Genomic DNA, 219,111 nt, shown 5'->3' with positions numbered 1-219,111 from the left:
AGTGTACCCACCAGGGTTCAAGCCTGAATCCTCTGCTCCTGCCACTGAGAGACATTGCTTGGGAGTGGATGGAGACCCTCCTTTTTAGTGCAGTTGTTTGGTCCATACCAGAATTTGACAGCATTGAAACCAAACTGATTGAAAACTGATGAAATGTGTCAGTTGAACAGCAGGTTAGGAATAAAGGACAAACAGAAAGAGACTCTAAAGTGCAATGATTGTTGTGTCACATAAGCAGGGTATACAGTAAAGAAATCAAAATGTACTCTTCTAATATTACAATCATCCAACCCAACCAAAAGCAACAGCTCCATTCATTTTAACGAGACCACAATAGAGGTTATTGGAATGAAAAAAAAAGGGGTGCATAGGAAAAGGGCACAGGTAAAGTAACCTCCTGTGACTCAGTGTGATATCATCTGGCAGCACGCTGCTTTAGTTGATCACATACGAGCAAGCTAACATTGATGGACTCCAGTATTCACCTCAGCAGAGGAAGGAGACTGCCCATGTGACCACTTTACAGAGTTGTAAAATCCAGTCTCACTGTACTAAAATCTTTAAGCTTCTAATAAATGTCTGGATTTACTTTACTTCCTGAATAGCATTTCTTCTTCTCCACTGCTCGAAGCGAAGCCCACGGCGACACATTTTTTTAATTCAGTACTCAACCAACATCATGTGACTTTATGGTGTGAATGAATGATGACGCCTCTTGGATTATTTGTGAAACACCTGATGATTCTTCAACACTTGGGCCTTTACAGAGAAAACAAGCTAAATATAGATAAATGCTATACAAGCTGAATAGAAAGCTGAAGGGTTCCAAGACTACATTTCAGCCAATGCGTTCCACCTTTTTTGTTCTCCTCACAAACGGTTTACCTGGATACAACCAAAGCCTGCTCAAACGTGATTGGTCAACATGACTCAGACTACAAACGGACCACAAATAGAAACCAGATCCTTCCAGTAACAAAATCTCGTTCCTTGCCAACATCATCGCACATACACATTTATATAGATTACCATTGCTGTGACTAACAGCAAATATACTGATTATTGGGAAATGTATGTATTGGGAAATATGCTTATTATCTGTCTTACCCAGCTTTCTGATAAATTTCATGTTTGTGCTTTAGATAGATTGTGTAAAGGGTACATTGCAGTTTAAGGAGCAGTTAGTATACACATTGAGTTCATCCTATTTGAAAGTCCTTTATTGGATGAACAGGCATATAAATTCTCCTTTTTCACATCTGCTACAACTGGAAACACAGCCGGAACAAACCATCGTAAAGCGCTTATACCGTTCTATCCAATTTATTAGGAGGCATCAGCTGGTCTATGGGCTGGAAACCTGTTTCATAACTGGATAGTTCAGTTGAGCGGATGGGATTATCACAGGATGACATAGAGCCAATGAAAGACGGAGGCATTATTAATCAGCCAACATGTCATTTGAGGATTCTTCTGATGAATAGCAAGGAGATATATCATCCATCATAGATTTTGCCGAAGGTTCAATAGTTTCTGCAAAAGCAGAATATGAAAAATAAACCTCTCCATTTAATCTTCTTAATTACATTCACAACCCATCAGAAATAAGTTATCCTGCTCTCACACACGACAAAATGTAGTGAAAGCATGTAAAGCACCAGTGATAGAGCTACAGCCACGTGTTTGTTGCACAGATGAGGTAACAGTGGGATCCAAACATCTCTGTCACTCACTATACACACACACACACACACACACACACACAGCACAATGTAGGTACCATTCCTCATTGCCATCATCTCATCACCATGGTAGCACTTCTGAAACTCTAATGGAGATGGGTTACATAAATACTAACACAGTGTGAACATACAGTACAGAGCGTATTTTTTTTCATTTTGTTTCAGATGTTAAATCTTCCTTCATTTGGACTACACATGAAATTGTGTGCACAAGTAAAATAAGCACTGCCTTCAGATCACGTGCTTCCACCCTGCTCTGTTTGGGTACATGTCTGATGAGAGAAGACCAAGGACAGGCTGGAAGGACTCACTGGAAGTGAAGGAGGCAGAGAAGATTGCTGGGAGAAAAGGGCATGTGGATTAGTTAGCTTAACCCATTTCTATTCACTGTACATCTCAATAGTTGGATTAGATGGCTCAAAATGGATGGATGGGTGAATGGATGCATGCATGGATGGATGGATGGAATCAGCTGTAGTACTTTTTAATGCATATCAGAACAGTTTCAACCAATAGAACAGAAGCTTCCATATATTAGAAATGAAAACCCTCTCTGTCATCCTCCATGAGACCTTGGGTCTCCTTAGAGTTAAGATCTTCAAAGGTCGGATGAAAAGCTCTGTCCAATTACTGAGATGTTGTAGATTCCTCAATTTCAGTCTCTCATTCTATTACTTGCTGTCATTTTTGGGCCACAAATGAACACATAAACATGTGAAAAATCACAGAGCGAGACCAGTGAATAACATTTTGTTGTGCTCTTTGAAGTGACTGTTTACTTTGCCTGACTACAGTCAGAGCTATTGTGCACGCTGATTCTGCATCACAGTCACTTAAAAGGTCACAGGCCACACAGATGGGGTGGACAGAAGATTTAAAAGTTAGTGGGTAATGGGGTAATATGCTGTCATCTGTCTGGCTCTCTGCTGTGGGATGGCTAGTTTTAGAGCAGACTAATCCTGTACACACACACACACACACACACGCATGCATGCATAGTCAAATAGACACACACCGCCATGCAGATGTAACAATCAGTTTTTACTTGTCGTAACAAAGCAAAGGAATTTAATTTACTGACACACTCATATACTCCACAGTCTCTCTCTCACTCATACACACATGTATTCAGGCATTAACACATGCACGCACATACTCAGGTCACATAGAGCATCAGTGATTAGACCCAAATGGAGCTCAACCCTGACTGATAGCATCTGTTTCTAATGCCATCTGCCACAGACATCAGCCACTGGATGATGATGGGCTGACTGTGTCTACAATAAATAGACCGGGAGCGCTGACTTGCATAACATTGTTTCTGCAGTGCAGGAAAACAGTGCATATTTGATTTGTTTTCATTAAAGTAAGATACAAAACTGTGTGATCTTGACAGTCTGTAAGCTGCCTCCTAAAGGCTCAGGAACAACACTTGGATGGCTTTACAAGCATCAGTGGTCTTTTTCACAGAAATCGTTTTGACATGTCACAGTAGGAAAGTCGGGAGTGAATAATAAAATGAATGACGGCTTAATTCTATTTACTGCTTCGGTTTCTGGGTCCTGGTATTTCAGGAGAGACTTATCTCACTAGGTGCTTAAGAGTGATCAAGACTTATTGACAAATGCAAGGTAAAGATACATAATCCTTAGAGGCTATAAAGAGATAAAAATGAAATAAACATACCACGATGGGGTCTGGACACTGGTGGTGGAGATGAGATATAAAGAAAAAACTGAAAACTTCATGAAGAGGAGCAGGCTTCTGATGAATGCAGTGGAAGGGCCCATGGCCAGTGAATAGAGGAGGTGATTGGCTGAATGTGGAGGTAACTGGAGGTGCTTGAGGTAGAGGAGGGTCGCATCAATTAGCCTGAAAGGAGTGCTGACAGGGCAGAGGGAGGGGGAAAGTTTTAAACCTTGACAGCTATGAAAATGACTGGCTTATGAAGGTTAGAGTGCATATTTGATTGGTTTAAGTGCAAGAGTGAAAAACACCAGATTTACTGGTTTAAATCCAGATTTACTGATAGAAATCATTCTGCATTTATTTGTGCCTTGTGTTTTACCAGTTACAAGTCATGTAGCATTTCATGCCCCGCAGATCTGGCATGAAACAGCACAGTAAAACTGTGTCAAAACAATCCACGGGAATCCATTGATATTCAAAAATATATTTCTTACGTTACGTTATTACGAGTTGATGCACAAATGATGAAAGTTGCAAAGTAGAAGCACAGCCCGTGCCCAGTCACTACGGCATTTTGGAGTTTTCACCAGTTCTGATGTGTGTGCCAGCATCCTAAGCCCCAAAAAAATGCAAGTCAGCAGGAGAAGAATACTAATGGCTATGAAAACAATAGGTCCCTCACACTTTCAGTGCTCAGGCCCAAGTAATGCACAAACAACATGAATTTGCATCCATAGACTAATGAGGAAATTATATTATGCTGCATGACAGAGACAGCATAATAATCAAGTGAAATGATTCATAATGACAATGTTCCATTACTACGGCGATTCTGTGGGTCAAAGTACAACAACAATCCACAAAAATAACATCCCAAATAGCAACAATCAAGCCAAAAATAGGTAGGTTCAAGTATGTATAACATTAAAAAGTTAAGCAGTGTATACCAAAAATTACGACTCCAGTAGTGCACAACATAATGCTTACTCATTCAATTACTTTGTGTCAATAAGGGCTCATTTGCATGAATTTGGAAACATACCTTAAATATAGTGTTAAGTTGAGGCTTCTTTCTTTTCCTTCAAACATGTCTGACTGTACAAGGGCTTCCTTTACCAGACAGAAATTCCCTTCTAGATCCACCAAGTCCACAGCTTCTTCATTCATTTGTCATCTGAAAACATCCTGCGATAGGGGCTGTAAATCAATTAGAGCTCCATTTAACACAGATGCAGATTATGTTAAACCTGCATGGAATCTTGTTTTAAAGATTTAAGGAATCCTCCAAGTTCCAGAGAAGTTCGTTTGATGTTACCATTGTTTCTATTATTATAGATGGCTGTTTCTAGCAGGGTATATTACTTTCCTTAGCAATTCTAATATAATAACCTAATACAATGGCTAAAATAATAACCTTTGGACATTGTAGAAATAAACTCACCTTTGTCTTCTTCTGGGGATCCATGATAGAAAATAGTGGTGCAAGTTGTGATGAACAGACTGGGTGACAGAATTCCCTGTTGAGTTGGGAGCTGCTTGGTTGCATAGTTCTCTGTGATCCAGATGGACGATATAAGCCAGTTATCGCTCTTTCCACATTTGGATAAGTAATATGATACTTAACTATTGTTTTCTGCAGCTGTGCAACGGCATTAACCACAGAAGGAGCTCTAAGCAGATTCTGAAGCAAACAGAGAGCTTCAGCCTGCCTCTACCTGTGTCTAAACTTTTTAGTGGTTGTTGGTGTGCCTACTTGTGGTAGATACTTTTGATTAAAATTATGGTGCCTTCTGGATATGCACACACACACACACACACACAGTCATACATACAGTCATATAAATAGAGACAATGTACGAACAAAGGCCCCCAGAGCTTTGGCCTGAATGTTTCTGACAGCAGACAAAATATATATATAAGAATTACTAAATGTAAATAATTTTATTACTGTCTCTCCCAACCGTTGCTGCTGCCTGTGTGTGGATAGAGAGACTGAGGGAGTGGGTGGGGCTGATAACATCCTCTTGTACACAAGCTTAGTCAGTCCATCTGCTCTGCAGCCCTCTTTTGGCATGGACGCAAGGCTGCAATGCTGCAAGGCTGCAATGCTGCTTCTGTTTGGCTGTCAGGCTCACACAGCTGCGGCAACAACACAAAAGTCCATATAACCCCAGAGAATCACCGGTTTATTTCTTTAATCTAGCCAAGCAAACCCTAACTACATATCTGTGATATCAGCAGCATCCTGACATTTTTGCCAGAGACCATGGCTAAGCTAATGTAACTGGTACATGTCAACAAACTAATTTGTGAAGTTCAACTACGTTGCATGGATACATTTGATAAATAAAGTATATAGAAGATAAGATAAGATAAGATCAACTTTATTGATCCCAAAGGAAGTTGCTTAGAATATTTGCAGAGTAGGTAACACAATTTTTAGAAAAACAAAATGGTCAAAACACCTGATGTTCCTGAAATGGTTGTACAAATAAACAAGTGTTTTTATTAAATCTGCTGTCATCCAGCTGCTAGTTTTCATTTGTACAATAACGTTCAAAGATCACAGCAGTCAAATAAAAATTTGAAAACAGAATAAAAAAGTTAATTGATAGTCTGCCATGCAGATGCCTATTTTGTCCAGAGCAATTGATTTAACATTAATATCGAAAATTTGATTTCAAATGAAAACATTTTGCTGTGGTCATACAATGCACTAAAGTTACATGAGCTGTAGGCAGTGGTGTTCCAGGCAGAACAGCAGGGACCAACAAAAAAAAAATAAATTTCTACCTCAGCCCCAGATGGTCTGGGCTTTTCTCCAGAAACACCACTGCATGGCTCTAAAGCTGTTTATTATCAATTTTTTGCTCTCCAAATGTCTTGAAATGAACATATTTAGATCAGGGAAATCAACTTCCACTAACCTTCCTTGTAAGCTCAGTTTTTGGCCCTCAGTTTTCCAAAAACGCTGGTGCGGTCGTGCATGCCTGTTGCAAATTAGATGAGCCACAGTTGTCATACTGTGTACACTGTGTCTGCTCAGGAATACACCGAAGGGACAGCTGCCTCAGAAGTAATCAACATCGGTGACCTCAGGGGAACTGGTTTGAACAATGAATCGCATACTGCAAATAACACCTAGAGTGTAAGTAACCATCGTAATAGGAAATGAAACCAGTGAAATCATGAATCTAATAGTTGCTCTGTCATGAACATTTGTAAGGCTTTAGTAAGGTTTATCTCTCATTTGTCATATGGCTTTCTCCTCTAAGAGCACTTCTACATGCAATTGAATTTATACACTTCTCATACTTGCTAACTTTTGATACAGACACATTTGATAACAGGATATTAACGTAATCATATCAGAGACATGGCTCATCCTGATTAACTCATTAGTAAAGGCTGAACCTTCACCTTAAACTGAATCATCAAAGGTGTGCAGGAAAGAGGGATCGTGACATTGATGACATGATGTGTACAGCAAAGCAAACCTAGAAATGTTCTCCATGACATCCATCCTCAGGCAGGGTGAAGTCCATAAAACTATCACATGATGATGGAGCTTGAACAAGATATAACAACACTAAAGACAAGATTAAATCACGGTTTGTTTTGTTTCTTTGTGCAAAGTAATTAAATACCCTGATTTATTTAATCTGCTACGTGAAGAGTTGAGTAAAGCAAAATTTGCGTAAAAATGTAACTTAATTTCTTCAGTTTACCTTTAAGTTTGCCTGACTTGGAATTTAAGATTTTGTTAACTCCTACGTTTTTAAGCAACTAATTTTGATGAGTTAAGTGAATGATCAGTTTGAGATTGACAAACTGATCATTCTAAGTTATGGTTAAGACTGGACTCATTAGTTCTGAAATGTTTTTTTATATTGTAATTCAAGTTGACCTGACTTGAAAATTGCAAATATGTCTATTTACTATTAATTATTTTAGGGGGGTGGATAAAAGGTGACAAATCTGGATAAACTTTTTCAATTGTATGTTACCAACTGAAGTAATTTTTTAAAGTTAACAATTTTCAGTGGCTGTCAGACGTGGTAGCAACAGAAAGCTTAACTGAAACTAGCCGCTGATGACAAATAAATAAAATGACATCACACAGAGTGATAGATACTGTAAACCTAGTTATTCTGGTTCACTTGTCCCTGAAGTTAAGTGGAATGGTAGTGAAGCATTAGTGTTTTCTTAATGCAAAGCAAATCTAATACAGAGAAAGCCAGGGAGGTCCTGAAATCAGAAACAAAAGCAAAGCCCGGCAATTTGGTTCAATCAGCTTTAATGGGTCTTTTCTGCTTTACTTCCCATACATTACCTTGGCAGGCAGGTTGGATTTTTTTCTGCTCTATGATGTTTTGATATCATTATGTTGCAGGCATTACCCAATGGTAATTGCATTGGCAATCAGAAGAGTGGTATTATCTGATTCCACCAGGTATGGTGTAATGTCTTCAAAGTTAGTCTACTTATATCATTTCTATTTTTAAAAACTATTTTTATTTTTTTAGTCTAAATTTGAGCTTGCGTTGAATGTGCTCAGTGTAAATGGTTTCCAAATATGCGTCGCATTATGTTCATGTATAAATGGCAAACAAGGCAAGATTCCTCATGCATCTCTGTTGCTGTACGTCTCACATGAAACACGTGTATGAAGGAGGATTCATGAAATACAGTTCGAAACACGCCACTGAAAACGAATTTCCTCTGTGCACATAGGCTACATTAGCTTTCAGTAGTGTAGAGAACATACAACAGACACGTAAGTGCATGTTTGTGCCCATGCAGCCAATTACTCACACAGAGTTTTGCAGATAAACAGTCATATAAACAATTACGAGAGACATAATTGCAAAAGCCTGGCCAATGTTAATTGGCTGAAAGATAATTTTGTGTCCATTGCGTTTGTCAGTGGAGCCTGGTGGCTTCAAGTGATATAATGGCTGTTTCTGGTTAAACAAAAGGTCTGTCTCTGTAGAAATCCTCTCCGTAATCTTGTCAGACACTTTGAATAACAAGCTTGTCAGTGGCAAAAACAAGCACTTTTTGTGGACGCACTTTGATCTGGTGCAATGGCCCCAAAGGATTACATTACAGCCGTAGTAGCCCGTTCGCTGCTTGTTTTCAGTCTCCACTGGAAGCTATGTGCTGTCCAGTGTGCATTATATGTGTATACCCAAGTTTTAAAACCAAGATACACGTACATCTAATTAAAAACATTTATCTGCTCAGCAGCATTGTGAATAAATACACACAATTTTCAAGATCATTAAAAACAGTCTGGAATCAGTGCTTAAACAAAAATCCATTTAATAACTAAATCCAGTAATATGCTGATATTCCCTCTGCACAAAGCAAATATTTAGATTCACACTGGATACTTTATAAACCTCTAATTGCTTAACCTGCAGGCTGCTCTGCTGGTTGGACTGATGCGATTGTAAAAGAGGATTTTGGAGGCTTTCAGGCTGAAAGACCAGAATGGCAGAGTAGGGATTAATTAATGTTTGATGTTTGCATTGGCAGAGCAGTGCAGAAGGCCTCCCAGCACAGGGTCAGAATGCCAGAAAGTTTCGTGGCTGTCTTTTATTCAGCTACCTGGGCTTTAAATCTGCTCGTTATACTCCATGGGTGGTGAGATTTTTGTCAAAAAGCAATGGACACTGAACACAACAGAGGTCTAAACTCAGACCGGATGTCCTCATATTACATCAATCCAATCTCCAGTCCAATCTGCAGTGGAAACCACATATGTGATCATGATGTTCAACTATTTACTGTTAATAATACTGTTAATAATTTGCTTACAGTAATCAAGTAGTTCACTTGTCATTTTTCGGCCTTTTCATACATGATAACATGTGGAGGAAAAATGAATATCTGGTAATTCCATTTTGTTTAGTTTATCTACATGACAAATAAACAAACATAATGAATCCCTTACTATATTTACTTGTTCGGTCGTAGTTATCATGTGCTCATAGCGATCACTTTGACCCAGAGAGACATGGACACTATAAGCGTTTATACTGTGTTATCATACCTGCAAACTTGTTGCTTGGACACAACTCAAACAGACCAGCATATGACCCCTCAAGCAGTACTTGATCCTCAGAACCAATTGAATATGAAACGAGGACGATTGTATTAAAACAGATGTTTGCTCAGTGGTGTATATAAACTGTATGTTATGAAATATTTCTAAGCGGCTTGGTGAGTAAAAATAGCGATCAGCGTGTTTGCTTTGACCCCTACTGTGCTCAAAGTTCAATACTCTCCATCCCAGACCTTCTAAATATCAATCCCGGTGACACAGTAACTCTCTCCTCACTATTTTCAAAAGCAAAAGGGCTTTTCGCATTGCATCAAACATTCAGCTCAAATCTCCAGAGCTAGATTTTAGATTTTAGTTTGATACATAAATGACCTGCATTGCAAGCTGCCTGCTGCTAAAATGGTCCCATTGTTTATTTAACAAACAACTAAAAACTCTCAATCTGTGTTACTCATTCTTTTGTTTAGCATGAATATGATGTACAGTGTTCATTCTCTGCTTTTCTGTATCTGACTCAGTTGTTCTCTTTGGGCTTGTTTGTGAACATCCACTCTATGTGTATATGGGAACACACACTTATGCATATACACTGTCTGTGTGATTGTAATGTAAGGCAAAGCGTACTCCTGGGCATGTTTTTATTTCTTCTGATTGTTGAATTGAGCTCCTGGTTAAACCCTGCCAGATCAGTGCATCAGCAGGGGATTCCAGTCAGTTAAGCTGCTGTGGGTGGCCGCCTACCCGTCAAGGCTGAACGTTGTCCAAAGTGGACACTTTATCACTTATGTAGTGCTCATCAAAGCCTGCAGCATTGCCATCAGTGTTTTCCATCTCATCAGAGAGGCTGGTGAGAGTTCCCAAGGCCACACTATTGTTATGCGATGGGCAGTAGACAGAAGGCACAAGCTTACTGTATGTTATATTAAGTCTCCATGGCAGGTGTCTAGATCACCTGGAACAACCCCAATAATCATGTCCCACAAGACTTGAGCAGTGAAGACATCTATCTACTATTTATTCAAATCCAAATGTTCACAAAAATATTGATTTAAAAGATTTTTTTAAAAACTTTTTTCCTGTTGTGATTGAGGTCAATTGTCAACAAAACATCACATATTTAAAAAGCACCTCAAGAAAAAGAAAAGCTAAATAGCATTGCATGCTTCTCATTTACTTTCTCTTTTGTTCTTTCTCTCTTTTCTTTTATGCAGAGCAGCGGAAAACAACCTACAGAGGAATCATACACAAGATGTCTGCACCCTTGATGTCAATATTCAGTAATGAAGAAGAGGAATTTATGGACAGGCCTCCTTCAAAGATATGTAAAAAGGTGCTGTAAGGAATGTCATATGCATCTCACATTCATCAAGAAAAAAGAGGAGAAGATGGGATACATTCAGAAACATTACAAATGGAGGTTTGGCTTTCAGGGTGAACATCAGAAAATAGCAGAAACATATAACCACTGTGTAGAAATCGAGATTGACAATGTCCCTGAAGATGCTGGCTTTCACTCTACTTCCTTCAGGCATTTCGCGGACAAAAGGCGCTTGGACGCAGCCAAGAAATGGGTCACAAAAAATACAGAAAACTAAAAACGTTCCAACCCTGGTAGAAGGTTGTGTGTTAATCTTGGACCCCAGCGTTCATAAGAGAAAGTAAAGTGTAGTGGATCAGAAAACGAAAGGCATGTGGAAAAAAGTGAAGAACTCAACTGAGTCGCAAATGTAAAATGTTGACTCGTTGAAGGGTACAACAGGGTGGCAGAAAGATGAAAAACAGACACTTTCCTCGCCTTAACGGGTGGCATCATCCTTGCTGCTTTTTTTCGCAAATGCTCTGTTTTATTCCAGCTCTGATTCTACCTCTAGTGAGAGACACTGAGGGGAAGCCAGCAATTAGCGCTAGATTTGATTACCTGAGTTGTCAACCTGCAGTGTGACTGCAAAAACAGCCTCCGGTCATCCACCCCTCTAAACACAAGAGGAAATGGGCAGAGGAGTTGAAGAGCCGCAAGGTTAATTGAAGGTATATGAGATCTATCATGCCTGAGGCAGAAAGCACATATTAATGTTTAATAAAAAATACCATGACACAGTCCTCATGCCAGTGACATTCATGGCTAGGTTTTGTTGTAAGACCGAGTTAATTTATCAGGTATGGTTCAAAAAGCTTTATAAAGCCACTTGTATATGCACTGAAACACAACCTTTTCGACTTATATCCTGTTTCTTGTGTGGACTTTATGTTGGAGTTTAAGGTGTCTGTGCATTTTTCACTCAGGGCTAAATTAACAACTGATTTCCCTCTGGTAGAGACGGTCTCACTCTTTGATTAACACGTTAGAATTCAGCTCTGTCGTTGTCATTTACCATCATCACACGGACAGAGAAGATCTTGACGACAGGTAGCAATACTGTACTTGCTCAGTCCTCAATCTGCACCCCCCCCCCCCCCCCTCAGATCTCATCAGTCATCATTAAGGAGTGAGGTGCAGGTGACATAAGTAATTACTTAAAAGTATTTTGATGAGATGAATTCCCTACTGTCAATTAGGATTTCAGAGATGGTTGTGTGTGTGTGTGTGTGTGTGTGTGTGTGTGTGTGTGTGTGTGTGAGGCTCTCTGGACACTGATTATTTCTGTGTCAATTTAACTGGCTGGTATTTGCTATAATCGAATAATCTAGGCAAAGAGTCAAAGTTTCATTTATCATCTTTCATTTATCAACCTTAAATTTTGACTTATTTGATAAGGAGCATGACCCCCTCTTTAGCCGTCTAACACAGAAAGGAAATGAAATAGCAATTTCATCTGCTTTCTGCCTAATGTTGTTTGAGCTGCTGGACAACAAAGCAAACTTGACCTGCCTTCCACAGGACTTAACTTCTTCCACAACAAATCACTTCTTCGTTTGTTTTTCATATAAGAATAAGAATAAGAATAAAACCGACTTTATTTATCCTGGAGGAAATTGTTGTGCCAGAGTGCGATACAGAGGTCGTCACAATACAAAATATTAAAATACAAAATTGAACAGAAACTTAGACACAATAAAATACAATTAAATTAAATAGTCTGTCCCTTTTTAAAACAAAACTACAGATTGAAAAGTACAAATTTGTGAGAAGTGTCACAGTGTGTGAGGTGAAGTGTGCAAAGTAAGTGAAACTATACAGAATAGACTTTAACAATTAAATATGATATGTGCAAAGTGCAAACTGCAAAATGGGAGACAAAGTGAATATGTAAATGTTTCTGCAGTTTTACCTTAGTACAAACTCTATTGCCTGGCACAGTTATGCTTAATTAAGTAGCTGAATATGAGCAACCAGATACTGAACCTGTGAACTATCGAGTGAAGTTAACCCACCATCTTTACGCTGGTTACCTGTCATTCATTTATCGAACAATAAGCCAAATGTGTTATGGTGTTCAGTATGTAGCAGGTGGACATCACTTTATCTGTTGGCAAACTTTCTTTAGCAAAAAGAAATACATGCATTAGGAGGCTCGTTTCTCAGGTCACTGTGTTGGTTGGTGTGTTTTAAAAATACAAAGTCACCTAATTAAAATAACATTCACCAATTAAAATAACACCTAATTAGAATAACATTCACAAAGTACCTGGCTGTTTTCAGTGTAGAAACAAGCACATGCAAATGGACAAAAACTTCTAAACCACTTGCACTTGCTTTGCATTTAGGAATTAAAATTCTACAAATATATAATGTATGAGCACATTTACAAACCCATTCACCAATTCACCAACACAACTATGAAACATCACATTCACATGTGGTGAATGAACAATATATTTCTCACCCAAAATATCTCATAATGGCATTAAGTGCAGCCTGATTATTTTGATTGTGGATTCAAATCAGTGCAAAATTAGGATGCACATTTTTTTAAATGTAATTGCAAATAAAGCATAATGCAGCATTATTTATGTTGTTACAGTTACTTGAATGTGTGAAAATCATAGTAACACCATACTGAGGGTTGCGCTCTCCGCTGTCATTATCCTCAGACCTAGTGACCTCAAAGTGTCCCGGAACTATTGATTGTCCCAACAATTAGAATTTCCATCACATAGCGTCTGTGATGATGGCAGCCATGACTCTAATGCACTTTACGCCTCTCCCTGTGGAGATACCCTGTTAGCATGATGAAACAACCCAAAGGTCACCTGCCTGTCTCGCTGGCTGGTCTCCTATCCCCAAACCTCCTTACAAGCCACTGCCCCGGTAAGACAGCTGCCACTGCTAAGATAAGGCAATGTTAGCATGCCACGTGATTCAGAGTGAAACGATTTCCTTTTGAGCAACATCACACTTTTATCTGGAAATCTGGCATTCAAGCATTTTAATTCTCTCAAATTAAGGGAATACTATCTTATGAGTATCAAATGCTCACCCTCTGTAGGCATGAAAGATGAAAACAGTTGTGCTTTGCTCCTTTGCAGACGGCTGCAACTGGAGTCAGCAACTGTAATCAGACATTTTAATAGACTCCAGTGACATCTGAATATTTCAACCCATATCAAAATGTTCACAGAACCTTCTCAAACTGCTGATTCACATAAGTTCTTTACGTGTATTTCACATGTTCAGTATGTCCAAACAGTCACAGTTTCTCCTCAATTCAGCAGCCCTAGAGCTCCGCTGGTATAATTAGGGATTTGTTGGAAGAGCGGTGTGTTTTGGAACCCAACTCGGCATATAGATCAACAGCTTGCTAGCGAAATTTGAAACACCCACCTGGTCTTTTCAACAAAGATATAACAAGAATACATTTGTTAGCACTGAACAACTCCAACTCCCATGAGACCTGATGATGGAGCTCAATCAATATGTCCAGTTTTCCGGAGCATCAAATACTTTTATATTTTAGCACTTTTAGATTTGAAGTGGATTAGGAGGTATAATTGCCACCATTTAATAGCTCAGGCTTTATTTGATGTGCACATCAGTTTACTTTAGTTACAGTAAGGCTCAAACGTTCCAAACCCATGTGGTTCTCTTGTTAATACTGTAGGCTTTGTTGAAGTGACACAATGAGTATCATGGGACCCAGCTGGTCTGGCTTCTACAATATGTTTGTGTCAGCTGTAATTTACAATATTGAAGACTCCCTGCTGAGTGGGTGATTTCTGGTAAGTGACTCAATCACCCCTCCACCCATCCTAGTTAGATCTATTGATCCAGCTGCAGTAAGCAAATTTATTTTGCTACTTTGCCTTGCCCTCAACATGAAAAGAAGAGAGAATATTGTAAGGAAGTGGAAAACAATTTATTGCCACAATTTACTTTAAGGTGCTGCAGGTTAATGGATGTGACCTTTTTAATCTTTTAAGTATGACCAGTGGACCTGCGACAGTCAATGGCCGCTAACTGGACTTAAGCCATCAAGAGTGACCAGCTGCTGGCTTAAATACTAATTGGAGTCAGTAGCGTGTCTGAATACAAACAGCAAACAACTCTTAACTCTTTATTAAATTTGACATTTTATAGCCATTATCCCTTGAATGACCTCAGAAAATGTTTAATAATAGCACAAAAACTCATTTTTAAATTAAAGTTTTGGATCAGCTTTCCAGTATTTTAGTGATTCAGCCTCTTAGGTTTTTACATTTTTCTTGTTTAAAACATGTAGAGACCAGAGAAGTGATTACTCTTTCTTTAAGAGCTTGATCATTAATTAATTTCAAGATGACTTTCTTTTTTCAGTGGCATTGCATTACAGCCACTTAGCATTTGCTCCAGTACTCATTTTAAAAGAGAAGTTGTCAAATTCGTCAATCATCAGAATTTCGCAACTAAACTACAGTCATTTGAGTATATCTATATTCTGGGCAGGAAATGCAGGGGCACCACAATGGATTTTAAAGTAGTAGGCTTGGAAAATAGAACAGCTCAGTCTTCACTGAGGTAGGCTTTTAGCCATGTGGAAATAATACCTACACGGAGCTCCATCAGGTCTGTAGAATTGCTGTACTCTGCATTAAAACTCACTCTTATATCCATTTCCATGGCACTCTGGGGTGCTCTGTCCATTTTACATCCTGTCTGTTAATGTGGCAATTAGGTAAGAGGACTTGGAAGACTCACTGTCTGATCAATCACCCCTTATTCTATTTTTTTTCTGTCTACAGCTCGGTCTCTTCATCTTCTTTTCTGTTCATCCCCACCTGAAATTATCTGAGTATGACAGACATATTCCTTTGTTATGCTCATAATAAGGCTGCAACATGGCCACATTGAGAGGAAAAAGTCAGTATTTCAGAGACTTACTTATTATACTTTTTTTTAAAAAATACACTGCCGTAGTAAACAAGTGAGAACAGTCTGTCTTTTATGTGTCAGAAAAGTGAGGATGACTATCTGATGTCACAGGTTTCACCAATAAGCACCTTACCTTATTCTCAGAGAAATTTAGTCAATAACCAGATGTGTCTTGAGTCCAAAAGAACCCTGGTTTACTCAGTTTACTCAGAGACAGGGCCACAGTTATGGCATCAGAAAGTGATTAAAGCTCATGCAAATGATATAAAAGTTCTGTAGTCTGCTGTGCATTACGTTATTGCTCATTGTCCACACAAATGTTAACTTCACCGCCTCCTTAGGCTTTTCAAAGGGAAAGCATTTTTGAGGAGGGAGACCATCCCAAACAGAGTAATGGGGCCTATAAGTGAGGGGAAAACACAAGAAATGTGACAAAGAGCTACAAGTCAGAGGCAATATGAATAATTTTCCTCACAAGAAAAAAAAAGATGGTGCCTTTGGTGCCTAAACCTAACCAAACTGCTGCAATTTCATAATGTTAACTGAGTGTTTATTATTGTTACCATGACAACGGAGGTGCGGTATTTCTGCAGCAATATTAGATGAAGGTCAGGGGCTGGTGCAACAGCCGGAACAGTTGGTCTGCCGCAGTAGAGCGCCTCATGTGTTGGTGTCATACGGCAAACGGTAGTGACAAAATGGCAGTATTTGATGCGCTTGGATGAGAGGCCTATGACAACCTGTCAACGTTGTAATGACTTCATTTGTGCCACCTGTGATGCTACCACTCCATTGAGGCATGAGCCTCATAAAGGGGGCTTTAGCCTACAAAATTAACAACCTTATTATGATACTCTATGGTAATTTAGTTTTACAATCCCTTGACCAGTCTAACACTGCCTTGAATATGATTAATACTCATACACTTGATAACAAATATAGATACCATATCACAGATACCATGCCACCTGGATCAGTTGTGGCTGAAAAAAAGCAAAAATTGCTCAGCATCATAATAGCACCTTCAATCGGATTACCTTTTACATATGCCTGACATTCCACTTAAGGTATTTGCTTTTGCAGATTAATCTTGGAACTGCAACATAATACACAGTAATTTGTCCAAGCTGCCAAATCTTTCTGTCTGGTAAAAAGCTAGCATCCCTCTACAGTGACACAAACAAAAGATGCAATTTCCCTCTTTTTATCACAGTGTCAGTTGCTAAGTTACTGAAATCGACTAATGAAATGTTCCATTCAACAAGTCTGCTGAAAAAAGACTTCCCAACATGCTTTGTGTTTCTCTTTCTCTTATTTGTTCTCTGGTAGGGTTTGTTACCTTACCTCTGGAAACTGCAGCCTGCTGTGTGAAAGTGATGTGAGTCATTATGCTGCATGGTATGTTTGTCTTCGCCAGCCTGTTAGCGTGCTACTTTATGTTCATCAGCATGACAACCTGCCTACGTTTATCTGTCATTTTTGCAAGACCTTCCTGTTTGTCAGCTTGTATCTCATACTGAGATGGAAGATTTTCACCAACTAGTCCTTTAAACTGGCCAATATCAGCACTATTACTGTAGCTGTTTAAATGAAAACTGGTTTCTTGGTCAGAGAAAACACATACAAGTGAATGCACAAACACTGTTAAGTGCGTTTTAAGGAGTTGTTTTTAATGGAATAAAAATAAGGTAATATTTTGTGTTGTTGTCACTCTTTTCATACAAAATAACATTATATTATATGTTAACATAATTTATAATTTCCATGCATTCATTTTCATAGGAAGCTTGTAGTATATATAGTATGAATTTGATGAACAACATGTCAACTGAGGAAAAGTCAGGTGGATGATGAGATCAAATGCAAAATGAGTGATTCATTTTATTAGTTCAGCCAAAAAAGGAGTTACTTAGGAGCACCCAGGGATGCAAAGTCACAACAATTTGTCAAAACATTTTCAAAGGGTTTTGAGTGATTCCAAAGCTAAAATGTCACTTCACAGCAAGAACAAGTGGGACTGTAGCCTTTTTGTCTACTGCATACTTGTTGTATTATTGTCTTTTTTGCCTGACATTTTTCCAAGAATAGAAACTCTTAACCTCATTCTGAAGTGTTCATTCAGCTTTCTGAATCAGTACAAAACAATGCGAGGGGCTGCGGTGGCGGGGGTGAGATCAACTTTTTTGTTGGAATATCTGTCCTTTGTGCCGACACTTCACTGCCAAACTGGCCTCATTCAAATGAGTATGGATTTGTGCTGATTTGTGCTGATTTGTGCTGTTGCCTTTTCACTATCTATTGCTCTTTTCGTCCACTTTTGTACAGTTATGGTTATATTACAGTTATGGCCACAGACTCTCTCTACGTTTGTATGAATGATGAATTTGACCGATAGCATTGTTATTATTTGAAATTTCCACTTTGATCTTTTGGGATAAAACAGTCCATCAACTCTGTTGGGACTTTTTTATTTTACTCTAAGCAAAAGTCTAAACTCTGTATATCTCAAACTTGTTCCACTGATCGGTGTAATGAAACTGTGAGCAGCCCTGCAAAGATATGTGCCATTCTTTACAGGTAGGAATGATGAAATCCCTTTAACTCCATATTGATTTGTGGGCTGAATGCTCGTCCATTGATTAATTAGCAAAACAGTGCTAAACAGAGTAACTGTATTGATAAGAAGTACTTCTTCCATCAATAGCCATCGATTACATAGGACCTTGCCATCTAAATTACATCCAGTTTGCCTCATCATGCATACACTGTTATCTGTAACAATTAAAGTGCTGTCAAGAGATGCCAGCTGGAAGGGAATTGTGTACTGAAGGTCAAGCTAATGGTGCTAAATCAGCCCATCTCTGCTTAGCTCTCATGCATAAAGACTTTCATTCCTGTGTGTGATGGAACGCTGTTGCCGCAATTTTTGTATGTGTTACTGTCCATTAAGTCCAAGTAGTTATTTCAAAGTACATGATATAGATTTATTTCCAATTTATGCGCTGTTAGTGTTTTGAGAGGCAATACAAGAGCTATGTAAAGAGTAGCTATAGGCCAACAATAAGTTACCTTTTGATTCCATTAAGACCACTCTAAGCACAGCTACCAACAAAGCATGAGAATGAGTCAGTACCAACGCCTGTGCACTTTACCTTCTCGAGTTTCAGCATAGCCTTGCACTTTGCAACTGTGCTAACAGGAGCTGAAACGGAATCAGATTAGGCCTGGCTGCATGAATTTGTTGCTCTTCTGTGAAGTAGTTTCAAATTCATGAAAAGCATTCAAAGCACAGAGAATAACTCACTTAACAGTTGCAGCAGAACATCAAATAATAAGTGAGATTTGGTATCTTTTTACATAAAGACTTTATTAAAATTGAATAACATTGCACAAAAAAAGCTAAAGCAAAGTACTACCAGCTGGATAGTCACCCAGATGTACATACGCATTTAGAACTGTGTGTTTCTGAGAGAAAAGAGACAGAGACAAGGAGAAAGACAGGAAAACAAAACATGCATCCATCAGACATGAGGATCACCACTTTTAATTAACTACAGCCAGCATAAAATCTCAAAGATCACATAAAACAAATGGCACAAAATCTGCCTCTGCTTTGTGATCCTGACTCCTTCTCTGACAAACATACATAGACACACTCACACACACAGTTTCCATACTAAGAATAACCAAATGCTATCCAGATGATCCTTGTGCTGAGAGATAGCACATTTTTCCTGTCTGCCGAGTTAGAAACAATGAATAGTGGCTGTAATGACTATCATAATAGCAATTAATCTGCACTGTCATAAGGGAGGTAAACCTGTTAAATCTCCTCCATCTAGAGCATAAACCAGAACTGAAAACTGCACATTCCAAACTGCAAGTAAACACCTAAGGCCTTACAACGTCATAGTAGCACAAACATACATGTCAAGATAACAGCATGGACAGCAGCCAAGAAAACCACATTAACTATTTTTCACAGATTGTTTTTTCAAAGTTGTCACTGTTTCAGAGAGGACAATAGTCACAGTAAGCCCTGTTCTGTTACCATTTCCCCATAGACAGTTGATGATGTCAAGCCAACCCTGCACACTGTGCTGTATGTCAGGATCATTTCATCATTTTCTTTTCCATGTATGGGGAAACAACCCTTTGCCTCAAACAACAGTGACTCATGTATACGCACAGTAAATGCGTGACGGACACACACACACACACACACACATGCACGCACAGACATACAGATACTGTACACTCAAAACACACTGACTTAAGGCAGTGGTGGCCTGGCAACTGTGACCGTTCGAGTAGATCTAAATGTGCCCTTGTATGCATCTCTAACCCTTCATCCCTGTTCTTCCCTTGTGAGCCTAAGGCCTGAACAAGCTGCTTAGAAACATGGCACACAACTATTTATCACTGAAATACAAGATCAGCTCTTTCCTCTACAAAACATCACAAAGCAAATATTTAGACAGTATTTAGTTTAATATTGTTTACACCTGCTTTCAGTACAATTCAGAATACTACGTGTACATTAAAAATAAGGTAGCTGAGCAGGTGTGGGCACAGATATGGAGCAGATACATTTTATATTTGCATGTTGATAAAGAGGGCTTTTGTCTCCACATATTGCCGCTGACATACACAACAAGATGGCTGCACTAATCCCAAATCCGCCCTCGAGACAGTAAACATCAATACTAATGATAATACCCGCATGCTTACTATAACTCTCAGACGACACAGCCTTTAATCCTCATCATTATATTATTTCTACACTCACTCCACATGGATCACATTGATACGAAGACCAAAATGACTAATACATCTTCATTACACTACAACCCTGAAGACTATATTAAAACATAACTCACTCCGCAACTTGCTGTGCATGTGCACAAGAGTTGTCGGTTCTGCTCATCTTGAAGACTGAACAACAAAGATGCTTTTGACAGCTTTTAAAAAAATGCCACAGTGTGGTTTTTTTTCCTGGTTCTTTTAAGGGACAATGAAGGCTTTGTTGTGCCAGAAAAGAAATTCTCATTTCATAAGTAAATGTGCACAAGTGATTAAAAGAGCAAGGCTGGATTACCAACCATGCAAAGCTGGCAACTATCCCCAGGCTCCAGACCTCCACAAATTCATTGTGTCGCGTTGGCAATTTTGATTAATTGCACATTTGTTTTTGAATTTACACCACAAAAGCACAATATCAACAAAGGCAAATCCTGTGTCACCAACCGATGCTGTGGTCAGCCTGTTTCAAAATCTAGTTTTAGCAGTTCTTATTTTAGTTTATATTGTGCTCACATGGTTCATATTTCTAATAAAGTTGTTTTAAATTGAATGCCATACTCCACTATCAAAATGATAATTGGGCTAGTGGTTGTCCTGGAATTTGAAGACACATTACACAGCGGGGGTAGTCCTCTCAATAAGTCCTCCCAGCAAAAAAAAACCAGTCGCTTCTGTGAGTGCTGTTTACATTCAAGTGACAGGATCCTCTAACGGTTGTAATCATTCTGACGGGAGCAAATGAGGAATTCAGGGGACGTTATAATAGACCAACAAAATCTGCATACGGAGGTTGGGGGTGGATGGGCGGGCCACGAAAACGTTAAACTTGGGGGACTGCTGTAAGTTTCCTGTTTCAAACAGTGATAGTTCATGTTTTTCAAGCATAACAATGATTATTCCCTTAACCATGCATTTATTATCGTAACCATGACAACAAAGACCCCTTAACCTTAACAAAAGCATTTATCTATATCTAACCAAACCTTACATGATTGATTGGGTTTTTCACAGTGATTTGTTCGCGATTTTGTCATGTGTGACAGTATTGGAATACTGTCTTCCAATACGGATGTCAGATCAGAAAATGGATCCGTTTGTCACTCTTGATGGTATGGACAATGCATTTTAATGTTTATTTTGTTCTGACAGGTTCATCTAAATATAAAACAAAGTCGGGACAAAGTAGGATTTGAACTATTGAAATATTTTGCTACAATAAAAAAAATAATGAATCTCCTAGTTTAGAAGTAACCCAATTATCAAGTACCTTCTGCTAAATTGCAAGCTGAAAATAGAACTGCAATACCAACAGTTATATTACATGGGGAATGCGCAGCCAGTGAGTTTGATTTGCCACTGCTGAGCGGATTTCTCATGAGTGCACCCGCCCAGTGTGCAGCCCAGTAAAGTAAATACCAGCTTTGCTCACAACAAACAATTATGACTCTGGCCAAACTGGCAACCTCTGTAAGCCCTAGAGACTCTCTCTACAACACCTGTGGACGGTGTCCTTATCATTCACTAGCTCCACTCCCCCTGAACACAGCTGCACCGTTCACCATTATTCACCATTGACACTTGTGTCAAACAATATAGGAGCATTAATTGTTGCAAATGGTAACTCTTTTATGTGGATGAACAGGCTGCATTCAGGTGAGTGCTCTGCCATCCATCCAGTGGTGAGAATTTCAGCAGAGCAGTCCAATAAAGCCCCTGAGAGCTCATCAGCTATCATTAAGATATTGGCACACAAAATGCTAAAGGTAAGAGATGCCATTGTGAAACATGGTAATACTGTAAGAAGCTAGAGCAGGGGGACAGGACATCAGGGTGGTGGAGGGAGAAATCAATCAACGCAACCACCTTAGTGTAGCCTTTATGGAGAGGAGAGGGTGGTTTAACCGGCAGCTGGGGCATAATAATTATAAGAATAAGTGAGGGCTTGTCACTTTATAAAGGCCACCTCATTGTCTTGACTGATCGTGATTGATTACCTGTGTGAATGTGAGAAGAGCTCCTGATTGTAATCTGTGGTAGAGACACTTTTACCCCTCTTACAATTACTTACAATTTGTTGAAATAAAAGACATTTAAATGTCTTGTTTAACTATACCTATATAGGTATGTACTATACCTTCTGCAAGACCGACATGCTCACTGTGTATGGACAATATTCATAATGTGGATTAACCGACTATGAAAAAAAACACATTTTCTCAGTTAAACCTGGTCTTATCCAGGCATGTCATGGTTTAAGTTTAAGTTATTTTTTTTTGTCCAGCCTTTGAGATATCTCATATGTCTCGTATTTCTGCCTCTGCGATATCTGCTACCATTGCAATATCATGGAGGAAAATACAACTTGTAATGCTAAAAGCATTCATATTTATTTATTTATCATTTCTGGAAGCAATGTCAGGATAATCAACAGGTTCTGAGTTTTTCAACTGCTTTGAGCGACACAAAAAAAGGTCAAAAAAAACAATTCCATTCCTGTCTATTGTATTGTGATATCAATACAACTACAAGAAATGAATATCTAAAAACCTTTGCATATACAGCTGATACTGTGAGTAAGTCTTCACACAGGTAAGGGAAAATTATTATCTTTGTTTTGTCGTTGTGTGCGTTTTCCTTGGGTGAACTGGCCCTTTCAAATAGCCCTCTTTTGACAGTGTATGAGAGTATTCTTGCTCTTTCCTCTCCTCTATTAAGTCACTAGTGGGGGCTGGCCAGTGCAACCCTAAACCTTTAAAGCTGGAGTATTTCTTGAGGGCAGTGGTACAAGTTTGAAATAGAGTACTGGCACATGATCACCTTATGAAGTCATTATGGCAAACATGCTTGCAAACATTGGCCTATTTACCCGTCACACAGAATGGAGCAACATTAGCAATGATTCGGATTGTGGTTAGCCAGTGAATTCAAGTCACTTTCCTTTTAGCTTCCCTTTTTTAACTTTTTGTCTCCACCAACTCCTGAGGGAAATATTTGGGTCCCAAACAGCTAGATTCTCCACTGTGTTCACTACTTTGTTACTAACTTTGTCTGTCTGCTGAACAGGTACCATACAGGCAGAAGTCATAGAGATGAGGGGAACTGCAGAGATGGTTGACAATTGTCAGTGGGTTCATCACAATGATAAAACTCTCATCCTACATATAGTCGCTTGATCCATTCTCGATATAAAAATATTGACCACAGCAGCTTTAAACTGAGGATCTCCTAAGCAGCACCATCTGTATATATTGTTTTTAACTGAGATTTAAATAAACATTTAAACATATTTTGCCTGATTTTATTGTATGTGTAATTATAAGGAAGGCATTTTCTTTTCAATAAGTGATTCATTCCTCAATTACTTATTGAAGAATAAATGTTACATGTTACAATTGTCATCCCTATTATTTTATACTGAGCTTTATTTTCCATTGCCAGTATTAATTTTGTGAAGACAGAAAATATATCTTATTATTGGCATCTGCCTGTAATTGCTTGTGAGCAAGTGCATAATAACCAGTTTAAGCTGGAGTACTCTGTATATGTGTGTGTGTGTGTGTGTGTGTGTGTGTGTGTGGCAACTGGATGAAGTGGGTTGGATCGGGAAGTCATAACTTCAAATGTCCTCTGTGACATCGCAGGGAAATCAGCCTCTCATTGCTCTCCATAAAAACACTTTCCAAGGGCCTCTCATAAACAACAACACAGACGGCTGCACGACAGTGTTTCTCCTTCTGGTAAATGCTACTAGCTGACACAAAAGTGCCTCCTGTCTGCTGCGTACTGCAGGACAACTTCATTCACATTAAGACATGTCCACATTTCCAAGGTTTAACAACAGGATAGTGAGGACAGACGGGCATGTCAGTTTGAGAACACATAGCTCCCTTTGGTTTATTGTATGTGCACACGTCAGATCAGTACATATAAAGGCTTAATGGCCACGTGTTAATCAGCACAGGACCATCTTCTCAGTGCCAGTGTGTGGGAATCTCATCATCTGTACAGTGAGAAAAGGGAAAGTGTCATGGTATGGTTGTCACTTTATCCTCCTCTCTGCACTGGACATGACCTGAACACTGATGAAGTTTGCCTTAGTGTAGAGAAATAAAAGCAGAGGCAGCAGATGCTAATTGATGAACAAATAAATGTAAGAATTTTCATGCTGTACTCTAGGTATGTCGATAAGATTGTCATTTGTTGTATTTTCTGCAATACATATTAACGTTTCACCTGATGAAATTCTCTGTTACTTCTCTGTTAAACACAAAGGGAACGGTGCACACAATAAACCACAAAAGCTGCGGGCCACTCTTCCAAAAAATCTTTCAAAAAAAAACTGCTCATAAAGACAAGCCATGCATCTATTAGTTGTGAGACTGACAGCACTGTGCTTCGGTGCACTCAGTGAAATATGCTTATCCATTCAAGCTGGCAGGGTTGAGGTTGTAACACAATTAGTGCGAGGTGAGCAGGGGACCCAGAGTCTGGCAGGCTAGACAGGACCCGACAAACAGAGACCTCTGAAACTTGGCTGCCATTTTGCAACCTGCAGGTGAGCTCAACAGGGAACTACTCATCAGTGAAAAATGACTGAATTTATGTGTATATACTATTTGTATATACTTGATCCTCTTGTTAGCTCATTTAAAACACACAGTAAGGCTGCGGTGCGGTACAAGTCACTCCTCTATACTGTCATACAGTACGTATATAGTAATAAATATAACACATTAGTAACATTTACTGTTTGTATAAGCTACTGTACAACAAATTTAACACATATGTGTGACTTCTTGTTTTAGCCTAAACTCAATGCTTGATGTCATTGTGAGTAATATGTTTTACTGCATAAATTACAATCATACTTATATGCTGCACTAAAAATAGTATAATAAATATACTATAATAAGTATAATAATAAGTCGTTTTTCAGTCACTGAAATTCAGATTAACACTTAACAATTACCTAATTGATACTATTTTTCAGCCATATTGGGAGAACTAAACTTAAACTATTTGGCATTTATTATCTGTTAAATGCCTGTTCTTGAAGACTGCACTTGCTCTCTTTACTTGGACACGGTTCAAGTGGGCTTGAGTGTAGTACAGTGTCTAAGTAAGCTTTTACTGTTAAGGCCACTAGAGTGAACTTGACTGCTTATCAGCAGCTTGTTCACAAATTTAACTCAATAAAAAGGTGCTAATGGACTTCAGAGCTGTGGTACCGATACTTTAACATGAACTTTTATCACATTACATTAGTATTCCAAAATATAGTCACTTATTACCGTATGTCATTTCAGGCATTGTGTGCATTAATATCATCAAAATAAACCTACACATTTGCACTAAAAAAGGTATTTTTGTTACCATAACATATTCTAATATAGTTACATGTTTCTTTAGCAGCTTTATATGAGATTCAGAACAGAACATTAATATAGCAGCAGACAAGTATTTGCTATGTAAACATATAGTAGAGTAATGCTGACCTGTGTGTAATCTAAGCTTTTCTGTTCTTTGTTTTAGGAGCCGGGACAGCAGAGTATTAAAAGCATTCAGCTAAAGGCAACCTTTCAGAATTTCCTCCATCGAACAAACCACGTTCCTCGGCTATAAGGGTCTCCACTGCCTCCACCCGAGCAGCCCCATCTGTCGCCCTGCGCCTCTAGCTACTCCACCCCAGGCTCCTCTGCCTCTACTGCTTCGTGCCTTTCCTCCCCCAAGTAGGGTGTCGCTGGCCTCGGTGGTGGGATCATAATAGTAAAACTCAATGTTCTTAGCAAGGAAATCATTGCCAAGATGTACATCCTCTAGCTTGCCTAGTGAACTTATCTCATCACTTGACTTTATTCCTAAAGGGTAACTTTATTCCGTTATTTATCTCATTAGTAGTTGTTTGTCTCGCATACATTTGCTCTGAGACGCTGGTGCTCTAGTACAACTACTAGTAGTTCAGAATCTCGTATGCAAAACTCATTATGTTTCTCAGTCAAAATTTTATTAAGTTTATCATATTTTTTGTATCTACATTGTATTTGTCGTTTATATTTATACCAATATACAGTCCAAGAGCTTTTCTAGTATGGTATTAGGAACATAATAATGTGGAGACTGTTCGATAATGTCAGAAATTATCAGCTAATTTTGTACAGCCCTCAAATAAGACGCTCTAATATGAAAAGGGAACATAATGACCCAAAGTGTCAAGTCACCCCTCTCACATTTGCTACTGTGTACTTTGTCACATGCAAGGGCACAAACTAACATTGCAGCATATGAAGAAAATCAGCTCTAAAAACTCAAAAGCACAAAGGTGGCTACCATTACAGCTTACAACCACAACACACCACCGCCCATCTAAACTGTTTAAACTGCTGAAGTGTTTTCTGTGAGCCATGTGGAACTGACACCCACTCATTTATAAATTCTCTTTCCGGAGGAAATTCCTTTCTGAGGAGGCTTTGTGAAGAAGATGTCTGGAGTCTTTAAACTCCACTTCCAAACTCCTCAGGTTTCAGTTTGCCTGCGATTATGCCTGCGATGAACAAGGCAAATCAACAGTAAACAAGTATAATATAGTATTTAGAGTCAGGCACTTAATCCACAAGGCAATTGCATTACCATCATTAACACAAATGAACATTAATGACTGACAGCAAAATATAAAACACAATGTAATAATTAGACAGAAATGATCTTCTTTTCTTTATAGCTACATAATGACTGTTAAGTTATAAAACTGCTTCCCTCACACACCATACAGCCAACTATCACTCACATACTCACACACATCCTAATGTAAACATCTAAGGGACAATTTGCCTTGGACCACTTTGACAAGATAACTGTATACTATGCTTTTTCACCCTAGCTATGGGGGTATTTACACTGTGAGAGTGGATTTCATCAAATAATACCTACATGATCTTATGTTACAGGGTCATGGGTAAAGCCTCTATACTGCTACTCTATATGGTCTGCGTTTCAGCTCCACATCACCGTCCCTATGAGCACAGAGACAAAGGATGTGGGGTGCTGTGTTGCCGTAGTAACTGTTTCTTCTGGATTGTGCCGGAGTGCCTCAGCAGGTTCCCATAGTGCTGACTGTGGTGTAACTGAACTTGGATATGGACGCTCCCGTTGCCATAACATCCTCCTCGTTGTCCCGTAGCCCACGACGACGACGACGATGGCAAGGTGCAGCACAGCACGAAAACGTGGCAAGCAGAGCTTTGCGGAAACGTGTGTTCATGAAACAGTAAATAATTGGGTTGACGCAGGCAGAGGTGTAGCACAACAAATGGATAAAAGCAATGGGTGCCCCTGAGAGGGCTTGTTTGGCAGAGGTGTCATCGAAAGCCCGCCAGGTGTTGGCACAGTACAGTGGCATCCAGCAGAGAAAGAAAAGGACAACAATGACCACCAGCATGCGGATAACTCGCTTCTTGGCCTCCAGCTTGGCCTCAGATGTGTTGCTGCGTGGTCTGTCTGCCTTGACTGCCCTGCTGGATGCCGCCATGGTGGACATCTCCATCGAGTGCGGCCGCTGGACGACATTAACGTAGCAACCGTCTCCATCATCACTGCCAGTAGACACAGTGGAGGTCAGTCCATTCTTCACATCTGTTTGAGAGAGCAGAGCAAAACAATTCCTAAAAAACACTTAAGTTAACAAATCAGCCAAAGCATCACAGCACTGTGATAACACATGAACCCATGCGTAAGGTATTGTTTTAAGTGAAAGAATACCAGCTCTCCTGAATGGAAAGAAGATTGGAAAGCAAATCGTGCTGAGCCACAGCAGCCATCCATTAGGGTATATTGCAATTCAGTGATAAGCTTTTCTTCTCCAGAGTACGCTGAATACGATAATAGGAGCTCTAACACAAGCAAATACAAACAGATACTGATACTGTAGAGAGAGAATACACAATTTGCTAAACAACTCCAGAATTTTCAAATCAAGCACATTTTCCAAGAGGTTATTTTAGAAGTTCATAAGTTCATTATCCTTTTTTTTAGTTTTTTTTTTTGTTTGCCCCATGCTCCTTGTCTGTCAAGCTCTTCTTTTTTGGACAACCCCTTTTTCTCGGAGGCCAAACAGATGGTGATGTCCAGGCCTGCAGCTGTCAGCCAATTCCATCCTCTAATGGAGCACCAGCATGCACACTCCATGCTGCTACAGTCCCAGACGCACTCTTATATGCCCACCAAAGGTTATGTTTCACTTAACCTGCACACATTACAGTAATTGAAGCGTCAATGAAATCATTGTCAATAAAAAATAATTTCTTCATCATGAAAAACATGTAAATACTAACATTAGAGCTGCTACAGTGTTGTGGAGAACTGCAGTATGACTGATTGCAGCCTTCACTCGTCCGATCAACTTCACACTCGACTCAGGATGCTAATAATCAACTGTTTAACCGTAAAATTTTGACTGATTGCTACTATCAGTCAAACTGGTGACCGGATACTGCGGCGACAGAGAAGCGCAGCGGGTCTTGAGGCAGATAGTGAGCTAGAGATAACTTAACACATGGAGGAGAGCCGGGGCTGCCACAGTACAACAACGGGTATTGCACAAAATAAACTACTTCTTATGAATAATAACTTTTTTTTTTTGTATGTACAAGTGTGAAGCTGATTGGATGAACTGTTCTCAAGATATGCAAAGGACAGGCAGAACAAGGTTTTTGGTTTAGATGGTAATCAAGACAACATTCAATTGTATTGTTTTATAAATATCTATACATATTTATTACTTGTTTTATCGGCTCAATTTTCAGTTTTGGTTATCACTTTATTTATTAATCGGTAGATTTTTATTAATAACATTGTTTACCTACATTTTTGTGGCTAAGCAGATTGCTGAACAACATTAATATCCTCTGGGAACGTGTTAGTTTGTGTGTTAGATATACCACTGGCAGTACCTCCATATGTTGTCTGCGCTGATTTGTCTGATTTGTGTCTGTTTGGCTATTTTTCACTGCGCATAGGTGACCAAATTCCTCTCTGGAGATTAATAAGGTTTTTTGATTATCTATGATTATGTAATTTATGTGTACAGTCTTGTTTTTCTAAATTCTTTACTCTACTTTTGTGTATCATTCATTGACGGCTGTCAGCCAAATTACTATTTGACAATAATTAAACCTTAAATCTTATTTTTTCTACGGCCTCACCGGTAGAGTCTTTTTTGTGGCCCATCTCAAACTGGATGCCTCTATAAAGTTCCCTGGAGATCAGTCCGTAGGCAACAATCATCATCAACCCTGGGATTGCAAACAGCACAAGCAGCAGCAGAATGTACCTGAAAGAGACACACGAGAGAGGTAAAGATCCCACTGTCCATGCAAAAGGATAATGCCTGTATAACATAAGAGGACATGGCCTCTTAGTCTGAAATTATTAGCATTCTTGCTAATGGCCAGTAGGAGGCGACTCTGCTGATTGCAAAAATATGTCCCATTGTATGGAAGTCTATGAGAAAATGACCCTACTTCTCACTTGATTTATTACCTCAGTAAACACATTCCTAATGAGTTTATGGTTTCAATCGCTAGTTTCAAGTCTCAATAGAGCGTGCTGTTCATTTTAAATTATGGTCCATTTACAGTAAAATATTATTTTAAAAAAAGGCAATAAAGCAGGTAATGCTTCAGGGAGGGACTACCTGGTGACAAACAAATCAGAGACAGGTCTTCATGGAATGAACATGGGGTCTACATTCCTTCTTACATACAGTTTATAATGCAGGTAATTGTGTAGCCCCAGTTTCTATCTCTTTCTGTTAATGCATCACCTGTACCTGTGCTTTCAAGTCATAAAGCTAAGCATTCATTTTCTAGAAAAATAAATACATGAAATTCCTGAATGTCATTCAGCAAAATGTACAGTTATTCTGAGGATTTATCCAGAACCCTCAAAGACTCTTCAAACTATCAAGCTGGAAAAAATACCCCATCCATTGTAGGATATTTTTTAAAAAAAAGGATTTTTAACCTGTTTCCAAAGTTGCAGTGTGTTTCAAAGATTCAAAGAATCAAAATCTTACTGTAATACTAGAGAAACAAACTGGCTCACATACAAAAACATAATTATAACTGTGCAGAATAAAATTACTCCAACGTTTGTACTATATATATATATATATATATATATATATATATATAGCACTGAAACATCCGCCTGGTCTCTTCATCTGCGTTAATGTTTCCATGAAAACACCCGATCGACAGGATGTGAAAAGCAGGCTTCGGGATAAAACATCGAAGGAAATGAGATGTTTCAGTGAAGTGTGCCTTGTTGAAATTACACACACACAGGCACACACACACCTCAGATGCAGTACATGTAAAGTTTATTTGATACAAAACAGCACATTGTCCAGATGGTGAGCACCGCAACAGTAAAACAGATGGATGATCTGACTGCAAGTTTTATGCTTAGTTGTATTTTATGTGCGTGTCATGTGCTCAGTTAGTCTAGGAATTTAACAGATACTGCTCAGGCAAAGAAAAGAAAAACAGCTTGTGTAGGTCTCTACTTAAATTTACAACACCACCAAAGTGTTGTAAATTTTTAAATTAATCGGTTACTGCTAGAAAAAAAACCTTTTACTGTTATAACAAGATAAGTTGGTGTGTTGTTGTAACAGGAAACACACACGTCCTATTAAAGCTTAAAGACTTTTTGGTGTATGGACACCACAATGTCCTTCTATTGATTTTGAGCTGTTTAATCCGTCAATGAGATGCACTGAGCGGTTAATGGTTTGATAGAACAGTGATGGGAAGCACTTTATAGCACATAGTGTGATAACTGGTCAGCATTTTATTGGTAGGGTTAACCAAAAATATTCCTCCACTTTTTCCAATTCATAACCAAATGTATGAAGCTAATTAGCTAAAACAAATACATGAAATGAGACCATTTCAACATTAAATTTAGAAAAAATGAAAAAGCATCTTTAGTGCTCAGTTACAACTTCAGTCTCCCTGATCACAGACCACCCTGTACAGAGCAAAAATAACCTTCAATGTATATAATACTCACTGGCAATCTATCTTAATCTGGGAGCAGGACTTTCTATCACACAGCCATCGATGTCCTTTCAGTGGATCAGTTACAAATGATGTTAACTCTATGAAGTCAGACTGGTCTTTTTTCTCCAGTATAGCCCCATGCATCTTAATAATGACCATATGCATGCTCAAGATATGCTATTCTTCAGTTTCTCTCATACAGGTTATGTGTTTTCTCCATGCATCTTTCCCCCTCACATCTTTTATATTTCTATGTTTGATAACAACATGCCAACCTACCATTGTAGAACTGACCGCTATATAGCATTATTGGGTCTGACATGATCTGTGGCTGATGGTGGCTAATGTTAGCTAGTGTTGGCAAACTTAAGATAGATGCTGTGGTGTTTACATTTTAAGATATCACAGATAAACATGATAATGACTTAAAAGCATCTGACTCAAGATGATTTGGGAAAATTCAAAGTAACATTATCCAGTAATTCAGTCTTGCATCTTTTCTCATTTTGTTAAAATGAGAAAGAGAAACTGTAACATTTACTCATTGTAATAAGAAACTTTCTTATGCAGATAAACATTCGGAATGTAGTCATAAAACTGTGTTAAAGAATTGGGGTTACTTGAAGGACACACAATATAAAACCCAAACACTCACCAGGTCTGCTCTGCTGTCGCGATGGGCCACTTGTGGCGACACTGGTGAGCAGTGGTGTTGTCAGGACGCTGGAAAGACTCCAGGTGACTGATGATGGGGTAGGGGATCATGATGATGAAGGCCAGCACCCATGTAGCAGCAATCACCCGATAGGCATGGGAGCGGGTCTGCCACACCCGTGACTTCAGGGGGTTACAGATGGCGCTGTAGCGCTCAATCGCTATGGCAACCAGGCTAAATGTGGAGATGCTCACTGATATGCCTGTAGGAAAACAAAACAGAATATTTAAAAAGTAAGTAAACATGCAACTGTCTGGTCTCAGATGTCTCCTCTTTTGATGACTGAAAAATTATTGCCACTGTGTGCGCCGAGAATAGAGTTTGGACACAATAAAAAGCAACAAAAACATGTTTGTTGATACTCATAATATCTGCAATCACAGCTGAGAACAAAATGTGTTGCGCTGTGAAGATGCGCTTGCAAATGAATACAGTGCAAGGTGGGGATGCGGGGAGGTGGGGATGATTATCTCGAGTCTTGGTAGAAGAAATCCTGTCGGCCTAGACCACTGATGTGATCTGCCATCTCCCTCCTGACAGGCCAAGGCAGGAAATTACTCCTCGCCTCTCTAATAATATCCTCAGCGAGAACACATACAGTGTCTGCGTGTGTGTGTGTATGTGAGTGTGTGACCCAACATTGTCTGTGCCTACAAGGGCAGCTTTAGAGCAGATCCTCCTGAAGCAAAGAACAATCAGCCAACAGTTGCTCGCCCGGGTTTGTCCCCTGTTCCTCAGTGCATCATGATGGCTATCCTTCATTCACAGGCCATGTGTTTTATTTCATCCTTTTTTACTCAATTGACAGGTAGCTTATCTTTCAGGGTTCGCACAATGTCCTGTTAATTTTATTTGTCTCAACTTTCATATAAATCAGAATTGTTATTCTATCTGTTGGTAACTTTACTGAGTTACTACTCCATTTTTATGCTCACTCTCATATGCTCTACAGTTTCATGCTTGCATGTTTGTTTCAGTGTCTTTTATTCCTCCACATAAATGAGAATTTAATGTCTGAGTGAGCAGGATGCCGTGAAAATATTTGAATATCCCTATAATTTCCAGTGATCTCAGATTACTTTTAATTAATTATTTTATTCTTCTACAACTAAAAGTCTGTGAAAAGTAAATGTGTTGAGGATTTTTTGTTCGGGGCTCAAATGTTGGCTCAAAACGCTCTGGAGCCTCCTAAACATGACTCCTTCACTAGAACGCCTCCATGTTGAAAGCTCTGGCTCGAAGAAGGCAGTAAACAGAGACTGGCAGCGCTAAACTAGTGCCACTATTTTGGTGTTTTCACTGCAATCAACCCAAACTCGAAAACCACTGTTAAGATGCCTTATGTTGTCCGCTTCGCTGTTGCGGACAGGGTGTCTCTACCAGACAGACGTGCCAGTGAGTTAGAGCTGTTGGCACTGCATTAGATATTACGAGCACTCCAGAATAACACTTTTTTTTCAGAACACATGTTTTTTATTGCTTAACTCTGACTTTATGGCTTTTTTCTGCCATAACTCCCTCTCAAGAACAGTTTTGAGGTTCTTATATTTTACTTTCCATTTTATACTCATACACCACTATTCTGGGGAGAAATATTGTAATTTTACTTTTACTATTTTTCTGACAGCCATAGTTTCTAGATACATTGTTAAGATGTTTACCTGTCAATGCATCAATAGTAAATAACCTTTACGTAAAGGAATAGTTCAACATTTTTGGTAATTTGCTTGCTTTTTTGCCAAGATTTAGCTGAGAAGATTTAGTTCATCAATCTCATGTCTGTAAATATGATGCAACGACCAGCAGCAGGTTCAGTTAGCCTAACATAAAGAGTCGGGAAAACTTCTTGGATTTGTTGAGTGAAAACACATCCAAATGACAAACACCAACAAACTTCCTATAAGATGGGGGAGATAAGGAAAGTGTTCAGTGGTAATCTGTAACTTCTGTAAGGTGGTGGACAGGAGTTCAGAGAGCTTGTTAACTTGCTGATTACTGCTTGTTTCTTTGTTGCAGTTCAGGATCACAAGTAAGATGAAGTTTTATTTCAGCAGTATAGACTGCTAAGTCCCAACGGCCACAGTTCACACCACTTTTCTACTGGAAGCCAGTCACTCGCCTCTCTAAGCAATATGGGACTTGTCCGCTAAAATGTAATTACCTTTCTGTTTCAGTCACACACACACACACACACACACACACAAGGTTTGTCAAGTTGGAAGACTGGCTATTATGGGATAGCAGGTGGCAAAAATGGGCCACAATGTGAGATAAAGGAAGCAGCCAAAAGAGTTTTTATTTAAAAAATTGATGAAAGTAACAAAAAAGAATAATGTACTGCCAGTTTAAACAAGCTTGGAAATACCATAATGTTTCAAAAAACTGTGAAAGATATATTGTGTGCCGGGAAGTTTTGTCATTACCAGCCACAGAAAGATGTCTGAGGAGTAAAATGGGTTCTGCTTAGAACAAAATTCATGAAAATTATTGCAGAAAATTATGAAATAATTAACTACACTGCTTGCCTGTTTTTGTTATTAATCAATCTGTTGATTGTTTTTCAGATTTAGACCACAGAGCAAACAGAAACCAAAGTCATCAGTTTACAAGTCAACTGCCTGGCATCTTGCATGGATGTGTATACTAATAATATGACATATGGATATGAATATTCATCAAAATGTTACATTTGAGATGCAGTGGTGGATTCTGATAATTATCAAATGCTGAGACACAGTTAGGAGTAATGGAAGTCCTGAAAATATCTTGATTTTCTCCATAATTCTCTGTCTGTTGTCTGTACATTGCACACTGAGGAAGGCAAAACCCCCAAAATGTGGGTGTGTTATTCTGGACAATAGATTAATTAACTTTGACTACTACGTAAATCTCAAAGGTATCCCTTCACTATATTGTTGATACATAAAAGCCTGATGACTAAATCTGAAAGATTTGCCAAGGACCTGCCATGACAAGTGCAATACAACTGATGTAGAGACTATTTTTACATCAAATCAAAAAGTGATCTATCTTGGCATTAACCCTGAACTAATTTATTCCAAACATGTCTTTCGATATCCTGGCTGAAATTCCCGACGGAAAGCATACCTCTAACCTCCATCAAAAGGCGACTGACCTCCTGTCTGCAAGTGTTCACCCCAAAGCAAGTATGTCTGAGCTTCTTAAAATTCAGATGGAGAATATAGTGTATGGCCTTTATCAAAAAAGGCTTTTAATATCAGTCTTAACCATGTATACTCCTCAATCGTGTTATATTAAAGATTATAATAAAACTGACAAGCAATGTAAATGGCACCAACCTCAGAAGTTGGTTAGTTTAAAACTATAAAAAAACAATAATGTTGATGTTGAGATTGTGTATCTGTATATTTTCTGGATAACTGATTATTAGGTATCTGACAAATCAATGTGAACTTTGCAGGTGGAAAGTTATTCCCTCACCACTCCCACTTCTCTCACCCATGAGGTAGGACACTATCTTGCACATGGCGGCTCCAAAGATGAAGTCCTTGAGGATGCTGGGGATAAGGGTGAAGGGCATGCAGAAGACAGCCATCATCAGGTCACTGACGGCGAGCGACAGCAGGAAGGTGTTGGTCACGGTGCGCATTCGCTTATTGACCGTCAGCACTATAATGATCAGCAGGTTGCCAAATACACTCAGGAAGAAGATGAGTGAGTAGAGCAGGATACGTAGTGTGTGGTCACCATCTGGTACAGAAAAACACAGAGGTAGAGGATATGTTACAGTGTGAGCATGTTTGCCCTATTGAACCAATTCATCAGCTCTGATTTACATGACGATCGATACGATCACGCTGTCTTTATCAGATTAGGAGCGGCAATGTCATGATGCTGTTACTGCACTGTAGCGTGCTTTGGAGTAACCCAATGCTTTCCCTGAAATGAATGCAATAGACTTGACTTTGACTACCATCAACTCCTCTGTTATGGCAGTAAAATGTTGGTTACACCAGCTGCTGCCTGTGAAAGACTGCCACAGCAAAAGCATCAGTAATAATTCCAATTATATGATATATACAGAAAATATAACTCTTTGAAAGAGACCAAACTACTTTCACTTCAATACTTGAAGTATATTTTGCTGTAATTGCTTTTGTACTAGTTACTTACGTGAAATATTAAATGTAAACCATAAATCTTTTACTTTTTATTGAGTGTGAGTGTTATTGCTTGTTATTAATTAGTTACATGTTTTCAGTCCTTCAGGGCTCCTCTGCTTTGTATCAAATTTGGGCACCAACATTCATTTTTTGCCACCCTCAAAGTCGAGCCCTTCAAAATACTCCAAAGTACAAAATACTGTAATCCTTCTGGTCCAAAGCTTGTCTGTGCACTCAGCCATTAGCGGCTTCACTGGATCATATTCTGTAAAGTCCATGTTATCTGCTTTCTCTGTTATCTTCACCTGACTCCCTGCTTAATCACCGCACTTTTTAACAGGTTACCCGCTGCGCCTGTATCTTGGGGATTAGGGGCACCCATGTGTGCACACCCGCAGAACACAAATCACACACGTAAGCCCAAACTTCATCAACACGAGCCATAAACCCCTGAGAATACACCACTTACAGTTCCTCGAAAGCACTGTTAAATAATGTATACTAAAATCTGCAAACACATCTATAGAGGACTTGTTCCCTGCAAAACACCAACCACACGAACAGCTTTCTCTGTCTTTTTTCTTCTCTTTTCTTTCCACTACGTATTCTCATCTTTCGAGCCTCTATCCTTGATCTTTATCTTTATCTTGAGTCTTCTGATTTTAGATTTCCATTTCCCCTCCTTCCACCCTCCATTAAAAGTAGAAAGCTTAAAAAAGGCAACATAGCAGCACAGCCAGCCACACACCTACATGACTCATATCTAATGACATAGTTCATTATGCCCAGTTGCCTGAAGAAACAGCTTTTCAGTTTGTGCAGCTGTAATAGTTGCATTTTGACCACAGACCATATGAATGTTTTATTTGGTAAGGATCAGAAGGTAATTACACCATCATTGATTCATGTTTGTTTTCTATCTGACTAGTACCCTTGAGGTTATTCCTTCGTGGGCACGGTGATAATGCCTCACTGACTCTAAACAACACAAACGGTATTGAGAAAAACAACATTTTGTGTTACATCTGTTTAAAGTAATCCTGAAACTGACTCATGTTGATTTACAGTAATCCAACTGGGATGTAAATGAAGGAATTCCACCCATCTGCTTGTTTAGCAAAACCAGCGTTAAGTTTAAGTAGAGGTGTAAAAATGTGCTGCACAAAAGCTGGCAAAAAAAGGAACATCAAAGAAGGGATTTGGATTCTCTAAATCCATATGGACAGATATGTGGTTCATATATGAAAGTAGGGTGATAGAACTACTCATTCAATTATCTTGCCTCCGTCCAACCATTCGGAAATGTTTTTGTATAACTTGCAGGCATGCTCAGCAAAAGTCAGTCTGCCTTCTTCTGTCTTGCTCTCATCTCTCAACACACACACACACAGACACATACAGTCTTCCTATCTCATGGCATGAGGCGTCACCATCTGTCGCACACACTCCTATGCAAGATAAAAAGCAATAAACTATACTATGGCGGGTTCAGTTCTACTGGCAGGATTTCTTCACCAGAACAGGTTTGAAAATGGCAAAAAGTAAAGGCTTTAATTTTGTGCAAGTGTGTGCATGTGGGTGCAGATACATCTGCATAATTAACATGTGCAGACAGATGATTGGTAAGTAAGAGGAACCAACACTTATTACAGTCTCTCCCTCTCTCTCCCTCTCCCTCTCCCTCGCCTAATGAAATATGTTACACTGGCTTTTGCCTAATCGAAGCCAATTAGCTTTCCTGTGTGCTCTCTGGCTGTGCAGGAAATGCTGATAACACCCTCAGCACATTCACCAGTTCCTTCAGGCCAGAATTTCCAAAAGCTGCTGCTTCTCATGTGTGTAGAGTGGAGGCATTTGTATTAATCACTACCTGCATTTATTGGCCATTATGCCACACAGGTGAATATTTCTGGTACATAAAATAATTCTCAAAAGCTGTACAGTTGGCATGATACACACAGACAGGTGTGCAGTTTCTCTACGGGCTTTTAAAGTGTTACAAAAAATGATGGCGTTTATCGTCTAGCCATAAGTTCTTTTAAATGAAGAGACAAACAAATCTGGGTTGTGAGCATTTATTGCAACATTATACACATTAGGAGCAAAGCAAAGCTAATATCTGTAAGTGTTGAGAAGTTTGGTTTCTCAAATACTGCACTTATGGACAGTTTCGATGTACAGTACTTCTTTATTCTACCCCCTTACAATTCAGACGCAAATGCTGTACTTTTAACTCCACTGCATTTATTAACTTTAGTTACTAGTTTCTCTGCAGATTCACATAAGTAATACAACTTATAATCAACACAGAAATTGTGACATATTATGTAGAAAAACTACACTTTTCTGAGTGTCTATTTGCACCCTGGTGCAAATAGCCATACGGATGCTGTTCTGCTATTTACACCCAGTCTGGTCAAGCAGCATAAAGACAAAGATAAATTGATAGATTGAGGTAAGTGTGGTGGGAGCCTACAAAACAGTAAGTGACCTCACAGACATCTTGGCCCAAAGAAAGTTTCACCTCTGTTTTTTTTTTTTACCATAAACTCTTCTGCTGGAACTTTCTCCAAACATTTAAAAACTTAATAGAAAAAGTGTCAGGAATGATTGTTTCCAGCCAAAGCTCTGAGAAAAGGTAACCGCAATTAACAGCAGGATGCCAGATACTTAGTGACCCCTGGGTCATTTAGCTAGACGCACATGACAGAACTTTAGTTGAAAAAGACTCCACAATACAAATGGAGAGCCAACTACTCAGACGAGGAGGATTTCACATTTATGGAACAAAGACTTGTCTCTGACGGGAGACTAAAATACATGTCAAATCAAAACAAAGGTTTAGTGTCTTATTTTTCCTCTCAATGAAACACACAATCTCTCTCACACACACACACACACACATAAATCCTTCCTGCCTGCTGCTATACAATCAGAACTGTTAATTCAACTGGACTCATGTACAATATCTTATCCTCATTCAAGTCTGTGCAATACTGTTTTTCTGACTGGTGCAATAATTCATCACTTCATCCATTCTACTACAGTGCAATCTCTTTGTTATAATTGTATATACTGCATAGCTTTTTAAATTCTGTTTATATTATATTCTACTTACATAGGCACCTGTTGTTTAACTCATCATTGCACTGTTCTTGTTCTTTGCTGCTGCAAATTAGCAGTGTGGGACGAATAAAGGTTTATCTTATCTTATATATCTCATGTACTAGTGAATGGTGGACTTTCCTTTTATTCTCAATGGAAAATATATATTTTAAGATTAAAGTGTATTTTGATAACATTTCTGGTGAAAAATGTGCATTTTATTTTGATAATCTTCATTTAGTGAATATATATGATGTTTAGCATGTTATTACAGAGATTTTTCAGGTCTTTTTATTGTTGCTATGGTGGTTGCAGTGGACGCTCAACCCAACCCAACCACCCAATTTTGTTTCCTAACTATAACCTCTACATTACTCAACATTTAATCACTGGATTTCATCCTTGTTTTCGTCATTAGTCTCTGTCCTTGCTATTATTTATCTGACAGCACCATTGGTTAATATCTTCACTTAGCTGCCAAGTTGTCAGAAGATGAATTGACTTTGTAATCTTATCAGGAAATATGTGTGAAAGCACCTCTAACATAATCATTAAGAAAAGAATTGGATGGGTTGGAGGGAAGGGAGAGGTACGCTCTGCTGTGATCGTTTGTTACATCATCACTTGCTTCAGTGACACAACCGAGGGAAACTAAAGATGGCACACAAGCTGCAACTAGAAAACACTTATGTGATATTCTGAAGTGGATGTCTGGATTGTGAACCACTCAGACAGCATTTGTGGTAGACAACAAGGCTGAGTTTGCAAACGAACTGATAAAGATAATCAGACATATTCAACCTCCAGTGTTACTGGAAGTGACCACAGACCAGGGCTGTGGTCACTTCACCTCTTGACACTTTATACAGATGTTTGCAAAACTGATTCTAAAACTATTTCTTTTTAAGTTTTCAGATGCTATACTGTTGTCTTTGTTAGAAATATATACACATTTACCACATCACCGCACAACCTGATTACAATACAGTCTATCTATTTGGCAATGATTGTGCCTCTTTCTAGCATAATTTTAAATTTTATATTTCTTATTACTTAAATTTAAGTAAATTCCTATATTTTGCACTATGTTATGTAAGTATTCGTCAGAGTTTTGCGGATAGATTAGTGTAGTGATGTAATTTAACTATTAGTAATCCTAAGAAGATACAAGAAATAACTTTTGGTCTTCCAGCAGTTACTGTCCATAACACACAGACTGAACAAGTTTCCTCCATTAAATATTTAGGCATCTGTGTGCATTGTGCTTTTTCTTGGAGTGCACATTTACATTATATCTGTTGCAAGGAAAAACAGTGTATTTACTTAGGAGACAGGTCATTTAGAGGAATAAAGCAGATCCTGTTATTGTTTTCCAATCAGTATAAATACAGTGTTACCCAGTATGGAGTCAGTGTATGGTACAGATGTCTCTCTCTACACTGAGAGCCAGACTGGCTAGACAGCTGTGTGTCTGCTCAAAGACTGTGGGCCAGACGCTTGAAGTTTTCAGACTGTGTGTACTAACAGAATGTTATCTCTGGTTGGTAATATTACATCAGACCACTCTCACATTTCATTTGAAGAATATCAGCTTTTGCCATCAAACAGAAGATGCAGAGAGAAAACTGAGCCAACTTGTTCCTTTATTCAGTTAAACAATTAAATCAGAGTTTAGGTTGTTAACAGGCCTCTGTAGACTAAGGACTGAATGTAAAAGGGAGAAATTGAATTAATTGCACTGCAGCCACTTATTCATAATGTTTGGTGTAATATATGTTTGTATTGATTTATTGTTTGGTTGAATATTGAGGTTTGTTATGTATGTCTTAAAACATATTAGGATCTGATAAAAAAGTGAAATCAAATCAAATACACTGTGATGCAAAACACTAATCTGCATACAAGATTTCATTCTTTTTTTTGGCAATGGAGCAAATCATTGGCTGATCTGTAGGATGGTGGATCTTTTGTTGAACTAGAAATTAATAAAAAAAAATACAAAGTTGTTAAACTCTGTGTTTATGATATCAGAAGCTGGCCCACTGCTTTTTTATTTCTGCCCTACCACCTCTGAACCACACCGCAATGACCAAAGAGACTTCATGCAAGCTTGAATAGCACCGTTCAGTAAAAAACTCCATAGCTGTAATATATTAAACACTGAGGCTACTACACTTCAACAACTTTACAAATTAAGTCATTACAGAAACCAACATTTGGCAACGTTTAGTTTGCTCTCAACTCCACCAACTATTAGCAGAACTACTTTCACCTAAAACGGCCAAATCACAGAAGGGAAGCCTGTAGCACTGGAGGTGTGGGGGAGCTGGTTTCATGACTGTGTGCACAAAGCCCATCAGCCATGTCTGACTATTAGCACTGGCACTCAGTCTGCTCCCTGTTTACAGAGTAGAGGCGCTGTAAGCAGGTTGTGGGAAATTATTATTTTTTTTTTTCAGCTTTCAGAGGTTTTTTTTACTTGCAATTTTCAGAAACAATCTCAATAAATTACAGAATATTGCTTCAATTTATCTACTATTCACATCTTATTATAAATGCATTACCTATGCATATCTCAGTAATGTGTTTGGTTACATCACACACATGCAGGATGTTGGCTATATTGGACGCCCTCATGTTCATGCACGTATCACATTTTACACAGTTTAAGCCAACTGCACCCCAGAACAGTTGATGGAGGCACTGAATGAAACCACTTTCTGTTAACTGCAACACACGAGCCACAGAGCTTCTGGTCACAGTGGTCGGACTACAAAACAACATGTTTGTTGCTTGGCACGCAGAGCTGGCATGTATTAAACAGCTCAGCTCTCAACAGGCAGTGAGATGAGAGGGTGTGAGCGATTGAGATAGTGAAATATGCACAAAGTGGTGGAAGAGAAGAGGGAAATGAAAAGCAGAGGCTTTACTTTTGTTTTTCCTTTTGCTTTGTCCTCGTGGATTGAAAATGGGAGTTTTTGTCCCTGACAGTAACTTTGACCCTTCCTATGTTGCCATCATCATCGTGTCCAAAGTAATGACCTCCTGCTGTTCTATGATGAATTGCACCGCAATGAGCCAGTATCCTTGATAACCTGTAAACACATTTATTGATTCTATAAATACACAGCCACTCACCTGTGGTTTTTTGCAGTAAACAGGACAAGGCTTGTCAGTAAACACTGACAAGCCTCCTTTAAGCCATCGCAACTTATATCAGATCTACAGCAGGGGTGTCAAGTCATGTGCCACGAAGCATTTAGAGTTTCAGCTAGTCTTTGATCCACATCAAAAATACCACCTGGGCTGCATCCAATGTGAAAACATTTTAAATGGTGTTTGTGGTTGAGCGCCATGTCTCTACACAGCATTGGGCAACATTTTTCCTCACTTTTTGTGTGTTTTCTCCAATTTGGTGGCTGTGTAAGGAGTGGACAGCAATAACAGTGTTGAAAATCTCACAACGCAGTCATGTATTTTAACACTGAAGACTGACAGATATTAATAACCCGTGGGGCGCATTTTGCACCATTAAAAGGCTACTCCAGTGTTGCACTTCAATAAAAATTGGAGACATGCGCTTGACAAATCTAAAAAAAAATGTGTTTGACATTGACAGGGAAGGCGTCTGCTAAATGCCTCTCAAACTCTACATCACTAGTATTTAACCCTGAACTATGAAATAATGAAAGAAATTAAAGAAATTAAATTTGTTGAAACTTTAGTGTTTATTTAACCTTCTGACAAATTAAAAATATAAATTTGCATATATATATCTGATCCCTGGTGGAATATCCGTGCGCTGCATGTGTCTGATTGTACACATCAGGTTTTTCAGGCAAAAGAATATCACACTGATGATGTAGAGGTCTCAAAAACTCATGTATCAATGATATGATACACTTGGCGTTACAGGGTTAATGTAGGCTTGTCTTCAATAAAACTGATTTATTTTTCAACAGCTATTTGGAACATTTGTGGAAGGTGTAGCCAAACAGTGTCGTCCTGCCGATAGGGTCGTCAGATCAGTGAACAATTCTATGTGTTCTTGTAAAAGACATTTACAAACTATGTATTTTCTTGTTCATATTGGCGGACACAACCCACAGCTGCTTTCACTGATTAGGAAAAAATGTCATCCAGCGAGGAGGCATTAACTAGCGAAATCCCAGAATAAAAACCTGCAGTTTTGCGCCCATGGCACATGCTTTGACATCTCCAGTCTGCAGAAAAATGCGTGAGGCCGAGTGGGAATCTGACTGTGACACAACTCAATCTGCTCCATAAACACAGAGTGTCAGAGTGATTGATAGAGAGAGGAGTTGGGAGGACTGAGCGAACGTGGTGAAGAAGTAATCAAATTCTGAAATGACGGAGTGAGTAATGATGGTGACAGCGGCGCTGTAAAGGGTCAGACGTCTTCATTTTGTCTCTTTAGAGGATGGGTGTGTGGTTCTGTTAACAGATACAGTGGCAATCCTAAATAGAGAGAAATAAGACGGTGAAAAGCCAAACTGAAAGGAAGTGATAATCTGTGAGTGACATAGTGTGTGGGCAGAATAATTTACTAGTGCAGCATAAAAATAGATTAAGCTCCTAAGTTAACTTTGCTGCTGCAGTTCTCATCAGACACGAAACACAGACGTCTTGATCTTGTCAGATGTGCCCTCAGTGGGTTAGTAGTTTGCAATGTATTGATTGATGTAGCTCAGTGTAACAGATCACACACATGGCCTGGTGCTCGAAGCTCCTTATTGGTGACAGGTGAAGGGTGTAAGGTAATCGTGGGAGTGACTGAAAGGGGTTAGGGACATCATCCAGAAGATAATACAATGTGTTTCAACAGTTCAGAAGCTAATATCTCTCACTTTTGATGTTGAGGTATCAACACTCAGCTGCATACAGACATGTAGCCCACACACACGCAACTCATCAACAGTGACAAACAACCGTGGAGAGATGGAGATGGATGAAAATAGCAAGTGTTGATTGATAAAATAGCAGGAGGAGATAGAACTGAGAGGGCTGTGTGTTGCAGCAGCGATGACGCACTTTAATGTTCGTTCTTGTTCACAAGCTCAAGTCAAGTCCAGTTGGTTTTATTGATATTGCCTGAAATAACATATTTGCCTCTGAGGGTTTTACAGTCTGTACAATATACGTCACGCAGACACGTCTTTATACCCTTAATTTGGATAAAACGCTTGGAAATGCTTGGAAAATGGAAACAGATATTAAATGTAAAGGCAGGAAGCAGCAGTTACCATGGCACAGTCCAGATATGGAGCCATCTGACCTTTCTTTCTATTTTTTTTATGAATAAATCCCCTGTGTGGCCAGGATTTGATTCCTGGCTGTGACACACTCTGTCTCTGCTCCCTATTTCATTACATCCACATCAATTTTCTCTTACTATAAAGCAAAATACAACATCATTACACAGCTTTACTGTAATAAAAAAACAGAGTCCATCACATCATGATATCACGGAGCCCCTGCCAAGCTGATTCTAAGCCTGTGGCCCTAATACAGTATAGAGCTATAGCCTATTTATAGCCTGTGGTTTTGTATGGTGATTAAATTGATAAGTGAACTACTGCTTTTCACAGTTGCATTTTTAAGTAAGTTACAGAATTTTTTCCTTTATCTGTAATTATTCGATGGGTATTGAAACCATAAAGTCACTTTACCCTCCTTACAATTCAGAGAACACCTGCTCTCCAACTTCACATATGTCAATAAACCTTTATCAACAACCTAATGCTAAACTGAGGGGGTTCTTAAACGAAAGCTGCAGTTTATTCTCTTGCAGACAGCTGAGTTTTGTCTCATTGTTACCACCAGCTGGAGGTTAGTAGTTGTCATCATTTCCATGGCAAACCACACAAAGAGTCAAAATAAAGACAGAAACTCATTTAAAACGGAATGAATTCACTTTGCACCTTTTAATGAACCTCCATGTGCTAAATCTTAAGTTGTGTGTGTCCGCTCACCTCTCTGGCTCACGCGCTGAGGTATGAGGAGTGAGGAAACGTTGCCGCAGGTGATGTTTGATGCCTCCAAGCTCCCGTTACCGGCTCCGCTCTGTGGCTTAAAAGTCTGCGCTCCGGCTCCCTCGGAGGACGCAAATGTCTCATTCCGCGCGCAAAGGTCCATAGTTTTGATTTAATGTTGTCTCTTAGGTTACAAAAAGCCCAATTCAGATCTTCGGCCGAGTTTCGTCTGAGCTTCCAATGCGCTAAAATAACTGGACTCTGCATCCATAGTCATTCACACTTCAGACCGAGGCAAGTTGTCGCTTTTCAACTTCTAAAACAACAACAACAAAACTGTTTCTGCTTCTTTTTCCTTTGTTTTTCCGCCTCCACTGTAGATGTGTCTCACTTGGCATCACACGCTTTAATCAAGGATCAGTGCGCACCAGGCGAGAGGAGGAGCGCGGCGCTGCTGGGCTTTGCCAAGTGAAGCGCGTGGAGAGAGCGAGCGAGCGAGCGCGGAGTGAAGTGGGAGACTAATGTCATACAGGGTGTGTGTGTGTGTGTGTGTGTGTGAGAGAGAGAGAGGGAGAGAGAGAGAGAGAGGGATGAACAGCAAAAAAAAAGAAGAAAAAAAGCACTGGTCTGTTTCTGGACGTTTGCCATCAGCGTTGCGCACATTCATGCTCAAAGTATTGATTGAAAGAATATCTTAACTAACACATATCCTATCATGGATTTGAAATAGCTTATACCATCATAGATATGCACGCGGTTTTATTGTTTTTTTCGTAGAAACAGATGGCATTGAGGGGGTTAAAAGTAATCAAGGAGTTTAATGGGCTGGAGGCAGTAAGTAGTAATACTGCGTTAATGAATAGTGTGATAATGCCCCGTTTTTCTGCTTGTTTGGTCTAGTTTTGTTTATTTTGAGCGGCAGGTCTGCCACATTTCTATCACCTTGTCATATCTAAGTAGTGACAGGCCTTAAGATTTATCTCTTCAATTTTAGAGTGACAAAAATAGTCTAGGATCTGTTGTTAAAACTGCAGGGCAATTTATATGAATGAGATTGGGGAGGATTCAGGGACCAGATTTGAGTGCAGAGAGAAAATCACATGCATTGTGTCCAGGCATTATGATCATTTCATAATCAGGGTTGTGGGGCATGGTGGGACAGAGATGTCTCACAGTCTGGTTTGGAAACAGAAATTGTGCCATTTTATCTTAATTTAAATAATTTGATGCCTGATTTTGAGTTTAAATTTATACCCACAGGTTGTGTGGAGTTTGCATGTTCTCCTGTGTGGGTTTCCTCCCACAATCCAGTTTAGGCTACTTGCTGACTGAATGTGAATGTGAATAGTTGTCTATCTCAATGCTTCAGCCTGGAACCCGTCCAGGATATAGATCCACCCTACCTGTCTCTTGCCCAATGGCTGCTGGGATTGACTCCTGCATGACCTTTGCCCCCTGCGACCCTAACCTTAACCCTGGAAGAAAGGTGCTGGATTTAAGTCAGGAAGGCTTTCTGGCAGTAAATGCTGAAGGCAAACATCTCCTGTGTGCCCCCATGACTTTCAAGTACAAGCTAATGTATGACTAATGGATGGATGGATGATCTCATGCCCCTTAAGTGTGACTAAAAGCACAAGCAGTGGTTTTACATGCGCACCGCTGCCCCCATGTGGTGTATGAGTGCACTTCCTGTCTTTGCCAGCTGATTGAAGGATCAGCAGCTTGCTCTTACAGAGCTCTGGTCTGCAACTTATATAAATACATGTTACATTCTTGTCTCAGTCAATTGCAACTGCATAAATGCATAGGGGGAAATAGTGTTCTTTTACATGACAGACTTGAGAAGGTTATCCTCCTTATTATATGCTGCTAATCATAATCGAAATCATCATCACTACCCAATTAAACTGTCCTCTGGAGGAAACTGTATGATGTTAGATTATTCTTCCACATCCTTGTTTTGTGTTTTTATCATGCCTCCCACCCTCTAGCTGTAGTTGTAAAACCATCTAAAATCATCTGCTGCTTACTCAGTTGCTTTCTCTATAACATTTTATGGATGGTCTGGAGTGAGCGAGTGCATCTATTTCCTAACAACAGGCTCGTTTTTTTAAAACCATTACCACGATCGTTCGCAAGAAATGGAAGAAATCACTGTGCTCTTATGTCTTCTAAAGACATCTCTGTGGTGATAGATGCCCCTGCATTTCATGTTTTGGGAATGAGCAAAAAACATATAAAAACCCTTCTATAAACACTGAGAGGATGGAGGAAAACACCAATAAGTTTTGAGATGTGCACAATTTTCTAATTAATGATTCATTTGATTATTTCAATTTTGGTTACAGTACTTTTAAGGGTCGAGACTGATATTTATCCAGAATGTGATTATTCGGACTATTTGTCTATTATGCTTAAATAATTCCATTTAAAGTCTTTAAAATTCTTAATACTGTTCAATGACAGACGGTTTCTATTGGTCTGTGTTAAATTAATGGCATTTATCAAAGGCTGGTGAGTGCAAATTATTGTTTTGATTATAAAAATCCTTTTGTAAAGCCATCACCACTAATCATTTCAAGGTTTAAAATATTAAGATGGTATGTTTTAGTCCAGCTGCACCACTGTGCCAGAGACATGATATGTGTCTTGGGCCTGGACAGGTTACATGCTTGTTTTTCCCACAAGGCAATGGAGAGACTGTCTCCTCTGTGCTACCTGCACATTTGGGAGGTTGAAATGTCGCTGCTTTCTGAGGCGTGTTATTGCTGTGGAGAGCTGGGACTGTCTGTTTGGCCTCTGAATGCTCAAATGACTCCTCGAGAAAAAAAAGGGGGGGAAGGCTATTATTTCAAGCAGCCCACCTCTAATCTTTCTCCTGGTCTAATTAGCAGGCTCAGGCAGGTCATGTGCGGAGCCACTTATCCCAGATAAACAAGCCATGTGAGGAAGCCAATCAAGTTGATGAGAGAGACTAGTGCTCCCAGTTGAGTGCAGTAATCACAAACTGGCATGATGTGTTGATTACGGATGCTCCACTGCTGATGAAAACAGGTTGGCGATAATAACCTCTAAGGTGGCAGCTCATGACTGTATCTGCAGGTGCCATAGTATGTGCATTCTTTGCTGCCGTTACTAAACAACTGTAGCAGTGGAGGATTCATCAGTCCAGATAGTCAGCGTCACGGAAATACATTAAACTCTTTTTTTTCCTGCCAAACACAAGGTGATGACCGAGGGTAATGGATAGCGAATGCATCAGTGCTAAGCCGAGCTGAAGAGAATTTCTGTTTCCTTCCATTGTGGCTCCTGGACCCCTGCGATCGATTGTTCAAATATGGTTCCAGGCTGGTAGTGAGTGTATGGCCACGGGGTTGGAGGTGTGTGTGTGTGTTATAATGGGGGAACTCAGAGGTTCAACCCATCAGTAGACATAAGTGCCTGATCTGGACGTGCATACACCTGTATTTGAGTGTCTGTGTGTACAGTCAGGGAGATTGATGCCCTCAAACATGCACAGATTCTAACATTTCCTGTTGTTCTCAATTTGTGACAGACAGTCCTGCTGCTTCATGTTTCAAGTAATATGTGAAAATATACATATTTTAGTGGAAAGTAATGCATTTTCTCAGTTTGCTCTTCACTTAAAGCAGCTAATCACTATTTTGATAATAAAAATGTCTAAAATGACAAAATGAAAGGGGACACTTGTGGCATCCCCAGCTGAAGGATTGTGATACTCTCAATTTAATGGTTCACAAAAGCTTTATTTGTAATACTGTAGCGTCAAAATCATGCTGTGAACACTCTTTAAGAGCTAAAAGAACAAAAATATTATCATCCTTTAACAACCTGATGGAATATAGCGCTGTAACATTACAATCTTCCAATAATCATCAACCGCAACTATAAGAACTTAAATTATAAAGCTTAGATTGAAAATTAATTCATGTTACCATTCATCAAGCAAAGAAGAAGCCAAGAGGATTAGGGAAGGATGGTCCATCTATTTTTTGCTGTCTCGCAGCTGTCTGTGCTCTTGGGTCATGGGAAGCCCTGAGCTAGTGATGTCTGAAGGTGCCACCTGTCTGTACCTCTCTGGAAAAGCTTCAAACTTCAGGCTGGCTGTGTTGATGCAGCAATGCTAGCCTTTTGTGCCACCTACTTCTCATTGCAATGACTGGTGATGGAAGTCGAGAAGTGATAGCAGCTGCTTCAGCTGGTCTTTGAAGCGTTTCCTGGATGCTTCTTCGATTGAGCTTTCCCTCATGAAATTTGCCAAAGTCACTTTGTGACGTGCCCCACCCATCACAGCTGGTGTCTCAGTATCATGGCTTTGATGCTCGGTAGTGTGCTTTTTCTAGTGTTGAAAGCTTTGGCCTGGTCTGTGAAAGCGGTGAAGCCACCAGTGTTCTGCTCTCTGCACTTCTCCTGTCATTGCCTCAGCATGAAAATCATGTCTTTTCCATGGAGGCTGCACTGACTTTCTGGTGTGTTCTCCTCGGTAAGCGTCAGGGGTGAGCCTCATCAGGAGGACATGATAGAGTCTTGTGAGTAATGGAGAGTAGTGTGATCCCCTGTAAGTGGAACAGTCTGATTTTACCTTCTTGTTCTTGTACAGGTGGATGACGATTGCATCTCTGAGGTCCTATGGCATGGTCCCGCTCTCCCAGCAAGAAGAAAACCAGCTCTCTAGTCTGTCTAGTTGGAAGACTTCTGCTGGACTCCCATCACTGCCAGTTAATGTCTCAGGTCTTAGAAGGGTAAGAGTTTGTCTGGGAAGATATGCAAACACAGACTCATCTACTCATTAGTCCACTTTAACAGCCTCTAGTTGTATATAAACTAGCGCTTTTACAAACTATTCTAACTCAAACCATCTGACTTAGCAATTTATCAATTTATAGTACTTTAGAATCATATTCTACACTTAGGTATCATAAACTTTTGTTTGGCACAGACCTTATTTTATGCAATAATCCAATGGAAAAATTCCACTGCTTTTTTACGGAGTTGGCCTACAAAAATACTTAATCTTTGCAGCACCCTATTAAGCATGGCAAATTTTTGATGCATTGAGCTATTACAGCAATTTTGCAGAAAAACAATTAAAAAGGGTATTATAATCTAACTTATTATTACACGTTATAAAACAAAACGCAGACAAACCCTTTGCCCTTATCAGCCAGGTGCTAAAACAAACAAAAAGAATGACATTTTCCTTGATTTGGAAGAAACACTTTGATACTTTGTTAATAATCATTGTCATAAAAAATACATCTTCAAAATCTGAATGTCTCAGGAAGTATGAAAAACAGCTTGATTACTAAAGAACTTTGAAAAAGCTTAGGTTATAGATTTTTCTATCTTTCAAACAATTCGTGCCTGTATTTTATACTGAAATACATTTCCACTTGTATGTGTGTACCTTAAATATACACAGTTTACGGATTTATACCTGTAATTTAATAATTTAATGTCAGTCACATTCACTGTACACAGACTTAATGTGCACACACAAAAACACAATCAGTCAGAAATCCCCCACACACTCTGACACAAAAATTGTACGTTTGTCATTAATAAAATAAACTGTACAAAACATACAAAGGAAATAAATTGCGCTTCTCCAGCAGCTTCTCACCCAGGATGCATTGCTGGAGAATGTCTAATCTTCATGATCTTCATGACAGTCGACAGTAGATGGCAGCAACATATTTGATTAAAAACCTGCTTCTCCCTCCAACAGATTGCTGTCTTGTGGGGTTTAAACAGTCCTGCTTGGTTATGTCTCCTCAGCTCACAGAGGTTACATCTGTTTTGACTCTTATGGCCAGACTAATTTTGTTGAAAGAAGAATTGCGAATCATCACTGAGAATTACTCGCAGTCAGAGTCTCCCTGAACGCTTTGAGAAAGGACAGATGATAACAGAATCCTGCTTACTGCATTCGGAAAACAATTATTGGACAGAGCCATTCTACAGTACAGAGATTAATCAACTTCTGCATATTTATGCAGTACACATATTTGTTTTCGTTGGCTTTGGTTGAGTTTCTGTCACCTTTGTCCCGTCCCAAGAACAGTAGTGTCATAATAGCCCTTTTAAAACCAAAGGACTTTCCTATAGTTACCGACCACACCAACCATAAACCTGGAGAGCTGACCTACACCCGAGCTTAGCCTGAACATGGTGAACCCTGTGGATGTGGATGATATATTTTGTAAGAGATGTAGACAGTAAGGTAAAACTTTAGCCTGTGATGACAAATCTTGGAGATGCTTCTGAAGTTTAACAAACTCGCTGGACTTTTATAATGTAAATCAAGGATTTTATGTCTGTCATGCCAACATTTGACCAACTGTACTGCTGACAAGTGTGACGTTTGTCTCTACATGACGTCTCAATAGGCTCTTAAGTTCCATGTTTTAGGAGAAACTGTTTCTTGCAGAGTAAAAAAATTACTATTGAATTTTTATTGGGGTTTTACTGCTAGTGTTGCTGTGGCTTTTGAGCTGCACTTGAATTGTGTTTGTTTATAACATTGAATCATCATCTAACGGTAACAAAACAAGACGCTATATAATCTTCTTGAAAGCAGGATTTATTACAGGCCTGCTGAATTAGACTGCATCATTTTTAGCAAGGTTTATCTGATAAATTCTTGCACAGGTGTAGAGGTGTTAAAACATATGGAACGAACTAAAAGATTTCTCTAAGGTAGATAAATGTTGTGAGCACATGAACCAGTAAGTTTTATTTCATGTTTTATTGCAAGTATTGCAATACATGAAAGATATGCAGTAGATTTATGCAAATAAGCGTACACAAAATTTTTTCCCTCGATGTTGCGCTGATCGTGATGCATGCAATGTAACAGTTCTAGACGTTGGTGATTTCCACCTGCGTCATTTACTTTTGACCACCAAACTGCTTCATTGTTTCATCTTTCTTTCTGCGGAGAGATAACACAAGGCCTTTGCCTCCTGAAACATTCCTGACACAAGACACTGTTAAATAACTCAGCCTTTAGTCACCTTTGGCATGTCAAAGTCCATGCAGAGAGAGGGAGAGGGTGTGGGGGGGCTGCCAAGAGGAGGAGGAGGACAGGTTGAACAGCAAAGTAGTGACAGGTGAGCTCCTCTTTTGGACTGGGACACTGAGCAGAGACAAGCTGGTGAGTTTTATTTATTTTAGTTTAACATAGAGGGTAAAAATTTATATAGAGGCCACATATAGCAGTTGTTCCTCACCTCAGGGTCGGAGCCCCTTCAAAGGGCTGTAGGAACTAGAGAAAATTGTTTTTTTTTTCCTCAAATGTTTTCAGTTTTCAGGTAAATTGACAGATAATCTTACCGCTTCAGGCCTCTAAAAATTAAGCACAAGGGACCATAAAAGGAATCCCTAAAATGCAGCATGGTTTAAATTCTTCTACTATATAAACATCGTGGATGAGTTCATTTGCTGAAGAAAGCAATATAGTTAACTTTTATTATCTCACGTGTCTTGTCTTTCAGACATCAGATAAGATTCAACTTAAATGTAATTGCACAGAGTGCAACAAAAACCAACTGCAGTTAAGCGTCTAAGCAGAAGTACAAGAAAAGTAGAAGAGAGCAGAGAAATGGGCATTTGTGATGGCAACATCTAGATTTAAGAAATGTGTTTAAAATCATGTATAGGACATCAACAGTTTTGTCATCAATTAGTTAAGGAGGAAAGTAGATATAGGTAACATATATATATATATATGTACACAATAAAAGGTTATACCTTCTTTCCTCCTTATACTTAGAGAGAGAGAGAGAGAGAGAGAGAGTTATTTATAGTGTTACATTCCAGAACAGTAGGAAAATGTTATTCTTATTTCATTTAACTAGCTCAAGGAGAAGGTTATGGGGAAATTCAGGGATTTAAGTTTCCAAGGTTCGATAAAATGGCGTGAACTGCACTCTTGTAAAAGAAGGAGAGTCATAAAGTCATTATGCATGTTTAACATTAAGGTGCAAAGCTGTGGGAAAACAGTATCAATAAAAGGAACTGCATGCTGACTCCAAACCAGAAATTGTTCTGACTTTGGTGATTTTGTTGTTTAAATACATTAGTGGTTTGGAGTCAGCGTGCAGCCATTACTGTTTTTTTTTCTTGTGCTATTGTAGATCGCAGAGTAAACTTCATGGGCATACTGGGTTTTTATGCTTATTTTAGGCAGTTTACCCAGTGGATAGTCATAATCATATTCTTAACTCCTGTTAATGGAAATTAGAGATTACCACAGAAACATACAAAGCAAAAACATACGAAGGGTTGTATGATACCAATAGAACATTCGGTATCCCACATTAGCTATGTCAGTCAGCAGGCATATAGACATACATGCACACACACACTTCCTTTACGAGCTTCCCTTGTGGAAATAACAGTCTAAAAAGAGAAGTACATTTCTGACTGTACATCCAAAGTCTGGGCTGTCTTTTAAAAGAGAGTCATCAACACAGTCAGCTGTGACTGCTATTAACCATTAACTGCCACAAGAGCCCTGACATGGAAGATTAACTTTTAATCTTAAGCTATCAGCACTTCTATGACTGGTTTAAGTCCAGGGTTATCTGCTATTAAAAGACTATGTTTAAGGGTGAAAGTATTTAGAGGAAAAGGGGGAGGAAGAGAAGACAGATTTCTAATAAATCCAATAACTACAGCTACTCCCTCCTTTACTGAAGGGTTACATTAACAAAGTGAACACAGTCCTCTGCAACATGTCTATTGTCTATTGTCTTGAGGATTTTCTGGGTCATTACAGTGATTTTGCATTGGATATGAACTAATTTGGTAATATTTGGAGATAAATGTAGTGACTATAGACAGCAAAAAGTGTTCACTTCAATAAAAAAATAAAGCAATAGAGCAATAAAATGCTCAAGGACATTACAAAATTTAAAGCAGCAGGTAGTCAGATAGAAATGAGAGTGGACTTAGACTCAAAATAGTACTACTGCAAAGCCACTTCCTACAGAGGAGGCTGTCATGCACATGCAGGCCAACCATAGAAACTGAAGAGGCCAGGTAAACAATGGCGCCCACAACGGTAATACTGCAAATGGACAGCCATGCAGCTCCAGGTAGCAGGTAGGAGCCACTCTGAGCTCCGGGGAGATGGCGAGCCAGCCCACTGAGGAAGCCCTGGGCAGCAGGCAGGATTGCGGGGCTGTGCAGCGTGTGCATGAGCAGTGATCGACACTGCATTAGAGACTGGTCCTACTCTGATTGGTTGTTTTCTTTCAGGCACGGTGGATTCTTACAAATGACATTAAGAGCACTAGGGGTAACCGATGGAAGCTGATTTTTTTCACAGATTGCCTTTCTCCTGTACTACTGTCAGGATGTAGTGGCAGTTTCTGCAAATATGGCGAAAAGATAATTTTATAAAAGTGACCAACTGCTGCTTTAACTTGTGATTGTGTGTGTATGTTCTTCACCCTCTCTTCCGTGTCAGGACATGGCCGGGTACAAGCCGAAGGTGATATCTCTAACCAAGAGACCAGGTCATACATTTGGCTTCTACTTGAGGGTGGAGCATGGTGAGGAAGGTCATCTGATCCGCTGCCTGGAAATGGGAGGTCCAGCTGAACTGGCTGGCATGAAAGATGGAGACCGAATCCTGCGGGTCGGCGGAACATTTGTTGATGAACTGTCCCATTCAGAGGTAATGTGGAATCACTGCAGTGCATAAATCAAATCAATAATCACTCCCAGACTGGTATGGAGCCTCGAAAATGACTCAATGTTGCTAAATTAAATTACTAAATTACTAAAAGGTTATCAGACAAGTCAAAAATTTAACACATAAATATAGATACATCAATAAATAAGTTGAATAATCAATTCAAGTTTGGAGATTGGTGGAAAAGTAAAAGTTAAGAAGCCGAGAGCTAATATTCTGAGAAGGTTACATGAATTAAGCTGTAGGTGTACAAGAAAGAATCTGATTATTTTCTGACATTATATAAACATACATACATTTGTGAGGAAAAAAAAATACACCTGCACATATGGATTGTGTAAATTAGCAAACTGGAAATAAATCCACCTGTCACACAATCATTGCTCTCCATATTCTCATTATGAGTCCCAGATCAAGTCAAGCTCAGAGTGGGGACCCCCTGAAGTGAAGCGAAGTGGTTCCTTGATAAAAAAAAAAAAACAACCTTATTTTCAAAAAACCCTTTATTTTCATTTTCCAAATACAGTATTCCCACCTTTTTTCTGGTAAATTTACTGCTTTAATCTCAGAGACTATATTTGTTTTTTCACATAAAGTTATGACTTTTCCTCGAAATGTAACCTCCCTCCACAGGCTCTGACCAACTTCTTGGAGGTTAGAGAAAAAGTATGAAGCTTTATGTTCTTTTAATAGTCATTTTAAATTATTCAACAGTAATATAGTGTATTGGTGTATTGGTGATGTATTGTATTAGATTTTTGTCTTGTCTGATAACCTTTTAGTGCATTTTGTCAGTTTCATGGCTCCATCGACTGAACACTTTCTGATGTGACAAGCATCTTTCTTAAAACTCTTCTGCTGTGTATGTGTTACCTTGGGACAGGTGGTGGACATGGTGAGAAACAGTGGATCATCAGTCGCGTTCCACATCCTGGACGAAGCTTCCTACAAGAGAGCCAAAGCACAGGGAGTTAACTTGTCCAATCCTCAGAGCACCACAGTTGCCACTGGTGCAGCCAAACAGGCTCTAAAACCCAAACTCTGTTACCTTAAGTCCAGCTCAGGCTACGGGTTTTCTCTTCGCTCAGTCAAAGGTGAGCTGAGGAATGCTGGGATTTGTAGCCTTAGATGTTCTGAATGTGAAACATCAAATTATTTTGCTATCACTTTTTAAAAAGGCACATTTTATAAAGGGTTTATATGATTTATTTAAGGTAAAAACATTTCCAAATATTTGTATATACAAGTAACAAGTTATTAATAAAAACACCTTTTTCGCTTAGCCAGGTTTTTAAATCTCTTATTTATATCTTCCTCCAGACAGACATTTTCTTTATCTTACTGCAATTAGGGCTTTAGCTCATCAGGAAGATTTCTAAAAGTAATTTCCTACGGGATCAATAAAGTTGATCTTATCTTATCTGAATCTTGCTTCAGTTTTGGGTGTGGTTACTGGTGCAACAGAGCACACTTCAGACCACACTTCTGTTTACGGCCAACCTCACTGCACCCGAGGAGAAACAGACTTGAAACTTTCAACCAGAGAGGACAGTGAAACACTGCTTTACAGCCGAGTGTTAAGTTACTCTTTAACACAAACTTGCTAGCACTTACAACTGCAGACCGACAGAAGGTGATAAAGCCCATCAAGCCTGCAGATGTAAATACTGATACTTATATCTTCACTGATCTAGCATTGTACTCAATGTCAACTCAACAATGTCAGACTCACTTACTAAATGTTGGAGGAAAAAAAACATTGAAAGGGATTTGCAAAGCACGACAGGCCACATGTGTTTATATTATTGGCCTATGACTTCTCAATAAAGTATTGGTAGATTCTTTATAAAGGGTGCCTTATTAGAATTGTTCTATTACTACTTTAGAAATCTGGCTCAGTAATCGCAGCTGAAATATCACTATGAATAGTTTCACTTTTTTCTATCCTCTATAACATCCTCTCTAGGTGAGCAGGATTTGTTCATGACAGAGGTGACCCCAGGAAGAGTGGCTGACAGGGCCGGGGTCAAAGTCAACGACCGTCTGCTCGAGGTCAATGGGGAGAACGTAGAAGACTCCACACACGACCAAGTAGTGGACAAGATCAAGCTGGCTGGCAGCAGCCTCATGCTCCTGCTGATTGATGAGGAAACAGACAAGTGCTACAAGAACAAGCGTATGAAGATAGGAGCTTGGTTAGCCACAACCAAGTATCTCCCACACCAGCCGCGAATGCTCGACATTACCAAAGGATCTGATGGCTACGGCTTCCTGCTCAAAGAGGAGTCCAAACAATCAGGCAAGGCCGTAATCAACATATTTCATAAATGTATTACAAATAACTGGTCATTAAACCACTCATTAACCCCAGAGAGGAGGCTGTGTTTTACAGTGAGCTCATTACCTCCACGCAGGCCACTTCATCAGGGATATAGACAAAGGCAGCCCAGCACAAAGAGCAGGTCTGGAGGAAATGGACAGACTGGTGGCTGTGGACGGCAAGGAGGTAGACAGCTGCAGCCATGAGGAGGTGGTGGACAGGATCAGGCAGAGTGGCAATAAATGCTGCTTCCTAGTGGTGGACAAAGAGACGGACCAAATGTATAAACAGGTGAGTCTGTGTGCCACTGTTAGACTTTAACATTGATCATGCAGACAATCTGTATGATGACATTGTTGTGTCCCCCACAGGGACAGGTGTCTCCTCTGGTTTTCTGGGAGGAGATGAAGAATTCCAGCTCACCGCCCAGTTACACAGAGGCAATCAATTTACCTGCTCCTGTCCGACCATCCACATCTGTTCAGGAGATGGAGGTCAAGCCGAAACTGTGCAGGATGGAGAAGACCTCAGCTGGGTTTGGCTTTCACCTAAATGGCGTCCAGGGGGTGTGTGGACAGTACATCATGGAGGTAAGAATTTTAGGGAATGTCTGCCGTTTGATGATTAACATTTCAGAACATGGTGGTAAGACACGCTTTGTTTCTTTCAGGTGGTGAAGGGTGGAGTGGCTGACGGGGCAGGTCTGGAGGATGAAGACGTTGTGGTGGAGGTGAACGGGGTAAATGTGGAGCAGAGCAGCCATGAGGAGGTGGTGGAGATGATCCGCAGAAGTGGCAACTCTCTGGAGATGCTGGTGGCTAAAAAGAGCGTCTATGACCAACTCAAAGCTAAAGGAGTGACCATCACACGCTGGCTCCTGGGGAAAACGTCTTATGCTCAGGTTCACACTGCAGACACACCGGAGGTCAGCAGGGAGGAGACACATGAGGAGGCCTGGCCTGAACCAGCAAGAGAGAGGGTGAGTGCTGCTTTTTAAATGTTTACAGGCAACATTTTGCTAGGAGTGCGCCCATAGCAATTTCAAAGTTGTTTTGTCAGTAGGTCCAGACTGAAATATCTCAAAAACATTTGGATGGATTGCTATGCACAGATGCTCATGATTGCCCAAACAATAAATCCCAATGATGCCGATGACCCCCTGACTTTTGACTTTTCCTCTAGCACCAGCATTAGGTTGACATTAGTGGTTTTGAGTGAAATGCGCAAACACTTTGGAATATGACCAAGTATCTCCAAAACTAAAAACATTCCCATCAGCCTCAGCTATATTTTGTGTTTAATGCCAGATAGAAATTGTTAGCATGCTAATGCAATGAACTAGGACGGTGAGCAGAGTTAATATTGTATCTGTTAAACATCAGCATGGTAGCATTGTTGTTGTTGACATGTTAGCATGCAGTCATTAGCATTTAGATGTTGTGCCAAAGTCCAGTATCACAGAGCTGCTAGCATGGCTGTATAGTTAGTCTCGTTTATAGGTGACCATGTACTTGCTGCATCTTTACTAAGGGCTAGAATCATTGCATGCATCATGTCATTACCCGTTTACCTTTTGAACTAAATGCCAATATAGAAAAAAATGTTTAATATTTATCATATTTGTGATTTTACTTTCCATCTTTTCTAGACCTCATCATCTTCCTCTCAGGACAGTATCAATGAGAAACTCTAAGAAGCCACTGAAGCAACCCGTTTCCTAACTTGGGCTTTGTCAATCCTATGATCCTATGACCCTATTGATCTGTCGTACTTTGTGCAAAGACTGCTACCTTTATTTAATGTTTTGAAAATTAAACTCTGCTATCGCAATTTCCAAAATAAAAGTAAACGAATGACATTTTCCATGAACACAAATAAATGAACACACACTATCCGAATGAATGTTGCTTCATGGTTATTTGTATTTGTGGCCAGTTGACGGATATATTTTGATGAAAATAACAGCTGCTTCAGAGGAACATGAGAGGAACATCTTGATCTTTCCTTCATATAGTCCATTTAAAACTCAGTGGGAGTGAAGCAGGAAGTGCTGTGAACAGTACAGCTCCAGTGTGTTCAGACAAAATAAAGTAATTTTGGCCAAAATAATCTAAATTTAAAAGCACAGAGAACTAAGTGTTTACATTTGCAGGTAAAATTAAATTCTTAATAGCAATGTTTGATCAGTAGATGCTTTAATTCAAGAGGGTCGTCTTCCAAATGAGTTTCCCCATGTGCTTCAATAGTTCCCCATCCCTTGCATTCAATAATCAGCCATTCCTGATTCAGGAATAGGCAGTCCAGATTATTATGTACTATATAAAAAAAGTGTGATTTCTGGATAGCCCTAAATTCCAGATTCAAAGTCACCCAAAGGGGTGAAGAGTCACATCCAGGTGGCAAGAGATGCAGAGAATCAGAGGGCCATGTGTTTCTCTGGTGCCTGCTTGTGGGCGAGATACAGGAAGAGGATGCTGGACAGGGCGCTGACCAGGAAGATGACGTCAAACCAACGGTGGTAGAAGTTGAACTGCAGCTCTCCCAGAACTTCTGTCACAATGGAGCGATACTCCAGCGGCATGCTCATACGCATCAGCAGTACAGATGATACAAAGTACATCCCCTTAGACAAAGAGAGAAAGTTTTGGTTCATCTGTTGCTTGTAGGCTGTGCTCTGTGTTATAAGACCACTATGAAGCAACACACTCACCATGATCTGAGCGAGGACAAGCACGATGACATTGGAGGATTTGCTGCTTGATATTGCATAAAAGAACTAAAAATGAAGAAAGATTAAATCTTCAGTTAAATAGAAGTGTCATTCAAAAAGAATACTAAACATATTCATTAACCTATGAACTGTGGCCATTTCAACATGTATCATGTGATAGTTTTACCTTAGTGAGGGTGATGAGTAAGCCACGAATGGATGTAACAATTATTATTCCCACCAAGATGAAAGAGATGTGTTGGGACCAAAACTTTACCTGAGATGGGGAGAGGGAGAACAAAAGAATATAAAAAGCAAAGCTATAAAAAGGAAAATTAGGGCAGCAGCAGAGGATGACAACTTTCAATCTGCATTCATTATTTGTTCCTTTAAATCTCAGTTAATACAGCTGTGTTTTATTAATTTCCTGTGTTGTGGCAGTGATCATTTCAAGTTCTGTTGCTCTCAATCCAAACCCCACGCTTCATTTTCCAATGCCTATGAGTGTATTCCTGCTTTAATACATGTTTTAGAATAGCCAAAAAACCCTAAAAAATAACAGATTGCTGTGGCTCGTCTGCCGCCGCACCGCCATTGCCAGGCCACACCACAAAACGGCACATGCACAGATATAGCAAGTTACGTAAAGTTGGAAATATACTTGGATTAATAACCCCTAAGCGAAACGTTGTTAAACCACATACAACATCTCTGATGTAACGACTGCACCTCCTTCAAACTCCACTTCATTCTTGTTTTAATCTTTATCTTTTTGTGCTATTACAGTATTGTATTGTGCAAATTCTGCAAATAATTTTTAATTTTAATTTTTTTTTTTTTTTTTAAATCGACTGACAGCCCTAATTGAGCCCTAATTTAAACATAATGCCATGGTCTGTGGTTGTGAGCAATGAGAACAATTATGTGGGGAAAGACTAAAAGAGATAATGAGCAGGTTCACTGCGGAGAAAGCAGGCGGAGTGATGATAATGGGCCGGCAATTATCCTTACAGGAGGTCATGCAGTATGACATGTGACTGTTTCTGCAGATGTGTGTGTGTGTGTGTGTGTGTGTGTGTGTGTGTGTGTGTCTTACATCAAACTGGATGCCCAAGTAGTTCACTGTAATTTCAATACCCCTTGTCACCGGATCCGTCTTTCCAACCCGATCAAACACAATATTTATAGTGGCCTGTGACAGACAGAAGAGAGATTTTTTCCTTTTTTAAATGAATCAAAGTAGTTTTTAACTAAATCTTCAACAATAAAAAAACACAACACAGTTTTAGTATGAAGAAAATACACAATGCCAGAGCACAACTGTGAATGTTCTAACCATGAAGATTTTCCAAACACAATAGATGGAAAAGAAGTATCCGAGGAAGTTGAAGTATTTCCCCTGGAATGTCTTGGAGTACTCAATCCGCTCCTAAAGATAAGGAAAGGTGGTTTTAAAGAATTAGCACATTGTTTGTTATACACAGGGATTTCTTTTATTAGGTCCTGTGATGAAATACAGGATGTGGTGATATTTAGTGTCAATGAACCTGGTTCAAATTACAGTGGGGGAAGTCTGTACATTTAAATGGAAATGCATCATGTTACAGATGTTTAAGTTTAGGCATATGTATGGAAAATGCTGTGTTTAGGCTGGTTAAAGACCGCTTAGTTTAGGTAGGTCTGGTTTGGTCTAACCAGCATTACTGATATTACCATTCAACGAAATGACTCTGTAATATGAAACGGTGACCCTAAAGTACCAGAATGACATTTTATGGGCAGAAAATTTGGGGTTTATATTCATCAGGTGCACAGAAGCTCTACTTCAATGAGATATTGTTGCTTTGTGCGTTATGAGTGAGCTAACACTTAAACCATAATAACTTTTTAATTGAGTGTACCTAAAGGCAGCTGTAAGGTCAGGGTGAAACTGATAGACGTCACTCACCTCTGTCAGGACAAAAGGAATGAAGTTTACATATTTCAGTACTTTCCCCCAATGACAGATGCTTTTAACCAGCTCTATAATCTTTCACAGGCTCAGGCCTCCCTCAGTGGCACTGACCACGCTGCCCGCTGTAATAATCAACGAAGGGGTGGTTGCTAACTGTGTCTGTCTGCTATTTGGTAAAAGGTGGTGTACAGTGGATTTTTAGAGCTTTTTTTCTTACTAAAAACAGCCTGGAATACTATGAGAGTGATGAAATTGAACCAATACAGTAATGTTATGGACAACAACATAATAAGGTGAAACTCACTAAAGCACTGTAAAGATGAGGGAGCTACAGATTCAGGTGATAGCTCTCTGTAGGTAGTGTAGTGACCCTTTTCACAGTGTTATTTTCACAATATCATTTGATACATTGTTATTCAAAAAGATAGACTGTAACTGCTTTAAGATAAATGCAAGCAACAATCTGAATGATTTTATGGTGGATTTGGAGGGTAAATAGGTATTTAGAAGAGGCCACACTGAACTACTCAGAAAGTCATTGTTGTAAACCTCATTAATTTCTTTTAAAATGCCAAACTGTCCATATTGTAAGCTAGGAGTGTCTATTTGTTCCAACTTGCAGGAATTTCATCCAAGGTTTTTAATCTTGGCCTGCATGAATTCATTCAAGATTACAGCCTGCATGTTCTTCCGTGCTTTTGTTTTTTAGTCACTATGCGCTGCACCATAGTTAAGTGGAACATAGTCTGCTTGTGCGCGTGTGTGTGTGTGTGTGTGTGTGTGTGTGTTTATGCATGCACATGTGTTACCTTAGTGGCTTGCAGATCCACAGTCTCAAGAAAGAGTTGTCGGCTCAGCTCCTCTAGAGCATCGACCTCCTGCTGGATCAGAGATAGGTCTGGAGCGAAGACGTCAAGGCTGACATCTACTACAAATACTGTGGACAATTAGTACATAGTTGCCCGGTGACAGCTGAAAATTAAGTCCTTTTGCTGTATAAAGGATACTTTCGCTGCCTGTTTGTGTGGAGGTGACACTCTTGATCATGCCCCAGAATCCTGTCTGTTTGTTCTGATCTTCCCCACGCTGGTACATCTGCCTCCGTGTCATAGCAATTCTACACAGAACAAATTGTACTGGCACAATAACTTGTTTCAATCATTTTATTTAAAACATTGTCTTTCTTTCGTTTTTTTTTTTTTTTACTCACCGTTTCTTCTTGCTCACAATCATGTCCATAGTCTGGAGTAGCCGCCTCTCCAGGGCAAGGATGTCACTGTCGGTTACATTCCTGTGAAAACAACAAAGCAGGAAGCATCAAAGCAATGCAAGCAGGGATGTGAGTCAGGGCAGTGATGCTTAAGTAGATTCAGATCAATAGGCTGTGTGATATGACTCGTACAGCTCATGTCAGCACAGTGGTGCTCACCTGAGGAAATAGGACATGTATGTGTAAGGACAATTGACGGCACCAAACCCGGACAACAGAGCCATGAGTGTGACTCCGATCACACCTACACGACTGATTAGCTGCTCAATAGACAGGATGCCTAAAGAAAAGACAACAACAGACAGAAAAGAGCGACGTCATGCAGACATAAAATTACTCACATTATTATAAAAAAGGCATCCACAATCATATAGTAGGCATATGCGTGCCCAGAGAGGAGACAGATGCACACTCACCATGTTTTGGACTGAGGATGGGGAATGGGTCTCCCAGCTTCCAGAAGAAATACATGAAGGTAAACCACACCATACAAGCAAACAGAAGCTTCTGTCTCTGCACTACACAGACAAAAAGAAACCAGCATTATGTGATATAATGTGAGAAATCAAACAGCATTCAATTTTTAATTATAGTATTTTAATTGTAATACTCAGCTATACTTACACAGGCGGATGTTGCTGACAACAAAGTAGCCAATGTAGAAAGGCACAACGAAGATTAAAACCAGCAGTATCACATATAGATTCAGCTTCCAGTGGAAATACCTAGAACTGTGGCAAAGATACAAGGGTTACAATTATTTATCTGCAATAAGAAACAATAAAACACAATTACGCATAATATGTACTTACCTACTACTTAAGGCACCCAGAATCTCAAAGATGATGAGCTCAAACATGGTACATGAAAAAGCAAACGTGACAGAGAAAACCACCTGGACAACATACTGTCGCACCTGTCAACAAACACAAAAACAGTCAACGCTGTTGGCACTGAGGACTTGCACTGATTGATGCAGGCATACAGCTCTATTGGTGGTGAACAGGTAAAAATGTACTCATGTGTTTTCCTCATTGGAGTCACTGTTATGCCTGAGCCCCGTATCACTACACATCCACACATTCATCCTAGTGGTGACTTGAAAATAAATGTCTTGTGATGAAATGGTACCTCATAATCTTTAAACAGCTGCCGCATAAAGAATAACCAGCCAAATCCAAAGAACAGCACCTGTGTTGAATTAAATGGGAATAATTTGGAGGAAGGAGGAAAGGGGGAGGAGGTTACATTGGAAATTCTCATCACAAAACATACACATTTCCTGTCTGAGTTTCAACACATCAACAGGTTTTAGTGAATCAAGTCTATGAATTAAGACATTTTGACTTGTTGCAGAAGGAAAAGCACAGGTTTAAATGATAAAATTAATGATGGCTGAATTCCATTTAGCTGCATCAGTTTCAGGGCCCTGGTATTGTGCATGCTGCTTCGCTGTAACACTGCCATGGCTTACTGGGTCAACTTAATACTGCAGAAACATCATTATCATAAGTGTTATTATTACCACCTGTGCTTTTCCTAATGTCACATGTCAAAATGATTTGGGTGAAAAAGCCTGTTTGTCACACACAATTGTCTTTACCAACAACAAGCAGTTAATCTCACATGCAAAACACTGAATACATCTCAGCATTAACTCATTCTAGCATTACAAAATTATATCTGTCTCCCAACAAGAATATGCTCTCACTCGTGACGCAATAACCTAAAAAGCGCTGACAATACCACCACAGTATGTAATCAACACCGTCTTTCAAATGTTTTTGCATCATTCACCATTACAGAACTTTACTGTGTGGAGCGTGCTGCCTGATGGATTACATTATGTAATATGCTTCAATATGCTTAACAGTATTTTTGCTACCTTTGTGCTGACTATTTCCAAAATGCACAAAGATGAAACATAGGTTATTCCAGTTTCTATACAATACATACATGTATAGGATACCCACCAGGCTATACAGATACATAACAATGCCTGTCATGTCATGTCAATGCACTTTTTTCTTCTTTTTATGGATCTTTATCTATGATCTATGTTTCTCTCTGATGTATGTTTCTTCTTTGTGAGAATAATCTGTGTGAATCAACGGATCATTTTCTTTTGTGTCAATAAAGTTACTCAGTTTAATCCACATAGATTGCTGTTGTGCTGGCTGTCAATCAATCTGTCTTTATATCGTTAACCTTTATTTATATCGCGCCAATTCACAACAGTGTTATCTCAAGACGCTTCCCATAAAGGGCAGGTTTAGACCAAACTCTTTAATTAAGAGGGAGACCCAACGATTCAGGAATTCAAAATGATGGATTCAAGAATCTCCACATGAGCAAGGCTGCGTGGACACTTGTGAAAAAGGGACCTCAGCATTGAAAAATGTCCATACTGTAAAAACGGTTTACTGTTTTCAAGACTTCCTCGTGTTAAGACTTGTTACATGTTGCACAAGGAAGCTGTAATGTAAGTCTCAAAGCAGCGTAGCTAACTTTTACTATAACATTAGCCTGCAACATGCGCCGGGTAGTCTCTAAAGACACGTTACAGCTGGTCGACTTTACCAACCCATCACCAACTTACCTGTGAGGTGAACATGATGACTGAATCCACTAGAAACGACATGTTATTACCAGTAAAACAGCCTTTGGCCCGCTCCAATACTGACTGTACAGAAGTAGCAGGGTCGGGGACAGTTTTAATTCATGCTGATATGAAAAACAACCAGGCTTGAAACGTTTGTTATGTCGTTGAACAGCTCATTTTAGGAGCATTTGTTGTTCAGCTGTCAAGCTAGTCCGTGTGGTTACGTCATCAGGGCGAGCCCGGCAAACACACTTCCGTCGCAAAAATGTGACGTTTCACAAAAAAATCCAACTAAAAAACAAGTAAATCACAAGATTCATAGATTTCGTAGTAATGAAAAACATTTACTAATATATTTTGGATTGATAGTAAAACATGAACTTACTTTTAAAAACAGTGGCGACTTTTGCTGTGCCTTTGTAGTTACCGTGTTTGCCTGTAGAGGTCGACAAAAATGTAGATAATAATCATTTTTAATACCTGAGCACACTACTGCAAATACTTGCTTACTACTATTTTGAATGTTTGTAATTTGCAACTGACATGTTTTTTCTACAGCACAAGTGGAATCAGAGATATATGCTGAAATCTCCACCTGCCCCACAAGGCAGCACACACACACACACACACACACACACACACACACACACACACACACACACACACTAGAGGGCGCTTTGAGCGCAAAACCGTGCTGCACCCAGAAATCCTCCACATCCAGAAAACTGAAGTTTGGAGCCGCCGTCGGCTGGTGTTCATTGTGTTGGTGGTGCGCTGAATAGAAAACAGTCGGATGAGTAAAAATAGTTTGTGGAGTGATGTTTCCAAAGACTGCTGGGTCATAAAGACGGGCGAGATGTTGCAGAGGTAGAGCGTCTTCAACTGTTGGCTTTTACCTTTTGCATTTGGACAAGCAGAGGTGAGTGTCTCAGTCTCATGGGTGGATAATTTATATGACACAGGGGCCAGAAAATATGTGAACTGATAATTCAGCTGTAATTAGTTATCTTGATTAACTACAGATGGTCTCCTTTAATCCCAAACTGTGGAACTTTTATACAATTGATGCGTTACTTTAGTGTATAGCTGGTTATAATGCGCTTGCTTTTATTTATTGAGTTCATTGCAAGTTTATTTGACTTTAATTCACACTACAATCGGTTTAGTCAGTGATGTGGCAGGAAAAAACTTCTCATATGTTTAAAGAGCCCTGATAACTTTGATACCTATTCTAATCTGAAGGTCTTTGTACACTGCATCCTAGAGCACTTGACTTGAGGAAAATATTTTGCATTGCATCCCACTGAACAGTTTTCTAGACTTTTAAATGCAGTTTACTCTGCTGAGCAGCCTGTAATGTCCACAGGAGCAGGAGAGAACAATTCTCATGTTAAACTCTTCCTGTAGCACTGTTGGATCACAATTTGTAGAAATTCTAGGAGGGTTTGAGTGAGACAACGTTTGAAATATGTCCACTTCTCAGTAGCTCTCTTCCTCTTTCCTGTTAAATGAGCAATGAAGATGATGAGGATCCAGGCCTCCTGTAGGAAAGGACTGCAGGTGTGTTTACTCCTACTGATGGTGGGAAGCCTGCACGGTGAGTATGCCATGCTGAAAAGATATGGATAAACTCAAATCAGGAACTACCGTCACAATTTTTTTCATACTGGTGGATGTTTCAGGCAGGGTGACAGCGCCAGACCATCTGGAAGCTCCAGTGGAGAGGCCCTTCACTCTGACATGCAGTGTTTCGAGGGATCGAGGCGAGTCTCTGAGGCAGGTGCGTTGGCTGGATGTCCAGAATCAGACCCTGCTGACTTACCAGCCCGACAACAGAGACAGTGTGAGTGGACAGCAGCACGTAGAGCTCGCCTCCTCCCCAAAAGACACCTCGGCTATCACCATCCGCAGGGTGGGCTTCCGTGACGAAGGCTGCTACACCTGCATCTTTGACATGCATCCCTCTGGTTCAAAGCAACGACAGACCTGCCTTACTGTTACCGGTGAGTAAGGCCACTCAGGATGCAGTTTCTGCACATAGAAGAATTCCAGTTTGTTACAGTATAGACGAGACCTAATGCATTTCCCAAAGAGTATATAAACTTTTAATAGGGATGACCCATCACTTTCTGTCGTCTTTCTTTGTTGACTCTGACAAAGGCAAAATAGTGTATGAATATCTACTCCACAGCCTAATAATTATATTTTTGATGTATTAAGCCAGAGTAAGAATGCATCTATTTAGATACTATGAATTTAGATGGTTTTATCCAGAAATACTTAAAAATGAGTATCAGTAGAATAAGCTTTGGTTCTTGGATCTCCAGTGACGAGTAGTAAGGAGCCAAAGTACTTTAATGACATGCTGTTCTGTGAGGGAAGTACATGGGCCTCTGACATACATTAAAGGAGATGTTTAGATGAAACATGAGATTGAGAACACAAGTCAGGAAGTGACTCTGCTATTTTAACACAGATGTGAAGGTCATGAACCACGTTGGAGAAACGTCCACATGAGGCCAGGTTGAGTAATGACCGTATTGAGACATAGAGACAGGTGTCACCCTTAGAGTCAAACTGAAGGAGCTCAAATATCCAGGATCTGTTCAGCGAAACTGCATAGAAATGTGTAGTTTCTTAGCTGAATCCATCGTTTTAGTGTTTATATTGGATTTTATTTTGTTTTTTCTCACCCCTGTTGTTCTTTCCACCAACTGGGAGATATTGATGGTGTTTCTGATATCAACAATTCAGAATTACAAGTCAGAGGCTGCTGTTCCCACTTTGCGGTTTAAATGGAATAAGGTGAATGTGGCATAACTGATCTTGGATGCTCGCCTTTTGCACCCGCCCATTAAAATGAAACAAAACCAATTCTTCAGTCGACTCCAGGGACAGCTACCCCTCCCTACAACCTGAATATCAATATGCGGGAGGATTTCCTGAGAAAATATATAAATACAGTTGTCCCTAACCTCCCCTAACCTCTGAACACACATTGATGAGCCTGTTGAGGCTCAGCCAGTCATGTTAATAAAGAGCTCTGGAACAGGGGGAGAGGGAGGGCTTATTTTTCTAACCAGAACCAGCTGCTGCAGATTCCAGAAACTGGTTTCTGTTTGGGTGCCTCATATTGTCCTGTTTTTCATCTTCTGTCTCCATGTTCTTTTCCTTATCTCCTGTCCTCATCCATCGTTCTCTCACTGTATGGCGGGCTCCTTTTACCCCCAGCCCAAGTCACTGCTGACAGCAACAAGACGGCAGTGAGCGGCAAGAAGGCCTCCCTCTCGTGCTCCTACGGTTTGCCTGAAAAAGTGGAGCAGGTCATGTGGAAACACACCTCTGCAAAAGGAGACTCCATGGAGGTGGCCTCCTTTGCAAAGCGGAGCGACCCCATGATAGAGCCACCGTACCAGGGGAGAGTCTGGCTGAGTGCCTCCCTGTCAGACAGTCAGCTCACCATCCAGCCTGTCACCATCCAGGACGAGGGCTGCTACACTTGCCTGTACTCCACATATCCTGATGGGCCGAAGAGCTCCACGGTTTGCCTCGCCACCTATGGTAAACAGCTTTTCACCAACCAGCCTTTATTACTGATTATTTTGCATTACATTATTAAAATTATGGCCCACACAGAATCAAAATGGTTGAGAAATACTTGAGGAAGAGCAGATTGATTATGCACAATGTAAAGTGCATAGTGTGTATCAGATGGTGCTTGTGATCTTATAAACAGTGTCATTTCTGTTTACTGTACATTTACAGTACATTCCTACATCATGCGATGTAGGAATAACTCTGGATTAGAGGATAAGTATTTTTTCAAGACTACTCACTACTAGATACAATACTCACATTCCCATATGTATGCTGGAGGAGTTAATGGACGGCGTAATCATTTCTCCTGATCATACTGGCTGTGAACTGATGCCTCTGTAGTGAAACTCCAATGCAAGACATGGGAGGCAAAATTCATACACCTCTGTCTGTACGAAAACGCTAAGGAATAAGATTCGTAGCACTCTAATATCTGTACCAAGCCTCCATGAAGTGCACCAGGCTGTGAAGCCAAACCGTGTAATTACAACTATGGCATCTGTCACCTCGTGCCATTGGGCTCAAAAAGAAATTTTTCCATACACTGACACTGTGAAAGAGATGTCTGTAAATCAGCAGATAAAATTTTTTTAGAGAGTCACAACCCTGCGAAATAATTTGATCCAGTCAGTCTGATAACATTTGGAAAGTCTAGAAGAGCCACATGATTAAACAATTTTCCTCCAACGCTGTATCCAATTCTCTTTACGTCCATCGTCTGTATAATAAAACTGGGCAACTGTTTACCTTTGAAGGAAACAGCTAATCGAGCTCTGCACAAAGGTAATAAAATCTGACAAAAATTCCCAAATTGTTAAAATAATCCATTAAATTCAGCTGAAAGTAAAATGTGTTTTGACAGCAAGGAAACACAAAGAGGGAATTTTGTACTCAAAAGACTGCAAGTTAGGAAGACACCACTTGGTTTGGCTAGCTCAGATTACTGAGTCCGCTTTGCTTAAAAAAACAGAATAACAAACGGAAACCCATTCTTATCCCCAGTTGTTATGCTTTGAGTGTCCTTTGATGAAATTTGACTTGCTGGTAGCGCTGGAGGAAAAGTCAAGGGATCAACAAAGTTATGTTTTAGTCTGGAGACCATGGATATCTTTACCGACTTACACACCAAATTTCATGGCAATCCATTAAATTGACGTAAACAATATTTCATTGACCAACAGACTGACCCCAATTTCCCCCCCAAGAGCTGCAAAAATGACTAAAGATATGATATTGAGGGCAGATACATTCATTTCTTGCTGATGCTGTTGTTGTTACCACAGTTATCAGTCTTTTGCTGCTTTGTTTCCACAATACTGTCACTTTTGTCTTAACGTTACTGGCAGAACTTTTCCTCTGTATGAAGTGTGAGTTGCTGAGATGAACAATTTTCGCAAGGCTGTAGTTATGTGTGACTATGTTGTACGGTAGATGTAGGAGCCAGGGAAGATGGGATCTTGTGGAAAAATGAAGTCAGATGTGTGAGAAACGCTAAGAGACTCAACCTGGACTTTGTGTCTACAGGAAAGACAGGCACCCCTGGGATTGACAGAGGAATGTTGATCTTTTCTTCCTGATTGTAGCTGCTAAATGTTTTCATGATACAGCAAAGCTAGCTAAGCTGTCGGCCGATGTATTAACACACAAACACAGAGCAGTGTGTCCATGTGAAGAATGAACCATTCGAAAGAATGATGGAGGCAGGGAGTGAGCTCCTGATGCATGACTGTGTCAGTGTTTGCAGCAGACAGTGATTCTCTCTGTGCTTTGTCTCTCTCTCTCTTTGCTCTTTTGCTTTCCCACTTTTCTCCTGCTTCCCTTTCTCTCACAGTTATCTCAACAAACAGATGTGCTTTTGTTTGAAATTGAACTGTACAGTACAGTAGGTGTTTCTGATAGTGACGCACGATTAGCATTAATGTTTTTCTTGCTGCTTACTGCTTCCATCGGTCCTCCACCCCCCACCCCACTCTGAATGATGTGATGCCCCCTCCTTTACTCACACTCTCACACTTATTGTCCACAGAACAGTGACAAGAAAACACACACACACACACACACAAATGCACATCATCTCACAAAATTATTACAAAAGTCATTGAAACCGTGAAACCATTTTAAAAGCATAAAAGTCATCTAACCATAAATGAGGCCGCCAGGAGCTTCAGTGAGTTTCAATTCATTGTTTAGCTGGCTGACAAAGTATTAAGAAAATAACTTTAAAAAGGTTTTTTTTGTTCTGGCTGTGGCTGGCTGTTTTCAGTAAAAAAAAAAAAAAAAAGCTCTTAAAACCCTCCCTGCTTAGCCCTAAACAGCAGACAGACACATAATTTATGTTAGTGACTAGCTGGTGAACACAGTGGAGGATTTAGCAGCTCAAGAATTAAATGTCTCCCTCAGGGGTTGGTGGAGACCAAAAACAGAGCTAAAAAGACATGATGAATGATAATGTTGCTTGGTAACTTTTCTTTTTCCTTTAACTTTTCCAAGTTCATTATATCAAGGTAGAAGGTGATGCTATGTCGATGTTGAATTCACACTCTGCGTGAACGGCCATGAATATCAGTAACTGCAGGTTGAACATAGACTGTAAATAAGAAGTGGACGAAGCTTCCTGGTCTGAAAAGTGAAGCCACTGTGGAAGTGCCTTAAACCTGCATTTGTTCAAATGGCCAGCAGGGGGCAACCCTGCTGGTTTCACAAAGAAGTCTGAATGAATAGAAATCTACGGTAAAATGACCTCACTTCACAGAGTTCATGGTGTCAGTCACTAGTTTCAAGTCTTCTTCAAACAGCCTTCTTGAAACATCTTCATTTAGTAAATTACGGTCTAATTTAGAAGAAAATAGACAATAAAGAAGAGTCTGCTTTAGGGTGGGACTATGTTGTGACTAACCAATCAGAGGTGGTCTTTGTGGAACGAATGTCATTTCTGGGTCCAAAAAACCAAGATGGTGACACCCATGACACCAAGATGGCGACGCCCGTAAAGCCAATTTGGAGGCTTCAAAATGGCAGTTCGCCAACCAAGGGGTGATGTCACAGTGGCTGCATCCACTTCTATATACAGTACACAGTCGATGAGGTTAAAGTACATCGAACAAGCTATGCAGTATGAAAAGACGCCATTATAAATAAAATAAGTGGATGTAAAAAGTAACAAAATGAAAATACTAAAGTAAAGTAGAAATATCTCAAGTACCGCATTCGAGCAAATATAAGTATTTGCAAAACGTAGTGCAAATCAATCCTTTGTTGGAAATTGTTTCGTAAATGTTTCATTCCTTTTCTACATGTATTTTAATGACTTTAGGTCTAGTTAACATTATATTACATCACATTAGTACAGATTGTTAGGAATTTGGTATAAAGACATGGGAAAAACTGTGGAATTTCATTGGAAATGAAGCCCAAATTTCACACTAGCTATGTGCTCATTTAGAAAACATTTATTTGGACTGTTGTACGAACTTTTTACTGTTTTGGTTCAGCCACCTCAAAATCTGATACAATCCAGACCAATGATGGGCGAAGTTCACCACCTAGACCTCTGAGAAGACATAAACTGTGAGGGCCAAATATCTGTGGCTAACCGTGTTCTTGCCAACAAAAATGTTCTCAGTTCCAGTGTATCACATTCCTCAGTCAGCCCCGAGAACAGAGAATTGAAAACAGCCAGAGATTTACTTATGGATCTTAAGTGAGCAGGAATTCACATACCGTAGCTGATCCAAAGGCTCCATGGTTTTTCCCAGGTATCATCTCAGCAACTTACTCAAAGATGATATGAAAATATACAAATACAAACTAAACTACAATCAAAATTTTAGGATTTAGGATTAAAATAATACGGTTCATATGCCTCTTCTCCAATAGCGTACTCTGCATGTTTCACTTAATTTTTGATCAGTGTGTGATAACATTTGTGGTGCTTTCTTGCTCGTGCTTTTCACACATAGCACAAGAACAAAGAAAAACGTGTTGTATTGTATTTCATGTCATATGATTAATTTATTTCTCTTAGTGCTGCCCAAACCTCAGGTGAGCTACAAGACTACCTCTCCAGGAGTTATCGAAGCCAACTGCACCTCAGTGTCGCGCCCCCCAGCGGAGATAGTGTGGAACGTGGAGAGGGATAACCGCACCATGGGCCCCCCTGTGACGACACAGCTCCCACAGGGCGACGGTACCACTCTGGTCATCAGTACACTGACTGTCCAATCAGGACTGCTGAAAGATGTGTCTGTCAAATGCTTGGTGCATCACAAAGGGCTTGAGTCACCCATTGCTGTATCCATGAACACTAAAAGTAAGTTGTCGTTAGTGAGCCTACTTACCAAAATGTTTAATCGTATTGTGTTTTTATGTGATTTATGTCATATTACTTGAGATGTTGTTGGAAAAAGAAGCATACTAACAATCCAGACTACCACTAAGAATACTAAAAGAAAACAGCAGAGATTGTTGGAAACTGCAGAAGTTCTCCTCCTCCTGTTTCCCAGGTGTACAGTTTCCCCTGTACAACAATTTCTAAAATATATTTTGTGTAACAAACCTGTATTAGTTTTAAGGCAGCTAATGATAGGCGGTAATTAAATGTGCTTATATGTGCCACGTGTGCAAGTGCTTTAATTTGCTGGAACCCTTTAGTTGACCTCGGTTTCATGTGTCAGGAGTGCACACATTAGGGCGATCTTAAATCTAATCAGGGATGGTCCACAAAAGGGAAGCAGTTTCCAGACTAGTACAGGCATTAGAGTGCAGTACATAGACAAATACAAACACATACATGTACATTTTGCTCCTCACTACATTTAAACTGGCCTCTGCCAAAATCTGCTGATCAGTTGTGTCTCCCTCCTAGTTGGCACGGCTCTCACCATCCTGATCTCAGTCACTACAGTGGCAGCCCTGTTGGTCATGTCTCTCTGCTTTTGCCTTTGGAAGTGTTTCTTACACAAAGAAGGTGAGTGTGTGTGACGTGCTTATTGTATGTTTTCTTGTTTGCCATTGTCAAGATTTATCTCAAGTTTAATTAAAAGGAAAATTAATTTGGCTACTATACTACACACCTAATATCTACACACCTTTTGGACCATTTAGATACAGATAAAAAAAAATCATCTACTTCTCAAGAATATGGAGATCCAGTTAAACAGCAGCTACAAAGTCTTTGTTTTTGGCCTCCACCCGTCCCTCCCTCACCTGCATTTTTAGATTTGTTGGAACAGAACAAAAGAGAGCTGTTGCCAACTGACTTTCAAACACATTTCACACTTTCTCGCATTTGGAGATTTCTTACACAGTTACACTACTATTACCTTCTCTGTCTGAGCATAAAAGAGTTATATTATCTGTAATAATAGGCCTACATGCTTCCATACTTCATGCTTTCATGCACATGCATTATGTTGAAACATTATTGGCTGAACCCTATTAAAATGAGATCCAGACCTCATCACTTCAGATGATGTACTGTACAAAATATCACAATACTTTTTTTTTTCATAACCCTGCTGGCCGAAATGTGAACTGTGCAGCTGTGGCTCCTCTTCAGAGATCCGAACTGAAATGCTTTGGCGCACCTCAGTGCTAGTCTGATTGTATTGTCCATAGCTGCACAAAGTCAAATATGAAATCATATTTTCTTTTGATAAAATATCCAAGTATGAAAAATAACTTTTCAAAAAATATATTAACCTGTTGAGCCCTAGCCTCTATTTTGCCCAAAGTTAATGCATTCTTTAATTTTGTGTCATTACTACTCTTGCTCTCTCCAGCTGATTAATCTTTCAGATGAGGCTGAAAAGGAGAGGCAGTGTTCTTCAGAGCCAACCTGCAGAATTGTTTCCCTGCATCATCATCACCATCCTCATCATCTTCTTGGGACAAAGAGAAGAAGTTCTGGCACACAGGCCATAGGATGTCAAATACAATCCTATTTATGAGCGCCGACTGTACAGCGACATTCATCTCTGCTATTTTGCCTCTGCATCTGACTCTTATATAATCTCCAGGCTGTCCTCACATGAAGTTGATGAGGAAATGTGGAGTGGTTAATTTTTTTTTCTCTCTGGTTCTGTAATTGATTGAGTTGGTGGCTACACATTCCTCCACACTCAGCACAGTCACTGTATGGCAGGTTAAAATACAGTGATTTTGCTGTCACAGCATATTCCATGTCATTACAGTACATTCCTCTAAGTCTGGTGATATTATATTTGTCTTATTCAACAAATCCCATTAAAAGACTAACCGCCCCCCTGCACTGTTGGCCAAAAAAATGATTAAAAACACATCAATGCGCCACATGATGCACTGGTGACATGGCTAGAACTGTAGTTTATTTTAAATGTATCCCATATACTCTCTCCTGCTCCCATAAATACTCACTAGTATACCAAATGTATATTAATCCCCAGCTGAAAATAGTCCCCAGCTATGTATCCCTTTTTGAGTAACGTGGTAAAAACTACAGTGCCCAGCTGTTTTAGGAAATTATTTAGCTTTTTTTCATTTTTATTTTAAAAGCCTATATTTGTGTGTTGTGTTTTTAAATATTCCTGTCCAAGTCTTGGTTTGCACCTCAGCCAAACCAGTATTGTAAAGGTGAGACGAATGCTTTGATATTTCTGGTATTTACATGGGATTTTTTAACAATAGGAAAAATATAGAATATCGCCAAACTTATCCTTTGAATAACACCCTCAATTGGCAAAGAGCTCACCATTATGATTTTACTCCTTGTACCTCAGTCAAAAGCCTCTGTTACTTCTGTGCATATTTTAAAGCTGGGTGGGGTAAGGGATGTTCTTCATTAGTTTAACTGTGTAATAAGAGGACTGCATAAATATGTCTCGTGTTATATCTATTGCAAACTTTTCTACATGTTTCAAAGTCTGTTTATGTGTGTTGCCACATGATGTGTGTGTGTGTGTGTGTGTGTGTGTGTCTGTGTGTGCATGCGCGCATGTGTGCATATTTGTCAGAGGTTAAATTCCACAGTCAGATAGCTTGAATCAATTCTCCAGGGAAGCAACACTGAAACCTTCTAGGTGGCCCTGAAAGGAATGCATGTCTTGCTGGCTGTCTACACAGCAGAGTCAGGCAAATTCCTGTGTGTGATGATGTGAGTGCACAGGTTGGACTGTGATGGGGTGGCTTAGTGGTGAAATGGTGAAAAAAACCCTAAACCCATGCCTGCTCATGAGTATGTTGATCAAAGCTTTAAATCTAATGTTATGAGGCCCGTGGGGTATCATGTCTGCATGTGTATTTGGACATTTAAAAGCTTTATACTGATTTTATCGTGTATGTCAAATCATATGATTTGGATTTGTCAGTTAGAATAACATGCTGGTTGTTAAGCTGCAGTGCTTCAATCCAGCACATCACATTCCTCACCTCAAAAGCAAACGATCCTGATTACAAGTTCAGAGCTTACACAAGAATAATTCTGAAATGTTGTGTTATAATAATAAAAGAAATGAAAATGTGACATAGTATTCAGCACTGTACAGAGCAACTGTAGCCCCGTTAAAGAAGAAATTATGAAACAACCATTTAAAGTTGTTATGACCAACCATGTAAAGTTGATGCAATAAATGCAACAAACAGAATAATACAAATATTAAAAATACGTTTCTGAATCTTTATTAATTAAAAATGTTTCAGTGCCACTCTTTCAGCTTTTTCAACTCATCTTCGTTCTTCTCAGAAAAAAAAATGAAATTCCTTTCTGCTGTGCCAAACCTGGCTTCCAGATGCTCATTTTTGGGTGCCTTTTTCATCCTAGGCCAAGCGGGCTATGATGGACCTCGCAGAGCAAGAAAACATGCACATGTTGTGCACACACGTTCACACACAGCCTGCAGCACATGCCAATTATGTTCTGATGTATTCAGAAACTCTGGGATAACATACAATATTTATTAGTTCTGCTGAATATATGTTTACGTATTTAACTCATATTATGACACATATGCAATACATCGTATTATAATATATTTCATTAGTGTCAGAGTTAATTAATATTAGACTGTTTGGTTAGATGATGTGTAGCTAAAGCAGGGCATAAAAATCAGCTACCTGTATCATTTATAAGAATAAAACATGTTAAATGTTTATTCTGACTCATTAAAGAAATGAATTTTCTGATTTCTGAAATTTTAATAATAATGGCTGTCCTCATCATAAATCCTAGTGATGCATACTTGTGTGTAATATTCCTGCAGACATCTGTATGTGTAGAGTACATTTTGGAGGAAAAAATTACGTGTATTTAGTTCTCCTACCTCGTGCTGTAGACTGAGGCCACACACTCAGGCTCAAATCAAATCACACCAGCCACAAACATGTCTGTACATTTCGTTCTGTGCTGTTTATATGTGTTGTGTGTGTGTGTGTGTGTGTGTTTGTCTGTGTGTTAGATATTAAATTCCATAGTTGTAAAGTTTGAAATCTATTCCCCAAAGACTCAAAGCTGAAACCTTTTTCATTCCCCTGTAAAGGTATCCATGTCTTACTGCTTGTTTACATTTTTACAGAGAGAATAAAAGTGTGAGGTGTTTAGATGAGGCAGCTTAGTGGCTTTAGTGTACATTAAAAGACCTGCTCAGAAATAAGAACACATTATGCTATTACTTGGGTGTGCAGGTTAAACCTCAAAAAGAACCATTGTAATCTTTTAAAAGGGTCCTCGCACAACACCCTAAACCCTTGCCTGCTCACTTCTGTGTTGCTCTAGATCAAAGTGCATAAACATGCATAAAACACAATATTAAAACCCCCAACGTAATATCACCTCACTGTACTTGATTATTTAAAATCAAATCTATTAAATATAAATTCCCACTCACTGTCATTAAAACTAGTTTTTACATTTTAATAACAAGCATGTCCCCATCATAAAACACAAGTGATTCACTTCTACCTCTATTTGATAAGCATCTGTTTTTTAAGGGGGATTTTGGAGTGGGACCACAAGCATTCAGCACTCCTCCACACCTTGTCAGATGATTTCTAAGTCGCAGTGCTGCAGAGTCCACACACTCTCTGGGTGACCTCAGGCCCGATCTAATCAAGCCTTCGCACAAGCCTCCACGCTCTCCATCTCTCTGCTGTCTGAACCAGGGCTTTGTCCACCAGAGAAAAAACACAATTACTGGTGTGTGTGTGTGTGTGTGTGTGAGAGAGAGAGAGAGAGAGAGAGAGAGAGCAAGAGAGAGAGAGACTGTAAGAGCAGAACTTGTGTGGGGGCTGTAACCATCGATGTTAAGATGAAAAATTTCCACTCAGAGACAGAAAAGAAATTCACCGACTCATTTGACATGATACTCAGGGCTCGGCGTGTAGACAGCATTTGAATTTTCACTTTCCACTCCTGAGTATGCATTCCAGAAAGAATACTGTAAGAAACACGAGAGCCAGGTCACATTATTCAGCAGCATTTCTTGACATTTTCAACATGTTTTTTCGTCAGTGAAAAGACCTTCTGTGAGTGTCTGTAAATGGATTAGAGCATCAGAGATTATAACTCAGGGAACTTTGTGATCCACTGGACATCTAAAGCAAACTGACTTATCAGCATTTTTGTCAATATTACTGTATGTTTTCAGCAGGATTTGCAGTGATGAGCGATTTGTGGTCTTCTGGGTGAAATGAGGTGCACAATCGCTCTATTTTATTTTGTGTTAACTTCACTTTCTTGTATCCTATTTAACCTTACAGAACCTGTGACCACTATAATAAGACCATTGCCTGAACTAAGATGCTACCATATGTAGACCTTCAGTCTTTAACTTCCTGCACATTTAAAACTAAACCACACTGGTGTGGTTGACAGGCTGGGTTCCTGCGTTTCCGTCAGTAACAGTGAAAAACACTCAGGTCTGTATGTGGGACGGAAAAATTGTGTGACATAAAATACCGGACATGTAAATGTCATCTCTCAGACTCTGAGGTGGCACTCTTTCACAAAAACTACAGGATGAACTAAGAGTCATTTGAACTTGAAAGGAGTGCAAAACTATATTTTCAAGAACATCATATTCATAAACCTTTCAGTTGGTCACAGATCAGCCAAGGATTATGTTGCTATGCTGACATGTTTTTAATAAGATATACAGTAGACACCTCCCAAACCTCAGTCTCCATCCTATCAAATCAGAGATAAGAATGCACAAAAATTATTCAGTGAGTCTGCACATGACAAATCTACTTACCCATTTGCTTTTTTTTATACAAACCACCAAAGCTTTGGCAAACAACGATAAATAAGTAAAAGAAAAAGGCCTCTAAGTCACGTAAATGAAATTACTCCCAAAAATAAAAAGCAGCATTGCCTGGACCAAATCTGAGGGAGAGAGAATTCAATTCAATTCCACTCTGCAGTGCAATTGTACGACCACAAGCCTCCTTTTTTCACTTCTTTTGCAGTGTGGTTGAACACTTGACCTCTCTGCATGTTCCATGACACCACCACATGCTTATGTACATTTTTCCATCTTGTTTTTATCTGCTTGAGTCTATAACAAATCAAAAATGTTCAGCAAACACGGACGGCAGCGCATTCTGCATTTCGGCGTGCTGCTCTTTGGCAGGTGTCTTGGGGTGGTTGATCATGGTATACACCACACAATCTGACTCTCGGCTTTGATCTGCTGTGTTTGGCGCCTCAGCCTGGGAAGGTCGTGCTGGTGGTCGTTCAGCAGGACTTGGAGAGTAGATGTCATTCAAAACAGAGAAGTGAGTTTGAAGGACAAGAGTGGAAGGAGAACTTCCTTTGGGGAGGTCGGGTATCATTTGAGTGGACATGTCCTATGACACAAAAACACCAGGGCAGGATTAAATATTACAGTAAGATACTCTTGCTTGGCATTATTATCAACATCTGGGCTAAAGGAATACTTCAACATTTTCTAATATTTGCTTATCTGCTTTCTTGCCAAGAGTAAAATGAAGACAGATAAATAGCACTCTCATGTCTATAAGCTAAACATGAGGGTAAAAGCCAGCAGTCAGTTTATCTTAGCACAAAGACTCTTAACAGGAGCTAGCATGGCTCTGTCCAAAACTAATGCTCTACCAGCGCTTTTTCAAACATTTCTATATACTTCAGGTCTTTAGCAGCCCAGCACATACAGTACATAATACAGATTAGCCATATATTGCATGGAAAATTTCCAGAATCTATTATTAACAATAACCAACACGCAAAAGAAATAACAGTATGAGGGTTCCTCATCAGTCTTAACATCTGTTAGGACCACTACTTCAGTTTTATCTTGACCAGAGCTCATGTTCTCTAAGCTAGCTTCATCGTTTTCATGCTCCCAAGCGGCTTTTAAATGATCTTATTCATAAATGACACAAAAACTAATTTCTTCAGTATCAAGGAAAATACAGCTCTGTATTAGACCTATTACACAGGTGCTGCACCATCATGTTACTGTGACAGTGAGCCAATATAAACAAACTTTAAGCAACCTTCTAAACTATCTTCTGGCATGAGAGGGAGATGCCACTGCATCACATTACCTGTTTCTTAGAGTGGTTGTTGGTCGGAAATGCTGTGAAGAACACATAAAACAAATGGTCCATTGTTAGGTGGTAAGATCTAGAAGAGGATGATCTAGATGTTGTGCCACAGTAATTCAGACTGCAAATACATATTAATGTTCTTACGTTTCCTGCAATAAAAACTCAGCAGGGTCACCACCGTCAGTGTGATGACCAGAAGAGCTATGCAAACACAGATGGAGAAGTAGGGCAGCCAGGAGATATCCTCTTCATTCTTCGAAGCAACGCTTCGGTCATTCAATTCATCTGCAAAAGAAGAAGAACCAGATCAGTAGTTCTGGTCTATATCTGTTAGAATATGTGTATATAATTTAACAAATAAAGGTTCTTACATGCTTTATAGTCTGGGTTTTTAACACCCTGGTTTAAGTCTGTAGATTGACAGAAAGAATATAGAATCAGCACTTGAAATTAGACGTCTTACATCTACATTTTGGCACTGAGGGAGAAAAAACTGCCCACCTGAAACTGAGATGTTGATGATGTGACTGATCTGTGCATATTTGTACCCTTTTAAATGACATCTGTACAGGCCATCGTCACGAATGGAAATCCGTTTGAAAGTCAAAAATGAGATCAGTTCATTCTTAACATGGCTGTCATTCTGTCTTATTTCTACATTCTCCGCATGATTAATCTGTTCACATTTGTCCCCGTCGAGCAGTTTACACCAGGTGACATTTGGTGATTCTCCACAGTGTTTGACAGGACACCTGACTGTCAGACGTTGCTTTGGGACAGCTCTCCATGTCGTGCCGCTCCAGACGTTCACTTCAACTTCACATGAAGTTAACAAGGCTAAAATAAAAATAAAAAAATAAAAAGATCAAATTTCACGCAAAACTCTGCTTTAGCCTTGTCGCCTTTGTGCTTACAAATACTGTAGGTACCCAATATGTACTGCATTGATACCTCACACATACTAAATAATTTAACTGTAATTCATGGGCTGTATTCTGTGTAAGAGTGTTACTCCTGTCCCTCATGCTCTCTTGAAAGTCATATCACAATACAGTGTGTACAGAGTGTAAGGCTTACCTTGACCTCGACCATAAATCCAGACAAATGTATAACAGCTAAACATCAGCAGATAGGTGGATGCCAGTCTATCCATTTGGCTTGACATGTTCATGAGCTGAGCTCTCACAGATAATCTAAAACTAGCTGCAGTATGGGCTTGTTTCACACATGACAAGCTCACTACTTCCTGACCTCCTACATATATGTGAAGACCATCCTGCAGTGGTGTGTATTTCCTTATGTCATGAGTATATTATGTATTGTGTATTATCTTTGCAACTAAATTCTGTAACACGCCCATACAAAAACACTAATTTACACAAATTATTATAGGTCAACATCAATACAAAAACTGAAGCACATAGTTAGAACTATAATTATTAATTATATTATTATTAAGTGGACTTAATTTTCAGCAGCGTAGCAGGAAGTTCTGACCCCCTGGCTTCAAGGTCAGACTGAAAGGGGATTAAATCCATTTTAACTACTATTTTCTTACTGCAATAGACAGGCTGTAGGCGATGCGTGCTTGTGAACAGCTTATGTTATTCAGCAGTGAGCACTAGAGGACACCTAAATGTGCTCATCATCTTTATGAAATAATAGGATACTTGCTTGCTTCCCTTATCCAAGCTGTGCAAACATCTGCACCTTCTGCAGCTGAAGAGACAGCCAAAGGTCTGCCAAAGTGCAATCACATGCGGTCACTGTGGCTTGGGTAAACAGTTCTCAAACCAGGACAATTTTAACTAAATACATGTGGCACTTACTTGTTTACATCACTGGTAGGGATGATTGGTGGATGTGGATGTACTGCATCATCATGTGTGTTCTCATTGAGCATGTGGTGCATTGATACTGTGCAAAGCAAAAGGGATTTTTAAAAAATTCTTGTTTGTTTCAAAGCAACCAGTAGATGGTGTGAAATGACACACACTTCTCTATGTAGACTGAGGACACATTCATCCTCAATGTGAATCGCCCAGCCTGGGCCAACAGCACCCTCCAGTGTATAACTTTGTGAATGAATACCTGGTTAGTGTGAATATGCTGCCTACGTTTTTAAAAATCTATCCACTCTGAAACATCTGATATTTGACAGCTTATATGATCAGAACCTTTATTGCATTAGGCATATTACAAAAATATATCAGAATGATCATAACGTCTACAAAAGTCAGTTTTTACTCTTGACAAAGACATAGTTTCTAAAGTAAGCTTGACCTTTGGCTGACAGTAAAAAAAAAAAAAGGATGAGTGACTTCCTCATATTCCTCATTAGGAAAATTTGCAAAATCATGCAAATGAGACAAAACAGCAACAAGAGCAAACATTACAGTTGAAGGCCAGCTCACCTCACTTAGATCTATTTACCCTCTGCGGTATCTAGTAATAGTAGTACATAGTCTTGATTTAACTTGCAGATGTTTTGAGATATTTGCAGCTGTCTGCATTGCAAAAAATATATTTGAACAAAACAAAGAAACAACGGCAACTCTACAGGCATCACCAGCAACAGTGTTCATTGGGAGCATTTCTTTACTAAGTTCGAATATGCTCCATTTGTGTGTGTGTGTGTGTGTGTGTGTGTGTGTGTGTGTGTGTGTGTGTGTGTGTTCGATTCAGGCTAACTGAGCCTTTAATTTGTTAATTATGCTAGTGTCTCTTACACCATCAGTGTGCGTATGTGGTGTGGTGTTGTTGAACTATCGCGCACAGGAAATCAAAATAACGTACAAAAGGCCCATTGTACGCTCTCTCTCTCTCTCTCTCTCTCTCTCTCTCTCTCTCTCTCTCTCTCTCTCTCTCTCTCTCTCTCTCTCTGTGGCATGTGTGCATACAGATACAACAGCAGAAGGATCAGTGAGATCAGTGTCTGCCACTGTCAGGTTTGGGGTTTTTCTCTGACACCTGTGGGCACATGATGGGAAACTGCACCTCTGGGTAAGTACTGATGATTAGATGCACACAGCCGGCACTCTCATAAGCCATAAAGCTACTTTTCAGCATTTGGTCACTGCAAACCTTTCCTGAAACTGTTGCATTTATAGACATTTTTTTAAAGCTAGAGTGATCATATGAGAAGAAAATGTGGACAAGACCATTCAAAATAGAAATAGTAATAATAATATGAGAGAGGTGACAGCACTTGTTTAAATGAGACAATGTTGCAAGCAGCTTCTGCATTTGCTTCAGCAAGGAAATAGTGGCTAGGAGTAGTTTCAGTTTTAGCCTGTGTCTTTGTCAATAACAGCTCAGATGTTAGAAATTAGCATCTTTGCTGTGCTATTCAGTATTTATTTGTTATAACACAATGCGACACATTGACCTAGAAGAAGTTTCACGTCCTGTGCTGTTAGTCACTGACACAGACAGTTGGACATAGACAGATGCGAGCTGTAGGCATATGTAATGTGTTTCCTGTTGCAACACACTGTCATCTGTTAAGCTGTCAAGGAAATACTACCGTAGGGTAAAACATACTCCTCTAAAAGACTGTTGCAGATATTATTTAATGATGTTTTATGGTACTTTATGATGCTGAAGACCTTATTCCCACAATGTGGAAGTTGAATTAAAAATGTTCAGTCTGTTTCATTTATCCCAAACTGTTTAATGATGTGTTGATGTGAATGATTGTGGTCTCATCATTTTAATTTGTTCTCTCAGGATAAAGAAGAAAAGGAAAGGTAAAACTTCATTCATGATATTTAGTATACTGTATGATATACAGAAATTTTACATGGTTTTGCTACATTTTATATATTTCTAGTTCCTCTTTCAGGGGATTCTGTACCAAGAGATAAAAGCAGCACGGACAATAAGGTAGGACTGCCCACCACAATGTTATGTCTATTTTTGTTGAGCATATATCGTCTTAGTTATCAGCAACAGCTTTTCATAGGCCATGGGTGTGTTTCTATGCTTTTATGATAGACCAGACAGCTGCCTCGCTAGATTTGCATACTGGGTGAACATTAGTGTGATGCCTGATAAACTGTCTATAATAAACTGTGTGTAACAAATGTTCAGGACCGAGGAATTACCATCTCAGTCTGTGTATTTTCTCATGACAGCCTAACGAGGATGTAACGTATGCCTCTATTGACCACAACACTGTCAAAGGATCAAGAAGAACCAGAAATTCTACTATAGATAATTGTGACTATGCAACAGTTAATGTCCCAGCAGCTCTTCATCCTGAGTCTGAGTGCTCATCTAAAGACGAATGTGAAGACGATTATGTTCTCATGAACTGAATAAAGAGCTCAAGTTCATTCAGGCTGTTGCAAGATGCAGGACTTGTAGATGTTATGACAAACAGGACAAAGCCTCTAATATTTTGTAATGATGTACAAGAACGTGTTGGACGTGCAAGTTTAAAACTGAGCTGTTAATTACGCCTTGATCTTCAATGAAGAAACTGAGACCAAATGATAAAAACACCCACGGTCAACAACAACTTCCTTCCTGAGGATGATAAATATAGGAAAATGAAACCTGAATCTGTAGCTCTTTAGTCTGATATGTATGGACTCCTGAAACATCATGACATCCTGAACAGTAGCAAGGACTCCAAAACGTGTACGCCATACTATTTGCACCATGACCTAATTTTTCTGATAGCAAATGTTTTTGTTTGCAGAAAATGGAGTTAAAAAGAAATGTTTTAGCATTAGCATAATATCATGCAGTAGCAGGCGAAGTCAAATAAAACTGAGCTTGCTTGTCCCAAACGCAAGCTCACATACTATGTGTTCTGAGAAGGTTTTTAATATGCAGTATGTTCACACCGAAAAAGTGACAAATTAAAGTATACTCAAAGCAGACAGGATTCAGACTAAATGCATCGATTTTTGAGTGTGCTATTAACGTACATTATTTTCCACAAAGGACATGGAGAATCAGCTCAAAGCTGAGCTAGAGTTGAAACAGCTTCAAATACATATTTTATTTAAATAAATATTCAAAAAAACATTTTGTTTTCTCTTTGCAAGTTTAATTGGCTAAATAGATTTCCAAAGTCACAGTTTAAATGTCATCTGACGTTGCATGTATTGTGTCGTTTCCTGTTACCAAGTGTGTCTATATACTAACTGCTGAAACAGTTTACTTTGATGATCAGTACAGAGTAAAAACTGCAGAAAATCAGTATCAATTTTGGACATAGTTTTGATGTTTGTGTTTTTGCATTCAAGCAGATGCTAAATGAAGTGGAGATTGTTAATTTGAATATAACATAGCATAGACTAGTGCAATATAATAATAGTATAATAAGATATATATGTACATACGGATAGAATATATACATATTTATTTATGCATGTATGCATCTATGTATATATAATGTATACATAGAATATGCATCAACCAGCATTAGTGGGATACAGAGGCCACCTCAGATGTATCAAGACCGGAAGAGGTTTGAGGCGAATTCGCGACAACAGGCAACAAGGGGTTAATATTAGTTTTACATTCTCATTCCCAGGTTGTCAAATATCACCGTTTTGTCACTGCCCTTTGGCGTTTGACACTGACATTCAAGGCGCACTTTGGTGTCTGCATGAGACGTGTCATCCAATGTCCAAACACAGGACTTTCACCCAGGAGACATGTGTTCATGTCCCATGTGAACTTAACTTATATTGTTTGAACCCAAAATATCATCTTTTCCTAAACCTTACAGAGTAGTTTTGGTGGCTAAACCCAATGAAACCGTGACCATTTTAAGTAAACACCTAGGAAGTGCACTGGACTTAGATGTAGATGTAGATTTTACTTAGTAGCCAAACCGTGTAATTATAACAACAGCATCCATCACGTTATCCCATTGGGCCCAAAAAGCATTATTCCCGCACACAATCATGGGAAAAGAAGCTGCTGTAAATGGTGGATGCATTTGTTAAAAAAAAAAAAAAGGTGTTAAATCCTCCATGAAATGATTCATTTCACCATCAGAATTTGAGCCATTTGGTCCAATAACGTTTGGAAAGTCGAGAAGAATCACATGATTAAATCATTTCATCCCCATTCAATTTAGTGATGCAACGGTGTGGAAGTTAGCCAGCGCAGCTAACTCTGCTGGAGAAAGAGCATGTGCAGTCTGGGTAATTTCTTTACAGTGGGAAGCAGCCTAATGGCATCATGCGCCACTAAGCAACTTTAAAAGGAATGAGCAGAGGCTTGCCCCCAACGCTGTATCCAGGTCTTTTTATACATCCATGGTCAGGGCCCAGTCTCCTACAGGCGCTAAAGGGTGCCTTGTGCGTCAGTGTCAGATGCAGAGGGGCGTGAAAAAGCAGCAGTTGTTGACGACCTGGCAATGAGAACTGGTTGTTGTTCTACAAGAACAGTGATGTCTCCAAAACAGCGAACACAGTAGCTTCTGCCTGATTACCTGATTGACTGAGAATCTTAAAGACACGATGTGTTCAATTTTCTTTTCATTTCTGGTTGCAGAGAATTTTCTTCAAAATTGATGTATTCATTTAGTTACTTTCAGCTTTCAATGAGTGTTTCAATGCGCTACAAAAGTGGAAGAAATTTTTTTCTGCACCATGGGAAGAAAGGAACAGCTCTGTAAATGGAAAATAACTCTGTAGTCCAATCGCCTATCTGCTGTCATTCTATTATTTTCTGCTGCACAGGAAAGTTTGGTAGTTTCTAGAAATGTTTGCAGAACAAAATGTTTTAATCATGTTAGAATTATCTGTGCAGTTTGTGCCATTGCTACATTATCCAATCCATGATGGACGAATGTATATTCATATAAATATCTCCACAATGTAAATCTTAATCTGCATTTCAGTTTTTGCTCATTTTGCTACATTTTGCTCCTGAGAACCACTGCACATCACCCAAATATACAACAAATAGATATTTAAGACCTGAGAGTTTCCTCTTTGTATGTTTTGTATGTATGTGCAGAGAATGTGTAATGTCTCGTCTATGCCTGTTTCTACCAACAGAATTATTTATATGTTTGACTGGATGCAAATGAAATGGTAGACCAATGTAATTTCCTGTAAACTGCCATTGTTTCATTGTGGTTTATTGATTTTTTTTAATTGATTAAAAGTTTACAGAGTACCACGTTTGTTAATTATTGTCATGTATTACTCAACTGCATTGCTGACCTGGAAAGGGTCCAAGTGTGTCATGTTCTGCACAAAAATACATTTGTGAGGCCAGAATAGAACAGTTTTTCGTTTGTGTTCACTAAATAATCACTAAGCAATAATAGATGCCATGATCTCCACCAGTAGATGAGAGTTAGGGTAGGGCTCCATTTCCTACCGGTCAAGATGTAGACACCGCTGGCATCGTCTGGCAAGAGGAGGATACACAAACCAGCTCAATGACTCAATAAGCTTGCAAGTAATCACTGTAATTTATATTTCAAATGGAAATTACCTTTTCTTCTGAGCTAAAAATCCGATCAAACACATAGTAATTACTGCAACGATAACGATACGCAGCCAGGGACCATCACCTGCTGTGAGACAGTGAAAATTAAAGATCTGTCAATCTGCTGGACATCAATACAACACATTACATGTATTTACAATGAGGCTATCATGTAAAACAACTAGTCAATGTATACCCGAAAAAACATAGCACAGCTTTAAAAATTGTTAAATATTTAAACTAATTCCTTCTGCACTAAACCCAGAGTTTAAATCTTTTCCCTTGTGCTATCCACTCTGCAAAATACTAACCTTTTTCAGGTTGTGGTACTAAGATATTTTCCTTGTTCCAGTACGGATGCCTGATAACACAGCTCAGGTTTTTTGCGTCCATTCCCTCGTGGAGCTCCAGACGACTTTCTACTGTAAAAAATCCATGTGAAACTCTTTCCACAGGGGATGAGTTTGCCATGTGACTCCACCTGATGTTGGCAGCAGGTTTTCCTCCTTCAGCTTTGCACACTGCCACAGTCTTGTTGTCCTTATGTTCTATCCAGCTTGATATACTGGGAGGAACTGAGCCAGGGAAGACAAAGTAGCAGAAATGAGACTCACCAAATACTTCAGCTCGCTGTATTAAAAGGTAGGTTCAACCAAATCACAAACAATTTATTTGCACTTAAACTTAATAGTATCTAACCATGCAGATAAAGTAGTTTTCTTTTGCTTTTAAAGTTGTAGTTTTTCACAATTATACTGTTTGTTACATTGAGTATAAAACCTGTTCCACATTAAAATTGTCAACAGTGAAGTTGGTGTATTATCAAGTGCAACAGAGTTCAGAGCAACAGAAAAGGAATTTCCATTTTCGTCAGTGTAATTTAGGTGAAGTGACCCCTTAAGTACCTTATTAATTACATAGTTTTTGGAACCATTTATCCTTGTGAGGAGAAAAGTCCTACCTATGATATCCACATTGGTCTCATAAGATTTGAGTCCTCCGATGTAAACTGATTCACACTTATAGACCCCCACGTCAGCATCTGAGAAGTTTGGGATGTGCAGGTACGACTGAGCGCTGGATGTGTTTCGGAGTGTCTTGCCATCAGAACAGGAGTCTCCACTTTGACCTTCATTGCTAAAAGATATCCTACACTGTTTGTATTTCAACTTTATATTCCACATAACAAACATGGTCTCATTCCATGTTTTATCGCTGCAATCCAGTTTAGCATCATGGCCCATCTTGAAGGATGAATTTCTGACAACTGAAATAAAAGGAAAGAATAGTGGCATTATATTTGCTCATTGTCGTGCAATAATATAATGAAGATAACAATATGGTCTCATTTCATGATGAGCCCTATTGCTGCATGGTGTCATGTCTCGTCGTGTGTGTTAGTTTGTCTATGTTCACTTGTGTCCAGTCTTGTCTCCCACTTCCTGTTTTATGTTGAAACCCTAAACTCTCCTCTTGTTTCAGGCCATTGACTTCCTGCCCTTGTGTGTTTCCCGCCTTGGTGACTGTCTGCCCTTGGTGACTGTCTGCCCCGCCCTGATCATTTCCACCTGTTCCCCATTACCTTGTGTATAAATAGTCTGCGTCTCCCTTAATCTTGTGCCAGATTGTCTTGTCCGAGCATCAAAGGTCACTTGTGTTTTCTAAACCAAGCCATAGTTTGCCATGCCATGTAATTAGTAAGTATCTTGTCCATGTAAGTATCGTGTTGTATTAAAGAGTTTGTCACCAGAATAAATGTGTCTTGCTTCGTGCATTTGGGTCCACCCTGTCTCTGATCCCCGTACTTAATACATGGCAGGTTAACAAACAGATATAACTTTAAACATGAGGTATGAAACAGGATAAAATCACAGATATATTATGAATCATATAGTTTTATATTTATCACTGACAATAAAGCTTCCTCATAAATAATAACATTAGGTAATATTTGTCCAATGACCAAATCTTCATAGCACATTATTTTGCATTAAACATAGTTTAAAATGAAAATGGTTCAATTGAATTTGAAATAAACTGAAATCATGTAAGCTATGATCTTTCAAAACACAATGCAAGGCTAATACACTCTACACCGATTTTCAAAGTGGGCAAGCATATGGTAGAGCGTCTAAATATTCCTTTATTACATTCATAAATAAGCCATATAAAGCAGTGACAGAAATGGCTTAATTCAAAACATTGTTTCAATTCTATCAATTAATTTAAAAGTAAACAACAACATCCTCAAATATGGAAATGTATGTTGTGGTCAGCTTCCTATACCTTCACCAGTCTTATTCAATACTTTGGACTTTATTCTGCAAATATCCACAGAGACAAAGGGGAAAATGAGTTTACCATAAACAGCAGGAGAATGTGAAGAAGTGTTGGAGTTCACAGAGGTGTTTAGATTAGTTCCTGAGAAAGATGGAGGTGGACGTTAGGAAAAATTAGTAAAACATGACATTTTAGTCAGAAAACTGTTGTTAGTGATTCATTCTGAGGCAGTCAAGGTTCAATCTGTTGTGCATTATTTAGTTTAGTTAGTTGGTAATTTAGTAGTGAAGAGAAATACAATTAAAACTGGTCTGAGTGAGTGAGTGAGTGAGCTGCAGGGCTAAAACGGTTGAGATAGAAACCATCTGTTCCCTCTATGTTTTTTATTTATACCTCATAAACACTAAATAATGACACTGTAATTTACAGGCTGTATTCTATCTTACAGTTTGATGTTTGATGTCCAGTTAATGACTCCAGTCTATTCAAAATGATGCTCATGCTGTCTTAAAAGTTATATCGCAAAAACAGAAGAGTGTTAACGCTCACCTTGACCGCTTCCATAGATGCAGACACATGTAAAACAGTTGAATATTAGCAGATAGTTGAAGGGAAGTCGATGCATTGGGCTTGGCATGTTCACAAGCTGAGGCTTCACAGATGAAATAAAACTAGCTGCAGCATGGGCTTATTTGACACATGACAAGTTCACCACTTCCTGACCTCCTACATACATTTGACAGACATCCTGCACAAGTGTGTATGTCATGAAATAACACAGTTAATTTGTGCGCACTGGTGAAAAAACACATTATGTACCAAATTTGAATTTTAATTCTGTAATGTGAAACTGTTGTTTCTGTAAGGTCACTCCATGTCACGAGACTGGGTATTAACATTGCAACGTGCACACATTCATCATCTCAGCCAATAACACTCCACCGTCATCCTAAAGTGGTTCAGGAGTTCAATAGCATTGGACTCATACTGATTTTCTGCCTCAGAGTCAGACTGAGGCCTTGGGTGCATATTATTCCCATGGAAAGTGATGAAAAGTGGACTAAATCTATATAGTATATATTCTAATATATCTACTTTCTATTTCAGGTGATTCTGCACTAGGTGATAAAAGCAGCACTGCCCACATCAATGTTGAGTCTGTTTTGTTGAGCATATATTTTCATGGGACATGGATGTGTTTCTATGCTTTTATGGCAGACCAGACAGAGGTGCATCCTCATTAGATTTGCATACTGAGTGAACATTAGCGTGGGGCCTCTGCTGTAAAAGAAACTGTGGGGCTGTTTATTTCATCCGCAGGAAGTCATAGCCACAAACCACATCAAAAAACACACTGTTTGCAGTAGCGCTATATGAAAAAGTAGAATAAACTGTGTGTAACATATGCTTATTTGTCTGACTGAATGCATATTAAATTGTAGAGTAATTGAAGTAGTAAAAGCCAAGAGAGTCCAGGTGTGTCATGTTATGTACAATAATCAGAGTGAGAGGAAGAGAAATTCTCATTCATGGTAGAATTCAAAGTTTAAACACTGGCTATGAATTAGAGGACTGCAGCTTTTGTCCCTAATCACTTACATAGGAAGTGGGTTTGGATGGCATCTCTTGATGGCCAGGATGAACAGGAGGAATTTTTGCAACAAGCCAAGCAAAAGTAGTTATAATGTCCATGTAGGCACCCGACTGTTGTTGATATAAGTGTGCATTGTTATTAGCATTGGTCAGACATCTTAACTAACATGTACTGTGGTACAGGTCTTGATCATGATACTGAATGATGGATGTCCCAGTCTCCACCGGTAGATGGCAGAACAGTCCCTCTTTCCAGTTTTGGTTTCCAAACTCTGATCAGTTTCCTCAGAATGGGGCTTACACTCATTACAACAGTTTTAAACCAAATTCCAGAGCTCATTTATTTAGATGGTCCAGTGATGATAATCATCACATAGGTGACAAAAGGTCTTTCTGCTGCATGTCTGCAAAGGGTGTAAAAGTCATCTCTACACTTCATCTTTTTAAATATTAACCTCATTATAAAACCATAAAATGCAAACAACAGACTGCTTTTCTCACGTTGCATCACACAATGGTCACTACTGACATATTACATAATATTGTCCACTTTAAGGTAATTTTGTCACTAAATTACACCTGTGTTCTCGGCTTCTTCTCAATTTTTACTGGGTTTACTTCAGCAAGAATCTATAAAGAGGTGAGCAATTATTTACAGTTTATTTATAAATATGTGCGATAGTAATCGTCTTCATCATCATCATCATACAATTGCACCCCATGTATTTTCATGACACAATCAAAAGTATGTTAGTTCTGCGGTCTTGGAGTGCTGGGTCCGGATGACGGCAGTATCCTGTCCAATGCAGCAGTTCACTGCATTTGTAGGTATTATTAATGTTCTCCATTACACCCACACACAAAATGGTGGGTTGCACATTAGGTACATCCCCTGTTCCATCAGTCTGGAGTCTGTAAGGACAGAATCAAACTGAGAGACTTTCCTCTCTTACCGAAAGTCTTACATCTCAATCTCCCCTCTCTTTACTATCTCACCGTTTCTCAGTTTCACAGCCTTCACAGCCGTTTCTCATAAGAAGCCATGTGCATGTAAGTGTGTGTGTCTGTGTGATGCATGTGCAGGATTTTATGTGAACAAATCTGCAGATGAGTTATAGATAGAGTTCACACGTTGAACATAGCTGGCATAGGGCTCCACTTCCTCCACATCTTCTATCTGAAAAAAACAGAGAGGTGTCATGAACCATACATAACAATGTGAAACACACAAAACTATAAACTGCAGAGTTACAGAAAGATTAACTACCGGTGTAGATTTGGACAGTGAGGTGTCGGACTGCTGGCATCGCCTGGCAAGAGGAGGATACACAAATCAACTCAGTGACTCGACAAAAAAGCTTGCAAAAAGTTGCCGTAATTCCTTTTTCATTAAATGAAAATTCTTACCCCAACATTATTAGTTTCTTTGGTGTAAAAATTAAAAATACAACCAAAAGCAAAATTGCTGAGATTGCTGCAACAATAAGGATGTACAGCCAAGGACCATTACCTGCTGTGAGAGTGAATATTATAGGTTTGTTAAAAATCAGCTGGACATTATAGCAACACATTATCTATTTGCATCAAGGTTCCAAGGTTGTAATTACCACTATAGTGCAAAACACCAGTTGTTTATCCCCCAAAAAACATTTTAAAAATCCACACTAAACCCAGAGTTTAAATCTTTTCCCTTGTGCTATCCACTCTGCAAAATACTAACCTTTTTCAGGTTGTGGTACTAAGATATTTTCCTTGTTCCAGTACGGATGCCTGATAACACAACTCAGGTTTTCTGTGTCCATTCCCTCGTGGAGCTCCAGACGAATTTCTACTGTAAAAAATCCATGTGAAACTCTTTCCACAGGGGATGAGTTTGCCATGTGACTCCACCTGATGTTGGCAGCAGGTTTTCCTCCTTCAGCTTTGCACACTGCCACAGTCTTGTTGTCCTTATGTTCTATCCAGCTTGATATACTGGGAGGAACTGAGCCAGGGAAGACAAAGTAGCAGAAATGAGACTCACCAAATACTTCAGTTTGTCTGAAGTGTGTAACCATCCAAGCATTTATTTTTCACATTTACTTTTTTTTTTTTTTTTTTTACAATTTTGCTGTGTGGAACCATTTATCCTTCTGAGTTGAAAAGTCCTACCTATGATATCCACATTGGTCTCATAAGATTCGAGTCCTCCGATGTAAACTGATTCACACTTATAGACCCCCACGTCAGCATCTGAGAAGTTTGGGATGTGCAGGTACGACTGAGCGCTGGATGTGTTTCGGAGTGTCTTGCCATCAGAACAGGAGTCTTCACTTTGACCTTCATTGCTAAAAGATATCCTACACTGTTTGTATTTCAACTTTATATTCCAGATAACAAACATGGTCTCATTCCATGTTTTATCGCTGCAATCCAGTTTAGCATCATGGCCCATCTTGAAGGATGAATTTCTGACAACTGAAATAAAAAGGAAGGAATAGTGACATTATATTTGCTCATTCATTCTTTTCATTCTGTAATAAAGCAATAAGATGCATGACCCAATATACACACATAAAACATGCAAAACCTTTAGAAAGAAACAGATTCAATTCTGCATGAAGACATAAAATAAAACTGAAACAAGATAAAATAAAACAAACAGATATAACTTGAAACATGAGGTATGAAACAGGATAAAATCACAGTTATATTATGAATCATATAGTTTTATATTTATCACTGACAGTAAGGCATCCTCATAAATAATAACAGTAGGTAGTATTTGTCCAATGACCAAATCTTCATAGCACATTATTTTTCATTAAACATAGTTTAAAATGAAAATGGTTCAATTGAATTTGAAATAAACTGAAATCATGTAAACTATGATCTTTCAAAACACAATGCAAGGCTAATACACTCTACACCGATTTTCAAAGTGGGCAAGCATATGGTAGAGTGTCTAAATATTTCATTATTACATTCATAAATAAGCCATATAAAGCAGTGACAGAAATGGCTTAATTCAAAACATTGTTTCAATTCTATCAATTAATTTTGAAGTAAACAACAACATCCTGAAATAAGGAATTGTGAGAAAATGAGGGATAGAAATGTATGTTGTGGTCAGCTTCCTATACCTTCACCAGTCTTATTCAATACTTTGGACTTTATTCTGCAAATATCCACAGAGACAAAGGGGAAAATGGGTTTACCATAAACAGCAGGAGAATGTGAAGAAGTGTTGTAGTTCACAGAGGTGTTTAGATTAGTTCCTGAGAAAGATGGAGGTGGACGTTAGGAAAAAGTTAGTAAAACATGACATTTTAGTCAGAAAACTGTTGTTAATGATTCATTCTGAGGCAGTCAAGGTTCAATCTGTTGTGCATTATTTAGTTTAGTTAGTTAGTAATTTAGTAGTGAAGAGAAATACAATTAAAACTGATCTGACATGACCAACGGTTAAACCACAGACAGTTGTGTGCTGTTGGAGAAAATAGTTTGTTGAGCTTTTGTGAAACAAAAAAAAAAACATAGCTGGAGTAAGAAAATCACTGTCAATGAAGCCTAAACATGTAAAAGAGGCACATGTTATTATCACAACCCTCTGACAACTTATTTAGCTACACTGTAGAAGGGGCTCACAACATTGTTATTGCTAAGAAATGAATTTGAAAATTCAGGTTTCATTGGGTTTCATTTATTACGAAGTGTCATGAGGGTCTGAGATTTGTTTACCTCGAAACAACAAGTCAGAAACCAAAACCACACATCTCAAACAGCGGTCTCCCACCCACCTTTCAGAGACCCCACAGTGGAGAAAAGCTGCGTCATCAAGTTACCCTGATCTGAAATCATAATTTCCACTGCAGAAACATGTGGCAGCCTGCTGCTTGTTCATTCAGAAAAAATGGGGCAACCTTCTCATGCATCTGTTATAGAACATTTTCCTCCCTTGTCAGCTTCTCTATGGCCCCACCTCCGTACTTGTTCTTTCCACTACCTGTCTTCAATATGAATCACGTAAATGTAAGTGAGTTTACAGTTCACTCCTCCAAATATCACCAACATGTCACAGATTATACAGTAATCAACTATATTGTTATCTCTGCATGATCTTGATCATCATCTTTGTGGAGATTTTGTGCACCTTTAAAAAACATGTTTGCATTTAAAAAGTACTGAAACCAGATGCGAATAAAGTGTTCAAACCTGGATCCTGGCTCCATGCTTTAGACAAGAAGGCGATAATCGCGGCATAAATCCAGATCACGTCCCTCATCATCACCAGATGTTCTCAGGCTCCTCTGTAAACTGGCTACCAAGTCTAGTTTTTAACCAGATCCTCACTCCTATGCGATGTCTACAGTGCATGGGCTATAATGCCATTCACACTAGTCTGGCTATTTTACTTTCTTTTTCTTTGCCCCAATAAGATCAAGTAAGATTGAGTAAAGCAGGTTCTCCACCCCATCAAGACAAGCTGAAAATCCTTTACACCCCGCATGTTAAAGAAATATAAACGACATGTGACCAACAAATCCCTCCCTCCTTTTTTCTCTTCCCCATCTCCAAACCGCTTTCCACTCAAACATCTGCCTTTTTCTCCCACACAGGATGACGTCTGATAAGTCAAGACACCAGTTTCCTTTCTTGCAGGTCACATGATCATCCTCTGCCAAAGCAGCACATATGAACACTCCAAGCTAGACAGCATTCCACACACATTAGACACACTGTCTTTAGGTTTTATCATTCAAAAGTCCTGCGCTGTTGAGCTGTACAGCCTTATATGTAGAGGTGTTTCTAATATTTAGTCTGTCCTTATTTATATAAACAGTGTGGACAAATTAACAGAAACACTTTTCACCATGGCACAATAGTAATATAGTGCCATACAATAGTGGCCAACAGCGACACAAAAAAATATACGGCCTCCAAACTTACCATACAGTTGAAAGAGCACCTCTATAAAACAATTATAATCTTCATGGAAGCAGGATTTGCTGCAGGGTTGTTGTACTAGACTGCCCTAATTCTAACAAGGTTGTCGATTACGAAACTGGCACTATGTGTAAGTATTATAGATTACATAAGAAATACTCAATGCTGAGTGAGTGCAACTTGACACATGTGCTTGCTTGTGGTCTCATATCTGCAGATGTAGGAAAGAACATCTTGCCATTTAAGGGCGAGACATTGCAGAGCTGCTTACATGCACCGTTCATGAAGTGTTAATGTGGGTGCAGACATTATTACTGACTCCATTGCCAGTCTGCAGATCAGAAATGAACTGACAGTGCCTTTATCACTGGTATGTGGTTATGATCTGTATGCTTTATGCGGACTTTGTGGTTCATAAGCACGTCTTGCATTGAGATACTGTGATATTGACTGTTCCAGATAAGATCAGATAGGGTGAATGAACACTTTTGCAGTGCACACTCACTCTGCCTGTGTATGCTAAGGAAAAACTGAAAACATATGTGCACATCCTGGCAGAATCTACAGCTTATGGTTTTAGGATTTCAAAAGCAGTACTGACACTGATGTGAGGAAGTAATATTTGCAGTAACATACGCTCAAACAAAGCACAAGGCCCTTCTCCTTTTTCTGAGATCTAATATTAGACCGTGTTTATTTAACATAATAGGCAGGAGAAGTTCAGCTGACTGTGAGCTGGCACACTTGGTACAAAGGAACTGGCTTTGACACAGAATTGCAAAACCTTCCAGCTGTGAAGTAATGTTGCTTTGGTCAGCTGTGTTCCTCAAATCCAAAATAAAAGTTTCAAGTTTATAGGGTAGGAACTGCAAGGAGGACAAAAATTCTCTCTGTGCTATAAACTGTTTCCCTTTGATAACACCAACTTCCTGTTTATGTCAAAATCAACCTTTTTGGCTACCCAAAAGATATGCTCTGAAGGGTAAAGAAAAAAAAAAGATGTATGAGGTGAAACAATGATTTTCCCTTCTGAAACTTATAATAAGAGACAGAAAACATACAGTGATCTTGTACGTAGTGGATCAATGATTTTAAGCCCTCTTTTAGTGAATTAGTCAAAATAAATTAAATGTTCTTTTATCATTTGAACAGACGCCTGATTAGTACTTCAATTTAGTATGACATCTTTCTAGATAAACAAGGGAACACATTATTCTCTACCCTGGTCTAACTGTGAAACCCACACATTCCAAAATTGTATTTAGTTGATAGATTTTGGGTTACTATACTCAAATATAATGAATCCCCAAAAATAGTGATCACTAGATGTAGAAATATAGCATGTCATATCCTGACCCTTTCTTTTATTACTCTAGAATATAACTATAGTACAATTACTTCATAATATGAAGTATATCATCTCTAAATGGTAAGAGGAGGAACCTTACATTTGTATTTGTATATATATTCATCTTACATTTTTTCACCTTACATTTGCACCTCTTGCACTATTAAGTGCCTTATATCTATACTACCTAAATTAGCTTATAGTGAGAGTTTTTTGTCCTTTTGTATTTGTACATTTGGTTCTTTTTCTTGGTCTTCAGAGAAGATTTCCTGGATGTAAGTGCAGTTGTGTGGGTGACACGTGAAAGCTGCACTCCCACCAGTTCCCGGCTTTTGCTTCAGAGCCTAATTCATACAGATAAAGCAAAGCATATTTTGTGCCTTAATCGATAGATCTATTTAGTTTGATACGGAGAACGGATTTAAATACTACGATACCCATGAGCCTCAGCGACCGTTACCATGGAGAAGAAGTCAGCCTGTGCGAAGAGGCCTTGTCACAGCAGTTGGAAACAGAAGAAAATATATTTTAATATATAGATTTTTAGAATAGATAGGTTTGCGTTTTTCCCCACACAGACTTATTTTTCAATAAAAGAACATATTTTCTAACGCAGTTCCCCCGTTGAGTGCAAACGTTCATGTCACTGCCAACATGGACGGAGAGGACGACCGAAACAACCCCTCCAGGTTGGAACAGTCAGTTTACCGTCTCCACGGTTACACGGCTACATAGCAGCAGAAGTCGTTGATCCCGATAAATTCATGGAGGAAAAAACACGGTTTTCTGTAGAAATAAGAAAATGAGCGCATCTATCACTCGCACAGTTCCAAAGAACACTGATGCAAGTAAATTTGTCAGAGGGGAGCGGGCTTATGACTACCTGTATGGTAAGTAAACTTCAATAAACGCCAACTGTTGCAAGCTAACTACCAGTTGACACCTTGCTAGCTCACTGGCAGTATGCTAACAAAGCTTGCTAACTGGACTGATGTGCCACAGATCCAGTTTACACCGTGTCATCGGAGGTCGACCATGCCAGGTCCAGCCTCAAGGCCTACACCTCTAAGGACCGAGTGGTAAGTTGAGTCATTGTTTGCCATGAAGCAAAGTAAGATAGTTCCCTTGTCAGAGCACAAGAGACGTACAAGGAAATTTACTTAAAATTATAAAGGACATATATGACACAAATACACTATAAACTTAAATACAATATACACAGCCGTCCATACATACAAATATACATATACACACACACACACACACACACACACACACATATATATATATACATATATATATATGGGTGTGGATTGATTACATTGAGATATTGCCATAAATATGTAAATAAAATGTCAATAAATACAGTTTCACACTGTGGATTGTGTGGAGTAAAGTGATTAAAGTGTGTAATGTGACCGATTGGTCAAAGTATTGGTTGTGTTGCTTCCAAAGTAATTTTACTATAAGTGAACAAGTACCGAGTCAAAGGCAACAGTCATATTATGTTGGGTTAAACTGTAATATTATTTATACACAGATGTGTTAAAAATGGCAAAGTTTTGTCTTAAATTGTATACATATGGTACATAGGTTAATGCATCTATAAACTTTACCCATAGTTTTATATCCAGAATAGTGCTGACTCATTTTTTCAAGCTGACAAATACCTGTATTAGATAATAGCAGTATTGTAAGTTAGTACTGCAATACTTTATTGTTTAACTTAAACTAAATTAATATATTTTCTTCTACACTTTGAACACTGAGCATAATTCGTAAGCAAACCATAATTTACTCAACTTCTGTTTACTTCTCCCATGCCAGACTCAAGTTGTTCCCTGAAGTGCCCTATGGCCAGTGGCCTATATTGTTTCTCATTTGTTTCTGCTTACATGTGAGAAAGCAAAGACGTGGACTAAAAGTGAAATGCATTTACTGACAGTATCTCTCTCTGCCTTTATCAGAGGAAAGTGCCTGAGTTTGGGTCTATGTTCAGTAACCTGCCCCACCACCCACGCTATTCTATTCAGCTGGACCCTGTGGACCCAGTACCGGCCTCTGTTGATCGACGCTGGCGAGGCCACACGGAACAGCGCAGAGAGGCACTGCAGCAGCTGGCCGGGTAACATGAACGGACGCTATTATTATGAGCAGCAGAAATTACTGAGATGTATTGATTCAAGATTAACTCTGTTACTCATTACAGTGTAAACTGCGTCCCCTGACATATTTACTAGTTTGTGGTTGTGATTTTTGATTACCCTCTTGACAGGGTTATTCCAAATGCTCAGTCATGGCTGAAAATGGAGGCGTGCCATGTGACCGGAGCTGATCACTGGAAATACTTTAAACGGTTTGATTAGCCAGCCTACACTATGAAGCTGAAAATGTGGTGTGAATTGTGCATTTAGTTCACTGTGCAGCAGTTACCTCTACCTCTGCCTGATACAAAACAATAACTGCCGTACTCCCCCAGTTTCTACATTAAATATTGACACAGTCTCTGGTGTGGTTTTCCATTCTGTTTTTTAGCCCTCTGATTCCCTTTGCACAGCAGATTCCCCCAGATGTGGTATTTGGTTTGCTGAAGTAAGTTCAACAGGTTCCTTGCGTTTCTTAAAATCCCAGCAATTTTTGCTGTATCTTTTTCTGGTGGATAGTGCATCCTCCCTTTTTGTCTCCTCAGAGAAGACTTTGCATCCACTAGTGGAACGAATGCTGAGCGACAGCACACCCACTACACCGTGGGAGTCCAGACAGACTACAGGGAAAGTGAAACACAAACAGACCCATATAGCCCTGAGTATGTGGTTGAACCTGGGACGACTCCGTCAGAGCTCCTGCAACTCGCAGCTTTGACTTGGGGTACATCATCTGCTGATCAGATCTTCACCACTTACAGATGATGTATAATTACCTTGTTAAAACCATACATCGCGTGTCTTCCTACTGGTGCTCTCAACTGAATAGTCTATATGTACTTCTTATATCTTTTGTCTTATCAATGCCTCTCCTCACCTCTATAAATCCAAACCCTCTCCAATGACAATTCCCCACAGGTCGTGGTCTGCCTGCAGGCCTAGCAGAAGTGGAGATGATAGAACGGGCACGTGCCAAACGAGCTTGGGAGGCCACCTTCCCTCCTTTGGATGACCTAAGTCAGCTGGACAAAAGGAGACGTATGATGGAAGAGATGGAGGCCAAAGAGTGGGCTTTCAGAGAAGGAGAAATCCAAAAGTGAGTGATGCTTCATCTGAGTTACTATTATTTAACTTTGTATCCCTAAACGGAAAAGACATAAATACAGAGGCAAATCACTACTTTCCTAAAATGAAGTGTTTGGTACAGATTTAAGCCACTTGTTAGCATACACTGTTGGTCTTGGCCATTTTAGTATCATATCTTAAGCTTTTTGCCATCACAAATGACCTGCAGCAAATCATAAAGTTTTTTGATACCACCACTCAAAGTTTAAAAATAAATAATACTCATACTGGCTATAAAGTAGTTCATCTCACTGTCTCAGCTGCACCGATCCTGCTTTGGATCATTCTCATCAGTTTAGTTTACTGGGAACTCATTGTCAGTGTTCTGGTGCTCATAGCTTGTTTTCACTGCCCCCAAGTGGACAAGAAATTGGAGGTTTAAGCAAAGTGAGTATATGCTGACACGTGGAGTTGAACAAAGTTGTAAAGGCGGTTACTCTACTTAAAATGCCACAAATACATAGTAATTAGTAGTAATATATGTCTAACCATGAACAGTATGGAGGACATATCCTGTTCTTTGCTCATTAAGTAATCTTGATGAACCTCTCCCTTGATGCTGCGACTGTCTTTGCCATGCAAAACCAGCCCTTCTGCAATGCTCTTTATTTCTGCAACCAGGTTGCAAGAGGCTCGTCTTGCTGTGCTGAAAGACCTTTTGAAGCAGAGAGATAAAGCCCAGAAAGAAGTCACAAGCAAGCGACTGAACCAGATATATTCTAAGCACCAAAAAGACAAGGAGACCAAGCTACATAAGATTCACAATGACTTCCTCAGGTGTAAGACAACCGCTGCCTCTGCTCTAACACAATCATCTGATCATAAATGTATCATTCAAGGATTTGTTTCACTCCTTCTCATCTATCTGTTCTTTTTAATTGTTGTGTTGTAGCACTGAGAAAACTGGAAGCAAAGAGGAGAAATGTCGAGGGGAAGCTCGAGCGACATGGCAAAGACCATACAGATTCTCAGAGATATGCCCCACGGACGCTCAGTGACACATTCAACAACAGGAACACCTGCCACAATGAGTTAAAAACCCACTACTTAGACACATATGAAGGTCTGAATCGAAATCTTTTGGACAAATTGAATGTACCAAGTAATTTCCATGATTGCACCTCAGAGACAACACTGTCCTTTTATTGCTTAGGTAACTTTTAGCTTTTTGTCAATCGTAGGCTTGCAAGAGTTAGAGGCAGGACTCTCAGCCTCAGTCCTCAAGCCACAGATGAAAAGACCCAAACCCAAAGTCAGCACCACCAAGACTGTGATCAAACCCCCTTTGAGCAGAGCGGAACAACTGGTGAATAAATACCAGGTACTGCAGACAGAATTATGTCCATTAAGCACATCGCCATAAATTCCAAATACACGTGGCTCAACAATTATGGCTCACCAGGTCCTGAGGGAAGAGGAGAGAGAAAGGTTGCTGCGGTTTCTTCTCAAGAGGCAAAAGCCTGCTCCACGTCCTGTCACTCCGAGAGTGGAGGAGCCGCCAGAGGTCAGCTGATATCCCTGACTGTAATTGCTACTGACTTTATTTATCCGACATGTATTTGAGCAGACATTTTAAATAAATATGTCTCTTATAGGGAGATGAGGAGATAGAGATCGCAGTCATCCACTTGCAGAAACTCCTGAGAGGAAGAAGTGTCCAGTTCAGGGTCTGAATATGTCTGCATGCAGACATTTTTGCATGTGTTTCAAGGTGTAAGGACATCTCTATTAATGTCTGTCTGTGTTGTGGTACAGATGTTTAAGGGCAAGGAAAACAATCTAGCGCTCATCAAAGAACTGCAGTCTGTCCACGCCCTGCAGAGGGAGGAGCAGGAGCTACAGAAAGCTGACAAAAAGCTTGTGATGACCCTGAAAAAGCAGAGAGACAAACAAACACACAAGGTGAAACACACACACACTTACAAAATTTTACAAACTCCGAACAATCTCATCACTCCGTCTCTCTCCACGCTCAGACCTCTCAAGAGGAGGCGCCTCAGGCCAGAGTGGTTGGAACAGAGCTTGAACACGTGTTCGACACTTTGTCCAAGGAGCTGATTCATCTTCAGGAGGAGCGCAGGATCCATGCCTTCACACTATTGGCTGAGAGAGACCGTCGCCTACGAGAGGCTGAGGAGAGCGGGAGGAGACAGGTGGAGGAGCGCAGACGCAAAGAAGAAGATGAGATCTTCAGACAGGTGTGTAGTTTTTTTAACTAAAGGATAGGTGTGCAAAGAAGATAGTTACAAGAATAATGTATATGTGTGCATATGTGGTGCACATGTTTTAATGCTTAGCATGTGTGTGTGTGTGTGTGTGTGTGTGTGTGTCCTTAACACTGTGTCACAGGTGGTGCAGGTGCACCAGGAAACTGTGGATTTGTACTTGGAGGACATAATCTTAGAGACGTTGGAGCAGACAGCTGACCAGCAGGCCAGAGAGGAGATCCACAGGAGGGCAAAGGAGGTCAATGACATCGCTTATGCCATGGAGGAAAGGTATTGATAACTCAGCATGTCTGCTGATGCTTTGTATTTACAAATCCAAGAATAACAAACCAAATCATTTGTATGTGTCTGTGAGTAGCCGGGACAATCTTCAGTCGGAGGAGATTGTGTCAGAGCTGGTGTACAGTTTCCTGATCCCAGAGGTCAAGAGGTTCAGTGTCAGACAAAAAGGTTTGATTTTCTTCTTTATTCACTCATTATTATCATAGCATTCAATACCTAAATTGTAGTGTTGCAGTTGCAGGTGTTTTGCTCACTGTTCTAACCCTGTGATCTCTCTCAGTGCACCAGAGACAGCACAGACACTTGGAGGCAGCTCGGAGAATCATTGAGGGGACCGCAGAGCGTTCTGGGGTCCTTCCTAGTGTTCAGGCTGCCTCACAGTCGACATCTCCCGGAGAAAAAGCCTCCAACCGAGTCCTCGAGGAGATGATCAACCAAGTGGAGCAGGAGGAGGGAAAGGAGACAGTCAGTCAAACTGAGTAAAGAGTGGACTGAAAATATAAATAGTGTGCTGGGATGCAGTCTGATGTCTAAATTGTTATTCATTCATGTTATTAAAGTATATGCTTCATAATCGTCATTGTGGGTTTATAGATTCATTATGGCCTAATTATCAGGTTAATGATAAGCTCCATTTCTGTCTGGGGAATTCAGAGGCCTCAACTTCAAGATGTCTATCATTTTAATGTGCAAACACATCACCGTTGTGATACATCCCCTTGTACTTCTTTGCTCTTCTTCTTCCTCTGAATCAGTTTCTGGATAAAAACATGTATGGCTGAATCACTCCTACATTCCTATAATAGTAATGAACTTCTGCCATTACTGTTAGTGGGCAGCAACAAAACTGGGAAAAAAAAGTGTCTGTGTTTGATGATGAGTCAATATTCTGTGTTGCAATACATTTTAACTTAAGAGGTGAATTTCTCTTTTAGTTTCTTTAGTTTGTGTTTTTTTTTTATTTGTTTTTGTTTCATATTATAAAGGGACAATATGATCAGAAATCCTTTGGGTTTCTCAACAAACTGATGATGGAAACGTTTTAATCATGGTTAAAATAAAAAAGGAACATTTCCACATCTTTACAGTGGAGGTGAATACTTATTTTGCATTTATTTTTTTGTCATTTTGTTTTTTGTGTCACTCACACATTTATCACATTTTCAAGCAGACATATTACATCAAATTATGTGCAATATTAAATACTCAGGTATGCCTTAGTTGAGTCTTCAGCAAACACTCCTTTTTGGCCACTCCCGGCACCGGTACCGCATGAATGGACGCGCAACAAAATAGAAACTGCTGCTGGTGTTTTGTAAACTATTGTTGGCCACAGTTAATATTCCTGCAACAACGGAAGCACACAGACACGAGACTACAGCACACAGTACAAACTATTATAGGAAGCCACCTGGAAAACTAGCAGAGGCACGAAATGAGGAGTTAGCGCGACAAAAAAAAAACACAACACACATAATAATCTTCACATGTGTCTCCTTAAACAGACACGGTGTCTTTGACGACCATCAAGAGGCACCCGGTCGTCTGACATGGGCGGGAGATGAACACCAGACCGGCCCAGCAGGAGGAAGAGCTTCGTCTTCACCGGCTGACTGAGGAACCTGAAATCCTCCAGGACCTGAGGCGAAACCGTGACGACCACAAACAGCTGTTTGGACACCTGGAGGCACCAAGTCAGTGAATGAAATCATCTCAATCTCCCTCTGATTGATGAAAGTCGACATTTAAACAGGTAGAGGAAGGAAGAGGAGGTGTTTTCAGCTTAGTTTGAGGTTGACAGAGTCTCTCACATGTTTTCAGATTATTAAGACATTTCTGTTTGCTGGGTCTCACAGTTCATGTCGCCTGTCAAATCAAAGGCGTGACGGTAGAGGTGCGTCGGCCAAAAATTGGTTTTTACGAGCTTCTACTTGAGAATCGACATGTTTTCTCTGAGTGACTATCACAATTTTAATTGCGTAAATGTACGACTGTCATTCACTGTGGACCCAGCGGCCTCTTCTCCCTCTGTTCCCCCGATGAGGGCAGCAGGAGGACGGTCAGCTCTCCTCCAGGACCTCCGTTGAACCGCTGGAGGTTCACTGGCACAAAAACAGTAGCTTTTTTTAAAATATCTTCATGCTGGCGAGACAATATTAGTGAAAATTACAATTAAAAATGTGGCTAAAAATCAGGACCACAAGGTATTACTGCACATATGACACATTTCTTTACACCTCATTATATCAATGATTATCAGATTAATAATTTATTTTCAATAGCTTCCATATGTGAGGCAAGGGACTCCAATCAGTATGGGAAGTGATTACTACTTTGGACCTCTTGACATTAGATGTGCCTCCTCTATTTTTTTTTTTAATGAATATCTGTATAACAATGTGAGACCTCTGGCAAAAAGCTGGATTATTTTTGGGTCCTCTATTTTTCATGGTTCTAGTGAAATAAATGTCACGCCTGAGCTGTTGTACTTGGCGTTATTTAGTTTATGAATGTTACCAGCTACTCTAAAATGCATAAATTGCTGTGAATGATGAGTCCTGATCAGCATATATTTGAAACTGAGTGTGGTTTTATGGAGATGGGCATTAACGTTATTCTTATTTCTAATTTCATAAAGGTCATGAAGTAAACTGGTCCCAGCTGGTTGCCTCTAGCTCTGCATTGGCCTGGCAAGGTTCGAGCTGATTTAGAGCTGTAGACGGTGTGTGGAGCCATTATCAACCCCTGACGTGCAGAATTGTATAGATTTAACAAGAACTTTAACATGAACACCAGCTCTGATGTGTTTAGTTACAGTACAGTCATGTCATTTAATAGACAGTTGAAAAAGCATGTTTAAGATAAGTTCACTACAGATCATAAGTCGTATTTACATTTTTGTGATAAGCGTTTTGCAGGGACTGATGAGCTTGATCTCACAGTGCTGTTTGTACTTGTGGTTGTCAACAATGAAACCTCACACACCCTGACACTTCGTACAAAAACAATGTGGCACTTGAAATGAATATATATGAAATTACTAATGCAGTTTCACACTGATTATCTTACAGAGTCACCCCGTAGGTGAGGATGAGTGAGAGGGCCACTGGAGCGCAGACCATCCGAGAAGCACTCACAAGGCAAAATGAGGAGGATGAGGACGAGGAAGGGAATTTGTCCGAGGACGATGAGCCGAAAGCCTGCGGCGTGTGTGGAGATCTGGCCAAAGGTTACCACTTCAACGCTTTAACGTGCGAAGGCTGCAAGGGCTTCTTCAGGTGAGGTTGTTTGACTCAGCCTTCCTCACTCCTCCTCTAGTCTGTACTTCTACCTCCAGCCTGTTATATTATTGACTTGAACGTCTATAACAACCTTCCCATTCTTCTTAAATATGCGCTTGTGGGCTTTAAACGAACAAACTCACTCGTGCCCATCAATAAGGCAGATTTCTAGTTTTCTCAGCTGATTAAGTACATTTTCTGAAACAAGTAGCACAACACATGTTTCACTCCAAACACTGATTCATGTCTGAAAAGTAAATAAATTCATCAACACAGTTTAGTGTAACTTTATTATGCAGCAGCTTGACATCCAGATTAACACTGAAAAACACTGATAAGCACAAAGCTAAAAACAATCAAAAGTTGTAAGCTTGAAAAACTGTATGTTAAAATTGATTTAAATAAAGAAATGTAAACATGCAGCCAAATTGAAATCTTTCTTAATCAATGCTTCAGTAAGGAAAGGCAAATTGTCTTTCTGTTGTTCATTTTAAAGAGACGTTTATTCTGTAATTTGACCTCTAATAGTAACAATAATGTCTATTGGTCCAATAATTGATTGACAGAATCAACAGCAATTGATTATTGCTCAAATCAAGAATACCAAACATTTGCTGCTTCCAGCTTTCCAAATATGTGGCTACGATGCTTTTTTTTTTTTGTCACGTATCACAGATAACTGAATATCTTGTGCCAGCCGTTTGAAACAATTTGTAGCCATCGATTTGTGCAACACTTTTAGAGCAGCATGTCTGAAAATAGAAAAGTGGTGTAAAAGTCTTAGCCAGCTCATCAGCAGGTCAGAGGAACATAACCGTACATACTCTGTACATCTAAGTCATAAACCCAGATTGTTGCATATTGATGTCAGAAGATAAGAAAAATTTTGCCAATGCTTTGAGAATAATAGTTTTCATTTGAGACAATTGTGGCAATCTGACAAACAGCAAAACACAGAAATGAGAAATGTATTTGTGTGTGATTTTGAGCTATAAATGAACCTGCCAAAATATTTAATATTCAATTATAAGTGTTGCCACCGGATTTCCCATTGACTCATTGATTGAATGTAGATTGTGCGGTTTTACACATCTGAAACAAAAGATGGTGCCAGTGTGATGAATATCTTTCATTCCATACATCTCAGTCACCTGAATCTTTTCTTGCACACAGTAATACTACAATATGATGTGTGCTTCCATTCATGTGATTTCAAACTTCCAACTGACTTTTGAAAGCTAAGTGAGTTTCTAATTAAATGCAGACGGGCCATAAAGAGGTCAACGCAGTTCCGCTGTGTGTTCCTGAATAAATGCAACGTAAACAAAAGCAACAGACGGTCGTGTCAAGCCTGCCGCTTCCATAAATGCCAGGCCATAGGCATGCGCAAAGAAAGTGAGTAGCATACAAAGACAGCAAGTTATTTTAAGATAAACCCTTGATTTGGAATTTGATGCTGTTTGTTTTTATTACATAAACATAATAGTGTATGTTTATGTGGAACTGATATTTTATGTTATATCTATGTTTGCTTTATTTTTTTTGTGAACTTGTTAGTGGTCATGTCTGAGAGGGAGGTGTTAGAGAGGAGGATCCGGATCAAGGAGAAGAAGATGCGCGACGCACCGATGCAGTTTTCATCCCAACAAGAGGAGACCGTTCAGGAGCTGCTCTGTGGCCACCGCGGCACTTTTGACTCAGCATTTTACCGCTTCAGTGGCTTTAGAGTGTGTGAATGACCGCAAGCAGGTGTTGTCATCGTCAGTGGTTTAAGTTGTCTGACTGATGTTTTCTTTTTTCAGCCCATGGACAGAAACATCTTTCCTGTGAGTGAGAACAGCAAGTCTACCAGTGAGCCCTCGTGCGCCTGCTCCCCCCCCTCCTCCTCATCTAGTCTCTGTGGTGGAAGGGAAGAGACCCAAGAGGGTGAAGAGGCCATAAAAGGTGGTGTTTTCACTGCTCTTCCACACGTGACTGACCTCACAACATACATGATCCAGGGCATCATTAGTTTCTCCAAAAGTCTTCAGGGCTTCAGGTAAATGCCTCAATGCATGTAAAATATGTTTCAATGGGCATGTTTTTTTAATGACTGAATATCTGTTTGAAAGAATTGGTTCACAATTAAGTGTGTGTCACACTGATCTCTCACAGGTCTTTAACCATCAGGGACCAAATTGCTCTGTTGAGGGGAGCTACATTCGAAGTTATGCAGATCCGCTTCAACATGGTGTTCAACGCAGAAAAAGGCATCTGGGAATGCGGCCATATTAAATACTGCATAGACGACGCTGTACGAGGTGAGACCACTGACACGAACAAAAGCCAAAGCGTGCTTTTACATTTTCAAAGGGGGTAGGTGAGGCTGTTTCTATTGTGCAGTGTGAATTAGTACAAATAAACACCATAAATAAACCTTTGAAAATTTGCACCGATTCAGTTTAGCTCTTCATAACATACTGTTGGAATCTTTTAAATATTTCCTAACCTTTGAGGGAAGTTTATCTTTTATGTGCATGACAGACAAGTCATATTGAAACCTGCGTTAAAACACTTTTTTAGTCACATGTGGGCAGCACAACAAGCTATAAACACAACACTGAGATATCATCACCTCATAAAGTTCATTATTCATTCATTCATTGTCTATTCCGCTTAGTCTTAAGGACCGCGGGCCTGCAGATTGGTGCTGGCCAGGTAGTGTACAAAAGTACAAAGGTGTAAAAGTAGCCAGAAGTCTCCTGCTGCTGGAAACGACACTGAGACTGAACCGTAACAGTAAGATTAGGATGGATTAGCATGGATTGAAAATAGAAAAGCACTTGATGGGACTGTACAAATGGAGACAGGATAGGTAAGTGTTAGAAAGCTACAACTATGATCTGATGCTGATTAAAGAGTGCAGAGGTATGTACTGTATGTGAGGAATCCTGGTTGACACTGGTTGAAGGTAATCAAAACAAAAGCAGCCTCAGACATGTCAAGTACCTTTGATTTACTTTTAAATATACTGCTTCAGTGGTACATTTTCCAGCATGATATTTGCCAAAAAAAAAAGGTTTCCTGACCTGATGAGGGAGTCAGTGTTAAGGGGTGTTAGTTTCTCATCTCACTCGTGTAGTTTTCCGTTAGCCTTGCACCTCTAAGTTACATATGAGGTTGCAAAGTGCTAATCTGAATCCAAATACCTCGCTCTGGACATGCTTATAGATATTATATTTGTTATTTGTGAGCTGTCAGGCGTGTAATAAAATGAGTGTACTTCTGTCGCCTCGCTTGTCTCGTGCTCTCAAACGTGTAACATGACTCCTGGAGGAATGTTGTCAAACTGGTACTCCTTTTCTCAAGATCGAGATTCATTCTTCCAGCTTTGTACTCAAGACGGTCTTTAACACAGCTACTGTCTTCATGTACTGTGCTGTCTCTCAAAATGTTTATGGGATATTCACAGTAGGGTTAGGAAATAATTCAGGCCCACATAGAATATTACTCTGATTGCTGGGCTGGGGTCTGTTTAAAATTCATATTAGGACACTTTGGATGGAGTACATGGAATATGAAACTGGACATAACCATATTCTTCATGCTACATTAGCAATGATGTTTTTTATGATGTTTTTTGTTCAACTCTAACATAATTTCATGTGTACCTGTCTACAGATTTACATTTTTATCCTGTGACACGAATACTTTTGTAAAGGAAAGATCTAAATGCTGTGATAACAGTCCTGATAATGATTTTGCCTACATTGTCCATCCTTTATTTATTCATTCATTTCCTGAAGATATTTCACAATAAAAGCCTTGCTGGGCCGATAAATTGCCTCCTGCTTTTCTTGAGGCCAACGGTTTGAGGCTACATTACCCAAATCTCAGACCAAACTGTCAGTGGTCGCGTTGCATTATGGGTGGTGAAGGTACCATATTTTGACAAGGAAGAAGAATTTGTGCAATAAAAAAAAGAATGTATTTGGTTCTCCTTCATAATTTATTGTTTTCCTAGTCCTGCCGTCTCTGTCATGACATTAACGTCTGTTCACCTGTGTCTTGTAGCGGGTTTCCAGCCGCTGCTGCTGGAGCCTCTGTTCAAATTTCACCACACGCTGCGCAAACTGGGCCTGCAGGAGGAAGAGTATGTTCTCATGCAAGCCATGTCCCTGTTTTCTCCAGGTAGCAGCACGTCTTCATCAGCTCATCCCAGTCCTTGCTAATCAGTCATTTATGAACCCTAACTGTAGAGACAGTGAGCACTGACTAACATAAAAGTATATTTTCAGACCGTCTCAGGCTCAAGTTGCTTGAAATTAGTTGAGATTTGTTCTTATTTCATCTGTCAGATCGTCCAGATGTTCAGCGGCACAGTGTGATTGACAAGCTTCATGAAAACCTGGCGGTCACACTAAAAACCTGGATTGACTGCAAGAGAACAGGACCAGAAAAACAGTGAGTGTCACTGCACACCAAGTGCCACCCATTCAGTCTGAGATCTTTCACAGGTTAAATCTCCTTTGTTTTCTCTCTGCCTCCAGCTTGCTGTACCCCAAAGTGATGGCCTGTCTCACAGAACTGAGGACGATGACCGAGGAGTACAGCAAACAGATTCTCCACCTTCAGGACATCCAGCCAGACGACATCTCTCCTCTCATGATTGAGGTGGTCAGTAAGAACCCCTGTAATGACTTGTAATACTGACATCCGCCACACATGGACAGCTCAAGCCCTCTGGGTCCACCTCTGCTATTTAATAACAGAGACCCCAAAGTGAAAACCAGCTGATTGCACTCAGTGATTCAAAGTAATTTTGTGTTTTTGGCGGTGGACAAATGTGTCAAAATACTAAAGACTGCATTTCTGTCATGTAAGTCTTAAGCGTAGACTTCACAAAATCCTGAACAGATGAAGATGATTGTTAAGCTGACAGTCGGCGTCAGTGAAGTCCTAGATATCATCTGTTCTCTGCACACTACCCGCAAGTCAAAGACACTGTGAGTAAGGCAGCATTACGTTTTTAGTACCGCTGGATTACCGTGGATTTGTTATTTGCTTGCTTACAGTAAGAACATATTGTGCGTCTATGAATGAATGTTTTTTTTTTAATGAGACCATGAGGCATGTGTTTTCTCTCAGACGATGGAAGGAGCTGTAGCTGCAAAGACAATCTTTTTGTGTTTTATTACCTCAGCTTGTGTTAAGTTTTATGTTTTGATGCCATCACATAAAACAAAAATGCTCTTTTCTTATTGTGAATAAAACTGGCTAAAGGTGTTTTTCTGATTAAAGCTTAAGTGATGGTGCCTCTAGGGTCATAACAGGGTAAATACTGCCCCACTGTGGTCAGACTAAAAACATGGGATAACAGGAGTGTAACTGAGATGTCAGACCACCCGTCATGATTAACCCATCTTTTATTATATCCAACATTTCTTAAGTTTCAATATATTGACTAATCACTAATTTAGTCCAGACTGAAATATCTCGACAACTATTGGATGGATTGCTGTGAAATTTTGTACAGACATTTATGGCGCTCAGAGGATGGAGCCTACTGACCGTGGTGTTCCCCCGACTTTTCCTCCAACGCCGCCGTGATGTTGAACCTTGTGGTTTTCAGTGAAAATAGCCTATAATGCGTTTGGTGATGCGCTGACTTCTGTACTTTGGTTAATGACCAAATGCCTCTGAAACTAAAGGCATTCCCATCAGCCTCAGCTGTACTTTGTGTTTGGGCCTTTCTATCCCCCCCCCTCACACACACTGGCAGTATCAACCACTCAAAGCCCTTTTACACTACGTTCACTTTCATCTGTTATTCATACCCTGATGGGAGGTTGCCAACGCTGCCATCATGAGGAAACTAATCATTCACATGCACTGACATGTCTCTGGAGCAGTTTGAGGTTCAGAGACTTGGGATCTAATCACTGATCTCCCAATAGGTGGACGACCCGCTTTACCTCTGAGCCACAGCCACCCATTTGGCAGCTTCACACAAAATGATATCATCCTTAAAATATCGATGGCCTTAATACCAAACTTTAACTCTGAGCGGCTTCATATATACCGACTCTAACGTCCATTCGTTTTTTGTTGTTTTTTTGGGCTATCTGAAGAGGCAACAGCACTGTCACTAAAAGAAGACGGGGCAGACAAAGAGTTTGATCATTTCCAGGCTATCCTACTCTTTATTTAATGCAAATTACAGTACCAGGGAACTATTCCTCAGAGCACGCAGAGGGAATATTTACAGAGGTGCACATTTAGCATACCTTCACAGAACAAAACAAAAAAGAACAAAAAAACAAAAAAAACAAACAAAACAAAACACATGAAATAAAAATTTCAGTCACAAACAGAGGCATTCAAGTAGTAGTACTGTTATACAGGATGTTTTTGTAGTATTTTCTATGATTTTTCTTTTCTTAAACCCCAGTCAGCATACTGAGCTAGTATATACACTAGTATAATATAACCTACTAGCGTATATACTTGCTTGTCATCTTTTTTGGTAACTTTTGTGTTGTGTTTATTGAACTGGAGTCAGGGGTAGGGTGAGGTGGTCAAACTGTCAGGTGGTAGCAAGACGTTCATGAATGCAAAATTACAGCAAGCAGGAGACAAGACGAAAGGCTACATGACTCGACCCCTTAGGTGCTACTGAATTCCCCCGAATATGCAGACAGGGAGGAGGACAAGCAAAGAGGACAGAGAAACAACAAAATATCCAGAGAGAGAAGAAGAGAGACAGGATACATGGCTGCCTCTGAGGATGGCTCATCACAACTACATCTTAGTTTGGCTTTGGTAACAGAACCAACACTGTGAGTAATACAGAAACTGTACTGTATTGTGTATATATACAGTATATGAGGCCTTTTTAACCCCTGCTGCCATCCACAACAACCCCCCCCTTTACCCACTTCATGCCCCGGAGTCTGTGCCAGGACTGTGGTGTACATGTTTGTGCGTGCATGTGTGTCCAAGATAAAACATCTAAGATTAACACTTGTCTACCGTATCTTCAGTTAAGGAAAATAACCTTACAATTAACAATGTCTGTATCTTACAGTTATCTGTGCGATGAAAAAGGGAAAGAGGTGCGAGTGGAGGGGATTGAGAATCAAGTTGAAGAAGTGTGAATGTGTGTGTGTGTGTGTGTGTGAGTGAGTGTGGGGCAGGGTAGCAGGACATTCAACAGCACCAAAGGGAGAGTCACAATATCAGGGGGGGGGGGGAGGGAGGGGATGGGTGATGGCAGGGGCAGGGTGAGGGCAAGGGAAACAAGGCGAAGGTGTATGAAAGCAAAGGCACTCCAAACTATAGTTACACTATACATGACTAGTTCTTGTTACAATAATACAGCTGTCATCTACTGTACTGTACAGGTAAGATTGAACATATGGCTGGATAAAGCTGATCATCATCATCGTCATCATCTACTATATCCATAAACAACATCAGCTTTGCCCTGATTCTGTTTTTTTTTTTTGTTTTTTTAAAATCATTTTCATTTCTTTCCCTACCCTCCGTCATCTTTGTTTTTGCTCATAAACAGTACATGGGTCTGCATATATACATACCTTGAACACAACATGGAAAAAAAAATAAATCAACATAACAACATAAAAAACAACATACGAGTCATACAAGTCAGAATTTTGGTGAGGAGCATTTATACTGTATATACAAATTCTGCTTTTTTTCTCTTCATTTCATTTTTTTTTTCTTTTTCTTTTTTAAATGTAGTGAGTATTCTCTGTAAATAAGACGCTTCGACAGACTGTACCGAGTCGCTCTATGTGCGGCAGGTGGAGGGGGAGGGAGGGGGGGGGAAGGGACGCTAGGCTAACACTTCAGTCAGTGGTCACAACACATGAGACGGTCGGCGGTGAGCCAGAGACCGCCACCGCGACCTCTCAAGGGGTCGAGGAGAGGGAAAGTGTTCAGAGACATCTTGAGTTCTTCGCAGAGACGGACAGGAGGAGGAGGAGGAGGAGGAGGAGGAAGAGCTAGACGGGGGAAGAAGTTTGTCTAGACGCTGCACTGTCACAGAGACGCTGTTACAGACAGAGTCGGTACAAAGACGGGGAATAGAGCGATGCCCTAAATCCATCTACAGCCTCAATACAGACAACACAGGAGAACGGGGAAGTGACTGCTGGAATCTAACCACACTCCAGCGGGGAAAAAACAAACAAACGATAAAAAAAACAACAAAAAAAACACCACCTTATCTAAATCTATTGTCTTTAGGCAGCAGCAAATATTGCCACTGCTCTGCCAGATATGAGCTCACCATAAATGATTTCTGAACCATTGTAGTTAATATACATATATCTATATATACTTTTTATACATAAGGAAAAGTAATATATAAACTGTGTATGTATGCATGTTTGTTTTGTATTGTATGTATATATTATACAAGCACACAAGAGCAGATACATGTCACATCCATTGCACATGGCAATCCAAAAACATCTGCCCAGGGGTACAAAACAAAACTTAAAAAGGTTGAGTAAAACAGCTTGCTAACCATTTAAAAACAACCCCAGGCAAAGAAAGAAAAAAAACAACCTGTCCAAACACCAACCCCACGCGTGGACTGCTTCTCCCCACATACATCAGGATCATCATGCATCCATGTGTGTGAGGATGTGTGCGTGTGTATATGAGTGTGTGTGTGTGTGTGTGTGTGTGTGTGTGTGTGTGTGTATACCCGTGCGTGAGCCTCATGCCTTGTCTGCGGAAGTGGAGGTGAGAAGTGAGAGGGGGCGGGGTGACCCCCAGGTGATCCTAACCATACTCAGGCCATGCACTACAGGAGGAACCAAAGGGGGGATCGGCCAGGGGACACAGGGGTCAGAGGTCAGAGGCTGAGGTTGCAGAAAAATGGAACAATGTGGGGGAGGACAGATAGGAAGGGGAACAGCTTAGGACTTTTTCTACAGATTGTCCTCTTACAAACATTAGCAGGCTAGCATTGTGTATACATGTACAGTGTACTTCTATCAATAGTACAGTCAACAACACCTCTTGCCCTGCACTTTGCCTCCCCGTTGAAAGGGCACGGAGAGATGTCTTTGGCGGAGGATGGAGTAGAGTTCAAACAGCTGGATGAGGGGCCAGTCAGGGAGAAAAGAGGCAGATTAGGGATGCTTGGATTGTGGTCGTGGCATGGGGCTGTTGGCTAGCTGTTGAACCCGGACTGCGTCAGCATCGCTCCGCTGCCGTCAGGGAGGAGAGCAGGGCAGAGCAGAGCTGAGCGGAGCTCACCCCTGGCCGGGGCAATGGAGAGGCCGTGGGCTGGGGCTGAGACCGGGGCGGGGCGGGTCGTCTATGGGCTCAGGAGGTGGAGTTGGAGGCCGAGGCAGAGGCGGTGGTGGTGCTGGGACCTCGCTCTGTGCTGCTGCCATCTACGGACAGGAAGAGGAGACGATCATTCACACTTAGTTACAATTACTTACAAAAAGTTTGACCAGCAGCTGCAAGCCGTACTGGCAGTTTTTTAAGTTAGCAAGTGTGGCTCTGACCTGTGGTGGCAGAGGCGTTGGTTGGGGTTGAGGCGGCGGCCTGACTGCGGGCGTGAGCAGGGATGAGTATTGAGGCCAAAGAGGGATTACTAGATAACTCTGAAAGACAAAGAACAAGTTACCAGGGCGTGTTTTCTAAAGCTTCCTGCAACTCCAGGATGGATGGTGATGGACAGAGATCACATGTCAGCCACCAATGGAAACGTCCCAGAGGGGATATGTAACAATAAGAGGCAGGAATATTTTCTAAAGTGAAGAAGTAATAATGCTAAATGGAGGAGAGACATTTTTAAAGATCCACTTATGTGTAAATACTATTGATAATGTGATGGCCTCTAATGAACAAAATATCTTTGGGTTTTGAGGATTCATTTGGAGACTCTCCCTTTGGACTCTGTGATGGACATTTTCCAGCATTTTCTCACATTTTTAGACCAAAATAATCAGCAGATAGTCAAAGAATTAGAAACATTTAAAGTTTCTGCAAGAAATGCATTTGCATTTTTTTGTCAAAACATCTAAATATGACACAAATTCTTTTGGAGTTACTATCTGGTTGAGGATGAGTGAGGCAGGTTACAATTCAAGTGTTTCAGAGTGTCGCCTGAAATGAATATCTACATGTGACTCTTCGTGTGTGCTTACCCTGGGTGGTGAAATTGAAGAGGGAGGGCTTCTCTCTCCCGTTGGGCAGTTTGACATTGGGGTCACGCAGCTCATCAAAGAAGGAGTGCGCACAGGCCTCTAGAGGGGTGAGGCGAGCCGTGGGCGTGTACTCCAGCAGGCGAGAGCACAGGGCGATGGCCTCCGGAGGCGTGCGCGGCCGGAACACCTGTACACCGATTAGATACAGAGATCAACAGTGATCACGTGAAGTCTGTTCGAGTGCTGTCAAACAAAAGAAGACATTCCAATATTAATACACACACACACACACACACACACATAAAAAATTAACCTGCTATCTTCAGTGTATTTTATAAAAACCTACAGTCCTCAGTTAAATGTAACAGTTTGTATGTAAATCAATGAATGAATGTCTTTGATTGCTACAGCTGAGTATTGACTGGCTGCAGTTGCAGAAGTGACCACAGCAGGGCGCCTGAGAGACCAACAGGAGGTCCTGCTGCTGCCTGCTGATTGGATGACTCCATTATCCAATGCAGGAGCTGTGGGTGGGCCTGCTGAGGGGAGGCCGGGAAGAGAGAAATGTCCCTTTAACACCATCCCACCTGTTTTATCCTCAATAGGACTTAAAACGCTCCAAGATAAGAGCATGAAGGGGAGAATTAATGTGACAGTTGATCAAACACAGGCTGACCTGTGAACGCACTTAATTTCTTTGAAATGATGCTGATGTCCTGTTTAATCTGCATAACTGCTGATGTATACTGTAGCTTTCTCATTTTTCTCATCTTTTATTGTCGTATATGTACTTTAGTCAGGGCATCCTGTTTAAAGGGTAAATACAATCAAAAATAAAATAAAAATGTCAGACTGACAGGCCAAAGCAGTGCAAAGTAAGAAGTGACTGAGCAGGACGGACTCTTTGGTCAGTCTGGCCCTTGTGGTTCAGGACACTGTGCTATCACTGACATGACACAGGTTCAGCATATTGAGCCAACACTAAAAACATGTTTAATAGCCAAACAGACGCATCTGCCAAATGAATGTAAAGTAATGTACTGTCTTTACCCTTCACTGTGTTTAAACTCACTCTGAAATGTAAAAAACAATTAATATGGCACGCTACTGCTGAGGGGTTAAAGTCTTGTGTGACCAATTGTCAAGACCTGAGAAACGTACTTTTAGCTTGATGGACATTTTCATTTTTAACGATGGGATCTGAGAAGATTTTTAAAGTATTTTGTGGAAATGTGTCTTCGCACAATATTAACTATGTAAAAGTGACAGCTGGTTCTGTTGTGTTCTCGATGCTATTCCAAAAGGAGAAGACAAAAAAAAAAAAAAAACACCATTTGACAGGAATACAAAGCAGCCATATCACACGACTATTTAACAGCAAGCTTAGGACGCTCCACATGCAACAGAAAAAATTAAACAACTAACAAGATGAGTTTTGTGACAAATGTGTGAGGCTGAGTCTGTTGGTTCTTAATATGGTCTAAGAAGCTCAGACCAGGTACGGAGATACTGAGGCCTCATGCAGCTCATGTTGGGGGGGTGTGATGAAGTCGGACGGCTGTGGAGTGACATGCAGGTATGGTAGAAACACAAGCATGGACACATTAGATGCTGTTGTGGTGGATCTTAGAAAAGTAAAAGGGCTCTTGTACCTGTTGACTCACCTTAGTCCAAGGGTGTGCCTTGATCTGGGGAAACTTGAACTCAGTGTAGTTGGGGTTCATCTCGCGGATCTGCTCTCTGGTCGGGGTGCCGAGAACCTGGAAGGAGCAGGACAGATGGGATGCAGACGTTAGACTCGTAAACTTAAATTCCTACTCACTTGTGGAAAAAGAAACGGAGCCCTTAGTATCGTATACGGCGGCTTTTACGCCCTGTGGGTCATCCAAGTCATTACCTTGATAATTTCAACCAACTGGTCCACGCCGCTGTCACCGGGGAAGATTGGTTGTCCTAGCAACAGCTCTGCCAGCACGCAGCCGGCTGACCACACATCTAATAAGGAAAAAGAAGTCAAGCAAAAGACTGACAGGGATGACCACACTCCACTGGTCCTCTGCTACAAATGTATGTCTGTATGAGCATCAAGTAGCACAGAACATCTGATAATATTCTCCCTCCCTCTGTTTATATTTCACAATCAAATAAATCGGTAACATATTATTAAATTAAATGAGTCACGTGCTGAGGTTAGGCTTATTACGTGGCTTTCGGGGTAAATGCTGACTGTGACAGCTGGAGTCGGCCTACCTATGCTCGAAGTGTAGTCAGTGGCGCCAAAGATGAGCTCGGGGGCTCGGTAGTAGCGAGAGCAGATGTAGGACACATTAGGCTCTCCGCGGACCAGCTGCTTAGCACTGCACACAAAATCAAAGCACACAGTCATTATCATCACAATCACCGTACTCTATTCTGCAATTTGGCCTAATAAAAATGACTCTTGAGTCTAAATGTGTGAGCGTCTATGTCTAAGGAACAAGCTCTCTGAAAGGAATAGTTACACATATTTGCCTTCTTGCTCAGAGTTAGGTGATACCCCTCTCGTGTCTGTACGCTGAATACGAAGCCAGTGGGTAATTAAGAAAAGAAATCCAAAGCTCACTAATTAACACACTGTATCTGGTTTGTTTTATCTGTACAAAAAGTTATTATTCTAGTTATTAAAACTAATAAAATAACAACACAGCTCCCGTGTCCAAACCAGGTCGGCATCTCTCTTCCATCCTGCATGTTGTTTGTTTTATTAGTTTTAATACATGGACACAAACACGACCCTCAGATACACCAACTCTGATACCTCCACATGTGAGATTGCTCACTCATATGCTACTTCCATCATCAGCGCCAAAAAACACGATGTGTTTAATTCAGCTCATATATGACAGAGCTTTCCAAGTCAGTGTGAAAAACATGCACAATATCATCGATTTTTGTCGACGACATCAATTATTTGTTGCACCCCTACAGGCAACCAGCAGAAACTCTGAGTCTTTGTCCTAAGCTAAGTTAACCGCCTGCTAGCTGTAGTGAATAAACGCATCTCCCCTGAAATGTCAATGTATTTCTTTAAATGCCAACACAAACCAGACACCTGCTGTCAAAACTAAATAAAACATGGTTACTGCGGCTCACCTGCCAAAGTCGCAGAGCTTCAGCACGGCGGTCTCTGGATCCAGCAGCAGATTCTGGGGCTTGATGTCCCGATGACAGATCCCAAATGAATGAATGTAGGCCAGGCTCCTGAACAGCTGGTACATGTACAACTACACATAGAAACACACACAGATTATGACTACGCAAAGAGCAGTCTCGGTTCTCAGCAGCGGGTTTAAGTCTGGAAACAAGCACTCAAGAATGAATTTCATTTCTATCTGCAGATGTTTAGACGACTGTGTCTCTAACTGCCTCTTCAGACTCCTGAACCTTGTTGACATGGTTTTGCAGAGATAAAATGAAACATGTTTTTATAGCTGCAAAACCTGATTCTCCCCTCAAATTCAATCAGTCATACAAAAACTGATGTTCTTCATGCAACATGTGATTTGATATAATTTACCTCTTTCTGAACCAACCCAGAATTTAAAATAAAAGCAGGCTTATGTAAATCAGTCTTTGAAACATCTCAATTAAAGTCATCATTTCCTTGTGAGACGACAAAAAAAAAAATAAATGTGTTAATATGGTGAGCCAGTATGTGCGAAGTCTTCTCATCCCACATTGCCTGTGCTAATGAACATTTATGTTGGTGTGTGTAGTTACAAAGGTAACTGTGAGTGCTTCTTCTGCTCTGTGGGGCTGATTAACCGTAGGTGTTTTTTCAATTATTTCACAGAGATAAGAAAATCATTCAAACTGACGAGGCAATGTGCAAAGAGCTTTTTTGCCTTTGAAAATTATTCTCACATTTGTCTCACATGCGTCACAGCCAAAGAAATACTTGAAAGGTAATAAATGATCCATGTGCATGGCATGCAGTCAAACAAACCAGCCATTTTACACAGTGTGTGAAATCATATTAGAGTAAAAAGTGTAGTATAAAATGCTGTGAAAAGGTTTAGTTACCCCTTTTTCTTGTACGAATCATGATACTGGAACACCTGCTACTTTAGGTCTGATGAATGTTTTCTTTTACAGTAAAGTAAGAAGAATCTGTTTACTGATAAAAAGTTAATGACACTGAAATAAACAGTGTAAGAGGAGGTCAGTGCATAAGGATGTTTAGGGGTAAGAGACTAAATTATGTTTCTTACTGACACAATTTACCTTTGACAGAATTAAATTTCCCTGGTTTCAAGGGTCATTTTGCATCTTGTGTTGCTTATTACTCATTTATTTAGTAATGAAATTCCCACTCAAATAAAAACTAACAGCATGTTTTAGTGGACCCTCAGTAGATTCTTGAGTGTAGGACAGATTTGAATTTAGAAAACAAACGTAGTATAAAATGTATGGCACATTTATCTATTATTGAGTTCAGTTCTGTATAATAAATGATTACACAGTTCTCCCCGTACATTATCCAAAAATATACAGAGCATATAACGGCTTCTGTCCTGTTCAGTGTCTGGGAAGAACGACTCACTGACAGGATCCCATCTGTAATCCAGGATAAACTAAAAGGGGATGATCGTTTATTTTGTGGGTAAAATTTGAAGACCAGGACTCTAAAACCATCAATGAGTGAACCTCACAACACTACACTCATGTTTTCTGAATTTAAACACACGACACCTTCAAATTCAGAAGTGAGAAGTGTTACAATACTGACAGAAAATAACAGTTTCATCACATATTTTTCCACTAACATAATGAAGCACACGCTTTTGTTCACCACCCACTTTGGATATGATATACTTAAATATACTACTATTTTATTTTTTCAAAAAATGATTACATTTACATGCCACTCTAACTGATGCTACCAGAAGATATTAAAAACACATTGTGTGGGAGTTTGATTAAATGTTGTTTTTCCCCGGTCTTGTTAATAAAGTGGAGCGCGCCACTTCTTGCCACAGATGTTATGAACACAAACACAGTTATGTACCTTGACATAAACCATAGGCAGAGTCTGTTTGGCTCGGCTGTAATGTCTGGCCACTCTGTAGACAGTCTCAGGAACGTAATCCAGAACCAGATTCAGATACACTTCATCCTTCTGTGGGAGAGAAGCAAAAACAAGAAAATAGAGGTCACACATGCACAGAAACAGGGGGAAAAAAATCTATTACGGTTTGTGCAACGTCAAGGAAAACAGTTTATAAGACGAGTATGACTGGAAAACTCCCTACGAAAAAAAAATAAAAGTCACATTCATGGGCTACAAATGCACATGTCTATGCACATGCCCCTTTTGTCCATCTATTTCAGGGAATATTTTCCTCCTATCCCTTCCTCTTCCCTCTCTGTGTCTCTAGTTTCCTCCGATAAAAGAAGCCGTTTGTGGGCTGACATAATGGATGTTTTTTCACTGCCTAACTGGGGATCCATTGTATAGGAGTCTTCCCCAGAGGGCAGGAAACACAACCAGTGCGTCATAACGAACTATACTCCAACAGTGGCCGCAGACAATGATATCACTTCCTCATTTCCTGGTTGGATGAGGTCTGTGTTGGAGGGCGGGCTTGTGCACGTTCTACTCTGGAGCACGCCGACCCTGAAAGGATGCTGTATCTGCGCCTCCTCCACCCAGTTATTATAGGACTTCCTTTTCCCTTCGGTTCTGACCACTGTTAGCCAGCACTGAGTCATCGGGTGTTTCTTGTGAATCCATTGTTTCAGAGTCTAGACTGTAAATCACACTCGCACTGAAATGAAACGGTTGGTAAATATTTTTAGACACAAAGCACCTTATAGATTTCGCAAAGGAGGTCGTTCGCGTATTCATTCAAGCATTCATTCATTCACGTCGTGCATGTCTGTCCCTGATGGTTTGTTAGGCGGGAAAGCCTTTAGATGACACGCTTTGGCCTCATTAGGGGTCAAATACACCAGCTAGCAGCAACAGAAGGAATCAGTGGAGTTTTATTTTGGGCTGATTTAATCAACATTTGATCACCAGAATAAGTGCCTTTATATATTACAATTACGTCCACAAATCCCATCAAAATACCAAAACCATACTGACAAGGCTTAGCTGGGAACTGTCATTTCTAATTTAATAGTAGTTAACAGTGCATTTGTTGGAAATTATTTTCATCAGTGGATTAATACACATTTGGTGCGTTAGTGATTATTTACAGAAGCAGGACGTCAGATGTTGAATTAACTCCTTGATGTGTTTTTGGACAACAATGGGGTTTATATCAGGATTTGGATACACAGGACACAGATTTGTCGACAGTAAGAAAATATAAATCATTGTCAGCTTTATCCTTAAAGGTTTCAAACCTGTAAAGATGCCCTAAAACGGCTCACCTTTTGTGGACACTAAATGTTTGACAGGAAAGCATTAGAGAGCTTCCTCTCACCAGTGGGGTGAGAACACCTAATGTAGTAGTGTCACTGACTAGTGTGGAACCATTAAACACACGCCTGTGAGGCGTACTGCCTTGGGATGATACTGCAGGCCTTCCAACTTAGCCTTCTTACTTAACTTATTTTCTCCCTCCTATTCAGTCTGGCACTGAGTGTCCGTATCCTTTTGCCTCCTCTCCCCCATCTGTTTGCAGCATTAACGGCCCAACATGCCGCTCAGACAGTGGACCGAGCTGCCTCACTGCAGGGTTGCAATACACAATGAGAGAGCTGGGCCCACGGCGAGCTCCCAGACAGACTGTGTGGTACACTTCTGTCAGCTCGATGCCCTGCTTTGTACTGACTGCCCTCTCTCTCCCGCTCACGCGCAGATGATAAGACACATAAATACGGTGGCTGAGTAAAATGCAGAGCTGGGAGGACTCGAGGACGCGGTAGCACAAACGGGAGCAGATCTCAGACGTGGTAGCTTGGCGTACACGCTCATCTGTCACCAGCATCACCCCCGCAAACACTCTCTCTTTCTCTCCTCTAGCCATGTGTGTGTGCACCCCTTTCTCTTCACTAGCAAACCTCTCATTGATAACATTTGTGACGACTAGAGGGCCCGCTCCGCCTCCTGCTAGCGCCACCAAAGCTATATTTAGCCTAGCAACAGTGATGACTCACTTCCTGCCTTCACTACAAGGCCACTTCCTTGGCTTCTTCCCAGATGATTAGCCAGGCGGGGATCTGATTGGCTCCTTGCTCACTCCAGACTAAATAATTCAGCCTCTAATTTGCTGAGAACCCTGCGTGCACCTGAACAACTCGCTCAGCTATCCATCAACAACAATTACCGTGCTACACTGTCCAATAGAAGGAGACTGGTGGAATCTGTACAGTGTGTATTACACATCACGCATGTCAGTTTCCACAAGTGTAGCTTATATTAGCTCATGTGCCCCATTGCATGTATGGTAATCGTGCTCGGCGTTACATGAGCCGACACTTAAAATAATGCATGTGAAAATCCATGTGATTAGAGAAAAGTGCAGTCAGTGTTAATGAATGTGTGAAATCAAGAAACACATACAGAGGCAGAGAAAGAGGTAGAGGGGCATATGGTGAGAGAACTATCCTCATTTTGACACACACCAATGAAGACAGTTGTAATTTGGCACTACAGATCTAAGAATAAAGCTTTAAATATGTACAGGGGCCACAGCCAGATATGTCATCATCATCTTCCTGACAAATCCTGCAGCTCTACCGACCACATGCCAGACCTGAAGCAATGCCGTTCAACCTCAGCCAGTCTATTAACATCTGTGTGTGTGTGTGTGAGAGGGCCATGCTGGGATGGTGAGGGGCAGATTAGCCTGCTAGGGGGGCCCTGGGACAAAAATAAGCTGTCGGTCCACCCAACCACTTTTGCCCCAACTCTGCACGCTGTCTATGTGCCCATGCATCTCCGAGACCATTATGTAGAGTAGAGTGCAACATGTCGACTACACATGGAAACTTCAGTTGTTTTCTTGCCTAGAGCACCAGAAACAAACCAGCACAACTATTCAGCAGGTCCACTGTGCCTGGTTGGTTATACAGCCTAAATATGAGAGCTCGGTGGATGAAGCATTAAAAAAAGACAAGGATGTGTCAGCTCTGCCCAAAGGCTGACAAAAACAACAGCTCAGACTGGTTCTCACTCCACTCAAGACTGGATTAACAACCACGCTAAGCATGCAGTTGCCTCAGGGTCCCAAAAGTGTGTGTGTCCATTAGATGCACAAACTGTGCTTCATTAATTGTAGATTGTCATAGAAATCTGTGATTGTGAGGTGCAAACCAGCATTAGTTGGTTTGGCATTGTTATCTGTTCTTGTGGTGCTGTGTCAGCTTTTATTTTGTAGTGTGCTTTATTTTGGAAGGTGGACTGTCGACAGGTGGAGGTCGATAGGTGCCCAACAACAATTATTTTCCTGGAGGCCCCCTAGTAGGCTAATCCTGCCATTCTTCCAGTGGTTTATGAGTTATGCGTCAATGTAAAAAAATGCAACAAACTGAGGGAAAAGTCAAATCGCTATTTGCCTACCTGCCTACGCTGTTTGGACCTGTGGGCTTCTGTTTGAACAGTATTATACAAGTGGTTAAAGGGTAAAAGCAAAAGCACACCATGTCTGTCAAGCACGCCACATGCCAGCAGTTACATAAGACTACCTGTGCACATGCTGACAGCTGCAGCAGCAGCAGTCCTAGCCTGGTTGACAGGTGCACGCAGCATGAACCCTCCCATCAGAACACCAGCAGCACCTACACACACCTGACCTGACCTCATCTTATCTCTATCTGTCTCATCCTCTGCTTTTTTTACACATCATTTGCTGTCATCTTTCCATCAACTCGTCTACAACTCTCCATCCACCCACTAACCTCCCCAGCCAGGTGACATTACTTTTTGCCTACTTCACTCGCCCTACCCCCCCCCTCGCTTTTCTCACTCTGGGCTCTGTGGGTGGTAAACCCCCATACCAACGACACGTGCCGATGTCCATTATTAGCCTGGACTGATACGGTGAGGGGGAAGAGGAGGAGGGAGAAGAGCTGGACACATGAACGGGAACACAAGGGTGGGTGTTTAAAAAGGTGTAAACATGAAATAAATAAAAGATTCAAACAAAAGTTGTGGGTTATCAAAATGACAAAATCCCATGATTAGCAAAAGTCAAGTCAGGAAGGTGTTGGGTGATTTCTGTGACAAGTCACCGATGTCAGTGTGTCAGTATACCAAGAATTAGCGGTGATTCCCAGAGGTCAGTGAGCACATGGCATGAGGAGAGGGGTGGGAACTGGGTGGAGCTTACAGCACGGAGGGGAGGGCTACGCTCTAGTCTGGCAAATAGAGGCCAACGCTCAGGCGTCTCAACCTCCCACCCGCCCTCATCATCACCTCTCCCCTATAATCCCCCACAGCTTTCCTTGGCCTCGGTAAGTGCGCAACATAGAAGCATTCCTGACTGCAGTGTCATGGGTATGGTCCCAGCAGCTATATTTGACACATGGACCGCTGCCTGTTTGTCAGCTAGTTGAATTACATAGCCCAGCCTTGTAGTCTCCAGGCGACCTCCAATGGTTGACGGAGACAGACAGCAGTGCCAGGGGGCCAGAGGGACTTCCCTGTCATAGCGCACTGTATGTAATAATGAATTTATTAAGGCCAGCGAGGCCAAGAGGAAGACATGTGATGGAAGATGCCTTTTTCAGGCAATCAAAAAGAGTAGCAGGAACTCAGTAAGGCTTATTTTTAGCTTAGCCGGTTGGCACAAATGCCTTTTGCTTTAGAGCCCTGCACAGGACTGTTTTTTTTAATCCCGCTCCCACTGGAATTCAGTCCATTGCCACCTGCACCTGCAGTGTATACGTTCCAGACTGCCCGCAGCCACTATATTTGCGTTGGGTCCAGTAACATTAATATATTTGATAAACCCTTTTCCTTGTTCTGATTCAGAGAAAGCTTCATTTCAGTGCAGTGAAAAACTCAAGTCCAAACTCTACTAACTTACTTAATTTTTGTTGAAACTAAAACTACAGCGTGGCGTTAAGCACAATTCTTCAGCCATAAGAAAAACTTCCGACCAGCTGATGAAGAATTAGGAGAAGCACATTCGGCCAACTCACCTTGTCTCCACTGGAGTAGAAGAAGTAGCGCAGGCGGACTATGTTGCAGTGGTCCAACTTCCTCATGATCTGCAGCTCGCGGTTCTGAACAAAGCAAAAACACGAATGACATGTTACATTTAAGTTCCACTTTAATGGTTCAAGAAGTGTGTCTGCTTAAAACCACCTTAGTAACTCTGTATCTTATGACAAAAGGCACATATGCCACTCATCATCTTGTGAAACAGTCATTTTGTTGTGGTCTGCATCGTCACTGTCACAAGCTCAATGTGCCAGTTTGGCAGGAATCAAGATTTGAGAAGATTGGATTTGGTTGCAGCAAAAGAATTTTAATAAACAGAATAAATGGACATTTATTCTGTCAGGGAAGGATAAATCCCAGTGGCTAAAACATGATGACACAATTATCCACTGTGTGTCATGCTGCCTGTTCCCATCCAAGCCACCATTAATTACAGAAAAAAGGCCCTAGAAAGCAAAAACAGTTCGCGACACAGACCTGCATCAGCAGCAAGTCTGAGTGAATGTGAAAACAAGCATTTAAGTAAAAACTGTCTTGGGGCAGGTTATGTGATGAGCCACTGGCTTTCACAGGGCCACCAGAACAAAATGTAAGCATTGAACTCTTGTAGAGAACTGCATTTATATTCATTTACTGTGTGTCCATGCGGAAAATGGTTGTGCATATGGACATTCTCACAGGTGGGCAGCATTACATAAAGCTTTAACATGTCAATTATAGTTCATATTTTCTCTCCTTCGTCCTTTTCATCGCAGCTCTTTGTTGGCTTGATCTAAAAAACACTCGTGCAGCTGCAAATGGATTTTGTTTTTGAAGTCACGATTAGCTTGAAAAGTTGAACTAAAGCTTTGTACTATTGACTGACTGAAATGACTTATATTCTAATTATAAGATTTATTACAGGAAGTCAGATTGTATGTTTCAATTGACAGAGTGACCACCCAGCAGACTGATCCCCTTGTTAACACACTGGATACTGAGCTAACAAATGATAAAACAAAGGCACAACTGCTGGCTGACTAGCTGATTAACAATCACATTGACCAACTGTCTTGCCTCTTCTACACCAACAACTCAACCTGGGACACCGTGTGGGTTTCTGGGAGGAAAAGGCTCGCTGGGGCTCATGCGATGAAGTGGGTGACCACAGAGCAGACCGCCGTCACCGTCTGACCTGAATGACGTGTGAACACAGGCTTCAGGTTCGGTGCAAAATACCGCCACCACAGGTCTGTAACATGGAAAGTTGGTGTAGAGGCAGACTTGCTAATGAGCTACGAATCCTTGTTCTTTTATTTTTGTAAAATCTTCTGCTTGCACAGTAATGCATCCAAGAACACACAGTCCCTCCAGTGTCTGAACAAATAAAACTGACTACAAGTGGAAAATACAAATCATAATTTCACAGTTTTAGCACTTTTAGAGAGAGCATGTTTATTTCAATTGTTGAAACCTGATGATTAGCTTAGTGATTTAATAATTTAGAGCTGAAATAATCACTCGATTGACCAAAAATTGTAAACTGACTTGATTTCGAATTGTTTAAGAAATACCAAATGATTCAAAGTTCCAGCCTCTAAATTGTGTGGATTTGCTGCTTTTATCTCGTGTAGTAGTGAACGACACTACTACTCTAATATCTTAAGATTTTGGATTTTTTTATTATAAGACATTTGAAGATGTCGTCTTGGGCTTCGGGGCATTTTTCACTACTAGCTTTAATTAATTTGAAATGAAATGAAATCGACAAAATATTCAGCTGAGTAAATAAATAATAAAACAAACTGCAGCCCTAAAACAATTAAATTCCCAACACAAGTTCCCAAGGTGATGTCTTCAAAACGTGTTCGATCTGACCAAAACTAGAACCAGAGAATATTTGGTATTTTATTTAAAAAAACTAAGACTAATTACAAATAATACTATTATAATAATAATCAATTCATCTTCTAAATATTTGATGCTGTACAGATATGAGACTCATTGACAAACTGCCTGGTGAGCCGGCTGGATAACTGTGTGAATGTGGTTGACAAAATAGTGAAAACTGTGCTGGCTGACTGATTCAGTGACTAATGAGATCTCCTGTTATGTGGGTCAGTACCACGCCGGCTGGTGCAGAGAGATATACCGCTGTCCTTCCAACACTTTTCTGCCACTTTATGAGGATTTAATCCCCTCGCATTCATTTATTTTTTTTATTTTTTTTTTTTTAAACAGAGCAGAGTGAGCGCTCTGTCCACTAAACAAGACCTCATCGTCTCAGCAGCAGCATCTTGCAGCTCGGTTGCCTGGTACACAAGATTCCCTGAGCCTAATTCACTTACAGACAGACACAAATGGTTCCCACAGTCCTCCCACTGCTTTTTCACCCTTTTACACAACTGCTACCAACACACACAACCCTCACATCATTGGGTGACATCATAGCCTGTGGGTCACAGACCAGCCATCGAACCATCGTGCACTGCAGGCAACGCCCTCGTCTTCTTGCGGTGGCTTGGTGGGAGCGCTTGAGGGTGTGTCTGTCTGTGTGTCTGTCTGTCTGTGTGTGTGTGTGTGTGTGTTGTTTTATACGTGAGGAAGATGGTACCATATGGAGGAGGAGCAGACAGGCTGTTCAGTAAAGCCCTGCCCAGCTCCAGTTATACTGCAGTCATTCCTGCTGACCTGTCATCCCCCAGTGTGTCAGCAGCCCAGCCAGCAGAGACAGAGAGAGACAGACGGAGAGAGGGAGAGAGGGAGAGAGAGAGAGAGAGAGAGAGGGAGAGAGGGAGAGAGAGAGACTGCAGGCTGCTAAAAGTGCTACACCTTCATGGTGCTGACATATGCTGTCAGACAAAACCACATCCAGTTTCCAAAAAGATTAAGAGCACAGAGCAATTGCATACCACCCACACAAAGACACACACACAGTGCTTTACTTTTACTGTTCTGCTTGGGTGGAAGCTTGCATGATATCATGAATGCATGACATTGTATGAACACAGTGGATCGGACTTTAAGGGAAAACACCAAACCAACAATGTGCAAAAACCCTGGTCACACCAGAAATAAAATCTATTTGATTCTAGAGGGACTGTTTACCCACGGAGATGGTTGGTGAACCACTGCAGCTGAGCTAACGGCTAGCCTGCCGGAAACATGCTAGCATTAGCCGTTCACAGTGACCTTCTCTCTAGTTTCTGTGTACTGGCCGTTTACAACTTGTTCTCAGTGTTGCACATTATTTCATTAAATTAAGACTTATTGCAGAAGAGAAAAAGCTCTCCTTGCTAGCTTCCTAGCAGTTAGTTAGCAGATGTATTTGTACCATCAACACTTGGTGATGACAAACAGCTTATAAATCAGCCCTGTCAAAGCAGCTTCTTACTAATGAGCCTCATATCAGATTTCCCAAAAGTTGAACTTGAAGAACAAGATTCCTCATGAGTGAATCCACCTACTGTAACGACTCTATTGGAATAAAGCAACTTGCAAGTTTTTGCAGTTTTAAATGCTGCTTTTAGTTTACCGCTGAACACTTTGTCCTCCCTGCTCTGCCTGTGGTCCCTCCCACGTCTGTTTATTCCTGATGATGAAGTAATTCTTTAAAACGGGATCACAAATATGTCGTTTTTTGTTCTTCTATAAAACGGCAAGTAATTTGACATAACTAGTCACTGTAATTTTTAAAGTGACTCAAATAGCATAGTAAATAGTGCATTTATTGGGAACTACAGGATGTTCAGTTGCGTCTCAATTCACATTTGTGAGTTTATTGCTGCTGAGTATTTACTACAGCAAGATGCTGTGTGGTGGATTGACTAAAACCGTCATTGTGATAAAACAGCCTCTCACCCAGTGAAACAATGTGGCTCACTGATGTGTTTTTAATAGTTTTTGGACAAAATGAAACAGAGAAAGACAAAAGCTTTTAGTCCGAAAAATGAATCTGTGGTTTTCAATCTTTTCATTGAATTTGTTGACAATTAAAAAGAAAAATACAGAAAATCACCAGACCTACCCTTTAACAGTGTTGTGTAAGTAGCAACACCACCAGACATGCTCTAACTGTGCATGTGTGTGTGTGTGTGTGTGTGTGTGTTGGTTCTAATGTGAGCATCCATTTTCCAATAGGCTGATATGTGATCCCTCTGATGGAAGTGGAGGAGGACCTATCCCATAATGCACCAGCAGCGGATTGTAAGTCCACCAAGGTTTTCTCACACGTTCATCAGCTACACACTAACACAGAGCCTATTCACATGATTGCCCTGTTTGATGCGTGTGTGTGTGTGTGTGTGTGTGTGTGTGTGTGTGTGTGAGAGAGATTTTGAGTGAAAATAAAGCGCTCACACATATTTGACTGGCATGGATCTGCTCACCCAGGCTCACTTCACAGATGAGCACCAAATCAGACAGAAAAAAAGAAGAACAGAAGTGTAGAGAAAATGCTTTTGAAGAGGAGAAGAAGGCACAGGAAGAAAACAGAGCGCAGGTGTTTGGGTGTGTGTGTGTGTGTGTGGGGGGGGTACACACAAACTTAATGGCGCGTGCTTGGCAGTCATGTGAGGAGTCTTAGCACTCATTCGCTTCAATTTTTCGAACAAGCTGTTCGCGAGAACGGACGCGCCAGGCAAGTAGAGGCAGTGAGACAGAGAGCGAGACAGAGAGTGAGAAAGGCAGGGAGACAGACAGGGAGACAGGCAGGGAGACAGACGGCAGATGTAGAGGGTCTGCTAAGAAGAAAACAATGTGTGGGATCTTTACGCTGACCACTGCTTGCTAGCGTGCCATGCTAACAGGATATGACTTCATCATGGCCAACATGCTCACAAAGAGTGTGTGGTGTGTGTGTGTATATATATATATATATATATATATATATATATGTGTATGTGTGTGTGTTTGTGTGTTCGTAACAAACAGTGCATATTCTGTGACAGATGGTCGACAACCACACCATCAATCTCAACATCATTTATCTTGTCTGGTTTTCGGATAGCGAAGGACTAGAACTTGCTGAAAAACTGTGTTGAACCTCCAGAAAGGTTAAACCTGAGGCACTGAGCTGCTGAGGTATTTAGCTGAACCACTTGGCTTAGCACAACAGTCACAGGGCGAAAAAAAAAAAAACACACTACAGGCAAACACATCTGACTAAACTTCAACCTCAATGGCGCCCATGGGAGATGGAGCAGGACGCTGGCAGTCCAGAAGACAACAGGGGTCACTTAGGTTTGTCCTGCCATCACCCTTCTCCTCCTCTCTTGCCTTGCTAACTCCCCCTGACTCTCCCCCCTGAGAGGAACAAAGCAGACATAAAGTAGCACCACTGCCACATACCTCAGCACCTATAGCCTAGGTTAGTTTGCACTGCCGGTCCCAACATGGGCCTTTAAATAAATGACACCCAGCTCAACAGTAAGTACAGAACAGCACTGATGAGGAGGATAATTATCACATAGCATAATGCAGGCTTGTTCCTCAGTGAGTAGAATATGTGCACACAGAGCCAGGCTGTGTCCAGTGCTACCTGTGCAACAACAAAAAGTCCAAAACTCTTCCTTTATCAATTTCTAAGCTCATCTATTCTAATCACAAGATGTTTAAATGAGCCGAAATTGTGTGGAGAACACAGCCGTGGTGCGTTCATGTTTTGGACACGCATGTGGAAAACATTATAGTCGCACGTTGTATTGCATCATCTTAAATGTGCACTTTGGCTGTATGTGCTGTGCCGTGCAGAGATCAGTGTAACCATGAGAATAACAACAAAAATTCCAAAAATCTTTGTTCTTGCTTTTTTTCCCCCCTATAGCAGCTAATTCCTTAAAAACACTCTGTGGACAAAATGTTGATCACACACTGTTGCCTCCAGTAAAAACTGTTTTTATCAATATCAAAAAAGGGAAAATCTGCTTCTTTTTTAGAATTGCATAAAAAGTTAAATATGACAGAACACATTAGGAGTTGGTTAGTAATTGTTATATTTACACAGAAATAACTTGTGACTCACTAAAAAAAAAAATCACACACAGTTGCCTGTTTATTAGATAGAAGTGTCTAAAACCAATGTGGTCTAAAAAAAACAACCCTGCAATAAATCTTAGCTTTATTACAGATTGTAATGTTCAGATTCAACTTTATGGGCATTTTGGAGGCCACAGTTTTTGGCACAGTTGAATTATTTTGTATTGTACTGAGAGTTGTTGCATAAAATTTGCCCTCCCATTTATATAGACAAGATCCTTTATATAACCTCTATGAAAGTAGGATTTATTACTGGGCTGTTGTATTAGACTGCAATAGTTTAACCAAGGTCTACCTATTAAATATGATGTATGCGTTCAAACTATCCGGCATTATTTTGACTCTGGCTCCAATTTGATGAAGTGCCGAGCACTCCAGCACCCAAGACCAATAATATGACTGTTCCACTGTAATCCAGCTCTAAAGACTATAAACATAATGAGAATCTAAGCAGCTGTCCTGCAGGCCTGGCAGTCTCAAGTCTTTTATCTGTGAGCAGGCAGTAGAGGCAGCGTACCCCCAACCCAACCAAGAGTGTAGCAAAGGGAGCACAGACAGAGGAACAACAAGCCATCAGTCAAATCTATTCAAAGCACAGGAGGAGGATTCCAGCAGGGCTTTGCTTGGAAGGAAATATGACATCTCCACCATGGCAACAAAATTAAACCTGACAGATGACTGAGTATCAATGGGTTCACGTTTGTTTGAGGAAGTAAAGGCCCTCCCACCACTGTCACACACACTTTCTGCGAGACACTACACACATTAAAGTGAGGATGTGTCAATGGCAAAACACTGAGAAGTCGTGCCTTTGTTTTCTATTTTTTGCAGCTTCACTGCTCTCACTGTTCTTGTAAAAGATCGCTCCATTCGTGTTTCTTTCACAGTTACTCAGTCACATTCATAAATGCAACAAATCTCTACTTCAGGTCCATTGTTGGAGAAGAGAGTGCATGTTTGTTTGCTTCATCATCATTTATAGTTGACAAGTTAGAGAGTTGTGTGAGCTGAAAGATACATTGTGTGTGTGTGTGTGTGTGTGTGTGTGTGTGCGCGCTCAAGTTTTACCTTAAACCTCTTGTCTTGCAGGACCTTCTTGATGGCCACCAGCTCTCCGGAGTCGCAGAGTTTAGCCTGGTAGACGACGCCGAACGAGCCGTTGCCGATGACTTTGGTGTCCGTGTAGCTGACTTCCTGTGGCCGGTCGGGGCCTTGGCCTGGAGTGGCCACGACTGTTGTTACCTTACTGCCATCTTTGTCTCCTGAAGAGAGAGACAGAGAAGAGAGAAATGCAGATGCTTAGAACGAAGCAGCGACACAGACAGATTCAGCACATTAAATCGATCGGTGGTGTTTGGGAGAGAGAACAAGCTGAAATGATAGAAAACATGATTGATAAGGTAATGCAAAACAGTAACAACGTCAAATAATGCTGAAAAATGCCCATCACAATTTCCAATGATTCTACCAACAGTTCAAAACCTAAAGATATTTCAGTTACAATCATATAATGACATATAGTAGGATGTTGGTCACTGCCTCAGAGTCAGAGCAGTGATCTGTGATTGACAGATTGCAGGTTTGAACATCTACTGACAAATTTCTTGGCGGAGACAAACAGAACAGGGTGGCGTCCTCCTTGAGCTACAGCCACTGTCCTCCCATTTGTTCCTGCAGAACTTCCTAGCTGATCAGCTCCAGTGTAAATCATGGCTGAGCTGGAACTGAGCGTCCAACTACAAACTGTCCCTGTCCCACACTTTTTTCAGTACAGTTTTTAAACACTTTTTAAAACAAATCATGAAATATGTTTGTAGTGTTTAAGTCTACTCTGACTGGTAGGACATTCATAAAAATTAAATATCCCAACTAAACAATCACACTTATGCAACTGTAACAGATATAGACTGAAATAATTCTGTATTGCCCGTTTAAGTGCCAAATACATCATTATTTTCATATCTGGTAGCATAGGTGCTTTTATCTAAATCAATGCATCAAATAGGGATTAGCATACAACAGGCCTCGCTTTCTGAGCCTATCCCCGCTGGATAAGACTCATTACTTTGGACAGATTATCATCGGTGAAATGTCGTAAACTAATAAGATGTATCTGATGCTAATGCACTATAGATTGGAATCGGCTTTCACATGCCCCTCCTCCCCTTCATGCCTTCCTCTCTGGGCGGTCAGGAGCTCGCTCTCCACATGGAGGCTTTTTCCTGTTTGAGTGGGTTCTCTCCATCTGCCTCACACTTTGTCCTCTGGTATCGTTAGGAATTTATCAAAGACGGATATCGACACTGCTCATCCATACCAAAACGTACTCATCGATATTTATCAGCAAAATGTACCAAAAGTATCAAAAGTAAAAGCACTGAGTGCAGCGAAATGTACACTGTCAGTGTTTTAGTATAATATCTGATATCCTGGATTAATATCACTGCTGCATTAATGTGTAAGTTACATTTTATTGCTGTAGCTGTTTACATTTGCACTAATTCTCTACTTTATATACTGTTGTGTAGTTACATCTACAGCAATGCATCACAATCTAGGATCATAAAGCCAAAAAAAGAGTAAAAAGCCAAGTAAGCAGTAAAAAGTAGAGTACTTGAGTTAAAGTACTTTACATTCCACCACTGGCTGCCAAGCATATCTAAACCAACTGAACTCTAGCTTTATATCGTCAACGCTTCATATCGTCATTTTTCTTCGTCTAATGATGGAGAATTGGTCGGACTTGGGTGTTGGACTCCTGCTATCCTCTGAAGCTGGCTGCTGCTTCACTCGTGTTGTCCATGGGGTTATTTGGGAATATAAATTAGAGGAGCTTAAAACCAATGATAACTGTGTCCTGAGTTATTAAAAACAGACTTTTTTTATAACGATGTCAACGACTTTTACCTTGATTTGACGAGGTCGAGACAGTCGCACTGACCACTTGACGTTAACGCTGGGAAACCCAGTAGTCAAACACGCAGCACTGCTTCAGATTTACAGAATATTGAATGCGTACATTTTCATGAGGTTGCTGATGTTTACCCTCTTTACAACAACTAGCCTTTTCCATGTGTTGCATTTGTTAACATGAGCCCACACTCTATGACATTTCCCTCTCTCAAATTTAGGTAACAGAAATAGGAGCCTATAGAGTCTATGATGGGAGCACAGTTTGTCCATGAGCTTATCAATATTTCTGTACTGACCAATCAGGGACAAGTACCATCAGGTACTGATAGTCGACACCCATTCCTACGGCCCCCACACACACACACACACACACAAGTGTCAAGGGTCAAAATTCACATTAGCTGACAGTTAGAGGACAATCAGGCAAGTGTGTGTCTGTGTGTGTGTGTGTGTGTCGCATGCCACAAAATGTGTACCTGCTCCTTCCTTCCATTCTATCCAACTCAATCCTACCACAACACCTGCTCTCCCCTCTGAACCTACTTTTTAGTCTTCTTGATATTTTCCTCTTTCAAAAAAACCCAAACACCAAAAATAATCAATATCTCTGTTAAGTGTGTCTGATTTTAGTTGAGCAGCAGAGGCAGTCTACTGCCAACACATTTGTCACCACCTCACAGTGGCTACAAAATGTTGACGGGTGGCTTAATGCTTCTTAATAACCGTGACTGTTCCAGATTATGGTGTTATTTAACAGAAACATCGTGCAGCATGCTGTGGTATCAGACCACCTCCACATGGAGGACGCTGGCAGACCACAGCGTCCTGTCCACAGGAAGAGGAAGTCACCATCTAAAGCTGACTTCTGGCAAACAACCAGCATGTTACTATGACCGAAATGTTACGGTTAATCAACCGTGCGTGAATTATTTTAACACCAGAAAGTTGGCGTTTTCAGTGAGAGCAGCACGGAGTGCAGAAGTGTCCTGGTCTTATCAATTTTCAATGGCTCACTGGGCTTATTTTCCAGTAGGGTTATTGATTTTGATGCCATAATGCCTGCATACACACACACACTCTCACATATAAGCAAAAGAAAAAAGAGCTACCTCTCCATGGTCCAACTCAGACGTAAAATAGCCATTTTCTATATTTGTCTATGTGTCTGCTCCTGTTATTGCAAGGTTCCTTCTGCCACTGTGTGACCAATGAGTGGTTCAATTGCCGAAGATGTGATTATGAGTGACGAATGGTGTGAGGGATCTGAAAAAAAAAACAACGGGACTTCACTCTCCAGGACCGAGCCTAGAAAGAGAAACTGTAGACGGATTCTGTAGCAACAGAAATAGACTTTCTGAGAGAGAGTGTGTGAGTGAGAGAGGAAAAGAAGAGAGAATTCGACTCTGCCTACATATTCCAGCAGGGCCACTTCCATGACGCCTCTGCACTTCCTCAAACCGTGAGAAAAGTCTGCGCGCACTCACACGCACATGGACGAACACACATACAGCTCACAGCGAGATCTCCGAGTGGCACAAATAAGATGTGACCAAGCAATCCAATTGAAAGTGAAAAGGCTTTTTTTTTTCTTTCATTTTAAGTGACTGAGTAAAGCACAACTTTTCGTGTGGTGATCTGTTCAGCATGTTTCCATCGATTGTCAATGTTCAAGCAGGTGCCTTTCCATTTCATATGGGTAGAGAACTGTCACAATCACAGCCAAAGACAAGTTATGGATTATTTTCATTTTACGTGTAAAATTTCACTCATTTTCAAGCTAGAAGCATCTTTCCATTAAAGCAAATTATCCCCAAATGAAATCCCAATCTGAAAATGAAGTGTTAAAAATGCCTCATGGCTCCCGTTAAAAGTATAATGAAAACAGAATTAAACTCACAGCCTCTGCAGAGAATATAGTGAAAACACAAACACAATGCAACATGTGCGACTTTGTGAATCAGCCTGCGACAAGAATATTATTAGTGGGACAAATCGCAGAGCGGGATTTCATGTACATATGCTGTATTACTCAGCTGCAAAGTGGCACAGGAGAGACAGCTGCTGCAACTTTTAGCCAGAGACGTCAATAGTCAATTCAGGTCATCAGACTAGTTCAGGACACAACTGAATATGGCTTAATGTGTACACAATGGGGCCAAAACAACACTACTATTGAGCAGCTACAGGACACACGTGGGGTCGGGTATCATTCCAAGTTACCAGTTTTGTCAAAGTTATTGAAATGCTAGTGTCGCTCTCAATTTTCAGCGATGAATCTGTGCTTAGATGTTCGCAAGGGCCTTTGATTTCCTCAGTCTTTGTGCACCCAGATATCGTTCCGGCACAAGATTTGTTGTGACATGCTACAAAATCTACCCTTCGCCAACAAATACTTTCTACACATTTACAGCCTTGAATTTTAAACGCAGCATTTTTTCACAGGTTTACAGAGATCACAGGCATTGAAATGACTGCAGAACATCATTTCACAACCTAAAAAAATAAAAAAATGTACTGAGCTTTATTTGAGCCCTTGACATTTTCTTACAAAAAGCTGAAGTGGCTGACAGCGCTACAACGGTCTGAAACATTTCAGGAGTACAGGGGTGATATAAAAAGCTACGTATTCTTATTTACGTAGCTGTTCCACTTAGTGCGCCCCCTGGAGGTCTGGAGCACTTCAGTTGAGTTGAAGACTTTTTCTGTTGCATTTGTTTTCAGGGGTTTGCTTTTTTTTTTTTAATTCTCGTTTCTGTATTTGCAGTGTGTTTGCTGATATTTATTTCGGCTTTCTGCAGCACGGTCTTCCATTTGCATTAATTCTCTGTTGGTATATTCGTTTTTGGATTTTGTTAAGCGTTTTTGGACTGGCAACACGTCTGAAGCTGCAGCACGTTTCTCCTGATGGGAATGCTTTGGGCTGTTGCAGCGCATTTGACTCTGTCGGCCAAAAAGTAGACTAAAAGTAACACGTGGACATTCTGGCATACAGTTAAAAACTCCTGCCAAAATAATCCAACATTATCAGTACATTTAACGGGGTGTTCCAGTAAACTCAAGTATAGTGAAAACTGCCTTGAGATCAATACCTGATAATAGAGGATCTTTTAAATACTGAGGCAAACGTCAGATACACTGTGCTCTGTTGCACTAGAATTAGAAGATAGTGAACAAGAGAACACTTTTAGCCACAGGAACATTAATTGTATGGGTACGTTTGCAAGGATTCGATACTTTATTCACCTGGCATGAGCGACCCACTTTAGAGGTATCACAGGGGTACAAATTTGTAGTGTCAATCTTTGAGACACCATAAGGTTGTAGCAGTAACATTATTTATGTATTTACTGCAAGATGAGGGATGATTTTCACACCAACCACTGTGAGTGAATGTCACAGAATTTGCACCTGCCAAACGCTCCATGTGTTCCTCCTTGAAATTTGGCAAACATACAATCATATGCATATATACAGTGTGTACTAACTGTTTTGCTATCACTATGACACACACTGCGACTTCATACACTGAGGCTGATTACTATGATGTTACTTTCAGTCATTTCAGCCTATCACCTACTTACTTGGGTTAAGAGACCACATGTTGGACATATTAATAGCTCTAAAAATACAAAAAGTAGCTGAAATGCACACGGCAGCTGCAGAGCGGAGTGACATCTGTGAAGAATGTATGAAGAGATTCTTAAATTCCTGGATGACAAAACAGACTGTGCCACAGGGCAAGGTATGTGCGCTCTGTGTTATGTGAACAGGTACGCACACAGTCATGCAAAACTGCTTCACCAATGTTGCAATGCTAATAACATTATTAACGACATTCCTGGAGCGTCTAATCACAGGAATGTCACCACAGACACAGAAACATTTCTGCTAAGCAACACTTACAATCAAGACGTAAAGGCGTCAGTGACTTTTTGATCAGTCACGATGAGGGCGCATAGATTTTAGATGTCAGAGTGGCGCGCAGCCTGCAGAGCCACGACGTCTCAGTGCTGTCCTCCACACCGACTACACCCAATGGACTGCTCAGAGAATGAGCATCTTCTCATGGATCTTTCCCTCAAAACTCAGCTTAATTTTCCTGTCAGTGATTGTGAGGGTTCTTATCTTGTCTGCAAGTCCCCTCAGTTTCATTTGGAATTGGAGACTATAATTAGTTCAGTTTGTTCCCATCATCACTAGCAAAATGTGAGAGGGGTGAAAGAAAGAAAGAAAGAAAGAAAGAAAGAGCTTTGAAATGCTAAGCAGGCCACTTGTTGTTCTTGGCCAGCTGTCTTATCGTAAAAAAACAAAACCAAGGAGGGTTAATGTTGGCATGTAAATGTGTGTGTGTGTGTTCCTGTCTGAGTAGGAGGAGCCATCATCATACACACTGGCCACAGCTGCTTGAGATAATCAGCCAAGTGTGTGTACGTGTGTGTGTGCGTGTGTCTAGGTAGATACTAAGAATGTGACATGGTGTTATATAAGTTCAGTCCAAAGTCCCTCACAGACATGGCACAGCTGATAGTGCAGCCTTTATACCACTGAACGACAAATCTGACTGAAGGTCTCATGGTCACTTGGTGATATGAAAACTTTTTTTTTTTTACAGAGGCGATCCTCACACTTTGAGTAGAGTTGAAACTATTTGTTTTGAATGATTGGTCAACTGACAGACAATATTTTTGACTTTCAATAAATAATTTTGATCATTTCTCATGGAAACATTCCAAACATTTTCTGGTCTTAAAAGACAATGAGCTTAAAAATATTTGGGACAAAACAGTCAAATTGAAATCACCTTGGGTTTTAACAGTGTATTTTTTTTATTATTTATTTATTTGGACATTGTATACACCAAACTGTTATTGATTAACCAACAGTTAACTGATAAAGTAATTATGAAAATGTTACTGCTGACCTATATTTGAGCTGGGCAACATACTTAAATCCAAACCAGGTCTCACAATATTTACAAATTAACACCTCAACAGTGATAATGAGACAGTATTTATGTGGGTGCGGCTATTGGTGCTTTCATGCTGCATTTAGACTAAGGATAGGTGATATGTGTCATCTGAAGAAAATCTTTAGTACTATTGATATTATAACCAAGCGGAAAACTGCATGTTTAATTGGAATTCAACCTTTAATACCAGGAGGGGATGACCATTAAAGTGCAGTACATCACAATGTTACCATAGTCAAAGCTGTTGTCTAGTCTCCCTATTTCATTATTCACATATTATACCTACAGATAAGCTCACCCAGTTCTACATTACAGGTTAGCTTTAAGCCAGTAGACATAATTGCTTCTATTCTGGAAATCTATCTAAACTCAATCCAGAGGATGTGTGCCAGCCAGCATGGCAGATGTCAGGCACTAGTTCCTGAAACCTGTTCCTCAGCTGGCCACAAGATACAAGTCTGATTATTTCAAGTACCTTTTAACCCAGAGCTTGCCATGACGGACTGTGTTAAAACATGTTATTTCACCACTTCACGCCATTGGATGTGCTGAGAAAACTGAAAAATGTGATGTTGCCACATCCGATCCAATGAAAGTTGCTCACCAGGAAAACTCCTTCTCGCGTCCTTGTTTTTGGGCTCATACCTGCTCTGGCAGAGCCAGCTGACTCCGTGGGCATGAATGGCACAAAAATAGTTAACTAGTATAGCTGTTTGAGGCTTTCTTATTTTTCAACGCAAACCCCGCAGGGAACACATCAATGTCATTATCCCAAGGTATCAGCGTTTTTAACACAATCAGTCATCATGATGCCAACGTTAGTGGACTTGTCTTTTAAAATTTGATATCAGAATCAGATTTATTGTCATCATACAGCAAAGTACAATGAGATTTCGTCTGACCTCTCCCGTATAACATACCACAAGATATTTTCTTGAACCATACTGACTTCTACTACATTGCCTCAATGTCTCCTCTGTGAAATACAGTTGTGAGATCATTGCATAAATGCTTCGTGTATTGACCGATCATCGCAGGGGATCAGCGCAAGCAGGTACTTTCCTCTATGGGCCTGAACACCATGTGCTAGTGGAAATCAAATTATTTAACACCCAATTAATTGGGTGACTTGGGCTTCAGCTTTTAAAAACTGATAATGATGTATTGACTTACCAGATGAGTCTCTCGTAGAAACACAATTGTAAAACTCATATAACCTTGCAAATAGCCTTGCATTGGGTGCTAAATCAGTAGCTTGTGTCTGAACAAGTGGGCCAAAGATTTGAAGTCCTCTTACATGCAGTCAACTTATTGACTTGCACAAGATTTCTGAAACCGCACAGCATTTTGCTTTCGGCAGCAGCATAACCGTGAACATTACATACTGACAGCTATGCGTCCACTCCCACACCTGGGGCAAGATAAGCATTGTATTAGATCTGGGATGGGAGCAGTCTCCCTGTGTGTGTGTGTGTGTCCTAGCCCAGCGAGTGGTTTCTAGTGCCATGGCCGAGAATGAAGCCTCACCCCACTGACACACATCGTGATCACATCACAGCCCCTAAAACACCACAAACATTCCTCAACAGCCTCATTTTTTCCACTCATACACACACACACACACACACACACACACACACACACACCCAAATGTGTGCCTGCATGCAAGATAAGAAAGCAGTTAGTAAATGTCTCCAGGCAGGACTGTCCTTACTCATTAACAATTTGGAAATTATCATCCAAAGACCTGTGAATACTTGAATTGATGGGATCTGCAATCTATGGATGCCAGTTTGTGGGGAAGAAATGCAGCACTAAACGAACAGTAGGAGGGTGAGTGTAGCAGAGATCAGAAATAGCAAGAATTAATAGAAAAGACACATGTGTGTGGAGCAGTATAGTCAGACTGCCTGGTTCTGCAGGTAACTTCAGGCCTAGTCAGTCGCATGGCTTCGTGTCTGCTGCCAGCCTGTAACCAGCCTCGGGCAGGGTGCCACTGTGGCTTCATGAACAGGATATCTGTGTCACCCTCCCTCCAGTCGTCGCGACGTCTGATTTGGACACAGCCCACAGAATATAGGATCAGTAAACCAGCCCTCTCCAGGATCACGTCAGTTTCGCCCCAGTCAACTATGGGCGCACCTTCCGCTTTGACAGTTGCGTAATAGACCGGCCCTATCGCTTTAACTCCATTACGCATAGTGCCATGTAGCAACACCGCTACCAGATCTCAGCGGCATTTAAATTGATAATAATCAAACCGGATCTGCAGTATAAGGAGAAGGCTTGGGCCGGTGCCAACACCACCTTCCTCCGGCCCGGCCCCACTCGGCCCTGCCAGGCGCGGCCTGCTAACCCCGGCCAGGCTGACCGCCCCGGGGCGGCGCGTCAGAGCGCAGCGGTGTGTGCACACACCGAGACGAGCAGTGTGTGTGTGTGTGTGTCAGTATCTGTGTGTGTGTGTGAGAGAGTGTGTGTGTGTGTGTGTGTGTGTGTCGCTCAGCACCGGCCAATCTCAGCCAGTGACACAGATATATGACAGGGCTAAGCTATCCGGAGCTAACGTCATGGTGGCTTGACACATTTTTCAGCCTGGTTAGTGAGGGGACATGTTGCAGCCCACACCGGGCCTGGTGCATGCAGGAAAGGTGGGCTACTCCAGAATCACAGCCGTGTACTTACTGCTGACTTTCATGCTGCCGAAAGCCGAGGGCTGCGGCACTGGTTTGCAGCTCTCCGCGAAGGATGTGGTCCTGGGCCGACCCGACATGATCCAAAATCCCTTTGATTCTCTCTCTACTCGGAGACTGTGACTCGCTAAACGGCAGGGCTGATCGATCCGCCGGACCTTCTCATCCAAAAAGGGATGACAGTTAATGAATAACACTATAATTCACAAGGGGAAGACGGGCAGAAGGCGACCCCCTTTATCCCACGATCCTTCACTCTAGCTCGTAATAAACTACCCTTTCTGTCCCACCAGCGGCCGATCAGAGCATCATTCCTTCCTTATAATCCTTAAATTTTCTTTCGGCGGGCCTTTGAAGACTGAAGACACGTCTCCAACTAAAATAGTCATGAATCTGGCCTCTCCCTGTGGCCCCCCGATTAAAACCAATTGCGATCTCTTCTCTCTGGGTGCGGAATCAGTCTCACAAAGATGAAGCAGGGTGAGAGATCAGACGACGAAGAGCGCCGATCCGAAGCGGATCAAAATGTAAATGCGGCGTTTTCTTGGCAATTCGGGACACATGCAGTTCCTCTTCATATCCCGATGTGGAGGCTCAATGATCCGACTGCCATGGCGGCTCCCTCGCTATACTCTAGCCTACAGACGGTCCAACGGAAAATCTGCCAGTTGCCTCGGTCTTCTTCTACGAATTAAATTGCTCTGCGCTGGCTTCAAAATCCGCCCGCGTCGCCGTCAAAAAATGTCTCAAACGAGGTCCCGGGGCAGCGACCTCTTCAGAAAATGATAGTCTTTAAGTACAGAGTGCGACGGTACTGAATTTCTTTTTTTATTCCTTCCCCATAGGTTTCTGGCTCGCTGTCTTTGTCGCTACGCACGTCCGCTACGTCACTTACGTACAGGGTTCCAGTGGCCGCCGTGCTGACGTGGAGGGAGGTTCACGCTGTCGACGCAACTGGCGACGGAGAATAGGAGAGCTGTGAACGCGCACACGGCGAATCTGGGGTGGCCGATCTAGCCAATCAGAGAGGGTATCCTTCAGGAATGGGCGTTAACCGTGTGTCCGCGGTCCAATGAGAGCGCTGCTCTTGAGCACCACATGGCACAATTTGCTTGGCACCGCCCTCACGACTTCAAAGGTTTTTTCCCCACGCCGCGGCAGGGACAATGGGCGTATCTGCTCCCGGGATTGATGACTTTGTCGGCCAATGGAGCTCCCAAAATCGGGCTGTCAGTTCAAATGGACGCAGCTATCAGAGAGCACCGGCGGTCATGCAGCCCTGTTGCCATGTTAGTTACAGAAGCCCATCCTCTGTCACCCTGTCCTCACCGTGCAGCCCTCTGGTACATCCGTTTAATTAGTGTCACAGTGCTTTGTAATTGTGATAATGTGTTTGTGCACATGTGCATGGCTGCTCTGTCACTACAACTCTTAATTCAGGTTAATTTCACCTCCATTTCTTCTCTGCTCACTTGCTTTCTAGCGAGGTGCTCTTTAGAAAGAGGTTGTAAGTTCTGAATAGTTGCTTCATTAATATTAAAGAAATAATTATATATATATTTTTTTTTTCTGTCAGATTTTTTTGCACATCAACCCTTATTTTACACTATGATCTTAATTCTTTGCATCACTACTTACAGTGACATACCACATGTTGCAGTAATAGATTAGGCAATGTATATATAAATATGTATGTATTTACATTACCTACCATTTTCCTTTGTTAATAGGAAAATGTCTCTTCTTTCAGTGCAACTACAACTGAAGTGTTGTTTTCTTATGCTGCCTTGTTCTATTTCATTACCTGCTTTGTTTTTTTTTTGTACTTCTTGACAATAACTGAATAACTGAAACTTAAAAAGGTCATTGTTACTCAGCAGCCCTTTTGTAAGTGGTAGGAGTCCAGATAGACAAAGGGACAATCATGCAACCCAAAAAATGTTCCTATTAATGCCTTTCGACTGAACAACAAAGCAATAGTAATATCAAAGCTGACTTATAAGAAAGTGGTGCTGTTTATGCTTTTTTAGTGACCTAAAACCACTCAAGGTGAGTCTATCAGAACCAGTCTCCCTCTATTAATCATTTTGTAATAAATGTTCAAAGATTAAGTGGACTACAGTGATATTTTGACAAACAAATATATGTGTGACTGATTGGCAGCTAGTTTTATTCCACAATTCCACAATATGTCAGTATCCTCTCCTCATCTTGAACAGAATGCAGGTCACTTGTCTTAGCTTGGCAGGAAAGTCTTTCCTCCTGCACAGCGATGCTGGTAGTCTGTCTTTTGTGTGGTTTATTTATACTCTGTTATGCTCTATATCAAAGGGAATTCCTCCCAGGCTGCCCTTCAATGGTTCAAATGCAGAATAGAGAGCTGTAGTGTCTCTAAAACAGGCAGCAGAGCAGAAGTAATGCAAGACACTATTTTCCCTTCATATAGCAACACCTCCCCCGGCAAACACACACTTTCCCATTAGCAGAGGGGAAAAACAGAGAGACGGAAAGGAGATAGTGGGAGGGAGTGAGCAAGAGAGACAGGCCAAGACTAGAAAGAGAGATACAAAAAAGAAGCAGAGAGAATAATGCTGTTTTTGTCTGTGCTGCAGGAATATCATGAAAATGTCCAAATCTGTGCAGCTGTTTTGGTCATGATTAAAGTCACATGACAAATATTCTGATATCCTACATTTTTTCCATGGGCAGTCAGGTATTCAACATCAAGTCGCAGCCGGGAAAAGTGGGCATCTGAAAGATTCATGTTATCTGTGTAGCAAATACTTTGATTTTGTGTGATTAATTGCAAATTTGATGGTATTATCCACCACTAAGTGACAATTAAACACTGAAATGGTACCAAATCTTGAGACTCTGTCTTATAGAGGAGTCTAGTGTCCAAATCTACTTTTTAAACTCCATTCATATTATGCTTTCATGCTGTACATCCAAAAATGATGACCGACATCAAGCATAGAAACACTGGTTTGTTTGTGGGATTCTGCTCAAAATGTAAATGTGGAGGCTAGTTTTTGCCCCTTAGCTGGTTAATCTGAGCCTACACCAAGCCAGTGATGTATACACTTTCCATTTCAGTGTTCTTGCTGTGGTGGCTCCTATTCCTCCACTGAATAAAACCAGTGGGGGCTTGAAAATCAAAAGAACATACATACACTCACACACATTAGACACACACTCCAGGTAACTGTGACCTTTGCACATTAAATACCCTTAATAAATCAGCGCAGTAATACTGTGACAATAATGACACGTAATAAAAGGGAAAGCTGTGACCTGTTTTCGCCAGCTGCTCTGATGTAGAGTGTGGTGTGGTCTCTCGTAAACCAGCTGTACATTTGAAGCATCTGACAACAAATGTAGAGACAACGTAGAGGGTGGGAAAATTAAAGCAAAACTCAAACAAAAAAAAATGCAGACCATACAAAAAAAATGGCATGACAATATTTTAAGGAATGTGTTTGACAATGTAAAACAGTAATTCGGAGACAGAAAGAAATTCTGTACACCAAAACATCTACTAATAAATAATGAAATAAATACAGCATTTGCACAATAGTTAATATAGTGCACATTTTGACAATTCTGTATAAACTTTTGCTTTTGAGGCTTTTTTTTTTATTTGTTACTCTAAATGTCAGACTTTTTGGAAAGCAAATCTTTTCATTTGACAGCAGAAATATACAAATAATGCCGTAAGGAATATGAAAAAGGAGACAGCAGTGTGAGCTTTTGTGTTACAAAAGTTTCAAAAACAGTCTCATAAGTAAAAGCGCTGCTCTGTCCCATGATGCAAGATTCAAGAATACCAACGCTCTTTGTGCATGCTTTATCCTCCAAGTTAACTTTGTACAACATTTATTAGGACACGAATACAAGTGGTGGAAATGGATGAACATGTAAAGTGCAGTTAACCTGTGCTCACACAAAGGTGGGCTTGAGGTCTTCTTTGAATACCACAGGGTGTGAGGGGCGGTACAGGCTGGTGTAGCCTTCGTACTCGCTGTCAGAGGAGTCTGAGGAGCTGTCTGAGGACAGCAGAGAGCCTCGCTGCAGGCAGGACTCGCAGTAGGGACGGTGGTAGTAACAGTAGTCCGTAGAGCTGCTGGAGTCAGAGTCCCAGTAACCGCAGGAGTCTCTGATGCGTCTCTGGTGCGGCGCATTATCACCATCGGCCTCCACGTTAGGCGGAGCTGTGTGATTGTGCTCTGCACAAAGTAAGACTGAACATCTGTGGGACTTTGAAGCACACCGCTGACATTTTCTTATCGCTTCATTCCCTTCTGCATCCTCCTCCAGCTCCAGCTCGAGGTCAGCGTTGTGAGCCTGAAGGAGGGTACCATCCGCAGTGACCCCGTCAGGGTGCTTGTCTGCATTTGGGCGTTGACACTTGTCCCTTATCCTTCCACAAGCAGCAGTTTCTGAACTTGTGTAGAAGCACGGAGGAGCCAAACCTCTTCCGGAGGAGCGGAAGGGCGGACGACGCTTCCTCATCGCATAAGGGGAGATGCTGGGGTAGCGGAAGAGAACAGGTGGATGAGGGGATCGTGGAGTCCGTAGGGACAGAGGGGAAAATGTGGAGGCTTCAGGAAATTTTAGCTGAGAAGGCGTTCTGGACGTCTGACCGGGAGATCGAAGTACGATTTCCGTGACTGCGTCCACGCTCAGCTCCTGGAGGATCTCTTGTAACTGCTCACTGCTGACAAAACCAGCTGGTCTGGCGTTTTGTCCCTGCTTGTCCCCCCTCTGTCTGTTTAAAGTTTCAACCTGAGATGAGTTTAACCCTCTACGGGATTGTAGGGACGTGACAAACTGAACTGTCTCCTCTGCTGTCCTGAGTAAGCCAGGGGGCGGGAGGGACACGGGCTGTTTGAGATCCTCGCCTATTCTGGACTCAGCTGTGTCTCTGCCCTTAGGGCCGGTGATAGCAACACCTCTGTGGTTTTCACCTCCAGAAATATCATTGGGAAGAGGAGAAGCAGCAGCACAGGCTGAGGAGTTTGGAGTAGAGGGAGGCTCAGAGGACGGGGTAACAGAAGAAGATGAAACAGCAGCTGCAGTGAGGTGAGGAGAGAGATGTGGTGCTGTGACAGGGGATTTAGTGTCTGTCTGAGGTAGAGAAGAAGAAGATGGGCCGTCAGACTGAAGCTCTGTGGTCTGAGTGGAGGAGGAATTGAGGTTGGTGTTGGAGGAGTCCAAGTCCTGGTCCTTGGGGGACTGGCTGGCTGACATGAGTCGCAGGAGTTTATCCTTGGCATTGCTCACTTGCTCCTGCAGACTGTCAATCACAGCGTTCTTCTAGAAATTATAACAAAAAAAAAAACAAGCTTTAACACTCCGACAGGTGCCTCTGGATGTTTTCATTTTCTGCGTCATTTAGAGTGTTTTGACTCTAAATTAAAGTTATAGATTCCCCAGCCAATTTCCAATGTACTACTGCAATTTGATAGTAAAGCTAACAGAGAAAACTTCTAGAGAGAGAGAAGTGGCTGAGAGTAAAATCTGTCAGGCAACATGTTTTAGTGTTAGCAGGTGCTCCAAATATGCTCTCTGTGGGCAGACACCATCAGGAATAATCTGTGAAAGTGTAACTTAGATCAGTGACAACAAATGAAAACAAATCTGTAACATCACATCATGGCAAAATTCCTAGGTCCAAAAACCAGGCTCATGTGGATTGTATTTAATATTCCACAAGATGTTATTTAATGGTATTTAAAATATATATATATATATATATATATATATATATATATATTACGGTACCTCATTAAGGAGTTTTTTCATGGAGTTGTTCTCTCCCAGCAGGTAGTAGATCTCATCCTGGCTGTACGCTGAGGCCTGGCTCTTACTGGGGCTGCTGAAATACTTGGCCATCTGACTTGGGTTATTCTGATCTTCTTCAAACTGCCTCCACTGGGTCAGCTGCATGGTGTTGAGGAAAAAATGTACAATACATCACACGCCCTAATGAATCTTACACTGCATGTTTGACATGGCATCTTCTGACCAGGTGTTTTTTAGCGTATTGCTCACTGTTCAAACATTTCCTTCCTTTCCAACTAGAGATGCATTCCTTTATCGTAACATAAACCCGCTGCCAGACACTTAGAGAGTCATAAACCTGTTTGCAACAGCCTACGTAGTTTTGACTCATAAACACCTTCTGCGTGACTCACACTCCACTGATAGGCACGGCTAACTGGCACGCATGTGGAAAATTGAGGTGTGGGAACCACAGTCAATCACTCACTTAAGTTACTACTTTTGTCAAATCAAAAAGAGAAAGTCTTACATTCATGTCTCATTCATGTGTCATATGTCTGTGTATCTGCAGTTTCTGCCTGTCTGATTGTCTGACTGTTTTTAATGCTGCCTTCCAGACATAGTATCCTATGATTAGATGACAATCCTGCCTAAAAAAATAAACACCTGTCCCCGGTAGTTTCTGTTTTAGAGATACCACAAAAGTGCCAGGTTCATCAACAGAAAGAAAAAGATGCTCAAGGGATTTTGTTTACTAGAATGAAGACACTTTCATGTATCTTGTGTGTGAAACTGTTTTTTCTTACCTGAGGCACAAACAGCATGCAGTTGGTAGCCAGTGTGCAGATGAAAATAGCTCCAGCCACAGTGCTGTAGATCAGGTTGGGCCAGGCCTGCAGGAAGATGGACACAGGGACGGCCACAGCTGTGGAGAGGGTGACCAATGTGACTGCCGTTATGATGGTGGGAGACTGGTTGACCGGAGGGTGGCTAACGGTGCTGGTCAGCCCGGCTAGGTAAGTCCCATAGAGGAGAAGACCACCCTAAGGAGCAAAACAGGGGCAAGGTAAAGATATAGAACAAAGAAAAAAAGAAGGTCTTCTGACTATGAATGAAGTTAATAGCACTTTTACTGGTAACAGACTTCTTTTTCATTGTGGTATTTGAACTTTTACAGTGAGGCACAATAGGCAAAAACACATTCTTTTTTATGTACTGGTCAATTTTGAGATTTTGGGTTTTTTCTGTCTCCATAAAATGTTTTGTTTAAGACAAGTGGAAAGAAAACAGCCCAAAATACACACTTAGGTGTTCTTATCTTTTCATATCTATGTGTTTTCTCAAAGTAAGTGTTTTCTCATCCTTTGAGCCAGAAATCTCCACTTCAGTAGGACTTACACACACACCAAAAACATTTCCTGTTTTATTCCTATCTAATTTCTAATTTTGAGGGTTTTTACAGAGGATTTATATAACATTTTACTTCTGAAAATATGGAAAAAATCTTTTTGTATGGCTGTTGACAGTATTCTCTGCTTTATGGAGTAATAAAAAAGACATCCAAAATTCCTTCTGTAAAAACCTTTGGCTCTATCATGTCAACAAAATGAAACAAGAATTTTGAAACTGGCTCCATCCAATGTTTAACTTCTGGAAATGTGAGCAAACATTTCAGAATGCTAATACAAAAAATATTAGCAATGAACTGGGTTCACGGTGATATCTATTAGTTAAAACATTTACCCTAAACACCTGCAGTGTCTCCACATAAATAACAGCAGGATCTGATTACTTCTTTCACCGCTGATCTGCTTAGAAGTCATTTAATGCTAAACACTGAGTCTAGATATTCTTTTTGATCTTGGGCCTGCAGCTGTTCACCTCAGACACATTGAATTAAGCATCTGAAGTCCTTGTAATACTATACACAAGTTATGTGATATGAAGAAACCTCTCTTTAACCACACAGACTCACGTCTGTTATCTCTACGTTAAAACAAAGCACTTTTGCTCAAAGTGAAAAACACATTAAATAAAGTGTAAAACGATGAATCCTATCACTAACAATGATGGAACTTGAAGCAGATTTTTTTTTCATTGCATTCCTCCAGAGAGATTACTTACCTTCTGAACAGCAATGATGATGACCCACAGGTCCGAGTATACAGAGGAACAGGTGTCCAGCTGAGACAAAGAGTAGGAAATGTCTCTCTCCACCACCTAGGCCAGGAAATACCCACATAGTATGAGTAAGAGGAAACCTGAATATATCTGGCTACATCATCAACATCGCTTAGTAACATTACGGTATGAGCGTGAGGGAGTTTGTGGTTTTGCAGTCACATAATCAAACTTTCTTGCAATTTCTCACTGTTCTGTCATTAAACGGAACAAAACTGTAACTTGTCTTACGACGCGCGATTCAGCCACATAAAGCCACCTTTAAGTTCTACCTTGACGGCAGCTCCCACAGACCATGAACACCTGATGGGGTCTGCGAGGTTCCAGGCGGTGAGAACCAGCATGTCCACCAGGATCAGCAGAGCCACCATGCCCATCAGCTGGATGTCTCGGATGATCTGAAACAGAAGGCAAAGTCACCAATGACGTCATGATACGGCGTTTTCATCCACATCACTGTGGCAAACATTGTTACACTGGCCAGGTACAAGTTAAGGAATACCATTAGGTTAGTTTGGAAGTGAAATATAAAATGAAGCTATACAATTACACTAACAGGGTGTCAGAGAAAAATATTGCTAGATGATCTATTAAAGAAACAGACTCGCAAACAAGCAAGACCAACAACATGACATCCTAAACTGATGTAATAAGTAGAAGACCAGAGAATATCATTTGGGAACTAATATGTGATGACAAATGAAAATCAGTAGATAATAGAAATTGAATCCTTTGTCCTGGAAATCTCAGTCATGCATCATCGTCTGCTGTCTTTATTCAAATCTTACCCCACTTATAACACACCTGGAGTAAAATACCAGCCGCAATGTAAGACTGTTCGTGACAGACATAAAGCTAGCCTCTGAAAACCGATTTAGAATGTAATTAATGCATCCCACTGTGACAAAAATACAAAAGTAAAAACAAGACAAGGTCACTGATGCTGGAAATAGACGTGACCACCAGGAGGCCGGTGGAGGATGCCTACCACTCTCTTGTCAGGCACTCGCTGGGTGAACACTCTGTACAGTCTCCACGTCTTCCCCAAAATTGGGCCAAACACCAGGGTACTGCCGACACACAGAGTCCACATCCGAGCCTGTCGGAGGGAGCACTTAGTAGTTATCCAACCATGATTTATCCAGCAATATAATGGAAGAGGATTCAGGGAGGGGGTGGGGCTTACCTGCAGCACAGCCGTCGATGCTCCACCTTGTGAGTGTGCTCGTTCGTCGATGGCAAACAGGAAGCCGCTGCTGTAGGTGAGGACGCTTCCAAAGAGAGTCAGGATGTTCAGGTTGGGACTGGACATCTTCACTATCCTGATAATACAACATGTGCACACAAATGATTCGTTCATTTCCATCAACAGCTCTTTAATGTTCATATATATTTATATGTATGTGCTGCACTTTGTAGTCTACCTGTTGTTTTTGAAGCGCAGGGTGAAGAGGAGGAAGCAGAAAGCCAGCAGGATGCCACCGGAGAGCAGCGTCCACACCACAGCGCTTAACACTGGGGAGAGAGGCCGCCTTGGGAGCTCCACTGCCATCTGCACACATACACACACACACACATAGAAAAACCCCTTCAAATCAAGCCTTAGATATTACAGATGCACCTCATATACATGTGCATTATGTGATTGTTGTTTTTATGTGTTCTAAACTTGTGGTTTTGTGGATGGAAAAGCAACAAAAAGAAGCACTCAGGATTCAGATGAGTAAACCAACTTTATTACAACAAACACATCAACAAACGTCACCCTAAACCTTTGCTAGCTTTCTTCTAAAACACCAGAAATTATTTTAAAAACAAAGGTTGAAAGCATTCAAGTAACAGGAAGATATTAAATACTGTCAGATTTTAGACATTGACAGGTGAGATTATCAGAGGAGCAGAGTTGATCCCGCCGTGATTACGCCGGGGGTTAAAGTAAGGGAAAAGTCTTTCATTGAATGAGAATCCAGTGAATGAGTAGATATGAGAAGCAGAGTCCACGTTGTAAAAAGAAACCTGCCCCCACTCCAGATCCACGTACACCCCGACCCTCTGGGGCTTCTCCACCAGCGGCACTTGTATAGGAGTGTTGTGTAGGGCCCAGTAGCTGGTGTCCTTTCTCATCGCCAGGGCCCAGTAGCCGCTTTCAGGGTTTACTACGCACCCTCCTTTTCTGCTGACGGATTCAAGCCCGACTCCAATGTCCCACTCTGTTTTCTCTTTCACTTGGACCTCATAGTACAGCCTGCCAGAGGAGAAATGCTCCTTTCCCAAAACGCTTACACCGGGGTAAAATCTCGCTGGATTATCCGGCAGGCTCAGCGCCACATCGCCATGATAGACCTGTTTCCTGTTTTCAGATAGCACCAGTTTGGGATGAGCTGTATCGGGGTCCAGAGTCACGTCCACAGCACACTGCTGAGCCCTCTGACATTCGGTCTCGCATAGCCTCTTCACGTCAGCCTTTACTGCCTCCTCCAGCTGACACGCTACTTTCCTGACTGCTCTCCTCACTGTGCCCACATACAGAGCACCCTCTAAGCGGGTGTCAGACCAGCCTTTGGTGGCTGGCAGTGTGGAGAAAGCTGGAAAGCTCTGGAGAAGGAAGATGTCGTCTTCAGCGCGTGAGAGCTGCTCCAGCTCAGCGCTTGTCCGCCTCAGCTCATCGATCTCCTGCTGCAGCTCCGTGATGAGTCCGCCAGCCCTGTTTTCGACGTGCCTCTGCTTTGCACTGATCATCTCCACCACTTCGGCTTTTCCTCTCTGAACAAAGTGAAGCAGTTTGTCGAAAACTTGCAAACTCTCCTCAATCTCGCTTTGTGCGTTCCCTCTGCTGAGCTCAACGGTTTGATTGATTTCGCTGATTTTCTGAAGTCGGCCCTGGATCATTTCCTCCATCTTTGCGTTCATCCTTCCAATCTGAGCTCTTCTGTCTCTGCTCTCATCTTCTACAGGTACAGTGTGATGAGCCCTGTGGTCTCTTTTAACGCAGACCTGACACACATACGAATGGTCGGTCTTACAGAACAGCTCCAGCAGTTTCTCGTGCTTCTTACACACTCTGTCTTGCATGTTCATTAGGGGGTTGATCAGGCGGTGCTTCTTGAAGGTGCCTAGAACATGATGGGGCTCCAGGTGAGTCTCACAGAAGGAGGCCAAACAGTCTTGGCAGGATTTCAGAGCCTTGACTCTTTTTCCAACACACACATCACAAGAAACGTCCCCTTTACGACCTGAGCTCTGATCATCAGTACTGGCTTCATTTCCGCCTTTCTTTTCCAACGACTTCTTGAACTGAGAAGCCACCTCGGATATGAAGGTGTTAACTTTGAGCTCAGGCCTCCTGTAGAACTTCTGCTTGCACATTGGGCACTGCGACAGAGCAGCACTCTGCCAGTATCCTTGTATGCAGTCCCTACAGAAGTTGTGCCCACAAGGAGTGGAGACCGGTTGGTTGAACAAATCCAGACAGATGGGGCAAAGAAGCTGCTCCTCAGACAGCACGCTGCCAGCAGTAGACATGTCTGGGAACACATCCAGAGAAGACAAGCAGGTGGGATTTCATGGAATAGGTTGGCTCTAGCTGTTGTATTTTTTCTTTCTACTGTAGCATTAGGTTTAGAAACAGTTGTGCCTGATGAGCCGTCCAGAAATAGTAACAAATGCATGGTGTTACATTTCATCAGGATATCTAATTTTAGCAGAACAGTTTTCATGTCCTCTGAGTTTAACAGGCAATGATAAGAATGAATTGGTAGGACATTAAAATGAAGTAGCACAGTAAATGTAAAATACAATCTTGTCACATATCTATTACCTTAACAAAGCAAACACAGTGCCGCTCACTGTTCCCTTCCCCTGGGGCGAAGATAATATCTGCACTTTTAGACAGATGCATGCATAAATCAACATCATAAAGCATGAAAGACATCAAAGAGATAACTCACCTTGATTGTATGTGGCGTAGCATGGAGAGGAAAGGAGAATGTAGGCGAGTGTTTGTGTTCACTGACACAGTGTCTCTACTACTCTAGTTTCTATTTTAGAGAGACACATCAGACTGCCTTGTGCCTGCCTCATATGTTGCTCACTCTTCTCTTAAAGGCACCAGTCACTGAGACCATACTAAACATAGCTTCATCTTTCCAGATATCTACTATTGAGCTGACCTCTGTGGTGAATAAAGTGTTTCTAATGTGTTTTCATTAGATGTGTTTCATTTGTGTGGGTGTTTTCTGTGATGGACAAAAACTACATCCGACAACATTTAGACTCATTTAAAAATGTAAATCACACTGTATATATTCAGTCGTGTGTCATTAATGTGACTGGTGTGTTAGAAGCAATGTCAAAATAATGGACTACATACTCAATAGAAATATCAATATTTCAGTTGAAATATATTTAGACTAGATAGGATATCTTTTTACCCTTTAACCTTTTGGAGAGCCAAAAATATTCTGTCTCATGGTGGATTTCATGAAGCGATGTGTCTGAGATTATATGAGCCTGGACATGTCAGCACCGCCTGGAACTGCCATTTGTGTGTGTGTGTGTGTGTGTGTGTGTGTATATATATAGATAGATATATATATAGATAGATACATAGACTACAGCACATATTGTAATGTGAATGAGCTGTGGGACTCACTGCTTAATGGCATTATGACCATGGACTGTTTTTGATTGGCTGAATTGAATACAGGTGAGTCTGACTTGAAGACACACAGAGTTCCTGTGTTAGGAGGGGAGGTCTGTTGACTCCTGTAGGAAGTCAGACTGTTGGAGAATCTCATGTGTCACTTCTTGCCGTCTGATGTGACACTGATGTTGACTATATGGCCATGTGGAAAGTGCCAAATATGGTCACTTTTTATACTTTATTCATTAAAAAATTAGTAAATACTTTAAAACGGTGTTGTTCAAAATGTCAGGTGCCACTTTTCAAAAGTTATATGCTGCTTTTTACTCCATAAGAACCTGCCTCCTCTTACGGCACACTAGTGATTAACATGAAAACGCCATAAATGCCACTGATAGGTTACTGAAGCTTTGAACTTACTGGATATACAAAACATAAGAAAGGCCTCTATGAAAAATGCTGTAAAAGCAGTGTTTTTGGTAGGGTTTTTACAGCACATAAAGCTGCATTTTAATGTTACTCACCGCAGCGCTGTTAAAAGCAGTGGGGTTTACTCCTTTTTATGGCTTAAAAAGCTGCAGTTAACATTACACGGCGTAAAAAGTGGCATCCTGATAGTTTGAACGCTGCCTCTTACAGCACTTTTTAACAAATAGAGTATGAAAAGAGACAACATGTCACTTTCTTGTCACTCTTTCTACGCTGTCCAGTAGTTGGACGTTGTACCAAGCTCAAAGTCTCACCAAACGGGAAAGTTAAGTTCATGTTTTTGTTATAAATATTTTTGTATGTATGTGTATTGTTAGCTTTTTTTGGGGTCTTAATAGCGTGGGAGGGAGTACAGGTGAGGGAGGAGTAACTACAAGCCCATTGACAGGGACTTTCAAATGGTTTCCCTTTAAGCCGGTGATGGCTGTGGTTTGCAGTGCCTGTTCAATCTTGCCTTGGTTGATAATTTTCAGTGCCTCCTGTGTTGATGTTGCCAACGTGCCATGTTTTTAAATGGTGTGCCTTAAGCTAGAGCCCTGTGTGTGATAGTTATTCACCTTAATGGCAACCCTTGGCTGTCCTGGTGTGGCTAGCTGCCCCTAAGTGTTTGTAGCCCTAGTAGATTTTATGCAAATTTAGGGTGGGTGTGTATGTGCACGCACAGGTGTGTCCATGTATGTGTGTTGACTTAAGATATGTGCACTGTATGTCAGTGCCTGATATTGCTGGTTTTGCACATTTGTATCTATATGTTTGTGTGAGATTACCGTGCTGAGACTGCATAGTCTCTGCAGAATGTCGAGGCCCTCCTGCCTGTTGACTCCTGAGTGGATGAAGCAGAGTGGGGAATCACACTGGGAGCTGCAGTTCAGCTCAGGCTTCATGACTGACCCCAGTCTGTCCACTTTCACACACACATTCTGGGGAGCAAGCAGATGATATGACGGACATGATGACTCGTGATAATTAAAGACATTGGTCTTTGTAAAACTGTCCTACGGCCATTCAGAGGCAAAGTTAGAAATTCTTTGTTCCCCGTTTGTTTAAAACATTTTTCTCCGGTCCTTTTTATGTATCGGACAAACGAGAGCACCCACTGAGCTCCAAGACAGAGGGCACTGGAGACCACTGAAACACACTTTATGTGATGTCCTGCTTCTACTTCTGGGTCTATAATTCATTCAACAGTTGTAAGACTTGGTGCCACCACAGTGTGGTGCTCTGACAGAAACCTCTGAGAGGAGGAGTGACGGTAACGCAGATGTGATTTTCCTCTACATTGATATTAAACAAAGGGAAAAAGCTTTGGATCATAAGCATAAACCCAGCAGATGCTCAGATTAGGCCAAAACTAAGGTTAGACCAAAAATGTCCAAATAAAATGCCAATATTTTTACCACCACAAAACAAACTGAGAGGCCAGGACTGTGCCAGCGTGACAGGAAGCCTGTGCGTTTTCTGCTTATCCTCAGTTTCCACTAGCACAGCGCCATCACTGAGGTGAACGAGCCAACACTGGATCACACACACATCTGTGCAAAGGCGAAAGTCAGAGAGAAATGAAAGAAAATGTAACGATTGCAAGATACCAAATCTATCATTCGCAGTTCCACAGAGGGATGCATAATCTGCAGTCTGCCGTGTTACTTAAAGCGTCTGAGAGAGTATCACCAAACAAATGTTTGTCACTCTTGCCGCAGGCATTTTTATGAGACTCTCCATGCTGCACTGACATGTTGCAGATTTAATGATGTGGCATGATTTCACCTGATACTCTGAGCTGTGACTAGTACAGACTGGGAGACTGATCGCTGTAAATGCTGCACTGACTCAGCTGCACGTTGCTGAGACGATGTGGGACCGCTTGTATCGATACAAATTGGCAGACAGGTGAGTGTTTACATGAGCAGCTTGTTATTGGGCAACACATGTGTTGTCATTGTCTGTAGGATGACTAAGACACCCAAGTGGTTTTGGGGTAGTGGGATCCTGAGATTCAAACAGAGCAGAACGGTGTGGGAAATCTATGTTAAAAAACTAAAATGGATTTGAATATCAGATGGAAACTAAGCTGTAATCCACCCAATATAAGATGAAGATGTTCTACGTGAAAGATTTGCTGGGTGTGAGTTACTAAGTGAAGAGCACAGTGACCCATTTCCAGAAATTAATGGTGTCAACAGAACAATGAGGCCCACTGGGCAGCATATCTGGGAAATGTCTGGAGTTCCTGTTCATGTCCTTTCGTCACTTTCCAAGTTTAGATCACAGTTCTGCTGCTTCCCGCAGGAAAAGCCGGCAGAGAGAGGCATTTCCGCCAGTTTTTCAAAAAATCCTGCCTCAGTAGGATTCAGTTTGGGAGAAAACCCGCCACCCTGGAGAGGTCAACAAAGACCGGCCACCATTCAGCTGTGGGGGTCACTGTGCAGGCAGAGAGAACAGGGCCATTCCCCAGCCTGACTTAGGTTTTATGGACATGTTTTGACAGTTCAGAATAGTCATGAGGAGTGTCTTTTGAAGTCCTGAAGGCTAAACCGCAAGTAATACCTGAGCTACCTGTAGCCTTGAATGTCTTACTTAAATGTAGGGTGGGCCTAACCTCCGCTCAGCTTAGCTTTCACTTGCCTTTGGGCTTCTCTTTAAGTTTAATTTTTCTTGAATTTATTAAACTATCTGAGATATTTTCACCATTTCTGACAGGCCTGTGGGCTCCGAGAGACAGAACTGAGTTTCACACGGCCTGTTCCATAAAACTTTTAATAAAATATGGAGTAAAGCCCTCTCATTGTCCTGTCAATCCCTCTGTTTCTCTTTTAAGATTTTTTTTTTTTAAAGCTTAGAAGATTGTAACCACGGGCGCTGCCAGATGTAAAGCCAGGTTCAGGGGCCAATATTGAAACATTCCTCCTCAGTCAGTAATCCGTTTATAAGTTTATTCTTTAAGCTGTGTTAGAATGCAATTACTGGCAATGAAATCCCGCCTCAGGCCTGCATGGCGCACGTCATTTCTGGGCACATGGTGCATTTTACAACCTCGTTATACAGAATTAATAAGCCAATTTGTCTATGTACAGTAACCATGTCGTCACTTCAAGCAAAACACCTGACATGACACCTGAAATGCTCCACAGTAGGGATGTAACTTTTCGGTTGATGTACATAAAATAATAATAATAATGATAAGAAGAAGAAGAAGAAGAAGAATAGTAATTAAGAGGGGAAACCATGTTACATCGCTGACTTATTAATGTTGAAAAGTTTTAAATTGTAGGTTGTGTGACATTTATGTAAATGTGTGATGTCCAACGGGAAATGTATCGACTTTTGATTCAAGCGATCATGTTCGGTTTGAAAGAGATGCGTAAAAACGTGCTCACTCGCTGCTGCATCAATGTTGTTGCACGCTAAAATAACAAACTTGTCAATCAAAGTGCTCAAATCAAAGAAACCCAGACCTGGACCAGCACAGAAATAAAAGACAAGAACTCGTTAAAGAAAAAGTTTAAAAGGAGCAAACCTCGGCCACCAAAGCGCACGGAGGATCCCATCGCCGCGTCCCGCTCCACGCTCCATTGCGCAACACTCAAAGAAGTTGTAATGAAAATAGAAAATAAATGACTGGATATGTTGTCTAACATAGCTACAAAGGTCTCATGGCTGCAAACGTGTATTGAATCTGCTCATCAAACGGTCAGTCCACAGCCCGAGAAGATCCTGTCACTCTGGAAAAGTTCACCAGACTGCCGGAGTTTCATTTGAGCACCGGGGGAGGGAAGTGTGTGTGTGTGTGTGTGTGTGTCAGGGATAGGAGGTGTGTTTGTGTGTGTGTGTGTGTTTGTGTGTGTGTCTGCTCTCTCTCCCTCTCTCTCTTTCTCCACTTCTCTCTTTCTTTTGTGAGCTTTCCAGCCCCAACTGCCCACCAAATGGGTTTCAGAGTGTGATGTGACCCATGCGGTGCAGGAGGACAGTGTGGGTGCAGCATGTAGCAGGAGCCCCGGGGGACTGGGTGGCACACTCTGTGTCCACAGAGCAAATAAATATACTGAATAACAGCACTTGTTTTAATGGAAAGAGAAACACACATCGTCTCTAGGTGGTTTTTCAAAAGCAGACCTCCACAAAGGGATAGCAAAATAATGCTGCTGGCAGATAAATCATACCGAGGGACAAAAGTGTAGCTTCTGTCTGAGTGCAGTGAGCCAGCAGAAGTAGCTCTGCATTTGTTCCGCCAGCCATAGGAGGCATAAAGGTGTTATTAAGATGTCACGGAGATTTATAGTGTGAGCCTACACACCAGGTCATTCCTGATGAGGGAGTGTCACCACCACTGACAGCTGTAAGTGGGGAGCAGAGACACATAGAGACATTATTCATTATTAAAGGAGAGGAGAATATGTGGATATTTATTCATACGGTCCTCAATCCTTCAATTCAATCTCTCTTTCTCTCTCTCTCTCTCTCTCTCACACACACACACCCAAAAACAAACACACACACGGTTTTCTTTCTCCTGGTTGCACTTCAAATCAGACTGCACTAAAATGTTTCCTTTCAAATGTTTGGTTTTGTTGAAAATTGCATTTTGGAGGCATTCCCTGGGTTTAAGCCTCAAATGCACTTCATTTAGGGATTTAAACCTTATTTTTCTCCAAAAACAGGCTGCTCACATAGTCAATGTTAAGTTTCACTTACAGTCTCCAAACATGTTTTCTATCAGGGCAGATTTTTTTGCATCAATTCCAGTTTATAGCGATAAAAGCAAGCATGGCGATTCATCACTGGAGGAAAAAGATGGTTGGCTCCAGGTTCTCTAGAAGGAGATTCATCATTGTGTTTGAAGGTTTAAATTATAACCCCATGTGATTTTGTGTAAGTCTAGTGCAAAGGGCCAGCAGAATGCAAAACAGTTTTTCAAAACCAAAGCCGCTTCATGCAAGATTTTACTTTGTAAAAATTAGAAAAAGACTGGAAGATGAAACTTGCAAGCATTAGGCAGATCAATCCAACAACCAACTTTACACTCATGTATTCAGATTAGTGAAAGAGCTTTTCTGGACCAAATACACGCTCCTGTACATCCTATGGAAACCTTTGCATGTTAGGACACAGACTGCTGTTGTAGCAAACAACATCAAAACCAGAGAGAATGCCAGCAGCATGAGCAGATAGGTTCCCTTAGTTCCGTCATCTCAAAAAGGACATTTAAATGTTCATTAGACAACAGGATTCTCTGTTAACCAACGCTGGTACTGTAACTGGTAGGATCCTCTCTTAATGTGGACTAACTTCCACTTCTGAGGACAAAACCCTCCAACAAATACTGAAGAAATCTGTTGTCAACATATCAAAGATGAAAAACTCTGTGGCCTTGCAGAAATAGTGAGCTGTAGAAGAAAATGAGACAGTAGCCCATAAACCCAACATTTTCACTTCAGATCAAATGTCACTGCGTTAGCACGCCATTGAAGGACTGAAGCACTGTTGCCTGCTCTGTTACATCCAAAGCGTGGCAGTCACTCTCAGGTTTCCCTCAAGATCAGGTTCATGATAGACTGCAACAGTGGCAGGTGGACTGCAGAGACGCTCAGATTACTTGGAGCGTAAATATTTCATCTGGGGGCTGTTACTCAAAAAGCAGGAGTCAAAGAGGAGAAGCTGTCAGGGAAGGTGAGCTGAATGAAACAGGACACGCGTCGTTCTACTGAGGTTACCAGGGATCAATTCAAACATTAAGATGCCATAATTACCAAATACAGGTGTCACTGAGGGTCGCCATCTTTTTCCTGAACTGCAGTGTTGTGCACATGGATCAGCTGGAAGTCCACCAACAAAAATAAATAACAAGCAAAGCTTTTAAGCCTGACACACTGTTTCCTGTGGAATCACTCCTGACAGGCAGCACCACCGTTTCCTGACATCTGCTGCCGTGATTCAACATCTGACCGCGGTGCAGTTTGTCCCACCGATCTGCAGAGAGCGTTTTAAGACAGTGTGGGTGGAAATGCATTGTTCTGTTTGTGAAGAATCACCAACCCCTTTCCAGCCCTAGCCTGTCCCTGCCAGAGCCTGGACGCTCCCCTGTGACATGCCTGGGTCTGCCCAATAACAGACCCAGAGACAAATCCTTCTCTGGAACGCTGCGGCTCCTCCTGCAGTGTTGCTATGGACCTGGATTAGCAGCATTGGATCAAAGCTCCCCAGCATGCTCCAGTCATGGTGTTTCTACTAAAGGCAGCGATTGTGATAAATGTAGGCAAAAAATAGCATCCGTCTATTCACCTTGTTTTCAGTTTAAGTGTTGAAAAGCAGCATAGCAACAGATGATGCAATAACAGCCGGATAATGCGACAATTATTTACTTCCTTTTAGCTCGGTTTTGATCTCCACCACCACCTGAAGAAAATAACTGTTTGATGCCTGGCTGGTAGCATGCAATGGTTTTTTTTAGACCATTTGATCCATATATAAAAACATTGATGAAGCAGCTTTAAAGTACAGTACTTCAACAGATGCTGTTATAACAATATCTATTAATAATGTTACAAGCCTTTGCATTGTCCAGTTTGCCAAAAGTTTCACAATTACTTAAGTGTGGAAGTTCATCTGAAAAATTAGATCCTGATCAAAAAACCAAAGAAATACTGATCCACTTAATCGCTTTTTCCTGAACGTTTAAGTGTAATGTGACATGGAAATGGAATTTACTCCATTTACTGTCTTTTACCTGAACTTTCCACAGGAGTTGACAATAAAATTTAACCCAAGGGCCACTGACTATAATGCTTTCAACAATAGTTTGACAGAAACAAAGTCCATTTACTGGCTTTGTCCAGAACTTTCAACAGTACTTTGACAAGAACAACTAAAGGTCTACTTACTAGCATTCCACAGCTCTCAACCACATTTAGGAGTCCTTCATAGGATGGAGTTTGGTGCGTCGTCTCTCATCAGTTTGACATGTAAACTCCATGACAAAAAGATGTAATTAAAGTCCTGGGGAAACGTTGAGGAAGATTGCAGCTGAAAACTGAGGGAAAACTAGAAAATGGACCATAAGTTACAATTTTTGAGTCAAATTATTAGTTAACATCTTGGGTGTCAGGGACATCTAGGGGCTAAGACATGTAGCCTCCTATGTAAACTACATCTTAGGTTCGGTTCTGACAGGTCTCCATTTCTCCCAACATTTCTTGTCTACCTCTTAGCGATGACTGTACATGTCCAAAATCAACCTTTAAAAGTGAAACACATATTCTTTGTATATTCTGCACAGCTTGAGGCACATTTTCTTACATTGTGATGTTGTTGCAATGTCAGCCGCTACAAAGAGTCTGTGAGCCATCTGCAGAGATGAATGATTGAAGGAATAATGTAGGGCCGGTGGTGACTGTGACGCCATAAATGATAGAGGAAAAGAAAAGAGAAGGGGGAAGTTTCAGGTTTTTCACCATCAATCAAATATCGTTACACAGCAATAGATGCTTATTCTCCCACCACTTCTTTTCTTTCCCCTGTAACTGCCCCCTCCTGCCTGTGGCCAGACGTTCTCCTGGTGGGCTTAGCCGTGTAACTCTGAAGACAATGTCTGATTGTTGTGAGGGTGTCTGCAGTGTGTGGCTGTCGTGTGTAAAGGCTCTCACTCGTCATGTGTGCGGTCTGGCTATACTGTGCGCTGATATGAGCTGGTATGCCTCTGACTGAGGGCAATAAGAAGCTTAGAGTATCAAACATCCCATATGTCAAAACGGTGCACTTTGATCTGCTGATCGCCTGCAGAACTGTATGTAATGTTCACAGTGCTGTAAATGTCAGGACGGTTGCCTCCCCATGACATCCAGCAACCAGAAAAATGATTTAGATGGAATTAATCCTTAAATACAACAGAGATGCCAGCAAGATGTGAGAAATATGACCACACAGACACACATTTACCTCGCAGAGTCGCAGACGTCTAAAACACACAGCATCTTCCTCCAATCCCACTTCAAATCCTAGTTGTCTAGGCCGTGTTCAAGACTTATTTCATTCTCTATGCAACCTCAACTGAAGCAGATTTGACTCCAGAGAGTTGGTGACAGCCACTCTCCTCATCTGTCAGTCACAACTCATTGCTTCCAGTTCATCACGGTCGCATCTCCGGTTGCATTTGTGACAGAATCGTCTTCTCTCACATACAAAGCATGAAGAGAGTGAGCGCATGTGCGCACAAGGCTTAGGAGTAACATAACTCCACACCATGTGCTGGAGGGTTTCCTAGGTGCCTGCTGTTGGTAGACGGGTCCTACGTGTGCATGCGTTTGAAAGATAGTGGAGAAAGAAACACTGCAAAAACACTGGAACCCAGCTGTGACTTGGTCAAAGACCATTCAAAACAAACAAAATATGTGCAACTCAAAGCATCATTCTCTCCAGCCAGGCTGAATTAACCAGTGAAGTGAAAAGAAACTGAATGAGTCCCTGAGATAAGAACAAAGTGTGAAAAGAGACGAGAGAAGAGGAAACAAAGTAGTTAGTGGCTCTTGGCAGGTGATGTTAAACGTTTAGCAGATCGTGTGAGGCAGAATGCACTCGCCCTGGCATCTCTCAGCTCTGGGTTACAGAAAAGGCCTCAGTATTCAGCCCTGAGAATGAACTCACCTTCATATGCAAATGAAACCTGGGCGCATTCAAAAGTACAAAATGGTTGGATTGGTTCATGTAAACACAGATACAAACACTCACATTTCAAACTTTCCAATAGTGGTTGTGCATCTTTTGTGCACAGAAACACATTGGATGAATATGTTGCCTTTTAGCAAGTGCCATTAAACACTTCTAATAAAGGTGAAAACACTATAAGCACATTTTAAAGATATTACAATCAGTCTTTATTCTTATATACTGTACAACCTACTTACATTATCCGAATGTGGTACAAGTACATACAATTAATATATCTTAATATATTTTCTGTGCAAGTGCCATCTATGCTGCAGACTATTTAAATATGTGGCGTGTTTAACATTTGAAAAAGGATCTATAAAGGATATCTATAAAAGCAGTTCAGTTTGTTATAAAAATGATACTTTTTCCACTTAACTGTTAAACTGGTGAGTACAAAATCACTCAAAAATGACTTATTATTTATAGTGTTAATCTTGTCACATTTCAGGGTGCGTATATCACATTTCTTCATACTCTGGCTCCCGGTGTGGTAAGTCACCACTAGTAAGGCACTTAAATGCTCTAGTATAGGTGTTACTGTAACATAGAGGAGTGTTCTTCTGTTTTCTAAACACTCAGGTCTAATGTGAGGCCTGGGGGTGTTTTTCCTCCTCACTAATTGACACAAACTGGAGTTAACGTCTCATGAAGAATCAATTCAGAGAAATACCATCTCTGCTGTGGACTCCATTCTCACACACACACACACACACACACACACACACACACTCTCTTATGCTCAGAGAAAACCGACAGCCCTGAACATAAACACGAAGGCTGCCACTGTGTTTTGTTGAATAGCCATTGTTTCTGAGCTAGCACAGTGAATGGTTTTCCCTGGTCCACCCTCGTCCACTTCCTGTGAGTAAGTCTAGACAAGCTTTCTTTCACATACTCACATAAACCACGCTCTGGGTTAATTTGAAACAACTATGCCATTGTGGCAAAATTCTTCAAAGCTAGTGTGCATCGACCATGTTGCTGACAAAAACAGATAAACCATGATCTTTTTGTATTATGAGGGGCAGCTTTACTGCACAAAACCTGCAGCAGGACAACACACAGTGTAAATAAGGACCATCTCACACATTGTACTCAGTCGGTTTAGTACTTAATATCGTATTTTTGCTGACATAGTTTTTAAGTCTTACTTTTTCCCTAGTTGGCATAGCAGCTTAGATGCTCACCTGCTCACAGAAATGGAGGTTGGCTGTGCGCCACCAGCAGTTGGACAAATACCACATTGTTCAATTCCAAACCTACAGAAAATGCAGAATATTGTAATGTAGCCACTAAAAGCACCAAGTATCATATAAAGGATAAAGTGTTCAGCTCTATAAAAGGAAAAGAATCCTGCCGCTCCTTCAGTCACTGAGTTTCACTGCTCTCCTGTGCTAGACCATGAGACCAGCACTTTGATGGCGTCATGATGGACAGACTGTGGATTTGCATGGCTACATGGGAAATGTGAGGTTTCCTTTACTTGTGTTATGTAGAGTGGTATGTGGTGAGAGTGGGAACAGACTCCTTTCCCTAAAAACCTTAATGTTTCCCATTTTATGCGTTACATACAACCACTGAGGCGGTCTGTAAAACAGTATTAAGTGTTTCTGTGTGTGTGTGTGTGAGAGAGTATGTGTAGTAAAGTCTCATGGCCAAGTTCACCTGCTGAACACATTGACAGATTGACAAGGCAAGGCCAGAGAGTCAGAGGGTCCTTCATGTCCTATCCCAGAAGCACCTTCTGCAGGCGGTAAGCGGGAACGGTGTTCTCGTCCTCTGACTCGGCGTCGCTCTGGGGGTTGGAGCTGCAGGGAGAGGTGCACTCTGGGGAGCACAGGTAGTGCATGAGGGGCAGCCGGTACTTTCCACAGAAGTCCACAAATTTGATCTGGCGCACACATGAATCGAAGTAGACGCCTGGAGAAAGGCGAAAGTGAGAGGAAAAACAAAGGTTGGTTCAAGTGGCGGGCCAGTGGCTCATATTATTCTGTGCAGGTGTAGGTACTGTATACATCAACATAGTGCAACGATATTCAGGCATTACATCACTGTCATAAACTCAGATGTATGCAAGACAGTACAAGCAGGCAGGAAACAGAATAGGGAAAAACAAACACAGGATATGTTATCAGTGGTTCTCACCCTGGAGATTGGGACGCCCACAAACCTCATGGAAAAAAAACTACTGAATGTTATAATACATACTATTGGGAAAATAGGAGTTGCATATTGAAATCCAGATTTTTTTCATTTCATAGAATAAAAACAACTAAACACCAATCGCCTTTTCTACGTGCTGTGAAAACAGAGTCTTACCGGCACACTTGGGGTTGGGGCACTTGCTGGCCAGGTCTAGGTAGCGCAGCAGGTTTGAAGGCAGGTCGCAGGGAAAGTAGGGGATATTTCGGCTCTTAACGGTACGTCCTGCCAACTCCAGCAGCGAAGGGGGGTCGTAGGTCATCTCCTTGACAAAGCGCACCACAAGTGGGTTGCCGCGGAGACTGAGCTCTTGCAGGTGCACCAGGCAGAGGATCTCCCTCGGCAGGTAAGTGAGCAAGTTGTTGTGGAGACTTAAAGATCTCAGAGAGTGGAGCCTGGAGTGACACATCGAGTTTTTTGAAATGACTAACGAACGCACCATTAGCAGATGCATGCAGGGCAACCGCATGTTAACATCCATGTAATCTCCAAGTATTATATTTGGTGGTGTATTTGCAGTTACCTGGTGAGCTGCGGGGGGACACTTTGGATGCGGTTGTCACATAGTACCAGGTAGCTGAGGCAAGGCAGGTTAGCCACTTCTGGGGGGATGGCTGAAATGAGGTTTCCACCCAGATACAACAGCTCCAGACTAACAGAAAAAAATGAGAAGAGTCATTCACTTGCAACGTTTAGCAAGTATTGAATAATATACAGTACAGTATATACTTGTTAAATGTGTACCGTTGTAACCGTTTCAGGTGCTTCATTTTATGTCATTCCACAATCAAAAAGGGAAGACAATCAAACAAATCAATTTTACTGACAAAATCTCGAGCATGCAGGCCTGGAGCTAAACATGTACTTTGTTTCATGCTTTTCAATTCAAGTAAGCCATTGTTTGTCTGTACAACTGATTTGGCTGTAAAGCAGCTCATACAGATGCCAAGTCAATTGAGCCATGTGCATACATGAAAGGTAACGATTTTATAAAATTTCTCTGGCCAACAAAGTCGGGGTAAAACTACACCACAAGGGGGAGCTAAAGATACATGGTTTCATGCTGAACAGTTTGTCTGGTGTGTGCTGGCATCTCTATAATTTGTTTCTCCTGCCATGCTTACAGATAGACATAAGACAAAAGACGGAGGTGATAAGATACAACAAGAAGTGCAAAATTATCACAGATCATCAGGAAATTTTTTTGTACACACATTTATGAATCATCTACTAATCAGGAAAAGCGTCAGTGTGCATAGATCTTACATGGAATGAATTCACATATGCGTTATGTACACGTTTATTAAGACAGCAGAGGACCCTGGTAGGTTAATGGAGGTATGAAGTACACAGGGGGGTAATTGGGAGTGAGACAGAGACACAGAGAGTGAGCAATGGATGGCTGGTCAGCGAAAGTAAGCTGTCAGGCCATCTGCCTGCTGGAACTGATGACACAGCGACTGCGAGACAGGAAGCCATTATATTGCCCTTGATGGCTGAGCACTGAGCAAGCCCCCTCAGTGACGGGGACTGAGACATTCAGGGTCTAACTGCTGCCCTTGCAGACACAAATCAGCCAGCAAGGTTTGAGGATTGTTAGTTTTGGTGTGAATTGGGAACAAAATAAAAACCTCACAATTTTCACAAGCAAAACTGGCGTATGATATCGTCACCGAGAAAAAAATCTCCAAAAATTCATCAAAATTACATGTAGATAGGTCTTTTTTCACAAAAAAAGAAAAGGACAGGTGTTACTAATAACATTAACAAAGCATCGTTCTATTGTGTCCCACTAAATTAGGACAGTGTGAGAGTGAGCCAGCACGCACAATACCGGGACCCTAAAACTGAAGCTGGGATGGAATTCAGCCATGATTTTTTGACAGCGTTGCGTCAAAATGTCCTCTGTGAAAAAGGCTAATTTGACACAGGCTGCACTGGAGATCACAGCAAATAAACATGTGTGCTTCAAAATACATCAGAAAAATACCTCTTTTGGCTTTAGGCTACTCCAGTATTTTAAACTAAATAGAGCTATAGTTAATAGAAAAAAAGACACATCACTGCAACCTCATTGTGAAGGAAACATTATGACTGTCTGGTCTCCCTTTAAATATAATGTGAATTAAACTATGGGACATTAAACAAGCATTAAAAAAAAAAAATCATTTAATAGAAAACCAATCTAAGAGGTATTAAAATAGCTGTCATTGTTGTTAGCATCACCAACTAATGGGGAGTTTTAATTTTGAGAAAAATCATATTTATTATTACTATTATTAAATGCATTACTTTTCTGTAGTCCTGTTTGATAACCAAAAGATGCTTTAGGTCACACTGACACAGAGAAATTTCATATTGGATTGTAACCCATGACTCGATTATGATAAGAACACTGCAACGAGCAGAGAAAAAAGTGGAACTCAGCAGTGCCGAACTTATCTCTACCTGTGTCAAAAGATAAAGCTCATCACGTCAAGCTTTTCACAATAAACCCTGCTTGGTAAACACCTCCCTGAAGCAGCCAGACCTCAGTGTTTTTAAGATTTTATGATGAGTTCCTTGAAACCTGCTGTTGTAGCACTCGCCATGCAACTTTACAGACCTGAGCAGACTGACTGGACTGACCTGAACAAACAGACTGTGGTTGTTGCAAGGTGCCTCTGCTTAACAGTCATTTAGGGGGGAGTGAATATATGCAATCTATTATTTTGTGTGTGTGTTGTTGTGTTATTTTGTATTCATTGTATACTGATTTAAAAGGGATTTTTTTGTGCTGACAACTGGCAGGTTCCAGGCAGAAAAAGCGCATGTTATGTAAAGAATCAAGATATCCTAAAAATGAATATGGACTAGGTCACGTTACTGAACGAGCCACACAACTATGTATGTGTGTGTGTGTGTGTGTGTGTGTGTGTGTGTGTGTGTGTGTGTGTGTGTGTGAAGTTTGGATGTCTGATCTTTGGCCTGGCAGTGGGTCACTGTGACTTGCTACTGTTAAACTCAGGAAATGATAAGATAGAAAAGATGTCACGCTGTCCTACTTATCTGTCAATTTCCTCCACTATAACAGAAAAAGCTAACACTCATCTTCTGAAAGCTTTGAAATGACTGCTACCGCTCAGTGCACACAATAGTGGCGTTTTGAAATGACTCTCTCTCTCAAATGATGATGATGAAATGATAATGCTCATTACTACTACTATGTCATTACTACTTCCCTGTCATGAGCAACTTTTTCTGGTGATTGCACCTCAAAAACCAGCTCCAGTTTCAGTTGTCACCCAAACACATTATGAGTCATGATGGTTTCAAGGTACGCAAATGATAGTAACGGAAAATACCATGAAACACATGCATTTTGAATTTTAAAATACCACATGTTGCCTGAGGGTGATGGATGCTGGGAAGAGTTTTGCAATACTGTTGACAGGTTAAACAAGTGAGTCAACTCCTCTGTCTGATGAAAGAGCAGGTTAAGTGAGACTAGATGATTCAAAACTTTCCATGTGGAGGTTTCATCACTTATTAAACAGATCGTGTTAGACTTTTGTCGAGCTACTTATCGATTAAATGGCTAATCATTTCAGCTGTAGTTTGTCATGTGAGACAAACAAAGAAATTGGAATCATTAAACACACACACCCACCCACACACACACACACGTACACTTCTACAGATTGCTCAATTTATATTAAAACAACACATTGATTTTCTGTGGACCAATAATTTCAGCTCCACTTTCTGATTAGCTTCCCTGTTCGCAGCTGCAGTTTTACCAACATTCCGAATCTGTGTCGAATCAATGCGGGTAACCATAGCAACGGTACTTGGGTTCCATTCAGTGTATCGATTAACTGAAAACGAACTACAAACAACCTGAACTGCGGTATTTAACATTAGTATAAACTCGATATTATGCACCGAAGCGAACAAATGACTGACTCAGAAGGAAGCTTGGCTGCTGCCTTCTTCGTCTTTGTACATTTGTCAGTTTATCTAGTTGTCGAATATCGTCGACTAAATGGCCAACTGACGCTAGCTACAAAGAGTGTACGTGAGTATACTTTAGCACTAATGACTCTAGCTGGATATCCGGCCTTGCTACCTTTTTTTGGACTTTAAGCACTGGTGCTAAGTTAGCTAGCCGTACTCGTTTGTGTTTGCAGTAGCCTACTGTCCTCCATGACCTACCTGGTGAGATTTTCTACCTCTGCAGGTATACTTTTCAGTCTGTTTCCACCGAGTGAAAGCGACTGCAGACGCTGCAGTTTCGTACACTGAAGCGGGATCTCCTCAAATCGGTTCCCACTAAAGTTCAACACCTCCAGCTGCAGGGAGCCGAACTCTTTGGGCAGAGAAAACTCGTCCAGGCGGTTGTTCTTGGCTATCAGCGTTTTCAGCCTGGTCAGTCGCGTAATGTCCTCACAGATGGCCGACAGTCCGTTGTTGCTGATGTCCAAAAACTCGAGGTTGCAGAAAAGGCTGACCGTCGAGGGGAGCGAGGCTAGCCGGTTGTAGTTCAAGTAGAGCTGTTTGGTGTCCCTTTTCCTCTCGTCGCTGACGCTGTCAACGTTAAAAGTGTTGAGACTCAAACGGGAAAAGTCAAGCACGCTGTCGCATGCTGCCGCTGCCGCTGCCCCTTCTAGGTTCTCCATTTTCTATCTAAAATCTAAACTCTGAACGAAGTCCTTGCAGAAGTTTTGCTGTAGGCTGAACGCCCCCGTAAAGCGCGAGTTAGCTCCAGGACTTGTCGTCCGCTTTCGACATGGAGAAGGGAAAGACTTCTGTACACCCTCCCGAACCGTTTAACCACATCTCTGGAGGAAATCTAGGTCACTAATTCAGCACTGAGGACACGCTGCTGAGAGTAAATGTAACAACATTGAATGCAATGTCGCTGTGATACAATGCGGTCGTTTTTTAGAGGCAATAGTTGCTTGCATGTTTAGGGATTGGCTAATGCTTGAGACAAATCCCGCCCACGCATGCGTTGATTGGCTGGTCTCCCAATCAGTCTCACTGCAAAAGGATTAATTAAGCGGTTTATAACAGTGCATTGACATTTTTATAGTTGTACACTACCAGGTTGCTGCGTGTAATTGCTGATTCAGTGTTTAGGTCTTGCAATAACGGGAGGTTGATGATCCGTCATGCCCAATGCCCAGTTAGGTCTGCCATTATGCAACACCACTCCTCTGTTACATTATGCAATACTCTGCTGACTTAGATGTGCACAGAATGAGAAATAGGTACAGGATAATTGGGATCCTCCCACTGTATTCAGATCTACTCATATGACTGTCACAGCTCTTTTATGTCCATGTTACCGTGGGAGGTGAATGAGGGCAAATTCTAGGGGTAGAAAGTGAGATTTACCGTATGTACAGTTTTGAGAAACTGGTTTTGACTCATATATTCTGACTGCTGTAGTTACTGGATAATATGTAGACTAAGATTTTAGTACTAGTGTATTGTTATAACAATCAAATAGTATATAAAAATAGACTTTGTACTACCCGGAACAACTAAAACACTACAGTATTGCTTACATGATAAGCCTGTAGATGTGTAATGCCATAGGCTGTGACATTACGCCGTGTAAGCATTTTAATAACGGATGAAAAGGTTTGTCTATTTAGCACTTTTCCAAAAAAGTAAAAAAGGCAAAGCGCTTCACAGTAGAAAGCATTTAGTGCACAAAACAAAACAGAATTACAATATAACAAGTGAAGTATATATATATATATATATATATATAATATTATATATATGTGTGTGTACTCAGGGGCTTCATTGTATATAAAGCCACATAGGTATTGGCAAAAGTGTTATATTGAATTCTGAAATGCACTGGCAACTACAAATCCAACAGTTACGTAAAGGGTTCCCTGCTCTTTGTATTTGTTACAGGAAGGAGTAACTATATGTAATACTTTCTAATTCTGACTACTCTCTAAATCAGTTATTTATTTTTCTCCAAGGGAGACTTTCCCTCACAATGTTTAAAATTTTAAGTTTGGCAGATTGAAGCACACACACACACACACACACAAAGTGACAAAGCTGTGTTGTGTATGGGCTTTATTGGCATACGTACATATTCCTTACAGTCTCTGCACTTTTAGTGGAATATAAAGATTTATCTCAAACCTAGTAATGCAACTTTCACACATACATGTATCAGGGATAGAGTCGCAAAGCACTAGTTTACTGCTAAACTTCAGCAAAGCACACTCATTCTTGTTATGCCACGTGGCACAGTGGCCTACGTGCAGGCAAAGGTAGAGACCTAATACTGTTTGCAGGTCTAAGGCACTGATTTTTTTTTGTCAAACCTCCCAATTTAGATACAGGATTTCAACAAATAAAAACATTTAACAAACCAAACTACTCTCAGCATCACACTTTAATAGCACACACACACACTCAGACAAAATCACACACACACACACACACACAATTTATATGCACCCAGTAATTGATGCGTCTAAGCTACTAGCTGACAGTGAGGCTAGTCCTTCTGATTTTGAAAGCACAGGTATAGTGTTGTTGCTGGGTCCAGAGTAATGTTTTACCTGGAGAGTTTTGTACATTATTCAAACAAGACTTTGGTTTCAGTTTTCACCATGCTATATTCAGATAAGGTCTCACCTGGGTGCAGTTGTGCTGCTTCACACTGAAAGCTGGACCTCTATCCGTCTTTGTCTCAGAAATGTCAGACAGAGAAACGTTTAACCGAAAAGCACCAGAGAGACTCGTCTGAGCATAACGTGGGAATAAGATGAGTTCCAACTCAAGCCAATAACATACTGTACATAGAAGCAAACTTTTTTTTTGCAGCAAAGTTATTACTTTAGCAGGAAGATACAAAGAAAATTCAGGCTTGTGATAAATTAAAGCCTAAGAAAGCTAGAGAAAAAGAAAGAGAAGTGCATTGGTCATGTAGTGGCCTACTGTGGCAGTTCTAAATGGCAACAAAATCAAAATCAATAGTAGCTTTACCCTCTCTAATCGCAGCTTCTATAACCAGCTGATCGTAAGACTTTGGAGGGTGTGAACATGCTGCACCACATTTCAAGTAGTCAGCTTTCACTGTACCCCGACAGCTTCCTCATTTCAACAGGTGGATTCTCCACATTCCTGATCTCTACTTGTACAAACCATGACTTACATATTGCAAAAACAGTGACAACTTAACAGCATTTTTTCATTATAACTGTAAAAATATAAGGATTGTAGTAAGAATAGCCCCAGGACTAGTGTAGAGGCGCAGTAATACAATCAAATATGAGCGTACTGAACACGAGGGAATCCTGTAATACTCTTTGATTGCCCCTGAATCTAACAAACACCAACACAAACATTTAAACGTAAAAAAAAAAGTATAATAATTAACATAGCAGAGAAACATGAAAAAGTCAGTTACTAACAACACATGGCCGCAAGGTAAATCAAGTATGGACGAAGGGTGATGACGAGCATCCTCTTCTGCATTGCGTCCTTATTTAGGCCTCCTTTGTGCTGGCCTTCATCTTCTCAACTGTTTCCTGTATTTAAACGATGAAGAGAGTTGACAGAAAATTGAGATATAGTGCATCATTTAACATAATGGAGAAATAATAATGTGTGTATGTATTTGTATAGACATCTATAATCACTTTTTTTCTTAACATTTTGGGAATTACTCATATCACCTGAATGCTTTATCCATTAAAAGCAGCGAGCAAGGTGCTCATGACTGAATTTAGCACACACCTGGTCACACCAAACTTGTACCCACAGAGCCACATTTGTTTACAGTGGTATTATAAGCTGCCCTTCTGGAGTACAGAGTACGTGACCTTGCTGACTCAGCCGTGGCTTCAAGCCATAGCCCTTGTCCTACCTTGCGATCCTCACACTCTCATACACACATATAAGCCAGCACACACATACACACAAGACCCGACATGCATTACAAACACAAATGATCTTTATGTACAAGGTCAGTGAGATGATAAAGGCAGTGTCTCATATTCTGAATGTAGAGGTTCCAGAAAGATGTAGCTTGTCAGGACACATTTTGGTTCTAGAACCTCACTCTTGGACTAGAGAGGTTCTAGAACAATGTTCTCTGGCTACAGGGGTTCTAGAATGTAATGAGCACCTAGGGAGGGTGCACATCTTTATTTTTTGTCTACAAAGGTTCCAGAACTCCAACAGAGGTTCTAATTGTCCTTTTTGAGTTGTTAGACAATTGCTGTTTGCCTGGAGAAATTCCACAACCGTTTTGTTGGGAGAGACTGTAGCATTGTGTTGATTGTCTGAAGAGGTTCTACTACTGTAGCGACCTTTGCACCACTTCACACCACCCTGGGTCAAGGGTTAGTCTCAGGTACGGTAAACTTTTCACTTCTGCCCATCAATCTGGTAGATTTTCAGCCTCTGCCTCTGCTGCTCAGTCTGCGCTTATATTTGTATCTTACAGTCACATTTATCACTGAAAATCAGCTGGAATGATCAACCAGCTCAACTGAAAGAAAAAACAACACTATAATAAAAAGAATGCAATTCTAAAGTATGTATGTATGTAAAGTATGTGGATTACTCATTACTTCTCATTAATGACCTCAGGTACTCTATACTTTTTAGGTCATTTTTGTTTTGTTTCCATTAAATTGGTAGCATATTCCATTATAATCTGACAGTGATGCCAAACCCTTTATGGGCATTCAAGTGTTTCTATCATTGTTCTACCTCAAATTATAATAATAATGATAAATAATTATAATATATAATAATATATAATATAATAATTAAAAGGGCACTTCATTTAGTATTGTGTATTGTCAGACTCAAGATGGCCAACTAAAACAAATCCTAAAATCAATGCAGTAGTAGAGACGTTATCTTTTTATCCAATGCTTTTTGTAAAAATATTGCGCCATCATCCGAGACTGGTAAAGAAAGCTGGGTGTCTTAATTACAGCAGTGTGCTGTATAATGGGCTACAATTAACTGTATGACGTTATTATTCTGAATCATCTACACAAAATCTTGAGGACATCCCTACCTTTCTATAATCTATACTAGAGAGGAAAATGTTGGCGATCTTTTGGCTCTTTTTTCATATCCACAGCCATTACATAGTTTTATTGATCTAATTTCCTTATTTCACAGCCCTTGATCTATTGTTTCACTTTTCAAGCCAGGAGTCATAAAGCTGCTGATACCCTGGCTCACTGAGGTGTGTTGCTTGGTACACAGTCACATAAAAATTTGTAACAGTTACTTTGTGAACTGTTTTGTGCTGGCAGAGCAATTTGATTCTAACGGTCTTTGTCCAGAAACACATTGCAAGTAGTTAAGATTACATCCTGAAGGAATTTTAAGGGAGACGTGGATTATGATTTATGTCAGTGATATTTCATGGACCTTATAGCCAGGTGGAATCATATGAGCAGTGGACAGTGATAGAGCTTTGAAAAACTCTTTAAGAGTTGTGATTCTGGCCACATGATTTGTCCTGTTCTGTAGAAAAGTCTGGGATGATCTGATTCAGATTTATTTTTGTTATTGTTTACAATGGGTTTCAGATTGAAAAAAAAACCAGACCTGGTGCTTGTTGAGCTCAGCCACACGGAGGTTCCACTCCTCCTCAGTCATCTCTGCCCCTGCATCTACTGACTCATCCACAGCTGCTGTTTTGTCTGTACAGATAAAAAATAGTCCAAAATGCTCACAGGGTATTTGCCTTAATGCGTGAATTGATTAAAATGATCAAAAGAATAAATAACATCAAGATCATCTCCAGTATTTTAACTTACCAGTGCAGGTCATAGCAGTGCAGACCCAGTTGCCGCATGCACAGACACAGCGGTTACACTCTACCTGGGTCTCTGCTCCGTCCTCATATGTCTCGTCCTCCAAGGCACATTCTGCAGAAAGACACATGCCAAGCAATTCAGCCAAGGACACATATAATAGACTGTAGCAGATAATAGAAACAGCATTACAGTGCAATCAGTTTCCATGACCAGGACTTGTCAGCATTTCAAAATACCACATAATTCATCCAGTAGCTTAATTTTAAAGTCACATGCCTTTGGCAAGTTTTCACTTAATGAAATGTCAGCAAATCTGCCAAAACCCCATGCAAAGCAGAACGTAATCATGTGTTGGAGATAAAAAAAAAAAAAAGAAACATTTTCTGAAAATATATATGTATGATTCTCTTAAAAAATTGACTTTAAAAGTCACAATAACCAAAGGAACCCTGTATGTGTGGCAAACCTGCCATTTCTAAACACAAACGCAGCCACAGAGTCAAATGTGTGTATGTGTCCCAGGGTTCAGTGCTCTGTAGTGAATGTTATTTTTTCTCTGCAGTGGAGCAATGTCTCTGCTTCCTGTGAACTTTATCCTAGATATATCTGCACCAGATGACTGGGCAGACCGGAGTAACTACCACAAAACTCTGACTACGGCTAAAACTATTCAGGAAAGAGTAACATTTTGAGGCCAAAGTTTGCTTGGTGTCAGGACTGCCTGACAGAGCTTATTTCAGTGCATCCATATGCTGTATATACAGGTGTGTAGCTTCACGTTAACTTATGTCAAAGCATGCAAACTATCACTTTAAGCTCACTCTTCTCTGGTGGATTGAAGCCAGGCTTCAGGCAGTTAAGGAACTCATCAAAGCTCAGCTTCCAGTCAGCATTCTCATCAGAGAGCTCAATGAGGGCATCAACACACAGGCTCCTGGGAAGCACAAAGATACATGTAAACACAGAACAAACATTAGCTGCTCCATACAGTGACAAGAGAGGATTCCATTGTGAGAGTGTTTTACTCCACAGAGCACCGGTGTTTATACCTTCAGTAATGTTTGCAGTGGCTAGATAGGGTTCAATGACCGACACTGCGTACCTTAAAATAGCACGGTTGCACATGGACATGGATTTGATTGTGCAAGTATTAATACAAAAGAAAAGGGAAGGCCACAGAGTTTGAAGGGAAGTGAAATTGTGACAAAATAAAAAAGAATGCAAGAAACAATAGCTGTTTTTCCATCACCCTGCCCTCACACACACACACACACACACACACACACACACACACTCATGTAAGCATACAAATCCACAAAAACTGACCTGAGCAGCTTGTTGCTCTCCTGGTCTGCGTAGGACTGCAACTCCACAACCGACTCATTTTGCTGGATGAATTTGAGCAGTTCTGAGGAGTCCAGCTGAGAATCACCATTGTCGTATGACTACAGAAACACGGGCATGGAAGGACACGATTAACGTCCAAGTTTGGTAGAATATGAATAATAACACTCAAATTCCATACTGAACTTTTAGACTGACAGATCCAAACATCCCATCTTCAGGGGCCACACTATATTTTTATTATGCGTGTTCATGTGTGCAATAGAAATACTGGCAGCCTAGACGGACTCTCAGAAACACCAATTTCAGAGTAGTATATTTGCAGTCATGGCCACAAAAAGCACCAAGAGCACACCAGTTTCCATGACAATCATCCCATAACTCTTATGTTAAGTGATTTCCATTTGACATGAGCACCTCAAGTACAGCATGTATTCATTTTATGACATTATTAAATGGGGTTGCAACAGGAATGGGTGCAGGAGCATGGAAAATTATATTTATATGGTCATTTTTGGCATAAATCTTCATATGAATGCATACATTACATGCACTGATTTAATACTGAAGTTGCCTGTTAACATAGTGGCTCTATTATACTGACTCTGTAGGGCAATTTAAGTAATGGTTTTGAGATATGGCAGTAATGGTGGTTGACCTTTCAGGTAATTACAGACACATTATGTCCTCCATTACATTTTGAGAATGACATGCAAACTGAAGACATCCATGAGATGCTATGTGAAGTTAGCAGTAAGTACAAAATGTACAGCATGTTTTCACTGTGTGGAAAACAAGATAATAAATAATTGCTCTTTAAATAAACTGCTTTTGTGCTTCAATGACATTCTTGTCAGCTCCCATAGAGTGGCAGAGGTCCACCTCTGCAGGACACAGTTCCTCATTAAACTGAATTATAAACCATAAAATTGACATGTTTGAAAGGTCTGTCACATGAGTAATTAGACTCTGTCTGAGGATCGGGGTGGTTGGTAGGAGGCCCACGTGGATATATGAACTAAAGAACAGTCTAGTAGCAATTGTGTATGCTAATAAAGAGTCCACTCTGTCTTTCTGCAAAAGAAAAGCCCACCTTGAAGTATTTGAGCAGAATGTCAGAGAAGTTGGATCCTTTGACAAACCAGCCATCTGGGACAACCTCAGTCTGCAGCCACTGAATCACACGACTCCTCAGCTCATTGCGGTCAGCAGCATAGCACACCACTGCAGGGGTGGTTGGGGCCATAGGTCAACACAATTAATACACAATCTAAAGGATATAATCTGCATTACAAGCTATTTCATGACTGACCTCTGTCCTTTAGAACATACATCAGTATGTCTATGTTTATTGGGCTGTTTCCATTAGACCATAAAATACAGCTATTGCATAGATATAATAGCCAAATGTTAATACCAAACTTAGCCTTGACCTAAATGCAGAAACAGCCCAGGCCAGAAATAACTTTCAATTTGTGTATTTAAAGTAAAAAAAATTTTATGTAACTTAAATTGCAAAGACAACATAAATACATACATTCATATATATATATAATATCATCAAGTGTAGGCACACACACACACACATTAACTCACCTGGGCTGGCAGCTGCCTGCTCTGTTTTCTTCTCTAATGGGGATTAAAAAAAGAGAGAAAGAACACAACATTTGAGGCAAATAATCAATTGACCAACATTGTCTTGATTTAGATTAATGGAGAAAAACTTGGCTACAGTCAGCACTTGGCCAAAGGTCTGTATTTTCCCTGACTACCATTCCTGCCCAGGCTCTGATCAATGTTTAGCCCGGTGTGAACACAAAGGGTGCGACATCGCACCTCGCTTAAGTGTAAGCAGTGAAAGTTCACTGAAGATAAGACACTAATATTAGATGCATTGATAGATAAGTCGAGGCCTGGAATGTCAACGCCACACTGTTAACAGCAGTGACGTGTGGTTGGCCTTGTAGAGTTGACATCAACTCAGTGACCTCACGAATCAGTTTCCAGTTCAGAGATCACACACTAATCAGTTCAATTAACTACATACAACATTATCAGCACCATTTGTCAGGTGATCAAAATGCCATAATTAAAAAGGTAAAACTGGCTTTTTGCCTGTCTACCTTACACATATTACAAACCATAGTTTGATGAGTATTTGAGCTCGGTGAGCCGGTATGAGACACACAGGGTCGGACGGTCGCTAAACCCCTTAATGGATTTTTTGATGGTCCACTAGCCCATCAATGCAGTGGCCCACAGGGATTTGTCCCAGTATGCCAGTTGGTCAGTTCACCACTGTCTGAGCTTTACCTGGTACTTGACAACCGACTCCCTATCACAAAACACTTGTTACTGGTAGTGATGTGTCATGACTGACCTTATTACACTCACCGGCCTTCTTGGTCAGTTCAGTCAAAGTTCATTGTTGACACTATCAGTTACATTAATTCAGTCCCAGCAGGAGTTTTTGGTGCTACAGCAGTGTCTGGTCTCACGTCTTACTTAGAAATTGTTCCATTGAGCTCCATACAGTGAAATATTCCAAATGTGGAAGTCTTGGACTGTATTGGTATTGGCAGATGCAGAATCAGTATATTCGTGTTCAAAAAAAGGAAATTTTAGCATGTACAATTTCATGATAGCTGGGTAAAGTCAATTAGCTGAGGAAGATGTGTGTGATACAGCTGAAAGCTCCAAAACAGCTTCTCAATGGACACTGCAGTGAGGTCATCACATCTTATGTTGTGGCACTGTGTGTGCTGCTGCTCGTACCGTGGCAGTGTCCATCGTGGGCCACCTGAATCTTCAAGCCAGTCAGACAAGCATCCCTGTGGAGCTCACAGTGGTTCCTGTAGGTCTTACCATTACTGCCACACACTGACCTCTTGTGGGGCTTACAGCTCTGGAAAGAAAGAGAGAAAATAAAAAATAAAAATGAGAGAAAACTTGGGGAAAACCTAACCTTTAGTCTGTTATAAGATCTTTTTTACACTCCTACTCCTTTCTTCTGTGGAAGTAATGTCACACCCAACACCCACCTCTATACACAGGCAGCTGGGCTCCCCCTTCTCAGTGACGGCACACTCTCTGCCGGCGCCACAGAACACATTGGCGCACACTTTGCTCTTACTCTGCACCTCCTGGAAGAAAAGCAATATATTATTGGCATTTTAGAAACACTAGTGGTTTCTACAGGTTTCACACACAGGGCGGCGCTGTTGTCCTATTAACAGGCCCATTTTAAAGCATTAAGGTGTTGACCACATTTTAAAATAAACACCAAACATATATGCACATACTATGGGCTATGCTGTTTTATGGCATCAGAATCTCAAGGATTATTCTTCCATATTAACCCATGTTTAATTAGACTTGACCCTGCGTCATAGACCTAATGAGACTGTTCCCTCTACACTTTCTCTTTTCTGTTTGTTACCTAAAAAACTACTTAACAGATTTCAAAGTGATTTTGTGACCATGTTGCCATTTATAAGGAACTGCAAGCATGCATGAAAAGTGAAATATACAATACAATATTCTCCCTTAAATTTGGTACATAACCAAAACCGATAAAACCAAATTGAATTGTACATGTAGCGTATTATAACATAAACACATTTTAATTCCCGTCAATTCTAAAATACACATGCACATCATGACATAACATGATAAAAAGGCCATAACTATGTGGCTATGATTTTTGAATTATTTTAATTTTTGCTTTCATTTCATCCTACAAATTCCTAATAAAAACAAAAAACATGGCTAAAAACGTGGTTAAATCTCCATATCAGAAGGATACTTTACACTGCATATTTTGATTCAGATCTGGAGACAGATTTTAAAATCTTTGAAAGTTTGGTTCTAAAATAACACATTTTGATTAAAATGCTTCCTGCCTTATCCCTCTTCTTTAACACACATAGTGTTTAAGTGTCTGTTGAAGGTCTCTCGAGATTTTACTCTAATTTCCATTTCATAAAACTTTATTTATTTTATTCCAAAGTAAAGCTATGTTTGTTAAGCCCTAAATTGCTCCCAGTGACCAAGTGTAAACCGCTGCGGTTTAAATTGTGTCTCTTAGAGGGAAAGTGGAATATGTTTCACATTTTGCTTGCCAATAAAGAAAAATAAATACTTCCTCATGTCTTAATTTCAATATTTAATATACAGTGTTGTTAGGAATAGTTATGTAAATTAAACAATGCTTCATGATAAATGAAAGGCTTCAAATAGACTAAAAATCCTTATCGGAGCACATTTATACGTAGCCACTTGCCAACCCTCCAGAGTCTCCTCAGAGTCCCATTTTTCAACACCTTCTCCCCCCCTGTCCTCCTGACTCCACATTTCAGCAACTCTATTACTCCCCAGATACCCTGGTTAGCTTGGGTCTCCCGATTTAGGCTATGACGTCTGATGTCCGCTAGAACCTGTGTGTAAAATAAACAGGTGGGACTGGTTTTGTCAGACCACTGCTTTCATCCAAGTTGTTGTTGTTTCTACTTTGTTGCAATGCTTAGACTTTGGAGATGGTATTGTGAGTACTGAGGATAACAGCCATCAAGTTTAACATTATTTAACCAGATTTATCCACATCATATTGTGCTGGGTTGTAAGGCTATTTCAATTATAAAAATTGTTTGATCTTGAAGGTGGCCTGGTAGCCTGCAACCTACTACCAGGCTACATTTTAGGCTGCCTTATGTTTTCATAAATATAAATTCAAATATGAAATAGTCATTCTTTTAATAATCATTTCCTGATCTACCCAATTATTTACCCTTCTTGATGCATTCTTAGTTTTCATAGCACCCTCGATCTAACTAATCTGGACTGGTGCAGTGGACCTTTTCCTGACTTGGTGGCTGAGTTAAGGTAGTGTACAAATACAATTTGTGGTAAATTACAATCTTTTCCTTCTACCAATCATACATCTTTCCAAGTTTGCTCCCCCATTGTGAAACACAACCAAGCATCCATGGACCCTCTTATGTTTGCCAGTAGTTGCCATGTCACCGATGGCCAGTCTCAGCTCAAGGAGTGACAACAGACTATACTCCACTAAGAACGGGATTGAAAAACAGAGGCTGCTCTATTTACACATATCATGGATTAGATATGGCAATGCTACAGATTAAAATTGTGACTATGTTAACAGCAGTGTAACCTCTGTATGAGAACGCCATGGCAACAAAGAATGAGACCACGCAAGCAAACAGGATAACTATAGACTACAAACTTCATTAAAATCACACATTTTTACTGATTCTGTATCAGTTCAACTTTCTTTTCTGGTATATTTATTCCCTCTTATTTTCTCTAGTTTGACTTTCATGTTTTGTTTTTCTTTATCTTCTGTTTGTTTGTTGTAGAAGATTGCCAGTGGACCAAAAAAATGAGTTCACCACAAACCAACCAATCACAAAACGCCAAGCCGAGCTCCAAGAGCCGCTTTATGACCCTCAATACCTCCTCCTTTCCCTATCTGTGTGTCATTGTATGTGTGTGTGTGTGTGTGTGTGTATATTCAGGGTGTTTCCACATCTGGAGCCTGAGCTGTGTTTTCCTTTGGGCCCATTCCCATGCTATGTGAAATCTTTTCTCCTCCCTGTTCCTCTAGACTCCCCTCCTCCTCTTTAAGCCGCTGTTTCCTGTAAGAGCGAGACAGAAAGTTGGCCTTCTCTGTGTGAGTGCACGTGAGCTGGCTTCCAAGCTGCTGTTTGTGTTTGTGAGTCCAGGTTCTGGTATGTAGGTTAAAATGAAGCTGGATTCCTGTGACTCATATGCTCACTAATGATAAAATATAACAAGATGGATGCAGGGAAGGGGGGGCGGGCGGTCACATGCAAGCATCACAGTGTAGCAGCTTTAACCCTAAAGTGGTGAGTGGAGAAGGATTGTAGAGTTTCAGTTCATTTCTATGCATGATTTAAACACGCACACACACATACACACACACACTTGCACTCCGAAGCTGAGGTCATGGAAAATCTTCAAAGCAATCCTTGTGGCTTTGAGCATGTTGGACAATTCAGTTTGTTAGACACAGATGGGCCCGAAGCCTGTTGAAACCTGTAGAAACCTCCGATGAGAACATGAATAATGGATGGGCTCCTTAGATGAATCTGGTCTAAATGCAGAGTTCTGTCTGTCCATCTCTCTCCGAGTAAAACCAGTAGAGGATCCCTGACATTTAGCTAATGAACACGTACACACTCTTTTTTTCCCAGCTGATCCAAGTGGATTGTTGCTATGGTAAGAGCATGTGCAGGTTCCTGTCGTGGCAAGATCACAGAAGCCTCAATCAAAAGAGGCAAATGGAGCCAAGCGACATAATGAGATCACAACTGAGCGTGATGTTCATATCCTATGATTGACACAGACAGAAAACAATGGACAAAGGCTCTGACATGGCACTCAACCAGCCATCAACAAAGCGGGGAAGTGAGACCGCCTTACATGGTCATAAATCATGCCTGCCTGTAGCCTTCAGTGTTGCCATGAACAGAAGAGGGCAGACATGCATCATCAATGAGAACATTTACATCTACTTGTTTTGAGTCTTCACCTAATTATGAATGTGTTTCGGGATGTGGTGTTAACACAGAATCTAGAGAAAACTGTTTATTCATCTCCCTGCAGAAATGACTCCAGCTAACTCTAAACCTTAAGCTGAACCTATGCCCTCGCTAGTAAGTAACAAGAAAGTATGCTTTAGGTGATTAGGACACAGTGTAACTGCTTTGCAGCTTATCCACAAGAGATCATTTTTCATGTGACACACTGACATATTGTGGGCACAATTTTTATGGAATTAAAAAAAAGTGATATCTAATGCTCATTAAATAAAACCACTTTCATTTCTGTATACTAAATATGAAGCTGAAGCCAACAGCTACTTAGCTTAGCATAAAGACTGGAAACAGCTAAGCCTGGATCTGTCCATTGGCAATAAAAAAAAACCTATCAGCACCTCTGAAGCTCACCAATTATTTTGTTTGTTTAGTCCAAGCATAATAATTGAGGGTTATGTGCTGCACCGTTTCTCGGCAGGAGCGGTGACTTCCTGGATTCTCTGCTGGTTGCCTGGTGACCTGACAGCGTTGTCAAGTGCTAATTGGTGAGTTTTAGAGGTGTTGGTGGGCAGATTTTGTTACCATGTCCATTTTTACTGTATCAATATTCATATTTTACTCTTGGCATAAAGCAAAAGAGATGTCAAATTCCTCCCATTGTATTTAAGCCTGCTGATCATCATCATTGCATTGGGTTATGATTACATCTGTTTGTTTAATCAACTAAATACTATGGAGCTCGAATTGTGAACACTCCTGCACACACACACGTCTGTACTGAGATATCATAATAACTTGAGCACATTACCAGGCTTATCCACAAACCCCACCATAACTGGGAGTGCATGTACGCACTCATTGACCCAATCACCATCAGAACAGACATTAGAAAAATGTACTTACTCAGCACAAACGAAAACAATCACACCCATTGTGGGTGTCCTACTTAAATGACATCAATTTTTCATTGCAGCCAACAACTGCTGCCATATCTCTCCCATTTAAAAATCATAACACATTAAGCAGAGCCCTTCGTACAGAAAAGCTGCATCAAACATCAAAATAATTGCACATAACACATTTCACAGGTCATTTTGCTCGACTCCTGCCCTTTTTCTCTTTCAATCTTTGTTTATTTCAAATCTTCATGAGTTTTAATTTATTTGAACATTTGAAGAGGATTAAAAGATTTAAGTGATATTTCTCAAAACCCCTAATGCATAATTTTCATCTTCCCTTTTCTGCATGGTGCCTCTCAATTAAAGTACTGTAATTTCTCCTCCGATGTAATTCTCTCCATCTTGTCTTATTCCCAGTGCCATGCCCTTTTACGGCTCCATGAGACGTGCCAGTGAGCCGAGACCGGCTTTACGGAGCTCGATGGAAGTCAGAGGATGAACACAAGTGAGCGGAGAGAGGAAGAATAAGCGGAGGAAGCTGTGCAGAGAGTCTTACTGTTGAGAGACAGGTAGATGATGAAGGTACAGGAGCAGACGCAGGGTTGTGTGAGCTCTTAAGTCAATTTCTCCCATGCCACGTGTTGACTGGCTCCATGCTGAGGCAGAGTGGAGTTAAAGGGTAATGTATTCTCGCTTCAGTTAAAAAAAAAAGAAAGAAATAAAAAGCCTCTTTCATTTTCCACTGCTGATAAGGGACCACATTGTAGAGCAGCAACACGGCCAAATCTGCACCCACTTACACATTAAAAACACATAAGCACATCAATCTGCATACACACAGCACTATGAGCAATGAGGCCTTTCTGCCTTTAACTGCATGTCTTGTGAATATGTGTGTTTGTGTATCTTGGTGATGCTCCATTGATCTAGCAGGCCAATCAATGCTTCTGTCCAGTGGGTGTCACTTTACAGCCACTGTGAAATCATTCCCACAATGCACCCTGCCCTGCATTAGCATGGAAAATACTGATAATACAGACTGTAAACACCCAGCCATGGATACGCCTACAGTGACGAACGACATAATGGAAGTTACTAGAAAAAATAAATGTGTTGAATACAGAATTTGACCTTTCTGTTAATGAATTATACAGCGATATGACTTTCTACGGTGATCAAGAGCCATTTATTGGGCACACAGAGCATCATTTAATGCAATCCAATACAACAACCCAGCATTAAATCCTTTTCATATTGAGCTTTCCTTGAGACTCTGTTAGGGCGGTGTTGATTCAGCACTATGCTCATTGTGAAGGTTGTATTTTACAGCGCCGTTGAATTGTACTGCATTACGAAAAGGTGAAAGGTGGTTCAGCTTCAGTATCTCTATGACACAGTTTCAACAAATACTAAACATGATAAGCTTCATAACGACAGGATTTGTTGCAGGGAAGTGGTGGATTTACTGGAAGTAGCTAGATGCAACTACATTTTCCTCTTCCCCCTAAGGTACAGTGAGTCTGGTGGGTGCTTCATCCCAGCAAAAGCTGGACAAATCTGAATAAAAAAACCCAACAATCTGAATGGAAGCAGTTCATTCCATTAATTCTATACTTGCCAAAATAACTGACTGAGACAAACAAAAGCAGTACATTTTTAATCTTACATTTCAACTGCAGATGTTTTATTTGACAACGTAACCCCCAAAACTCACAGTTATTCATCAAAGAAATTATATTTCAGATCTCATTAGGGAGCTATAACAGTGATGCTGACACGGGTAGATGAGGCAGACAAGTCGGGGCAGGCATTAAAGCTCCCAACTGTGTCCTGAAGGCATCAATCTGTCTCCATTGAGAGATTTTTTTAGCTGACTTTTATAATTAGCAAAACCTAATTCTTTATGCTTAAAAACAGAATTGTAATACTGAACTTTTTCTTTTTTTTGCATATGGTTCCTTTACAACTACTGGGATATAACATGAAAGCGGGAAAGGAATAGACTTAATCACTTTCTTTACTGAGAGTGAAGAAAAGATCAGTATCTCTCATTTGTGTACATAGTATACCGACAACACTGTGGTCTTGATTCTCTTATCTAACTTTTGGCAAGAAGGATGTTAAACAGTTGTGTGCACTTAATCCAGGCTATCTGAGCAGATGTATTTTCACACTGCATTTTCATTTTTAATAATTATGTGTGTGAAACTTCATGTGACTGAGCAGCAGAACACTGACATTGCTTGTTTCTTGCCTTCACTGACTTAAAGTCCCTAGATTGTGCTTCATTTCACTATCGCAAAAGAGAGTCTCAGAGAGACTGACAGATGGACGGACAAATGCGCGCACAGCAAGGCAACTTCTCCCTCACAACCTCAAAATGCAACCCAGAGTTTTACAAGCATGTTTCTAATTACATTGAGGTGGAACAATGAAGGGGGAGGGGGTGAAGGTGAGGGATGTAGACAAGAGACAGAACAAGAAGGTAGGGGGGTACATTCCTGAGCTATGTTGTGCCTCGGCTGGGGTCCGACAGAGTACGTCTTGAGCCAAAATCTCCTCAGTATCTAGGTCAGAGAGGTGCCCCTGCTATCCCCCTCTCCAGCGTTTCCCGCTTTCCCCCTGTGTTGTCTCTCCAGCCCTAGATTGTCCAACACTCATCAGCTTCATGAGACGTGGCCTCATGCCAGGAGCGCAAAGGACAGGGAGGGCTCGAACTGAACAGCTCGTCTCTTTCTGCCCATTAAGACCTCCCTCCTTCGCCTCTTTCCCTCTAACCAGGTCTTACCAGCAGAGAAGTGGAGCACAGCCAAAGAAGACTGAGAACCGCTCTCCACTCTATCTACTGTACACTAACTGTGAACCAGTTCGCTGCTTTAAGGAACTTATTTCACAGGGGAGAAACATAACAGACTATCACTGGCTCCAGTTTTGAATAATTGCATAAAGCTGTAGCATTTGCCCTCAATTTGCCTCCATTCTTAAGTCTCTAGCTAATCTTTTCTTCTCTCTGAATCTACTCAACTGTATCTTCATACATATCAAATCAGGTTCAGTCTCATTTCATCTTTACTTGGCAGCCTCTTGAGATCAGACATACGCTGAAGCCTCCGCTGAGAAACACGCATTCAACCCCCAAAATGACACAATCTACTGACATGCCTCCTTTGAGCTGAGCTGCCTGCTTAGTATTTCTGTGGGTTTATATGAGAATGAGTTGATAGTGGAACTGGCAGGAAGTGTCCTTGGAATAATGAGGCCAAAGTAAGACTAATTTGAGAGCGTTATAAAGATATGAGCTCTTTGTAAGGGCTCTGCGGGTGGTCTCAAGCGCTCTCTCTGCGGGCCCGGTCTGAGATTGAACCTGCAGAAACAAAGCGACTGTTGGTAACGACCGGTTTACACTCATCTGCCTGTTATTCTTCTCCCTGCTTCTCATTCAGCGCGAGAGGAATGCACCAACGGACAGGATGATGTCACCCCAGTCTGCAGCCTCTAATTTTACACCCACCAGCCCCGTTGTTTCGAGCGCTTAAATGCAACAACTACAGAAACAAGGAGAAGAAACAAAAGGAAGAAAAGTAAATAGAAAGATATAGGAAAGAAAGGAAGGAAAAAAAGAGAGAAACAGAGAAAGTGAGATGGAGAGAAAGAGAGAGACTAAAGAAAGGCAGGAAATAAGTCACAGTCTGGGCAGAGCCACATCTGCTAGCAGTTAAAACGTCACCAGAGAACATAAAACGCAACGAACACAGAACCACCCTTGGCCTCCCCTCCCCTGTGCAGCCTGTTGACACACTGCTGGGACAAAAGTGTCCCCTGTCCCCACCACCTGACTCACATCAATCCCACCGCTATCCATCCAAACTCCTACTCTACATTTCTCTCTCATCATGCTCTTCTGTATGAAGCACAGATTTCGTCAGCTCTTTCAACTCAGACGTCTGCCTCTCTCTTATTCTTGATCCAGTAATCTTACTTAAATTTCCCTCAAACCTTTGCACTCTTTTTCTCTCCATCCACTTTGCCACCTTTTTCTCCCCTCTCCTCCCACCCGTGCTCTGTTCTGGGCATTTTTCCACCACCAGGAGAGGAGGTAGGATGGGAGGGAGGGAGGGAGGGAGGGAGGGTTCAGGCCAGGGGAATGCGTAGATTCCCTGCCCTTTTTTCTGCTCCCTCTTTGAGGCCAGTTTTGGGGCTAACGGCTGGAGAATGTTTGTTGAAGGAAAGGCCCGTTTGCAGACTGCAGGATGTGTTTAGTGTGTGCAGCCATTTTAATTCTTTTCTGGAACCAAAACCATTATCATGTCAGGCAGTCAGTGGAACCATGATGATACATCCATACAATTTAATCTGGGTCACAGAGCAGGTCTCATAAACTCCAAATAGGCACATTTGTGTCTTACGTTTCCCCATAATCCATAAAAAACCTATAGGATTTCACTTAGATTTGAATAAAAAGACCAGATATCTTCAGTTATCAGGATTCAATTAGAACTAAAATGATTAGTCAATTAATTAAGTAGTTAATTGAGAAAATGAATCATCAACTTTCTTCAAAATCAATTAATCATCAAGCATTTTTTGGTGCCAGCTTCTGAAGTGTGAGGATTTGTTGCTCCTTTTTCACGTGCATTCACTACTATTAATGCTACTACTCATACTGTCACATCATTCATTTTTGGCACTTCTACTTTGTATTCAGGTCTTGGACAAGCGCAGTCACATAGGATGTTTGAGAGAGAATGTTAACTCAATCAATAGATTTATGTGCCCCAGAAGACCTGTGCTTAAAATATTTTTCCTAACATGAGTCTGACCTCTGTTGAGCTCTTTTACACCAAACCTGCTGACCTGCAATGTCCCCGTGTCAAGTCATTAACACGAGGCACAAGTATGGGACAAAGATCGGCCAGCGGCTCACATAAATAGGAGTACAGCACACCTGTGACCCATTTCTTGTTCGTTTTATTCAGAGAATAGAGACATTATTGCATGTCTGCTGTATTATAGCACACCTCTCGCATTACACTCGTCACAAGAAAAGATAATTTGTTACAGAAACCACTTTATTGATAAAACAGCACAAATTAGCCACTTTTAAGTTGTAGCAGCTGTCAAGGCTTTCTGGTTAATGGTGGAGGAATTTAATGATGACAGTTGGACAGAAGAATGAGCCAATTAAACACAGTTCACCAAAGCAAACTGCATTTCAGATGCAGGGCCTGGTGCGTCCTCCGCATGCTGCTGGATACAGGACGATCTCTGGTGGAAATTAATGTATAGTATGAGTTGTTTTTGTTTTTTTGCCTGACAATTTATTTTATCAGAAAACTGTTAAGGTTTTTTTGGACTGAAGTAAAACTCAGAGTCCTTGGAATTCAATTTTTAACATGTCACACTTTTCATCACCTTTGACTTTGAGCTAAAAAAGAATTGTCGCCCTTTATACGTTATTATCATAAATTGCATTCATGACACATCAGAGTTCTTTTTTTTTTTCTTCAATAAAGTGATTTAAACCAAGCCACCTATACATATGTTCAACTTTTAGTATGCATGAGTGCGTTAGTGTGCTACATATTCATTATCTCTAACTAACAGATCCTTTGAATAGACTTCAGTGCTGCTCTTGGTCATCTGTGTATGTGTGCGTGCATGTGTGTGGGTGTGTGTGTTAATTTATGTGTGTGGTGCCTTTGAGTGCAGAGTGCTGGTAATGATAAGACAGCAGTACAGCTGGTAAACTAAATGAGGACTCCTTTTAAGCCAAGCCAAGAGTGAAAAGAGCACACACTGCAGGGACATGAAACACAGCACACCCCCCTCTTTCTTTGTCTCATCCCCCTTACTACACAGCCAAGTCTTACCTCACCCCCAATCTCGACTGGTATAATTGCACGACTGTGCCTCCATCTCCTTTAGGTTTTACATCACTCCATCTCACCGCCCTCCACAATCCCTGCGCAGGATCCATGACTGGATGTTAGGCTACAGTAATTAGAGCAAGCTGATACAGACAGAGGACACAGCGTCCCCTCATGCTCATGTTCCCTCCACCTGGGCAGATATTTTTAGTCCACCTTGAATGAGAGAGAACAGGCATCAACATGGCAACATGGTGGGGTGCCTGAAAGGCTGTGGTTCAATCAGAGTGCTACAAATCCAGGGCCCCAACAAGGGAAGCAGCTGCTTCGTATTCCTCTCCTTCCTCTTCAACCTAACTTCTTTATCCTAGCAACATTTGGACAGTCATGTTGCCTTTCTCGGCTGACCTCCTCTTGACGTGTATTTTTCAAGATCCAGAGCCAGTGCAGATAACTTAATTAACCGCTGTGTCATTCCCCCCTGTCACCGCGGACAATGCAGGGAAATACAATAAGACAGCATGCCATAAAAACAGATCTGTAAACACTTCCCTCTGTGTTTATATGCAAGTGCACATGTTCCCTGAGGCTGCAAGCTCTTATGACTTTCATGCCTGCATCTCGACCTCCTTTGCGTACCAACCTCCCGATGTGTTAGAGTAAGACATCAACATTTTATTCACAAGATACATATCCAGCTTGGACACACACAGAATCTTCCACAGCCCTGCCTCACTACATCTTTGAGCCGCTTGTCTTCAAACAGTGCAATTTCTCACCTCAGGAGGCGCAGGAAGGCATCGCCCTTCATAATAAATCAGGAGTTAGTGTCCACATTTTAATATCCTACACTGATGCCGGAAAATAAACACATCAATTCACACACTGTTTTCATCAGTTTTTACAGCTGTTTTATGCTGTGTGTACAATAAACAACATACACATCCCCTCGCCTACACATAACCTAAATACACACCCTGTGGGCTCATCAGTACAACTCCAGCAAGAGCTTTGCTTCAACTTGTTGACCACCTTTAGACAAAGGAATGCCAATTCAGACGCTTCCCACGGCCAGTCAACAGGCCATATATTATCAGGGTAATTACCTTTGGAGAAAAGATGCCTTTCTAATGATTCCCATTAACTTGGTGAGCACACTCAACAGACTCTGCTGTGTGCTCTGTCTTCACCATGCCATACCTCACAGGCCACGGCCATGAATCTAATAAAAGGCACACACAATGGCACATTTTCCAGCCAACAGCCAAAGGTAGGGACAGCAGTGTAAGGTCAGTGGGGAGGGGCTTCATGTCAGGCTGTGAGTGATGCTCTGGCAGCACAGACACTAATGGCAATCTGCGTAAAGCTATAAAGATAGACAAGGCAGCAAACAATTGGATTATCTCGTGTTTCACATTTGGCGTAGCTGGAAATGTTTGAAAAAAAAATCCATCCTCTGATTCTCTAATTAGGCCTCAGATATTTCCCCTCGCTCATTTGCTCAGCATGCAACTGTTTCGCAGTTCAACAGAGGAGTCAACACAAGGCCAGGTGTTCAACAGCTGTGCTGTGTGACAGTCAGGCCATCAACCATCACCTGGTGGGGGTGTGTGTGTGTGTGTGTGTGTGTGTGTTTTATTTCTTAAAAGGAATAGTTTAGTTTAGTAAGTTAATAGTTGACATTTTGGGAAATGTGCTTATTTGCTCTCTCACCCAGAGTTTGATGAGAAGACAGCGGTGGTCATCCCTGTGTGCCATCAGACCAGCTAATCTAACAGCACATTATCTCTGTGTTTACTCAGCGGGCGGACTACTTAGCGCTGCGGTGTGAGACCCATAAGGTGAGTCTTCTCACAACTCCTGAGCACACTCCCCACCCCTGAGTGCACAGACAAACACACATGCTCTCTGACTGACCACCCAAGCACCGTATTTGTACGCCATTAGAGCAACTTCCAGTTGGCGGAGCGTTTTGCACCATTTTGCATCCCACGAGCGCTTGCAGGGCTTGTGAGTTACACACAAACACTGGCCCTCCCTTCTTTTCTTTTCACAGCTGTCTGCCACTCTTGTGCCTTTTCTCTTTTTCACTTATGGCAGCTTTTGCTGCGCTGTTGACTTCACAACTCCACAAAAAAACTGAGACTAGGAAGAGTGTTTCGGCGTGTGTGGGCCAGCAGGATGTGAAATGTTAGTGTTTGTTTCAGGTTGCAAACACAAAAGCAAACACATGCATGCCTTCTACTGTATGTGCAATCATTTTTAGCATTAAGAATAATGTCCCTACTGAAAGAAACCATCCCAGCGGCAATTAAGTTCAAATATGAGCCTGATTTTCTTCACAATACAGCTCATAATTACGCAGAGTGCCAACAATAATGGCATAATTGGTTCTCCTATAGAAGATGAATACTATAAGAGCTATAGGCTCAGTGCAGTCTTGAAAACCCAGCTGTAAATGTCTTATTTTCCCCACAGCTGCGTGTATGTGATAATGGACGGACTCAGACCCTTTCCAGATGTTTTCTAGCTCGTCTGGCTTTGTGAACAAAGCTGCTCTGTTAATGTTACAGCACACGGACAGCTTCGTGCGTAAAGGTGGCAAAGCGTTTAGTACAGACAAGGCAGCATTTGGTGCCCATTTGAAACCATCCAAAGATAATTGTATTGGTTAAATAAAGCAAAGCCAAACTTACCTCAGCGTTACAGACTGCCACGGCCAGCAGAAGGAGCACGGCGACACCTCGAGACATCTGGACATGGAATAAAAAAGAAAAAGTGAGGTTTAGCGGAGACAGAAAGCCGGTGAGAGTTAAACCTTTGGAGGAAACTTGGCGCTCTCAGTGTTACCATTTTGTAGAAGCTGCTCCGCTCGGAGGTCTGCTCGGAGGAGGGGAGCTGGTCTGGATGTTTGTCGGGACGGAGGAGAGCAGGAGGTCCGCGAATTGAAGAAATCTGAGGAGCGCTGAGGAATTCGTGCCAGTCCGTCAGTCCCTCCTCCTCCTCCATCCTCCTCCTCTCTCACCGAGGAGCCAATCAAAACGACTGAGGACGTTTACAGAGGAGTATAGGAGGAGGGTGTGTGTGTGTGTGTGTGTGTGTGTGTGTGTGTGTGTGTGTGTGTGTGTGTGTGTGTGTCTGTGTCTGTGTCTGTGTCTGTCTGTGTCTGTGTCTGTGCGTGCATGCAACCATGTTTTGTTTTGTTTTTTCCAAATATGCCTACATTTAGCAGAAACATGAATGTTGCAGCGTGGATTGTGTTCACTGTGCCTGTAGCTGCATCGCTGCCTTACTATTATATATATGATCATATAGGAGATCATTTCACATTCTTCCAGCAGTCTGTTATTTCTTAATAGTTTGACTGAATACGGCAGAAATTGAGTCATTAGACATTATTAAAGTTATCTTTAAAGTTATTCAAGGCTTCATAAGTAAGTTAAGGCTGTATTATTTGGTTTTTGGTCACTAGGGGGCAGAAGATCCTCCCATCAAACAAGCGCACATCTAAAAATAAAGTTGTTTCCATTATATCCATAGCTTTGTTCACCAGCCAGTCATTGACCTTGTTCTGTACTAAGGTAGCATGCAATGGGTTGATCTGATCGTTTGTATTAGTTAAAACTGGCTAAATGTGTGGGCCATAAAATCAAAACAGAAAACAAAATGTAAACTCACACACACACAATGTTCACATCAGATTTACTCCCTTTATAATGATTCCTCCTTTACAATATACTCTACGGTATTTAGCAGACACTTGGAAATTGTGTTGAAATCCTTAGTAAGCTTGTAAATTCTTATGCTTATTTGAGAAACCATTACAATGCCATCATTAATCCAAAGTAATTAGTTTTTTTTTTTAACATCAAGCGATAAAGGGACATAAACAGACCTCAATATTCAGATTGATTTTTATAATCACACTTAATGACACAATTTTAAAAATCTGAACTTTGACACAAATTTGCAGTTTTTAAAAACTTTTCGCTCTTAAATTTTGCTCATTACCTCACAGCAACTAACTACCACGATCCATCCATCCAGGGTCACGGGGGAGGTGGAGCCAATCCCAGTTGACTTCGGGCGAGAGGCAGCCAATCACAGGGCAGACATATGGAGACACACAAACACTCACTCTCACCCTGGGCAGTTAAGAGTCACCAATTAACCTAATGTGTATGTCTTTGGATTACCCAGAGAGAACCCACGCTAGCATGGGGAGAACTCTCTACAGAAAGACCCCAGGTTCAAACCTGGAACCTTCTTGCTGTGAGGCAACAGTGCTAACCACCGCACCACCATGCTGCCCCACAGCCACAATAAACAAAATCGAAAGCAAAATATAGAATATAATAAAAGAAATATCCCTGCTGTGACACTGTTGGAGCTTAGGTCTGAAACGGATGCAATTGGTACAAAATGGGGTTTGTTTGAGTTTAACACAGTGATTCTTCTTCAAGGTAATTTTTAACACGTAGATGTAAATAATACAAGCAGATTGTCAGGAGGACCAGTTTGGTCATTTTACTTTTCAGTTGCAGGCCTTCACATTTCTTATTTTTTTCTATGTGATATGTGATCTTTAGTATTTCAGGATTGTAAATCACCCCTGGTGTGCATGCTCCAGTGACAAGTAATTAATGAGTGATTAAGGAGGACAGTCTGAGGCGCTGAACACTGTGGTACACTGAATTTTGAATAGAAAGGAGAGGATGAATGAATTTTTCCCACTGCAAGCCATCAATTATATATAACTTCATCCCCTTTGAGGAATTCTACCTGTTTTAATAGATGCTGTGGTTATTTGACACCCTGGGGCTTTTTGTGTGCGAGTGTGTGTGTGCTTGAGAGTGTGTGTATGCGTGTGTGTGCATGTATGTGTGTGTGTCCTAGTGTTTCTCATTCTACCTGCACCGATGTTGAACAAGCAGTGAAACACATGCTGAATTTAGCTCTATGTTCTTAAGATGGCCTCATGCATATAATTGTCACGTATTCTCTAGTTTTCCACACTTGCTCACTTATTCAATGACCTTTGTTTGCCTTCCTGTTGTGCTGGCATGCAGGAAGCTGTATAAAAGGAAAAGAACGTTGTTGTTTTTTTGTGCTTCCCATTGGGAGTTGCAAAATAAAACAAAATAAAATAAAAACTCTTATCTTACTGGGATTTACACGGAAGAAGAATGTGTGGAATAAAAAAAGACATCTTTGATATTTCTATATTCATATTTTTACATACATACAGACATACATACAGACAGACATACAGACATACATACATACATACATTTTTTTTTTTTTTAAGCATGTACAAGTCTATGTGCTCTTTCAATATATTTGCAAAATGCTCCCTGACAACCAACCTCCACTCTTGCAATGCAATAATTAGTGTTTTTTTTAGACACTCACAGCACACAGTTACTGTAAAGGTTACATATTGTCGTCTTGGTTAACTCACTAAACTAAATGCATGACTTGAAGCATGAAAAACTGCGGTTTTGGTGAGCATTGACATCTAACCACATCCGGTATTCAGGATTGAAACCCCATCGCTGGTGAGAAAAATCTGCACTGGTTGTGTTTCCATCACAAAGTATTTGCTCAAAGGAATTAACTGTACAAGGGTTGCGAAAATAGCACCACAATATTCTTCTAATTGATATGAAGATTGATTAAAATCAACAGTAGATTTACTTGTTGCGAACCCCCTGAAACACCCTTCAAAAACAAAAAAATGCAAGCAGAATGTTTCTAAGAGCAGCTTGATTGATATATAACGTAAAGGCTGATAGACTGTACATCCTGTCATCTGCGCTCTGTTTTTCCCACCTGTTCAGCTTGCTTCTTGTTCTTTGCCTCTGAACACACTTACACACAAACACATATACGTGTGAAATATTGAACACCAGCTGAGAAAAGAACACACATTTACATCAGATTTGTTTCCACCATGTTATGCAAGCAGCTGCGAGAGGATGAATACTTAATCAGACAAAGTGTTCAATCTCTCTTCTTGCTTCAGTGTCCAACCAACAATACACATTCCCTCTCCAAGCCATCAGTGCAAAAACCCTTCTCTGCTACCACTGATTTAAATTCATGCACTGTGCACATACATGCGAGCAAATCATACAGTATTCAGGATGGAGAACAGAGGTATTAGCTCCTCTGATGTCTCTTTGCTTTCTGCCAGGGGCTTTCCGAGAGGCATCTCAAATATTCACAAACATCCATCAATGCCTGAAAGGGTCAGAGACCAGCCACAGTCGCACAGAATCACACACACACAGACACACACGCACACGCAGACCCACTCACACAAACACAGACACATATACACACACTTAGATCACTTGTGGGGACATTGCATTTGTATTATTTTTTTTTTTTTTACATTCATTTGGAGCCTTAACCCAAACCTAACATCAACCACTCGCCCAAAAATTTTTTTTTTCCCCAATGTGTGACACGGCTTTTGTCTGTAATTGGACAAGCTGTCTTCAATTAACTGGTTTTGGTCTGAAATGTGTCCCCGAAGGTAGCCTAAATCAGGTGGGTGTGTGTGTTGTGTGTACACTTCAAGGGCTCCTAGTGTCTTGACAAGAGGCGCATTCCTGATTCTGTGTGTACACGATATCACAACATATATATGTCTATATATGTTTATATTTGAAAATGTGTGGTTGAGGTTGGAGGGTTGAAGCTCTCTGTAGGAGGTGCATTTGTGTGTGGGAGGACCTTCCAGAATCTGATAATAAAACATGCTTAAGCACTCCTGTTTCACTCTAATGCTCACAATATTGCTCTGTCCTCGTAATTTCCCAGCTGCAAATACTGAAGAGAAGGACGGGGGATACAGAATGCAATCAAAACGGTTAATAAGTTCCAATCATGGTTGTGTTCAGACAGACGGCTTGGAGAAGATTTTCTTACACTAATGAACACAAATGAGATGTATTCATACATTGTTGGTGATAAGCAGTGTTCTTTTCTCATGCTTGTCAGCCCGGCCTCTTCTCACTCAATCCTCTGAATCTAGCCTGGCATTTGAACAAAAGAAAACCTTCTGCAAGTGCACACGTACACACAAAAACACACACACATGCACCGTTTGCACATACAAACACATTACTTAACAACAACAAAATATTCGACAAGGCGTGCAGAGTGGATGGGGACATTTGTACAAAGAAGCATTAGTGTTTCGTCACAGACACACACACACACACACTCACACAAATATAAGACACGCATTCAAACTGCGTTTTTCCCAACCATTAAATAAATTGAAGAGGCTTGCTTTTTTTCTTCTGGCAGTGGCAGCCCTCTGCAGACCTTTTGTCATTCTGTACCATTAAATAGATCTTCAGCCAATAATCAAATTCTGCTCCATCAGCCCCGCATAGAGAAAGAGAGACAGAGACAGAAAGAGAGAAAGAGAGAGGGACAGAGAGAGAGAGAGAGAGGGAGAGAGAGAGAGAGAGAGAGGTGGGCCTATGACAGTGAAGAAGCTTACACATTAGCACTTTATAACCCATCCAGAGATTTGCAGTATAATGTCATTGTAAGAATCATATCAAATACCTCTTTTCCTTGGGTTGACTACAGTGTATGTGCATTTCCCTGGTATAGTAATGGGTGAAGTTCAATAGAAGTAAAGCTCATGCCTTCTGCTCATGGCAGTTATTAGGTGAGGTTGCCCCAATCTGACAAAAACTGCCACACAGATATTGTAGAAAAGGCTCTGGCAGTGAGCTTGTTAAGAAGCCAACTAAATCACCATAGCAGTCTGGACATGCTGCAGCAATCCCCAGTGCCACTCAGCTGACAGTCACCTACAGTCTGTCACAATGAAAGCACCTTGTTGAAAGAAAGACAGACACAGACACAGACAGACAGACACACAGACAGACAGACAGACACACAGACACACACACACAGACACACACACCTCTGCATGAGGTGGATAAGATTGAAAGTTAATTGAACCTCATGTCTGCCTGATAGTTGTCACAGAGGAGAACCCTGACCAGCTTCTATGTCTGGTTACAATATAGCTGCAATAGAAAATAAAAAACACAAAAACACATAAATCACGGGGTGCATTACAAAGTGTTTCTGCTCGTGCCAGTTGTCAGCAGGGCACATACCGCCTTTGTGCAACCACAGGGAAGACTGAAGCTTCATTAATTCACTTTATTGCCTGCTTCGCAGAACTCTATTGTTCTTTAGCAATACAAATGTAAGTATGCCTCCAGCTGCCAAAATGCAATCACACACACCCACACACACACATATTTCCTTTGCATATGCTGACCTACTGCTTTGCTGCTGTGAGGAGTAGGAAGAAGTAGGAAAAAGGTGATTATAGCAGCCCCTGCTGTTGCAGTGCACTGTCTCGCCATTCGCTGCTTTAACGTCCTCTCAGCTGTTGCTTCTTATCCTCCTCCAACACAGCTTCCCTCTCTTCATAATCAACTCCTTAGATGCCTATAATGCCTATGATAATGCCTATGATAATGCATTATTGTTATTATGCGATACATACTACCCACTGAAAATCTGTGTAGAGGCCCTTATGTAAAAAAGAGAGCAGGGTGACACTTGGCATATTTGTGATCTATATCGATTTAAAATTTGATGATTGTCAAGTGTCTTTACACGTCTTTAAAGGTGTGAGTTTCCTGTTCCTGTGCTTTTTTGACAGTTGAGACTCTGCGTTCCTCAATGTGTGTGTGGGCAGAGATAAAGGAAACGAGTCATTTTGTGCCCTGTGTGTGGTTGGTGGATGTATACATGGACATTATTTCATGTCAGCTAAGCTACAGTCTAATACAACCAACATACATTCTTACTTGTATAAATAAATAATCCCAATGGGATTTACAGACCACAGCATTTCGAGTAGATTATTTTGATATATATTTTTTGTTTCGCTTAGATAAATAGATATCTACCTTACCTACCTTACCTACTTAGGCAAATAGTAAATTCTATTTAGTCTTCTTTTCTTCCAGCCTGTGTCTTTGTGCCTTCAAGCTAAAGTACAGCAGAGAACACCTGCAAGGTCTCACGCTCCACAGCAAGGCTGCACACACACAGAATCTACAACAAAGGGTGGGCACACTCGTCATCATCTTATCCTTCACCTACAGGTCATGGGCCTATTGCTACATTGGCCTGAAATATCTATACGTTGCAGTATGAAAGGATGCCCATTAATATGAGAATGTGCTTTTGTATTTCTGTTGAGTTTCTCACTTTATCAGACCTTCTTCACTTTGAGCTGTAAATGTATTTTGATAAGTTGCTTTTACGTTTTGTTCAGCATGTAGATTCACTGCACTGACCTGGTACAGTGCAGTGCAGGACTGCATGGTAAAACACTTGAGTCTCTCCCGTTACACTCATAACATGAGAGCCTACCTTTCCAATTCAATGTACTCTAGAAGATAGATAGATACTTTAATAATCCTTTACAGGAAATTATAGTGACAGGGCAGCTTTCCAAGCAGACATACATCACACATTACCTCAGGTATCTTCCATACTTACTAAGTTATAAATAGGATAAATAAGTACTAAAAAAGTGCAAGCAGATATAAAAATGCAAAACAGTCATAACACCACACAGTTAAAATACAATAAATAGATAGAAAGGAGAGCTGACAGGGTTTACAACAAACATACATTGCTGTCTTAACTTGCCCATACCAAGGAGGCCTCAATGCATCCTTCAGTGTGCTCACATACATACATACAACACATTCAAAAGAAACAAATGTGCACAACATCCAGTATTTATCTCAATTATTATTTAGCTCAATGAATCATCTCATCACACATCCAGTGTCACACGTCCACCACAAAACATTTCAAAGTGAAGATATATCTGACTTTCCTCAAAACAGCATTGGCCTGTAATTAGTGCATGATGTTTATCAATGTCAGAAGTAATCAGAGGAAGCATATTTGGACCACTGATGCCTGATGCCTTTGACTAATCCATCACTAATATAGTATTAGATTAAAGTCTTCCACAGGCTTTAACTGGATGTCTGTGTCCCTCTAGGGTTGTGTGAAGGAACTACTGAAGCACTAACACTTCAGTTGCCTGAAATGACTGTAGATAAATGTGAATAAATAGCCCACTGATGACTTATTCAATGGGCAGAAATCTTTCTGAACAGCTTCACCTTATCTGGACCGTTGACAACAGCAGGTTTTTAGGCAGACTTGTCTGCCACCAAGTGCAAGTAAACAAGGTCAATTTTCAGTAAATTTGTTTTTATGTTGAGTTGTATGATTTCTATGTGACTTAACTTTATGTTACACAAAAGGTTTGAGGTACCGTAGTTTTGAGCAGATAAAGAGCCACTAACCACTTCCTTTTCTCTGCGCCTCCTCCACAAATACATTTAAAAGCTGTCAGGGAAGTCTCAGTCTGTCTGTCTCTGTCTGGTGATCATCATGTTCAGTCTAAACCAAGCAGCTCTGCTATCTATTCAGCTCTTAGTTATGTGCCAAGTCTTTGCAGGTACAGTGGAGATTTGTCTTTGTGACGCATGCTTTGCTCTAGATTTCAATGCAGAATTCATCTCATGTTAACTGATTGTTTCCTTAAGTGCTAGAGATTCATCCAGCTGACCACAGGAATGTACTGGTGTCCAGGGGAGCCTCCATCATGTTCACTTGCAACATATCCAAGGGAAATGTAACACAAATCAACTGGACCAAAGGCAGATCGTTTTTTTCTTATTTAATCTCAAAGAATCAGACTTCTTCAAATTTCTCTCACAGACTGAAAGTAGACCTAAACTTACCTTTAAAGCTAAGTGTTGTTAATGCTCAGGATGATGACGCAGGACTCTATAAATGTACTGTGTCTGACAGAGTAGGTACACGGACTGCTGAGTGGAATATATCTGTGTCTGGGAAAACTGAAGGTAGGTGGAGCACAACGCAGGGCTAATCTTTGACATCAGGAATAGTGCACTTCAAGGTTCAAAATTGCAAGCTACTTAAACCAATTCTCATTTGATGTTTGCAGGAATCCTGCAAATGGTGTCTATTCTATACATATTTGGATCTGCAATTGGATTGCTTCTGTGTTGCATTACTTCAGCGGTCTTCCTCTGCAGGTGAGGAACACCTTTTAGCTTTCAGATTTGTATGTACGGACAATTTGCTGCTCTGGTGCAAGGTGAATTATCAGTCAGGATTTTTTCAGTCAGAAGTGTTTTTAGGAATGAAAAACAAGGTTTAAACTTTTTTTTTTTCCAACCCATATTTTATAAAGATATATTTACATGTCCAGTAGTTGAAATATAGCTAGTGATGCATGATGTACAATTCAGTGGATATGTGATTAATCATAATTTCCTCCCAATATAAAATCAATACTTGGAAAATGTAACAATTGCATGACTCCTTAGATGTTACCATATTTTTCTTACCTGCAAGGGTTTTTTTTTTAATAGAAGGTTTGAACAGAACAAAATAAGCAACTTGGTGTTTCTGGCTGTCTGTCGACCACCTTGGTTTCACTCTTTTTTTCCATTTGCAATAGCTTCCCACTGGGTAGCTGTGTATGAAATGATGCAATAGCATCCACTGTAGTGGCTGATGTGCAACTATGCCATCAAAACTCATGCATATACAAGAAAGCAGCTTTTGAACAGCTGCACACTGTAGTGACCTCTATGCATGAAAGGGTTAAAGCCACTGTTGTCACAAGCTACAATTACCATATTATGTTGAGCGTCACAAACTGTAACAGTAGCGGATATACGGCAGTCATAAAGCCAGTGAATTGACTGGGGAATGACTTAACGACAGAAATACTTATCCAGACATTATCAGCCACCATAGCTTCAAACCCCTGAGTGTCTTGAACTGAAGAAAAAATGGCATGTTCAGTTGCTATGAATAAACTTCACAACTTAATTTCCAAAGTTACATATTCTTGTTGTAAGTTGAGTGAAAACTTGAAAGCAGCTATTGAATGGACCTCACGGTGAGACTGTGTTTTCTAAACATTTAAAAAAATCAAACATCATCTTTTCTGGAAAAGCTCTGCTATGGAAGCATTCAAAGTTTCCACTGCTTTTTAGACAAAAACAATTTTTCTCACCTGCTAACATCGTTGTTATTGAATATTTTAAAAGTATTCCCAATGGTGTGAGCGCCACAAATAGGCACTAAATATTTCCAAATGTTGCAGACAACTGGTTTATGACTCTTTATAATTTCCAAGGTGTGCACAGGCTGGTTTGATTGGGTCCAAGCATTATTGTAGGGTATTGGTGAGAGTTTAGTGCATTTCGAGTCAGTCACAGCGAATAAGGTTTTACGGCTAATAGTGTTACTTTTATTTAGCTGATGCTAACCACACTGAATGTGTGTTTCCATTGGGTCGGTTTCCTTTGGTGAATGTGGCAGATGACCTGAAAATCTGACCCACCACTGCCAACAACTTGGCAGGTGCTTATCTCACACCTTGCTTCCAGCAGGTAACTTGGATGCTATAATATAATAGCAGGCTTTTGATGTCTCTGCTAAGGTGATCCAGTGAGGTTCATACAGACCCCCCTCTGTCTTGGTCCAAACCCAGCTAGTTGCAGAAAGGCCAGTTATAGCAGCAGTTCGTCAGGGGGCCAGAAAAAGCAATATAAAGATCAACTGAAGACTGTCAAGACAATGTAATGCAAGTCAGTCTAGGGTTGTGTTAGGTGCTACAAGTGCAAAGTAGCATCACCTGTTGCACATCTCTGGATCTTTGTGAACCTACATCTGTGCCAAACATGTTTTTAAATCACAAAATGCATACATGTCATGATTAACTCAACATAGCTGCCTCACTGAAACAAATTTAATGTTATCTGCATTTTATCGGAGTGAAACAAATCTAAAAATGTGTCATTTATATGAATCAACCATTAATGGTTCTGTTTTTGTGGGAGCACAAAACAAGTACAAGCAGCCAAGTATTTTACGGAGCTTGAAATACCCTTAGCTTCCGCCTTTGGTCAAGGTATTTTTGTGCACAGTGGAGGTTTCAAAGTTGCAATGCATAAAGTGATGCACATTACAAATTAGGTCAGGGCCACAGCGTACACCGAGTTTGTCTCCTTTTGCAAAGTCTGCTGTGAAAAGAATCTATTGCTGCTACTATAACAAAAAAGCTTTAAGTTCTATTTTCATGTTATGGCAAGATTTTTTTATGACTTTGCTTAGTATTCAAGGGAACTTGTGAGGAGTCCATGCCCTACAATTAAAGAATTACACATAAGTCATTTTGTAGGCTGATTCAAGTGTTTTTAAACTCAACATATTTAAATGTGATTACTTTTTGGCCAGATGAAATTGAGGTTTAAATTTTGATTCCCTGCTCTGTAATCATCAGTATTTCCACACTATAGTTTTTATACCTGGCAGTGTGGAAGGCAATGAAACAGCATTTACACTTTACTGCTGGCAAATAAAAAATATTTAACATAAAACATTAATATAGTTGAACAAAAAAAAGAGGAAAATCTAAATAATCACAACATTTTGGATTCCTCATTTTGGCATCGGTGGAAGCAGCTCTCATGACCTAAAATCCCATCTCACACTGTATCTTTTCTGTATTTGACATTTAGAATAGTTGATTCAAGTTCATGCTCCACTCAGTTTCTTTTAATAAAGTACCCAAAACACATGGAAAATAGTTTTAAGTGGGGTTCTATCGTTGATCCCAGTTTTTCTTCTGCAGAAAACTCCTGACCAGGTCATCAAACCAGATCCCAGTCCAGGACCAGTCTCCTCTCGAGTCAGGAGGCGAGGTAAGAGGAACTCGTCTTTGACAGTATCTCGCTTCTCTTTTCTCTCTCTCTCTCTCTCTCAGAGAACGCGTTGACCTTTTTTTTTTTCCCCCCCCCCATTTTCTATTTCTACAGGTTGTCCCCTCTCAGCCACAGGCTACCACAGGCCACAGGACGAATAACAAGCGGAGGAGTCAGTACATTGAGAGGCTCAATTCAATCTATGATGTCACTGAGGTGACAAGCCGCTCAAATGAAAGATGAATAAAAGACATGGACTAACCAGGTGTTTCAAAGGAAGGCAGTCAGAGGGAGGACAACTGTGCCTTCAGTTTATTTAACATGAATACATTAAAACCAGTGCTTTCACTTTAACCCTTTCATGCATAGAGGTCACTACAGTGTGCAGCTGTTCAAAAGCTGCTTTCTTGTATATGAATGAGTTGATGGCATAGTTGCACATCAGCCACTACAGTGGATGCTACTGCATCATCTCATACACTGCTACACAGTGGGAAGCTATTGCAAATGGGAAAAAAAAAGGAAAAGAAAAAAAAAAAAAAAAAAAAAGTGAAACCAAGACGGTCGACAGACAGCCAGAAACACCAAGTTGCTTATTTTATTCTGTTCAAACCTTCTATTAAAAAAAAAAAAAAAAAACCCTTGCAGGTAAGAAAAATATGGTAACATCTAAGGAGTCATGCAATTGTTACATTTTCCAAGTATTGATTTTATATTGGGAGGAAATTATGATTAATCACATGTCCACTGAATTGTACATCATGCATCACTAGCTATATTTCAACTACTGGACATGTAAATATATCTTTATAAAATGTGGGTTGAAAAAAAAAAGTTAAAGTTAAAATCTTGTTTTTCCACTCCTAAAGATGAATAAAAACACTTTGTAAAAAAATCCTGACTGAGGTTATCATAATTCATGCATGAAAGGGTTAAGAGATTTTGTTTTAGCTTATGTTTTATTATTATATATTCTGTGTATTTTAACATGTTCTTCTGTATGATATGTTTTATCGTTAGTATGCTGTGTTTTAGATTTTCTCTGCAAGTACCTAACAATGTTTGTTGTAATGGAAATAAAGTTCAATCAATTCAACAGGCTTCAAATCAAGGTCTGTGCCCCCTAGGGTTCTGAGAGAGAACGACAGGAGGTCCTTTCAAACAAAATACGTATCATTTCAGAGTCTACAGTCAGGTATAGTTTTGTTTTCAGTTATTCCAGTGGAGGGCATCTGTGAGTGTGTGTTGCAGTGGACACAAGACAGTTTTATAGCTGTAATATGTTGCTGCCACACAAGACATTATAAAATGAGATGGTTGGACTTTCTTATAGTGCAAGTCTTGAGTATTAGGGTTGGGCACTATATGCTACCAGGGGATACATGTTGAGGAACTCTGCAGACAGAGAGGCTACTGTACGCTGGATATAATAGTGTCAAAGTGTCTTGTGATCAAAAAAAGTGAACTATTCCAAAGTAGGAGCCATTTACTTACTTAGGGAAATGCAGGGTCACACTATGTGGGTAAAGAGTTCATCATTAGGCACAAATGGTTTTCCTGTTTCTTTTAGCCTATATGCATACATTTTAACATTTCTGTATGACTATTAATGATTTACTAAAGACAATATTCTAATTTGAATCAAATTGTCTTGCATGGGGTGGCTGTGGATCAGTGGTAGAGTGGGTCATCCCTCAATCAGAAGGTCGGGGGTTCGATTCCCAGCTCCTATGGGTCAATATGTCGAAATGTCCTTGGGCTAGACACTGAACCCCAACTTGCTCCTGTGGGTGAGTGTGTGTGAAAGAATAGTCTCCTCCAAATTACACTACTCACAAAAAGTTAGGGATATTCGGCTTTCAGGTGAAATTTCAGGATGAACCACCACCAATACATTTCCTGGTTCAGGTAGAATTGGTATTTAAACAGTCCTCCTCATCATGCTGTTCACATTCTGACATCATGAGACCAAGACGACACCTAACAGTTGATCAGCAGCACCTCAACACTGGAGGCTTCAAACAGGAAGTCCTCAGACGGAGGTGTTCACTGAGCTTAGAGGGTCACAGAGTGTCATCAGGAGGTTGCAACAGTGATACAGAGTGACTGGAAGAGTCACAGAAAGGAGAGGAGTGGACGTCCTTTGGCCACATCCCAATTTTACGTTTACCCTCGTTTACCCTCCACTGTTGTTAGATTTTCTTTCAATAAATTGTTTAAGATGAAGAAATTACCATTGCATGCTGATACTCAAATGTCCTACTTTCATGATATAATATCACTGTAGCATTCACTTTTTACATTTTCCATAAATTTCACCTGAAAGTCGAATATCCCTAACTTTTTGTGAACCCTGTACTTCCTCCTGTATGAATGATGTCATGTAAAAGCGCTTTGAGTAGTTGAAATAACTAGAAAGGCGCTATACAAATACAGACCATTTACTCTTACATGACTTAACTTCATGTTCTACAAAAAAACTGATAGAAAAAAAAAACAAGCAAAACTAACCACTTCCTTTTCTCTGCACCTCATCCACAAAAGCTGTCAGGGAAGTCTCAGTCTGTCTGTCTCTGTCTGGTGATCATCATGTTCAGTCTAAACCAAGCAGCTCTGCTATCTATTCAGCTCTTAGTTATGTGCCAAGTCTTTGCAGGTACAGTGGAGATTTGTCTTTGTGACGCATGCTTTGCTCTAGATTTCAATGCAGAATTCATCTCATGTTAACTGATTGTTTCCTTAAGTGCTAGAGATTCATCCAGCTGACCACAGGAATGTACTGGTGTCCAGGGGAGCCTCCATCATGTTCACTTGCAACATATCCAAGGGAAATGTAACACAAATCAACTGGACCAAAGACAGATCGTTTTTTTCTTATTTAATCTCAAAGAATCAGACTTCTTCAAATTTCTCTCACAGACTGAAAGTAGACCTAAACTTACCTTTAAAGCTAAGTGTTGTTAATGCTCAGGATGATGACGCAGGACTCTACAAATGTATTGTGTCTGACAGAGTAGGTACACGGACTGCTGAGTGGAATATAGCTGTGTCTGGGAAAACTGAAGGTAGGTGGAGCACAACGCAGGGCTAATCTTTGACATCAGGAATAGTGCACTTCAAGGCTCAAAATTGCAAGCTACTTAAACCAATTCTCATTTGATGTTTGCAGGAATCCCACAAATGGTGTCTATTCTATACATATTTGGATCTGCAATTGGATTGCTTCTGTGTTGCATTACTTCAGCGGTCTTCCTCTGTGTGTGAGTAATCTTCATTATTTCTGTGTGGGAATTATAGCCCATTGTCTCTACAAAGCTACACCTAATATGTGCATTTAAACAGTTTAATCAAATTCATGCCCCTTTTCTCCAGCTTTGCAGACAATGTCTACCTTCTGCCATTTGTCGTCACAGTCTGAGCTTGTTGCATTGTTAGAGATTTCTGTAGTTTCTGCTAAATATATTTCACGCAGTAATAAACTTAGCAGTAAAAAAAAAAAAACAAAAACAAAAAAAAAACCTCTTGAGTAAGAAACAAAACTGTCTCTATTGCATCTTGGAAATTTTATTGTGGTCAGTGGATTACTGCAGCATTGACACCCGTTCCGTGGCAGACATTGTAACTTGTCAAAGCCCAAGAAGTACTGGTGTCATTACCAGAGCCCTGGAACAGGCTCACTTCAACTGAGTGCAACGATCAGTGTTGTTGTAACTCATCTGTGCATTTCCTAGTTTGATGTCAAAATGTCTGCTGTGAAAAGGGCCCGTTGCCGCCAATACGACAGAAAAATATATCTGCTTAGTTCATACTCATAACAGGTTTGTTACATCATTAAGATTCTGTTGGAATCATAACACGGTGTTTTTCTTGTTAAAAAGAACAATAGATCTAGTTATTGCCGACAGACACACAAAGGGGGGGCTTGCGTTTGAATCAGTAACTGTAACGGGGTGTTCGCAGGACCCAATAGCAGCACAGTTGATGAAAGAGCAGATGACTATCTGAGAGGGACAGGCAGGCAGACAGCAAAGCAGAAGAACCCATATTGGGGGGGACAGGCAGGAGGTCAGGTAGTCAGCAGGCAGACAGAAGACAGGAAGGACACAGGCAAAGCTTGCGGTCAGGAACAGAAGGCTGAGGTAGTTACCAGGGCAGAGACGAGGAGCTGTAGTCAGGGGCAAATAGAGTCTGAACCAGGAAGTCAGTCCAAACAGGCGCGCTGGAAGATCAGGTGTGAAGCAAGGACAATCTGGCAATGAGAGCGTCTACTGCTGAACCTTAAATAGGCAGGTGATTGCAAGTGAGTGCAGCTGGGGAAGCAGGTGAGGGTGATTGCCACTGATTGGAAGGTGTGGCCAGGTAAGTAGGTCAGAGAGTGGAAAATTACCAGCAGCAGCAGATTGTGACAGTGACATTTAGTGAATGTTGAAACTTGATGGTTTAGCAAATAAATGTATGTAAGAGTGGCCTCTCTCCGTCTGTTAATCTGAGCACATAAGTCTGCACGCATAATATATTGCCATAAAAGCCTTCCACTGTGAAACTAATGTAGATCAGTGCGGCTGGATTGGCACCCTGAAACAAAAGGGTGGGTAAAAGGGCAGATAACACCAAGAAAGAGCGCACAAGGAGTGAGAGTCAGAAGAGCCTGGAGGAAACGACAGAGGGCGACAAACCCGCAGAGAGAAGAGATCAGGAAATGAGAGAAAGAAAAGAGTGAGATGGAGAAGAAGTGAATGTGAGGGATAATGAATAGAGTGAGATAGACACGACAGAATCAGAGAGAGAGGGACAGAAACAGAAACATGTTAAAATAAAATAGAATGAAATAAATAATTTGGATGACAAGCATAAATAATAAAACCATATAGTTACAAAGCACTCCATAAAAGCCAGACTAAAGTTTTTAAAAATATAAAAGTTTTCGGCTCCTCTCAGATCCTCTGGAAAGCTGCTTCAGCGGCTTGGAGTGTAACGGTTGAAAGCTGCAACATTTTCTTTTCTGCTTTGGGGAACTAACAGGGAATAATTGAAAGAGCTGGTTCATAAACCAAAAGCATTTCTGAGAGGGAGTCTGGTGCAAGGCCGTGCAGTGCCTTAAAAACTGATAACAGAATTTTAAAATCAATATGAAAACCAACAGGTTACCCTGGTAACAATTTTATATGTGCTCTCCTGTTGGTCTCAATTAGCATTGGTGCCGCAGAAGTTTGAATTAGCTGATTAATATATTCTTCGATAGACCAGAAAGGACGTCATTGCTGTGGCAAATAAAATGTGATTTTGTGAAACCCTGCATGTCTTTGAAATTGGCCTTGAAATTAAAATCAGAGCTGTGGAACGAGTACTTCTATTTTCAGTACTTTAAGAACATTTAGCTGATAGTACCTCTGTACTTTTACTTCACTAAGGTTGTAAGTATTATTACACTGTGGTATTGGTTGTTCTAGCAAAGGATCTGAGTTCTTTTTCCACCACTGCTCTCCTACCACCCCATGTAAGATTTTCCTGATTCACCATTGATTCCCACTAAACAGTATCAACTCTGTCTAATATAACAAAGTGTCTGAAACAGCTGGGAAGTGCTGTGGGATCTCACTATTAGTTACTTTTTTTTTTCTAGAATAAAAGCTCGACCAGGGGGCCAAACCAGGACTTCAGCATTCTGAGTCATGTCGAGTTTCGTGTTCAGCCTGGGAGACGGGTCAGAGAAACTTACTTACTCAAACATTCATGTTCTCAGGTTTCAGAGAGCATTTTTAACATGTCCTGTCTCGTTTTTTCATTGGAGTCACAATGAGTTTACTTCCGCTTTCTGTCCCTGCAGGTGGCTCCTCTTCCTACACTCCAAAGCTGTGCAGAATACAGGATGAATCGCAAGCAGAGGAAGTCAGTACTTCAAGTGGCTCAATTCAGTCTTTGGCGCGACAAGCATGAAGCTCAGATTAACGCTGAATAAGAAATTAAAAAAAAAAAAAAATTAGACAGAAAGTACATGAGAGAGGACACATTGGATGGTGTATAAAAAAGAAATGAATAGTTTAGAGAGCCTCGTTAAAAGTTTGCATGAGGAGTAGTATTCAGTTTTTCTGCACCCTTGAGCCAGACAGAATACTTGAGGAATTTTCTATTTTACTTATCTTTATCTTTTGTATCATTTATACGTTAATGTCTTTTTTTTTTCATACATTCAATTTTGAATTGTGTAAATGGTATTTTGTTGCTATCTTTGTTTCTGTTTTCTTTCATTGCCAAATGGTTTTTTATCATACTTTAACGAATGTCTCCATTTCATGGCTGTTGCCAAACCAATGCACTTATCATTAAACTGATTCTAATGTGGTAAATTCAGTCATCACAATGCAAACACATTTAAAAAAGCAATCATGATAATTCCTCTGTGCAATTACATAAGTTGCAAGTTTGCTAAGTGGCCACAGGGTGTTGACAAAGAGCTGAATGTCCCATGAAGCCACTGTTGTGCCACATCATAGCATTTACTCAAGTACTTTTTATAAGTACAATTTAGAATACAATTAGAGTACAATTTTTTATTATTGTTTATTGGGCTTTACATTTATTTGACAGCTACAGTTTGGTTCCTAGTTACTTCGAAGATGAAGATTATACACATAAAACCTGATCAAGTTATGAAATATGACGCATCAGAATAAACTGCCCAACAGTAACTCAACTAGTTGTAATTATCTCCACCTCAATAGTTAAAACAAAATGCTGCTTAATACAGTGACAATAAACTTTTATGTGGGGTATTCTGCCACAGTACTTTTCCTTTTGATACTTTTTGTAAATGTAATACATAATGATGAATGCAAGAGTTTAAAATGTAATGGAGAACTGGTGGTGAAATGTGGTATGATAAGTCACCTCCATCACTAGAGGCCAAGAATGGGTGGCGAATCATGAGCTACAGTAGCTGTACTGTAATCCCTCCGGGGGAATGCAAAGTACATCCGTCAAGGAAATGGCCAGAAAAGTCCCGAGTATCAGCCGACTAACACAAGGGGAGTTTTTGGGGACAAAAAGAGTTCAGACGGCAGAAAAGACATTTAGTGTCTGGGACCAACACAGATGTATTGTTGTATTTACTTCTTTGTATACAATAAACTTTTTTGCACCAGATTTTCCCTGCCTCCATTGTCTGTTTTGCAAGAGTCCTTTTTCTTGACTACAAAACTCAAATAGACCCAAGCTGAGAGTTTTTGATAACGTGTTGAGGAGGACTCCAGTCTCTATCTGGCCCTGAGTTCTTATCTCTACAATTTCCTGTGTATGTATTGTGAAACAATATTTCTTGGGTCGTTTTAGTGTTTCTTGCCTGGGTCCAGGTTAGACAAAGGTTAGACGAAAAAAATCGTCAGTCACAGCCAATGTAAATAACTATAAACTCTGATCTTTTGTCAGACAACATAATTAAATCATCTGATTATGTTTTCAATGAAACTGTCTCTTATGAATAGGACAAAAATGTAACTGTAGCCTACTGGCAGATTTATTTCTGACATGATTTAACCATCTAAATGTGAAAAATAGAACAAAAGGTTATACTTTAATTAGACTTTGCCTCATTGATTACTATGATCTCAAAATTAAAATCATTCTCCTCCTCAGTTTACTTCTTTAAATCTCTCAAAAATGATGGTGGACATGGTGTTTGTGCGACCGTAATATGTGATACAAATACTCATATTTGAGAACAAAGTTTGGCAGCAAGTTATACATTTACATAGATTTTTTCCAGTACGTAATTATACTAAATTCACAATACCAAAACATTGTGGGTATAAATGCAGAAAAAGGTTTGTAAAATAATATATATATAATATATATATATATATATATTATTTTTCTATGATGTAATCCAAATAAAGTAAGATAGATTTTTTCTGTGTTTTATGTTATTTAGCAGTAAAATTTCCTATTACCTTCAACGCAACACGATGGCGTCACTCCCTTTCCTCGCTCACAAAGAAACCCCGGCCATGAGGGTAAAGGGATGAAGGGATGAAGAGATGGAGGGGAAAACGTGTTTTGTTTGACTTCTCTGCGACACAATGGACACCTTATTACCTCAGGAGCAGAACGGTGTTTTTACTGGTGTCAATGTTGATCCTGAGCTCAGATGTGGACGGTACGTAGGATAAACGCTTTTTTTTAAAAACTACGCTGACAGATGGCGATAATAGGCCCATATTGGCGTTAGTCTGCTAATGTTAGATGTAGCACTTACATAGGAAACAGCTTTAGAAATGAACTGTCCGACGATCATTTATGATTTCTTGACGGACTTCTATACAGTTTTCTGAGTAATTCATGCGTGAGTTAAAAGGAGTGTCCACAATCAGACGGTAAACAGCAGGCACACAACTACACAATTCACTGTACATCACACTGTTAGCTGAAATGTAACATGTAATATGAAATGTAATATAGATTAGTATAGTATAGTATATTACAAATGTAATATAGATTAGTATAGTATAGTATATTACAAATGTAATATAGATTAGTATAGTATAGTATATTACAAATGTAATATAGATTAGTACAGTCATACAGTGAGCAATAGAAATAAAGATGGACAAACTCATTCAGGATGTCCTTGTCCTGAAACGGATGTTATTTCCTGTATGCTGATCTGAACAGCAGGTCTTTATGTGGCTATACTAACATGGAAAAAAGCACGAGTGCATTTTGTAATTTAATCCAGAAGAAGTGACCAGGCCCAGATCACAGAGAGAGAAAAAAGATGTGCTGTGTTTCTGCTGCTCAGGAATGATCCCATCCATGTGTGTTTTATTTTTGTTTGTGCCCTCTGAATTATGATCTGAAAGCCTGATGAGAGTTGATGCGTTTTACAGCTCTCCAGGTGACTGGAGGAAACGTGACCGTGCTCCAAGGTGGGACCGTTACCATGTCCTGCAAACTTTCTGACACCCAAGAGAGCCTCACCCAGATTTCATGGCAGAGGCAGACCAGGCGATACCCTCAGAATGACAATTTCTTCACCATTTTGCCAACAAATGGGCCACTGTTTGTCAACGGAGAAGATTCGCGATTTAAATTTGTCGGGAGCCTTGATGACAGTATTGGAAATCTCCAGTTAGCCAATGTCACGTTGATGGATGAAGGCATCTACATGTGCATCTTCACTTTGTTCCCCAGCGGAAACCACAAAACGGCAATTTCTCTTCAGCTGCTTGGTACAATGCACCGTATATTACTCTTGTAACGTGTCTGCTGTCTTGTTCGCATGTTGACTCTTTGTGTACTCTCTTAGTGCCTCCGGTCACAAGCCTTGAGGATAACCATCTTATTTTGGGTGAAAAGGAGGTTTCCCTCGTTACCTGCACGGCTGCTGGTTCCAGGCCTCCTGCAGAGGTGAGGTGGCTAACTGGTACTCTGAGCAACGTGAGGGCAACAAACACCTCCACACCGCATGCCAACGGTACAACTACCACCGTCAGCTCGCTGTTTGGAGTACCGACCAAAGAAATCAACCATCACTTGGTCCAGTGTGTCATCACCAGTGTAGCTCTGCCGAAAGAAGAAACCCTGTCCACCACCATACAGGTCAACTGTAGGTATACAAATACTTCCCTAAATCATCCCTATACTTGTATTTTATCATCTTGTCTATTTGTAAGAATTCCTCATCTATTTAATTAATTTCACACGCTTCCTCATGAGCAGGTGGCATTCATTTGTTTGAAACAATGAGAATGAGAACAAAGTTTGTGCTGTGCAGAGTTATGAGCAGTATTCAAAGAGACATCTAAGATAAGTCAAGAACGTTGGTCCAATATTTCAGTCAAATATTCATCACATCAGAGCTTTAGTGTAGCTATGTAAATCTTATTTTCAAAAGCTTTACATCATAAAGATATGCTCCTTATATTGCAAATATTCATATCTTTCCCCAAATCATCCATATATGCTAAAATGTATGCTAGATATAAACTGTATATGTGCTTGTTTCTTTTGTTGTCTGTTCTCAACTTAACTGCTGTAATCATGGATTTGCGTGACATGGATTGTGACATTATTCCCGCTGACACGACCTTTTCCCTTGTTCAGTATTGTATCTTCATGTTGCAACTGTGAAAGAGCAAGAAGCACAAGGGTCGATAAGCAAATGGCGTGATTACACTAGACAGTGAAGGAGCCACATGCTTCCTGAGATCATTGGCAGCGTTAGAGAGCCAAGTACTTAGGTCCTTGAGTACAGTAAGCCACCTGCAGTATATATAGGAAATGTGCAATTTTTGTAAAAGTTGAGAAGTGTATTAGCGTTTTTTGATTAGATTATATAGATGTTGATAAACTGGCTGGGAGTGTGTAATGTGTTATAACCCTGGCTCACGGGTTGCAACAGAGTCCACACCAAAAAGTAGCAGGGAGATGTTTACTAACTCAACATAAGTCAAAAGAAATGTGAACAATGTAGCTCGTCAGTTGTGTAGGGTGTGGATGGGTGAAAGAAATGAGTGTGGGTGTGTAAACCAAGTAGAAAACTAAACAACAAAGGTTTTCAGAAGGACTGAGACGGCCTGTTATAAGGCAACTCCGACGCCCACTTCTCCAGAACTGGAGAACAGCAGGGTGGCAGACACAAATCAGCAAGGCTGTCCCATATGCCATTTATAATTTAAAAAGGTTATTGTCATTGGAGTTATCAGTTTTCCCAATGTATTTTTATAATGGAAAGCCTAAACTGATATACACAGTACTGTTATGAGCAACCCACATTAGTCAGCTGCAATATGTTGAGTGGTTCTCATTGCTGGGAACCGAGAATACTATGAGCCCACTGGAAGTAAACGCCAAACCACCATTGGGAGAGTCACTGAGATCATGTGTCTGTACCACACCCTAGTTCCTTTGACAAAAATGGATGTCTTGTGCAGAATAAATGGAGCCTTAGTTTATGTGATTTATTCCCAGTCAATAGGGCCTACTGGCGCCACTGGAAATAACCACACCAACTCACAATCCACACTGAACAGTGCTCCATTGTTCCTCCCAGCCACAAAGACATTGTGAAACTGACTCGATAACTCTGTCAGCACAGACTCAGGTGTCGGTCAGGTGATTGAACGCTGCTGTGAGATGTTTAACCATGACCTTGATTTACTGCCGTTGTGCTAAGAGACAGCAATCCTCTCTTCAAATATGCGGACCACAGTGTAAGATCATGAATAGACCTTCAACCAGACTTTAGAAGCACCTATCATTCATGTTACAGCAGTTAAGAAATCAGCAAGTTTAACATGATTTAACAACATTATGAAAGAAAGAAGAAAATAATAATTAGAAATAAGACCTCGGTGATGTCCAGTACCGAGCAGTGTCGTAAAAATGATGCTGTTTTTCAAGTTCTCTTATCCTGATGACCTTTAAACCAATTTAAAATTTTTGAAAAGAGGTGTTTTAATACATCCATGACACAAACCAACAAACCACAGCAACACATTTAGATATCACAGGAAAATGAAGTTGGCAGGATTATTGTGAAATTATCTCCAGCCCTGTTTTAGCTGATATTGATTTTATTGCGGTTATGGTCAGACTTATGTTTTAGACTCTCTGTCTCAAAAGTCTGTCGTCCTTTGTTCAGGTTGTTTTGCAGTGCAGGCAGTTGTTCCAATACTGGAATGGAAACTTTTTCAGCAGGACTCTCCGCCATTGAGTCAGGCTGTCACTGGCATCTGAAGAGGCGTGGATGTGCATCCGCATTAATGAAGCAGCCAATGGAAACCCACTCTTTCTCTGAGACAATGACACCAAAAATAAACCACCACCAGCTTTAATTCAGGTGTCTTAGAAAGCTCAAATAACCCTG

The 219,111-nt window shown here is 40.6% G+C and overlaps 16 protein-coding genes and 2 long non-coding RNA genes across 24 annotated transcripts in view; 8 read left to right on the top strand and 10 right to left on the bottom strand.

Annotated features, from left to right (window-relative positions):
* Positions 1 to 27,677: 27,677 nt before the first annotated feature.
* Positions 27,678 to 45,771, bottom strand: cckbrb (cholecystokinin B receptor b). Its single transcript, XM_070838447.1, has 5 exons — positions 45,609 to 45,771; positions 35,846 to 36,097; positions 32,306 to 32,567; positions 29,788 to 29,915; positions 27,678 to 28,219 (listed from the first exon to the last, which is right to left on the bottom strand). The coding sequence occupies exons 1-5, from the start codon at positions 45,769 to 45,771 to the stop codon at positions 27,678 to 27,680; spliced, it is 1,347 nt and encodes a 448-aa protein (XP_070694548.1).
* Positions 45,772 to 52,707: 6,936 nt separating this feature from the next.
* Positions 52,708 to 59,550, top strand: pdzk1 (PDZ domain containing 1). Its single transcript, XM_070837820.1, has 8 exons — positions 52,708 to 52,785; positions 55,105 to 55,314; positions 56,216 to 56,426; positions 57,299 to 57,631; positions 57,747 to 57,943; positions 58,024 to 58,242; positions 58,323 to 58,631; positions 59,301 to 59,550. The coding sequence occupies exons 2-8, from the start codon at positions 55,108 to 55,110 to the stop codon at positions 59,343 to 59,345; spliced, it is 1,521 nt and encodes a 506-aa protein (XP_070693921.1). The 5' UTR covers positions 52,708 to 52,785; positions 55,105 to 55,107; the 3' UTR covers positions 59,346 to 59,550.
* Positions 59,551 to 59,652: 102 nt separating this feature from the next.
* On the bottom strand, positions 59,653 to 66,407 carry LOC139208216 (Golgi pH regulator). Its single transcript, XM_070837821.1, has 14 exons — positions 66,186 to 66,407; positions 64,718 to 64,777; positions 64,399 to 64,502; positions 64,211 to 64,317; positions 64,003 to 64,104; positions 63,746 to 63,866; positions 63,527 to 63,607; positions 63,324 to 63,433; positions 63,126 to 63,214; positions 61,699 to 61,791; positions 61,459 to 61,554; positions 60,550 to 60,639; positions 60,363 to 60,428; positions 59,653 to 60,275 (listed from the first exon to the last, which is right to left on the bottom strand). Exons 1-14 carry the CDS (start codon positions 66,225 to 66,227, stop codon positions 60,069 to 60,071), a joined length of 1,368 nt encoding a protein of 455 aa, XP_070693922.1. The 5' UTR covers positions 66,228 to 66,407; the 3' UTR covers positions 59,653 to 60,068.
* A 517-nt stretch (positions 66,408 to 66,924) lies between these two features.
* Positions 66,925 to 77,401, top strand: LOC139208472 (OX-2 membrane glycoprotein). Of its 4 annotated transcripts, XM_070838167.1 has the most exons (7): positions 66,925 to 67,107; positions 67,672 to 67,785; positions 67,871 to 68,191; positions 69,420 to 69,749; positions 73,810 to 74,094; positions 74,650 to 74,751; positions 75,566 to 77,401. In XM_070838167.1, the coding sequence occupies exons 2-7, from the start codon at positions 67,704 to 67,706 to the stop codon at positions 75,571 to 75,573; spliced, it is 1,128 nt and encodes a 375-aa protein (XP_070694268.1). In that variant the 5' UTR covers positions 66,925 to 67,107; positions 67,672 to 67,703; the 3' UTR covers positions 75,574 to 77,401. The 4 variants fall into 4 exon arrangements, with proteins under 4 accessions (XP_070694268.1, XP_070694265.1, XP_070694264.1 ...); XM_070838164.1 differs by lacking the exon at positions 75,566 to 77,401 and having other exon boundaries at positions 67,702 to 67,785; positions 74,650 to 74,765; XM_070838163.1 differs by lacking the exon at positions 75,566 to 77,401 and having other exon boundaries at positions 67,675 to 67,785; positions 74,650 to 74,765.
* A 2,488-nt stretch (positions 77,402 to 79,889) lies between these two features.
* Positions 79,890 to 82,486, bottom strand: LOC139208867 (B- and T-lymphocyte attenuator-like). The gene is made up of 6 exons (XM_070838635.1): positions 82,404 to 82,486; positions 81,828 to 82,163; positions 81,698 to 81,736; positions 81,471 to 81,611; positions 81,324 to 81,355; positions 79,890 to 80,603 (listed from the first exon to the last, which is right to left on the bottom strand). The coding sequence occupies exons 1-6, from the start codon at positions 82,477 to 82,479 to the stop codon at positions 80,322 to 80,324; spliced, it is 906 nt and encodes a 301-aa protein (XP_070694736.1). The 5' UTR covers positions 82,480 to 82,486; the 3' UTR covers positions 79,890 to 80,321.
* A 1,759-nt stretch (positions 82,487 to 84,245) lies between these two features.
* On the top strand, positions 84,246 to 86,454 carry LOC139208850 (uncharacterized). 2 transcript variants are annotated; one of them, XM_070838613.1, is made up of 5 exons: positions 84,246 to 84,329; positions 85,056 to 85,075; positions 85,171 to 85,211; positions 85,463 to 86,259; positions 86,302 to 86,454. In XM_070838613.1, the coding sequence occupies exons 1-4, from the start codon at positions 84,307 to 84,309 to the stop codon at positions 85,643 to 85,645; spliced, it is 267 nt and encodes an 88-aa protein (XP_070694714.1). In that variant the 5' UTR covers positions 84,246 to 84,306; the 3' UTR covers positions 85,646 to 86,259; positions 86,302 to 86,454. The 2 variants fall into 2 exon arrangements, with proteins under 2 accessions (XP_070694714.1, XP_070694713.1); XM_070838612.1 differs by having other exon boundaries at positions 85,159 to 85,211.
* A 1,796-nt stretch (positions 86,455 to 88,250) lies between these two features.
* LOC139208660 (cell surface glycoprotein CD200 receptor 1-B-like) lies at positions 88,251 to 91,739 on the bottom strand. The gene is made up of 5 exons (XM_070838385.1): positions 91,623 to 91,739; positions 89,755 to 90,060; positions 89,105 to 89,368; positions 88,800 to 88,878; positions 88,251 to 88,712 (listed from the first exon to the last, which is right to left on the bottom strand). Exons 1-5 carry the CDS (start codon positions 91,708 to 91,710, stop codon positions 88,679 to 88,681), a joined length of 771 nt encoding a protein of 256 aa, XP_070694486.1. The 5' UTR covers positions 91,711 to 91,739; the 3' UTR covers positions 88,251 to 88,678.
* A 1,573-nt stretch (positions 91,740 to 93,312) lies between these two features.
* On the bottom strand, positions 93,313 to 97,008 carry LOC139208752 (cell surface glycoprotein CD200 receptor 1). 2 transcript variants are annotated; one of them, XM_070838488.1, is made up of 7 exons: positions 96,861 to 97,008; positions 95,864 to 95,923; positions 94,818 to 95,123; positions 94,387 to 94,650; positions 94,074 to 94,179; positions 93,934 to 93,976; positions 93,313 to 93,843 (listed from the first exon to the last, which is right to left on the bottom strand). In XM_070838488.1, the coding sequence occupies exons 1-7, from the start codon at positions 96,931 to 96,933 to the stop codon at positions 93,754 to 93,756; spliced, it is 942 nt and encodes a 313-aa protein (XP_070694589.1). In that variant the 5' UTR covers positions 96,934 to 97,008; the 3' UTR covers positions 93,313 to 93,753. The 2 variants fall into 2 exon arrangements, with proteins under 2 accessions (XP_070694589.1, XP_070694591.1); XM_070838490.1 differs by having other exon boundaries at positions 94,074 to 94,176.
* A 2,734-nt stretch (positions 97,009 to 99,742) lies between these two features.
* Positions 99,743 to 105,701, top strand: cfap91 (cilia and flagella associated protein 91). The gene is made up of 17 exons (XM_070838403.1): positions 99,743 to 99,830; positions 99,943 to 100,019; positions 100,908 to 101,065; positions 101,216 to 101,296; positions 101,476 to 101,532; positions 101,630 to 101,808; positions 102,003 to 102,180; positions 102,831 to 102,988; positions 103,102 to 103,272; positions 103,391 to 103,530; positions 103,612 to 103,713; positions 103,805 to 103,876; positions 103,965 to 104,111; positions 104,186 to 104,407; positions 104,559 to 104,707; positions 104,796 to 104,887; positions 105,000 to 105,701. Exons 1-17 carry the CDS (start codon positions 99,743 to 99,745, stop codon positions 105,200 to 105,202), a joined length of 2,274 nt encoding a protein of 757 aa, XP_070694504.1. The 3' UTR covers positions 105,203 to 105,701.
* Positions 105,702 to 106,334: 633 nt separating this feature from the next.
* nr1i2 (nuclear receptor subfamily 1, group I, member 2) lies at positions 106,335 to 113,256 on the top strand. The gene is made up of 9 exons (XM_070838135.1): positions 106,335 to 106,413; positions 107,791 to 107,997; positions 109,265 to 109,395; positions 109,558 to 109,727; positions 109,803 to 110,038; positions 110,155 to 110,300; positions 112,054 to 112,170; positions 112,338 to 112,443; positions 112,530 to 113,256. The coding sequence occupies exons 2-9, from the start codon at positions 107,810 to 107,812 to the stop codon at positions 112,684 to 112,686; spliced, it is 1,251 nt and encodes a 416-aa protein (XP_070694236.1). The 5' UTR covers positions 106,335 to 106,413; positions 107,791 to 107,809; the 3' UTR covers positions 112,687 to 113,256.
* Positions 113,257 to 115,469: 2,213 nt separating this feature from the next.
* gsk3ba (glycogen synthase kinase 3 beta, genome duplicate a) lies at positions 115,470 to 145,571 on the bottom strand. 2 transcript variants are annotated; one of them, XM_070837958.1, is made up of 11 exons: positions 144,911 to 145,571; positions 135,415 to 135,608; positions 128,310 to 128,393; positions 123,223 to 123,333; positions 121,308 to 121,438; positions 120,426 to 120,532; positions 120,073 to 120,170; positions 119,828 to 119,935; positions 118,176 to 118,362; positions 117,531 to 117,629; positions 115,470 to 117,413 (listed from the first exon to the last, which is right to left on the bottom strand). In XM_070837958.1, the coding sequence occupies exons 1-11, from the start codon at positions 144,996 to 144,998 to the stop codon at positions 117,343 to 117,345; spliced, it is 1,278 nt and encodes a 425-aa protein (XP_070694059.1). In that variant the 5' UTR covers positions 144,999 to 145,571; the 3' UTR covers positions 115,470 to 117,342. The 2 variants fall into 2 exon arrangements, with proteins under 2 accessions (XP_070694059.1, XP_070694060.1); XM_070837959.1 differs by having other exon boundaries at positions 119,840 to 119,935.
* Positions 145,572 to 148,857: 3,286 nt separating this feature from the next.
* gpr156 (G protein-coupled receptor 156) lies at positions 148,858 to 161,586 on the bottom strand. Its single transcript, XM_070838614.1, has 10 exons — positions 161,532 to 161,586; positions 158,782 to 158,934; positions 154,308 to 154,435; positions 154,070 to 154,205; positions 153,872 to 153,982; positions 153,156 to 153,281; positions 152,827 to 152,922; positions 151,509 to 151,745; positions 150,703 to 150,861; positions 148,858 to 150,234 (listed from the first exon to the last, which is right to left on the bottom strand). Exons 2-10 carry the CDS (start codon positions 158,896 to 158,898, stop codon positions 148,858 to 148,860), a joined length of 2,487 nt encoding a protein of 828 aa, XP_070694715.1. The 5' UTR covers positions 158,899 to 158,934; positions 161,532 to 161,586.
* LOC139208844 (E3 ubiquitin-protein ligase TRIM21-like) lies at positions 154,656 to 156,858 on the bottom strand. Its single transcript, XM_070838603.1, has 2 exons — positions 156,831 to 156,858; positions 154,656 to 156,407 (listed from the first exon to the last, which is right to left on the bottom strand). The coding sequence occupies exon 2, from the start codon at positions 156,403 to 156,405 to the stop codon at positions 154,750 to 154,752; it is 1,656 nt and encodes a 551-aa protein (XP_070694704.1). The 5' UTR covers positions 156,406 to 156,407; positions 156,831 to 156,858; the 3' UTR covers positions 154,656 to 154,749.
* Positions 161,587 to 166,869: 5,283 nt separating the features above from the next.
* Positions 166,870 to 173,804, bottom strand: LOC139208903 (leucine-rich repeat-containing protein 58-like). Its single transcript, XM_070838674.1, has 4 exons — positions 173,114 to 173,804; positions 169,443 to 169,571; positions 169,037 to 169,314; positions 166,870 to 168,637 (listed from the first exon to the last, which is right to left on the bottom strand). The coding sequence occupies exons 1-4, from the start codon at positions 173,575 to 173,577 to the stop codon at positions 168,444 to 168,446; spliced, it is 1,065 nt and encodes a 354-aa protein (XP_070694775.1). The 5' UTR covers positions 173,578 to 173,804; the 3' UTR covers positions 166,870 to 168,443.
* A 1,184-nt stretch (positions 173,805 to 174,988) lies between these two features.
* Positions 174,989 to 196,400, bottom strand: LOC139208727 (follistatin-related protein 1-like). Its single transcript, XM_070838457.1, has 11 exons — positions 196,270 to 196,400; positions 196,116 to 196,172; positions 183,114 to 183,215; positions 182,848 to 182,977; positions 181,669 to 181,701; positions 181,166 to 181,296; positions 180,055 to 180,173; positions 179,550 to 179,662; positions 178,729 to 178,839; positions 178,517 to 178,611; positions 174,989 to 176,469 (listed from the first exon to the last, which is right to left on the bottom strand). The coding sequence occupies exons 1-11, from the start codon at positions 196,270 to 196,272 to the stop codon at positions 176,428 to 176,430; spliced, it is 936 nt and encodes a 311-aa protein (XP_070694558.1). The 5' UTR covers positions 196,273 to 196,400; the 3' UTR covers positions 174,989 to 176,427.
* Positions 196,401 to 203,885: 7,485 nt separating this feature from the next.
* On the top strand, positions 203,886 to 208,174 carry LOC139208862 (uncharacterized). Its single transcript, XR_011585190.1, has 5 exons — positions 203,886 to 203,959; positions 204,048 to 204,368; positions 204,473 to 204,563; positions 207,179 to 207,248; positions 207,363 to 208,174. It is a non-coding gene; the product is annotated as an uncharacterized lncRNA (long non-coding RNA).
* A 1,656-nt stretch (positions 208,175 to 209,830) lies between these two features.
* LOC139208941 (uncharacterized) lies at positions 209,831 to 213,197 on the top strand. The gene is made up of 5 exons (XR_011585196.1): positions 209,831 to 209,904; positions 209,993 to 210,313; positions 210,418 to 210,508; positions 212,880 to 212,952; positions 213,076 to 213,197. It is a non-coding gene; the product is annotated as an uncharacterized lncRNA (long non-coding RNA).
* Positions 213,198 to 215,251: 2,054 nt separating this feature from the next.
* The window catches only part of LOC139208742 (nectin-4), a 9,688-nt gene continuing 5,828 nt past the window's right edge, over positions 215,252 to 219,111 (top strand). The window contains exons 1-3 of the mRNA XM_070838477.1: positions 215,252 to 215,400; positions 216,131 to 216,472; positions 216,550 to 216,849. Of these exons, the coding sequence (XP_070694578.1) occupies positions 215,274 to 215,400; positions 216,131 to 216,472; positions 216,550 to 216,849 (769 nt within the window). The 5' untranslated portion in view covers positions 215,252 to 215,273. The remainder of the gene's footprint in view (positions 215,401 to 216,130; positions 216,473 to 216,549; positions 216,850 to 219,111) is intronic.

This window comes from Pempheris klunzingeri, chromosome 10, assembly GCF_042242105.1.
Source record: "Pempheris klunzingeri isolate RE-2024b chromosome 10, fPemKlu1.hap1, whole genome shotgun sequence".
NCBI classification, from domain to species: Eukaryota; Metazoa; Chordata; class Actinopteri; order Acropomatiformes; family Pempheridae; genus Pempheris; species Pempheris klunzingeri.
The sequence above is the reverse complement of the archived record's forward strand: the minus strand, read 5'-3'. Positions and strand labels throughout refer to the sequence as shown.

What these genes read in the sequence shown, in the direction of transcription:
- nr1i2 (XM_070838135.1), top strand. Translation starts at nt 107,810, where the DNA reads ATGAGTGAGAGGGCCACTGGAGCGCAGACCATCCGAGAAGCACTCACA. An exon ending in CATAGGCATGCGCAAAGAAA is followed by an intron (nt 109,396 to 109,557) that starts GTGAGTAGCATA and finishes TGAACTTGTTAG; the next exon opens with TGGTCATGTCTGAGAGGGAG. An exon ending in AAAAGTCTTCAGGGCTTCAG is followed by an intron (nt 110,039 to 110,154) that starts GTAAATGCCTCA and finishes GATCTCTCACAG; the next exon opens with GTCTTTAACCATCAGGGACC.
- gpr156 (XM_070838614.1), bottom strand. Translation starts at nt 158,898, where the DNA reads ATGAAGCCTGAGCTGAACTGCAGCTCCCAGTGTGATTCCCCACTCTGC. An exon ending in GACTATGCAGTCTCAGCACG is followed by an intron (nt 154,436 to 158,781) that starts GTAATCTCACAC and finishes GTATGTGTGCAG; the next exon opens with ATGGCAGTGGAGCTCCCAAG. An exon ending in CATCGACGGCTGTGCTGCAG is followed by an intron (nt 153,983 to 154,069) that starts GTAAGCCCCACC and finishes TCCCTCCGACAG; the next exon opens with GCTCGGATGTGGACTCTGTG.
- gsk3ba (XM_070837958.1), bottom strand. Translation starts at nt 144,998, where the DNA reads ATGTCGGGTCGGCCCAGGACCACATCCTTCGCGGAGAGCTGCAAACCA. An exon ending in TCTACTCCAGTGGAGACAAG is followed by an intron (nt 123,334 to 128,309) that starts GTGAGTTGGCCG and finishes TCTCTCCCACAG; the next exon opens with AAGGATGAAGTGTATCTGAA. An exon ending in TGCCTATGGTTTATGTCAAG is followed by an intron (nt 121,439 to 123,222) that starts GTACATAACTGT and finishes TTCTATGTGTAG; the next exon opens with TTGTACATGTACCAGCTGTT.
- cfap91 (XM_070838403.1), top strand. Translation starts at nt 99,743, where the DNA reads ATGAGCGCATCTATCACTCGCACAGTTCCAAAGAACACTGATGCAAGT. An exon ending in CTACTTAGACACATATGAAG is followed by an intron (nt 103,273 to 103,390) that starts GTCTGAATCGAA and finishes TGTCAATCGTAG; the next exon opens with GCTTGCAAGAGTTAGAGGCA. An exon ending in AACTGGTGAATAAATACCAG is followed by an intron (nt 103,531 to 103,611) that starts GTACTGCAGACA and finishes ATGGCTCACCAG; the next exon opens with GTCCTGAGGGAAGAGGAGAG.
- cckbrb (XM_070838447.1), bottom strand. Translation starts at nt 45,771, where the DNA reads ATGGACCTTTGCGCGCGGAATGAGACATTTGCGTCCTCCGAGGGAGCC. An exon ending in TCAGCGCGTGAGCCAGAGAG is followed by an intron (nt 36,098 to 45,608) that starts GTGAGCGGACAC and finishes TTTCTGTACCAG; the next exon opens with ATGGTGACCACACACTACGT. An exon ending in GATAGTGTCCTACCTCATGG is followed by an intron (nt 32,568 to 35,845) that starts GTGAGAGAAGTG and finishes GTTTTCCTACAG; the next exon opens with GCATATCAGTGAGCATCTCC.
- LOC139208867 (XM_070838635.1), bottom strand. Translation starts at nt 82,479, where the DNA reads ATGGATAGACTGGCATCCACCTATCTGCTGATGTTTAGCTGTTATACA. An exon ending in GATTTATGGTCGAGGTCAAG is followed by an intron (nt 82,164 to 82,403) that starts GTAAGCCTTACA and finishes TTTTTATTTTAG; the next exon opens with CCTTGTTAACTTCATGTGAA. An exon ending in CATCAACATCTCAGTTTCAG is followed by an intron (nt 81,737 to 81,827) that starts GTGGGCAGTTTT and finishes GTCAATCTACAG; the next exon opens with ACTTAAACCAGGGTGTTAAA.
- LOC139208727 (XM_070838457.1), bottom strand. An exon ending in TGGCAGTCTGTAACGCTGAG is followed by an intron (nt 183,216 to 196,115) that starts GTAAGTTTGGCT and finishes CTTTTCTTCCAG; the next exon opens with GAGGTGCAGAGTAAGAGCAA. An exon ending in GAGAGCAACAAGCTGCTCAG is followed by an intron (nt 179,663 to 180,054) that starts GTCAGTTTTTGT and finishes TGTGCTTCCCAG; the next exon opens with GAGCCTGTGTGTTGATGCCC.
- LOC139208660 (XM_070838385.1), bottom strand. Translation starts at nt 91,710, where the DNA reads ATGCCAAGCCCAATGCATCGACTTCCCTTCAACTATCTGCTAATATTC. An exon ending in AGTACCACAACCTGAAAAAG is followed by an intron (nt 88,879 to 89,104) that starts GTTAGTATTTTG and finishes GTCTCACAGCAG; the next exon opens with GTGATGGTCCCTGGCTGCGT. An exon ending in TTTTTAGCTCAGAAGAAAAG is followed by an intron (nt 88,713 to 88,799) that starts GTAATTTCCATT and finishes TCCTCTTGCCAG; the next exon opens with ACGATGCCAGCGGTGTCTAC.
- pdzk1 (XM_070837820.1), top strand. Translation starts at nt 55,108, where the DNA reads ATGGCCGGGTACAAGCCGAAGGTGATATCTCTAACCAAGAGACCAGGT. An exon ending in ATGAACTGTCCCATTCAGAG is followed by an intron (nt 55,315 to 56,215) that starts GTAATGTGGAAT and finishes ACCTTGGGACAG; the next exon opens with GTGGTGGACATGGTGAGAAA. An exon ending in TTCTCTTCGCTCAGTCAAAG is followed by an intron (nt 56,427 to 57,298) that starts GTGAGCTGAGGA and finishes CATCCTCTCTAG; the next exon opens with GTGAGCAGGATTTGTTCATG.
- LOC139208850 (XM_070838612.1), top strand. Translation starts at nt 84,307, where the DNA reads ATGATGGGAAACTGCACCTCTGG. An exon ending in ATGGGAAACTGCACCTCTGG is followed by an intron (nt 84,330 to 85,055) that starts GTAAGTACTGAT and finishes TTGTTCTCTCAG; the next exon opens with GATAAAGAAGAAAAGGAAAG. An exon ending in AAAGCAGCACGGACAATAAG is followed by an intron (nt 85,212 to 85,462) that starts GTAGGACTGCCC and finishes TTCTCATGACAG; the next exon opens with CCTAACGAGGATGTAACGTA.
- LOC139208752 (XM_070838488.1), bottom strand. Translation starts at nt 96,933, where the DNA reads ATGATGAGGGACGTGATCTGGATTTATGCCGCGATTATCGCCTTCTTG. An exon ending in AGTACCACAACCTGAAAAAG is followed by an intron (nt 94,180 to 94,386) that starts GTTAGTATTTTG and finishes TCACTCTCACAG; the next exon opens with CAGGTAATGGTCCTTGGCTG. An exon ending in AAGAAACTAATAATGTTGGG is followed by an intron (nt 93,977 to 94,073) that starts GTAAGAATTTTC and finishes TCCTCTTGCCAG; the next exon opens with GCGATGCCAGCAGTCCGACA.
- LOC139208903 (XM_070838674.1), bottom strand. Translation starts at nt 173,577, where the DNA reads ATGGAGAACCTAGAAGGGGCAGCGGCAGCGGCAGCATGCGACAGCGTG. An exon ending in GAGGTAGAAAATCTCACCAG is followed by an intron (nt 169,572 to 173,113) that starts GTAGGTCATGGA and finishes TTTTTCTGTTAG; the next exon opens with TCTGGAGCTGTTGTATCTGG. An exon ending in CCCCAACCCCAAGTGTGCCG is followed by an intron (nt 168,638 to 169,036) that starts GTAAGACTCTGT and finishes GCCTTTCTCCAG; the next exon opens with GCGTCTACTTCGATTCATGT.
- LOC139208472 (XM_070838164.1), top strand. Translation starts at nt 67,704, where the DNA reads ATGAAGATGATGAGGATCCAGGCCTCCTGTAGGAAAGGACTGCAGGTG. An exon ending in GATGGTGGGAAGCCTGCACG is followed by an intron (nt 67,786 to 67,870) that starts GTGAGTATGCCA and finishes TGGATGTTTCAG; the next exon opens with GCAGGGTGACAGCGCCAGAC. An exon ending in TGTATCCATGAACACTAAAA is followed by an intron (nt 74,095 to 74,649) that starts GTAAGTTGTCGT and finishes TCTCCCTCCTAG; the next exon opens with TTGGCACGGCTCTCACCATC.
- LOC139208216 (XM_070837821.1), bottom strand. Translation starts at nt 66,227, where the DNA reads ATGTCGTTTCTAGTGGATTCAGTCATCATGTTCACCTCACAG. An exon ending in CATCCTCAGTCCAAAACATG is followed by an intron (nt 63,867 to 64,002) that starts GTGAGTGTGCAT and finishes TCTTTTCTTTAG; the next exon opens with GCATCCTGTCTATTGAGCAG. An exon ending in TTGTCCTCGCTCAGATCATG is followed by an intron (nt 60,276 to 60,362) that starts GTGAGTGTGTTG and finishes TCTTTGTCTAAG; the next exon opens with GGGATGTACTTTGTATCATC.
- LOC139208844 (XM_070838603.1), bottom strand. Translation starts at nt 156,405, where the DNA reads ATGTCTACTGCTGGCAGCGTGCTGTCTGAGGAGCAGCTTCTTTGCCCC.